Source organism: Pan paniscus, chromosome 11 (assembly GCF_029289425.2).
Source record: "Pan paniscus chromosome 11, NHGRI_mPanPan1-v2.0_pri, whole genome shotgun sequence".
Lineage (NCBI taxonomy): Eukaryota > Metazoa > Chordata > Mammalia > Primates > Hominidae > Pan > Pan paniscus.
The window spans coordinates 10432926-10689376 of record NC_073260.2 but is presented as its reverse complement, the minus strand read 5'-3'; the positions used below and the strand labels follow the sequence as shown (position 1 = coordinate 10689376).

Below are 256451 nucleotides of genomic sequence, written 5' to 3'. Positions count from 1 at the left end.
AGGCAGGAGAATCGCTTGAACCCAGGAAGTGGAGGTTGGAGTGAGCCGAGATTGAGCCATTGCACTCCAGCCTGGGCAATAAGAGTGAAACTCCGTCTCAAAAAAAGACAAACCAAAAAATTAGCTGGGCGTGGTGTCAGGCACCTGTATTCCCAGCTACTTTGGAGGCTCCCATGCATCAGGTCCTAATAACAATCACACTTACTTGATCCTCAGGGAATGAATGTCTGAAAAAAAGCCTGCCGGGCGTGGTGGCTCACGCCTGTAATCCCAGCATTTTGGGAGGCCGAGGTAGGCGGATCACCTGAGGTCAGGAGTTGCAGACCAGCCTAGCCAACATGGTGAAACCCCGTCTCTACTAAAAATAGAAAAATTAGCTGGGCGTGGTGGCGGGCGCCTGTAATCCCAGCTACTAGGGAGGCAGAGGCAGAAGAATCGCTTGGACCTGGGAGGTGGAGGTTGCTGTGAGCCGAGATTGCACCCCTGCAATCCAGCCTGGTGACAGAGCGAGACTCCATCTCAAAAAAAAAAAAAAAAAAAAAAGAAACCCCATCTCTACTAAACATACAAAAAATTAGCTGGGCATGGTTGCATGTGCCTGTAGTCCCAGCTACTTTGGAGGCTGAGGCAGGAGAATCACTTGAACCTGGGAGGCGGAGGTTGCAGTGAGCCGAGATTGCGCCATTGCACTCCAGCCTGGGCAACAGAGCGAGACTCCATCTTGGGGGAAAAAAAAAAAGAGCCTGAAACCTGAAGGGGGCTCAATCAATGGTGGCCATAATGAAAGCGCCATCTGCCCATGCTCTTTGTGTTGAGAGGCTGGTGTGCCCTACAGATGGATACTGGACGTAAAGCAGCAGGATATTCATAATTCCAAAACACAAGTGTTACAGTCTTGGGTGTTTTGTTTTGTTTTATTTGAGATGGAGTTTTGCTCTTGTTGCCCAGGCTGGAGTGCAATGGCGCGATCTCGGCTCACTGCAACCTACTTCTTGGGTTCAAGCAATTCTCCCTGCCTCAGCCTCCCAAGTAGCTGGGATTACAGGCACCCGCCACCATTCATGGCTAATTTATTTATTTATTTATTTTTTGCAGGCAGAGTCTCACTCTATCCCCCAGGCTGGAGTGTAGTGGCACGATCTTGGCTCACTGCAACCTTCACCTCCTAGGTTCAAGTGATCCTCCTGCGTCAGCCTACAGAGTAGCTGGGATTACAGACAACTGCCACCATGCTGGGCTAATTTTTGTAGGTTTCACCATGTTAGCCAGGCTGGTCTCGAGCTCCTGACCTCGGGTGATCCACCTGCCTTGGCCTCCCAAAGTGCTGGGACTACAGGAGTGAGCCACTGCACCCAGCCTTTTTTTTCTTTTGAGACAGAGTCTCTGCCTCACAGGTTCAAGCATTTCTCATGTCTCAGTCTCCTGAGTAGCTGGGACTACAGGCGTGGGCCACCACACCTGGCTAATTTTTGTATATTTAGTAGAGATGGGGTTTGGCCAGGCTGGTCTCAAACTCCTGACCTCAGGTGATCCGCCTGCCTCAGCCTCCCAAAGTGCTAGGATTACAGGCGTGAGCCACCGCGCCCGGCCCCAATTCATTCTTAATGATCCAGATTAAACCTCTCTGATCTCTGCCAGAGGATTATTTATTTATCTATCATTTTTTTTTTTTTCATTCTAGTAACTACAAATAGGAAACCAGAGGGGGAGCCCCAGGCTGGGACAAACAATGGCCACCCCCTCCTTGACATTACAGTGGAACAACGTGGCCCCTACATCCTTTATGGTCAATTCAGGTCCCACTCCTTCCTTTTCTTCTGCTGCAGTGTAGGGACCTCAAACTCCTCCTGCTTCGTTTCCTGTACCCCAAAGGGGATTGTCTGACCTAGTGCAGGGACTAGGGAAGGAGAGGAAGGAAGAAAAGTGAGTGTGAGCTCCATGGAGTGACAAAGACACAGGCTGGCTGGGGACATTTTTGAGGATAAGCACCCCCGCAGATGGCCATACCTGCTACTGCCAGGACAGTGGAGTAGGGTGTGCTAGGATGAGATGGGGCTTGGGCTCCTTTTAATCTGCAAGTAGATGTATTTGTTCCATTTTCTCTAGCCCAATTAGGTTTTGTTCATATCTATTATAGTTTTTTTCTTTTTTCTTTTTTTTTTTTTTTGAGACAGGGTATCACTCTTGTCACCCAAGCTGGAATGCAGTGGCACCATCATGGCACACTGCAGCCTCAACATCCAGTGCTCAAGTGATCTCCCAGCTCAGTCTCCCTAGTAGCTGGGACTACAGGTACACGCCATCATGCCCAGTTAATTTTTTGTATTTTTTGTAGAGAGTGGGTTTCACCCTGTGGCCAAGGCTGTCTTGACCTCCTGGGCTCAAGCGATTCGTCTGCCTCAGCCTTTCAAAAACCTGGAATTACAAGTGTGAGCTACTGCACCCAGGCTTTTTTTTTTTTTTTTTTGAGACGGAGTTTTGCTCTTCTTGCCCAGGCTGGAGTGCAATGGCGTGGTCTTGGCTCACTGCAAACTTCACCTCCCCGGTACAAGCGATTCTCCTGCCTCAGCCTCCCGAATAGCTGGGATTACAGGTGCCCGCCACCACACCTGGCTAATTTTTTTTGTATTTTTAGTAAAAACAGGGTTTCACCATGTTAGCTAGGTTTGTCTTGAACCTCTAACCTCAGGTGATCAGCCTTCCAAAGTGCTGGGATTACAGGCATGAGCCGCCACGCCCAGCCTGTTTAGCATATTCTTCCCCTGATGGTCACAATGCCTCCTCCCCACGTCCTTGATGTCTCTGTTCAAAAGCCAACTCATTAGGGAAATATTACCTTATTTTGTGTATTTTGTTCAAAGCACTGATTACAATCACTGCTGCCTCACATATATTAGACACTCTATAAGTATTGTTTAAATGAATGAATATGGTTCTGTGTAGGCAATTGTTCTAAATATGTCAATACCAGTATTTCATTTTTCTTTTTTTTTTTAGACAGAGTCTTGCTCTGTCACCCACACTGGGGTGAAATGTCGCAATCCTGGCTCACTTCAACTTCTGCCTTGTGGGTTCAAGCAATTCTCCAGTCTCAGCCTCCCAAGTAGCTTGCTTTACAGGTGCCTGCCACCACGCCCAACTAATTTTTGTATTATTAGTAGAGACAGGGTTTCACCATGTTGGCCAGGCTGGTCACGAACTCCTGACCTCAGGTGATCCACCCGCCTCAGCCTCCCAAAGTGCTGGGATTACAGGCGTGAGCCACCGCGCCCCACCAGTATTTCGTTTTTCAACATTATACATGCAGCACCAATTCTGTTGAAAAAAACGTTGGCCAGGTGAAGTAGCTCACACCTGTAATCCCAGCACTTTGGAAGGCGTAAGGGTGGAGGAGCACTTGAGCTCAGGAGTTCAAGACCAGCCTGGGCAACATAGCAAGATCCCATCTCTTTTTTAACAAAAATAAAAATAAAAACAAGAAAAATATAACACATAAACAGTTATTTGGGTAAAATTATAACTGTGAATTTTTTTTCTTTTTCTTTTTCTTTTTTTTGAGATAGAGTCTCGCTCTGTCACCCAGTCTGGAGTACATTGGCGCAATCTCGGCTAACTGAAAGCTCCACCTCCCGGGTTCAAACAATTCTCCTGCCTCAGCCTCCTGAGTAGCTGGGATTACAGGCGCCCGCCACCACGACCAGCTAATTTTTGAATTTTTAGTAGAGACAGGATTTCACCATGTTGGTCAGGCTGGTCTCAAACTCCTGACCTCGTGTTCCACCCTCCTCGGCCTCTCAAAGTGCTGGGAATACAGGCGTGAGCCACCGTGCCTGGCCAAATCTGTGAATTTCAAAGTTACTCAGCCAGAGATGGGTCATGTTAGTCTCACCGTTATATTTGCCATGACCTTAAATTAGGGCTTTCTCATAAAAAGTACTTAATCAACACGTATTGAATAAAACAAATGTGTTGGGACCAGGCGCGGTGGTTCACACCTGTAATTCCAGTACATTAAGAGGCTGAGGCAGGTGGATCACCGGAGGTCAGGAGATCAAGAACAACCTGACCAATATGGTGAAACGCTGTCCCTACTAAAAATACAAATATTAGCTAGGCATGATGGCACACGCCCGTAATCCCACCTACTTGGGAGGCTAAGGCAGGAAAATCGCTTGAACTCGGGAGGCAGAGGTTGCAGTGAGCCAAGATTGCACCACTATACTCCAGCCTGGGCGACAGAGTGAGACTCTGTGTCAAAAAAAAAAAAAAAAAAAAAAGTCGGGCCCAGTGGCTCACGCCTGTAATTCCAACCCTTTGGGAGGCCGAGGCAGGCAACTCATGAGGTCAGGAGTTCAACACCACCCTGACCAACATGGTGAAATCCCGTCTCTACTAAAAAAAAAAAAAAATTAGCCGGGCATGGTGGCGGGCGCCTGTAGTCCCAGCTACTCGGGAGGCTGAGGCAGGAGAATCGCTTGAACCCAGGAGGCAGTGGTTGTAGTGAGCCTAGATGGCACCACTGCACTCCAGCCTGGGAGACAGAGCAAGACTCCGTCTCAAAAAAATAGAAAAAAAATGTGTTGGATCAATTAACAAATATTTTGGAAAAATAACTTTGGGAGCCTAAGGCGGGCAGATCACTTGAGGTCAGCAGTTCGAGACCTGCCTGGCCAACATGGAGAAAACCCATCTCTACTAAAAATACAAAAGTTAGCCGGGTGTGGGCATGGTGGTGGGCACCTGTAATTCCATCTATTTGGGAGGCTGAGGCATGAGAATTGCTTGAACCTGGGAGGTGGAGGTTGCAGTGAACCAAGATCGTGCCACTGCTCTCCAGCCTTGGTGACAGAGTGAGACCCTGTCTCAGAAAAAAAAAAAAAAAAAAAAGCCAAAATACATCCACACATCATACTACAAAATTAATTCAGGTTGGTTATAAGCTGGAATGTTAAAAATGAAGACAATGCCGGGCATAGTGGCCCACGCCTGTAATCCCAGCAGTTTGGGAGGCTGAGGTGGGCGGATCACTTGAGGTCAAGAGTTCAAGACTAGCCTGACCAACATGATGAAACCCCATCTCTACTAAAAACACAATAATTAGCTGGGCGTGGTCAGTGCCTATAATCCCAGCTACTCCGGAGGCTGAGGCAGGAGAATCCCTTGAACCCAGGAGGCAGAGGTTTCAGTGACCTGAGATTGTGCCACTGCATTCCAACCTGGGTGACAGAGCAAGACTCCATCTCAAAAAAAAAAAAATAGAAGATAAGGCTTGGCATGGTGACTCATGCCTGTTGTAATCCCAGCACTTTCAGAAGCTAAGGTGGATGGATCACTTGAGCCCAGAAGTTCAAGACCAGCCTGAGCAAAATGGCAAAACCCTGTTGCTACAAAATACAAAAATTAGGCCAGGCGCGGTGGCTCACTCCTGTAATTCCAGCACTTTGGGAAGCAGAGGGGGGTGGATCACGAGGTCAGGAATTCAAGACCAGCCTGGCCAACATGGTGAAACCCCATCTCTATGAAAAATACAAAAATTGGCCAGGTGTGGTGGTGGGCACCTGTAATCCCAGCTACTCAGGAGGTTGAGGCAGGAGAATCGCTTGAACCCGGGAGGCAGAGGTTGCAGTGAGCCGAGATCACGCCATTGCACTCCAGCCTGGGCAACAGAGCAAAACTCCATCTCAAAAATAATAATAATAATAATTAGGAGTGGTGATATGTGCCTTTAGTGCCAGCTACTAGGCTAAGGTGAGAGGATAACCTGAGCCCTAGGAGGCTGAGGTTGCAGTAAACTGTGATTATTTATTTTTATTTTTTATTTTTTTATTGAGATGGAGTCTCACACTGTCGCCCAGGATGGTGTGCAGTGGCACAATCTCAGCTTGCTGCAACCTCCGCCTCCCTGGTTCAAGCGATTCTCCTGCCTCAGCCTCCCGAGTAGCTGGGACTACAGGCGCCCGCGACCACGCCCGGCTAATTTTTGTATTTTTAGTAGAGATGGGGTTTCATTATGTTGGCCAGGCTGGTCTCACCTTGTGATCCGCCCTCCTCGTCCTGTATTTTTTTCTTTTTTGATTCACAGCCTCGCTCTGACACCAGGCTGGAGTGCAGTGGCTCCATCTCAGCTCACTGCAACCTCCACCTCCCTGGTTCAAGTGATTCTCCTGCCTCAGCTTCACGAGTTGCTGGGATTACAGGCATTCGCCACCACGCCCAGCTAATTTTTTTTTTTTTTTTGAGAGGGAGTCTCACCCTGTTGCCAGGCTGGAGTGCAGTGGCGCAATCTTGGTTCACTGCAACCTCTGCCTCCTGGGTTCAAGCGATTCTCCTGCCTCAGCCTCCCGAGTAGCTGGGACTACAGGTGCGTGCCATCATGCCCAGCCAATTTTTGTATTTGTAGTAGAGATGGGGTTTCACCATGTTGGCCAGGATGGTCTCGATCTCTTTCTTTTTTTTTTTTTTTTTGAGATGGAGTCCCGCTCTGTCACCAGGCTGGAGCGCAGTGGCACAATCCTGGCTCACTGCAACCTCTGCCTCCTGGGTTCAAGTGATTCTCCTGCCTCAGCCTCCCGAGTAGCTGGGATTACAGGCGTGAGCCACTACGCCCAGCTAATTTTTGTACTTTTAATAGAGACGGGGTTTCATCATGTTGGCCAGGATGGTCTTGATCTCTTGACCTTGTGATCCGCCCACCTCGGCCTCCCAAAGTGCTGGGATTACAGGCGTGAGCCACCACGCCCGGCCGGTCTCGATCTCTTGACCTTGTAATCTGCCCGCCTCCGCCTCCCAGAGTTCTGGGATTACAGGCATGAGCCACTGCGTCTGGCCACAACACCCAGCTAATTTTTGTATTTTTAGTAGAGACGGGTTTCACAATGTTGGCCAGGATGGTCTCCATCTCCTGACCTTGTGATCTGCTCGCCTTGGCGTGAGCCACTGCATTGGGTTGTAAATCACGATTGTGTCATCACACTCCAGCGCCAGCTTGGGTAACAGAGTGAGACCATTCTAAAAAAAAAAGGCTGGGCGCAGTGGCTCACACCTGTTATCCCAGCATTTTGGGAGGCTGAGATGGGCGGATCACAAGGTCAGGAGTTTGAGACCAGCCTGGCCAACATGGGGAAATCCCATCTCTACTAAAAATACAAAAATTAGCAGGGATGGTGGCATGCACCTGTAATCCCAGCTACTGGGGAGGCTGAGGCATGAGAATCGCTTGATCCCAGGAGGTGGAAGTTGCAGTGAGCTGAGATCATGCCACTGCACCCCTGGAAAACAGAGCGAGACTCAGTCTAAAAAAAAGAAAAAAAAAAAAAAGAAAAGGAAAGATCAAGTGCCTTGAATACATAGAAATAAAATACTTACCGGGACAGTGTATATGGAGGTCAAAATATGCTAAGGAGTGTATAACAACTAACCTGCCATATGGCCAGGTGCAGTGGCTCACACCTGTAATCCCAGCACTTTGAGAGACCGAGGCCGGTGGATCACCTGAGGTCAGGAGTTTGAGACCAGCCTGACCAACATGGCAAAACCCCATCTCTACTAAAAATATATAATTGGGCCGGGTGTGGTGGCTCACACCTGTAATCCCAGCACTTTGGGAGGCCGAGGCGGGCGGATCACGAGGTCAGGAGATGAAGACCATCCTGGCTAACACGGTGAAACTCCGTCTCTACTAAAAATACAAAAAATTAGCCAGGCGTGGTGGCATGCACCTGTAGTCCCAGCTACTCGGGAGGCTGAGGCAGGAGAACGGCGTGAACCTGGGAAGTGTAGCTTGCAGTGAGCCGAGATTGCGCCACTGCACTCCAGCCTGGGCGACAGAGCGAGACTCTGTCTCAAAAAAATTTAAAAAATTAAAAAAAATTTTTTAAATTAAAATTAAAAAGAAGGCCCAGCGCGGTGGCTCACACTTGTAGTCCCAGCACTTCAGGAGGCTGAGGCGGTCAGATCACCTGAGGTCGGGAGTTCAAGACCAGCATGAGCAACATGGAGAAACCCTGTCTCTACTAAAAATACAAAATTAGCCGGGCGTAGTGGCACATGCCTCTAATCCCAGCTACTTGGGAGGTTGAGGTAGGAGAATCGCTTGAACCTAGGAGGCATAGGTTGCGGTGAGCCGACATCGCACTATTGCACGCCATCCTGGGCAACAAGAGCGTAACTTTGTTTGAGATGGAGTCTCGCTCTGTTGCCTAGGCTGGTGATGAGTGGCACAAACTTGGCTCATTGCAACCTCTGCCCCCCAGGTTCAAGGGATTCTCCTGCCTCAGCCTCCCTAAGTAGCTGCGATTACAGGTGTGTGCCACAATGCACGCTTATATTTTTTGTATTTTTAGTAAAGACGGGGTTTCACTATGTTACTGAGCCAGGTCTTGAAATCCTGAGCTTGTGATCCGCCAGTCTCGGCCTCCCACAGTGCTGAAATTTCAGGCATGAGCCACTGCACCTGGCCTAAAAATACAAAAATTGACTGGGCATGGTGGTGGACACCTGTAATCCCAGCTACTTGAGTCTGAGGCATGAAAATTGCTTTGACTGATGAGGCAGAGATTGCACTAAGTCAAGATCTTGCCACTGTACTCCAGCATGGGTTACAGAGTGAGACTCTGTCTCAAAGGAAAAAAAAAAAGGCTGGACACCGCCGGTGGGTCACACCTGTAATCCCAGCACTTTGGGAGCCCAAGGGGCGGATCACCGGAAGTCAGGAGTTTGGGACCAGCTTGGCCAACATGGTGAAACTCTGTCTCTACTAAAAATACAAAAAAATAGCTGGGCGTCGTGGTGGGTGCCTGTAATCCCAGCTACTCGGGAGGCTAAGGCAGGAGAATCGCTTGAACCTGGGAGGCAGAGGTTGCAGTGAGCTGAGATTGTGCCATATCACCCCAGCCTGGGCGACAAGAGTGAAATTCCATCTCAGAAAAAAAAAGAGAGGCCAAACACAGTGGCTTACACCTATAATCCCAGCACTTTGGGAGGCTGAGGCGGGCAGATCATGAGGTCAAGAGATCGAGACCACCCTGGCCAACATGGTGAAACTCCATCTCTACTAAAAATACAAAAATTAGCTGGGTGTGGTGGCCCACACCTGTAGTCCCAGCTATTCGGGAAGTTGAAGCAGGAGAATTGCTTGAACCTGGGAGGAGGAGGTTGTAGTGAGCCGAGATCACACCACTGCACTTCAGCCTGGCAAGAGTGAGACTCCATCTCAAACAACAACAACAAAAGAAAAAAAAAAAAGAGAGAGAGAGAAACGTGGTGGGGTGTGGTGGCTCAGGCCTGTAATCCCAGCACTTTGGGAGGCTGAGGCAGTGGATCACCTGAGGTCAGGAGTTGGAGACCAGCCACCCTGACCAACATGGTGAAACCCCGTCTCTACTAAAAATACAAAATCAGCCAGGAGTGGTGGCACGTGCCTGTAATCCCAGCTACTTGGGAGGCTGAGGCAGGAGAATCGCTTGAACCTGGGAGGCAGAAGTTGCAGTGAGCCCAGATTGCACCATTGCACTCCAGCCTGGGCAACAAAAGCGAAACTCCGTCTCAAAAAAAAAAAAAAAAAGAAACACCCAAGAATGGGCAGTTTAGAAAAGCAGTAGCATCATCAGTCAAGAAACACATGAAGAACTTTGGCTGGGCACAGTGATGAGCACCTGTCCCAGCTACCAGAGAGGCTGAGGTGGGAGGGTCACTTGAGCCCAGGAGTTCAAGACTACAGGGAGCTGTGATCCTGCTTCTGTGCACTCCAGCCTGGGCAATAGAGTGGGACCCTGTCTCTCTTTTTTTTTTTTTTGAGATGGAGTCTTGCTCTGTCACCCAGGCTGGAGTGAAGTGACTTGATTTCAGTTCACTGCAAACTCCGCCTCCTGGGTTCAAGCAATTCTCCTGCCTCAGCCCCCCAAGTAGTTAGGATTACAGGCGCATGCACCAGGCCTGGCTAATTTTTTTTTTTTTTTTTGAGACGGAGTCTCGCTCTGTCTCCAGGCTGGAGGGCAGTGGCCGATCTCGATTCAATGTAACCTCTGCCTCCCGGGTTGAAGTGATTCTCCTGCCTCAGCTTCCAGAGTAGCTGGGACTACAGGTGCGTGCCACCACGTCCAGCTAATTTTTGTTATTTTTTATTTATTTATTTTTTGAGACGGAGTCTTGCTCTGTTGCCCAGGCTGGACTGCAGCGGCTCGATCTCGGCTCACTGCAAGCTCTGCCTCCTGGGTTCAAGCCATTCTCCTGCCGCAGCCTCCCGAGTAGCTGGGACTACGGGTGCCCGCCACCATGCCCGGCTAATTTTTTTTGTATTTTTAGTAGAGACGGGGTTTCACCGTGTTAGCCAGGATGGTCTCGATCTCCTGACCTCATGATCCGCCTGCCTCGGCCTCCCAAAGTGCTGGAATTACAGGCTTGAGCCACTGCGCCCGGCCTAATTTTTGTATTTTTATTTATTTATTTATTTATTGAGACAGAGTCTCGCTCTGTTGCCCAGGCTGGAGTGCAGTGGCGCAATCTCAGCTCACTGCAACCTCCACCTCCTGGGTTCACACCATTCTCCTGCCTCAGCCTCCCGAGTAGCTGGGACTACAGGCGCCCACCAGCATGCTTGGCTAAATTTTTGTATTTTTAGTAGACGGGGTTTCACCGTTTAGCCAGGATGGTCTTGATCTCCTGAACTCGTGATCCGCCCGTCTCAGCCTCCCAAAGTGCTAGGATTACAGGTGTGAGCCACCGCGCCCGGCCAATTTTTGTATTTTTAGTAGAGACAGGGTTTCACCTTGTTGGCGAGGATGGTCTGGATGTCTTGACCTCGTGATCCACCAGGCCTGGCTAATTTTTATAGTTTCAGTAGAAACGGGGTTTCCCCACGTTGGCCAGGCTAGTCTCAAACTCCTGACCTCAGGTGATGTGCCCGCCTCAACCTCCCAAAATGCTGAGATTACAGTTGTGAGCCACTACACTGACCCTGTCTCTAAAAAAAAAAAAAAAAACAGTTTAATCTCTTTAATAATACCAGCTGTGAGATAAAATTTTCCAACTACCAAGAAGTGTCTATTCAGGGCAACTTAAATCTATGCTTCTGGGGAGGAAAAAAAAAAGGAAAAAAATTTCCACCTGCCAAAATGGAAAGAAGCCAGATTCAATGAAATGTACTGAAATATACACAGACACTACAGAAGAGCAACTGGACAATTTGGGAACATGTTAAAAACCCTTTTTATTGGCCGGGCGCGGTGGCTCACGCCTATAATCCCAGCATTTTGGGAGGCCGAGGCAGGCGGATCACAAGGTCAGATGGAGACCATCCTGGCTAACATGGTGAAACCCCGTGTCTACTAAAAATACAAAAAACTGGCGGGGCGTGGTGGCGGGCACTTGTAGTCCTAGCTACTAGGGAGGCTGAGGCAGGAGAATGGTGTGAACCCGGGAGGCGGAGCTTGCAGTGAGCCGAGATTGGGCCACTGCACTCCAGCCTGGGCGACAGAGTGAGACTCAGTCTCAAAAAAAAAAAAAAAAAAACCCTTTTTATTTTACATACTTTTTCACTTAACAATTGTAGTTCTAACAACATACTGTAAGGAAACAATCATGTATATGTGCCAGGACTTAGCTGCTCAGATGTTTATCACAGAGTTGCTTATAATGATCAAACAGTAGTAGCAGCTTAAATTTTCACCTTTGAGGCTTAAATAAAGTATAGCACATTTACCCAACAAAAATAATGCAAGATTAAAAAATGCTGTCAATAATAAAATGTTCTTATTTATACATAATGGCAAAAAGTTGTCAAAAACATTTGTTAATGGTTAAAAAATACAGTAGCAAACAGTTGTTTTGTTTGTTTGTTTTCAAGGAGTCTCACTCTGTCGCCCAGTCTGGAGTGCAGTGGTGCAATCTGGGCTTACTGCAACTTCCGCCTCCAGGGCTCAAGGGCTCCTCCCTGCTCAGCTTCCTGAATAGTTGGGACCACAGGCGCAGACCACCTCACTGGCTTTTTTTTTTTTTTTTTTTTTTTCTGAGACGGAGTCTAGCTCTGTCACCCAGGCTGGAGTGCAGTGGTGCAATCTCGGCTCACTGCAAGCTCCACCTCCTGGGTTCACGCCATTCTCCTGCCTCAGCCTCCCGAGTAGCTGGAACTACAGGCACCAGCCACCAAGCCCGACTAATGTTTTTGTATTTTTAGTAGAGATGGGGTTTCACCGTGTTAGCAAGGATGGTCTTGATCTCCTGACCTCGTGATCCGCCCCCCTAGGCCTCCCAAAGTGCTAGGATTACAGGCGTGAGCTACCGCACCCAGCTATTTTTTTTTTTTTTGAGATGAAGTTTCACTCTTGTTGCCCAGGCTGGAGTGCAATGGCTCAATCTTGGCTCACCGCAACCTCAGCCTCTCAGGTTCAAGCAATTCTCCTGCCTCAGCCTCCCGAGTAACTGGGATTACAGGATGCGCCACCACACCTGGCTAATTTTTGTATTTTGAGTAGAGACTGGGTTTCTTCATGTTGGTCAGGCTGGTCTCTAACTCCCAACCTCAGGTGATCCACCCACCTCACCCTCCCAAAGTGCTGGGATTACAGGCACGAGCCACCACACCTGATCATCGCTAGCTAATTTTTTTTGTTTTGTGTGTGTGTGTGTTGTTTTTGAGACGGAGTCTCGCTCTGTTGCCCAGGCTGGAGTGCAGTGGCGTGATCTCGGCTCACTGAAAGCTCCAACTCCTGGGTTTATACCATCTACTGTCTCAGCCTCCCGAGTCACTGGGACTACAGGCGCCCGCCACCACACCCGGCTAATTTTTTTGTATTTTTAGTAGAGATGGGGTTTCACCGTGTTAGCCAGGATGGTCTCAATTTCCTGACCTCGTGATCCGCCTGCCTTGGCTTCTCAAAGTGCTGGGATTACAGGCATGAGCCACCACGCCTGGCCGTCTCTAGCTAATTTAAAAAAATTTTTGGCCTGGCGTGGTGGCTCACGCCTGTAATCCCAGCACTTTGGGAGGCCAAGGATGGTGGATCACAAGGTAAGGAGTTCGAGACCAGCCTGGCCAATATGGTGACACCCTTGTCTGTACTAAAAATACAAAAATTAGCTGGGCATGGTGGCACGCACCTGTAGTCTCAGCTACTTGGGAGGCTGAGGCAGGAGAATCGCGTGAACCCAGGAGATGGAGGTTGCAGTGAGCAGAGATTGCACCACTGCACTCCAGCCTGAGAGAGAGATCGAGACTCCATCTCAAAAAAAATAAAAAATGTCTAGACATGGAGTTTAGCCATGTCGTGCGGCTGGTCTCAAACTCCTGGACTCAAGTGATCTTCCCGTCTCAGCCTCCTAACATGCTGGGATTCAGGCGTGAGCCACCACGCCCAGCCAATGATAACTTTTTAAGGAATACTCAGGAGCCAGAGCTCAGTGTGAGGGGCAAGGAAAGAGAAATGTCTGTGGTAGAGAAACTCTACTGGGAGATTCCTGAGGCCCCGTCAGAGCTGATCTCCCGGGGGTCTCAGAGACCAGCCTTGCTTCACTGTCAGCCTTCCTGAGCGGTCTGTTTTCATTACACTAAGGCTATGTTGGTATAGGGGAGCCAGAAAGACAGGGGTTGGAATCTTGACTCCTCTACTCCTTGCCCTTTGATTTTAGGGCAAGTTATGTCTTTGAGTCTTTATTTATTTTAGAGGCAGGGTATTGCTGTGTCAACCCAGGGTGGAGTGCAGTGGCGCGATCTCAGCTCATTGCAACCTCCGCCTCCTGGGTTCCAGCAATTCTCCTGCCGCAGCCTCCCAAGTAGCTGGGATTACAGGCATGCACCACCATGCCCAGCCAATTTTGTATTTTTAGTAGAGATGAGGTTTCACCATGTTGGCCAGGCTAGTCTAGTCTAACTCCTGACCTCAGGTGATCTGCCCACCTCAGCTTCCCAAAGTGCTGGGATTATAGGCATGAGCCACCGAGCCTGGCGGAGCCTTGATTCTTCATTTGGTTTGGTTCTCCCAACTGTAAAATAAGGGCATAATACTATCCTATAAAGATGGATGGGAGGATTCAAAAGGGTAATGCTTAGTCAGCGCCACATGTAGGTCCAGCTGATGCTCAATAAATGGTAGCTATCTACAGCCATCCCAAGCGGACAGGTGAACAGATAAAGAAACAATACAATGTTTTGGAAACTTCTGGTTCCCAGAGGGAGCCTGGCCTCGGGGTTATGGAACATCTGGTACTCCCTGAGCCTGTCAACTTTTGGGTGGAGTGGAGGGACACCTTTTGCTTTGCCCCCAGCTGCCCTGTAGCTCCATTCTAGAACTGGGAAGAGTTGCCACAGTTGCCTAGTAACGCCCCTGGGAGTCCAGGAAACTCAAATTTTAGAAGCTGGAGAGGAAAGGAAAGGTCGGCCAGGTCCAGCTACCCTGGAGGCTGAAGCAGGAGGATCACTTGAGTCTAGGAGTTCAAGACCAGCATGGGTAATATAGCAAGACCCTGTCTCTACAAAAAATACAAAAATTAGCTGATTTGCTGGGGCACGCCTGTCGTCCTAGCTACTCAGGAGGCTGAGGAGGGAGGATCACTTAGAGCCTGGGAGGTGGAGGCTGCAGTAAGCTATGATCACACCACTGCATTCCAGCCTGGATGATAAACCAAGACCCTGTCTCAATTTAAAAATAAAGAAAAAATATTTAAAAACACACAAACAGGCCAGGCACAGTGGCTCACGCCTGTAATTCCAGCACTTGGGAGGCCAAGGTGGGTGGATCACCTGTGGTCAGGAGTTCAAGATCAACCTGGCCAACATGATGAAACCCCATCTCTACTAAAAATACAAAAAGTAGCCAGGCATGATAGTGGGTACCTGTAATCTCAGCTACTCGGGAGGCTGAGGCAGGAGAATCACTTGAACCCAGGAGGTGGAGCTTGCAGTGAGCCTAGATCCTGCCATTACACTCCAGCCTGGGTGACAGAGAGAGACTCAGTCCAAACAAACAAACAAACAAACAGGAAAAGTTAGGTCTTATGTGTTTGAATTTTTTTTTTTTTTTGAGGCGGAGTCTTGCTCTGTCGCCCAGGCTGGAATACGGTGGTGTGATCTCAGCTCACTGCTACCTCCGCCTCCTGGGTTCAAGTGACTCTCCTACCCTAGCCTCCAGAGTAGCTGGAACTACAGGCATCTGTCACCACGCCAGGCTAATTTTTGTATTTTTTAGTAGAGACATGGTTTTGCCATGTTGGCCAGGCTGGTCTCAAACTCCTGACTTCAAGTGATGTGCCTGCCTCAGCCTCCCCAAGTGTGGGGATTACAGGCCTGAGCCACTATGGTTGGCCCCAGCTGTTTTTTCGTTTTTTTTGTTTTTTGTTTTTTTTTTTTTGAGACGGAGTCTCGCTCTGTTGCTCAGGCTAGAATGCAGTGGCGAGATCTCTGCTCACTGCAAGCTCCACCTCCTGGGTTCAGGCCATTCTCCTGCCTCAGCCTCCTAAGTAGCTGGGACTACAGGCGCCTGCCACCACGGCCGGCTAATTTTTTGTATTTTTGGTACAGATGGGGTTTCACCGTGTTTGCCAGGATGGTCTTGATCTCCTGACCTCGTGATCCACCTGCCTCAGCCTCCCAAAGTGCTGGGTTTACAGGCGTGAGCCACCATGCCCAGACAGTTTTATTTTTAATGTAATATGTTCACAAAGGGCCAGGTGCCATAGCTCACTCCTATAACTCTGTCTCAAAAAAAAAAAAAAGAAAAAAAAAAGTTCACAAGCCTCCAAACTCAAAATGCAGAGCAGAATTCGAGACTAGCCTATCCAACATAGTGAAACTCCATCTCTACTAAAAATACAATAAACTAGCCAGGCATGGTGGCTTATGCCTATATTCCCAGCTACTTGGGAGGCTGAGACACGAGAATTGCTTGAACCCAGGAGGCAGATGTTGTAGTGAGCTGAAATCGCTCCACTGCACTCTAACCTGGGTGACAGAGTGAGACTCCATCTCAAAAGCAAAAACAAGAAAACAAAATGCACAGGCTAGGCACAGTGGCTCATGCCTATAATCCCAGCACTTTGCGTCGACTGAGGTGGGTGGATCACCTGAGGTCAGGAGTTCAAAACCAGCCTGGCCAATGTGGCGAAACCGTCTCTACTAAAAAAAAAAAAAAAAAAAAAAAAAAAAAAAAAAAAAAAATTAGCTCAGCGTGCTGGCAGTCACCTGTAATTCCAGCTACTCGCAAGGCTGAGACAGGAGAATCGGTTGAACCCAGGAGGCAGAAGGTTGCAGTGAGCCAAGATCGCGCCACTGCACTCCAGGCTGGGCTACAAGAGGGAAACTCCATCTGAAAAACAACAACAACAAAAAACACGGCAGGGTAGAGTAACACTGCTACCACCTATCCTTGTCCTCTCACCTCTGATCACCCAGTCCTTTCTCTGGGGACAGCCATGTGATTCGTTTATTGGGAATCCTTCAACAGCTGTGTTAGAGGTACTGGCAAAGTGTTTTTATCTACCCCTCTTTTACACAAATGGCAACATACTAACCACGTGGGTTTGGACTTTGCTTTTTTCCCTTCGACTTAGCTGCAGTTTTCTTTTCTTTTTTTTTTTTTTTGGGGACAGAGTTTCGCTTTCGTTGCCCAGGCTGGCGTGCAATGGTGCAATCTTGGCTCACCGCAACCTCTGCCTCCCGCATTCAAGCGTTTCTCCTGCCTCAGCCTCCCGAGTAGCTAGGATTACAGGCATGTGCACCACGCCCAGGTGATTTTGTATTTTTAGTAGAGATGGGGTTTCTCCATGTTGGTCAGGCTGGTCTCGAACTCCTGACCTCAGGTGATCTGCCCACCTCGGCATCCCAAAGTGCTGGGATTACAGGTGTGAGCCACCATGCCCAGCCTAATTTTTTTTTAAAAGAGGCCAGGTGCAAAAAAAATTAATTTTTCATTTTCAATGTTCATGTGCAGAGACCACAGGTAATTTTTTTTTTTTTTTTTTTTTTGAGACAGAGTCTTGCTCTTGTTGCCCAGGCTGGAGTGCAGTGGTGCAATCTTGGCTCATTGCAGCCTCCACCTCCCAGGTTCAAGCGATTCTCCTGCCTCAGCTTCCTGAGTAGCTGGAATGACGAGTACCCACCACCACGCCCGCTTAATTTTTGTATTTTTAGTAGAGATGGGGTTTCACCATGTGGGCCAGGCTGGCTTTGAACTCCTGATCTCAAGTGATCCACCTGCCTCAGCCTCCCAGAGTGCTGGGATTACAGGTGTGAGCTACCGAGCCCGGCCAGGTAATCTTATAATAAAACAAAGAGGGCCAGGCGTGGTGGCTCACACCTGTAATCCCAGCACTTTGGGAGGTCGAGGCGGGCAGATCATGAGGTCAGGAGATGGAGAGCATCCTGGCTAACATGGTGAAACTCTGTCTCTACTAAAAATACAAAAAATTAGCCGGGCGTGGTGGTGGGCGCCTGTAGTCCCAGCCACTTGTAAGGCTGAGCCAGGAGAATGGCGTGAACCTGGGAAGCGGAGGTTGCAGTGAGCCAAGATTGCGTCACTGCACTCCAGCCTGGGGTACAGAGCAAGACTCCGTCACAAAATAGATAAATAAATAAATAAAACAAAGAGGCAGGTATTATCATCCATTTTACAGATATATACACTGAGACTTAGGCTTGTTAGCAAGCACATCTCTGTGATGAGGTGATCCTCAAATCCATTTCTCATTAGAACGTGGTTATTCTCTTCATGATCTTAGGCAAATCCCTTCTGTCAGGCTCAGCTTGCCCTTTGTAAAATCAAGACACCTGTGACTTTCAAAATGCATTAGAAGGAGCCCAGAGTCTCAGCAGCTCAAAAAGAAGAAAGGGAATCGATGAGGGACATGGGTGATGGTGGCACGTCCTCCACCTTTTCTTCCACCAGAGAAAGCTCAGCTTTTTATCAGTATTGAGGTCATTGACTTATGACTAAGATTTAGTTAAAGTAATTAATTAATTAATTACTTTTTGAGGCAGGGTCTTGCTCTGTTGACCCAGTTGGAGTGCAGTGGAGCAATCATAGCTCACTGTAGCCTATACCTCCCGGGCTCAAGCCATCCTCCTGCCTCAGCCTCCTGAGTGGCTGGGACTAAAGTCACATGCCTTTGTGTTTGGCTAACTTTTGTTTTTTTTTTGTTTGTTTGTTTGTTTTTTGAGATGGAGTCTTGCTCTGTCGCCCAGGCTGGAGTGCAGTGGCGCGATCTCAGCTCACTGAGGCCTCTGCCTCCTGGTTTCTTTCCAGTGATTCTCCTGTCTCAGCCTAAGTAGTATTTAAGGCTGCAGTGAGCCATGATTGCGCCACTGCATTCCAGCCTGGGCAACAGGGAGGGAGACCCTATCTCAAAAAATAGATACACAGACACACATATATAAAATCTGGCAAACCTAAGATTCATGAATGAAATACACTGATATAGCAATCCCCATCCAGAAACTGAGCATCACCAGGACCCTAGAGTCCCCTAATGTCTCTTCCACATACCCTTATACCACAAGACTCTGGACTTCTAATAGTACATGCTAATTTTGCCTGTTTTAGTACTTTCTTTCTTTCTCTTTTCTTTTTTTTTGAGACGGAGTTTTGCTCTTGTTGCCCAGGCTGGAGTGCAATGGTGCCACCTCGGCTCACCACAACCTCTGCCTCTCGGGTTCAAGCGATTTTCGTGCCTCAGCCTCCCAAGTAGCCGGGATTACAGGCATGTGCCACCACACCCGGCTAATTTTTGTATTTTTAATAGAGACGGGGTTTTGCCATGTTGGCCTAGCTGGTCTCAAACTCCTGGCCTCACGTGATCCTCCAGCCTCGGCCTCCCAAAGTGCTGGGATTACAGGCATGAGCCACCGTACCCGGTCAATTATTATTATTATTATTATTATTATTATATTTTTTTGAGACGGAGTCTTGTTCTGTCGCCCAGGCTGGAGTGCAGTGGCGCGATCTCGGCTCACTGAAAGCTCCGCCTCCTGGATTCATGCCATTCTCCTGCCTCAGCCTCCAGAGTAGCTGGGACTACAGGCGCCCGTCACCATGCTTGGCTAATTTTTTGTATTTTTAGTAGAGACGGGGTTTCACCGTGTTAGCCTGGATGGTCTCGATCTCCTGACCTCGTGATCTGCCTGCCTCAGCCTCCCAAAGTGCTGGGATTACAGGCGTGAGCCACTGTGCCCAGTCTATTATTATTATTTTTGAGACAGGGTCTCACTCTGTCACCCAGTCTGGAGTGCAGTGGCGTGATCTCGGTTCACTGCAACCTCCACCTTCTGGGTTCAAGCAATTCTCCTGCCTCAGCCTCCTGGGTAGCTGGGATTACAGGCGTGTGCCACCAAGCCCAGCTAATTTTTGTATTTTTTAGTACAGACTGGGTTTCATCATGTTGGCTGGGTTGGTCTCAAACTCCTGACCTCAAGTGATTTGCCCACCTTGGCCTCCCAAAGTGCTGGGATTACAGGTGTGAGCCGCCACACCTAGCTTGTTTTTGTACTTTATACAAAAGAAATCACACGGTGTATACTATTTTGTGTCTTTGTCTTTCACTCAACATTATATTTGTAGGCTGCATTCACATCATTCCGAGTACCAGTCATTCATTTCTTTTCTTTTTTAGAGACGGAGTCTCACTCTGTCGCCCGGGCTGGAGTGCAGTGGCGCAGTCTCGGCTCACTGCAACTTCAGCCTCCCGGGTTCAAGTGATTCTCCTGCCTCAGCCTCCCGAGTAGCTGGGACTACAGGTGCGTGCCACCACTCCCGGTTAATTTTTGTATTTTTAGTAGAGACAGGGTTTCACCATGTTGGCCAGGCTGGTCTTAAACTCCTGACCTCAGGTGATCCACCTGCCTTGGCCTCCCAAAGTGCTGGGATTACAGGTGTGAGCCACCTCGTCTGGCCCATTTATTTTCATTGCTTTGTAACTTTCCTTTCCTTGAATATCTCACAATGTATTCATTCTACCTTGGACAGACATTTGCATTGTTTCCAGTTTGTCTATTATGAATCTTGCTGCTGTGAACATTCTTGTCTATTATGAATCTTGCTGCTGTGAACATTGGTGCACGTTATGCATATCTGTTGGAGATGTAGGGAGGAGTACCATTGCTCGGTCACAAAGCATGAACACATTCAGCTTGGGTAGTCTTGGCATGCAGTTTTCCACCTTAGTTGTACCAATCTACCTTCTATTAGCTGTTGTGCTTTTGTTTTTTGCCTTACTCATTTTTATGCCCTAACAGACCCCCAATAACAGTGGCCTTTGTGACCCCCAGACAAGCGGCTTTCTAAAAATTCTTCTAGGTTGGGCGCGGTGGCTCACACCTGTAATCCCAGCACTTTGGAGGCTGAAGCAGGAGGATCACTTAAGGTCAGGAGTTCAAGACCAGCCTGGCCAACATGGTGAAAACCCATCTCTACTTAAAATACAAAAATTAGTCACGTGTAGTGGCGGTGCCTGTAACCCCAGCTACTCAGGAGGCTGAGACAGGAGAATTGCTTGAAACTGGGAGGTGGAGGTTGCAGTGAGCCAAAGATTATGCCACAGCACTCCAGCCTGGATGACAGAGTGAGACTCTTTTTTTTTTTTTTTTTTGACAGTCTCGCTCTGTCGCTCAGGCTGGAGTGCAGTGGCGCGATCTCCACTCACTGCGAGCTCCGCCTCCTGGGTTCTGGCCATTCTCCTGCCTCAGCCTCCCGAGTAGTTGGGAGTACAGGTGCCCGCAACCACGCCCGGCTAATTTTTTGTATTTTTAGTAGAGGCGGGGCTTCACCGTGTTAGCCAGGACGATCTCGATCTCCTGACCTCGTGATCCACCCGCATCAGCCTCCCAAAGTGCTGGGATTACAGGCGTGAGCCACTGCACCTGGCCCAGAGTGAGACTCTTTCTATAAATAAATAAATAGTAAAAATTCTTCTGGTCTGGTGTGGTGGCTTATGCCTGTAATACTAGCACTTTGGGAGGCTGAGGTGGGCGGTTGGCTTGGGACCAGGAGTTGGAGACCGGCCTGGGCAACATGGCCAAACCCTGTGCCTACTAAAAATACAAAAAATTAGCCAGGCATGGTGGCGACGTCTGTAGTCCCAGCTACTCAGGAGGCTGAGGTGGGAGGATCACCTGAGCCTGGGAAGTTGAGGCTGCAGTGAGCCATGATCACTAATGTACTTGAGCCTCAGAGACAGGATGGGACTTTTTTTTTTTTTTTTTTTTGAGACGGAGTCTCGCTCTGTCGCCCAGGCTGGAGTGCAGTGTTGCGATCTCAGCTCACTGCAAGCTCCGCCTCCCGGGTTCACACCATTCTCCTGCCTCAGCCTCGTGAGTAGCTGGGACTACAGGTGCCCACCTCCACGCTTGGCTAATTTTTTTGTATTTTTAGTAGAGACGAGGTTTCACCATGTTAGCCAGGATGGTCTCGATTTCCTGACCTCGTGATCCACCTGCCTCAGCCTCCCAAAGTGCTGGGATTACAGGCTTGAGCCACTGCGCCCAGCTGGGACCTTGTCTTAAAAAAAAAAAAAAAGTCTTTTTTTGAGACAGGGTCCCGCTCTGTTGCCTAGGCTGGAGTGCAGTGTCACGATCTCAGCTCACTGCAACCTCCACCTCCCAGGTTCAAGCGATTCTCCTGCCTCAGCCTCCTAAGTAGCTGGGATTACAGGTGCCCACCACCACGCCCAGCTAAAATAAACCCTCTTCTCTTAACTTGTATCCCTTTCTGAAATAAGTGAAGAATGAATAAATACTCCAGGTCTCCAAAGGTTCCTGCTTTTCCCTTTTTCTTTGTAATTCTTTATTTCTTCTTTTTTTTTTTTTAACGCAGGCATCTAATTCCTTTGTAATTCTTGATTGGGAAATCTTTTTTTCAACATTAATCTATCCCTTCAAGCAGAGACAAGGGAGGTCAGGAAGGAGTTAGCGAAACCGGGCAGTGGGGGTGTGGTTTACTGAGGAATGTTCCAAGCTTAGGTGAGGCAACAGCACGTGTTTAAATCTTTTGGAGGCCAAAGGAAAAAAAAAAGAGGATAAGTTCTCAGTAGGGGCAGGCCTGTCTACCTGGGGGTTTGGGAACGAACTGGGGGATAGGCTGCGGGGGTTTCACGTGAAACCAGGAGGTCTAGAAAGCACAGGGATCCTCTCCTCAAGGAAGAACTTGCCCCCTCCCCCAAAGCCAAGAGTGCCCCTGCAGAGCGAGGCAGAGAGCAACTAAAAGAAATTTCTCCTGATTGGAGGGTGGGTGGGATGAGGCTGGGGGAGGGGGCCGGGGTGTGTGTCCCACTGTCATGTAAATATCCCTTCCAGGCAGGGCGGCTCCAGTGCAGATTTAAGCCGCTGGCACCTGGGGCAGTCTCAGTGTTCAGCCTGCTTCCGGACGGGTGAGGAGACTCGTGGTCTGGTTCTGGGACTTCCCTAACAGCATGGCCCCTAAACGCCAGTCTCCACTCCCGCCTCAAAAGAAGAAACCAAGACCACCTCCTGCTCTGGGACCGGAGGAGACATCGGCCTCTGCAGGCTTGCCGAAGAAGGGAGGTACGTTTCTGCGCTAAGTTTTATTGGAGATTTAAGGGATTTGCAAGGATTGACTCTCTGATTTTTACCCCCCAATCCCTCTTGAGATGTGACCCGTAAGCACCCCCAAAGGGTTTTAAACCTGGGATGGTGGATTAAGTTTGCGTGAAGAACCAGAAGGGACTAGACTGGGAGAACGGGAGTGCACGGGAGCTCATCCCTGCCCCCAACTCAACACTGACCCCTGAGCTTGTCTCCCCAGCCCCCAAACTTCCTCCTCTGGGGCTCCCTTTCTTGGCAAGGGGCACTGCCAGCCAGCCTGAGGCCCCTCCTTCACCCCTCCACATCCAGCCAAATCCCCGATTCCTGGTGGTTCTACCTCAGTATCTCTCAGATCTGTCCACCTCTCTCTCTGTTCTTGCTGCTGACGGCGGCCCACAACTCTGGCCTGAATCTCTGCCACCTCCTCATCTTGGCTTCCAGCTTCCTCCTCCTCCCCTTCAGCCTGAGCATAGCCAATCACGTGGCCCACTCCCTGGCTTAAACCCCTCCCTTGCCTCCCCGCGTCCTCCAGGTGCTCAGAAACTTCTCTGGCCCGCCCACCCGGTCCCCGCCAACCTCTCCTGGTTCACACTTCTGAGACTCCCCACCTGGAGGCCTCCCTCAAGGTGGTACCCTTCACCTTGACCTCTTGGGACTCTACCCTCTGATCTCGGGGCCTAGACACCCACTTGCCCTTTCCTCTCCTTACCTGTGCACCACCTCCAGCTCTCTGCTGGAAAGTCACTTCCTGTGGGCAATCTGTGAGCCCCAACACTTGGGAGTTAGGAGTCCCAGAGTCATGCTGCCTCACCCTCTTGTCATTACATTGTAACCAGCAGTTTCATGCCTGCCCTTCCCCCCATTAAACTTAGAGGTGAGGGCTGCATTTTGGGAGACGTAGCTGGAGCTGGACAGAGAGTTGACTGTTCTGGTGAATAGGTCTGGCTCATAGGGGAGGGTTGTGGTGGAGCCTTCCTGGGCTGGGTGTGGATAGGCCCAGGGCCTGCAAGGAAACGGGAAGCTTTGATTGGCTGAGGGCGGGCAACTCTTACGGAAGCAGCACTGAGATGGAGTCCTACCTCAGGGCTCAGTGTGGACCTGTTGGCACTTTTACTGCGTCTCAGTCCCTTTTCCTCCACATGGGATGCAGAGACCTCCTGCCCAGCTTGAAACCTACCTTGCTGGGTGAGCCACATAAAACAACTTGTGCTTGTTTTCTCTTCTGTAAAATGGGATCCACAGTACTGATCTCCAGGCTTGCTGTGAGTCTGAAATCTAAGGGAAGCACTAGACAGCACCTAGCACATCATCAGTGCTCTAGAGTGCATTTGTGCGCAGCAAAATGTGGGTGAGTCTTCCTAGTTTCCTTCCAGTGAGCTTCCTGGGAGTATTAACAGGACTGGAAGGGATGGAAAGGTGTGAGGGGGTTCATCTAAACCCAAAGAACAGCTCCTGCTGCTTAGTAGGCACTGATGGCATGCCAGAAGCTGTGCCAAGCACTTCTCTATCCTCACAGCCGTATGCTGTGGACATCCCAATTTTACAGATCAGAACAGGAGGCTCAAAGAGATGTGTATGTGTCTGTGGCGGGGGAGATGGTCCAGGCTCTGGAGATTTTTTGGTCTGTGCTTGGGACACTGCAGCACTGTGGGGGAATGCCAGCCTCTCTCTGTTCCAGTCTTTCTGGCGGTGGGGTTCTGTCCTCTTCAAAGGGAGCCGGGGGCCGGGCGCGGTGGCTGACGCCTGTAATCCCAGCACTTTGGGAGGCCGAGGTGGGCAGATCACCTGAGGTCAGAAGTTCAAGACCAGCCTGGCCAACATGGCTAAACCCCATCTCTACCAAAGACAGTTAGCCAGGCGTGATGGTGCACGCCTATAATCCCAGCTACTTGGGGGGCTAAGGCAGGAGAATTGCTTGAACTCCGGAGGCGGAGGTTGCAATGAGCCGAGTTCGTGCCATTGCACTCCAGCCTGGGCGACAAGAACAACAACAACAACAACAAAAAAAAAACAACCAGAGGGGCCAGGAGGAGAGGAGAGAGGCAAGGGAGGATTTCTGAGTGAGGGGAGAGGCCAAGAAGAGAGAATGCAGAGCTTCTGGTGTTGGAGACGGGGAGAGAGCAGAGTCCTAAGAGTGGGTGAATAACCTCAGTGTGCCCCTGGCTCGCCTGTGTTTACTCACACCCCTGGCCCTTTTGCTTTCTCTTTCTCTTCAACTTCCTAGTGTGCTCATATTTATCTTGAGAAGTACTGTGTGGGGAAGGGCAGGAAAAGAGGGGCAGGGAGGTGGCAGGGAGGGTTGGGAGGCCAGAAAGGGAACCTGTAAGCCCACTCCCCCATCAGAAGGCATTACAGGGTTCCCTGGGACCCCTGCAGGTGCTTGGGAAACAGGCAGATAAGGCACTTAGGAGACATTGTGGGTCAGGAGTGACCCTATGGGTCAGGCTTTGAGGATGGAAGCAGCCAGCCCTTGGCATAGTGTTCTCAGACAGACTCAGCCCAAGAGCGGGTCGTGAAATCAATTTGGTGGGGTGTGACCTGCATTTTAAATAGGAAATTAGAATCACATCACCCTTGGTAAGGGTAAGTTTTGGTTTGTGTGTGCTAGGTCATGATGTCAAAAGTACTTCTGACTGTTGGTCACATTAAAAAAACTGAGGCAGGGTGCGATGGCTAACTCTTGTAATCCCAGAGCTCTGGAAGGCTGAGGCTGAAGGATGGTTTGAGCTCAGGAGTTTGAGACCAGCCTGGGCAACATGGTGATACCTCCTCTCTACAAAAGATAAAAACAAAATTAGCCAGGCAAGGTGGCAGTGGTGCTTGCCTGTGGTCCCAGCTACTCAGAAGGCTGAGGTGTAAGGATCCCCAGAGCCCAGGAGGTCAAGGCTGCAGTGAGCCATGGTTCTGGGCGACAGAGAGAGACCCTGTCTCATAATAATAATAACAATAAAATAAAAATAGAAAAACTGTTTTAAGGTAAGGGCTTTGTCAATTGCTACTTGGTTTAGAATCTTGGTTCTGTCACTTGCAACAAAGTTTAGTTTATGCTAGGCACAGTGGGTGGCTCATGCCTGTAGTCCCAGCACTTTGGGAGGCCGAGGTGGGCAGATCACCTGAGGTCGGGAGTTTGAGACCAGCCTGGCCAACATGGTGAAACCCCGTCTCTACTAAAAAATACAAAAATTAGCTTGGCATGGTAGTGGGCGCCTGTAATCCCAGATACTCGGGAGGCTAAGACACTCACCATGCACTGTCTTGAACATGAAAGATGCTGCTTGAGCTTTAAGAGCTGATAGTGGGCCGAGCTCAGTGGCTCATGCCTGTAATCTCAGCACTTTGGGAGGCAGAGGCAGGCGGATCACCTGAGGTCAGGAGTTTGAGACCAGTCTGGCCAACATGGTGAAAACCTGTCTCTACCAAAAAATACAAAAATTAGCAGGGCGTGGTGACTCACATCTGTAATCCCAGCAACTCAGGATGCTGAGGCAGGAGAATCACTTGAACCCGGGAGGCGGAGGTTGCAGTGAGCTGAGATGGCACCACTGCACTCCAGCCTGGAAGACAGAATGAGACTTGGTCCCCTCCCCCAACAACAACAACAAAAAAGAGCCAATGGTAAAGTGTGAGTTCTGGAAGGCAGAATTCCAACCCCAAGTTCTGGTTAAAAAATGTCCAAAGAGAGATTTCAGGTATTTTTTTGTTTTTGTTTTAGAGATAGGGTCTTGCTCTGTCACTCAGGCTTCAGTGCAGTGGCTGCATTGGGGCTCACTGAAGCCTGGAATTCCTGGGCCCAAGCGATCCTCCTGCCTTGGCCTCCCAAAGTGTTGGGATAACAGGAGTGAGCTATTGCATGGCCAGGATTTGAAATTGGCCAGCGTATCACTAAAATCAACAAATGGTACTGGCCGGGCGCAGTGGCTCCCGCCTGTAATCCCAGCACTTTGGGAGGACGAGGTGAGTGGATCACCCCAGGTCAGTAGACCAGCCTGGCTAAGGTGGTGAAACTCCATCTCTACTAAAAATACAAAAATTAGCCGGGCATGGTGGCATGTGCCTGTAGCCCCAGCTACTCGGGAGGCCGAGGCAGGAGAATTGCTTGAACCCGAGAGGCAGAGCTTGCAGTGAGCCAAGATTGCGCCACTGCACTCCAGCCTGGGGGACAGAGCAAGACTCCCGTCTCAAAACAAACAAACAAATGCTACTAATCAGGGTTTTTCAGGCTTTTTATGGTTCATGTCTTGGGGTGCTGGAGGGACAGAATGTGGGGCATCCGCATTACTTGAAAAGTATTATTTAAACAAAATGCTTTGGCCCTCCTTAGTGGTTCAGAACTTTGCCTCTCAAGTAGAACTTGTTGGCCCCTTTCATCTCTATGAACAGAACACCGCCTATCGCATGGGGCTGTTGTGAGGCCTCGGTGAGATAACCGTGCCATGCGCTGCTGAAACTGGCACTTAACGCTCAGTATGATTCTTGCGGGCGCTGGGCACCGCGGACTAATGTGGTACCTCCCTGCCTTCACAGGACTTCGAGTTTAATGTGGCTTCAGTGTCGTAACGTTTATCATTTCATAACAGAAACGGGTTCAGAGAGGAAGGGTGACTTGCTCAAGGGTACAAGCTTGCTGGGCAGGGCTTGGACTAAAACCCAGGAATGGCCCTGCGCGCGGATTACACAGCCTGGGGCTTCGCACACGAGCCCGAGTTTGAGTCCGATCTGCAGTTCCCCATCTGGCATCCAGAATGGGGTGCCCCCTGCTTTCTCCACGAAGTGGAAGGCGCCGAAAGGCCGGGCGGAATTCGGGGCCCCCATACGAGGCCGGGCCTGCACTTTCGGGGTGGTGGGCGCCCCGCTCCCGGTGCCCCGCGGAGCAGGGAAGCCGCTCGCTCACCACGTGACGCGCCGGCCGGGGGCACCCGCGCCTCCGTGCGACGCCCCGCCCACCGGCCTGCCGCGCGCCAGTGTCCTGGGTCGGGCCGGAGAGGGGAGAGCGGGGGAAGGGACGCGGCGCGGAGGGCGGCCGTGCGTCGCCGCGCGCCTTCCTCCCGCCTCTCGCCGGGCCCTGTGTCTCCGCGCCGCGACTCCGCCCCCTCATCCCGCCGCCCAGGCCAATGGCGCCGCGGCGCGAGCCTCCCCGGCCGGAGGCGGAGCATCCGCGCGGGGCCTGGCGCGCCTGCGCCCTGCGCCCGCCCCTCGCCGTAGGAGGAGGTGGAGGAGGAGGCGGCTCGGGAGAGCGAGCAGCGAGCTGGCTGGATCGCCGAGCGCGAGTGAGGGAGCCGAGCCGCCCGCCGCCGCCTCCGCCTCCCCTCCGCGAACAGGAGCCCGGGCCGGGGCCCGGCACGCCGCCCCAGCCCGTCCCTCGGCGTCAGGCCGCGAGGGCAGCGCGCGCGAGCGAGCGAGGGGGAGGGAGAGCGAGCGAGCGCCGGGAGGAGGCGGCCGGACCGAGCGGGCGCCCGCGCGTGTGGCGTGAGGGGAAGCCGCCTGCCCGCCCCCTTCGCCTTCCCTTCTCTCCCCCTCCCCGCTCCCCCCCCGACCGCGGAGCAGCACCATGTCGGCGCCGGCGGCCAAAGTCAGTAAAAAGGAGCTCAACTCCAACCACGACGGGGCCGACGAGACCTCAGGTGAGAGCAGCGAGCCCGGGGGCCGGCCCGCGCCGCCATCTTCGCCGCCCGCCCCGGCCCGCAGGCCGCCGGCGGGGCCCGGGGCGCGCGCGGGGGGCGCCGGGCGGGGGGGCGCGGCGCGGCCGGGCGGGGGCCCGCGGACTCGGCGCCCTTTTTTGTGCGCGACTGGGCTGGGGGCCTGGGTGGCGCCGCGGCGGCGGCCGGCGCTGCGAGGCGGGGGCGCTGCGGCCTGCTCGGCGCGGGCGGAGGAGACCCCCCCTTCCTCTCCCCCCTCCCTCGCTCTCCTCCCCCTCCCTCCCTCCCGAGAAGCCTCTCTTTATTGTGCTCCGCCATGATGCCTCGCTCCCATCAGCCGCCGCCACCGCCACATGGTGCGGCCGGACGCGGCCCCGCGCCCGACCTCCCGCGCGGTTCCGCTTCGCGCCCGGCCCGCGGCGGCACCCCCGCCCAGAGGCTGGCCCCGGCGGGGCTTCTGCCTGGAGCTCGGGTGGGGTGGGGGCGCGGGGAACACGCGGGCGGCCGCGCGCTGGGCCTTGGCCGGCCGGGAGGATGCTCTGGCCAGCCCGGGCGCACTCCCCACGTGGGGCGGCCGCCCCGTCGCGCCAGCGTGCGGAGACACCTGGCGCCGCGACCAGTGTATCGGGGGTCTTGGAAATGGCTAAGAAAGCTGGCCTCTGCCTAGGAGGCTCTCGGCAGGGGGGCTGCCAATCCCGGGATGGTTACCGGAAATGAACCGCGCGATCTGGCCCCTTCACACCCACTTAGCTTTGTAGGGGGTTTGTAGTCTTTACAGGACAAAAGGGCACCTATTCCAGAGCACACCCCCTTTTCTTCCTCTCCCTTCTGTGCCTCACTGCTTTCCGATCTAATAATTGCTCCCAGTAAGTGCTCCAAAGTCGTGTGGGGCCGCATCTGAGGTCTGCCCGCCTGAATTGGGTTGGAGGGGTTCATGTTCTGAGAAGGCCAAGGCCAGGGTGTAGGATGGTGCCCCGTGCCTTTCCAGTCTTTGTAGGCGTGCCTGGTATCTTCATCGTAATAGCAGAGTCGTCAACTTTCTATGAAAGGTGGTTTTACCTTGATAGGTGGTAGTGGTGGCCTAATTTGTATCATTGTCATGGGTTTAGTTTCCATATTCTAGTTAGCAGCTGCTACTGTTCTCTTGCAAGTGTATAATGTGAAATAATAAACGTGAAGACTTCTGAATAAGGTTATTCTGTATCTTTCATAGTAGAAACCTTAATGATCGGTCTGTTGTAGTGAAACTCTTTAAAAAGGCGCTATAGAAAACCAATTTCTGAGTAAACCAGCAGACAGCATGACTTGTAAATGGTCTTTTAATTAATTAAAAAGAAATTTGTCAGCTACAAGCATGAACATGTGGAACGCTTACCTTTGTACTAGGCGTTTTTGTTTTTGTTTTAATGGCTTTTGGAATATTATAGTATTAACATCTGGAAAACTAGGTAAATTTATCTTAGAATTAAGTTTTTTGCTCCTTTTTTGCAGAAAAAGAACAGCAAGAAGCGATTGAACACATTGATGAAGTACAAAATGAAATAGACAGGTAACATTTTTCTTAATATACTTCGGAGAAATTTTCTGAGATGTGTCTAATAGCCCGGTAATTATCGAAGCTATGGTCAAATCTATCCACTGTCAAAGGGGAAATGATTCTAACTTGGTTGGAAATACTTATGTAGATTCAGTGTTTTTTGGTGAAGTGATTGTACAGAAGTTTTTGAAAGTGCATTGACCTTACAAGGTTTGGGTTTGCTTTCAAAGACTGAAAATTGTCTGAATTGCAGTGTAGGTCTTCTGATGGTTTAGCAGTGTGGCATCAGTGGTTGCTCTAACTTGCCTTACAACTTTGTTATGGAATTAGCCACTTTATTTAGAAATCGTGCTTGAGGGAAACAATTGAAATTGGACTGGAAATGGAATGGGCGAAGTAAATACACACGTTACCAGAGTGTTGAGTTTGGGCACTCTTAACAGTCATTATTACTCAGTGTTTATTGATAAATCAGACAAAATTGCCATCTTAGTTTTGAGTGTCTAAATTAGGTGATAATGGTTATTATAATTTGGTTATTTTGCATGACTCAAGCTAGTAAGTAAATACACTCTGTAATCTCTACCAATTTTTTAATTTGTTAAATACTATCATTGTCAACATCTCTTTTCATTTGCTTCAGACTTAATGAACAAGCCAGTGAGGAGATTTTGAAAGTAGAACAGAAATATAACAAACTCCGCCAACCATTTTTTCAGAAGAGGTCAGAATTGATCGCCAAAATCCCGAATTTTTGGGTAACAACATTTGTCAACCATCCACAAGGTACGTTTTGGACAGGGCATTGTTAAAGGATAAACAGTGTTTGTTAGAATGGAGGAAGCTTGGTGAAGACTTAGTCCAGCATGCTGGGTTGCGTGCAGCAAAGACAGGCTGGGTGCGGTGGCGCACCTGTAATCCCAGCACTTTGGGAGGCTGAGGTGGGTGGATCACTTGAGGTCAGGGGTTCGAAACCGGCTTGGCCAACAGGTTGAAACCCCGTCTGTACTAAAAATACAAAAAAAATTAGCTGGGCGTGGTGGCGCGCGCTTGTAATCCCAGCTACTCGCTACTTGGGAGGCTGAGGCAGGAGAATCGCTTGAACCCAGGAGGGGGAGGTTGCAGTGAGCCGAGATTGTGAGCTTTTGCATTCCAGCCTGGGCGACAAGAGTGAGGCTGTCTCAAAGAAAAAAAAAAAAAAAACCTCAAAGACGGGAAAAGATATACAGCTACTGCTTTCTATTCTGTTTAGGAGAAGCTATATTCTAATTGCTTGATGAAAGATAGTGACAGTCTGACATTGAGCAATTGCCTTTAGTTAATAATGGGTTTATAAAACCAAAGATGCTCACTAAGTTCGGAAAAATTTTAAAGGGATCACTTAAATTGTTGTTAGTGTGTGCCTGTTGAAAATTCAGCTGACCTGTAATTTTCTGGCCTAGTGTCTGCACTGCTTGGGGAGGAAGACGAAGAGGCACTGCATTATTTGACCAGAGTTGAAGTGACAGAATTTGAAGATATTAAATCAGGTTACAGAATAGATTTTGTAAGTATCTCTAACTTAATCTTGTTTGCCACTGTGGAAATTAATGTGAGCTTTCGTTGGAAGACCTGTTCATATTTCTAATCTTTCAATTATTTATTACAGTATTTTGATGAAAATCCTTACTTTGAAAATAAAGTTCTCTCCAAAGAATTTCATCTGAATGAGAGTGGTGATCCATCTTCGAAGTCCACCGAAATCAAATGGAAATCTGGAAAGGTATGTTTTGAGGAATTATTTGACAAAAATAGCATTTTGCCTATTTCAGTTTAGTTTTAACCACTTACAAGTGCTTGATACTTTGGTCATGTGGCTAAATACAAAACCTTAAAATATAAAACGTTCCAGTGTGCTGAAGCCAAGTATTACAGTAGTTTAGGGTTCTCATTAGCTACTACAGATGTAGGCAGGAAGATCTCTTGAGCCTAGGAGTTTACCCTGGGCAACATAGACCCTTACCTTCCAAAAAACAACAAAAAAAGAGAAAAATCTAGCCCAAGTTTAAGAATTGAGAACTGGACTAAATTTTTTGTTACTGTTGTTTTCTGCAGTGGTGACTGAGCTCTTCAAATGGCTTGCCATTTCTCAAAATCATTTACATCCGTATTTAGGTAGTAAGACATAGTTTAGATATTTATACTGTGTTGTGCTAGTGGCTGTTAACAGCGGAACTAATTTTATGGAAAACCAAATGTAGTTGATACTACCTCTACCTGCTGTACAGTTTTATAATTGCTCTTAGGTAATAATGGTAGCTTTTGGGGAAAATCTTATTTTTTAAATTATAGGGAGTTTGGGTGTTATGGAGAGATTGTATCAAAAGCTCTTCCGGTATTCATTTAGGATTTGACGAAACGTTCGAGTCAAACGCAGAATAAAGCCAGCAGGAAGAGGCAGCATGAGGAACCAGAGAGCTTCTTTACCTGGTTTACTGACCATTCTGATGCAGGTGCTGATGAGTTAGGAGAGGTCATCAAAGATGATATTTGGCCAAACCCATTACAGTACTACTTGGTGAGTTCTAATACTCATTTATTCAAGGTTGGACTTGTCTCGGTTGTTTAAAAATGAGTCCTTATATTGTGCTTTTTTTTTTTTTTTTTTAAGGTTCCCGATATGGATGATGAAGAAGGAGAAGGAGAAGAAGATGATGATGATGATGAAGAGGAGGAAGGATTAGAAGATATTGACGAAGAAGGGGATGAGGATGAAGGTGAAGAAGATGAAGATGATGATGAAGGGGAGGAAGGAGAGGTAAAAGAAAATTTGGCTAAACCCACAAAGATAACTTTTAAAGAATTCACCATGTTATTTTGGGGATATATATATATATATAGTGGTAGAACTGACCAGAACTGATTGTGGAAAAAAAGTAAGCCATTTTGTTGTTCAAGAATTAAGGAAATGTTTGATAAGCACATGGTACTAATGTTTAACTAGGTTTTTTTTGGGTTTTTTTTTTGGGTTTTTTTGGTTAGTCTTATCACCACCCAAGCTTGTTTTTCCCTAGCCAGTACTTAGGCAATATAGGCAGTGTAGCTGGTCAAATTCTGACATCTCTGAAATAACAAAGTTTCATGTATTTTCGACAAACTGCACAATTTCTGAATAGTCAAATTTAGGATAGGTTGGTTTTATTTCGGATTATTTGATCTGAAATATACCTGATTTGGTTAGAACTGAAAAGTTACTAATTAATCTGAAGCAACATCATCACGGGTGTTTCCTTCGATGCAGCTGACTTACAGGTTTAGAAACTGGAGTGCCCCCAGGGGCACTCGTGGGGTCCATTGTGGTCCATATGAAAGCAAGTCTCAGCATTAATCCTGAAGATTAACTGCCCACTTTTTCTTTCAGGAGGATGAAGGAGAAGATGACTAAATAGAACACTGATGGATTCCAACCTTCCTTTTTTTAAATTTTCTCCAGTCCCTGGGAGCAAGTTGCAGTCTTTTTTTTTTTTTTTTTTTTTTTTACCTCTTGTGCTCAGTCGCCCTGTTCTTGAGGTCTCTTTTCTCTACTCCATGGTTCTCAACTTATTTGGGGGGAAATACCTTGAGCAGAATACAATGGGAAAAGAGTCTCTACCCCTTTCTGTTCGAAGTTCATTTTTATCCCTTCCTGTCTGAACAAAAACTGTATGGAATCAACACCACCGAGCTCTGTGGGAAAAAAGAAAAACCTGCTCCCTTCGCTCTGCTGGAAGCTGGAGGGTGCTAGGCCCCTGTGTAGTAGTGCATAGAATTCTAGCTTTTTTCCTCCTTTCTCTGTATATTGGGCTCAGAGAGTACACTGTGTCTCTATGTGAATATGGACAGTTAGCATTTACCAACATGTATCTGTCTACTTTCTCTTGTTTAAAAAAAGAAAAAAAAAACTTAAAAAAATGGGGTTATAGAAGGTCAGCAAAGGGTGGGTTTGAGATGTTTGGGTGGGTTAAGTGGGCATTTTGACAACATGGCTTCTCCTTTGGCATGTTTAATTGTGATATTTGACAGACATCCTTGCAGTTTAAGATGACACTTTTAAAATAAATTCTCTCCTAATGATGACTTGAGCCCTGCCACTCAATGGGAGAATCAGCAGAACCTGTAGGATCTTATTTGGAATTGACATTCTCTATTGTAATTTTGTTCCTGTTTATTTTTAAATTTTCTTTTTGTTTCACTGGAAAGGAAAGATGATGCTCAGTTTTAAACGTTAAAAGTGTACAAGTTGCTTTGTTACAATAAAACTAAATGTGTACACAAAGGATTTGATGCTTTTCTCTCAGCATAGGTATGCTTACTATGACCTTCCAAGTTTGACTTGTATAACATCACTGTCAAACTTTGTCACCCTAACTTCGTATTTTTTGATACGCACTTTGCAGGATGACCTCAGGGCTATGTGGATTGAGTAATGGGATTTGAATCAATGTATTAATATCTCCATAGCTGGGAAACGTGGGTTCAATTTGCCATTGGTTTCTGAAAGTATTCACATCATTTGGGATACCAGATAGCTCAAAACTCTCTGAGTACATTGTGCCCTTGATTTTTATCTCCAAGTGGCAGTTTTTAAAATTGGCCTTTTACCTGGATATAAATTAATTGTGCCTGCCACCACCATCCAACAGACCTGGTGCTCTAATGCCAAGTTATACACGGGACAGTTGCTGGCATGTCTTCATTGGCTATATAAAATGTGGCCAAGAAGATAGGCTCTCAGTAAGAAGTCTGTGATGGTTAGCAGTAACTGTCCCTGCTTTCTGGTATAAAGCTCTCAAATGTGACTATGTGAATCTGGGTGGGATAATGGACTCAGCTCTGTCTGCTCAATGCCATTGTGCAGAGAAGCACCCTAATGCATAAGCTTTTTAATGCTGTAAAATATAGTCGCTGAAATTAAATGCCACTTTTTCAGAGGTGAATTAATGGACAGTCTGGTGAACTTCAAAAGCTTTTTGATGTATAAAACTTGATAAATGGAACTATTCCATCAATAGGCAAAAGTGTAACAACCTATCTAGATGGATAGTATGTAATTTCTGCACAGGTCTCTGTTTAGTAAATACATCACTGTATACCGATCAGGAATCTTGCTCCAATAAAGGAACATAAAGATTTTTTTTGGACTGGGGTCATTCTCCTTGTTTTGTAGAGAAATGTTACTTGCTATTGGATCCAGAAATTGTTCTAGTTTTTTGTCTTCACATCGTTAGTGACTGGGGAAGTGTGGGTTAGCGCTAATGGTATAACATTGGTTTAGAAAGCTTTGAGCTGGTCGGTGTACAAGTAAAGGACAAATTCAAATATCTTACTTGGATACAGTTTCTGAGTAAACAGTTTCTGAGAGGGTGAGTATAGCATTTTCATTTTGAAGTCTCAAAAGGACTTTTCACTAGGAAGAAAATTGAGTACAGTGGGTCCTGTTATCTGCAGCTTCAGCTACATGTGGTCAACTACAGTTCAGATACTTTGAGACTACATTCACACCTATACTGTATGTTAAATGTGTGAATGTATACAGTTACAGTATACAATAGTCAAAATTGTCCTATACCGTTAATCTCTTACTGTGCTTAATTTGGAAATTAAGTTTTATAGGCAGGTACAGGAAAAATTGTATGGGACTTGATACTCCTGTGGTTTCAGGCAGCCCCTGGGGCATCTTAGAATGTATCTCCTTTGGATAAGTGGGGCTACTGTAGTCATTTGAATCAATATCCACAAGCCTGTGATACTTTGTCACAAACTTAACAGTGAAACAGCGCAACTAGTGGTTTTACATGCTGGTGAGCGTCTAGGGCTGTCAGGTTATAGGTCACAATAACGTTTATTTTCGGGAATGTAAAAAATCGGGAGCCCTTTAAGGTAGTAGTAGTTCACTCAACTATTGTGATCTGAGGTGCCACTAATATCTGCAAATCTTGTAAGAGAACTAGGCTGTGAGAAAGCAAAATGGCAACCTTAATGTACCAAAAAATTTCCATACACAGTAGCCAGCATGCCTTGTGTCCAATTGCAAGACAAGTTCTTGGGCTGGTCTTTAGTGTGTATTGGAATGGGCTCAGCTCCTTTTCTCAAGGACATTTGAAAATAGAAGTTGGGCACAGTGGCGCATGCCTGTAATCGCAGTACTTTGGGAGGCCCAGGCTGAAGGATCGTGTAAGTCCAGGAGCTCTAGGCCAACCTGGATGACAGGGACATCCCAACACTACCATTAAAAAACAAAACAACAAAAAAAACAGGTGTGGTGGCGCTAGGCTAATCCTAGCTACTTGAGAGGCTGGGGCAGGATTGCCTTAGCCCAGGAGTTTTGAGGCTGCACTGAGCTATGATTTTGCCACAAGACAAGAGTAATAATGGCTGTTTAGGAAGGGGCTGTGTTCCCAAGCTGTGCTGTATTTGGCTTATGAGGGGTATTTAATAACTGCATGAATTAGGATGGAGGGCAGTAGCTTGCAAGATGTCCTTACATCTAGTTTCAAAACCTTAAGGAATATTCTGCTTTAGACCATCTCGGTTTTTGTTTCTCCAGTGATTTCATTTTATTTATTTTTGAGACAGAGGTCTCACTCTGTCGCCTAGGCTGGAGTGCAGTGGCACGATCTCAGCTCACTGCAACTTCCACTTAGCAGGTTCAAGCCATTCTTCTGCCTCAGCCTCCCGAATAGCTGGGATTACAGGCACGTATCACCATACCCAGCTAGTTTTCATATTTTAGTAGAGATGGGGTTTCACCGTGTTGGTCAGGCGGGTCTCAAACTCGCGATCTCACGTGATCTGCCCTCCTGGGCCTCCCAAAGTGCTGGGATTACAGGCGTGAGTCACAGCGCCCGGCCAGTCACAAGTTTACTACTTTTTTTTTTTTTTTTTTTGAGACGGAGTCTCGCTCCGTCACCCAGGCTGGAGTGCAGTGGCATGATCTCTGCTCACTGCAAGCTCCACCTCCCGGGTTCACACCATTCTCCTGCCTCAGCCTCCCGAGTAGCTGGGACGACATGCACCCGCCACCACACTCGGCTAATTTTTTGTATTTTTAGTAGAGACGGGGTTTCACCGTGTTAACCAGGATGGTCTCAATCTCCTGACCTCATGATCCACCCACCTTGGCCTCCCAAAGTGCTGGGATTACAGGCATGAGCCACCGCGCCCAGCACAAGTTTACTTTTTAATAGGCCTGAGGCAAAGGGCTGCAGAATAGCAAGGACTTTTAGAGTGGAGGGTATAGACCAACTGTAGTTGGTGACATTGTGTGCTCAGATTCTACCCGGAGACAAACCGAAATAAAAATGGACTGGTTGTAGGGCCAGGCACGGTGGCTCATGCCTGTAATCCCAGCACTTTGGGAGGCTGAGTGAGTGTTCACAAAGTCAGGAGTTCGAGACCGGCCAGTTCGAGACCAGCCTGGCCAACATGGGGAAACCCCATCTCTACGAAAAATACAAAAATTAGCCAGGCATGGTGGCACGCGCCTGTAATCCCAGCTACTTGGGAGACTGAGGCAGGAGAATTGTTTGAACCCAGGAGGCGGAGGTTGCAGTGAGCCGAGATCGTGCCACTACACTCCAGCCTGGGCGACAGAGTGTGATGGCGTCTCAGAAAAAACAAAAATTGGTTGCAACACCAAGAAGGAAAAAATTGTATTCATGGAAGGGGGAAAATGTTTCCTCATGCAGCCTGTTGACAAGTTTTAGGTTCCTTTCAGTTGAGTTATAGTCTTTTTTTTTTTTTTTTGAGATAGAGTCTTGCTCTTTTTACCCAGGCTGTAGTGCAATGGTGCAATCTCGGCTCACCGCAATCTCCACCTCCCGGTTTCAAGCGATTCTCCTGCCTCAGTCTCCTGAGTAGCTGGGATTACAGGCATGCGCCACCACCCTGGCTAATTTTGTATTTTTAGTAGAGACGGGCTTTGTCCATGTTGGTCAGGCTGGTCTTGAACTCCCGACCTTACGTGATCCGCCCGCCTCGGCCTCTCAAAGTGTTGGGATTATAGGCGTGAGCCGCCATGCCCAGTGAGTTATAGTCTTTTAAAGGCCAACTGGCTAGAGAGTTGGTTTGCACTATTCACGGTCCACTAAATGCTGAACACGAATTTCCTAAGAATTCCAGTCTTATGAAGTATTATCACTATCAGAAGTAAGGTGCAACTACCTGGTCAGACTCATCCAGCAGTCCAGGACTTGGCTTCCCTGTGTAAGGTGGTGAAAACACTCCCCAGGTCGGGCGCGGCAGCCACACCTGTAATCCCAGCACTTTGGTAGGCTGAGGCAGGTGCATCACGTGAGGTCAGGAGTTCGAGACTGGCCTGGCCAACATGGCGAAACCCCATGTCTACTAAAAATATAAAAAATTAGCCAGGTGTGCCGAGCGCGGTGACTCCCGCCTGTTATCCCAGCACTTTGAGAGGCCGAGGCGAGCGGATCACAAGGTCAGAAGATCGAGACCGTCTTGGCTAACACAGTGAAACCCCGTCTCTACTAAAAATACAAAAATTAGCCGGGCGTGGTGGTGGGCGCCTGTAGTCCCAGCTACTCAGGAGGCTGAGGCAGGAGAATGGCGTGAACTCTGGAGGCGGAGCTTGCAGTGAGCCGAGATCAGCCACTACACTCTAGCCTGGGCGAAAGCGCGAGACTCCGTCTCAAAAAAAAAAAAAAAAAAAAAAAATTAGCCAGGTGTGGTGGCATGTGCCTGTAGTCCCAGCTACTCAGGAGGCTGAGGCATGAGAATCACTTGGACCCGGGAGGTGGAGGTTGCAGTGAGCCAAAATTGAGCCACTGCACTCCAGCCTGGGTGACAGAGCAAGACTCTCTCAAAAAAACAAAAAACAAAGCCACTTTCCAACCAAACTTGGAAAACCATCGAATTCAGCTTCCTGCCTGCAGTGAGTGGATAAATGAGCCAGGAGTTGAGATGTGAGCACCCTCCTATGGAGAGTTATCTCAGATTACTCTTGGCTTCCAGAAGTAACATTTAGCCATCAAGGCAAATACACATTTTAAAGTGTTAATTAGCTGGCTGGACTGATTGCACCACTGGAGAATTCCTAAAAGGTGGGGAAGGCTTGTTAGTTTGATTCCTGGGTTTTTGATGAGCTGCAGTGAGAAGCTGAGGACTTTTTTACTTCTTTATTTTACTTTTTTAAGAGATGGTGTCTCACTATGTTGGCCAGGTTGGTCTTGAACTCTTAGGCCTCAAGCAATCCTCCTGCCTCATCAGCCTCCCAGAGTTCTAGGATTACAGGCATGAGCCATTGGGCTTGGTCAGCCTTTTTGCTTCTAAATGATGGATAATAACATTCATTTAACCTCCATTTTATTTTATTTTTATTTATTTATTTTTCTTGAGACAGAATCTTGCTCTGTTGCCCAGGCTGGAGTGTAGTGGCGTGATCTTAGCTCGCTGCAACCTCTGCCTCCCAGGTTCAGGTGATTTGCCTGCCTCAGCCTCCCGAGTAGCTGGGACTACAGGCGTGCGCTACCACGCCCTGCTAGTTTTTGTAATTTTTTATTTTATTTATTTTTTTGAGATGGAGTTTTGCTCTTGTCATCCAGGCTGGAGTGTAGTGGCGAGATTGGCTTACTGCAACCTCCACTTCCCAGGTTCAAGTGATTCTCCAGCCTCAGCCTCCCTAGTAGCTGGGATTACAGGCACCCACCACCATGCCCAGCTAATATTTTTTTTTGTAGTTTTAGTAGACACAGGGTTTCACCATGTTGGCCAGGCTGGTCTTGAACTCCTGACCTTGTGATCTGCCTGCCTCGGCCTCCCAAAGTGCTAGGATTACAGGCGTGAGCCACCGCGCCCAGCTGCCTTTTTAATTTTTTTTTTAGCAGAGACGGGATTTCACCATGTTGGCCAGGCTGGTCTTGAACTCCTGACCTTAAGTGATCTGCCCTCCTCGGCCTCCCAAAGTGCTGGGATTACAGGCATGAGCCACCATGCCCAGCCAACCCCCATGTCAAAGAACCTACTATGTGCCAGGTGCTTGTGCTAATGTCTAGACCTCAACAACTCTAATGTGTAAATGTCACATTTCGCCTCTGATTATGAAATCTGGGCATGTTTCACACAGCCAAGTTGCCTTTGCTTATATGTCAATGCCACTTGGGTGATTTCCCATAGCAGGACAACCCAGTGTTGTCCATGGCTCACCAATTTCACTTTTTTCCAGTCCATTATGAAGGAAGTGATTAGTGCAAAGCACAACGTGGCTTCCTTCAGTAAGAGCACCAGAGCCTGTCTGTTCCAAGTCACTGTCGGTATTTGACCCTTCATCACCTTCTCACCTCCTGGAGGACGCTCCTCCACGAAGTCCTGACACAACCTCCTGTAAACGCAGGATGTCAGGACGGGCTGAATGGCCCGCCATAGACTAGGCAGTGACCAGCACACCTCCCTTGGGCTGAAATAGTGGCGGCTATTTCACCAGGTGTAAATGGCTTTTCTCCCGTGTGGATGGATGGGCTTTTTAGGGTAAAGCCCTAAAAAGTGGCACGGGCTGAACCAGCAAGCTCAGTCTGAGTAAGAGATGGGCCGGAGAGAGGTCTGGTTCATTCATCTGTAATTTGTAATTTATCATAATTTTGGGTGAGGATTTACTTTTCCACAAGTATACGTTCTTTTTTTTTTTTTTTTTGAGATGGAGTCTCGCTCTGTCACCCAGGCTGGAGGGCAGTGGCAGGATCTCGGCTCACTGCAACCTCCGCCTACCGGGTACAAGTGATTCTCCCACCTCAGCCTCCTGAGTAGCTGGGATTACAGGCGCCCGCCACCACGACCGGCTAATTTTTGTATTTTTAGTAGAGACGGGGTTTCACCATGTTGGCCAGGCTGGTCTCGAACTCCTGACCTCGTGATCCGTCCACCTCTGCCTCCCAAACTGCTGGGATTACAGGCGTGAGCCACCGCGCCTGGCCTAGTATACATTCTTGTAGTGACTAATATCTAGTCTGGGCCAACCACTCCGAGGAGAGAGACAATTTTGGATTAGCCCACATTACACCAACAACGTGCGAGACAAAGAGAGACTTGAGGGGCTTGGTCGAGGAGGCCCAGCGCGTTAGAGGCGGGAGCCAGGTTGTAGAGGGGCTCAAAGTTAAGAGGAGGCGGCCAGCTCCACCGGCTGCACCCGGCTGGGCGACCCGGCAACCTTCAGGGGGCGCTGTTTCCCCCATCCCTGTCCCTAACTGGCCGGCTCCTGCGGGCGCGCGGCGGGGAAGGCCAGAGGACCTGGGCGCGGGCGATGTGCCTCCTGAGCGTCCAAACCGGGGGTGCGGCGCGGTCACGCCCAGCGGGAACCGCAGGCGCCGAAGCCCGGGTGCTGGGCCCAGAATCCCGCGGAATTTTGGATCCGAGGAAGGCGCTGGGACGCGGGACCTCGGGCGTGGGGTCCCGGGCGCTGGATCGGCGCGGACGGGAGGCGGCGCTGGTCCCGCGGGCCAGCGGGTCTCGGGAGGGGGCGCCCGATCCCGCGTCTCCGGCGCCGCTTCCCGGGAAGTTTCAAGTTTGAAAGTCCTGGCGGAGGGTCTGCGGCTTCCGGGACCGGAGTAGCTGAGAGGAGGGCCCCAAGCGGCCGGAGCGGCGCCATGGAGGAGGGGGCGCCGCGGCAGGTGAACGGCGTGGGAGGGGCGCGCGGGCCCGGGGGGTGCGAGAAAGCCTCAGTCATCGCCCCGGAGCCCCGAACCGCGGCCGCTTCCCCCGATCCTCCCCTCACCCGCGCCCCTTCCCTGCCCCTGCCCTGGCCCCGGCCCCGCGACGCCCTCGCAGAGCAGACCTGATCTCCGGGTTCGGTGGTTCCTGGACCTTGCAGAGTCTCCAAATCAGTCCCCGGCTGACCCGGAGACTGAACCCCAACCAGCCCGTGAGCGAGGACGGCTGAGTCCGCAGTGTGCGCCACCAGGGTGGTCCCCAGAGTGTCCTTAAGTCGGTTCTCCTCGGTGGGGCTCCAAGGCCGACGGGAATTAGCCGGGATAGAAAGGCGGGCCCAGGGGCCTGGGGGGATTAGAATGTGCGCGCAGCGCGGGGCGCAGTCTGTGCGCGCTTGGCAGTGGCAGGAGTCCTTCCCGGAGCACAGGAGGCACGAGGGGAGCGTGGATGAGAGGGGAGCGGCCTCCCCCGCCCCAGGGCGGGAACCTTTGGGTACATAGCGGGTTCTAGAATGCGGAGGGGGCTGGGTTTCCTGCCAGAGCTGGCAGTAGGTGTGCGTGGGCCCGGAGGACCGAGGCCATGTCTATCTGCTCCTGAGGAGGGAGAGGTGGTGTCCTGTCCCGGAGCGAGTGGTTGGGAGGGGGGCATTTGCGGACAGGAGTGGGTCCCCGCAAAGAGCGGAAAGGAGGTGGTGTGTGTGTCCATGTTGGAGTTCCAACCCAGGGCAGACGGGACCATGGGGGTGTTGGGGGGTGCGTGTAGACTCCTTGAGCGCCCAAGCCAGTCGTTTAGGCCGCCTTCAGGGCTGGGGCTCGGTCTGCCCCCTCCCACCCCCTTCCTCTGGAGGTCCCTCCGCCTGTTCCAGACGTAGCTTGTACACATTTTCCGATTTCCTGCGGGGCTCCGCCCTGCAGCGGCAGCTGGGTGACTCAGGACCCCGGTGGCCGGGCCCCCAGCTCCATGGGACCTTTGTTTGCTCCGGTCTTTGGCTCTGGCCCTGTGGCCTAGGGCGGTCAGAGGATTTCCTGAGCCTCGCCCTTGCCCTCTGACAGCTGGGCCAGCAGGCCCCGCTGAGGTCTGGGGCGGGGGGGTCCCTGAGTCTGGGGTTGCGGCCCCTTCCACTGGGCTCAGGAGAAGATGGAACACAGAGAGGTAAGATGGGGTCCCTGCAACAGCCCGTGTTGCGGGGCATCGTGGGTTACCCGGCCTGAGGTCACCTTTGGCACCGGTTGGTTTGAAATGCTGGCGGCTGGAAAGGAGGTGTTCCTGTTCCTGGCTCCAACCTGGGTGAAGCCGTGAGAGAGCCTTCTACTTCCTCCCGGGAGCCGAGCAGGGAGTGGGCACCCGGAGACCTCCCCAGTTCCTCTCTGTGCCTCTGCTTTGCTACCTGTGGCATTGGGACATCACCTTCTACTTCCTCCCGGGAGCCGAGCAGGGAGTGGGCACCCGGAGACCTCCCCAGTTCCTCTCTGTGCCTCTGCTTTGCTACCTGTGGCATTGGGACATCACCTTCTACTTCCTCCCGGGAGCCGAGCAGGGAGTGGGCACCCGGAGACCTCCCCAGTTCCTCTCTGTGCCTCTGCTTTGCTACCTGTGGCATTGGGACATCAGGGGAACAAGCCCTGGCTCCCAGGCCCCTGGCTGCCTTCTCATGTGGCTTCATGTGAACCCCTATTCGGCGTAGCTTTTGTGGCTCCTGGACTCTACTTTGGGTCCCAGATGTAGAGAGAGCAGCCTGATTACCCAGGGCTGCCAGGGACAGCTGGGGCCCGAGAGATGGTGGCCCCTCCTCTGTGTCTTGACTGTGGGCAAGTTACTTCACCTCTCTGGGCCTCAGTTTCCTCACTAGAAAATAGGGGTAATAGTCCAGGTGTGTTGGCTCACACCTGTAATCCCAGCACTTTGGGAGGCCAAGGCAGGTGGATCACCTGAGGTCAGGATTCAAGACCAGCCTGACCAACATGGAGAAACCCCGTCCCTACTAAAAATACAAAATTAGCCGGGCTTAGTGGCGTGTGCCCGTAATCCCAGCTACTCAGGAGGCTGGGGCAGGAGAATCGCTTGAACCCGGGAGGCAGAGGTTGTGGTGAACCGAGATCGTGCCATGTCACTCCAGCCTGGGCAACAAGAGCAAAACTGTCTCAAAAAAAAAAAAGAAAAAGAAAAAAGAAAATGGGGGTAATGACCACCGCTACCGGGTGGGGTGGCTGGGGGGAGTGATGTGGTAATATATGCAAAGCACTTAGAATAGAACCTGGCACCCGTTTACCGTGTGAACTGTCCCCCCCGCCCCATCCTTCTCTAATGGGCGGAGGACAGGAGCCTGGACTAGATGAGTGGCCTCGGAGTTTCCATCTGGCTCAGGCCTGAGCTCTAAGGGGAGAGAGGCTTCCCAAACCCTGTGCGAGTCAGTCCTGGGTGCCGTCCCTTCCTCCGCCTCCATCTGCAGTGAGCAAAGGCTGCTGGTGGCCGCTGCACCCCATGGCTGTTCTCCACCCTCTGCTTTCCACCGGCTCTGCAGCCTGGGCCGAGCCAGTGGCCCCCAGAGGATGAGAAGGAGGTGATCCGCCGGGCCATCCAGAAAGAGCTGAAGATCAAGGAGGGGGTGGAGAACCTGCGGCGCGTGGCCACAGACCGCCGCCACTTGGGCCATGTGCAGCAGCTGCTGCGGTCCTCCAACCGCCGCCTGGAGCAGCTGCATGGCGAGCTGCGGGAGCTGCACGCCCGAATCCTGCTGCCCGGCCCTGGGCCTGGCCCAGCTGGTGAGTGAGGAGCTGAGACCCCCTCAGGACAGAAGGCTCTAGGCCCATCTGGCCCCTGGCCTTGGCCCTGGCCACTGTGGCGAGACCACCTCATTTCCTGCCTATAGATCAGTAGGGGAAGGAGGAAAGGCCACAGTGGGGGTCTCGGCTCTGGGTGAGGGACTCCTGTGCTCGATACCCCCGTGCACAGAGCCTGTGGCCTCAGGACCCCGGCCGTGGGCAGAGCAGCTCAGGGCTCGGCACCTAGAGGCTCTCCGGAGGCAGCTGCATGTGGAGCTGAAGGTGAAGCAGGGGGCTGAGAACATGACCCACACGTGCGCCAGTGGCACCCCCAAGGTAAGGCCCCACAGTCTGATAGCAGGAGCACCCTGGCCCCTGGTCTGACAGGGAAATGCACCTCAGCCATTGGGCTCATAAGGAGACACCATCCCAGCCTGCCGCCTGATGGGGAAAATACAGCCCCAAACCCCAGCTGGGTGAGGAAGGCATGGCTGTAGTCTCTAGTGTGACAGAGAAGGCCTTGCCCTGGTCTAATGGGATCCTAGCCCAGCCCCAGTCCCAACTCCCAGCATGATGTCCAGAACTGGGCCTCAGTCCTTGTCTGACAAGAAGACTTGGCTGTGGCCCTGATATGATGACGGAGGCAGGACCTTAGCCTTGATCTAATGGGGGAGGCTTAGCTTAGCCCCTGCCCTGATCTGATGGGGGAGGCTTAGCTTAGCCCCTGCCCTGATCTAATGGGGGAGGCTTAGCCCCAGCCCTGATCTGATGGGAGAGGCTTAGCTTAGCCCCTGCCCTGATCTAATGGGGGAGGCTTAGCCCCAGCCCTGATCTGATGGGAGAGGCTTAGCTTAGCCCCTGCCCTGATCTAATGGGGGAGGCTTAGCTTAGCCCCTGCCCTGATCTAATGGGGGAGGCTTAGCTTAGCCCCTGCCCTGATCTGATGGGGGAAGCATCAACCCTGCTCTGATGGGGGAGGCATGACCACAGCCCTGATCTGATGGGGGAGAGTTAGCCCCAGCCCTGATCTGATGGGAGAGGCATGACCCCAGCCGTGATATGAAAGAGGAAATTTGACCCCAGCCCTTGTTGGTCAGATGGAAAAGGCTCCCCTGACCCACCAACTAGTCCAACAAGGGAGGCTTGACTTTAGTGTTTGCCCTAGAGGTTTCACTTTAACCCTGTTTTGATGGGGGAGACCCGGCTCCAGTTCCTGGTCTGATGGGGGAAGCTGTGGCCCAGGCCTGGTCTGATGGGCCTGTGCTACGGCTCCATAGGAGAGGAAGCTCCTGGCAGCTGCCCAGCAGATGCTGCGGGACAGCCAGCTGAAGGTGGCCCTGCTGCGGATGAAGATCAGCAGCCTGGAGGCCAGTGGGTCCCCGGAGCCAGGTGAGGCCTTGAGACACAGGGGGTGCGGAGCAGTGAAGAGCAGGGCCTGAGAGCCGCCGTCCTTCCCACAGGGCCTGAGCTGCTGGCGGAGGAGCTACAGCATCGACTGCACGTTGAGGCAGCTGTGGCTGAGGGCGCCAAGAACGTGGTGAAACTGCTTAGTAGCCGGAGAACACAGGACCGCAAGGCACTGGCTGAGGTCAGGCCCCAGCCCTGGCCCTCTCCTAAGGCTGGCTTGTTCCCATACCACCCTCAGCAGGGGTGTGAAGGGAGGGTGGCCGTGTAAAAGCAGGACTTCTCTGTTGAGACTTCATGGGGAAGGTGGCTCCGGGTGACCTGGGCTGCTGCCCCCTGCCATATACCCCACGAACCTGGCTCTACGTTGTCCCCTCTGCAGGCCCAGGCCCAGCTACAGGAGTCCTCCCAGAAACTGGACCTCCTGCGCCTGGCCTTGGAGCAGCTGCTGGAGCAACTGCCTCCTGCCCACCCTTTGCGCAGCAGAGTGACCCGAGAGTTGCGGACTGCAGTGCCTGGATACCCCCAGCCTTCAGGGACACCCGTGAAGCCCACCGCCCTAACAGGTAGCCAGAAGTTCCTCCCCCTTCAAAGCTCTCCTTCTTTTTGGGGGGAGACCGGAAGCACAAACAACTCTGATGAAGAGTTCAAGAGTTCCAGTCCTGCCCCAGCACCCACTAGCAGCGTGACCTTGGGAAACTGACATTCCTTCTTCAAACCTCAGTTTATCCATCTGTAAAATGTGGATGATATAGCACCTACCTCATAGGGTTGCTGTGTTGCACGTGATGTGCTAAGCACAGTGCCTAGCACAGTCAGCACTCGGACAGCGTAGCTTGTATTTACATAAATAACCAGAATAATGCTTAAAGCACTGGTGTTAGGAAGCTCGCAGCCCTGTAAAGCTTGATACCCAGCACTGGGCAGCTTGGACTGTTAGAAAGTTTTCTAGGCTGGGCGTGGTGGCTCACGCTGGTAATTCCAGCACTTTGGGAGGCTGAGGTGGGTGGATCATGAGGTCAGGAGTTCCAAGACCAGCCTGGCCAAGATGGTGAAACCCTGTCTCTACTACAAATACAAAAATTAGCCGGGCGCGGTGGCGGGTGCCTGTAATCCTGGTTGCTCAGGAAGCTGAGGCAGAGAATTGCTTGAACCCCGGAGGCGGAGGTTGCAGTGAGCCGAGATCACGCCACTGCACTCCACCCTGGGCGACAGGGCAAGACGCCATCTCAAAAAAAAAAAAAAGGTTTTCTTGGGCCAGGCATGGTGGCTCACGCCTGTAATCCCAGCACTTTGGAAGACTGAGGTGGGCGGATCACCTGAGGTCAGGAGTTCAAGACCAACCTGGCCAACATGGTGAAATCCTGTCTCTACTAAAAATACAAAAAAGTAGCTGGATGTGGTGGCACATGCCTGTAGTCCCAGCCACTCGGGAGGCTAAGGCGGGAGAATTGCTTGAACCCAGGAGGTGAGGTTGCAGTGAGCTGAGATTGCGCCGCTGCACTTCAGCCTAGGTAACAGGGCAAGACTCCATCTCAAAAAATAATAATAATAATTTCCTTGGAAAAAAAATAATAAAATTAAACTAAAATTGCTGGGTGCAGTGGCTCACACCTATAATCCTGGCACTTCGAGAGGCTGAGGTGGGAGGATTGCTTGAGCTCAGGAGTTTTTTTGAGACCCAGTCTCAAAAAAAAAAGAAAAAAAGAAAGTTTTCTTGGCTGGGCACAGTGGCTCAAGCCTGTAATTCCAGCACTTTGGGAGGCTGAGGTGGACGAATCACTTGAGCCCAGGATTTCTAGACGAGCCTGGGCAACATAGTGAAACCTCATCTTTAGAAACAAAAAAAATTAGCCGGGCGTGGTGGCGCATGCCTGTAATCCCATCTACTGGGGAGGCTGTGGCAAGAGAATTGCTTGAACCTGGGAGGCAGAGGTTGCAGTAAGCCAAGATCGCACCGTTGCACTCCAGCGTGGTGACACAGCAAAACTCTTTCAAGAAAAAAAAAAAAAGAAAGAGTTTTCTGGTCTGGCGCAGTGGCTTATGTTTATAATCCTAGCACTTTAGGAGGGTGAGGCATGTGGATCACTTGAGTCCAGGAGTTTGAAACCAGCCTGGGCAACATGACAAAACTCCATCTCTACAAAAAACACAAAAATTGCCGGGTGCGGTGGCTCACGCCTGTAATCCCAGCACTTTGGGAGGCCGAGGCAGGCGGATCACGAGGTCAGGAGATCAAGACCATCCTGGCTAACACGGTGAAACCCTGTCTCCACTAAAAATACAAAAAATTAACCGGGCGAGGTGGCAGGCGCCTGTAGTCCCAGCTACTCGGGAGGCTGAGGCAGGAGAATGGCGTGAACCCTGGGGGGCGGAGCCTACAGTGAGCCGAGATCGCACCACTGCACTCCAGCCTGGGCCACAGCGAGACTCTGTCTCAAAAAAAAATACAAAAATTAGCCAGGTATGATGGTACGTACCTGTAGTCTCAGCTACTTGGGAGGCTGAGGTGGGAGGATTGCTTGAGCCGAGGGAGGTTGAGGGTACAATGAGCCATGATCGCGCCACTGCACTCCAGCCTGGACAACAGAGAGCCCGTCTCAAAAAAAAAAAAATTAGGCTGGGCACGGCAGCTCATGCCTGTAATCTCAGCACTTTGGGAGGCCGAGGTGGGTGGATCACCTGAGGTCGGGAGTTCGAGAGCAGCCTGACCAAAATGGAGAAACCCCGTGTCTACTAAAAAATACAAAATTAGCCGGGCCTGGTGGTGCATGCCTATAATCCCAGCTACTCAGGAGGCTAAAGCAGGAGAATTGCTTGAACCCGGGAGGTGGAGGTTGCAGTGAGCCAAGATGGCACCATTGGAATCCAGCCTGGGCAACAAGAGCAAAACTCTGTCTCAAAAAAAAAAAAAATTGCAAAAATTAGCTGGGTGTGGTGGCGGGCGCCTGTAGTCCCAGCTACTCGGGAGGCTGAGGTGGGAGAATGGCGTGAACCTGGGAGGCGGAGCTTGCAGTGAGCTGAGATCGTGCCACTGCACTCCAGCCTGGGTGACAGAGTGAGACTCCAAACAGAGTGAGACTCCGAGCAGAGTGAGACTCTGAGCTCTGTCACCCAGGCTGGAGTGCAGTGGCGCGATCTCGGCTCACTGCAAGCTCCTCTTCCCGGATTCACGCCATTCTCCTGTCTCAGCCTCCCGAGTAGCTGGGACTACAGGTGCCCGCCACCACACCTGGCTAATTTTTTGTTTTTGTATTTTTAGTAGAGACAAGGTTTCACCGTGTTAGCCAGGATGGTCTCGATCGCCTGACCTTGTGATCTGCCGACCTAGGCCTCCCAAAGTGCTGGGACAGGTGTGAGCCACCGCGCCCGGCCAAAAAAGTTAATTTTCTTATCTTGCACTGAGATCTGTCTCCTTGTAGCAGCAGCCAAATCGTCATCAACAAATAATCTGAGAGCATGGGCTTTGAAGCTGTATCCCACCGAGATACAGTGAGAGCTGGAAAGGCCAGTGCCTGTCTCCACAGAGCACTGCTACAGGGCCGACTGACCCCATTCCATTGTGAGCAGAGCTGAGAAGAGGAAATGCAGGCTCTGGATGGAGCCCTCTCACCTGGCCTTGGGGAATCGAGGAATATTTTCTTTTTTTTTTGAGATGGAGTCTCGCACTGTCGCCCAGACTGGAGTGCAGTGGTGCGATATCAGCTCACTGCAACCTCCGCCTCCTGGGTTCAAGCAATTCTCCTGCCTCAGCTTCCCGAGTAGCTGGGATTACAGGCCTGCACCACCATGCCTGGCTAATTTTTGTATTATTAGTAGAGACAGAGTTTCGCCATGTTGGCCAGGCTGGCCTCAAACTCCTGACCTCAGGTGATCCATCTGCCTTGGCCTCCCAAAGTGCTGGGATTACAGGCGTGAGCCAACCATGCCCGGCCCAAGGAATGTTTTCTAGAGGAGGTGGTGTCTTGGCCTTGAAGGACTTACACGGGAGTACTTATGGCCAAGTAGACAAGTTGAGGAACGCAGAAGAAACAGCTTGTTAAAAGGCCTAGAATTCAACTACTCAAGGCCACCCCATATCCTGTCCCCTGGCTAAACACCCCAGATACTTGAGTTGTCCTTTTTTTTTTTGAGACGGAGTTTTGCTCTTATTGCCCAGGCTGGAGTGCAGTGACACGATCTTATTGCCCAGACTGGAGTGCAGTGGCGCAATCTCGGCTCACCGCAACCTCCGCCTCCCGGGTTCAAGCGATTCTCCTGCCTCAGCCTCTTGAATAGCTGGGATTACAGGCATGTACCACCACACCTGGCGAATTTTTATATTTTCAGTAGAGATGGGATTTCTCCATGTTGGTCAGGCTGGTCTCGAACTTCCGACCTCAGGTGATTTGCCCGCCTTGGCCTCCCAAAGTGCTGGGATTACAGGCGTGAGCCACCTCGCCCCACCTCTTTTTTTTTTTGTTTGGAGACAGAGTCTTGCTCTGTCACCCAGGCCGGATTGCAGTGGTGTGATTTCGGCTCACTGCAAGCTCCGCCTCCCGGGTTCACGCCATTCTTCTGCCTCAGCCTCTCGAGTAGCTGGGACTAACTACAGGCGCCCGCCACTGTGCCCGGCTAATTTTTTGTATTTTTATTAGAGACGAGGTTTCACCATGGTCTCGATCTCCTGACCTCGTGATCTGCCCACCTCGGCCTCCCAAAGTGCTGGGATTACAGGTGTGAGCCACCACGCCCGGCCTTTTTTTTGGGGGGGGTGGGGGACAGAGTCTTGCTTTGTCGCCCAGGCTGGAGTGCAGTGGCATAATCTTGACTCACTGCAACCTCCGCCTCCCAGGTTCAAGCGATTCTCCTGCCTCATCCTCCCAAGTAGTTGGGATTACAGGTGCCCACCACCATGCCCGGCTAATATTTGTATTTTTAGTAGAGACAGAGTTTCACCATGTTGGCCAGGCTGGTCTCGAACTCCCGACCTCAGGTGATCCACCTGCCTCAGCCTACCAAAGTGCTGGGATTACAGGTGTGAGCCACCACACCCGGCCTCAAGTTTTTGTTTTGTTTGTTTTTTTTGAGCTGGAGTCTTGCTCTGTCGCCCAGGCTGGAGTGCAATGGCACAATATTGGCTCACTGCAACCTCTGCCTCCCGGGTTCAAGTGATTCTCCTGCCTCAGCCTTCCGAGTAGCTGGGATTACAGGTGCCCACCATCATGCCCGGCTGGTTTTTGTATTTTTAGTTGGGATGGGGTTTCGCCATGTTGGTCAGGCTAGGCTTGAACTCCTGACCTCAGGTGATCTGCCTGCCTTGGTCTCCCAAAGTGTTGGGATTACAGGCATGAGCCACTGCGCCCGGCCGAGCTGTTCTTTCTAAGCTTCTCTTTCTACCCTGGACCCCTGCCTTTGTTTACAAGTTCTCTCTGTGTGTAACCCCCAGGCCCAGACTCTCCCTAAATGATACTCTTGGGCCTACTTCGTGTCCTCAAAAGCTGCTAGATCTCCACTGCTTTCTCTACCCTTTGAGGGACAAACCTCTAGTGACGTGACACATGAACTTACTCCGTTGACAAAACACGTTTCATATCCACTGGGAGAGGTGGGGCAGAGCTGGGACTCACCTCCACTGTTCAGATGGGGAAACTGAGGCCCAGGGAGCAGGTGGGTCCGGACAGGAAGCCAGGCTTCCTGCTCCCTGTCCCAAGCTCTTATCCTTGCCACAGTGCTCTCTAGGCCCCAGTTCTAGGCAGCATCTCGTCATGTGCTGTGGCTCTGTGCAGCCTGGCTGAGGTCTGAGGTCTGAGCCTATGTCCCTGCCGCTCCAGCATGTGGAGGGGAGAGCCAGTTGCTCTGCCCTGGAAAGAGGTGGCTGCCACAGAGAAGTGTGCAGTCTGGGACAACGTGGCTCCTCACCTGGGAGTGTCCAGGTCGGAGGCCTCCTAGGGTGTCATCGGGGTCCAAGGGTACCCTTTGGGGGGCTCATGGTGCTTGGGAGCTGCAGGACAGTCAGCAGGCTCCTGTCCAGGCACTCTAGGCCACCACACTGAGTGAGGTTCCTCAGGTAACTGCCCTGGCCTCAGGTGGGTACGGTCTGGGTTCAGCCACCTCCTGGAGAGGGTGGCCTTCCTGGGGTCCCAGGACACCTTGGTGGTAGCAGTGGGAAGATGGCATCTGACAACGCCCCCCGCTCACTCTCCCCACAGGGACACTGCAGGTCCGCCTGCTGGGCTGTGAACAGTTGCTGACAGCCGTGCCTGGGCGCTCCCCAGCGGCCGCACTGGCCAGCAGCCCCTCCGAGGGCTGGCTTCGGACCAAGGCCAAGCACCAGCGTGGCCGAGGCGAGCTTGCCAGTGAGTAGGGAAGGAGCTTCAGGGGGAGCAGGAGACCCCTGCTTCAGGCCTGCCCTGAGTCCCGGCTCTGGCCCTGCAGGCGAGGTGCTGGCTGTGCTAAAGGTGGACAACCGTGTTGTGGGGCAGACGGGCTGGGGGCAGGTGGCCGAACAGTCCTGGGACCAGACCTTTGTCATCCCACTGGAGCGAGTAAGGCTGGCCTTTGTGTGGTCAGGGGTGACCTTGGGCTGCGGGGTGGAAGGCTGCCCAGGTCGGGGCTCGTTCTGCACCCCACCCTTCAGCCTGGCCTCCCCAATACAGGCCCGTGAGCTGGAGATTGGGGTACACTGGCGGGACTGGCGGCAGCTATGTGGCGTGGCCTTCCTGAGACTTGAGGACTTCCTGGACAATGCCTGTCACCAACTTTCCCTCAGCCTGGTACCGCAGGGACTGCTTTTTGCCCAGGTGCTCACCACCTCCGCCCTCTGACTTGGCGGGACCCTGGGGCATCAGGGCCAGGAAGGCCTTCAAGACCGATGCACTGCGTGTAGGTGCAGAGACTGACGACCAGAGAGGAGGGCTCCAGGAATAAGGGCTCCTAGCCGCTCTCTCAGGGCTGCATCTGGAGGCCTGGGTCCTTGTCCTGACTGCCCTGCCTCAGGTGTGACCCTGGAAAAGTGCCTCTCCTCCCTGGGCCTCTGTTTCTCCACTAGTATCAATGAGGACATTGAATCTGTTTCTCTGGGTCCTTCTGGCTCTTGCATCTGTTGACCCTGGGGGCTTGGGCTGTAATCCCAGGGGCAGAGGAGGTGCCATGCCAGATGAGATGGGAGGCGACTGGTCCACAACCCTGCCCCTACCCCTGCAGGTGACCTTCTGCGATCCTGTCATTGAGAGGCGGCCCCGGCTGCAGAGGCAGGAACGCATCTTCTCTAAACGCAGAGGTGTGGAGGGAATGGGGGCTATGTGTGAGGGAGCAGGGCTGGGGTCCCGGGACTAAGCTCCCCCTTTTCTCCCAGGCCAGGACTTCCTGAGGGCTTCACAGATGAACCTTGGCATGGCGGCCTGGGGGCGCCTCGTCATGAACCTGCTGCCCCCCTGCAGCTCCCCGAGCACAATCAGCCCCCCTAAAGGATGCCCTCGGACCCCAACAACACTGCGAGAGGCCTCTGACCCTGCCACTCCCAGGTGAGGAGCTCCCTTGCCCTAGACTGCATGCTCCTCTGTGGCGGCTTCCTGACTCCAGATCCAGTCGGTATCTGTCTGTCTGCATTGCTCAGCCCGCTAACCCTCTGTCCATCTCACTTTGGGTTGGTGTGTCCATCCTGCCAGCTCTTGCATCTGCCTGTGCTGGGCACTGTGTCTACTTTCTCCCTACAGTAATTTCCTGCCCAAGAAGACCCCCTTGGGTGAAGAGATGACACCCCCACCCAAGCCCCCACGCCTCTACCTCCCCCAGGAGCCAACATCCGAGGAGACTCCGGTGAGGGGCTGGAGGGACTAGTGGCTCCTAGGGCCGGCTGGGGCTGGCAGGGCCACCCAGCTGTGGGGTGGCAGGCCTGAAGGGAAAGAGAGAAGGAAGCCCAGCCCTGCCCTGAGCTCCTCTATACTCACAGCGCACCAAACGTCCCCATATGGAGCCTAGGACTCGACGTGGGCCATCTCCACCAGACTCCCCCACCAGGTACCCCATCCTGCGCACCTTCATGTTTGAGACGTTCGTCTGCTTGCTTGAACATTTGTGTATCCATTCATACATTACTCCCTGGCTCCCTGGCGGGTGCGCTGACTGGCTCTCGGGGTCTGATTTGCTAAACCCACATTATTGAGCTCCAGCTCTATGCCGGCTTCTAGGAGTCCTTACTGCAGGGCTTTTTCGAGCCCATAGGTCCAGACAGCCCAGGACTGGGCATGGGAGGCTTGGAGTGGCTCTGGGTAGGGACCCAGCCAGTGCCCTAGGGGACTTCATATACCCTCTCTTCCTTTGCAGGAAACCCCCTCGGCTTCAGGACTTCCGCTGCTTAGCTGTGCTGGGCCGGGGACACTTTGGGAAGGTAGTGGGCTGAAGAGGGTGGTATGGGACAGGATTGGGGGCCTCATCACATGAGCCAGGAGGACCTGATCTGTGGGGGCGGTAAAGGCTCCCTGGTCTGGCCCACCTGGAGCACAACCTCTCTCTGGCCCCAGGTCCTCCTGGTCCAGTTCAAGGGGACAGGGAAATACTACGCCATCAAAGCACTGAAGAAGCAGGAGGTGCTCAGCCGGGACGAGATAGAGAGGTGTGTGGGGGTGCCGCAGGGCACCCAGGATGGCTGGCCTGGGCTGTGGCATCCAGAGGGCCATTGAAGGTTCCTGGGGCTTTGGAGAGGTGACCCCGTGGGGCCAGCCAGCCTGCATTCTCTTTTGCCACCTGCAGTTGTTAACTGTGTTTCCTTGGGCAGGTCCCCTCTTCTCTCTGTCAGTTTGCTCTACTGTAAAATGGGGGCATTGGTGGCTGTGCACGTTCAGAGCTCCTTGTGAGCCCTTGACATATAGAAACCATCACTCTATGGCCAGGCGTGGTAACTCATGCATGTAACCCCAGCACTTTGGGAGGCCAAGGCAGGCGGATCACTTGAGTCCAGGAGTTCATGACCAATCTGAATCACATGGTGAAACCCCATCTATAAAAAATAACCAGACATGGTGGCATGTGCCTTTAGTCCCAGCTACTTGGGAGGGTGAGGTGAGAGGATTGCTTAAGCCCAGGAGGTAGAGGTTGTAGTTAGCAGAGATCTCCAGCCTGGGCAACAGAATGAGACCTCATCTAAAAAAACTAATTAAAGAAAAAAAAAGGGGGAGGCTGGGCACAGTGGCTCATGCCTGTAATCCCAGCACTTCAGGAGGCCAAGGTGGGAGGATTGCTTGAGCCCAGGAGTTGGAGGCCAGCCTGGACAACATGGTGAAACCCGCCTCTACAAAAAATACAAAAATTAGCTGGGCGTGGTGGTGCACACCCAGCTACTCGTGAAGCTGTGGTGGGAGGATCACTTGAACCTCAGTGGCGGAGGCTGCAGTGAGCCGAGATCGCACCACATCACTCCAGCCTGGGCAAGAAAGTGAGACCCTGTCTCAAAAAAAAAAAAAAAAAAAGGCTGGGCGCACTGGCTCACACTTGTAATCCCAGCATTCTGGAAGGCCGAAGCAGGTGGATAACTTGAGGCCAAGAGTTCGAGACCAGCCTGGGCAACACAGCGAAACCCCGCGTCTACTAAAAATACAAAAATTAGCTGGGTGTGGTGACGCACTCCTATAATCCCAGCTACTCGGGAGGCTGAGGCACAAAAATCTCTTGAACCCGGGAGGCGGAGGTTGCAATGAGCTGAGATCACACCACAGCACTCCAGCCCAGGCGACAGAGCAAGACTGTGTCTCAAAAAAAAAAAACAAAAAAAACGAAAAGAAACCATCAGTCTACTTGCCTGGCACTTTGGCTGAGGGCCCAGTGAGCCAGGGGTGTTGTGCAGGGCACAGGGCACAGCCCAGGGAAAGTTTTCCTTCCCTCTAATACTCTTGCTCTCTCCTGCAGCCTGTACTGCGAGAAGCGGATCCTGGAGGCTGTGGGCCGCACAGGGCACCCTTTCCTGCTCTCCCTCCTTGCCTGCTTCCAGACCTCCAGCCATGCCTGCTTTGTGACTGAGTTTGTGCCTGGTGGCGACCTCATGATGCAGATCCACGAGGATGTCTTCCCTGAGCCCCAGGCCCGGTGGGTTCCATCCCTCCTGCCTGCCTCTTCCAGCAAACTTTGCCTGGTTCCCTACACCCACTCTCTACATACTGCTCTCTCCAAGTGCCCAACAGCAGAGGAGCAGGAGTCAGAGGCCTTGGTTTACATCCTGGCACCAACTGACAGCATTTGTGATCCTGGGTATCAGCTTATGAAGCTGTGCATTAGGTTTCTTTTTTTTTTTTCTTTTTTTTTTTTTTGTGAGACGGAGTCTGGCTCTTATTGCCCAGGCTGGAGTGCAATGGCATGATCTCGGCTCACCACAACCTCCGCCTCCCTGGTTCAAGCCATGCTCCTGCCTCAGCCTCCTGAGTAGCTGGGATTACAGGCATGCACCACCACTCCTGTCTAATTTTGTATTTTTAGTAGAGACGAGGTTTCTCCATGTTGGTCAGGTTGGTCTCTAACTCCTGACCTCAAGTGATCCGCCCACCTCGGCCTTCCAAAGTGCTGAGATTACAGGCGTGAGCCACCACACCTGGTGAGTCTCAGATCTTTATTTGAAAAATAGGCATGATTGGCCGGGCACCTGTAATCCCAGCACTTTGGAGGCTGAGGCGGGTGGATCACCTGAGGTCAGGAGTTCGTGAGCTGGCCAACATGGTAAAATCTTGTCTCTACTAAAAATACAAAAATTAGCTAGGCATGGTGGCACACGCCTGTAATCCTAGCTACTTGAGAGGCTGAGGCAGGAGAATCGCTTGAACCCAGGAGGCGGAGGTTGCAGTGAGCCGAGATCCCACCACTTCGGTCTGGCGACAGAGCGAGACTCCATCTAAAAAAAAAAAAAAAAAGGCCGGGCACGTTGGTTCATGCCTGTAATCCCCACACTTTGGGAGGCTGAGGCGAGTGGATCATGAGGTCAAGAGATCAAGACCATCCTGGCCAACATGGTGAAACCCTATCTCTATAAAAACTAAAAAAAAAAAAAAAAAAAAAAAATTAGCTGGGCGTGGTGGCGCGTGCCTGTAGTCTCAGCTACTTGGGAGGCTGAGGCAGGAGAATTGCTTGAACCCGGGAGGTGGAGGTTGCAGTGAGCCGAGATCGCACCGCTGCACTGCAGCCTGGGTGACAGAGCGAGACTCCGTCTCAAAAAAAAAAAAAAAAATAGGCATAATGAATATCCACTGCAGGGACCAACACTTGGTCCCTGGCACCATTTAAGGGCCCATGAAGGGTGAGCTGGAAATGCACGCAAACTTGGGGCGACCTTGGGACTGTTGGAGCACCCCCACCCTCAGCATGATGCTTGTCTCAGTCTCACTCATCTCTGACTCTGGCCGGGACATCCGGGATCCCCCCGCTATGGCCATCCTGGTGCCTCCCTGCCCTGCCTCCCTGGTGTGTGTCTTGGGCCTGAGTTCTCCCATAACCACCCCTGCAGCTTCTACGTGGCTTGTGTTGTCCTGGGGCTGCAGTTCTTACACGAGAAGAAGATCATTTACAGGTGACTTTTGTCCCAGGGATGCACGGGGGTAGGGGTGGGGGTGGGGGTGGAGTGGGTAAGGACAGACGCTGCCTCCGCCTGCCTGGGCTGCTCCAGGGGCCGTTACTGTTCCCTGGGTCTGAGCCCCGCTCAGTGCCTTTGATCTGCACCCTTGCCCTCAGGGACCTGAAGTTGGACAACCTTCTGCTGGATGCCCAGGGATTCCTGAAGATCGCAGACTTTGGACTCTGCAAGGAAGGTGGGGGCCGCCCATTGGGATCCATATCTCCAGCCTTGTTTACCCAGCCTGGCCAATAGGATGATGGGCACATGGCATGTCCCAGGAAATCTCCTCACCTGCGGATGCCCTGGTTCCACCACCCCAGACCTCATTCCAGGGGACAGCTGGGCACACTGGCCCTTTCTTCCTAGTCCTAGAGGCTCGTAGCCCCAGCCTGCACCTGGCCCAAGGGAGAGCCTGTGGTCGGGGATGGGAGAGGAGACTGAGTTCTGCCTTCTGTTTTTTTTTTTTTTTTTTTTTTGAGACGGAGTCTTGCTGTGCCGCCCAGGATGCAATGCAGTGGTGCAGTCTCGGCTCACTGCAGCCTCCACCTACTGGGTTCAAGCGATTCTCTTGCCTCAGCCTCCCAAGTAGCTGGGACTACAAGCGAGCGCCACCACACCTGGCTAATTTTTGTATTTTTTTAGTAGAGACGGGGTTTCACTGTGTTAGCGAGGATGGTCTCGATCTCCTGACCTCATGATCCACCCACCTGGGCCGCCCAAAGTGCTGGGATTACAGGCGTGAGCCACTGCGCCCGGCTTCTTTTTTTTTTGAGATGGAGTCTTGCCCTGTTGCCCAGGCTGGAGTGCAATGGCGCAATCTCGGCTCACTGCAACCTCTGCCTCCGAGGTTCAAGAGATTCTCCTGCCTCAGCCTCCCGAGTACCTGCGATTACAGGCACATGCCACCACACCCAGCTTATTTTTTGTATTTTTAGTAGAGACGGGGTTTCACCATGTTGGCCAGGCTGGTCTCGAACTCCTGACCTCATGATCTGCCCACCTCGGCCTCCCAAAGTGCTGGGATTACAGGTGTGAGCCACCGCACCCAGCCGAGTTCTGCCTTCTGTGACCTTAGCCTGTGAGCTTGGCTCTGCATGCAGTCAAATGGCGTCATAACCATTCCCACTTCCTTGGGTACAGGGCAGGGCTTGGCACAGGCTCAGCTCCCTGGCATCATAAGGCTTGGCTGTTGAGGTTATTGTGAATAGGCCACACCAAGCAGCTATTGGTGTGCCTGTTGGTTTGCAGGGATCGGCTTCGGGGACCGGACTAGCACCTTCTGTGGCACCCCGGAGTTCCTGGCTCCCGAGGTGCTGACCCAGGAGGCATACACACGGGCTGTGGACTGGTGGGGGCTGGGTGTGCTGCTCTACGAGATGCTGGTGGGTGAGGTGAGTGCTGGAGCCTGTTTCCTGGGCCTCTGGGTTGGGGTGGGGTGGCCTGTGCATCCTGCTGAGCCCCCATCTCCACAGTGCCCATTCCCAGGGGACACAGAGGAAGAGGTGTTTGACTGCATTGTTAACATGGACGCCCCCTACCCCGGCTTTCTGTCGGTGCAAGGGCTTGAGCTCATTCAGAAGGTAAGCACTGCAGGGTCTGGGGCTGGGCTGGATGGCCGCTCAAGGCCCATGTGCCCTCTGCCGTGGGACAGCAGACCCCCTGCCACCCATCCTTAGAGCGCTCTGGGCCAGCGTGCTTGGGGCCTGTGGATGATGGCAGTGCCTGGGGCTGAATGCCCTAAGTGAGCGCCTGTCCTATTGCCCAGCTCCTCCAGAAGTGCCCGGAGAAGCGCCTCGGGGCAGGTGAGCAGGATGCCGAGGAGATCAAGGTCCAGCCATTCTTCAGGGTGAGCGGCTGGGGTGGCGGTGGTCCCCTGTGCCTGGCAGGGTAGGTGGCATGGAGTGACTCCTGGAGCTGCTGTTCCTGCCGTCTCAGGCGCCTCTCCTTTGCCCTCAGACCACCAACTGGCAAGCCCTGCTCGCCCGCACCATCCAGCCCCCCTTCGTGCCTACCCTGTGTGGCCCTGCGGACCTGCGCTACTTTGAGGGCGAGTTCACAGGGCTGCCGCCTGCCCTGACCCCACCTGCACCCCACAGCCTCCTCACTGCCCGCCAACAGGCCGCCTTCCGGGACTTCGACTTTGTGTCAGAGCGATTCCTGGAACCCTGAGGGCATCTCCTGGCACCTCTGTCCCCTTCCCCCACAGACTGTTAGAGCCTCTGCTCGTTCACCCGTGCGCCCTGCCTGGAGGTTCAGGCCTTGCTGGGTACTTATGAGCCCTTGGGATTCAAGGTGGCAGCCATGGGGCCACTGTTGTGGGCTTTGCTCAGTGTCACTGGGCAAAGTGTGTCCCTTCCCCCTCCAGCTCGCCCTCCTCTACCTCCCAGCGAGACCTGGCCCAGAAAGGGTGCCGCAGCAAGGAGTGATATGGTTTGTCTTTTTAAGACTGGACTTGCTTTATATTAAATTTGTAAAAGTGTGCACTGGCAGCAGCCTGGGCGGGGCTGGGGTGGAGCCCGGGGTCTGCTTGGGCCTGAGCCGCCCACAGGTCCTTTTCTTCCCCTTCTTCCTTGGAAGGCAGAACTGCCCAGCAAGGCAGGGATCTGTCTGACTTGAAGCTCCGTTCTGGGGCCTGGGAGGCGTGGGCAGGAGTGAGGGCCCCAGGCCCTCTGAGCGCTCACCCCAGCTGGGAACAGGCCCCGTGGTTTTCAGGCACAAGACGGTAGCCCGGCCTCCAGCAACCCTAAACAGCTGGGCTGCTGCCCTCTTCCTCCTCCTCAGCCCAGAGGGTCTCCCAGGACCCTGAGGGCCATCCACAGAAGAAGTGGGCCAGGTTGCGGGTCAGGCCTCGGTCGAAGGGGTTGCTGGGGCGCTGGCGGAGATAGGCGATGCGGTGTGAGGAGATGAATTCCCAGGTGGTGGTGTTGCTGGCCACCAGGTAGAGGTGCGAGGCGAGGAGCAGGCTGGCCACCAACGAGAAGAAGGACAGCAGCAGGAAGGTGGCGAACAGGAGCCCGCTGGACCGCAACCACAGACCCCAGGGCTGGAAGAACCGGAGGCCTGACCTGCGGTGCAGGGGACAGGGGCCTGGTGCTGGGGGAGGGCAGGGGAGCCCTTCCCTCCCCGTGCCGGGTCCCTGGGAGTCCTGGCTCTGTCCACCCCTGTGGGAGCATTCATCCCACCCTCCCCCTACACCCGGGCAGCAGCACCCACCATGCCAGGTACAGGCCCCACAGAAGCACCACCAGCTGCAGCGCCAGGTAGACCACAAAGAGTGGGTGGTTGCGCTCTCCCACACAGTTCTCCATCCAGGGGCAGTGGTGGTCGTAGCGGTGGACGCAACGGCGGCACTCACGGCAGTGCCGAGCCCTCAGGGGCTGCTGTGGGCATGGAGGAGAGTGGAGGCTCAGTGCCAGCCCTGCTGTGGGCCCACCACTGAGGGAAGGAATCAGGGTCTGATTCTGGAAGGCCTTCTTGGAGGAGGGGTGAGGCCCAGGCAGTGGGGCAGGAGGAGGTCGAGGAGTCTCAGCTTTGGCCCAACCTCTCCCACGGGTGTCCGTGCATCACTCACCAGCACCAGGCAGTATCTGCAGCGCCGAAGAGGGATGGCTGGAGGAACCATGGCTGTCTGCTCCTCTTTGAGCTCCTCCTGGAATGAGGGGTGGGGTGTAAGACAGGGTCCCCTTGGGAGACAGATGGCATTGGCGGGCAGCTCCCCTAGGGGCCGGCTTAGCTCTGGGTATGGAGTTTGGGACCCATCCCATGCAGAATGGAGGTGTGGGGTGTGGCGGAGCACCCTGGACTGAGGGCGGCTGTGTGATGTTTGCAAGTCTCTTCCTTCTCTGGGGCCCAGCAGTTTCCTCACTACTGTAGATGGGGCTCTAGGGGTGGCAAGAGGAGTCACTGAACTGCTCCCACAAGAGCCTGCAGCACAGAGCCTGGCATGGAGACTGGTGCTGGTTGTTAGGTCCCTGTTGGTGAGAGTAGGGGCCCCTGGTTACCTGAGGCTGGGGCTGCACATTCACGTAGCCAGGGTCCATGAGTGACACAGCGAGGTAGAGCAGCAGGGAGCCCAGCACCAGGAGCAGGAAGGTGAGGGGCAGGAGCAGCTCCCCCTGCTCCTCCCATTGCCGCAGCTCTGGAGAGGCCGGAGAGCACAGTGAGGCTGGGCCGGGTAGAACAGGAGTGGGTGGGGTTGGGGTGCAGTTGGAGGTGGGGAAGTGTGTTCCTGGCTGAGCAAAGGCCTGGAGATGTTGGTTCCATGAGTGGCCGTGTGTGGCCAGCAGTTCATCTGCACTTTATCTGGAGGGTCAGAGGGAACCATGGAAGGTTATAGAGCCAGATCTGTTTTGGAAAACCTCATTGCTAAAGAAATGGATCAGGGGAAGCCTGAGGGCAGAGAATCTGGCCAGGAGGAAGAAGAGAGTCGCTACAAAGGCCTGGCAGGAAGTGAGGGAGGAAGGAATGGACAGGAGGCTGCTGGGTGAAGGGAGCCAGACCTGACTGGATGTGGGAGAGAGGGAGGAGGGGTCCAGCGTCTCTGGCTCTGCAATGGTGAGAGACTGGTTAGGTCTGAAATGCCTGAGAGAGATACAGTGGGAAGGGTGCAGCTGGCAGGCTCAGATGCTGCAGAGGGGCATAAGGAAGGGTCCAGCAGGCTTCAGCCCAGGGAGGTGACAGGATTTTGGGGAGGTAGGGTGCAGGGCAAGGAGTGAGGGGGCATGAGACCACCAGACAGCAGAGTGTAGACAAATCCCGTGTCCCTTGGTTGTAAGGGGGAGCAGAGAAGAAAGGGTGGGTTTTGAGGGGGGTTTTCTGATACGGAGACCTGAGCAAGTTTTTAGGCTAAAGGGTGAAGGTGGTGGAGGAGGTCTGTCTTGGGAGGAAAGCCAGAAGGGGCCCCAGTCCAGAAACTGAGGCTGGACTGCCATGGAAGGAGGGCTGGGGTCTGCTGTGGGGGACAGTGGGGGAGGCTGCCTGTGGCAGGTGAGGCGCTGGGTAGGGGGCTACTAAGAGGAATGAGGGAAATGGAGGTGGGTGGGTGGGTGAATCTGTGGGAAGATGGGAGACAGGCCGCACCCCATGGGGTGTTCTCTGGCCTGAGGGTTTGCCTGGACTTGGGCAGCTAGTGGCCATGGGGGTGTGGAGGGTGTGGGCAGAATGCCAATCTTTGCATCTAGTTGAGCCTCCTAATCGTATGGATAGGAAGATTTGGGGTCAGTTCCTGGGAAGGATCATGTGGGTCCCAGGATCAGGGGACATGGGGCTCAAGTCGGTCCTTGGATCTGGTGGGCACCGGCTGGGTCCCGGGATGGACAGGGCATTTGGCAATGATCAGGAAGATGCTGGGATTAATTAGGGATCAACGGGGTATCAGGCAGAGAGCAGGTGGCTCTTGGAATGATAGATGGGGAGAGGGCTTCAGGAGCTGGCGGAGATCGGGCCAATCCCAGGATCTCCAGGGATTAGGCGGGAGACCCAGTGAGACCAGAACGTCTGGGGAAGTACGCGGGATCGGGTGGGTCCGGGGTCGCTCGGGGTCCGGCTCACCGGTATCGTGCAGGAAGAGCACCAGCGTGATTCCCCAGGTCAGCACGGTGTGCCCGGTCCGCACCAGGACCCCAGGGCTGAGGAGCGCCCAGGGCGCCATCGCCTCGGCCCGGGGCCCCACCCGGAAGAAGCGCCCAGAGGGGCGGGCCCTCCGAGGGAGGGGAACGCGGCCGCCCGGGGACTGGTGGATCTAGGCGTTGGGCGGGGCCGGACTGGGTCAGGGAGGCTGCCTATTGGATGGCATCTGCGGCCGAGTGGACCCTCAAGCCAACAGGTGCCTGAAGAGGCTGAGGGTGGGGCCGGCGCGCGCGCAGCTGGTAACTCCCTCAACTCCAGCCCCACCCGCCAGGTAACTTTTGAAAGCGCCGGAGCGCGCGCGCACCTCCCCCGCGCTCCCCTGTGCCCGCCCCCGCAGCCTCGCGCATGCGCGTAGCTCCCTGGGCGCTTCGAAGATCCAGCGGCTTGCTGTGAGTCCGGGAGGCAAAATTGTACCCATTTCAAAGATGTGATGACTAAAGTCTCGAGAGGGCCAAGGCTCGCCCAAGGTTGCTCTGTGGTGACAGCTTTACCTCCTTGCTATGTATTCTCAGATATTGCAAACGGACGAGAGAAAAGTGGAGGTACGTGGTGCACATTCTGACTATGGGTGATCCAACTTAGGCGGGAGTCAGAAATCCCAGCACTGCCCCTTCCTACCTGTGTGACCCTGGGCGAGTTACTGAGCCCCTCTGAGCTGTTTTCTGTCTCTATAAGGGGGATTACAATAGTGTCTTCCTCCTAAGGTGTTTGGGAGGATTAAATAATGGAAGCGCCTTGTCTAGCACGGGACTGTCTTGCCTCTCCTGCTGTGAGCCACCACCTACAGGCGGACTTTCCTCACCGGAGGCTGCAGGCTGTCCTCCTTCCCTGTGTCCCCAGGGCCTTCTCCACTCAGCCCTGCCTTTCCACAGCACCTCCCACTGATACCAGCATCCTCCTCCGCCTCCCTCTGATTGGCCCCATCCCAGCTTCTCCGGGATACTCCTCTGACATCTGTTGTTTTTCTCAGCTCAACATCCTTTTTTTGGTTGGGGAATCGACTTCCCATCCCATGTGATTGGAGGGACTGCCCCTCACCCCATAGGATGGCGAGCGGCAGGCTGTGGGCTTTCGACTCTGCAGAACCAATCACAGGCCTTCCATGAGATTACTGTCTAGATGCTGAGAGGAAGGAGCATTCTTTTGGATCTCAAGCCTAAGGAATGGGATATAAGGCAACTGGGAGCCATCTTTACGCTGGGCGGAGAGGGCTTACCCTGTCTGTGGCTGGAGAAAATGAGACCAACTTATAAAGACACATAGAGATGGATAAGCAGCACTAAAGGAGGGAGCAAGAGATGGTCTGAACAACATTGTCTGAGCCCTCTAGATCCGGCTGTCCCTGAAGCTGATACTGACTCTGCATCCCCTGGTTGCAAGAGTCAATGAATTCCCACCTTTTTTTTTTTTTTTTTTTGAGACAGAGCCTCACTCTGTTGCCTAGGCTGGAGTGCAGTGGCGCGATCTGGGCTCACTGCAACCTCCACCTCCCAAGTTCAAGCGATTCTCCTGCCTCAGCCTCCCAAGTAGCTGGGGCTACAGGCACATGCCACCACGCCCAGCTAATTTTTGTATTTTTAGTAGAGACAGGGTTTCACCATGTTGTCCAGGCTGGTCTCGAATTCCTGACTTCAAGTGATCTGCCTAACTCAGCCTCCCAAAGTGCTGGGATTACAGGTGTGAGCCACCATGCCTGGCCCCAATTCCTACCTTTGACTAGCCTGAGTAGATGTTTGAGTTGGGTGTCTGTCATTTGCAGCTCAGTCTTGACTACTGCACTGGGTGCAGGATCTGATGTGCTCAGTGGGGACATCCAGCACATTATCCACTCAGCACATAATTCTGAAGCTTCCGTGGGTTAGGCACTGTGCTAGTTAGTATCAAACATCCCAACACTAGTTCAAATAGTAAGGCCAGATTTTAATTAACAATATACTACTGATAGGGCGGAGAGCCCAGTGTGAACCAACTGAAACTTCTGTTTGTGCAGAGGTGACTGATGTTTTTTGTGGTTTTGGTTTTCTGCTTTCTTGAGATGGGGTCTCGCTATGGCCTCAAACTCCTGACCTGAGGCAATCTTCCCCCTCAGCCTCCAGAGTAGCTGGGACTGCAGGCGTGCTCCACCATGTCTGGCTTAAAGGGAGAATGAGGGAGTGGAGGGAAACGGTGAGGGCTTCAGCAGAATAAGGGAAATAAAAAATTCCAAAGGGTTGGTCATGGTAAATGTGATTAGGCAGCTCCGTGTGCTCGCTGGCAATGGTGAAAGTTAGGACTCTGTTCTCCTGCAGAGACTGGGAGACAGAGGCTCTGTCCTTCCTGATATTACATTTCAATAGAATGGCCTTCAGGTCCTTGAAAAAGACACTTCTGAGTTGTAGGAGATACACACTCATCTCAAATGGACAGAGGAAGGATCACAATTGTAAGTTCCCATCCCACCACATTTTTTTTTTTTTTTTGAGACGGAGTTTCGCTCTTGTTGCCCAGGCTGGAACGCAATGGCGGGATCTCGGCTCACTGCAACCTCTGCCTCCCAGGTTCAAGCGATTCTCCTGCCTCAGCCTCCCAAGTAGCTGGGATTACAGGCACCCGCCACCATGCCCAGCGAATTTTGTATTTTTAGTAGAGATGGGGATTCTCCATGTTGGTCAGGCTGGTCTCAAACTCCCGACCTCAGATGACCCGCCCGCCTTGGCCTCCCAGAGTGCTGGGATTACAGGCGTGAGCCACTGCGCCCAGCACTTTTTTTTTTTTTTGAGAGGGAGTTTCATACTGTTTCCCTGGTGTGATCTGAGGCTCACTGCAACCTCCGCCTCCTGGGTTCAAGCAATTCTCCTGCCTTAGCTTCCAAAGTAGCTGGGATTACAGGCACGTGCCACCACGCCTGGCTAATTTTTAAAAAATTCTTAGTAGACACAGGATTTCACCATGTTGGCCAGGGTGGCCTTGAACTTCTTACCTTGTGATCCGCCTGCCTCGGCCTCCCAAAGTGCTGGGATTACAGGCGTGAACCACTGTGCCCGGCCAGACGTCACATTTCTTAGGGAGACTCAGTAAAATGGCTTTATGGTTTAGACATCAGTCTACTTTTGGAGAGGTAGGTCATGTTTGAAGGTGCTGAGCGGCAAAATTAGTTTCTTTTTTTTTCTCTCCAACTTTTATTTTAAGTTCAGGGGTACATGTGTAGGATGTGCAGGTTTGTTACATAGGTAAACATGTGCCACTGTGGTTTGCTGCACAGCTCATCCCGTCACCTAGGTTTTTGTTTTTGTTCGTTTGTTTTTGAGATGGAGTCTTGCTCTGTTGCCTGGGCTGGACTGCAATAGCACGATCTCAGCTCACTGTGACCTCTGCCTCCTGGGTTCAAGTGATTCTCCTGCTGCAGCCTCCCGAGTAGCTGGGATTACAGGCGTGCGCCACCACACCCAGCTAATTTTTGTATTTTTAGTAGAGATGGGGTTTCACCATTTTGGCCAGATGGTCTCAAACTCCTGACCTCAAGGGATCCGCCCGCCCTGGCCTCCCAAAGTCCTGAGATTACAGGCTGAGCCACTGTACCCAGCCTGGCCACAGGTTTTTAAAAGGAGAGCCCTCCATGTGCCAGGTTTTGTGCTGGGCTACAGCAGAGCCTTGATGTGGCTTGTTGCTCACAGTCCAGTGGGGGAGACGACACAAAGCAATTTCAGCCCCATGAGATAAGTAGGTGCTGTGATGGGATGAGCAGGAACTAGAGTGTTCCTAACACAGGAAATGGCAAGTATCAGGCCAGCGAGCTAGAGGAGGAGCACCTGGCACATCTGAGGATCTTGTTTTCCCTCCTTTACTGTGGCAACCTTGAGGTAATAAGTCATTTCAGGCCAGGTATGGTGGCATATGCCTGTAATCTCAACACTGTGGGTGGCTGGAGTGGGAGGATTGCTTGAGCCCAGGAATTTGAGACCAACCTGGGCAACACAGTGAGACCCCATTTCTACAAAAAAACAAAAATTAGATGTGCATGGAGGTGCACGTTTGTTGTCCCAGCTACTTGGGAGGCTGAGGTACAAGGATTGCTTGAACCCAGGAGGTCGAAGCTGCAATGAGCTGTGATCGTGCCATTGCACTCAGCCTGGGCAACAGTGAGACCTTGTCTGAAAAAAATAAAAAGTAAAGTCACTTCACCTCTCTGAGCCTCAGTGTCCTTGTCTGTGAAATGGATTATTGCCAGGGTTCTGAGGAAGCGGAAGGTACATGAAGCACTTAGCCCGGGGCCTGGGACACAGAATTAGGTTCAGCAGTGTTGGCTGCTGCTGGCAGGCACTGCCCTCATTCCCTCCGAGGCACAGACGACCCACCAGGGTTCTCAGGCAAACCACTTGATGCCCTTCCTGCCCGGGTCCTGTGGGTGGCCAGTGGCAGGGGGCTCTCAGCCAGGGGAGAGGCCAGGTCCAGGCCCTGCAGGGGGTGGAGAAGAGGGGACCTCGGCTGCACAGAGGTTGTGGGAGGAGTCAGTGCTCAGCTTCCAGAAATGCTTAATTGGGTCCTGATGCCCAGGCTTAAAACCTCACATAAAGGTTAAAATCCACACACTCAAGGTGGCCTATAAAGGGTGTGACCGTATCATTTCTTTTTTGTTTTTTGAGACGGAGTCTCGCTCTGTCACCCAGGCTGGAGTGCAGTGGCACCATCTGTGCTCACTGCAAGCTCTGCCTCCTGGGTTCACACCATTCTCCTGCCTCAGCCTCTCAAGTAGCTAGGACTACCGGTGCCGGCCGCCTAGCGCGGCTAATTTTTTTGTATCTTTTAGTAGAGACGGGGTTTCACCATGTTAGCCAGGATGGTCTTGATCGCCTGACCTCGTGATCCACCTCGGCCTCCCAAAGTGCTGGGATTACAGGCGTGAGCCACCGCACCCAGCCCACCATATCATTTCTTATTCCAACCAGGCAGCTCTTAAGGATGACCAGGCACTGTTGATAGACGTGCGGGGACCACAGGTGTCAGCCAGGACGGCCCTGGGCCATACTAGAGTCTGGGCACCTCACAATTTGGCACCAGCGACTTCTTGGTCCCCTCCCACTCTACCCTTGTTCCTCACGCTGCCAGGGCCACATGGGGCTGCTTCTCTGTCCACCCTGGCGGGACCCTCTGCTGAGGATGCACTTTTCCTCAGCCCCTCGGGCCAGGCCTGGGCAGCCTCCTTCTTTTCCCTGGGTTTGGCTCCACTCTGTCCTCTTGTAAGAAGCCTCCCAGACACATGGGGACATCGTGCTGGCTCCTCCCCCTCTCCCCAAAGCACTGTGGCCCAGCGGACTCCAAGCTTCCCTGACCCGCCTGCCCACTCCCATCCACTGGCAGGAGGCACCTCCTCCGCTGCCTTCTCCCTGATGGTGGCACAGAGTTGTAATCTTCTATTTGCCATCTGTCTCCCCCATCAGGCTGAGCCATCTTAGGCAGGCACCCTGTTGGTCTGGTTGCCAGCTGTGTCCTCAGTGGGCACAGGGATGTGAAGAGAACACATAGGAAACAGGTACTCCAGCTCAGTCCCCTGCCACCTGTCCCCAGCCTGCAGCCCTTTAACCCACCAAACGCACCCCTCCCTACCACAGAACTACCTACACTGCAGACCCCCTGCCAGGTGTGGCTCAAGCCCTGCTCCAGAGCCTGGAAGCCAGGCTAGCAATCCCCTCCACAAAAAAAGACGCTCTGTTTTCCATTTTGCACAAAAATGTATTTCTGTGACATCCCAAAGTACAGACATTTCCCCAGGCCCCAGGGGGTAAAGCAATGAGGTGTGAAGTCTGCCAGGGTCTGGCCGGGGCCGCTGAGCGTGGGAAGGAAGGGAGCGCCGCATGCAGCCCATCTGCCAAGCTGGGGGAACACAGGGCTGCGCCCACTTCCCAGGGCCGGGAGGGAGAGGCTCCAGGAGAAAAAGGCCAGGTGTCTCTCCCAAAGCTGCTCACCCCTGCCGTCCTGCCTGGAGGCAGAAACGCTAGGAACACCTGAAAACAGGCCCGCGGGAGGAAAAGGGAAGAAAAAGCCATCACCCAAAGGCTGCCTCCAGGGTTAGCGCTGCTCCCCAGGCCCCTGCGCTCCACAAGTGTCCGATGAGAAGCAATGCAGTGTCCATCGATGGAGGAGCGCAAGAGAGCCGGCGCCTCTCAGGCTTCCAAGGTAAAGCCTAGGGCAGGGCGGGACCGCCAGGGAGGCCCAAGCGGCCACTGCAGGGCAGTCTGAGTGCTGGTCTGGAGGCGGCTGTGTGGCCGCTGTGGGTCTAAGGCTGGCATGGGACCTCTGCCTCTGAGAGGTGTGGGGTCCTCTGGGCAGCGGGGCAGGCTGGGATGAGGAGGCAGGCTCAGTTCTGCTGGTGGGAGCGCCTGGGCAGTTGAGGGCTGTGGAGCGAGGAAGCAAGCCCCTGGCCCCAGAAGATGCTAGCTTCCAGGGCTGAGGGCAGGTTCTGGATGTGTTTGGCAGAAGGGGCAGTGGAATCTGCCCCCGAGTTCTGACCATCCCTGGGCTGGGGCTTTCCACAGCCTGGGACCTGGTGGGAGACTAGGAGGCAGCCTCCATAGCAGCGTGGCCTCAGGCAGGCCTGGCCGGACAGCAGCAGGGCCACTGGGTGCCCTGCTCCTAGAGGGTCTTCAGGGGCAGGGCTGCCTGGACCTCAGCCTAGGAATGGCTCACTTTCCTGCCCCAGATGGCCCACAGCCGGGAGCACCAAGGCTTTTGGGAGACCCAGTGGGGTAAGTTCTAATCCCCAAACCCCATCAGCTGTGCCCGGGAGCCGAGATGGCGTTCTCAGGCAGGGGCAGTGGGTCAGGATGCTCGATACGCTGTCCAAGGCCTGCTCCTCTCATGAAAGGAAGCCAGGCCGGGATCTGAGTTTCCTGGACAAGGACTGGACACTCACAGCGTTATAGGCATTTAGTCTGGTTGGGGTAGGAGTGTGTGTGTCAGCGATGAAGGCTGAGTGGGTTTGAGAATGGCCAAGGAAGCTGCAAGGACTCAGGAGTGTTGCTTTTGTTTTTGCACAGAAATCATACACACAAAACTTCACACTTCCTAACCAAAAAAAAAAATATATATATAATATATATATATCTCACTAACATTAAGGAAAAGCGTCGGTTGTGCAAAAGTCCCCCATGTCTCTTCACTCCGTGGGAGGCTCCCTCGGAAGGGGCCCGCCCGCTGGGCTGCTCGAGCACGCTTCCTCCCCGCCTGTGGTCCAGAGCGGTGGCGGCCATGGGGGCGGAGGCCTCTATCTAGACGTGTCCATGTTCTCCTCTTTAAAGTTACTGCAGTGCTCAATCACCTTGCTGGAGACAATGGGGGAGACAGGATTGGAGGGTGGGCTTGGGTGGGGGTGAGCCCAGCCCCTCCGAGATCATTAGGCAGCTGGGTAAACACGTGTTCATAGTGATGGTGATGCTGACCGAATGATGTGGACAGAGGGGTTGGCAGAGTGGCTGGCATGTGCAGGGGAGTCAGGGAATGGCACCTGTGGCCGTGAATGCCATCACCAGCCATCCTCCGCTTCCTTCCTTTCCATGCCCCTCTTCTCCCACCCCCAGTCCCAGGGCATCTGTGGATAGGGGGTCCCCAAATCAGCTCAGGCCTGACCTCCAAAACCCTTTGGAAGTTTCTTTAGCGACCTCTTCTTCATTTTCCCTGCACACTAGACCCTTCTCTTTCCAGAAGTCCACCAGTGGTCCCCAAACTGACTGCACATCAGATTCCCCCAGAGGCCCGGATCCAGTGGCAGGTCCAGGGTCGGGCAGGGGCAGCTGTGCTCGCACAAGGGCCCCCACTACCCTGTGGCAGCCAGGGCTCAGCACTCCAGCTCAGATTTCGAGTCTCGCCCGCCCCAGCCTGACCCCTTCCACCCATCACTGTTGGTTGTCACCTTGGACCCCGGACAGCTTGCCCATTCAACACCAAGCCTGTGGTTTGGGGGCTTCACTGCAGCCTCTGTGTGTTAAAGGGATGCCCCAATACCTTTTGGGAAGCAAATACCCAGAGTGGGAGAGAGGTCAGTGGACAGGCCGAGGGCCTTCTCCTAAGCATTGTCCAGGGTCATTTACTCCTTGCTGTCAGACAGGCCAGTGCCTCAGATTCCCATCACAGGCCTTGGAGAAATGTTCAAAGTGACTGTGGTAGGTAACTGGTCAGTCTTACCCAGTGCTTCTCAAATTTCCCGGGAATCCTTGTTAACCATGAAAATTCCAGGGCCACCTCCCACCTCCCGGATGTACTGGAAAAGAAAACCTAGGGGTGGCCCCGTCCATTTATTTTTAAATTTTATTTTTTTGAGACAGAGTCTCGCTCTGTTGACCAGGCTGGAGTGCAGTGGCACCATCTCGGCTCACTGCAACCTCTGCCTCCTGGATTCAAGTGGTTCTCCTGCCTCAGCCTCCCAAGTGGCTGGGATTACAGGCACGTACCACCATGCCGAGCTAATTTTTGTATTTTTAGTAGAGACGGGGTTTTACCATGTTAGCCAGGTCTCGAACTCCTGACCTCAAGTGATGCACCCACCTCAGCCTCCCAAAGTGCTAGGATTACAGGTGTGAGCCACTTCGCCTGGCCAGTAGCGCCTTTGGCCAGATATAATAGCAGAACCAGCTGACACTTCCCTCCCCTGGCCCAGGAAGTGGCTGGCTGAGCAGCCTCTGAGTTTCAGGCCCCTCCTCCATGTGAACTTTTGCTCCATACAGAGCCATGAAAAAGTGTGCTCGGGTCAGCTTGACTGTTCTCCCTTCTAGAATGAATCCTGGAGAAAACAAGGTCGTTCGACGATTTCGACACGTCGCATCCCTGAGAGTCTCTCGTGTCCTGATCAACTCGAGAACTGGAGGCAGTGACATTTTAGATGCTGCAGTGAAAGCCACAGAGCCACGGAAGGCCGAGACTCTACCATGTTTGTGATCTTCACATTCAGCAAACTCACTCGCACTCTGCCTCATCTTATCTCTAGAATGTATTTTACCACACTGTGTCCCTTCTTTAGTGGGAATGTCTTTGGCCAAAAATAATGAATAGTTCTGACCTGACTTGCTAATACCCAGTGATAAAAGGATGGAATTTGTTGGGAATAAAAGAAAACTAAGCTTACAAACGAGGGCCCTGATGCTCCGTTCCGAGCTTGGTCATCTAATTTCCAGCCACAAGTGGTCGAGATGACATTTGGAGAGGCCCCAGGTGGACATCAATACACTGTCAACCTCCATACTCAACTCTAAGCTGTCCCTGGGAATTTCAGCCATTCCTAACCTCCAGAGGGCGCCCGCTATGCCCTTACTCCCCTAAATCAAGGTTCCAGGCAGAAACACACTGCTAGTCTCTTACCGGGCCATTTCCTTGGTCTCCTGCCGTGCGGTCGCCATCTTAATTATGTCCCTCAGAAGGGGCATCCCCCCTTCTTTGATCAGCAGAGGGCAGTACTTGTCCGCTGTGGGATAGGAGCAGACAGCAGAGGATCAGGATGGGTCTTCTTATCAGCCCGAGGCCCAGAAACCCACCCTGTCTCTGAGGACTATCCTGGTGTCGGGGGTGTGAAGGCACAGCCCTTGGTGGGGGCAGTGCTAGAAATGGGGGCAAGACGTGTGCCCAGCCCCATGGGTGGGAGTTCTGCGTCCATGTAGGGGAAGCAAGAGGTGACTCCTTGGTTTGAAGTTGCTGCATTTATTTCCAGAGCTCATTCTTTTTTTAAAAAAAAAAATTATATATATATATATAAAATATATAATCTTAAAATATATATATAAAATCTTAAAATATATATATATATAATAGATATAATTTTTTTTTTTTGAGACAGAGTCTCACTCTGTCACCCAGGCTGGAGTGCAGTGGCACGATCTGAGCTCACTGCAACCTCTGCCTCCTGGGTTCAAACGATTCTCTTGTCTCAGCCTCCCTAGTAGCTGGGACTACAGGCACGTGCCATCAAGCCCAGCTAATTTTTGTATTTTTAGTAGAGACGGGGTTTCACTATGTTGGCCAGGGTGGTCTCAAACTCTTGGCCTCAAATGATCTGCCCGTCTCAGCCTCCCAATGTGCTAGGATTACAGGCATGAGCCACTGCACCCGGACTAATTTTTTTTTTTTTTAAGTAGAGACAGGGTTGCGCTGTGTTGCCTGTGCTGGTCTCAACCTCTTGGGCTCAAGCAATCCTCCCACCTCAGCCTCCCTAAATGCTGGGATTACAGGCGTGAGCCACTATGCCTGGCCTCCAGCGCTCATTCTATGGAAGATGTCACCCAAACCAGTGAAACCAGTGGCTCCTAAAGATGGTGATCCTTTGAGGAATTTCTGTAAAAATATAGATTTCTAAGCCCTGTCTCTGGATATTCTTTTTCAACAAATCCAAGGACTAAGATTTATCTGTATTTTTACCAGGTGATTCTGGTGACCTGCCAGGTTGGAACCAGCTGATGGTATGTTTTTTTTTTTTTTTTCATGCAGACAGCATGGAGACTTTTATTTTACTTCTGGAGATGGGGGTCTCACTATGTTGCTCAGGCCGGAGTGCAATGGCTATTCACAGGCATGATCATAGGTCATTGCAGCTGGAAACTCCAGACCTCAGGCAATTCTCCTGTCTCGGCCTCCTGAATAGCTGGTGTGCACCACTGAGCCCAGCAGGCATGGAGATTTTGGACTGTTCCTGCACATGGAAGCGGGAAGCATTAAGAAAGCTGTCTAGGAACTCTGCACAGGTATTTCGCCTGCCAGGCCTGCTTCTGGTGATGAGGCAGGAGTGAGCCCTTAAGCTGGGTGTCCCACAAACGCTGGAAAGTGGAGGGTTCTGCTCTGAGGCACAAAAGCTGGCAGCAGCAATTAATGCCCCCCTCCTGGACTACAAACTCCCTGAGGGCACATCTGCTTTCAGCTGGATGAGTGTCTGAACCCAGGACAAGTTGGCACTCACGGTAGACAGACACGAGGTTATACAGGGCCCAGGTTGCCCAGTGCTGGCTGACAGGAGAGATTCCCTGGGGAAGGAGGCGGAGAATTGGTTCAAATGACCTGCAGGAAAAGAAATCAAGGTCACTGTGGATGCTGAGGGTGGGGAGTGTGTCTTTTCTTGTCTGAGGTTTCCTCCCACTGGAGAATCCTAGTGACCAATGATGATAGGCTGGCAGGATGCCAGGGAGAAGGGACAGCTGGCCCTGCATCCCACTGGCAGGCTGCACAACAAGGTTCCCTTGGAGAGGATAAAGGCACAAGCACATGAGGGAGGCACAAGGGACCCAGATTAGGAGGAGCAGAAAGCTGGAGACCTCAGCAAGGAGCAGAGACCCAGCCTGTGGGGAAGAGGGGAGAGGCACCCTGGGAACAGAAGCATGTGTGACTTGTTTTTTTTTTTTTTTTTTTTTTTTTTTTTTTTTTTTGTGAGACGGAGTTTCGCTCTGTTGCCCAGGCTGGGGTGCACTGGTGCAATCTCCACTCACTGCAACCTCTGCCTCCTGGGTTCAAGCAATTCTCCTGCCTCAGCCTCCTGAGTAACTGAGACTACAGGGGTGTGCCACCACACACAGCTAATTTTTGCATTTTTTTTTCTTTTGAGACAGAGTCTTGCTCTGTCGCCCAGGCTGGAGTGCAGTGGCATGATCTCGGCTCACTGCAAGCTCCGCCTCCCTGGTTCACGCCATTCTCCTGCCTCAGCCTCCCGAGTAGCTGGGACTACAGGCGCCCACCACCAAACCCAGCTAATTTTTTTGTATTTTTTAGTAGAGACGGGGTTTCACCGTGTTAGCCAGGATGGTCTCGATCTCCTGACCTCATGATCCACCCACCTCAGCCTCCCAGAGTGCTGGGATTACAGGCGTGAGTCACCGCGCCCGGCCTAAATTTTGTATTTTTGGTAGAGACAGGGTTTCACTATGTTGGCCAGGTTGGTTTCGAACTCCTGACCTCAAGTGATCCACCTGCCTTGGCCTCCCAAAGTGCTGGGATTATAGGCGTGAACCACCATGTCCAGCCCTTTTTTCTTTGTTTTTTTTTTTTTTTGAGACGGAGTCTCACTCTGTCGCCCAGGCTGGAGTTCAGTGGTGCAATCTCGGCTCACTGCAACCTCTGCCTCCTGGGTTCACGTGATTCTCCTGCCTCAGCCTCCCGAGTAGCTGGGACTACAGGTGCATGCCACCATGCCCAGCTAATTTTTGGTTAGAGCATCATTTTGCTGTTGGCCAGGCTGGTCTTGAACTCCTGACCACCCGCCTTGGCCTCCCAAAGTGCTAGGATTACAGGCGTGAGCCACCATGCCTGGCCTTTTTTTTTTTTTTTTTTTTTGGAGAAAGGGTCTCGCTCTGCTGCCCAGGCTGGAGTGCAGTGGCATGATCACAGCTCACTGCAGCCTTGACCTTCCAGGCCATGCAAGTGTTCCTCCCACCTCAGCCTCCTGAGGAGCTGGGACTATAGGTGTGAGCCACCATGCCTGGCTAATTAAAAAAAAATTTTTTTTGGCCAGGTGCAATGACTCACGCCTGTAATCCTAGCACTTTGGGAGGCTGAGGGGGGTGGAGTGGATTGCCTGAGCTCAGGAGTTTGAGACCAACCTGGGCAACACAGTGAAACCCCGTCTCCACTAAAGTACAAAAAATTAGTTGAGCATGGTAACGTGCACCTGTAATCCCAGCTACTCGGGAGGCTGAGACAGGAGAATCCCTTGAACCTGGGAGACGGGGGTTGCAGTGAGCCAAGATCACACCATTGCACTCCAGCCTGGGTGACAGTGCGAGACTCCGTCTCAAAAGAAAATTTTTTTTTTTGTAGAGGTGAGGGCTCACTATATTGCCCAGGCTGGTTGCAAACTCCTGAGCTCAAGTGATCTTCCTGCCTCGGCCTCCCAAAGTGGCTGGGATTCTAGGTGTGACCCACCGCATCCGGCCTGTGACTGCTCTTCTGACGAGGGCCTTCTGTGGGCCAGCCTGGAGTCATGGTCCAAAAGCCTGAAACACGTGTGTGCAAAACTCCTGGGCCAGCGATTCCGCTTCCTTTCTCCCCAAGAACTATAGTACTTGGCACACTGGCAACGCTACCAATGTCAGCCCGTTCCTCCCAGTATGGGTTTTCAACTGAAATGTCCATCTGTACAGGATGGCACAAAGAAAGTGACTCCGTCCTAAAATGACGAGGGAGATCCATGCCTGGTGATTGGCCAGTCAGTCATAAAACAGTAGGAATTGATGCCAGCTTGACTTAAAGTAATGAAATCTGTGCATAGAAACACTGCTGGAAAGAGACACACCAAAATGTCAACAGGGGTTCTCTTTCAGGGAGTGAGATTATGAACGATTCTTGTTTTCTTCTTCTTCTTTTTTTTTTTGAGATGGAGTATCACTCTGTTGCCCAGGCTGGAGTGCAGTGGCGAGTTCTTGGCTCACTGCAACCTCTGCCTTCCAGGTTCAAGTGATTCTCCTGCCTCAGCCTCCCAAGTAGCTGGGATTACAGGTGCCCACCACCATGCCTGGCTAATTTTTGTATTTTTAGCAGAGATGGGGTTTCACTGTGTTGGCCAGGCTGGTTTCGAACTCCTGACCTCAGGTGATCCGCCTGCCTCAGCCTCCCAAAGTGCTGGGATTACAGGTGTGAGCCACTGTGCCCGGCCCTGTTTTGTTTTCTTGTTTTTATTTATTTTTATTTTTATTTTTATTTATTTATTTTTGAGACGGAGTCTCGCTCTGTCGCCCAGGCTGGAGTGCAGTGGCGCGATCTTGGCTAACTGCAAGCTCCGCCTCCCAGGTTCACGCCATTCTCCTGCCTCAGCCTCCCGAGTAGTTGGGACTACAGGCGCACGCTACCACACCCGGCTAATTTTTTGTATTTTTAGTAGAGGCGGGGTTTCACTGCGTTAGCCAAGATGGTCTCGATTTCCTGACCTCATGATCTGCCCGCCTCTGCCTCCCAAAGTGCTGGGATTACAGGTGTGAGCCACCGCGCCTGACCTTCTTGTTTTTTTTAAAGAAATGGTCTCATTCTGTCCCCTAGGCTGGAGTGCAGTAGCGTGATGTTGGCTCACTACAGCCTCGACCTCCTGGGCTCAAGTGACCCTCCTGCCTCAGCCTCCCCAGTAGGTGGGACTACAGGTGTGCACCATCACACCCAGCTCATTTTTTTTTTTTTTTTTTTTTGAGATGGAGTCTTGGTCTGTTGCCCAGGCTGGAATGCAGTGGCGCCATCTCGGTTCACTGCAACCTCTGCCTCCTGGGTTCAAGCGATTCTCCTGCCTCAGCCTCCTGAGTAGCTGGGATTACAGGTATGTGCCACCACGCCAGGTTAATTTTTGTATTTTTAGTAGAGACGGGGTTTCACCATGTTGGGCAGGCTGGTCTCGAACTCCTGACCTCGTGATCTGCCCGCCTCAGCCTCCTAAAGTGCTATGATTACAGGCGTGAACCACTGCACCCGGCCTGATTTTTTAAATTTTTAGTAAAGAGGAAGTCTCACTATGTTGCCCAAGCTGGTCTTGAAATCTTGGGCTCGGCTGGACGCGGTGGCTCATGCCTGTAATCCCAGCACTTTGGGAGGCCGACGTGGGCGGATCACGAGGTCAGGAGATCGAAACCATCCTGGCTAACACGGTGAAAACTCGTCTCTACTAAAAATACAAAAAAATTAACCGGGCGTGGTGGCGGGTGCCTGTAATCCCAGCTACTCTGAGGCTGAGGCAGGAAAATGGCGTGAACCCAGGAGGCAGAGCTTGCAGTCAGCTGAGATTGCACCACTGCACTCCAGCCTGGGCGACAGAGCAAGACTCTGTCTCAAAAAAAAAAAAAAAAAAAAGAAAAGAAAGGAAATCTTGGGCTCAAGTGATCCTCCTGTCTCGGCTTCCCAAAGTGCTGGGATTATGGGCAAGAGCTATTGTGCCCGGCCCACCTGTATGGTTTTCCGTTGTGTGTCTATTTTCTCCCCACCCCTCCCCACAAATCAGTAGGTATTAGTGGTTTGCAAAGAGCAGGCTTTGGGTACATGCAGATGTTGACATGTATGACAAATGCTCCAGGCTGCACGGATGAGATCGTGCCCTTATGTATGCTCTGTGCTGTGTGCGGCTACGTATCAGTGAGTGAAAGCAGAACCCTACAGAAGACCAGAAGGAAGGTGGGAGCTCTGAGCAGACCTTAATGGTATGAGCATCCTGCCCAGCACTTACCCCATATTCCACACCGCATCCCCGCTCCCTGCCCTGCCCACACCTGTAATTGATGTTTCTCCGAGAGTTTATGTCCCAGCTCTGGATGGCAGCCCACATGCGTTCCTCCACCTCCTCACGCTGGGGCTCACAGACGCCCCAGGCCTCGGGTCCATCAAACATGATGTGGGAGAGGACGCCGCAGGCATTGTAGGAAACCTCGATCCCATCGGCCTTGCTCTCCAACAGGTTGCTGCCAGGAGAAAGACAGAAAAATGGAGTCCCACTCCCCCAGTTTCTCTTCAGATACCAGCTGCAGGACCCCAACTTAAAACCAGAAGCAAGAGGTGCTACTTATTTCTTTATCCCATATTGTCTATATACCCAGACTACTTCTAAAGGGATTTGAGGTCATTTAAGATATAATTACAGGCTGGGCGCAGTGGCTCACGCCTGTAATCCCAGCACTTTGGGAGGCCAAGGCAGGTGGATCACGAGGTCCGGAGATCGAGACCATCCTGGCTAACATGGTGAAACCCCGTCTCTACTAAAAATACAAAAAAATTAGCTGGGCGTGGTGGCAGGCGCCTGTAGTCCCAGCTACTCGGGAGGCTGAGGCAGGAGAATGGCGTGAACCCGGGAGGCAGAGCTTGCAGTGAGCCTAGATTGTGCCACTGCACTTCAGCCTGGGTGACAGAGCAAGACTCCATCTCAAAAAAAAAAAAAAAAAGATATAATTACAAAAGGACCACTTACGAAGGATTGAATGAATAAGAAACCACATTATCGAGGGAAAATGACATTTATAGCAAACCTAGGCTAAGAGCAGTTGTGCAACTGAGCAAACGCTAGAGCTCTGAGCATTGTGGCAGCTAAGGCAAAAAGGGAAAGGATTAAAAATACCAACCTGAAGACGCTGATGAACTGGGAAGTCATTAGTTGAGGCCGCAGCTCCTTCACTTCTGCCACATTCCCCAAAAGTCCTAGCATATTCCTATGCAGTTCCTGCTTCTCTGGGAATTCCTGGGAAAAGGAGAGCCAATGGGCCGCATCAATTAGTACTTAATGACTTAGTATCTGGTATTGTTAACCAAAAAGCTTCATGGGCATCTGGCCATGCCAACTAGACAAAGAGGGGGCATATATGCTGCCCTCCTACCCTCCAATGCTCCTAGGTCAGTGCTGGGTACACACACTAAGGAATTAAAGGGGTGGGATTGCTTGCCACAAAGACAAAGGTTGATTAGAGATCTGACCTATGGGACAGACGTGGTTCTGTTCACCAAAGCTCAAAATACTAGTTTAAGGGACCCTCCTAGAAATTAAAGCAGGAAAACAGAGCATGTGTTTAAGGATGAACAGACCCGCTGTCCAGCTCGTAGCGTAGTGGGCTCTGGCCAGCTGTGGGCAGCCTGAGAACAATGGCCGAGGAGACAGGGAGGGGCTTTCCCTGGGAGTGGGGGCTCTCAGGAGGCCCCACCAGGCCATCCGGGTCTGGAGCTTCTGTCAGCAGCAAATCCTGGGTGGGTGGGCCTGAGTCTGTCCCCACTGCCCTTCTCCGGGAAGCGGTGCTGCGGATTTGGTTGGTGGGGAGCCTAGGGACAGAAGAGGGGCCATGTGGGCAGCTGAGGCAGCTGCTGCTGCAGGAGGTGGACACTACCTTCAGGCAGTCCAGGAAGAGCTTCATGCCGTTGAAATTGAGGAACATCTCGCAGTTGTCAGGAGTTTCATCTGTGATGTTCCACAGGGCACTCCAAGAGAACTCCATGACCTGGTCACACTGTGAGGGCAGGGCAGGGCTCAGCCAAGGCTCCTGGTACCCGGGGAGGGGGGCCCCTGACAAAACACAGACCTCCCCCAGGGGCAGCCCAGGCCCCTTGCGAGGTGGGGAAAGGGTAGAGTGGCTTCGTGAAGACTTGACTTACTATCTTGTCCAGCAGCTTCTTCTGAATCAGCTTCAGCATGGTCTGCAGGCAGGGACAAGAGTCTGCTAGAGTGCTGGGGCTCAAGAACTCCCACCCCCACGAACCCAAGATGGAGGGGAGGCTCAGCAACGCCATGGCTAGTTCAGGAGTCTTGACGAGATCAAGTCTCCGTATATTTGGGGGAGGCTATTTGAAGGCATCCACGCCTCAGTCCCTTGGTATTGGCATTAGCAGGCCCGGGTGCCGTTCCTGGCCCTTGGGTGACTCCCCTGTGACTTTGGGCACAGCCCTTCCCGCTGGGGCTTGAGCTTCGCTAGCCATCAAATGAGACCAGAAGCTCTTGAGCTCCTCTGTCATTCTTTCCTTCCTTTCACCAGTGATATTTATCATCTCCCCACTGGCCTCCAGGACCCATGCCAAGAAGTCCTGGGGACACAATGACGGAAGGACAGCATGGCATCTTTCCCTACAGAGCTTATGAAAGCAGGATGAGCGCAAGGACTGGGACAGGATGACAGCATGCTCTAGGTGGAAGAAATCTATGAGGGCATCAGCAACATTCAGCATTAAGAAATTCTTCCTTTGGTCTAGCCTAAATCCCTCATGCTTCAGCACACTCTCCCTCTCCGACTCCCAGCCCCAGGCCCTGCTCTGAGACTCTCGCTCAGGGTAGAGGGGTGGGGGAGAGCAGTGAGGCTCAGGAGGAAGGGGGCAGCGCCCCCCACACGTACCACGACAAAGCCCATCTTGCCCACGGCCTCCTTGTGGTCGTTGTCTACCTGGCAGACCAGGGCATTGCACAGGTGCACGGCGATCCGCTGGATAGACTCGTCCTGCCGCGTGGGGTTGAGGATGCTGAGCAGGAGCTCGTTGACCCGGCGGTACTGGAATTCCAGCTCCTCAGGGATGCTGAAGTTGCAGAGCGTCAGGCAGCAGTTCCGCTGCACCTGGGCCGGGACAGGACACAAGTGGGGCACATTCAGGGTCAGACTCAGGAGCAGGGCTCTAGGAACTCTCTAGAGGTATGAGATCATCCAGAGTTGTGGCAGTCCAGCCCGGTTTTCTGGAAGAGGAGGCTATACAAGTCTTCTCTAAAAAATGTTTTTTAAAAATGTGAAATATTGATACAGAAGAATGCATAAAACACAAATGTATAGTTTTATAAATAACATAAAGTGAACTCAATGTAACCACCACCTGGGTCAAGAAACAGAACACTGTCAGCACCCCGAAGTCCCCACTGTCCCTTCCTGATCATAAGCCCCTTAGCCCTTCCACCCCCCTAGAGAGAACCACTACAATATCTCTGCTTTTCTTTTTCTTTTTCTTTCTTTTTTTTTTTTTTTTGAGATGGAGTGTTGCTCTGTCGCCCAGGCTGGAGTGCAGTGGACCTATCTCGGCTCACTGCAACCTTCACCTCCCTGGTTCAAACAATTCTCCTGCCTCAGCCTCCTGAGTAGCTGGGATTACAGGCATGCCACCATGCCCGGCTAATTTTTGTATTTTTAGTAGAGATGGGGTTTCCCCATGTTGGCCAGGCTGGTCTTGTACTCCTAGCCTCAAGTGATCTGCCTGCCTTGGCCTCCCAAAGTGTTGGGATTACAGGTGTGAGCCACTGTGCCCAGCCTTCTTTTATTTATTTATTTTTTTTGAGACAGGGTCTTGCTCTGCTACTCAGGCTGGAGCACAGTGGCACCATCATGGCTCACTGCAGCATCAACCTCTGGGGCTCAAGTGATCCTCCCTCCTCAGCATCCTGAGTAGCTGGTACTACAGCTGTGTGCCACCATGCGCAGCTATTTTGTTTTTTGTAGAGATGGGGTCTCACTATGTTGTCCAGGCTGGCCTCTACTTCCTGGGCTCAAGAGATCCTCCTACCTCAGCCTCCCAGAGTTCTGGGATTCTAGGCATGAGCAACTGCACCTGGCCCCTGCTTTCTTTAATTTTATTTAGTTTTTGAGACAGGGTCTCACTCTGTCACCCAGGCTGGAGTGTGGAGGCACAATGTCAGCTCACTGCAACCTCCCCCTCCCGGGCTCAAGTGATCCTCCCACCTCAGCCTCCCTAGTAGCTGGGATTACAGGCACCTCCAATGGCCCCTGCTTTTTTTTTTTTTTTTCTTTTTTTGAGATGGAGTCTCACTCTGTCGCCCAGGGTGGAGTGCAGTGGCGTGATCTCAGCTCACTGCAACCCCTGCCTGTGGCGTTCAAGCAATTTTCTACCTCAGCCTCCTGAGTAGCTAGGATTACAGGCACCTGCCACCACGCCCGGCTAATTTTTTGTATTTTTAGTAGAGATGGGGTTTCACCGTCTTGGCCAGGATGGTCTTGAACTTCTGACCTCGTGATCCACCCACCTCGGCCTCCCAAAGTGCTGGGATTACAGGCATGAGCCACTGTGCCCAGCATTTTGTTTTGAGACGGAGTCTCGCTCTGTTGCCAAGCTGAAGTCCAGTGGTGCAATCTTGCAGTGGCTCACTGCAACCTCTGCCTCGCGGGTCCAAGCGATTCTCCTGCCTCAGCCTCCCAAGTAGCTGGGATTGTAGGTGCGTGCTACCATGCCCAGCTAATTTTTTTGTATTTTTAGTAGAGACAGGGTTTTACCATGTTGGCCAAGATGGTCTTGATCTCATGATCCACCAGCCTCAGCCTCCCAAAGTGCTGGGATTACAGATGTGAGCCACCGTGCAGGGCCTTTTTTTTTTTTTTGGATGGAGTTTCACTCTTGTTGCCAAGGCTGGAATGCAATGGCGTGATCTCAGCTCACTGCAACCTCTGCCTCCCAGGTTCAAGTGATTCTTCTGCCTCAGCCTCCCAAGTAGCTGCGATTACAGGCTCCAGCCACCATGCCCGGCTAATTTTTGTATTTTTAGTAGAGACGGGGTTTCGTCATGTTGGCCAGGCTGGTCTGGAACTCCTGACCTCAGGTGATCCACCTGCCTCAACCTCCCAAAGTGCTGGGATTACAGGTGTGAGCCACCATGCCTGGCTGGCCCCCGCTTTTTATAGAGATATTCTATAGGTTTGCAAGATTAACTGTTGTTATACATAGCTGAAATGCATTCATTTTTCATTACAGTATAGTATTCCATCATGACATCCCAATTTATTCATCCATTCTACTGCTGATGGATGTCTGGGTGACTCTAAGAGTTGGCTACAGTGAGCCATGTATTATACCTGCATCCTGGCGACCATAAGCATGGGTTTCTTTAGGGCACACATGCCTGGTATGACTTCTGGGTCGCAAGATGTGCATGTCTTCAACCTTTTTAGGTAACACTAGACTGTTTTCCACAGTGGCTTTAGCAGTTTACACTCCTACCAGCAGTGTAGGAGCTCTCCAGTTGGTCTACATCCTCAGTTTTCTTTGTACTGTCTGCAGGTTTATTTGCTTATTGATTTGTTTGGGTTTTTTTTTTTTTTTTGAGACAGTGTCTCATTCTGTTGCCCAGGCTGGACCATAGCTCACTGCAGCCTCAAAATCCTGGGCTGAAGCAATCCTCCTACTTCAGCCTCCTGAGTAGCTGGGACTACAGGCGCACATCACCACATCTGGCCAATTAAAAAAAAATTTTTTTTTTTGAGATGGAGTCTCATTTACTCTTATCGCCCAGGCTGGAGTGCAGTGGCATGATCCTGGCTCACTGCAACCACCTTCCAGTGCAAGCAATTCTCCCGTCTCAGCCTCCCAAGTAGCTGGGATTACAGGCACCCACCATCATGCCTGGCTAATTTTTGTATTTTAGTAGAGACAGGGTTTCACCATGTTGGCCAGGCTGGTCTTGAACTCCTGACCTCAGATGATCCACCCGCCTCAGCCTCCCAAAGTGCTGGGATTATAGGTGTGAGCCACCTTGCCTGGCCTTATTTATTTATTTTTAAGACGCGGTCTCTCTGTTGCCCAGCCTGGAGTACAGTGGTGCCATCATAGCTCACTGCAGCCTCGAACTCCTGGGCTCAAGAAATTTTTCACACCTCAGCTTCCAAGGTGGCTGGGATTTCTGGGTATGTGCCATCACACCCCGCCTTTTTTTTAGTTTAAATTTTATTTTATTTATTTATTTTTTGAGACAGAGTCTCACTCTGTCACCCAGGCTGGAGTGCACTGACACCATCTTGGTTCACTGCAACCTCCACCTTCTTGGGTTCAAGCAATCCTCCTGCCTCAGCCTCCCTAGTAGCTGGGATTACAGGCACGCACCACCATGCCCGGCTAATTTTTGTATTTTTGGTAGAGATGGAGTTTCGCCATGTTGGCCAGGATGGTCCAGAACTCCTTGCCTCAAGTGATCCATCTGCCTCAGCCTCCCAAAGTGTGAGGATTACAGGCATGAGCCACTGTGCCCGGCCTTTTTCAAAAAAATTTTACAAGTGAGGATATATCTTTTTCCTCTAAGAACAGTTCTAATTGCAGAATGGCTAGGTCAAAAGATAGATGCATTTAGAATTTTGGCAGGTTCTGCTGGTTGCCCTTCACAAAGGTTGCACGACTCATGCCTTACCAGTAGACAGGGTGTGAGGGTGCTCTTCCCTATCTTTGCAACATTGGGTATCACCAAGCTCTTGAGATGAAATGTGACTTCCTCTTATTTTGATTTCCATTTCTGTGACAGATTTATTAATTCATTTGGGAGTCTCCAACTAGTCTTCTTTTTCTCTCTTCTTTTCCTTTTTTTTTTTTTTTTTAAGACAGGCACTTTTTTTTTAAGCCTGGGCCTGTTGCCCAGGCTAGAGTGCAGTGGTAGAATCATAGTTCACTGACTGCAGCCTCCACTTCCCAGGCTCAAGCAATCATCCCACCTCGGCCTCCGAGTAGCTGGGGCTACAGACGCATAGCACCACACCCAGCTAATTAAAAAAAAAATTTTTTTTTTTTGAGACAGAGTTTCACTCTCGTCACCCAGGTTGGAGTGCAATGGTACCATCTCGGCTCACTGCAACCTCTGCCTCCTGGGTTCAAGAGATTCTCCTGCCTCAGCCTCCTGAGTAGCTGGGATTACAGGTGCCCACCGGCACACTCAGCTAATTTTTGTATTTTAAGTAGAGACCGGGTTTCACCATGTTGGCCAGGCTGGTCTTGAATTCCTGACCTCAGGTGATCCACCCACCTTGGTCTCCCAAAGTGCTGGGATTATAGGCATGAGCCACTGCGCCGGCCTAAAAAATTTTTTTTGTAGAGAAGGGGCAGGTGGGCAGGTCACTTGAGGCTAGGAGGAGTTCCAGACCAGCCTGGCCAACATGGTGAAATCTTGTCTCTATTAAAAATACAAAAATTAGCCAGGCGTGGTGGCATGCTCCTGTAGTCCCAGCTACTCAGGACACTGAGGCAGGAGAATCGCTTGAACCTGGGAGGTAGAGGTTGTAGTGAGCCGAGATCACACCACTACACTCCAGCCTGAGCAACAGAGACTCTGTCTCAAAAAAAAAGAAAAGAAAAAATATACACACACACATATTGCCCCTGAAATTCTACAACTAAGGATAACTAATTAAGTATAATTAACAAAGCATTGCTTGAGAGAGCAAAAGATGAAACAGCAACCTAAATTATTTGGCCCTGGGGGCTGTTTCACACACTGGGCAGAGCCTTGACCTTGGCCACTCCCTCCAAGCTCCAGCAGAGTCCTCCACATAGTGGCCTCTCCCTGGATGAGGACACTGAACATATGCTGGTGTCAGCAGTCATGAAAGTGAGCCTTAACACCAGCTGCATCTAGAGGAGGAGAGGTGAGATTGTGAGTGGCTTTCGCTCTATTTAATACATTCTTGTATCACTTGAATTTTTTCATCTTTTAAGCATTTAGGTATCTTTTTTTTGTTTTTGGTTTTGTTTTGACACAGAGTCTTGCTTCGTCACCCAGACTGGAGTGCAGTGGCACGATCTCAGCTCACTGAAATCTCCACCTCCCGGGTTTAAGCAATTCTCCTGCCTTAGCCTCCGGAGTAGCTGGGACTACAGGCACCCGCCAGTATGCCCGGCTAATTTTTGTAGTTTTAGTAGAGACAGGGTTTCACCATGTTGGCCAGGCTGGTCTGGAACTCCTGATCTTAAGTGATCTGCCTTCCTCGGCCCTCCAAAGTGCTGAGATTACAGGTGAGGGCCACCACACCTGGCTTAAGCATTAGATATCTTTTGTAATCAGAAAAGAAACATTATTAAACAATTTTTGGGCCTAGTGCAATGGCTCATGCTTATAATCCCAGCACTTTGGGAAACCAAGGCAGGAGGATCACTTGAGCTAGGGGATAGCAAGGACAACACAGCGAGACCCCGTCACCACATACACACACACACACACACACAAATACAAATTAGCTGGCTGTGGGCCGGGCATGGTGGCTCATGCCTATAATCCCAGTACTTTGGGAGGCCGACGCAGGCGGATCATGAGGTCAGGAGATTGAGACCATCCTGGCTAACACAGTGAAACCCCGTCTCCACTAAAAATACAAAAACTTAGCGTGGCAGGGTGGTGGGCGCCTGTAGCCCCAGCTACTCGGGAGGCTGAGGCAGAATCGCGTGAACCTGGGAGGTGGAGCTTGCAGTGAGCCGAGATCGTGCCACTGCACTCCAGCCTGGGTGACAGAGCAAGACTCTGTCTCAAAAAAAAAAAAAAAAAAAATTAGTTGGGTGTGGTGGTACATGCCTTGTTGTCCCAGCTACTGGGGAGGCTGAGGTGGGAGGCTTGCTTGAGCCTGAGAGGTGGAGGCCACAGTGAGCTGTGATCATGCCGCTATACTCCAGCCTTGGCAACAAAGTGAGACCCTGTGTTTTTGTTTTTGTTTTTCTTTGTGACAGAGTCTTGCTCTGTCACCCAGGCTGGAGTTCGGTGGCTTGATCTCGGCTCACTGCAACCTCTACCTCCTGGGTTCCAGCAATTCTCCTGCCTCAGCCTCCCAAGTAGCTGGGACTACAGGCGCCTGCCACCATGCCCAGCTAATTTGTGTATTTTTAGTAGAGACAGGGTTTCACCATGTTGGCCAGGCTGGTCTCGAACTCCTGACTTCAGGTGATCCGCCTGCCTCAGCCTCCCAAAGTGCTGGGATTACAGGTGTGAGCCACCGCGGCCAGCTAATTTTTGTATTTTTTAGTAGAGATGGGGTTTCGCCATGTTGGCCAGGCTGGTCTCAAACTCCTGACCTCATGATCTGTCTGCCTCAGCCTCCCAAAGTGCTGGGATTACAGGCGTGAGCCACCACGCCCAGCCTGAGACCCTGTCTTAATTAAAAAATATATATATATATATTGTGGCTGAGCACGGTGGCTCATGCCTGTAATCCCAGCACTTTGGGAGGCCGAGGCAGGTGGATCACCTGAGCTCAGGAGTTCGAGACCAGCCTGGCCAACATGGCGAAACCCTGTCTCTACTAAAAATACAAATATTAGCCTGGCATGGTGGCACATGCCTGTAGTCCCAGCCACTAGGGGGGCTGAGGCAGGAGGATCACTTGAACTCAGGAGGCAGAGATTGCAGTGAGCCAAGATTGTGCACTGCACTCCAGCCTGGGCGACAGAGTAAGACTCCATCTCGAAAAAATAAATAAATAAAAATTATTGTTTGATCCTTTCGTAGTTTATAAGAGTGATGATTAGGTCTTCATGCTCATGTGTGAAATGTGCCTCCCTCAAACCATGTTAGGACGTTGGCATATTGCCCATCTGAAATGAAAAAAAGTTTTTGTTATATAAATATGTTGGCTGGGTGTGGTGGCACATGCTTGTAATCCCAGCACTTTGGGAGGCTGAGGCAGGTGGATCACCTGAGGTCAGGAGTTCAACACCAGACTGACCAACATGGCAAAACCCCGTCTCTACTAAAAATACATAAATTAGCCAGGTGTGGTGGAATGCACCTGTAGTCCCAGCTACTTGGGAGGCTGAGGCAGGAGAATCACTTGAACCCGCCACTGCTCTCCAGCTTGGGCGACAGAGCAAGACTCCGTCTGAAAAAAAAAATTGTTGGCTGGCCAGGCGCAGTGGCTCACATCTGTAATCCCAGCACTTTGGGAGGCTGAGGCAGGTGGATCACCTGAGGTCAGGAGTTCGAGACCAGCCTGACCAATATGGTAAAATCCCATCTTTACTAAAAATACAAAATTAGCCGGGCGTGGTGGCGCATGCCTGTAATCCCAGCTACTCGGGAGGCTGAGACAGGAGAATCACTTGAACCCGGGAGGTGGAAGTTGCAGTGACCCGAGATTGTGCCATTGCACTCCAGCCTGGGCAATAAGAGTGAAACTCCATCTCAAAAAAGAAAAAAATTGTTGGCGGATAAGGGAGATGTTCATGTTCATGTGACAACACAGTTGAAGTAAAAATCCACCATATACAAACAGTACGCAGTTTGTGTATCCCATTTACAAAATGTGTGTGCATAGGCTAAAATTCACAATTGATATCCCATGTTAATGGTGCCTGTCTCTGGGTAGTGGGTTTATGGGTGATTTTTATTTTCTGTATATCTGTGATTATAACTTTTCTATAATAAAAGCTTTTATTACTTTTATATTAAAAGCAGCTGTTGGTAAGAAATCCCCCAGCAGAGTGTATGGGCAGAAGGGCTGAGGAGACGGCACAGGCAGGGAGAAGGGCAGGGTCCCTGGGCCCCCACCCCCACATGGGGCAGGGAGGAGGATGGAGGGCAGCCAGGAGTGATGGACTGTGGGAAGGGCCAGGTCCCAAGAGTCAGGGAGTGCTGCTGTGGGAAAGGGAGCTGGGACAGATGCAGCCCAGAGCCGGGGGAGCCCTAGCGGGATGCAAGAAGCAGGAAAGGGGTGGCTGGGCCAGAGCATGCGGGGCCGTGGCGGGTGGGGGCTCACCGTCACCTCCTGGTAGGATTCCATGCCATTCAGCACCACCTGGATAACCTGCCGGCGCAGCTTCACACTCTGCTCTGAGCGGTACTCGGAATTTGTCAGGTAGAAGAGGGCGGCGCTGCCTGTCACTTGAATGTTCCTGTCGTATTTGTGGCACTTGAGGGCCGTGATGACCAGCTGTATGAAGACAAGGGGGACCTGGGCTGGCAAGTGCAGGGAGAGGCCTGGGCTCTGCAAGGGGCTGGAACAGGCTCTCTGGGGCAAGGTTTAGCCTGGTCTTGCTCTCTAAAGGCAGAAGTGGGGCCTGGGGAGCAGACACCAGGATGGGGACCAAACAAGGCCAGTGCTGAAGCAAGTCAAGTGCTGTGAGGCCCAGGCTGGGGTTCGGGTCCTAGGGCCCTGGGGACAGGGTGCAGAAGGACACAGGCTCTGGGGACACGGCTCAGCCAAGCCCGGCACCCTCCAGGTGGGGAGGGACAGGAGGCCAAGGCCCCAGGCTTAGAGCTGACCTTCAGGGCCCGCAGCAGCTGGTTGCAACGCTCGATGCGGGCGATGTCAAAAAGCAAGTTGATGGCCCGCGAGGTGATCTCAGGCCGGTGCTCCGTGTAGGCCTCGATGGCATTCAGCACCTGCTCTTCATTTTTGTCACCACTTACCTGCGGGTGGGACACGCTCAGAACAACCCAGCAGAGGCCAAGGGCTGGGATGCCAGATCCCAGCTCAGTCTCCAGCCCCAGAATCCAGCTCCTTCTCTCTCCCAAGGCTCCCTGGCCCAGACCCATCCCACTTCCACTGCTCACTTTGTAGGCTGGAATGTGCGTGAGGCGGCACAGAGAGTTCTCAAAGAGCCCGAGGAACTGCAGTGGCCTCTTCAGAGCCCGGAAAGGTATGATGCTGCTCTTGGAAGGCTCAATGCTGGGGAAAGAGGGTGCCGGTGTCAGTGGCTTGGGACCCAGGCCTGAGCTGGGCCTCCCCACTGGGGGTGGTGAGGCATTTCCTTGCTTTCTCTTCTAGGCCCTCCAACCTCATCCCCTACTCCTTTTGTTTTTAATGGTAGGGGACATAGGCACCACCTCCTGATGGACATGGCAAAGCCACATAGTAGGGGAACACGTAGGATGGGCAATGCAGCCACCTTTAGAAACCACCTGCCATTCTAGTAAGGACATGGCACCTTTAGGTCTCACCAACAATCACAAAGGGACAAGCTCAACTGAACACCATTAAAGCAGGCTGGGGCCAGGGCTTATGGGTGGCCAGTTACAGCTGGTAGGGTTTGGTCAAACTTCTCAACCAACCAACCCAAGAACCGACCTATGTCCAGCAATACTCCATAGGTGGCAGACACTGCCAGCCTTGCCTCTTCCCCCCATGGCACTGTGCTCTGGTCAGGCTGAGCATTGGGTAGTTCCCCTGTCGCTCCTCATGCTCTCACCTACTGGCCTTTGCAGGTGCTGTTCCCTCTGCTAGAACACGCTTCCTCTGGCAGAGGCAGAATGAGCTTTCAGGACAGCCAGGATGCGTCCCTCCTCCTCCTTCCTTCCTGATCCTCAGGCCACACTGGGGCCCTGGATTGCCCCTACCATAGCCCTTGTAATGACTTGATTGTCCCCACCAGCTCACACAGCCTCCAAGAGGGCAGGACCTGATTTGTTTCTTTATCTCTAGCACCCAGCACAGCACTTGGCAGAGGGGTACTTGGCAAATACTTTCTTTTTTTTTTTTTTGAGACAAAGTCCCACTTTGTTGCCTAGGCTGGAGTGCAGTGGCGCGATCTCAGCTCACTGCAGGCTCCGCCTCCCGGCTTCAATTCTCATACCTTAGCCTCCCAAGTAGCTGGGACTACAGGTGTCTGCCACCATGTCCAGCTAATTTTTGTATTTTTAGTAGAAATGGGGTTTCACCATGTTGGCCAGGCTGGTCTCTAACTCCTGGCCTCAAGTGATCCGCCCATCTTGGCTTCCCAAAGTGCTGGGATCACAGGCGTGAGCCACTGCGCCAGCCTAAATGCCTGTTGAATGACACCCTACCAGTAGCCATGGAGGCTGGGGCCCCACCTGGTCTGCCCCGCTTCCTCTTCCATCTTGGAGATGCTGCAGTTCTCTAGGATCATGTGGCCAGAGATGTCCAGGGACATTAGGTTCCCCAGCTTCTGCACAAAGAGGCTCAGCACCTCCCGAGTCAGCTTGAACTTGTAGTAGCTGGAGAGGCGGTCTCGGGAGATGTCCAGGTGTCTGAAGATTGGGGTAGGGGGTGCAGGTTAGGAGCTGGGTACAGGGTGGGGCTGCCTTGCAGACCCCAGCTCCTTTAGTCTGTAGCAGGGGAGGGCCCATTCCTGCCACAACTTCCCCAGGGCATTCTGGGAAGAAACCCCAAACAGCCCCAATCCAGCTGAAACGCTGGGTTTAAGGAATGGGACTGTGTCTTCATCCCCACCCTCTGCCTAGCCAAGCGCTCCTGAACCCTGAGGGCGTGACAACACCCACCTCTACTCCTCCCCACCTGCCCCCCAAACCCCACCCTGGTGAGCTCTGGGCCAGGAGCTCACCGCAGCTTGTGCAGCTGCACGATGACCCGGATGTGGTCGTCAGACAGGTCCATGTTGTAGAGGACGAGGGACACCAGGCTGTCTTTCCACTGGGTGAGGAAGGCGGCGTCGCTTGTCTGAATGCCTGAGAGGTCCAAGGCAGCCAGGGAGTTAAGCGGCCGCAGCAGGGACTCCACAGGGACCCAATCAATCATGCGGCCCAAGTTGAGGAAGCGGAGGCGGCTGAAGCCCTCGAAGGTGAAATCCTTAACCAGCACCTGGCAGGTGGGGTTGACGAGGTACTCATCTTCACAGCCCCCTGGGTTCTCCTCCTCATAGAAAATGTTTGTACAGCCGAAGAGGCTCAAGGACACCAGGGTGTGGCTGAAGCTCCTCAGTGTCTGCAGGCTCTTGGCGGACAGCTTCTCGCAGTTAGTCAGGTACAGCTCCACCAGGTCCTGGGAGTGGGCACAGCTCCATCATCATCACCACCCTTGCCCCTTCCCCCGGCCCCAGGCCTTGCCCTGGGCTACAGGTGGGTTGGAAAGGGGGATGTGCACAGTCACGGCGCACACTGGCTGGGCTGGGGATGGCTGGGCTGGAGGCGAGCAGCCTGGCCCCTGCTTGGTGTGGGCCCTCCTGGCGCTGTGGCGGGGCAGGTCTCACCTGCTTGCGGATGGCCTCCAGGTCCTGGTCCTGCACCAGGTCCTCACGGAGGTGGATCCGCGTGAGGCGGGTGCTGCGGGGGTCCGAAAAGAGGCTGAAGAAGCTCTCGTGTGGCTCGAAGTTACAGGCAGCGTTCACCAGCTCCACATACCTGGGAGAGAAAAAAGCCTGGCTCAGGAGAGGGCCACAGGGACTCTCATCCTCGCTTCAAAGCCAAGCCCTCCTCCCCCTGAAGCTTTCTTGGATCACCCCAAGTAGCAACCTCCTTCTCCTAAGAGTATCTGGTCAGATCCTGACTAAACTACCAGTAAGATTAAGGGTGCCCAGGAACCAGGAATCTAAAGGCAGCTCTCTGGGAGACCTTCTAGGTGATGCAGGCGCCATCTCTCCCAGTGCACATGCCTGTCACACAGCCTCCACGCACGCACACTGCAGGGGCAGCAGCCCCACTGGCATGGCCACTCTCGTCACCTTCTTTAAGCCCCTCCTGCGACCCTTTTAAACAGGCAAACTAAGCCAAATAGTTCAGAGTTCCCAGCTGGGTACAGGACAAGCCCTTAATGAAGCCCTGTTGAGACATCAGCTCATGCAAGAATCCTGGTCTGCTGGGAAATGCTTTGGATTCAAACGCTTTAGACTCTAAATCTTGGCTTGGCTGCTTCCTACCTGGGCAACTTCACACAAGTAAATGAACTTTCCCAGACCTCAGTTTCTTCATCTGTAAAGTGGATATAACTATGGCCTGCAAAGTGTCCAACCTAGAGCCTGACCCACAGTAAATGCTCAGGACGTTATTACAGGTCCACCTCTGTCCTCAGGCCCACACAGGTTTCTAGTTTCCTATGCAGCTGTCTAATAATTTCCCTTCTGGGAATCTTTTTCTTTTTTTTTTTTTTGGTAGAGACAAGGTCTCGCTATGTCACCCAGGCTGATCTTGAATTTCTGGTCTCAAGTGATCCTCCTGTCTTGGCTTCCCAAAATGCTGGAATTACACGTGTGAGCCACCATGCCTGGCCACCATCTGGGCCTGTAGATTGAACTCCCAGCATTCAGTGACTGCATAGCATGCTTCTAGGAGCCCCTAGGAGTGGGGAGGCCCTCGGAGGGCCATTCAGATTTTCTGGATGATTCACTCCCTGATCATGGATCCGTTATTCTGGCACCGGCATGTACATGCATATGTGGCCATGCTCACTGAATTCACAAGCACAGGTATGTGCATCTGAATGTACATACACATGTGGGGCAACACTTAATTCCTTCATTTATATGCAGATTTTGACACAATCACATCTCTAAATGCACACATGCAGTTTCACAGTCAGAAATAACCTGTGCTGCATAAGCTTACATGTGTACACACACCCATGCCTTCACGTGCACACCCCTCCACACACACACCAACACACACACATATACACCTTTATGGTTATGGATACACCACTATTCTCTTGCATCCATGAACATCCATGTGCACACACACACACCCTCACACATTCATCTCCATAGCTACTCCCCACATAGTGCACACACGGTCCCAATCTCTCTATACACATTCATGGTAAGACCCCTGCCCCTCCTCAGCCCTGGGTCTGCTCACTCATTGACGAGCCGGTCACAGATCTCGCTGGGCAAGAAGATGTCCGGATGTAGCCGCAGGGTCTCCTTGTCCAGCAGGTAGCCCAGGGTGCCATCCAGGTTGCGCAAGCAGAAGTCAGTACAGAGGGCCATCAGCGACTCGGGAGTGTCGGACGCCATGCTGGGGGCAAGCAGGTGGGCCACTCCAGGACAAGGATCCCCAGGGGCAACAGTGATTCCTGAACACTCACAGGATCATTGGCAGAGCCACTGCCTGGGGAGTGGACAAGATGCCAAGTGAGCCACACACAAGGGCTAGAACCATCAGTGGTCCCATGTCCACGCTCTGAGTAGGGAAACTGAGACCACACTCCAATTAGCAGCTTAGCAGGGCCAGGCCCAGGTCTCCTGACTCCTTCTTTCACCCGCCTCTGCTGTGCCACTATCTGTGCACAATTTGGCCTGCAAAGAACATGGAGCCTTGTCCAAGCACTTATTTGCCTGTGAGCAGACGTGTGTGCTGGGGACCCAGTGCTTGGGTGGGGATAATAGAGATTTTCACTCTTCAGCTTCCCACAGTCTGAAGAGCTACACTGGGGTGTTCCATGCTGTGCAGTACTTCCTAACCTGTATACAGCTATGATTGATTGAGCACTTAGGCTGTGCCAGGGCTTAATAGACATATAGACATGGTATCACTGAATCTCATGGTGTCTGATTAAAAATGAAGGCTCCTTACAAGAGCAATGAAAACATATGTCCACATAGAAACTCAGACGTGGCCGAGCACGGTGGCTCACGCCTGTAATCCCAGAACTTTGAGAGGCCAAGGTGGGCGGATCACAAGGTCAGGAGATGGAGACCATCCTGGCTAACACGGTGAAACCCTGTCTCTACTAAAAATACAGAAATTAGCCGGGCGTGGTGGCGGGTGCCTGTAGTCCCAGCTACTCGGGAGGCTGAGGCAGGAGAATGGCGGAGTGCGGTGAGCCGACACCCTGCCACTGCACTCCAGCCTGGGCGACAGAGTGAGACTCCATCTCAAAAAAAGAAACTCAGGCCGGGCGCGGTGGCTCACGCCTGTAATCCCAGCACTTTGGGAGGCCGAGGCGGGCGGATCACGAGGTCAGGAGATCGAGACCATCCTGGCTAACATGGTGAAACCCCGTCTCTACTAAAAATACAAAAAATTAGCCGGGCGTGGTAGCGGGCGCCTGTAGTCCCAGCTACTCGGGAGGCTGAGGCAGGAGAATGGCGTGAACCCGGGAGGGGGAGCTTGCAGTGAGCCGAGATCGCGCCACTGCACTCCAGCCTGGGCGACAGAGCGAGACTCCGTCTCAAAAAAAAAAAAAAAAAAAAAGAAACTCAGATGTGACCATTCATAGCAACATTATTTGTAAGAGCCAAAAAGTGGAAACAACCCAAATGTCCTTCAACTGATGAACGGATCAACAAAATGTTACATATTCATACAGTGGAATATTATTCAGTCATAAAAAGTAGTGATCCATGCTATAATGTTGGACCTTGAAAACATTATGTTGAGTGAAAGAAATCAGTTTAAAAAAAAAAGTCATATACTGTATGATTCCTCTGATAGAAATGTCCAGTGACGATAGGCAAATCTATAGAGACAGAAGTAGGTTTGTGGTTGGGAAAAAGGAGAGTAACTGCCAGTGTGTATGGAGTTTCTTTTTGGGGTGATGAAAATGGTCTAAAATTGACAGTGGTCATGGGTGCACTCTATGAATATACTAAAAATCATGGAATTATATACTTTATATGGATGAATTGTGTGACATGTGAATTATATATATCTCAGTAAAACTGTTATTTAAAAAAGTGAAGTCTCCTACTAGCTTCATGACTTTAGCACAGCTAAAGATTTCCTAACTAGGACTCAAGAGGTGCTAACCAGGAGGTAGAAAATCATGAACTTATCTACACCAAAGCAAAGAAACTTCTGTTCATGCATACACAAAAATTAATTTGAGATAGATGATAGATATAAATGTGAAAGTTAAAACAATAAGGTTTCTAGAAGAAAACACAGGAGTATATCTTTATGACTTTAGTCAATGATTTCACATGAAGAGAAAAAAATTGATAAATTGGACTGCCTCAAAATTAAAAACTCTGTTCATCAAAAGTTACCACACAGAGCCTGGGTGCAGTGGCTCACGCCTGTAATCCCAGCACTTTGGGAGCCAGAGGTGGGCAAATTGCTTGAGCCCAGGAGTTCAAGACCAGCCTGGGCAACATGGCGAAACCCTGTCTCTACAAAAAATACAAAAAAAATTAGCTGGGCACGGTGCCATGTGCCTGTAGTCCCAGCTACTTGGGAGGCTGAGGTGGGAGGATCACCTGAGCCCAAGAGGTTGAGGCTGCAGTGAGCTGTGATTGCACCACCGCGCTCTAGCCTGGGCAACAAAGCCAGACCCGGTCTCAAAAAAAAAAAGAGTGAAAGATTTGAACAGGCATTTCATGAAGGAAGATAGTGAAACAGACAACAAACATGTGAAAAGCACTCAGCTTCTTTACTATTAGGGAAGTGCACAGTAAAGCCACAATGAGATGCCATTTTCCACACGCCCACTGGCTCAACTGAATGCAACTGCAGCAACAACAACATGGGCAATACCTGGCATTGGGGAAGACGGGGAACAGTGGGAAATCTCCCACAGGGCTGGCGGCAGGGCAAATTGGTGTGAACTGGGAATACAATGGGAACAGTGTTTAACACTATTCACTATTTACTAAAGCTGAACGTACATACGTTCAACACTTAGCAACTTGACTCCTAGGTATATACCCAACAGAAATGCATAAGTAAATGTGCACCAAAAGATCTACACTAGAATGTTCACAGCAGCACTATTTGTAATGGCCAAAACCAGAAAAGAACCTACATGTCCACTGGCATTGGAATGGATAATTATGGTATATTCATCTACTAAATACTGCATGGCAATGAGAAGGCACAAACTCCTGTTAACAGCTTGGATAATGCTTACAATGTTTTTTTTTTTTAATTTTTAGTTTAGGTTTTTTTTTTTTTTTTTTTTTTGAGATAGAGTCTTGCTCTGTTGCTCAGGCTGGAGTGCAGTGGCATGATCTTGGCTCACTGCAACCTCCGCCTCCTGGGTTCAAGTGATTCTCCTGCCTCAGCCTCCCGAATACCTGGGATTACAAGCGTGCGCCATCACGCCGGGCTAATTTTTGTATTTTTTTCTTTTAGTAGAGACAGGGTTACCCATGTTGGCCAGGGTGGTCTTGAACTCCTGACCTCAGGTGATCTGCTCGCCTCGGCCTCCCAAAGTGCTGGGATTACAGGTGTGAGCCACTGTGCCTGGCCTTAATTTTTAATTTTTGAGATAGAATCTCATTACCCGGGCTGGAGTGCAGTGGTGTGATCTTGGCTCACTGCACCCTCTATTTCCCAGGCTCAAGCGATCCTCCCACCTTAGCCTCCTGAGTACCTGAGACTACAGGCATGCATTACCACACCCGGCTAATCTTTCTGGTTTTTTTGTTTTTGTTTTTTGTTTTGTAGAGACAAGATCTTGCTATGTTATTCAGGCTGGTCTCAAACTCTTGTGCTCAAGCAATCTGCTTACCCCTGCCTCCCAAAGTGCTGGGATTACAGGCATGAGCCACTGCACCTGGCCAACCCTTACTGCATTTAATGAGAGGAGTCAGACACAAAAGGATCTACACTGTGTCACTCCACTAAGTTCAAAATCAGGGGAATCTCATCTGTGGTGGGAGAAGTGAGGACTGTGGTTACCCGGGGAGGTGATTGGAAGGGAGTTTCTGGGTGCTGAGGAGCTTCTAGTCTCCTTGATCAGAGTACTGGGTATCCAGGCTCGCTCACTGTGTGAATCTTCACCGACCTGTGTATCATGATGTGTGTACTTTTTCAAGTGAATTTTTTTTTTTTTTTTTTAGACTGAGTCTTGCTCTGTCACCAGGCTGGAGTGCAGTGGCGCGATCTCGGCTCACTGCAACCTCCACCTCCCGGGTTCAAGTCATTCTCCTGCCTCAGCCTCCCGAGTAGCTGGGATTACAGGCATGGGCCACCGCGCCCAGCCAGTGAATATTGTTTTTTTTTTTTTTTTGAGACGGAGTCTAACCCTGTCATCTAGGCTGGGGTGCAGTGGCACGATCTCAGCTCACTGCAACCTCCGCCTCTCAGGTTCAAGCGGTTCTCCTGCCTCAGCCTCTGGAGTAACTGGGATTACAGGTGCCTGCCACCACAACCAGCTAATTTTTTTTTTTTTTTTGGTAGAGATGGGGTTTCATCATGTTGCTCAGGCTGGTCTCGAACTCCTTACCTCAGGTGATCCGCCTATCTCTGCCTCCCAAAGTGCTGGGATTACAGATGTGAGCCACCGTGCCTGGCCCGAATATTGTAATTGAATAGAAAGTTAAGAAAATGGCGGCCGGGCATGGTGGCTCACGCCTGTAATCCCAGCACTTTGGGAGGCCAAGGCAGGTGGATCATGAGGTCAGGAGATTGAGACCATCCTGGCTAACACAGTAAAACCCTGTCTCTACTAAAAATAGAAAAAATTAGCCGGGCGTGGTGGCACGCACCTGTAGTCCCAGCTACTTGGGAGACTGAGGCAGGAGAATGGCGTGAACCCAGCAGGTGGAGCTTGCAGTGAGCTGAGATTGTGCCACTGCACTCCAGCCTGGGCGACAGAGTGAGACTCCGTTTAAAAACAAAACAAAACAAAACAAAAATTAGCCGGGCGTGGTGGCAGGCGCCTGTAGTCCCAGCTACTCGGGAGGCTGAGGCAGGAGAATGGCGTGAAACCAGGAGGCGGAGCTTGCAGTGACCCAAGATGGCACCACTGCACTCCAGTCTGGGCAACAGAGCGAGACTCCGTCTCAAAAAAAAAAAAAAAATTAATCAGACTCTATACTCATATTTTGTGCATCTTTCCTTATGTATGTATTTTTTTGTTTGTTTGGTTGGTTGGTTGTTTTTTTCCGAGACAGAGTCTCATACTGTTGCCCAGGCTGGAGTGTGGTGGTATGATCACGGCTCACCGCAGCCTTGACCTCCTGGGCTCAAGCGATCCTCCCACCTCAGCCTGTTGAGTAGCTGGGACCACAGGCATGTGCCACCACGCCCAGTAAATTTTTTAATTTTTAGTAAAGACAGAGTCTTTCTGTGTTGCCCAGGTTGGTCTCGAACTCCTGGGCTCAAGCGATCCTCCCATCTTGGCCTCCCAAAATGCTGGGATTGCAGGCGTGAGCCACTGTGCCTGGTCTCTCATGTATGTTATACTTCATAAAAGTTTTTTCTTTTTTTTGAGACGGAGCCTTGTTCTGTCACCCAGGCTGGAGTGCAGTGGGGCGATCTCAGCTCACTGCAACCTCTGCCTCCCAGGTTCAAGCGATTCTCCTGCCCCAGCCTCCCGAGTAGCTGAGACTACGGGCGTGTGCCACCACGCCCGGCTAATATTTTGTATTTTTGGTAGAGATGGGGTTTAACCGTGTTAGCCAGGATGGTCTCAATCTCCTGACCTTGTGATCCGCCTGCCTCGGCCTCCCAAAGTGCTGGGATTACAGGCGTGAGCCACCGCACCCAGCCCCAAAAGTTTTCTTTTAAGTGCAGGCTCTGTGGTCAGACAGATCTATGTTTTGACCCAGTTATACAATTCACTGTAAAATTACTTAACCTCTCCATTGAGGCCAACATAGTGAAACCCCGTCTCTACCAAAATACAAAAAAAAATAGCTGGGTGTTGTGGTGCACACCTGTAATCCCAGCTACTAAAGAGGCTGAGGGAGGAGAATCACTTGAACCTGGGAGGCGGAGGTTGCAGCGAGCCAAGATTGCGCCACTGCACTCCAGCCTGGTGACACTGCACTCCAGCCTGGCGACACAGCGAGACTCCGTTTAAAAAAAAAAAAAAAGTTACTTAACCTCTCCAGACCTCAGTTTCCTCATCTGAAAAATGGGGATAATAGGCCAGGCGCGGTGGCTCACGCCTGTAATCCCAGCACTTTGGGAGGCCGAGGCAGGTGAATCATGAGGTCAGGAGATCAAGACCATCCTGGCTAACACAGTGAAACCTGTCTCTACTAAAAATACAAAAAAATAGCTGGGCGTGGTGGTGGGCACCTATAGTCCCAGCTACTCGGGAGGCTGAGGTAGAAGAATGGTGTGAACCCGGGGGGGCGGAGCTTGCAGTGAGCCGAGATCGCGCCACTGCACTCCAGCCTGGGCGACAGAGCCAGACTCTGTCTCAAAAAAAAAAAGGGGGGGGGGAGGGATAATAATCTCTACTTCACAGGGCTGTGGTACTAAATGAGATAATGTTGAAGAAATGCTTAGTCCCAGCCCAACAGACTAAGTACACAACATGGTGGTTATGACCCCACCTTTTTTTTCTTTTTTCAGAGTCTTGCTCTGTCACCCAGGCTGGAGTGCAGTGGCACCATCTCAGCTCACTGCAACCTCTGCTTTCCAGGTTCAAGTTATTCTCCTGCCTCAGCTTCCTGAGTACCTGGGACTACAGGCGCCTGCCCCTACACCCGGCTAATTTTTGTATTTTTAGTAGAGACGGGGTTTTGCTATGTTAGCCAGGCTGGTCTCGAACTCCTGAGCTCAGGTGATCCACCTGCCTCGGCCTCCCAAAACGGTGGAACTACAGTCATGAGCCACCGTGTCCAGCCCTATGACCCCATAATTTTTTTTTTTTTTTTTTTTGAGACAGAGTCTCGCTCTGTCACCCAGGCTGGAATACAGTGGTACGATCTCGGCTCACTGCAAGCTCCGCCTCCCGGGTTCACGCCATTCTCCTGCCTCAGCCTCCCAAGTAGCTGGGACTACAGGCGCCTGCGACCACGCTCGGCTAATTTTTTGTATTTTTAGTAGAGATGGGGTTTCACCATGTTAGCCAGGATGGTCTCGAACTCCTGACCTTGTGATCCGCCCGCCTCAGCCTCCCAAAATGTTGGGATTACAGGCGTGAGCCACCGCGCCCGGCTGACCCCATCTTATAGAGGAGGAAACTCAAGGTCAAACAGAGGGAGCTGTGTAAACTAGGACTGGAACCTGGTCTTGTGGAATCCCTCACAACATCTCTTAGAGCAAGCTTGTCCAACCTGTGGTCCATGGGCTGCATGTGGCCCAGGACAGCTTTGAATGCAGCCCAACACAAATTTGTAAACTTTCTTAAAACATTATGACATTTATGGACTTTTTTTTTTTTTAGCTCATCTGCTATTGTTAGTGTTGGTGTATTTTACGTGTGGCCCAAGACAGTTCTTTTTCCGGTGTGGCCCAGGGAAGCTAAAAGATTGGACACCCCTGACTTAGAGGGTTCTGGAGTTCTGGGGCCCAGCATTGTCCCAGCTTCTGGGAGCCTCCCTCTGTGCCCATTTGTAAACCTTCCAGACTGCTCAGGAAATCCAGCAGGAAGCCACAGGGCACATTGGGCTTTGGAATCAGCCAGTTCTGAGTTCAACTGTGGCACCACTGTCTACTGGGGACTGTGTGTGGATGGGCTGTGGATTCAGGCAGGCATAGCTCACATTTCAGCCTTGCTGCTCACGAGGAGACAAACTTGGGCAAGTGTCTCCACCTCTCTGTGCCTCAGTCACTTTTCCTCTAAAATAGAAGCAGCACAATACCTCATCCCCAGCACGGTGTGAAGATTCCATGGAATAATATCAAAAGGGCTTAGAACAGTGTCTGGCATGTAGTCATTGCTCAATAAAGACAACCGTTATTATGTTGTTGTTATAATCATTACCTTCTCCTACCTCATCTGCCCTGGCTCCCAGCTCCGGGCCTGTGCTCCCCGGCCTGGGTCTCCCACAACAAGGCTCATTGTGTCAGCTGTCCCACTGGCAGCATGGCACCCTCGAGGGAAGGCACAAAAGCCAGGATGCCTGGGCCCTGGGCATGGCCTTCCTTTGCCTTCATTTGCTTCAAGATCTTTAAGAGCCCAGCAGCCTCTCTTGCCTGGGAAACTGGAACCAGAGGGAGCACTGCTGGCAGAGAGTCCCCACTCTTGGAAAGCAACTCTTTTCAAGCCCACCGGAATTACAGCCAGCTTTCTGGCCTACTTGGTCCCCACTGCCCCCCTACTCCAGCCAGCCTGGCCTCATCATTCACTGTCCTGGCAAAAGGCCCTCGGCACAGGTCACCTTCAGACCTTTGCCCAGTCTGTTCTCTTTCAACCAGGACCATCCACATTCAACTAATTACTGCACTTTCTAATTTAAATACTGCCTTCTCCCCTCCCCTACCCAAATACACTCCATGTCCTTCCTCCAGGAAGTATCTCCTGGCCACTCCAGCCCACATGATCTTTGAACTCTCCTTTCACGTAGCTGATACCTATGGTCCCAGTGTCAAAGTTACTTCCTCTGGGAAGCCATGCTTAACCCACCAGGGTGTGCCTGCTGAGTCCCCCCACAGGCCCGATCTACCACAGCAACGAACACTTGGTACGATGTGGCTTTGATGATTCAGCATCCTTGATGGATGGCCAGGTCCATGAGGGCAAAACCAGGCTGTCTTGTTTGGTATCACATCCCTGGACCTGCTCACTCAGTCCCTGCTGAGCACTGGGGGTCCTTGGTGAGCGAGCCGGACAAGGTCCTTGACCACATGGAGCGTACTGGCTCCGGAGGGAGACAGATCCACCTACAGGGCCCATAAGCGCCTGTCGCGTAACTGGGACCAGTGTCTTGCAGGAGAAGGGGCCTGGGGCTCTGGGTGCCCAATCAGGGGACTTGCCCTGGACTGGGGAGTCAGAGCAGGTATCCTTAGAAGTGACATTTCAGGCCAGGTGCGGTGGCTCACACCTGTAATCCCAAAACTTTGGGAGACTGAGGTAGGTGGATCACCTGAGGTCAGGAGTTCGAGACCAGCCTGGCCAACATGGTGAAACTCCGTCTCTACTAAAAATACAAAAATAAGCTGGGCGTGGTGGCGCACGCCTGTAATCCCAGCTACTCGGGAGGCTGAGGCAGGAGAATTGCTTGAACCCGGGAGGCGGAGGTTGCAGTGAGCCAAGATCACACCATTGCACTCTAGCCTGGGCAATAAGAGCAAAACTCCATCAAAAAAAAAAAAAAGAAGTGACATTTCAGCTGGGACCCAAAAGATGAGTCCTAGTTAACTCTGGTGGAGGGGAGAGAAGGGGAAGGCACTTTGGGAGGAAGCAAAGAAGTACCTAAGCTGCAAGGAGAGGGGGTGCATGGGACGTTGGCACTACGGGCCCAGGTCCATGACTATTTGCTAAATGAACAAAGGAAGCACTGAACACTCAATGTGGGGTCTGCCACAAGGTGAGGTTTCAACAAAGGCCTGTGGAAGGAATGACAAAGTACTCGCCAGCAGAGGTCTGCACGAGGCCTGGGAGGTATAGTACACTCTCCCATTCTCCCTGCTTGCTGCGCTCAGGACACTGCTGGGAGCCCAGTGGCTGCAAATGATGCCTCTCAGCTCAGAGGCTCTGAATGAGGGAGAGCCACTGGGGTTTTGCCTTTTCTGCAGGTCTGAGCCCAGTTACCTAGGCAGCTGCTCTGCCCTTACCATGCTCCCCAAGTGGAAGAAACACCACCACGTCAGTTGTCACGGTCACCAAAAGCCCCCAAAACATAAGCCAGGTAGATGGTGCCATCTGCTAGCCTCCCCTTAGCAGTGTTGACCTTGCCACTCAGGGCTGGAATGAGCTGGAAGAGGAAGCAGCCATCTTACATCCTGGCACAGAGACTGAAGGGCCCCGGGGCTACCATGCCCTGAGACCCATCCAGCTGCGGGCCTGGCACCTGCCAGAGGCAGCCATCTCTACCTACTCCACTCTACCTACTCCATTCCTTAGGGATTGTCATTCTCAGGGCAGTCACACGCCATCTGGAATTCCAGCAACTGAGGACAGAGGGAGCTCTGGTTATGACCGACCACCACACTGGGAGAACCCTGTGTCTTTCTCCATCCCTTTTCTTGCATGTTCTCTAATACTAGGTCTATCATGAACATTCGACACCCTGGAGAATGAGGGAAGTGGGAGAGAAGAGAGAGAAAAACAGCACCAGCAGCAGCAGCAGCAGAAGGCACCGCCACACCACGTCCATGTTGGCTGCTTCCAGATGTGGTCCTAAGCTCCTTACAGGCTTTACTCCCTCGAGTCTCTTACTTAACCGACAAAACATTTCCTAGTACCCTGTACTTGCAACTAATTAATCATTTACATAACAATTTGTCAACTGACACCCTCCTACTGCCTGTGAGCTCTGGGAGGACAGAAGCTGTATGCTTGCTTGCATGCCTGCATCCATGCACATGTACACACACACACACACGTGCACAAGCGCGCACGCACCTGTATCCTTGGTGTCTGACTTCGGTGCCCAATTTATGCCTGGCGTTTAACAGAACAAAGGTTTGCTGTGGCTGGAATTACCTTACTCTAGTACTACAAGATAGAGATTATTACCCCATTTTCTGATGAAGATACTGACGCATACACAACTAAGCAGAAGCTTGCCTGAGATCACAAAACTGATGAGTGGGATGCAAACCTAAAGCAGACCCCCGCTTCTCACCAAATATTTGGTCTTCAGTCCATCCATCCAAACAATGGGAGGGAAAGAGAAACTGAAGTCTGGAGGTGGGAGCATGGGATCCCACCAGTGTCCTGATACCCAGAGGACAGAGAGGTTGGGGGAGCCAGAAGCTCTGAGCCTTGGAGCAGTACTCACCCTGTGAAATATTAACCTAGGAGCTGGGGGGAAAACCCAAACAAATGCCCTATTTACAGAGGCTAGACGCTTTCCAGGAGGCAGCAGATCAAGGGCCAGAGACTGGGGGTGTGAGGGGAGTCACAGCAAGTGTGGGGATCTCCAGGTGGTCGGGAAACAGGTGAAAACCAGACGCCACCTGGCTCTGAAAAGTCTGTAGAGATTAAATCTATGAGTTGGGTTATGTCAGAAAGATGCAGACACACAATGATTGGGGAGTGTGCCTCACAGCTAGGTGGCTGCTCATGATGCTGGAGACAGAGAGGCCTTGAGGAGGCTGCATTCGGCTAGTAATCAGACTGGTTGGGTTCTATTCTTGTAACCAAATGTATTAATGATCCTACCCATACTGAATACCAAGTATATACCAAGAATTCTGGCTGGGCGTGGAGGCTCACGCCTCTAATCCCAGCACTTTGGGAGGCCAAGGCGGGCGGATCACGAGGTGAAGAGATTGAGACCATCCTGGCCAACATGGTGAAACCCTGTCTCTACTAAAAATACAAAAATTAGCAGGGCGTGGTGGCGGGCGCCTATAGTCCCAGCTACTCAGGAGGCTGAGGCAGGAGAATTGCTTGAACCCGGGAGGTGGAGGTTCCAGTGAGCCAAGATTGCACCACTGTACTCCAGCCTGGCAACAGAGCAAGATTCCATCTCAAAAAAAAAAAAAAAAAAAGAACTCTGTTAAGTATTTTATATGTGTTAATTAATTGAATTCTCTCAACACCCAACAAGGCAGGAGTTACCATCTACAACTTACAGAAAAGGCAGCTGGAAGGAAGGGGCTATGGCTATGCAATTTGCCAGAGACTATGGATCTGAACAGACAGATATATACACAGGTAGTTCATTAGTTCAAGACGCAGTGTGTCAGGCTGGGCACAGTGGCCTACGCCTGTAATCCCAGCACTTTGGGAGGCCAAGGCAGGTGGATCACCTGAGGTCAGGAGTTCGAGCCCAGCCTGGCCAACATGGTGAAACTCCATCTCTATTAAAAATACAAAAATTAGCCAGGCATGGTGGCGGATGCCTGTAATCCCAGCTACTTAGGAGGCTGAAGCAGGAGAATCGCTTGAACCTAGGAGGCAGAGGTTGCAGTGAGCCGAGATTGCACCACTGCACTCCTGCCTGGGTGACAGAGCGAGATTCCGTCTCAAAAAAAAAAAAAAAAAAAAAGACCCAGTGTGTCCAGCTTTCCAAGCAGTTCGCATCAAAGTCACAGATAACTTATTTATTTATTTATTTATTTTTCTTTCTTTTTTTTTTTGAGATGGAATTTTGCTCTTGTTGCCCAAGCTGGAGTGCAATGGCACAATCTCGGCTCACTGCAGCCTCTGCCTCCTGGGTTCAAGCAATTCTCCTGCCTCAGCCAACCAAGTAGCTGGGAATACAGGTGCCCACCACCATGCCAGGCTAATTTTTGTATTTTTAGTAGAGACAGGGTTTTGCCATGTTGGCCAGGCTGGTCTCGAACTCCTGACCTCAGGTGATCCACCTGCCTCGGCCTCCCAAAGTGCCGGGATTACAGGTGTGAGCCACTGCGGTCGGCCTATTTATTTATTTTTCTTTTAAGAGACAGGGTCTCACTCTATCACCCAGGCTGGAGTGCAGTGGTACGATCTCAGCTCGCTGCAACCTCCACCTCTCACGTTCAAGCAATCTCCCACCTCAGCCTCTGGAGTAGCTGTGACTACAGATGTATACCAACAGACCTGGCTAATTTTTTTATTTTTTGTAGCGATGAGGGCTCACCATGTTGCCCAGGCTTGTCTCAAACTCCTGGGCTCAAGCGATACGCCCACCTCAGCCTCCCAAAGTGCTGGATTACAGGTGTGAGCCACCACACCCAGCTGCCACAGATAACATTTTATCAATATGATAACACATTATCATTTTGTTTCCCAGATAAGGAAACAATGGTTGAAAGATGAGCAATGAGTTCGTCCTCCGGTAAGTGTGTGACCCTAAAGTTCGAGCCCCTTGCCATTATGCTATGGGGAGGGACCATTTCTCCAACCTCAGCTTTCCCTTCTGTTCCACGAGCCTCCGCTGCTTCCTTACAACTCAGGCACTGAGCTCACATGATCCAGTACTGCTGGTAACCACTCCGTGGCATGTCATTTTTTGGCCACAGCATTGAAAGCTTCCTGAGGGCAGGGACCCTATGTGATTTCTGGGGTCTCCATTACAGAGTATGTGAGTGGCTCAATGCCAGTGACAGAGCCTCGGCTCCACAAGATCCCCAGCCAATGTTTTCCAGCCTCAATATTTATCAAGGTCCTTACCTGTCAGCATGTTGTGAGTGGCACACCCTGTGTTGCGCGTGTTGTGAACAGGGTTGCTGAGGAGATGCCATGAAAGAATGGCAGGAAGGTGGTAACCAATAATTATGAAGAGTGATGTTCCTGAGAATAATGCTTCAAGAGACCCTTCTGCATCTCTGAAGCTGGAAAATCAGTTTCAGCGATTGCGCCAGATATAAGACAGTGGTCCACAAATAGATAACCAGACAGGGGTCTCTGCACTCACCTCTCAGGACTCCAGAACAGATGAGGTACTGAAGCCAAGCAAAAAAACCAGAGTGCCAAGAGCAGTCTTCCAGCTAGTGGGCCCCCAAAACGTGTCTGCATAATCCTGGTAATACTAATGATGATACCTTTGTAGAGAGCTTCAAAACACACCTAATTCTTTCACAAGCTGTGTCTCATTTCATCCTCCCAACAGCCTTTAGAGTTAGTCGGAGGCAAGGGAAGGCCATTATTCTTAATCTACAGATATGAAAACTGAGGCCCAGAGAGGAGATGGAACCTGCCTAACTCACACAGCAAGCCAACAGCAGAGCCGGGATTTGAACCAGGTCCGCAGGTCACCAGCCTGGGGTTCTACCCACAACAGCCTACCCCAACATGCTGGCTCTCAGCTCCTAAGTGCTCTGACCTTTCATTTTCAAATCCTCTGGCCCAGTTGCCCTGCTCAGCCTGTGTCCCAGGCCTGAGGATATAGTCCGGGCTTGGGGTGTAAGGAGGGAGATCAACTGTGGTTCTGCTTCTTATAATGCAGGCTGGAAAGTCTCAGCCTCTGCCGGGCACTTCCGGATCACCAGCCTCTACCCGTAGATCAGCCACGCACACTCCAACCACATATCTAGGCCCAGCGTACACTGCCCCTCCCCACCTGTCTCCAAGTCACATTCATTTCAACACCCTCATTTTGCCTATTTTACATGGTAGAATGGAAATTTGCTGGGCTCATTTTAATTCTTTTGTTTTAGAGATAGGGTTTCCCTATGTTCTCCAGACTGGTCTCAAACTCCTGGCCTCAAGCGATCCTCCCAAAGCGCTGGAAGTGCTGGGCTCTTTTTTAAAAGTCCCCATCACCCTCTGCTGCTGTCAGAAAAGCCAGGACCAAGCTAACGTCTTCCCTGCAGAATATTAACCCAGTTAACCTCTGACGGGTGTCAAGAAGTTTCTGTCTTGCTTTCCCCCATATTTCCTCAAATCCTACTAGTTGATGGAGGCAGCTAGAGCTGGTGACACCACCAGCTAGTGCTAAAACGAACGGCTCTGAGGCAGACATACATGCCCACATTCCTCATCATCACATCATCCTCATCAGCGTGACCGCTATGTATTGAGCACTTTGTGTGAAATACTGCATTAAGCACTTCAGCCCATGATTTTATCTAATCCAACAGCCCTATTTTCTTTTCTTTTCTTTCTTTCTTTTTTTTTTTTTGAGATGGAGTTTCGCTCCTGTCGCCCAGGCTGGAGTGCTGCAGTGGCGTGATCTCAGCTCACTTCAACCTCCACCTCCCAGGTTCAAGCGATTCTCCTGCCTCAGCCTCTCCAGTAGCTGGGATTACAGGCATGCGTCACCACACCTGGCTAATTTTTGTATTTTTAGTAGAGATGGGGTTTCACCATGTTGGCCAGGCTGGTCTCGAACTCCTGACCTCAGGTGATCCACCTGCCTCCCAAAGTGCTGGGATTACAGGTGTGAGCCACCACACCCAGCCTGCTGTATTTTCCAGATGAGAAGATTGAGGTGGAAAAAGGTCCCGTGCCCACATTCTCACAACCAGGAAGCAGCGGCATAACTTAACTTGATTTAATCGCAGTTCTCTGTGACCATGATTCTTTGTATTTGTTCCATCAATGGTCATTACAAAGATGGAAGAAGGGTACTTACAACCGAAGCCCCAAGCACAATGGCCATTTGTCATCTAAAACAAATCTGTATTTTCTCCAACCACCAGACACTTCAATAAGTACGGTTCTGAAAGGGTGTCCCATTAGACACCCTGTGACCCTGTATCACAAGGACAGCCCCTGATGTCTTCCCCACCTTTTTCTGGTCCCCACTGTTCTCTGACTTTCTTGCCAACCACTCTTCCCTTTCTTCAACCTGCTCCAGTCCCCCATCCTCCCACTGTTTCTTTCTTTTTTTTGAGACAGAGTCTCACTCTTCTCACCCAGGCTGGAATGCAATGGGCACAATCTCGGCTCACTGCAACCTCCACCTCTCAGGTTCAAATGATTCTCCTGCCTCAGCCTCCTGAGTAACTTGGATTACAGACATGAGCCACCACGGCCAGCTAATTTTTTTTTTTGGTACTTTTAGTAGAGATGGGGTTTCACCATGTCGGCCAGGCTGGTCTTGAACTCCTGACCTCAGGTGATCCGGCTGCCTCAGCCTCCCAAAGTGCTGGGATTACAAGCGTGAGCCCTTGTGCTGTTTCTTCAAATCACCAGGCATATGACCACAGGACCTTTGCATTTGCTGCGGAATGCTCTGCCACAAGAGAACTACCTGGCTTGCTCCCTCACTTATCTCTGCTCAAAGGTCACCTTACTAGAGACCTTCCCTGAACACCCTCTATAAAATGACAACTCCCAACTCCTTCCCCATGGTCCTTCCTTCTCTATTTTTCTCCAAACCACTTATTACCTCCTTACATATCATGTTTATTATTTGCTGAATGAACAAATGAACCAAAGTAGCGAGGCCCTTCACCCCTGGCCACCACTTTCTGCTCTAAGTATAGCCTCCCGTGACCCTTTTCAAAGCTATGCTTTTATGCTCATCCTAACCAGTTTGAAGTCTGAAGAGAAACATTCTGTGAAAGATCATATATGGAAGGATTTTCCCAAGACATCAGACATTCCATTCCCCTCCCCCTTAAAAATCAAATGCACTAGCTGAGCGCGGTGGCTCATGCCTGTATTTCCAGCACTTTTGGAGGCTGGAGCGGGCGGATCACTTGAGCCCAGGAGTTCGAGACCAGCTTGGGTAACATAGTGAGACCCCATCTCTATTTAAAGAAAAACAAAACAAAACAAAACGAATGGACTGACAAACACAGGCAAAGACTGGAAATCTTGGGCTCTTTCGGTCAAAGAGCAGCCAAGACAAGTTCCACCCAGAGAGCTATAGTGGCCAGCACAGTCAGTTTCACTATCAACTCACCTGTCGGGCTCCCTTGGCCCTCCGGTTGCAACCTCACCCTGTTGGATTTCCCTATACTTTGTGTCATCCCTTTTGGGAGCTGATCCAGAATCCAAGTCGTCCTTGAGCTTCTAAGCACTTCTCTGGGGGAACTTAAGCTCATCCAACAGGTAGGAGGGGCAGAGGGTGGCCCTTTCAGCCCTACACCGATCCCCCATCTTGTAGGGACAAACGACAGAGCGTCATTTTCTTTCTGGAGGAAGGGAGCTCAGTTTTAAAGACACGATTCTCAGACCTGGCGGCAGGGATAGAGAAAGGAACCCTCCCACCACTGGCGGAGATGGACCTCAGAGAGTGGTTGCAGCGGCGATGCTTAGGCCCCGTAGGCAGGAGGCGAAGGAGGAGGACGCAGGTACGTCCCTTGGCCCGGGGTCCGGGACCTACCCTGGACGGGGCTGCCCTCAGCGTCGGGAAGCGGACGTGATGCTTCGCAGGCGAGGAGGAGCAGAGAATGCAGCCCGGGAGAATCCGGGGCCAGAGCACCTCAGGAGGTTGGGGATCTCGTCAGGCTAGAGCCGGGGTCCAGGGGAGACGGGGGTCGGCGGGGCGGAGCTTGGGATCCCGGGGACGAGAGCTCCGGGAGGGAGGGGGTCGCGACGGGGACCCCGTGGCGGTTACCTTGCCCTTAGGGCTGCCGGCGGGGCTGAGGCTCCTGGGCCCGGCCCCTCCCCCGATCCGGCTCCTAAGGCTCGGAGCCTGCAGCCGCCGCCGCCTCCGCTGTCAACAAACCCGGGGCGCGTCACTTCCGGGGCCGCCCCTTAGCAACAGCGATCGGGTTCCCCCGACCCGTCCCGCGGCTAACGCGGGCGGCGGCGGCAGAAGGTTCCGGGGACCGGCGGGCGGCTCCTTTCCCGGCCCGGCACGTTACGCCGGTGGAGGAAGCCGCGGGATGCCCCCCAAGGCCACCCGAGAGAACGCGTCATTCAGGGCTCTCCCTGGCCTCCGAAGGGCCTGTTCGTGGGACCCTAGGATCGGTGCCCGCCCTGGCGCTGCGGTTCACCTGAGCCCAACACTGCTGAAGGGCAGGACTGACTCTGGGCGCCAGCCCCCTCCATCCAGCGCCCTGTTGAACATGTCTTGCGTTCTCCACGGGTGGCTCACACTCGCGTGTCAACCCGCAGTCATCACCGTCCCCCAAAAGGTGCTCCTAACCTCCATCTAGGGCATGCGCCACCAGGCAACCGAGCTTCCAAATGGGAAATTGGGCGGCGACCTCGGCCCCTACATTTTCCTGGGCCCCTCGTCCAGTCTCCAAGTCCTAAGGATCCTGTCAAACCAGTTCCTTCTGGCCGAGCGCAGTGGCTCACGCCTGTAATCCCAGCACTTTGGGAGGCCGAGGCACGCGGATCACCTGAGGTCAAGAGTTCGAGACCAGCCTGGCCAACATGGTGAAACGCCGTCTTTACTAAAAATACAAAAATTAGCCGAGAGTGGTGGTGCGCGCCTCTAATCCCAGCTACTCAGGAGACTGAAGCAGGAAAATCGTTTGAACCCAGGAGGCAGAGCTTGCAGTAAGCTGAGATCGCACCACTGCACTCCAGCCTGGGCGACAGAGGAAGACTCCATCTCAAAACACCATCATTTCTTCTCTGGATTTCTCTTTTTTTTTTTTTTTTGAGAGACGGAGTTTCTCTCTCTTGTTGCCCAGGCTGGAGGGCAATGGCCCTCAGCTCACTGCAGACTCCCCGGGTTCAAGCAATTCTCCTGCCTCAGCCTCCAAGTAGCTGGGATTACAGGCGCCTACTATCACGTCTGGCTAATTTTTGTATTTTTAGTAGAGATGGGATTTCGCCATGTTGGGCAGGCTGGTCTCAAACTCTTGACCTCAGGTGATGCGCCCACCTCAGCCTCCCAAAGTGCTGGGATTACAGGCGTGAGCTACCACACCCTAGCTAGATGCTCCTTTCTTGAGGAATCCTTTCTTGACAGGTGCCTCAGTTCCATTCCAAGAACTAATTTTGTGGATTTCTTTTTTCTTGCATAGCACCTTTTAATCTTTGACCAGCTACAACTATGTTCGTACAGTCTTGAATCCTTAAAAAAGCTGTTGGGCTTGGCACAGTGACTCACAACCTATAATCTCAGCAGATGGGGTTGTCGAGGCTGAGGCTTGAGCCCAGGAGTTGGAGATCAGCCTGGGCAACATAGGGAGACCCCATTTCTACAAAAATTAGCAGGGCATGGTGGTGCGCATCTGTAGTCCCAGCTACTCGGGAGGCTGAAGTTGGAGGATTGCTTGAGCCCAGGAGGTGGAGGTACGGTTTTATGCTCCTTAAGATGGACATCATCAGAGAGACAATAACAAATGTTGACGAGGATATGGCTAGATGGGAACTCTCATATTAATACATTGCTTGGGCCAGGCGTCGTGGCTCAAGCCTGTTATATCAGCACTTTGGAAGGCCAAGGCAGGCAGATCACGAGGTCAAGAGTTTGAGACCAGCCTGGCCAACATGGTGAAACCCCGTCTCTACTAAAAATACAAAAATTAGCTGGGCATAGTGGCGCACGCCTGTAATCCCAGCTACTTGGGAACTTGGGAGACTGAGGCAGGAGAATCGCTTGAACCTGGGAGGCAGAGTTTGCAGTGAGCCAAGATTGTGCCCTTGCACTCCAGCCAGGGCAACAGGAGTGAAACTCTGTTTCACAAGAAAAAAAAAAAGCCCGGTTTGGTGGCTTACGCCTGTAATCCCAGCACTTTGGGAGGCTGAGGTGGCCTGATTGCCTGAGCTCAGCAGTTCGAGAACAGCCTGGGCAACATGGTGAAACCCTGTCTTTACTAAAATAAAAAATTTAAAAAAATTATCCAGGTGTGGCAGCATGTGCCTATAGTCCCAGCCACTCTGGAGGCTGAGGCAGGAGAATTGCTTAAACTCCGGGGGCGGAGGTTGCAGTGAACGGAGATCACGCCGCTGCACGCCAGCCTGGGCAACACTGTGAGACTCTGTCTCAAACAAAAGAAAAAGAAAGAAAACAGAAAACAAATAGGAAATAAGAAACAACAGGCCGGGCGCGGTGGCTCATGCCTGTAATCCCAGCACTTTGGGAGGCCGAGGCGGGCAGATCACGAGGTCAGGAGACCGAGACCATCCTGGCTAACATGGTGAAACCCGGTCTCTACTAAAAATACAAAAAAATTAGCCGGGCGTGGTGGCAGGCGCCTGTAGTCCCAGCTACTCGGGAGGCTGAGGCAGGAGAATGGTGTGAACCTGGGAGGCGGAGCTTGCAGGGAGCCGAGATGGCGCCACTACACTCCAGCCTGGGCAACAGAGCCAGACTCCGTCTCAAAAAAAAAAAAAAAAAAAAAAAAGAAACAAATAGCAAAATGGGCTTAGATTAAACCAGGAAAATAATCATAGTGAATGTAAGGGTCTAAACACTTTAAGTAAAAGGTAGAGTTTGTCACATTGCATAGAAAAGCAAGCCCCAGGCTCATGCCTGTAATCCCAGCACTTTGGGAGGCTCAGGTGGGCGGATCACTTGAGGCCAGGAGTTTGAGACAAGATGGACAACATAGTGAAACACTGTCTCTACTAAAAATAATAATAATAAAAAAAATTAGCCAGTCGTAGTGGCATTTGCCTGTAGTCCCAGCTACTTGGGAGGCTGAGGCCAGACTGGGTGACAGAGCAAGACTCTGTCTCAAAAAAAAAAAAAAAAGAAAGTAGGAAGGAAGGAAAGAGAGAGAGAGAGAAAGAGGGAGAGAAAGACAAGAAAGGAAAAAAAGAGAGAGAAAGAAAGAAGGGAAGGAAGGAAAGAGGGAAAGAGAGAAGGAAAGAAAAAGAAAGAAAGAAAGAAAAAGAAAGAAAGGAGGAGAAGAAGAAGAAGAGAGGGAGGGAGGGAGGAAGGAAGGAAGGAAAAGAAGGAAGGAGAGAGAGAGAGGAAAAGAGAGAAAGAAAAGAAAAAGGAAGGAAGAGAGAGAGAAAGAAAAAAGAGAGAGAAAGAAAGAAAGAAAAAAGAAAAGAGCGAGCTGGGCAGAGCAGCTCACACTTGTAATCCCAGCACTTTGGGAGGCTGAGGCGGGCAGATCACCTGAGGTCAGGAGTTCACGACCATCCTGACCAACATGGAGAAAACCCATCTCTACTAAAAATACAAAATTAGCCGGGCGTGGCGGCGCATGCCTGTAATCCCAGCTACTCAGGAGGCTGAGGTAGGAGAATTTCTTGAACCCGGGAAGCGGAGGTTGCAGTGCGCTAAGATGGCATCATTGCATTCCAGCCTGGGCAACAAGAACGAAATTCCATCTCAAAAAAAAAAAAAAAAAATGGCTGGGCACAGTGGCTCATGCCTTCATGCCTGTAATCCCAGCACTTTGGGAGGCCGAGGCTGGTGGATCACGAGGTCAAGAGATCAAGACCATCCCTGGCCAATGTGGTGATACCCCGTCTCTACTAAAAATACAAAAATTAGCTGGGTGTGGTGGTGCATGCCTGTAGTTCTAGCTACTTGGGAGGCTGAGGCAGGAGAATCACTTGAACCCAGAAGGCAGAGTTTGTGGTTAGCCAAGATGGCGCCAATGCACTTCAGCCTGGGCAACATGAGCGAAACTCCATCTCAAAAAAAAAAAAGAGAGAGAAAGAAAAGAAAAGAAAGAAAGAAAGACAAGCTCTCACTTTGGGAGGCTAAAGTGGGAGGGTCACTTGAATCCAGGAGTTTGAGATGAGCAAGGGAAATATAGTGAGATCCTGTCTCTACAAAAAATTTAAAAATTAGTGAGGTATGGTGGCACATGCCTGTAGTCCCAGCTACTCAGGAGGATCTCTTGAACCCAGAGGGTTGAGGCTTTAGTAGGTCATGATGGTGCACTGCACTCCAGCCTGGGTGACAGAAGGAGACCCTGCCTCTAAAATTTTTACTTTTAAAAAAGCAAGCCCCAACAAAATGCTGCCTATAATAAGCCCACTTTAAATGTAAAGACAGAAATAGGTTCAAAGTAAGAGGCTGAAAAAAGATATAGTTTCGATATAGCAAGCCAAATTCAGCAGCATATTAAAATAGCAATATACTATGACCAAGTGAGATGTGGGAATGGGATTTATTGTTGGAATTCAAGGATGGTTCAACGTATGAAAATCAAGCACTGTAGGCTGGGCTCAGTGGCTTACGCCTGTAATCCCAGCAATTTGGGAGCCTGAGGCGGGCAGATCATCTGAGGTCAGGAATTTGAGACTAGCCTGGTCAATAGGGTGAAACCCCGTTTCTACTAAAAATACAAAAATTAGCCAAGCATGGTGGCAGGTGGCTGTAGTCCCAGCTACTCAGGAGGCCCAGGCAGAAGAATCGCTTGAACCTGGGAGGTGGAGGTTGCAGTGCGCTGAGATCGAGCCACTGCACTCCAGCCTGGGTGACAGAGCAAGACTCCATCTCAAAAAAAAAAAAAAAAAATTCAGCCAGGCACCGTGGCTCATGCCTGTAATCCCAGCACTTTGGGAGGCCGAGGCAGGTGGATCACCAAGTCAGGAGTTCGAGACCAGCCTGACCAAGATGGCGAAAACGTCTCTACTAAAAATACAAAAATTAGCCGGGCATGGTGGCGGGTGTCTCTAATCCCAGCTACTTGGGAGGCTGAGGCAGGAGAATCGCTTGCACCTGGGAGGCAGAGGTTGCAGTGAGCCAAAATCAGGCCACCACACTCTAGTCTGGGCAACAGAGCAAGACTCTGTCTCAAAAAAAAAAAAAAAAAAAGAGAAAAGAAAACCTTAAATAATGCACAAAAATTTATTAAAGCCAATAAATGAATTTAGCAGAGTTGCAAGATACAAAAGCAACACACAAAAATCAGTTGTATTTCCATATACTTTTAAAAAACCATCTGAAAAAGAATTTAATAAAACCAATTCCATTTGCAAGAGCATCAAAAAGAATAAAATGGAATAAATTTAACCAAGGATGTAAAAGACTTGTACACTGAAAACCACAAAACATTGCTAAACAAAATTAAAGAATACCTAACTAGCCTGGGTGCGGTGGCTCACACCTGTAATCCCAGCACTTTGGGAGGCCGAGGGTGGCAGATCAACTGAGGTCAGGATTTCAAGACCAGCCTGGCCAACATGGTGAAACCCCATCTCTACTAAAAATACAAAAATTAGCCAGGCATAGTGGCAGATGCCTTTAATCCCAGCTATTCGGGAGGCTGAGGCAGGAGAATCACTTGAACCCAGGGGGCAGAGGTTGCAGTGAGCCAAGATTGTACCACTGCACCCCAGCCTGGGCAACAGAGCAAGACTCTGTCTCAAAAAAAAAAAAAAAAAATCCCTGCTGGGCGTGGTAGCTCACATCTGTAATCCCAGCATTTTGGGAGGCTGAGGTGGACAGATCATGAAGTCAGGAGTTCGAGACCAGCCTGGCCAACATGGTGAAACCCATTCTCTACTAAAAATACAAAAATTAGCTGGGCATGGTGGCACACCTGTAGTCCCAGCTACTCAGGAGGCTGAGGCAGGAGAATCGCTTGAACCCGGGATGCAGAGGTTGCAGTGAGCCAAGATCACGCCATTGCACTCCAGCCTGGGAGACAGGGCAAGAGTCTGTCTCAAAACAAACAAACAAACAAACAAACAAACAAACAAACCCAATGGTGGTTTTTGAAATACAGAAAAATTCATTCTCATATTCAGATGGAATCTCAAGGAACCCTTAATAGCTGAAACAAACTTGAAAAAGAACAAAGTTAGAGAACTCACATGGAAATCAAAACCACAGTGAGAGGCCACTTCTCACCTACTAGGATGAGTATCATTTAAAAAAAGAGAGCTGGTGTGATGGCTCACACCTGTAATCCCAGCACTTTGGGAGGCTGAGGTGGGTGGATCACCTGAGATTGGGAGTTCGAGACCAGCCTGACCAATGTGGAGAAACCCCGTCTCTACTAAAAATACAAAATTAGGCCGGGTGTGGTGGCTCACGCCTGTAATCCCAGCACTTTGGGAGGCTGAGGCAGGTGGATCATGAGGTCAGGAGATCGAGACCATCCTGGCTAGCACGGTGAAACCCCATCTCTACTAAATATACAAAAAATTAGCTGGGCGAGGTGGCGGGCGCCTGTAGTCCCAGCTACTTGGGAGGCTGAGGCAGGAGAATGGCGTGAACCCGGGAGGCAGAGCTTGCAGTGAGCCGAGATCACGCCACTGCACTCCAACCTGGTCGACAGAGCAACACTCCGTCTCAAAAAAAAAAAAAGCCAGGCATGGTGGCGCATGCCGTAATCCCCACTACTCGGGAGGTTGAGGCAGGAGAATCGTTTGAACCCAGGAGGTGGAGATTGCAGTGAGCAGAGAATGCACCATTGCACTCCAGTCTGGGCAACAAAAGCGAAACTTCGTCTCAACATAAAATTTAAAAAGGAGTCATGGTGGCTCATGGCTGTAATCCCAGCACTTTGGGAGGCCAAGGCAGGCAGATAACATGAGCTGAGGAGTTCAAGACCAGCCTAGGCAACATGGTAAAAACGCATCCCTACAAAAAATAAAAAATTAGCCAGGCATGGTGGCATGTGCCTGTGGTCTGAGCTACTTGGGAGGCTGAAGTGGGAGGATTGCTTGAGCCTAGGAGGCAGAGCTTGTAGTGAGATGAGATTGTGCCACTGCACTCCAGCCTGGGTGGCAGAGTAAGACCCTGTCTCAGAGAAAAAAAAAAAAAAAAAGCTTTATTAGCAATAACAAGAGATTGGAATCACAAGGGATTGGTTAATAAGAAGTTAAAAAAAAAACTCTAAAGAATATGGGAGTAGCAGATACAAGGAGCAGATAATGCCCCTTGGGGTAAGATATAGCTCTTAAAGAAATGGACTTCCCCAGAGATCCAGACCTTGTTAGAAAGACAAGGCAACTGGGCGCAGTGGCTCACGCCTGTAATCCCAGCACTTTGGGAGGCTGAGGAGGGCGGATCACGAGGTCAGGAGATCGAGACCATCCTGGCCAACATGGTGAAACCTCGTCTCTACTAAAAATACAAAAAAATGGGGCTGGACGCGGTGGCTCACGCCTGTAATCCCAGCACTTTGGGAGGCCAGTGAGGGCAGATCACGAGGTCAAGAGATTGAGACCATCTGGCTAACACAGTGAAACCCTGTCTGTACTAAAAATACAAAAAATTAGCCAGGTGTGGTGGAGGGCGCCTGTAGTCCCAGCTACTCAGGAGGCTGAGGCCGGAGAATGGCATGAACCTGGGAGGTGGAGCTTGCAGTGAGCCGAGATCACGCCACTGCACTCCAGCCTGGGTGACAGAGCAAGACTCCATCTCAGAAAAAAAAAAAAAAAATTAGCTCTCCCTCCTCTCCCCCTCCCCCTCCCCCTCTCCCCACAGTCTCCCTCTCCCTCTCTTTCCACGGTCTCCCTCTGATGCCCAGCCGAGGCTGGACTGTACTGCTGCCATCTCGGCTCACTGCAACCTCCCTGCCTGATTCTCCTGCCTCAGCCTGCCAAGTGCCTGCGATTGCAGGCGCGCGCCGCCACGCCTGACTGGTTTTCGTATTTTTTTGGTGGAGAAGGGGTTTTGCTGTGTTGGCCGGGCTGGTCTCCAGCTCCTAACCGCGAGTGATCCGCCAGCCTCGGCCTCCCTAGGTGCCGGGATTGCAGACGGAGTCTCGTTCACTCAGTGCTCAATGGTGCCCAGGCTGGAGTGCAGTGGCGTGATCTCGGCTCGCTACAACCTCCACCTCCCAGCCGCCTGCCTTGGCCTCCCAAAGTGCCGAGATTGCAGCCTCTGCCCGGCCGCCACCCTGTCTGGGAAGTGAGGAGAGTCTCTGCCTGGCCGCCCATCGTCTGGGATGTGAGGAGCCCCTCTGCCTGGCTGCCCAGTTTCGAAAGTGAGGAGCGCCTCTGCCCAGCCGCCATCCCATCTAGGAAGTGAGGAGCGTCTCTGCCCGGCTGCCCATCGTCTGAGATGTGGGGAGTGCCTCTGCCCTGCCGCCCCGTCTGGGATGTGAGGAGCGTCTCTGCCCGGCTGCCCCGTCTGAGAAGTGAGGAGACCCTCTGCCTGGCAACTGCCCCGTCTGAGAAGTGAGGAGCCCCTCCGCCCGGCAGCCGCCCCGTCTGAGAAGTGAGGAGCCCCTCCGCCCGGCAGCCACCCCATCTGGGAAGTGAGGAGCGTCTCCGCCCGGCAGCCACCCCGTCCGGGAGGGAGGTGGGGGGTCAGCCCCCGCCAGGCCAGCCGCCCCGTCCGGGAGGGAGGTGGCGGTCAGCCCCCCACCCGGCCAGCTGCCCCGTCCAGGAGGGAGGTGGGGGGGTCAGCCCCCCGCCCGGCCAGCCGCCCTGTCCAGGAGGTGAGGGGTGCCTCTGCCCGGCCGCCCCTACTGGGAAGTGAGGAGCCCCTCTGCCCGGCCAGCCGCCCCGTCCGGGAGGGAGGTGGGGGGGTCAGCCCCCCACCCGGCCAGCCGCCCCATCCCAGAGGTGAGGGGCACCTCTGCCCGGCCGCCCCTACTGGGAAGTGAGGAGCCCCTCTGCCCGGCCACCACCCCGTCTGGGAGGTGTACCCAACAGCTCATTGAGAACGGGCCATGATGGCGATGGCGGTTTTGTGGAATAGAAAGGCGGGAAAGGTGGGGAAAAGATTGAGAAATCGGATGGTTGCCGTGTCTGTGTAGAAAGAGGTAGACATGGGAGACTTTTCATTTTGTTCTGTACTAAGAAAAATTCTTCTGCCTTGGGATCCTGTTGATCTGTGACCTTACCCCCAACCCTGTACTCTCTGAAACATGTGCTGTGTCCACTCAGGGTTGAATGGATTAAGGGCGGTGCAAGATGTGCTTTGTTAAACAGATGCTTGAAGGCAGCATGCTCGTTAAGAGTCATCACCACTCCCTAATCTCAAGTACCCAGGGACACAAACACTGCGGAAGGCTGCAGGGTCCTCTGCCTGGGAAAACCAGAGACCTTTGTTCACTTGTTTATCTGCTGACCTTCCCTCCATTATTGTCCTGTGACCCTGCCAAATCCCCCTCTGCGAGAAACACCCAAGAATGATCAATTAAAAAAAAAAAAAGAAAAGAAAAAAATTAGCTGGGCCTGGTGGCATGTGCCTGTACTCCCAGCCACTTGGGAGGCTGAGGCAGGAAAATCGCCTGAACCCGGGAGGTAGAGGTTGCAGTGAACTGAAATTGTGCCACTGCACTCCAGCCCAGCAACAGAGCAAGACTCTGTCTCAAATAAAGAGAAAGGACAAGGCTGTGGCTCACTGAATGGTAGCAAAGTCATGGTGATGCTGCACTGATGAAACTTTCTGGAAATTCTATGTTTGAAACTTGCTGGAAATCAGCTGTGGTGTCATGTTGAAACCAACCCAATTGTCCCACAGAACTGATATTTATGATTTTTTTAAAATAAATGTAGAAGTTGACCTTCATGAGTCTTGAAACTTGAAAATGTTACACTTGTCTTATCTGAATTTATTTCTCAGGAAACCAACTATCAGGCCTCCCAGATAGTATCAAGGAACTGAAACTTCCCAGATCACAGCATCTGTACAATGAGACACCAGACCCTTCACTGGTCATGATTACCTGACCACCTGCCACCTGCTTCCTGCTGAACAACTCTTCTTTCTTATCCTCCCCTAATTCCTGTTTTCCTGTATGTAGCTACATTTCTTTTCTGCTGTATAAACTCCTAATTTTAGTTGGTCACGGAGGTGGATTTGAAGCTGATCTCCCACCTCCATGGCTGCAGTACCTGATTAAAGCTTTCTTTCCTGGCAGTACTGGTTGTCTCAGTGATTGGCTTTCTGTGCAGCCAGCAGCAAGACCTAGACAAAACCCCTGGTGTTTTGGTAATAATGTCACAGAACTTGCCAGAAATCAGCCATCTAAGGTTCTTGGGAAAGCTATTTACAGGAAAGTGTCCCACCAGAGGCTCCTTTCTGAAAATAATGCCAGAGAGGAGTGTTGGGAGACGTTCCTGGCTACTGGCAATGAAGTAGTAGGCAGGCGCTGGACAAGCCCCTTGTTCTGCAGAAGCCTGTCTACCAAGCACACTAAAATTGGAAAGGAAAGCCCATTCCATGCAGGAAAAATAGTTAAAGGTCCCAAATCCATTTTCTCAGAGCAGGAAATGATGAGAGAATTTGAAGCTGAGAGTCAAGAAATTGATTACTGGCACACTATGTAATCTTTTTACATTGTTTAACTTTTACGTTAGCAGCTTTGGAAACTATTTATTTCCAAAATTACTTTGTTATTGTTTGTTTGTTTTTGAGACAGCGTTTTGCTCTGTTACCCCAGCTGGAGTGCAGTGGTGTGAGCACAGCTCACTGCAGCCTCAAACACCTAGGTTCAAGCAATTCTCCTGCCTCAACCTCCCAAGTAGCTAGGATTACAGGTGCGTGCCACCATGCCCTGCTAATTATTTTTGTTAAATTTTTGTAGGCTGGGTGTGGAGCTCACTCCTGTAATCCCAGCTCTTTAGGAGGCTGAGGCAGGGGGATTGCTTGAGCTCAGGAGTTCGAGATCAGCCTGAGCAAGGTGGCAAAACCCTGTCTCTACAAAAAATACAAAAAATTAGTCAGGCATGGTGCCACAGGTATGTGCTCCCAGCTACTTGGGAGGTTGAGGCAGAGGATCTCTTGAGCCCAGAAGGTTGAGGCTGCAGTGAGCCAAGATCCCGCCACTGTACTCAGCCTGGGTGGCAGAGTGAGACCGTGTCTCAAAAAAAAAATTTTTTTTAAAGATGGGGTCTTGCTATATTGCACAGGCTAGTCTTGAACTCTTGACCTCAAGTGGTCCTCCTGCCTTGGCCTCCCAAAGTGCTGGGATTACAGATCATCTTGCTCAGCCTATTTCCAAAATTTTTCATTACCCCAAATAGAAACTGTAACCATTAAGCAGTAACTCCCCATTCTCCATCTCTGTAGTCCCTGGTGACATCTAATCCACTTTTATTTTTTTATAAATTTGCATATCCTAGCTACCTTATACAAGTACAATCATACAGTGTTTGTCCTTTTGTGACTGGCTGTGATACTTAGCATAATGTCTTCACGGATCATCATGTTGTAGCATGTAAAAAAACCATGATATGTATATACAACATTTTGTTTATCCATTCATCTGTTGATGGTTACATGAAGTGTGTCCACGTTTTGGCTATTGGGAATAGTGCTGCAATTGGCATACAACTATCTGTTCCTGCTTTCTCTCTCTCTCTCTTTTTTTTTTTTTCTCACTCTGTCACCCAGGCTGGAGTGCAGTGGATTGATCATCATGGCTCACTGCAGCCTCCAACCTCCCAGGCTCAAGTGATCCTCCCACCTTAGCCTCCTGAGTAGCTGGGACACCAGGTGTGTGCCACCATGCCTGGATAAATTTTAAGATTTTTTATAGAGACGGGGGTCTCATTATGTTGCCCAGGCTGGTCTGGAATTCCTGCCTCAAGCAATCCTCCTGCCTTGGCCTCCCAGAGTGCTGCGATTACAAGCAAGAGCCACTGCACCTGGCCCTGTCCATGCTTTCAATGCCTAGGAATGGAAGTGCTGAGTCATAGGGTAATTCTATGTTTAGCTTTTTGAGGAACTGTCATACTATTTTCCATAGCAGCTGTACCATTTTACATTCCCTCCAGCACATGTGTGGGTTCCTATCTCTCCACATCCTTGTCACAATTATAACTGTCTCTTTTTTTTTTCTTTTTTTTTTAAGACAGGGTCTCACTCTGTTGCCTAGCCTGGAGTGCAGTGGCATGATCTCGGCTCACTGCAATCTCTGCACTCCAGCCTGGGGACAGAACAAGACTTCATCCTGGGGAGAGGGGAAAAATGTGGTGGTGGGGATTTAAAAATGTACAATAGGCCAGGCGTGGAGCCTTACGCCTGTAATCTCTGCACTTTGGGAGGCCGAGGACAACAGATCACGAGGTCAGGAGATCGAGACCATCCTGGCTAACATCGTGAAACCCCGTCTGTACTAAAAATGCAAAAACTAGCCGGGTGTGGTAGCGGGCACCTGTAATCCCAGCTACTTAGGAGGCTGAGGCAGGAGAAGCACTTTAACCCGGGAGGCGGAGGTTGCAGTGAGCCGAGATCGCGCCACTGCACTCTAGCCTGGTGACAGAGTAAGACTCCGTATCAAAAAAAAAAAAAAAGTACAATAGGCTGGGCATGGTGATGCACGCCTGTAATCCCAACACTTTGGGAGCCCAAGGTGGGTAGATCACCTGATGTCAGGAGTTCGAGACCAGCCTGGCCAACATGGTGAAAACCCGTCTCTGCTAAAATACAAAAATTAGCCAGGTGTGGTGGTGGGCGCCTGTAATCTCAGCTACTTGGGAGGCTGAGGCAGGATAATTGCTGGAGGCAGAGGTTGCTGTGAGCCAAGATTGCGCCATTGCACTCCAGCCCAGCCAAGAACAGAGAGACTGTCTCAAAAAAAAAAAAAAAAAAGTACAATAAAGAACGGGCAATAGGGACAGGCATGGTGGCTCATGACTGTCATCTCAGCACTTTGGGAGGCAAAGGTGGGCAGATCGCCTGAGGTCAGGAGTTCAAGACCAGCCTGGCCAACATGGAGAAACCCGTCTCTACTAAAACTACAAAAATTAGCCAGGCATACTGGCGCGCGCCTATAATCCCAGCTACTTGGGAGGCTGAGGTAGGAGAATTGCTTGAACTCAGGAGGCGGAGGTTGTGGTGAGTGGAGATTGCACCACTGCACTCCAGCCTGGGCAACAGAGCCAGACTCCATCTCAAAAAAAAAAAAAATTAGAAGGCCAGGTGTTGCCAGGCATGGTATCTCACGCCTGTAATCCCAGGACTTTGGGAGGCCGAGGAGGGAGAATCACCTGAGGTCAGGAGTTTGAGGCCAGCCTGGCCAACATGATGAAAACCCGTCTCTACTAAAAATACAAAATTTTTTTTAAATCAAAAAATACAAAAATTAGCCAGGCAGGGTGGCATGAACCTTTAATCCTAGCTACTCGGGAGGCTGAGGCAGAAGAATCGCTTGAACCCGGGAGGCAGAGGTTGCCGTGAGCTGGAGATCACCCCATTGCACTCCAGCCTCGGCAACAAGAGTGAGATTCCGTCTCAAGAAAAAAAAAAAAAGAAGGCCAGGCATGGTAGCTCATGCCTGTAATCCCAGCACTTTGGGAGGCTGAGGTGGGAAGACACTTGAGGTCAGGAGTTTGAGACCAGCCTGGCCAACATGATGAAACCCTATCTCTACCTCAAAATACAAAAATCAGCTGGGCATGGTGGCATGCGCCTGTAGTCCCAGCTACTCAGTAAGCAGAGGTTGCAGTGAACTGAGATTGCGCCACTGCACTCCAGCCTGGGGTGACAGAGTGAGACCATGTCTCAAAAAAAAGAAAGAAGAGTATATATGCATAGCAAACGTGTGAAGAGATGCTCAACATCATATGTCTTTAGGGAAATGCATGTTAAAGCAGGAGATACCACTTCACATCTACTAGAATGTCTAAGATTAAAAAGACTGACCACATCAAGTATTGGTGAGGACGTGGTACAACAGCAACTCTCATATACTGCTGGGGTAGGTGTTAAATAATACAACCATTTTGGAAAATATTTAAGCACTTTCTTTTCTTTTTCTTTTTCTTTCTTTTTTTTTTTTTTTTTTTTTTGAGACAGAGTGTCGCTCTTTCACCCAGGCTGGAGTGCAGTCGTGCAATCGCCACTCACTGCAAGCTCTGCCTCCCAGGTTCATGCCATTCTCCTGCCTCAGCCTCCCGAGTAGCTGGGACTACAGGCACCCACCACCACGCCCGGCTAATTTTTTTCTTTGTATTTTTTAGTAGAGATGGGGTTTCACCGTGTTAGACAGGATGGTCTCGATCTCCTGACCTCATGATCCGCCTGCCTTGGCCTCCCAAAGTGCTGGGATTACAGGCCTGAGCCACCGCGCCTGGCTAGCTGTTTCTTTCTTTTTTTTTTTTTTCTCGAGAAAAAGGTGTTAAATAATACAAACATTTCGGAAAATCTTTAAGCAGTTTCTTTTCTTTTCTTTTCTTTTCTTTTTTTTTTTTTTTTGAGACAGGGTCTTGCGTTTTTGCCCAGGCTGGAGTGCGGTGGCGCTATTGGAGTGCGGTGGCACTATCTGGGCTCACTGCAAGCTCCGCCTCCCGGGTTCAAGCAATTCTCCTGCCTCAGCTTCCTGAGTAGCTGGGATTACAGTTGTGCGTCACCACACCCGGCTAATTTTTGTATTTTTAGTAGAGACGAGGTTTCACCATGTTGGTTAGGCTGTTCTCAAATTCCTGACCTGGTGATCTGCCCGCTTCAGCCTCCCAAAGTGCTGGGATTACAGGCGTGAGCCACCACGCCCGGCCTACTCAACTAATTTTTACATCTTTTGTAAAGAAGGTAATCTCGAGGAGCTGGGATTACAGGCGCCTGCCACCACGCCCGGCTAATTTTTGCATTTTTGGTAGAGATGGGGTTTCACCGTGTTGGCCAGAGTGGTCTCCAACTCCTGACCTCAAGTGATCTGCCTGCCTCGTCCTCCCAAAGCACTGGAATTTACAGGGATGAGCCACCGCGCCCGGTCCAGCCTATTTTTCTTAAGACATCATTTGTGTTTTTTTCTGTCTTCCTAACTTACATTTTATAGGGTTTGCTGGTATAGTTTTTATTAAAAAAAAAGTTGGGCCGCGCACGGCGGTTCATGCGAGTCCCTGCTATACAGGCCTTGAGGATTCTGCAGAGACCAAGATAAGCTGGGGGGCCTGAACAGTTTAGCAGGGGAGGCCGAGACTCCTGTAACAATCATGCAGTAGTTAATTACAGGGGGGTGCGTGCAGGGAAGACGACAGGGTGACAGGTATATTGCGTAAGTAGACACTGAGGCCCAGGGAAGCGCAAGGAATAGTCCAGAGACACACAGTCTGCGCTGTCACCGGCGGGTTCTCAAATTTGGCCCGCAGGGTCGGCGGCGCTGGGGCTCCCGGCCCGCGATTGCCACGCCCACCAGACCCGAGGTTGCCCCGCTCAACCCGGCCGGCCGTAGCCGCCAGTACCGTGTGGAAGCGTGACAGTCGAGGGGTGGCACGTGACTGGCGGGGCGGGGCGGGGCTGAGGCGGTGGAACGCGCAGGCTAGTGGCTGTGTTTCCCGCCGGAGGCTTTTGCCCAGAGCCCCGCGTCCCTGGGGGGCGGCGGCGGCGGCGGCAGCGCAGGCGGCAGAGGCGCAGGCGGCGGAGGCGGCTGGGGGGTCCGGAAGTCAACACCATGTCAAGTCTGCACAAGAGCCGGTAAGGGGCCATGGGGCCTGACCCGGCTGGGCCACTCCTGGCCAGGCTGCCCCTTATGCCCCTCAGAAGGGGGAAGCGCGGGTGTGGCCAGGAATCGGCAGACCCCCTCGGCAGAGGGTCTCGAGCGTCCACCTTCTAACCTCATTGCCTGTGGGCTGCAGGAACGACGGAGGGGCGGCCCTTCTCCTGCCCCTGGTGTCACTCCTTCTGCCTCCCTCATCCTGGACCCCTGGTGTCCCCCTTCCCCTGAGTCTTCCTCATCCAGACCCCCATGCCCCGCCCCCGTGCCTTTCCCCCTTTTGATCCCCCTGCTCCCGTACTCTCTCCAAGTGCACCCTGTCCCCCGTGCCTTTTTCTTACTAGGATTGCTAGAGAACTTGCATTCTCCAGTCTGGCCCCTCCCCCAGGCCAGATCCTGCAGCACTGGCTGAATTTTGCTCACTCTTCAGTTTTCCTTCAGGACGTGTTTTTTAAACCCTTTGTCCTTGCCTTCTGGCAGGCCCAGAGGTCTTGTAATGGTTATATTTGTGAGCATGGTCCATTGTCTGCATATCAAATTACTCCTGGTTCCTGAGGTCCAAGGAGTTCAGTTGGTGGCTGTGCGTGGACCCGGCCTGGCCGGCAGGAAGTGCCCAGTAAATGTCAGCTCACTAAGTATTAGAATGTTGGAATATGTCTAATTTTATGGTCCTCATTTGGGAACTTCTAGACAAGAATATCTCTCAAGTTTCTTCCCTGGCATTCTGTGTTTCTGGTTGTAGAGGAAGAAGTGAAATATAGTTTTATTGTTCTCCAAAGCTGTCTTTGGTGAGGACCTTGACTAAGCTGTGTGATTTTTATGTCCTAAAGGGGAGAGAGGCACAGGTTGGAAACTGGCAGTGTGAGGGAGCTGAGGGCTGTGGGTCTCACTGAGCCGATATCAGCATGCTTCATTTGCCATCCTATCTCCCCTTCCAGAATTGCAGATTTCCAGGATGTCCTGAAGGAGCCCTCAATTGCATTGGAAAAGCTGCGGGAACTCAGCTTTAGTGGTAAGAAGCCATTCTGTATTTTCACGGTTTCCCTAGAGCAGCCCTGTGGCTAGAATACAGGGGGAGGCCATACCTGGTCAGCTCTGGGGCCCAGCTGCTGGGGGCTGGGGCCTTGGAAGGAAATTACACATAGACTCTTGGGGCCTTTTCCAGATTCTGTAGAGCTGAACAGGCAGTGACTGCCTTGAGCTTGGAGGGGTTTCCCAGAGGGGCAGTGGCCACACTTAGCATGCCTTGCCCTAAGCTTTCCGCAGGAGGTGCCAGATTCCTGAGAGTAACAGGACAGGACTGAAGACTGGAGAATGAGAGTTGGGGGGACCTTTTGAGCCCAGGACAGTCTTTCCTCATTCCTTAGCTAGCTTCCTGTGTTGGTGAGTTTGGTTAACTGCAGGGTTGTTCCTGGTTCTCTCCCTGGCTTGGGGTCTAAGCTGCCTGAACTAAACCTTGGCTAGTGGTAAAATGGGTAGCCTTGGGACACTGACTTTAAGGAGCTGATCCTGCTGTGTTAGACTTTGCCCCAATGAGCACAAAGATAACTCTCTTTTTGCCTGTTTTAAAAAATATCCCAACGTGTTCTGCATAGCTTCTTGTCACTTTTTTGCCCCTGTAACTTTGCCAGCAAGAACTTCTGGCCAGGTGCCGTGGCTCATGCCTGTAATCCCAACATTTTGGGAGGCCGAGGCAGGTGGATCACCTGAGGTCAGGAGTTTGAGAACAGCCTGGCCAACATGGTGAAACCTAGTCTCTACTAAAAATATAAAAAAGTAGCTGGGCTTGGTGGCACTTGCCTGTAATCCCAGCTACTCGGGAGGCTGAGGCAGGAAAATCACTTGAACCTGGGAATTGCAGTGAGCCGAGATTGCGCCATTGCACTCCAGCCTGGGCGACAAGAGTGAAGCTCCATCTCAAAAAAAAAAAAAAAAAAAAAAGAACTTCTTATATTGTCCCTGTCATCCTCATATAGATTCTGAAGTGGAGGTATTCACTCATGTTCATGGTACCAGGGATACTACAGCAGCAACTGCTGTAGTGAGCTTCCTGATCTTATTGCAGGAGAACTTTGTCTTTCTGTTTAGGAGTGAAATATAGGCCCCAAAGGGGAGGCAGTCAGTGTTAGTAGTTAAGAGTTTTACAGATAAGTTTCCTTCTTACGACAATTACGTTAATCTTCCCTACTTACTGGGGTTATAATGAAGATTAAATGAAATAATATCTGTAAAGCACAAAATACTTTGCATTCATAGCTTAGTTTATATTCCACAAATATGTATGGAATATCTTCTATGTGCAGTGCTCTGTGCTACGCACTGGGAATAATAGATGTGGTTTTTGTCCTTCTGGGGCTTACCCAGTAGTAGGGGTTACAGACGTTAAGAAAATACACTATATATATATATATATATATATATATATATATATATATATATATATAAAATAATTCCACTTATGACAGATGCTATGAAATAGTCACAGAGCCATTATTGCTTATAACAGGGGAACTGACCTGAATTAGGATGAGATGGTGGTGGTAAAGGCTGCTCCTGAGGAAGGAATATCAAGGATGAGAAGGTGTTATCCTCAAAAAAACATTTCAGGCCGGGCATGGTGGCTCACACCTGTAATCTCAGCACTTTGGGAGGCTGAGGCGGGTGGATCACCTGAGGTCAGGAGTTCGAGACCAGCCTGGCCAATATGGTGAAACCCTGTCTCTACTAAAAATACAAAAATTAGGAGTGGTGGCACACATCTGTAATCCCAGCTACTTGCAAGGCTGAGGCAGAAGAATTAGTTAAACCGGGGAGGCGGAGGTTGCAGTGAGCAGAAATCACGCCACTGCACTCCAGCCTGGGCAACAGAGCAAGACTCTGTCTCCAAAAAAAAAAAAAAATTAACATCCAGTCTAGGCTGGGTGTGGTGGCTCACGCCTGTAATCCTAACACTTTGGGAGGCCGAGGCGGGGGGATGACCTGAGGTCAGGAGTTCAAGCCCAGCCTAGCCAACATGGTAAAACCTTGTCTCTACTAAAAATACAAAAATTAGCCGAGCATAGTGGCGCGTGCCTGTAATCCCAGCTACCTGGGAGGCTGAGGCTGGAGAATCGCTGGAACTCGGGAGGCGGAGGCTGCAGTGAGCCGAGATTGTGCCACTTCACTCCAGCCTAGGTGTTAGAGGGAGACTCCATCTCAAAAAAAAGAAACCATCCAGTCTAGTAATCTTTCTTGGGGAAATGATTCTTGAAGAAGTACTTCTTGCCCACTCTACTCCCTGCCAGTTGGCTCCACGGTGAAGGGCTGGGGGTTCTGGGACTCTGGCCTGGGGCATGACCTTTGCCTGCTGTGTCCACAGGCATCCCCTGTGAGGGCGGACTGCGGTGCCTCTGCTGGAAGGTGGGTGTGCCTGGGGTGGGGCTTCTGCTCTGCTGAGAGTCCCTGGGTTTTCCTGCATGGGCTGCCCCTACCCCTGGCTTCTTCCTCCTGTTCTGCACCTTTCCTTGCTTGTCTGAGGGAGCTTTTCTGGGAAGTTCTGGGTTTTCTGTTCCTCTTGGTGTCTTCTCTGGGATCCCCTTGGGGATGGGACACTTTGTAATGCCAACAATGAAGACCTCTGCTTCCTGGTCCGTGAAGTACAGTGAAAGTCATGCTTATTGGGACAAAACAAAGGCTGTGCTTTGCCCAAAGCTCCCAGCTCAGGTGGCCATGGAAGCCCAGTGTCCTGGTTTCCAGCCCTTTAGAGCACAGGGTCTGATGATCATGTGGGAGAGTCTGTGTGAGAAAAAGCAGAGGGAAGGGCTGGTTTGGGTTAAAGGAGGAGGGAGGCAGTGGGGAGGAAGGGGGAGGCTACCCCTAGCTCATACTGGCATTCCTGGATTTTAGCCCATCTTGTCTTCTTGGGACTTTATGAGATGTTTTTCTTGAGGCCTGTCATCCCCGCCTAAAGACTGATGTTGGTGCAGGAGGGTCACCAGAGCTTTGCCCCTCTCCCTCTGTGCAGATTCTCTTGAACTACCTTCCCTTGGAGAGAGCCTCATGGACCTCCATCCTGGCCAAGCAGAGGTGAGACCCCGTGTAAGGGCAGTGACAGGAGGGCCCTTGCATGTGACGGAGCCAGTACCGCTGGGGCCGCCCTGCCTCCTGCGGCTGCTGCTCTGGTCTGGGCTCCCTGGGCAGGACCGTTGGGAATCATCCTTCTCACTTGTCTCCTGCAGGGAGCTGTATGCCCAGTTCCTGAGGGAAATGATCATCCAGCCTGGCATTGCCAAGGCCAACATGGGTGTGTCCAGGGAGGATGTGACTTTTGAGGACCATGTGAGTAGAGGTTGGCAGCAGAGACCCAGGATACAGAATGTGGAGGGGTGGCGGCCTTGGAGCAGGCAAGGGCCCCTGCATGCCAGGGGGTAGGTGCAGTCTGGTGTCAGTCCCCTCTGGACCTCCCAGTTCCTCCTTTCTGCGTTGGGTCACTAAGCTTGGGGGCCCTGGGCTCAGTAAGACAAATGATAGTTGGGGTCCAGGGAGCATTGCAGGGGCAGCCCTGCATCAGGTGCTCTGAGGACATGGTCTATTTCAACCCTCATCCCTGTTCCTTGAAGAAAGTCAGAGCAGGGCGGGAGGGAGGCTAGGCTGCCCTCTGTGGCTGCCAGGAAGCCTTGTTCTCCTCAAATGCTGAGCTCCTCCCTGGGCTTCACAGCGCGGGAGAAAGAAATGGAAGGGCCCCAGGCCCAGACTCACAGATAGGAATTGACGACTCAGAGCATCGATGAATGAGAACCGAAGAAACCGAATTCATTTATTCAGCAAGCAAACATTTACTGAGCACCTGTTATATGCAAAGTTCTCAAGCTAGAGCAACGGACAGAAAAGGAACAGAGTCCCTGCCCAGCAGAGATGCCCTCAAAGCAGGCCCCCAGGCTGGGCTCCCGGCTGTGGAGTTTGAACGGATTCAGGAGGCTGAGGGAAGGGCTGTGTTGGCTCCTCTGAGTAGCTTGCAGGAGGTGTCAGGGCCACACCTCAGTGTGCAGTGGGATTGTTGCAGCAAGGCCACTGCTCAGGTTTCCGGGATAGAATCGGGCCCCGGGGCCTATCTGGGCCTTGGACAGAGCATCTTCATTTCTCCCCACAGCCACTCAACCCCAACCCTGACAGCCGGTGGAACACGTACTTCAAGGACAACGAGGTGCTGCTGCAGATCGACAAAGATGTCCGGTAGGCAGGGTGCCTGGGGCCGAGAGCTGGCCCATGGGACTTCTGGGGCTCTCTGCAGCTCTGTCTTTTCCATTTGCAGGCCGGGCCTGTGGGTGAGTGTTTGCGGAGCTGCTGGTGGATTGTCCCAGCGGTTGGGTCCAGGCCCTATTGACGATAGGCTGAGAATGAGGCTAGCGAGGGAGATTCTGTGCTTGCATGTACCTGGCTGTTCTTATCTGAGCTGTAGTTTCATTTGTACCCCAGGTGTTTATGGATTCATCTGACATTCATTCAACAAGTATTGAGCCCCTTTTGTATGCCAGGCTTAGCACTAAGTTCAGGGTTGAGCACTGGTGTGTTCCCTCTCCTTAAGGATCTCAGAACCTAGAAGGGAGGATGGCAAGACAGACATTCAGCCCATTAGATCTTAGCAGATGGCATTCGTGGTAAATGCTCTTGAAGGAAAATTTGAGGGGGTTTGGGGAAACCTCACCTGAGAAGCAGTGATTCAGCTGAGATCTGAGGAGTGGGAGGCCTCAGGGGAAGAGTGTAGCAAAGGCCATGTTGGGCAGGGAATTGCCCTTGGCAAGGTCCAGAGAGCCCGCAGAGCTTGGCACATCTGAGGAACAATGCCAAGGCCAGGGTGGGAGATGGGGCTGGACCTTGGACTTGATTCTAAGAGCATGAGGCAGCCATGCAAAGGTTTTGAGTAAAGGAGTGACAGGGTCAGATACACAGTTTTTAAAATCTTGAGCTACATGCGTTTGTGCTTTTCCACTTGGTAAAGAAATGTGGAGATGCTGGCTGTGCGGCCCTGTCGGGCTGGGGAGTTTGGCAGCGTGTTGGGCTAGGTGAGGAACTAGAAGGCAGGCCTTGTCCACAGGTGGGTGGAGTGGCCAAGGGCTTGGGTTCTGGAGTCCATTTGCCTGGTTTCCGTTCCGCCTTTACCAGTTGTTAGCTGTGTGACCTTGGGCAAGTGACTCACACCTTCTGATCATTACTCTATTGTGAAGTAGGAGTAAGGTGGTTCAGGCTAAGGGCACAGAACAGGCTGGGTCTCCACAGATACGTGGGACTTAGCACATACAGAGGCCCTTAGAATGATCAGATCTCCATCAGAGAAGGGTCCTGGGAGCTTATCCTGTTCCTTTTACAACAGCCTGCCTGGGACCCCCGGCACTTGGTTAGACAGGACAAGCTGGCACTCTGACCCGCAGTGACCCTTCAGAATCTCCAAGGGGCAGCTCTCAGGTGCCCAAGTCAGTCTGCACCAGTACAGACAGGTGCCCCTCCATTCGGCTCCTTCTCAAGGAATGGCCGAGTACCGGTGTCAGGAGGGGTTTAGGAGTGAGCAGGACTGAAACAGTCTCTGCCTTCTGAGAGCTTCCAGTGTAAGTCAGGAGACATATACTAAACCTGGAAACAGATATGTAATTGCAAATACTGTAATGCTGTGAAGGAGGGAAAAACTGGTGCTTTTAGAGAATCAGAGGGAGGCCCTGTTTTCCTTTGGGGGGTCGAGGAAAGCCTTTCCAGGGAGGAGGCTCAGGATGAGATATAAAAGAGGAGGAGGCAGCAAGCTGGGTGGAAGAGTGCTGGGCTGAGGCACAGCACATGAGAGTGCCCTGTGGCCGGGGAAGAAGGCGCGTGGCAGGATAAAGCAGAGTCCTCCTTTCCCTTGCCACCCTGGGTGCTGCTCCTCAGCCCAGGCTCATCTTCAGATGGCCCCATGTGACCCCCGCACAGGGCAACTCAGCCAGGCTGCAGGAGAAAGGAGGCACTGCCTCTTGTGCTCTCAGGCTAGGGTTGGTGCAGCGTTTACCCACGAGGTGTTCTGATTGCTGTGTTCAAGTCAAGAACCACTCCGTGACCTGGGGAAATAGGTTCTGTTTTTTTGTTTTTTGTTTTTTTTTGAGACAGAGGCTCCCTCTGTCACCCAAGCTGGAGTGCAGTGGTGCAATCTCGGCTCACTGCAACCTCCGCCTCCCGGGTTCAAGCGATTCTTCTGCCTCAGCCTCCCTAGTAGCTGGGATTACAGGCATGTGCCACGACGCCTGGCTGATTTTTGTATTTTTAGGAGAGATGGGGTTTCACCAGTTGGCCAGGCTGGTCACGAACTCCTGACCTCAAGTGATCCACCCGCTTCAGCCTCACAAAGTGCTAGCATTACAGGCATGAGACACCATGCCTGGCCAGGTTCTGTTTTACATGGGTAGTGATCCTTTGGTGCTTCTAGAAGCGTGTTTGCAATGTGCTAAGTATAAGAAGTCTGAAAAATGTGTGTGTACTGCAATACATATATTTTAAAAACTTGATCACATTCTAGACACCATCTCCCAACTTGTTTTCCCTCTCACTCTGTCTTGGACATCTTTCCAGTTCAGCTGTATAATATTCTGTTGTACAGTGTATAACTTATGGAACCAAATCTCTTTTGCTACCACAAATCACCCTGTGTTTGTGCATGTTAGATAATTTTTTTTTTTTTTTGGGATAGGGTCTTGCTCTGTTGCCCAGGCTGGACTGGAGTACAGTGGCTTGATCTTAGCTCACTGTAGCCTTGAACTCCCAGGCTCAAGTGATCCTCCTGCCCCGCCTCCTGAGTAGCCAGGACTGCAGGCACATGCCACCACACCCAGCTAATTTTTTTTTTTTTTTTTTTTTGAGGTGGAGTCTTGCTCTGTTGCCCAGGCTGGAGTGCACTGGCGCAATCTTGGCTCACTGCAACCTCCGGGTTCCAATGATTTCTCCTGCCTCAGCCTCCTGAGTAGCTGGGATTACAGGCACATGCCACCACACCTGGCTAATTTTTTGTATTTTTAGTAGAGATGGGGTTTCACCGTGTTAGCTAGGATGGTCTCCATCTTTTTTTTTTTTTTTTGTGAAGGAGTCTCACTCTGTCACCCAGGCTGGAGTGCGGTGGCACGATCTTGGCTCACTGCAAGCTCCGCCTCCCGGGTTCACACCATTCTCCTGCCTCAGCCTCCTAAGTAGCTGGGACTACAGGTGCCCGACACCACACCCAGCTAATTTTTTGTATTTTCATTAGAGACGAGGTTTCACCATGTTAGCCAGGGTGTTCTTGATCTCTGGACCTCGTGATCCGCCTGCCTCGGCTTCCCAAAGTGCTGGGATTACAGGCATGAGCCACCGCACCTGGCCCCAACTAATTTTTTATACAGATGGGGTCTCCTTTTGTTGCCCAGGCTGGTCTTGAACTCCTGGGCTCAAGGGATCCCTCCTGCCTTAGCCTCCTGAAGTGCTGGGATTACAGTGGTGAGCCACTGTGCCTGACCTAGATAAATATTTTTACATGGAAATATGTTTAGCGTTTAAAAGAGGAGTTAGGTTGTATGACCATAATGACACTTTTAAAAAAAAGTATATATCTATTTGCAAATACACATAAAATGTGGGCATGTATACATATACAATGATTACAGCTTTTTAAAAAAATACTGTTTTTAAAATAAAATGTTGTAATTGTTGTTGTTGTTATTATTTTTTTGAGACCGAGTCTCATTCTGTCACCCAGGCTGGAGCGCAGTGGTGCGATCTTGGCTTACTGCAATCTCCTCCTCCCAGGCTCAAGCAATTCCTGTGTCAGCCTCCCCAGTAGTTGGGATTACAGGCACCCGCCACTGCGCCTGGCTAATTTTTTTTTGAGACGGAGTTTCGCTCTTGTTGCCCAAGCTGGAGTGCAATGGCACGATCTCGGCTCACTGCAACCTCCGCCTTCCAGGTTCAAGCGATTCTTCTGCCTCAGCCTCCTGAGTAGCTGGGATTACAGGCATGCACCACCATGCCCGGGTAATTTTGTATTTTTTTAGTAGAAACGGAGTTTCTCCATGTTGGTCAGGCTGGTCTCAAACTCCCAACCTCAGGTGATCCGTCTGCCTCAGCCTCCCAAAGTGCTGGGATTATAGGCGTGAGCCACCGTGCCCAGCCAATTTTTGTATTTTTAATAGAGGCAAAGTTTACCATGTTGGCCGGGCTGGTCTCAAACTCTTGACCTCTAGTGATTCAAAACGTAATTAAAAACAAATAATGCTGGCCAGGTACCAGTGGCTCATGCCTGTAATCCCAGCACTTTGGGAGGCTGAGGTGGCTGGATCACGAGGTCAGGAGATCGAGACCATCCTGGCTAACACGGTGAAACTCCATCTCTAAAAAAATAAAAAATTAGCCAGGCGTGGTGGCGGGCACCTGTAGTCCCAGCTACTTGGGAGAATGAGGCAGGAGAATGGCGTGAACCCAGGAGGTGGAGCTTGCAGTGAGCAGAGATCGCTCCACTGCACTCCAGCCTGGGCGACGGTGCAAGACTCCGTCTCAAAAACAAAAACAAAAACAAAAAACAATGCTTTTGGGGAGTCTTGGGGTCTCCTGGCAGATGGGATGGCGAAAACTTCCACCCTGAGTAACAAGATTCTTTCCTGTTCCCTCTTGACAGGAGGTTGTGCCCAGACATTTCCTTCTTCCAGAGGGCCACTGACTACCCTTGCCTCCTCATCCTGGACCCCCAGAATGAGTTTGAAACCCTTCGTAAGAGAGTGGAACAGACAACACTGAAATCTCAGACGGTGGCCCGGAACCGGAGTGGGGTCACAAATGTGAGTGCCAACCTGGGGTCCCCAGGGACTCCCCCAACAGTCTTTTCTTTCCTTTTTCTCTTAAACTCCTGGCCACAAGGTGTCGGGCCATGACCATCTGCTTGACAGTTACTCAGCGCAATCCTGATGCTGCCAGATCCTGGGGTGCTTTCTAAAAGTTGGGTAACAGAGGTTCACTGTTTCCCATCTGGGTGTAATGGCTGCTGGGAAGGGCCCTGCATCACAGTGAGTGAATGAGTCAGGCTTCTAATCTTATAGTGGGGATGGCTCTGAGAAGGTCATTACAAATGTGAGAAATTGTGATAGGGCTGGGCACAGTGGTTCACGCCTGTAATCCCAGCGCTTTGGGAGGCTGAGGCAGGAGGATTGCTTGAGCCCACGAGTTCAAGACCAGCCTGGGCTACATGGTGAAACCCTGTCTTTACAAAAAATACAAAAATTAGCTGGGCATGATGGCATGTGCCTGTAGTCCCAGCTACTCAGGAGGCTGAGGTAGGAGGATGGTTTGAGCCTGGGAGGCAGAGGTTGCAGTGAGCCTACATCACACCACTGCCCTCCAGCGTGGGTGACAGAGCCAGACCCTGTCTCAAAAAAATAAAAATTAAGAAAACGGCCAGGCACAATGGCCCATGCCTGTAATCCCAGCACTTTGGCAGGCCAAGACAGGCAGATCACTTAAGGCCAGGAGTTCAAGACCAGCCTGACTAACCTGGGGATTTAACCCCATCTGTACTGAAAATACAAAAATTTGGCCCTGGCCAGGTGTGGTGGCTCATGCCTGTAATCCCAGCACTTTGGGTGGCCGAGGTGGGTGGATCACCTGAGGTCAGGAGTTCGAGACTAGCCTGGCCAACATGGTGAAATCTTGTCTCTACTAAAAATACAAAAATTAGCTGGGCATGGTGGCAGGTGCCTGTAATCCCAGCTACCTGGGAGGCTTAGGCAGTAGAATTGCTCGAACCCGGGAGGTGGAGGTTGCAGTGAGTCTAGATTATACCACTGCACTCCAGCCTGGGTGACAAAACAAGACCCTCTCAAAAAAAAAAAAAAAGAAAAGAGAGCATTCCAGGTGGAGAGGAGGGCATATGCCAAAGTCCTCAGCGGGAGACAGCATGGTGTGTTCCAGGTCAGGGAGGCCACGGGGTGGCTAGAAGCAGAGAGCGAGTGAAGAGGTTGGTGCTGGTGAGGCCACGTGGGGCCTTTGTCATGAGGGGTGGGGAGAATCCTTTACAGCACTGTAAGCAGGGCAGTGACATAATTCATATCTGCTTGTGTCAGAAATGCTTTAGGCACTGTGGAGATACAGGAGTGGCGGTAGAGAGGCTACCTGGAAGGCCACTGCAGTTGTCTAGGCAAGAGGTGGTGGGAGCAGGGATGCAGCAGGGTTAGATCTGAGAGACTCTGGGTGGAACTGATAGGACCCCCAACTTTTAATAGATTCCTGTCACTCTGAGAAGCTCCTTGTAGTCAAACAAGTATATTATCTTATTCCTTAATTTACACCCCCTACTTTGGTCTCTGGAATAGTGGCTTGTTCCCCTAAACTTTTCACTGTCTTCCATCGATGGAAAAACCCTTTTCTGTAGCCTCCAACAAGCTAGGGCAGATACTGCTGCAAAAGTTTTTCTCCCCCTGGGGAATGACTTTGTTTTTTGTTTGTTTGTTTTATTTTTTTAAATAGAGACAGAGTCTTGCTATGACACCCAGACTGGTTTTGAACTCCTGAGCTTAAGCGATCCTCCTACCTGGGCCTCCCAGAGTGCCAGGATAACAGGCGTGAGCCACCACACCCAGCTGGGAATGACTTTGATCGAAGATCTGACAGGCAGGGGCAGATATGGCCGATCCAGGGTTGCAGGTGCCTACGAGAGTTGGGTGCCCAGCAGAACTGCTGTGCAGTGCAGATTGCGTGACTAGATAACCAGGAGGCTGGCTTTGTGGGCAGTACTCTTGGCTGCTGATTTCCTGGCTGAAGGGCCGGGAGGGGACTGGCTCCTGTCATTCCTTTCACTGTAGTAACTAGGTGTAAAGAGCACTGTTACCTGGTTTAACTTTTGGTCCTGGTAGCAGAGAACCCACCAGAAACTTCATCCCTAAGCCTGTGGGTTCATGATTGGGCAGTTTGAGTTAAAGACCATCTGTGTGACTCTGGGCAAGTCACACATATCCTGGCCTTTGTTTCCTAGACCATAAACTGGGCATAATCATTTCTGCCCTGCCTGAGCTGCCAAGAGGATGAAATGAGGTCATGGCTATGCAGATTCTTCAAAAGCAGAAAGCCCTGGGCATCCTCAGGAGGCAGCCTGCCCTGAAGTCCTGGACCTTAGGTTTGGGAGTCAGCCAGTTCAGGGTCAAGTCCTGATGCCAACACCTAATGTTAGACATTTAAGGAGTGGCCCGACATTTCTGAGCCTCAGTTTCCTCATCTTGAAAATGATGTTGAGAGAATATTTTAGATTGTTCAGTGGATTAAATGGAGGAATACCTGTACAGCATTGTCTGCCGCATAAAAAGCTCTTGTTAAGGGCCAGGCGTGGCTCACGCTTGTAATCCCAGCACTTTGGGAGGCTGAGGCGGGCGGATCATGAGGTCAGGAGATCGAGACCATCCTGGCTAACACGGTGAAACCCCGTCTCTACTAAAAATACAAAAAATTAGCCAGGTGTGGTCGCAGGCGCCTGTAGTCCCAGCTACTCGGGAGGCTGAGGCAGGAGAATGGTGTAAACCCAGGAGGCGGAGCTTGCAGTGAGCCGAAATCGCGCCACTGCACTCCAGCCTGGGCGACAGAGCGAGACTCCGTCTCAAAAATAAAAAATAAGAAAGCTCTTGGTAAATGTGGCTGATGTGTGTCTCTGTGTGTGAACATCCCTGCATGTGTGCGCATACATATGTATGTGTATGTTAGGGGAGAGAGAGTTTAATGTCTCCAGGACCCTATGCTTCCAGGATGGCTTCATCCACTGTCACTGCCTGGGTTCTCTCATATGGGTCACTCACCTCTGGAGCTTCCGCCTGAGCAGGTCTAGGGCCGGGCCCAGCACTTGATTTACAAAGTTCCCAAGGGATCCTGGCAGGCAGCTGGTGTTGGGGACCCGTGCTCATTGTAGGAGTCTTCAGTAGGGATCATCATCTCTTTATTTATCTTCCAACTTTTTTTTTTTTTTTTGAGACAGTCTCGCTGTTTCTTCCAGGTTGGAGTGCAGTGGCACAATCTTGGCGCTCTGCAACCTCTGCCTCCTGGATTCAAGCAATTCTCGTGCCTTAGCCTCCTCAATAGCTGGGATCATAGGCGCGTGCCACCACACCTGGCTAATTTTTGTATTTTTAGTAGAGATTTTTGGCCAGGGTGGTCTCGAACTCCTGACCTCAAGTGATCCACCCACCTCAGTTTCCCAAAGTGCTGGGATTACAGGTGTGAGCCACTGCGCCTGGCCTCCAACCTTTTCTTATGAAAATTTTCAAACATTCAGGAAAGTTGAAAGGAGAGTACACTGGATAACTATCTGTATACTTTCCATCTAAATGCAACAGTTGTTAACGTTTTTCACATTGCTTTATTTGTGTGTGTATTATATATAGAGAGAGTAAGTTGCAGGTGTCTGACCTTTTACCACCGAGTACTTCGGTAGGATCTCCTGAGAATAAGGGCATTGTCAGCCAAGTGCGGTGGCTCACACCTGTAATCCCAACACTTTGGGAGGCCAAGGCAGGTGGATCACCTGAAGTCAGGAGTTTGAGACCAGCCTGACTAACATGGTGGAACCCCCTCTCTACTAAAAATACAAAACAAAACAAAAAAAATGCCAGGCGTGGTGGTGAGCACCTGTAATCTCAGCTACTTGGGAGGCTGAGGTGGGAGAATAGTTTGAACCTAGGAGACAGAGTTGCAGTGAGCCAAGATCACTCCATTGCACTCCAGCCTGGGTGACAGAGCAAGACTCCATCTCAAAAAAAGAAGAAGGGCATTCTCCTACTTACCATTAGCACATCTGGGAAGATTAACCATGAGTCCATAATATCACCTGATACCCAACCCATGAACAATTGAGATGTCCTCAGCTGTGCCAGTGGTATCTTTGGATATTCTCTTTCTTTGGTCTCTTGATTTGGACTAGGCCTCCCCTCCCCAACTCCATCCCCTCAACAGCTGACTTTTTGAAAAGGCTTGGCCAGCCTGGACGCGGTGGCTCATGCCTGTAATCCCAGCATTTTGGGAAGCTGAGGCGGGCGGATCACGAGGTCAGGAGTTCAAGACCATACTGGCCAACATGGTGAAACTCTGTCTCTACTAAAAATACAAAAAATTAGCTGGGCATGGTGGTGGGTGCCTGTACTCCCAGCTACTCAGGAGGCTGAGGCAGGAGAATCACTTCAACCTGGGAGGTGGAGGTTACAGTGAGCTGAGGTCGCACCACTGCACTCCAGCCTGGGCGACAGAGCAAGACTCTGTCTCAGGGGGGCAAATAAAAGAAAGAAAAGTCTTGGCCTTGGCCAGTTGTTTGTTTTTGACATATTTAAGGTTTTTTTGTTTTTTGTTTTTTGTTTTTTTTTTTTGAGACGGAGTCTCGCACTGTCGCCCAGGCTGGAGTGCAGTGGCACGATCTCCACTTACTGCAAACTCCGCCTCCTGGGTTCATGCCATTCTCCTGCCTCAGTCTCCCGAGTAGCTGGGACTACAGGTGCCTGCCACCACGCCTGGCTAATTTTTTGTATTTTTGGTAGAGACAGGGTTTCACCGTGTTAGCTAGGATGGTCTTGATCTCCTGACCTCGTGATCTGCCCACCTCAGCCTCCCAAAGTGCTGGGATTACAGGCGTGAGCCACCGCACCCAGCCTGTTTGTTTTTTGAAATGGAGTTTCACTCTTGTTGCCCAGGCTAGAGTGCAATGGTGCAATCTCGGCTCACCACAACCTCCGCCTCCTGGGTTCAAGTGCTTCTCCTGCCTCAGCCTCCTGAGTAGCTGGGATTACAGGTATACGCCACCACGCCTGGCTAATTTTTTTGTATTTTTAATAGAGACAGGGTTTCTCCATGTTGGTCAGGCTGGTCTTGAACTCCCGACCTCAGGTAATCTGCCCGCCTTGACCTCCCAAAGTGCTGGGATTACAGGTATGAACCACCGTGCCCGGCCCTAAAGTTTTTGTTTTAAATTGAAGTGTAACTTACGTGCAATTACGTGTACAATTAGAGAATGTTTTTCTTGTGTGTGTACCTGTGTAAGTGCCAGTCAGTCAAGATACAGAACATGTCCACATCCAGAAAGCTCCTGCATGCCCCTTCCTAGTTAGTACTTCTCACTGCTCTGACTTTTAGCACCATAAGTTAGGTTTTAGGACCATTTGTTATATTGCAGAATGTCCCATGTTCTAGGTTTGTCTCCTTGTTTCCTCATGGTGGTGTTTGACTTGTTCCTCTGTGCCAGTGTATGTCCCATATGCTAGATAGGTCCAGGCTTAACAGTAAACATTTACATTTCTGGCAAGAACACATTGTTCTCCTTCACATTGTCCTTTTTTTTTTTTTTTTTTTTTTGAGACAGTGTCTTGTCACCCAGGTTGGAGTGCAGTGATGTGATCATAGCTCACTGCAGCCTCAGCCTCGTGGTCTCAAGTGATCCTCTTGCCCCAGCCTCGCAAGTCGCTGGGACCACAGGTGCGTGCCTTCACACTCGGCTAACATTTACATTTTTTGTAGAGACGGGATCTCCCTATGTTGCCCAGGCTGGTCTCGAACTCTTAGGCTCAAGTGATCCTCCTGCCTTGGCCTCCAAAAGTGCTGGGAATACAGGCATGAGCTATTGTGGCCCGCCCATGTTGTCTCTTTTTTTGTTTTTGTTTTTTTCTCCTGAGACAGGGTCTTGCTCTATCACCCAGGCTGGAATGCAATGGTGTAATCACGGCTCACTGCAGCCTCGACCACTGGGGCTCAGCTCCCACCTCAGCCTCCCAAAGTGCTGGGATTTCAGGCATGAGCCACTGACCCCAGCATTGTCTTTCTTGACGGGCTCCTCCTCTTCTCCTCCAGATGAGCTCCCCACACAAGAACTCTGCGCCATCATCCCTAAATGAGTATGAGGTGCTGCCCAATGGCTGTGAGGCCCACTGGGAGGTGGTGGAGCGGATCCTGTTCATCTACGCCAAGCTCAACCCTGGCATCGCTTATGTGCAAGGCATGAATGAAATCGTGGGGCCCCTCTACTACACCTTTGCCACCGACCCCAATAGTGAGTGGAAAGGTAAGAAGGCTCTTGGTGCCCACATCCCTCGTTGCTGGCCCGTGTCAGGCTGTGCACCTCACTTTCCCTCTCGGGCCTCTGTTCTCCCTCTGCCAGATGAGGAGTTGGCCTGGATCATCTCTGAGATCCTTTGCAGCTGTGATCTTCTAGAATGTTGGATGTTTACTGATCTCTTGATATTTGTAATTTAATTCTGGTAGAGAAGGTGGATATGTAGGAAGCCGAATTATAAGATTTAAATAATGATTTTTAAATTGTCATCAGGAGAGTGTGTAATAAACTGCTAAGTGAATGTACAGTATTGCCAGATGTGAGAAGAAAGAGGCGATGTCTTTAGCCTGGGGGTGGAGAGGGGTCAAGGACAGAGGAAGGACTGAGCCAGACCATGAGGATGGGGCAACTCGGCGGGGCTCAGAGCGGGGCAGATGTCTGGTAGGTGAGAGGTGGGGTGGGCCTGGAGTGCGCCACTTCTGCCCCCATCCTGCTCTCTCCCAGAGCACGCCGAGGCAGACACCTTTTTCTGCTTCACCAACCTCATGGCCGAGATCCGGGACAACTTTATCAAGAGCCTGGATGACTCGCAGTGTGGCATCACCTACAAGATGGAGAAGGTTTACTCCACCTTGAAAGATAAGGATGTGGAGCTCTACCTGAAACTGGTGAGGACCCCAGGAACAGACGGGTGGAAAGGGACAGGAGGCAGAGAGTTGCTGTGCCATCCCAGCCCAGGGCGAGGTCTCGTCTGGGGGTCAGAAGTAGCTGCTGCTGCTGCCTGGGACGCTGACCCATGTGCTGAGGCAGCTGATGGTGGAGCCCAGCTGGGAGGGAAGGGGAAAGTTGAGAATGGTGCCCATTGTGTGCCAGGCATACTGCAGGGCATTTACTATGAACTAAATTGGTTAAGCTGTTAGTAGTCTTCTGAGGTAAGTGTTAACTTCATTTTTTTTTTTTTTTTGAGATGGAGTCTCGCTCTGTTGCCCAGACTGGAGTGCAATGGCGCAATCTCGGCTCACTGCAAGCTCCACCTCCCAGGTTCATGCCATTCTCCTGCCTCAGCCTCCCAAGCAGCTGGGACTACAGGCACCCGCCACTGTGCCCGGCTAATTTTTTGTATTTTTAGTAGAGATGGAGTTTCACCGTGTTAGCCAGGATGGTCTTGATCTCCTGACCTCGTAATCCACCCGCCTCGGCCTCCCAAAGTGCTGGGATTACAGGCATGAGCCACCGTGCCCAGCCCTTTTTTTTCTGGTTTTTTTTTTTTTTTTTTTTTTTGAGAAGGACTCTCTCTCTCAGAGGCCAGGTTGGAGTGCAGTGGTGCAATCTCAGCTCACTGCAACCTCCGCCTCCCAGGTTCAAGCAATTCTCATGCCTCAGCCTCCCCAGTAGCTGGGATTACAGGCGTGCATTACCATGCCTGGCTAGTTTTTGTATTTTTAGTAGAGATGGGATTTCGCTGTGTTGGCCAGGCTGGTCTCGAACTCCTGACCTCAAGTGATCCACCTACCTTCCTCTCCCAAAGTGCTGGGATTACAGGCATGAGCCACTGTGCCTGGCTGGCCAGGAATAATCATATCTTTTTAAACAAATACGGGTTGAGTGTGATGGCTCACAGTTGTAATCCTAGCACTTTGGGAGACTGAGGCGGGAGGATTGCTTGAGCCCAGAGGTTGAGCAACATAGTGAAGCTTTGTCTCTATAAAAAATTTAAAAACAAATTAGCCAGGCATGGTGGCACAGGCCTGTAGTCTCAGCTACTCGGGAGGCTGAGAGAGGAGCCCTCGAGGTCAAGGCTGCAGTGAGCCATCCATGATTGTGCCACTGCACTTCAGCCTAGGCAATATAGCGAGACCTCATCTCTAAAAAAAAAAAAGGAAGTATGCTTTTGCTGTTTTGTAGCATGCTTTTTCAGTTAATATTCACTGTGGCTGACCAGAAGGCTTGTCTCTACTGGGAATAATTGCCTGTGGAATTGTTCTGTGGATTAAATGAGTGAGAGGACATATTTAATATTCTAAGCATAGCCCAGGCTTTTAGTAAGTGCCCTGTGATGGTCACTCAGCACATCCACAAACCCAAGGCTATCATCTGCAAAGTGTGTGAAAAGAGTTTGAGCCATCATTTATAAATCTGGAGAGCTCATTATATAAAGGTTCGGGTTTCCAGCTTCTCTTTAAAAAATAGGAAGATCTGAGGATGTTGGCTGGCAGCAAACAGGCTCTGCCCCTTTACTAAGCAAGGCTGTCTGGCAGCCTGGTGCCAGCCCTGGTGCTCACACCTGGCATGCTGGGCCCTGCTGTTCTGAATTCACTTCTGACCCACTGCGTGGTGCTCCATGGCCAGCAGCCAACACAGAGTCATGCCCCCCACCCCCCACGCTGTCTCCCCAGCAAGAGCAGAACATCAAGCCCCAGTTCTTTGCCTTCCGCTGGCTGACACTGCTGCTGTCCCAGGAGTTCTTGCTGCCTGACGTCATCCGCATCTGGGACTCCCTCTTCGCCGATGACAACCGCTTTGACTTCCTCCTCCTCGTCTGCTGCGCCATGCTCATGTGAGTGCGGGCATGAGCTGTCATCAGCTCACCTGGGCAGTCCTTGGAGAAGCCAGACAGGAGGACCCTCCGCCCCGAAGGGTGGGCAGGGCTGCTCTTTCATGGCTGGAGTGGGATTCTGGAGTCCTTGGGAGGGCGACAAACCAAACTTGAGGTGGGTAGGGAGGGAGGAGTGGGCAGGGCCTGCACTCAGAGCATCCCAGGTCCCAGCGCTTTTGCTGCTGCTTTTCATAGGCTGATCCGGGAGCAGTTGCTGGAAGGGGACTTCACTGTGAACATGCGGCTGCTGCAGGTAATGGGAGTTGGGGGCAGGCTCAGCCACTGCCATGAGGCTGGCACTCGCCAGGCACCTGCCCACGCCAGCTGCTGCGACAGGCTGGGCAGGGGCAGCGGAGTGTAGTAGGGATTAAAGTCCAGACCCCTGAGCAGATCTGGTTTGGATCTGGGTTTGAATCCTGGTTCTGCCACTGACCTGGAATGTTGGGTGGCCTTGAGCAAGTGACTTGGCCTTCAAACCGTGTACTCTACATAGGTGTTCACACCTAGGACACAGCAGGTGCCCAGAACATGGCCGTGCTTGCTGGTGGCCATGCTCAGGCCTGGGGAAGGAGGGTGGGGTGTAGTGATTAAGAACATGGGCTCACCGGGCGCGATGGCTCATGCCTATAATCCCAGCACTTTGGGAGGCTGGGGTGGGTGGACCACCTGAGGTCTGGAGTTCAAGACCAGCCTGGCCAACATGGCGAAACCCTGTCTCTACTAAAAATACAAAAATTAGCCGGGCTTGGTGGCATGCACCTGTAATTCCCAGCTGCTTGGGAGGCTGAGGTAGGAGAATCACTTTAACTTGGGAGGTGGAGGTTGCAGTGAGCCAAGATTGCGTCACTGCACTCCAGCCTGGGGGGGCAGAGCAAGACTCTGTCTCAGAAAAAAAGAACATGGGCTCAAGAGCCTACAGCTTTAGGTCCACAGTTTTGCTCTGCTGTGCTCATCATGTGACCCAAGCCAAGTTACAGCATCTCTGGGTCTCAGCTTCTTCACCAGCACGTGGCCTTAGTGTTGCTTTGTTGTTGTTTTTTTTTTTTTGAGACGGAGTCTCACTCTGTTGTCCAGGCTAGAGTGCAGTGGTGCAATCTCGGTTCACTGCAACCTCCACCTCCCAGGTTCAAGTGATTCTCCTGCCTTAGCCTCCCGAGTAGCTGGGATTACAGGTGTGTGCCACCACGTCTGGCTAATTTTTGTACCTTTAGTAGAGACAGGGTTTCACCATCTTGGTCAGGCTGGTCTCGAACTCCTGACCTCAGGTGATCCGCCCACCTCGGCCTCCCAAAGTGCTGAGATTACAGGTGTGAGCCACCAAGCCCAGCCTAGAGTTGCTTTTCCCTAACTTCATGGACCAGATCTGGAAAAAGTGCAGAATCACAGTGGCCACTCACAGGGCTGTTGGGACTTGGCGCTGATGCTCAGACACTGGCCCAGTCCTACTGGCTCCACACGAGGGAGCTCGGGTTCAGTGGCAGTAGTGGGAGAGCTGAGGCAGCACGGTCTGGTCCTGAGGAAAGGGCCGCGAGAGCCTGGGAGTGGTTGTGTTTGGATCATTGAGTTGGTGCTGCATGGTGTAGCGTCAGCTGCATGCAGGGGTCTGGGGGTTGGGGAGTGTGGGATGCCTGGTGTTCTGTGCTCCTGCCCCTGAGGCCCAGGATCCAGGATGGCAACGGGTCCCAGCAGGGAGGGTGTGGGTGTGGCAGGGGTGAAGTGGCTTCAGAGGCAACTGTTGGCCTTTTCCTGTGCCCAGGACTACCCCATCACAGATGTCTGCCAGATCCTGCAGAAAGCCAAGGAGCTCCAAGACTCAAAGTAGCCCGGCAGCAAGAGGCCCATGTTCGGGAGAGAAGCCTCCCGACCCTGTGCCCTGGCTCCCGGGACACACAGAAACCTGTAGGAACCCAGCCTGAGGGGAAGCCACAGGATCGGCCCGAGACCCAGGCCATGCCCACTGGGGACACACTGTGCCGTGCTCCTTCTTCTGCTGCCACGCCCAGCTCCCCACCTGCCCTGCACTCTGCCCTCTTTGCCCAGGATACTGAGGAGGGCTGGAGCTTGGGAAGTTGTCCTTCCTGGGCCAGGGCCGTTTCTGGCACTGGGAGGCTGGCAGGGGCCCCTCACTGCCTCGGCTCTGCCGCCCCAGCCTCAGTTCCTGCTTCTGGTCTTCTCCTGGGCTCCACTCAGGGGAGGTGCTTGGCCAATGGGCCAGAAACCGCTTCTGAGCGGGGCACTTCGGCTGCTCCACAGGGAAGGCGACACTGAAAGCTGAGTCCTGCCGTCTGTCTCACCCACAGATGTCTGTAGTCGGTCGGTGTGAATGTGGGCCCAAGTCCCCAGGCATCTTCTCCGTGTGTGTGTGTGTGTGTGTGTGTGTGTTTGTTAGGGAGTGAGGGTCTCTCAGGCCTCCAGGTCTCCCAGCCCCTCCTTCTCTGTCTCTACCTCTCTGCCTGTCTCCTTCCGCCTCCTTCCCAGAGTGGGACTGTGTCTTGCTTCATGATTCCTCTCTCCATTACTCTCCCTTCCCTTCTCTGTTGGGGTGCCTTATCCTGAGCCACCTCCTCTCCCCGCTTGCCTCTGCTCCCCTGAACCTGGGCGACAGATGAGGAGACTGGCTCAGCAAGGCCCCTGGAGGTCAAGCTTGGCCTTTGCCTCCTGTTCCCATCCCCCAGCCCTGGCTCCTAGGTCCTCCCAACTGGGAGGGAGTCCTCCGTGCCTCACTTAGAGGGTTCTGAACCCGTTCCCTACACAGAAATCTTGGAAACCAAATGCTGCTGAGTAAGGATGAAGCTTTGAGCCTCCTGCCCCTGCTTTCTGCCCAGGGAGGGAAAAGAAAGAGGGGGAGCTGGTTTTTCTGGAGGTTCCCCCAGAGGCCCTCCTGTCCGAAAAGAAAAGGACCTTGATTCTGAGCCCAGGGTCGGAACCCATTGCTTCAGAAGAGTTGTCATTCCCTCGGCTTCCAGGTCCCAACCCAGGGTTGGGTTGAGTGAGTCCCACAAAGGGCAAGTGGGGCCCGAGGAAGCCTCTCTGGGGCCAGGGGTAGCTGAGCTTAAAGGCCCTGGGTCCTGCCAGTTCTAGGAGGGCCACGTCTGTGCCTCTGTGTACCCCTCCACCCCCTGCGGGCTGAGGGAGGTGCAGGGCCTTCTCTGACCCCTGCCTGAGCTGTTCCCAGGGCTGGAGCAGGTGTACCCTGAGTAGGGGCAGCTGGCCACTCCCAGTTCTCACCAAGTCACCTCCCTCCTTGTACAAGGTTTGTGTCCGGAAGCCGGGTGCCATAGTGAGGACCCTCGTCCTCCAGACTGGCTGGCAGGAGTCAGGCCCCAGCAGCCCTCCTGTCCCCAGAGCTTTCCGAGTCTGGTGGGCAGGACTTCTCGCTGCCCTTCCAAGCCCGGCTTTGGGCCAGAAAAGGCTTCCCCAGGTGGCTCTTCTACCAGGCTTTTCCTTTGATGCCGCCTGGATTTCCGCACCTGCCTTTCTGTCTCCTCTCCCAGAGCACAGTATTTGGGAGACTTCAACTATTTATTCAGACTCCTGGCTATGTATTGCACATTGGCAAGTGCTCTGGGGATGAGGCATGGGTATAGGAAGGGAGAAAGGAGTTGGAGACAAGATCCTCTTCGTTTTCCAAGATCAAAGTCAGCCTCTTCTCCCCATGCTTCTAGGAACTGCCTGGTTTTCCAGCAGGTCCTGGCTGGGCGGGCTCTGAGTTCTGTACTGGAATTGAGTGTAAAGATGGGAAGAGAACTGGGCTGACTCCAGGACCTCCAGGATGAGGCAGAGGCATGATGCTTCCTGCTCACCTGGGCCACCCTCTCTCCAGGACTTGTCAGCTGGTGGTTCAGCCCCTTCTCCAACCCCTTCATAACCTTGGGCCACTGCCTGGGACCCAGCAGACACTGCCCAGGACTCTTTAGTGCACTCACTCTTGTCTGCCCCCTACCTTCCCTCCTGGAACCACACTACTTGAATCACCATTAATTTGCCTCGCTGGCAGAGTTGGGTCAAGTGCCCTCTCCTTGACCTTGAGATGAAGGTCAAGAGCACAGGGACCAGGCCTTGGTTAGGCTGAGCTCCCAGCAGGACACTGCCTGCAGAAAGGACCTGCCCTGATAATGTCCCTTCCCCAGATTCTCAAGCAGATGCCCAAGGGAGGTCCCCACAGAGCCAGAGTGCCTGAGGCTTCCTGCTTGAGAACCTGCCCCCTGGATCTTGGACACTTACAGATTGAGCTGTATGAATTCAGCGGGTCTCACTCCAGAGGGTCAGAACGTTTGCTTTAGTTTTTTCATCTGTTTTGTTCCTTGAGTCAGTGCTGTTGATGACGAGTTGTCTTGAATAAATCATGTGTTCTTTGCAATGGGCATTGGTGCTGTGATGAGCTGAAACTTTGGAGACCTCAGAACAGGGAAAAATGTTTGAACAGGGATGGAGTCAGAGTCTCTTAGAGTAGCCCTTCTAAGAAAAGGTCCAGGAAATCCTGGGAAGAGCCTGTTGGATTCTTCCAGTTCAGCCTCAGCAGTCTGCAGCTGGGGGAGGAGGGAGTGAGTACCGCGTAAGGAGGTTCTGCATACATGATTACATAGCCTGTTATTTTTCAGATTTAAAAAAGCTTAGACCATCCATTATATGTGGAAAAAGCATTTGACAAAATTCAACATCTTTTCCTTATTTTTAATTTAATTTTATTTTCTTTGAGACGAGGTCTTGCTCTGTCACCCAGGCTGGAGTGCAGTGGCACGATCTCCACTCACTGCAACCTCCGCCTCCTGGGTTCAAGCGTTCTCCTTCCTCAGCCTCCCAAGTAGCTGGGATTACAGGTGCCCGCCACCACGCCTGGCTAATGTGTATTTTTAGTAGAGACGGGGTTTCACCATGTTGACCAGGCTAGTCTCAACTCCTGACCTTGTGATCCGTCCGCCTCGGCCTCCTAAAGTGTTAGGATTACAGGTGTGAGCCAAGATCAGGAACAAGACGAGGATGCCCACTCTCTACTTTCATTCAACATAGTACTGGCAGTACTAGCCAGACTGGTTAAGCAAGAGAAAGAAAAAGCATCCAAATAGGAAAGGAAGAAGTGAAATTGTCTCTCTTTGCCAACAATATGATCTTATATTAGAAAAAACCCTAAAGACTTCACCAAAAAGCTGTTAGAACTAAAGTGACAAGAAACAAAATCAACAAACAGAAATCAGTAACATTTCTGTACACTAACAAACTATCTGAAAAAGAAATCAAGAAAAAGGCAGAAATAAAAAACTGAATTCAGAAAAAAAAAGACAAGAAATAGAGAAAATCTCATTCACAGTAAGTACCCCCTCAAAAAAAATATTTAGAGCAGGGCGCAGTGGCTCATGCCTGTAATCCCAGCACTTTGGGAGGCCGAGGTGGGCGTTTCACAAGGTCAAGAGATTGAGACCAGCCTGGCCAACATGGTGAAGCCCCGTCTCTACTAAAAATACAAAAATTAGCAGGGCGTGGTGGCACATGCCTGTAATCCCACTTACTCAGGAGGCTGAGGCAGGAGAATCGCTTGAACCCGGGAGGTGGAGATTTCGGTGAGCCAAAATCGTGCCATTGCACTCCAGCCTGGGCAACGAAAGTGTAACTCCGTCTCAAAAAAAAAAAAAAAAAAAAGGTTTAGTAACCATAACAGCATGATACTGGTGTAAAATAGACACACTGACCAAAGGAACAGAACAGAGGAGCCCAAAATGAACCCAGGCATTTGGGGGTGAATTGGTTATCTTTTCTTTTTTTTCTTTTTCTTTTCTTTTTTTTTTTTTTTGAGACAGGGTCTTACTCTGTCACTGAGGCTAGAGTGCAGGGGCATGATCATGGCTCACTGCAGCCTTGAATTCCCAGGCTCTGGTGATCCTCCCTTCTCAGCCTCTCAAGTAGCTGGGACCACAGGCACACATCACCACGCCCAGCTAGGTTTTTATATTTTGTAGAGACAGGGCATCTTTGCATTGCCCAGGCTGGTCTCAAAACTCCTGGGCTCAAACAGTCTTCCTGCCTTGGCCTCCCAGTGTTGGGATTACAGGTGCGAGCCACTGTGCCAAGCTGTGTTTGTGGAGGTTTTTTTGTTTTTTTTGTTTTTGTTTTTGTTTTGGTGCTGTTTTTGAGATAGCATCTCGCTCTGTTGCCCAGGCTTGCTGCAGTGGCGCCATCTTGGCTCCCTGCAACCTCCGCCTCCCGGGTTCAAGTGATTCTCCTGCCTCAGCCTCCCAAGTAGCTGGGACTACAAACCTACGCCACCATGCCTGGCTAACTTTTATTTATTTATTTATTTTTGAGACGGAGTTTCACTCTTGTTGCCCTAGCTGGAGTGCAATGTCATGATCTCAGCTCACTGTAACCTCTGGCTCCCGGGTTCAAGCAATTCTCCTGCCTCAGCCTCCAGAGTAGCTGGGATTAGAGACACATGTCACCATGCCGGCTAATTTTTTGGTTTTTTTGTTTGTTTTAGTAGAAACAGTTTTACCATGTTAGTCAGGCTGGTCTTGAACTCCCGACCTTAGGTGATCCACCTGCCTCAGCCTCCCAAAGTGTTGGGATTACAGGCATGAGCCACCACGCCCTGCCTAACTTTTGTATTTTTTTAATTGAATTTATTTTTATTTATTTATTTATTTATTTATTTTTGAGACAGAGTTTTACTCTTGTTGCCAGGATGGAGTACAATGGCGCGATCTTGGCTCACTGCACCGTCCACCTCCCGAGGTCAAGCAATTCTGCTGCCTCAGCCTCCTGAGTAGCTGGGATTACAGGCGCCCGCCACCACACCTGGATAATTCTTTTTGGAAGTTTAGCAGAGATGGGGTTTCACCATGTTGACCAGGCTGGTCTTGAACTTCTGACCTCAGGTGATCCGCCCACCTCAGCCTCCCAAAGTGCTGGGATTACAGGCGTGAGTCACCACACCCAGCTGTATTTGTGTTTTAAGCTAACTGTTACTACAAAAGAGTCCAAAAGTTTAAAAAGTTAGAACATTTGTAGGCCAGGCACGGCGGCACGCCTGTAATCCCAGCACTTCGGGAGGCCTAGGTGGGTGGATCACGAGGTCAGGAGATGGAGACAATCCTGGCCAACATGGTGAAACCCCATCTCTACTAAAAATACAAAAGTTAGCTGGGTGTGGTGATGCCCGCCTGTATTCCCAGCTACTCGGGAGGCTGAGGCAGGAGAATCACTTGAACCTGGGAGGCGGAGATTTCAGTGACCAGAGATGGCACCACTGTACTTCAGCTTGGTGACAGAGTGAGACTCTGTCTCAAAAAAAAAAATAAAATAAATAAAATAAAAATACAAAAATTAGCTAGGCGTGGTGGCAGGCACCGGTAATCCCAGCTACTCACTTGGGAGACTGAGGCAGGAGAATCACTTGAACCTGGGAGGTGGAGGTTGCAGTGAGCTGAGATTGTGCCACTGCACTCTGGCCTGGGCAACAGAGTGAGACTCTGTCTCAAAATAAATAAATAAATAAATAAATAAATAAATAAATAAAAACTCGTAAAGTAAAAGTTACAGTGGCTGGGTGCGGTGGCTCACGCCTGTAATCCCAGCACTTTGGGAGCCCAAGGCGTGCAGATCATGAGTTCAGGAGATCGAGACCATCCTGGCTAACACAGTGAAACCCCGTCTCTACTAAAAAGACAAAAAATTAGCCAGGTGTGGTGGCGGGCGCCTGTAGTCCCAGCTACTCGGGAGGCTGAGGCAGGAGAATGGCGTGAACCCAGGAGGCGGAGCTTGCAGTGAGCGGAGATCGCGCCACTGCACTCCAGCCTGGGCAACAGAGGGAGATTCCGCCTAAAAAAAAAAAAGTAAAAGTTACAGTAAGCTAAGGTTTATTATTGAAGAAAGAAGTATTTCAAATAAATTTAGTGTAGCCTAAATATAGTGTTGATAAAGTCTACAGTAGCGTAGAGTAGACTTTGTTCTGGGCCTTCACATTCACTCCTCAGTGACCCACGCAGAGCAACTTCCTGTCCCAGAAGCTCCATTCATGGTAAGTGCTTTATACAGACAGGTGTATCATTCTTTATTTTTTATTATTATTACTTTTTCTTTTGAGACAAGAGTTTCTCTCTGTCACCCAGGCTTGAGTGCAGTGACACTACCTCGGCTCACTGCAACCTCTGCCTCCCGGGTTCAAGCAATTCTCCTGCCTCAGCCTCCCCAGTAGCTGGGAATACAGGTGCGTGCCACCACACCCGGCTAATTTTTGTATTTTTAGTATACACAGTGTTTCACCGTGTTGGCCAGGCTGGTCTTGAACTCCTGACATTGTGATCCACCTGCCTCGGCCTCCCAAAATGCTGGGATTACAGGTGTGAGCCACCTAGCCTGGCATACTTTTTTTGGTTTGTTTTTTTTTTTTGAGATAGAGTCTCGCTCTGTCGCCCAGGCTGGAGTGCAGTGGCACGATCTCAGCTCACTGCAACCTCAGCCTCCGGGGTACAAGGAATTCTCATGCCTCAGCATCCCAGGGTAGCTTGGATTACATATCTTTATGTGATGCATGATTATATTTGCAAACCATACATCTGATAAGGGGTTAATATCCAAGATATATAAGTACTTAAAACATCTCAGTAGCAGCTGGGCATGGTGGCTCATGCCTGTAATTCAAGCACTTTGGGAGGCTGAGGCGGGTGGATCACCTGAGGTCAGGAGTTCAAGACCAGCCTGGCCAATATGGTGAAACCCAGTCTCTACTAAAACTACAAAAATATTAGCCAGGAGTGGTGGTGGGTGCCTGTAATCCCAGCTACCCAGGGGGCTGAGGCACAAGAATCACTTGAACCCAGAGGCGGAGGTTGCAGTGAGCCGAGATCGTGCCACTGCACTCCAGCCTGGGTGACAGAGCAGGACTCTGTCTAAAAAACAAAAAGAAACAAACAAAAATCTCAATAGCAAGAAAACCAATGTGATTTAAACAACACGCAAAGGACCTGAATAGATATTTCTCAAAAGAAGGCATACAGCACTTTGGGAGGCTGAGGCAGGCGAATCGCCAGGTGAAGAGATCAAGACCATCCTGGCCAACATGGTGAAACCCCGTCTCTACTAAAAATACAAAAATTAGATGGGCATGGTGGTGTGTGCTTGAACCCAGGAGGCGGACGTTGCAGTGAGCCGAGATCGAGCCACTGCACTCCAGCCTGGTGACAGAGCCAGACTCTGTCTCAAAAAAAAAATAAAAAAAGACATAAAAATGTCTGGCAACTATCTGAAAAAATGCTGAACAATGCATGGATCATCTGGGAAATGCAAATTAAAACCAAAATGAGATACCACCTCACACCTGTCAGAATGGTTTATAAAAAAAAGACAAGGCCGGGCGTGGTGGCTAACGCCTGTAATCCCAGCACTTTGGGAGGCTGAGGCAGGTGGATCACGAGGTCAGGAGTTCAAGACCAGTCTGGCCAACATAGTGAAACCCCATCTCTACTAAAAATACAAAAAAATTAGCCGAGCGTGGTGGTGTGCACCTGTAATCCCAGCTACTCAGGAGGCTGAGGCAGGAGAATTGCGTCAACCTGGGAGGGGGAGGTTGCAGTGAGCCAAGATTGTGCCATTGCACTCCAGCCCAGGCAACAGTGCGAGATTCACCCTCAAAAAAAAAAGGAGATTCTGTCATTTGTGACAACATGGAAGAACCTAGAGGACGTTACGGTAGGTGAAATAAGCCAGGCACAGAAAGACAAACACGACATGATTTCACTTATATTCGGAATGTAAAACAACTCATAGAAGTGGAGAGTAGAATGATGGTACCAGAGTCTGGGGATTGGTGGGAGTTGGGGCGGTGGGGAATGGGGAAATGTTGGTCAAAGGGTACAGTTTCAGCTGGACAGGAGGATTTTTTTTTTTTAAATTTGAGACGGGGGTCTTACTATGTTGCCCAGGCTGGTCTTGAACTCCTTGGTTCAAGCAATCCTCCCACCTTGGCCTCCAAAAGGGCTATGATTACAGGCCTAAGCCACCATACCCGGCCCAGGAATGTTTTTTTTAGAACTACAGCATGGTATGGCCGGGTGTGATGGCTCACACCTGTAATCCCAGCACTTTGGGAGACTGAGGTGGGTGGATCATCTGAGGTCGGGAGTTCGAGACCAGCCTGACCAGCATGGAGAAACCCTGTCTCTACTAAAAATACAAAAAATTAGCTGGGAATGGTGACACATGCCTGTAATCCCAGCTACTCGGGAGGCTGAGGCAGGAGAATCACTTGAACCTGGGAGGCAGAGGTTGTGGTGAGCCGAGATCACGCCATTGCACCCCAGCCTGGGCAACAAGAGCAAAATTCTGTCTCCAAAAAAAAAAAAAAAAAAAAAAAAAAACTACAGCATGGTCACTATAGTTAATGTATATTTCAAAATTGCTGAAAGTAGCTGGGTATGGTGATACACCATAGCCTGTAGTCCCATTTACTCAGGAGGCTGAGGCCCACAGATCACTTGATCCCAGGAGGTCAAGAACAGCCTGGGCAACAAAGCAAGACCCTGTCCCATACTTTTTTTGAAGCAGAGTCTCACTCTGTTGCCCAGGCTGGAGTGCAGTGGCATGATCTCGGCTCACTGCAACCTCCGCCCTCCAGGTTCAAGCAATCCTCCTGCCTCAGTCCCCCAGTAGGTGGGATTACAGGCACGCTCCACTATGCCCAGCTAATTTTTGTATTTTTAGTAGAGACAGGGTTTCGCCATGTTGGCCAGGCTGGTCTCAAACTCCTGACCTCAGGAGGGCTTAGTGGCTCATGCCTGTAACTTTGGGAGGCCAAGGCAGGAGGATCACTGGAGGCCAGGAGTTCAAGACCAGCCTGGACAACATAGCGAGGCCCCATCTCTACAAAAAATTTAAAATTAGCCAGGCATCATGATATGTGTCTGTGGTCCTAGCTACTCGGGAGGGTGAGGCAGGAGGATGGCTTGAGCCCAGGAGGTCAAGGCTGCAGTGAACTGTGATCTTGCCACTGCACTCCATGTGGGTGACAGCACAAGACCTTATTTTCCTTAAAGGAAAAAAAAAAATGCTGAGTGGCTGGGTTGGGTGGCCCATGTCTATAACCCCAGCACTTTGGGAGGCCAAGGTGGGTGGATCACAAGGTCAGGAGTTAGTTCGAGACCAGCCTGGCCAACATTGTGAAACCCATTCTTTACTAAAAGTACAAAAATTAGCTGGGCGTGGTGGCGCGCGCCTGTAGTCCCAGCTACTCAGGAGGCCGAGGCACGAGAATCGCTTGAACTCAGGAGGCGGAGGTTGCAGTGAGCCTGGGTGACAGAGCGAGACTCCGTCTCAAAAAAAAAAAAAAAAAAAAAAAAATTAGCTGGGCCTGGTGATGCGCGCCTGTAATCCCAGCTACTTCAGAGGCTGAGGCAGGAGAATCACTTGAACCTGGGAGGCAGAGGTTGCACTGCGCGGAGATCACGCCATTGCACTCCAGCCTGGGCAATAGAGTGAGACTCCGTCTCAAAAAATAAAAGTCCTTAACCAGTCCATATTTCTGAATATTTTGCTTATTCCTGCCGGCAGTGTAATACTCTGGTGAATATTTGCGTTCGAGATCCTTGCATTCCCGAGATTTCCCCAGCTCAGCCCTCTGCGTGGGTTGAACAGTATGAACCTTTTTAAGGCTTCGCTTGTACTGTACTGTAAAGCTGCTTTTTGGAATATTCGTCCCAGGTTTCTGTTCCAGCCAGCAGCCAGCATCAGCCGTCTGCATCCTTGTCCTCAAACTGCTGTTAATTAAAATCTTTGCCAATTTGGGCCGGGCGCGGTGGCTCACGCCTGTAATGCCAACACTTTGGGAGGCCGAGGCCGGCGGATCGCCTGAGGTCGGGAGTTTGAGACCAGCCTGACCAACATGGAGAAACCCTGTCTCTACTAAAGATACAAAATTAGCCGGGCGTGGTGGCGCATGCCTGTAATCCCAGCTACTTGGGAGGCTGAGGCAGGAGAATCGCTTGAACCCGTGAGGCGGAGGTTGCAGTGAGCCGAGATCGCGCCATTGCACTCGAGTCTGGGCGACCAGAGCGAAACTCCGTCTAAAAAAAAAAAAAAAAAGAAACCTTTGCCAATCTGGTAGAATTGCGGGGCTTATTTTATGGTGTCATGGAGGATAGCCTAGGGCCAGATATACCTGGGGCCCTATGCCTGCTCTGCGAACTAGGAGCTCACTCTCCAAGCGGTGTAGAGAGTGAGACTAAGCAGTGACAGTAAAAGCTCTCGACAGTGCTTGACCCTTCCGCGGAGCGTATTAAGCAGGAGCTCCCTGCGCAGGCGCAGAGGAGAGAGTGACTCCCACCCCACGACCAGCAGGGGGCCTGCGAGGCGGGTGCGGAGCCAGGCCTGATGGTGGCCAATCGCGAGCTGAGGCGACGATGCCACGCCCCTCATACCGGCGTCTTAAATGCGCAAAGAAAGGACGCCGGGGACACCCGGTTGGGCTCTGCTGCTCCCTTCTGGGTTCCGAGGCCCAAGCCCTTGGGAGTGTTTGTGAGTGGAAGGGAGGTCACGCTATCGTCCGCGGCCCCAGCAGCCCCGTGCCCTCATTGGATCCCGCGACGCGGCTCCTTTAAGAGCCTCGCGGGTCGCCCGCCGCTAGGTCGCTCCGCGGCCATGCGGGCGCTGCGGGCCGGCCTGACCCTGGCGTTGGGCGCGGGGCTGGGTGCGGTCGTCGAGGGCTGGCGGCGGCGGCGGGAGGACGCGCGGGCGGCGCCGGGACTGCTGGGCCGGCTGCCCGTGCTGCCCGTGGCGGCGGCAGCCGAGTTGCCCCCTGTGCCCGGGGGACCCCGCGGCCCGGGCGAGCTGGCCAAGTACGGGCTGCCGGGGCTGGCGCAGCTCAAGAGCCGCGAGTCGTACGTGCTGTGCTACGACCCGCGCACCCGCGGCGCGCTCTGGGTGGTGGAGCAGCTGCGACCCGAGCGTCTCCGCGGCGACGGCGACCGGCGCGAGTGCGACTTCCGCGAGGACGACTCGGTGCACGCATACCACCGTGCCACCAACGCCGACTACCGCGGCAGTGGCTTCGACCGCGGCCACCTGGCCGCCGCCGCCAACCACCGCTGGAGCCAGAAGGCCATGGACGACACGTTCTACCTGAGCAACGTCGCGCCCCAGGTAGCGCCCGCGCCCCGGGCCGGTCGCGGAATGCGGGGCCGGCGCCTGGCCTCGCGGGGCCTCGGTTTGTTCTTCTGCAGAACGGGGCAGCTGCCCAACGCGCCCCCGGTCAGGCATCGCAGTGACATCCCGTGGCGGGAGGGAGGAGCACTGGGCTCCAGGCACAGGGTCTGCAGGCGGACCAGGGCTTGAGCTTCAACTGCGAACCCTGGGCACCTCCCTGAGCGTCGCTTTCCTCGTCAAAAAAATGGGGATAATACCGTTATTCACCTTCCTCCTGCGGTAGTGATGAGGCGCTGAGGCTCACAGAGGCAAAGTGACGGGCACAGTGTCACACAGCAGAAGAAGGCTGTCTGTTGTAGAATCGCAGCGCCCAACCTATTGGGCACCAGGGTGCGGTTTCGTGGAAGACAGTTTTTCCACGGCTTGGTGGGTGAGGGCGGGTTTCAGGATAATTCAAGTGCGTTACATTTATTGTACATTTTATTTCTATTATTATTACATTGTAACATATAGTGAAATATACAACTCACAGTAATGTAGGATCCGTGGGAGCCCTGAGCTTGTTTTCCTGCAACTAGACAGTCCTATCTGGAGGTGATGGGCAACGACGACAGATCAGGCATTAGGTTTTCAAAAGGAGCGCGCAACCTCCTCACATGCGCAGTTCACCATAGGGTTCCAGCTCCTATGAGAATCTCCAGCCGCCACTGATCTGACAGAAGGCGGAGCTCAGGCTGCCGTGGGATCAATGGGGGGGGGGGGGGGCTGTAAATACAGATGAAGCTTCCCTTGCTCGCCTGCTGCTCACCTCCTGCTGTGTGGCCCGGTTCTGGTACCGGTCTGTAGCCCAGGGGTTGGGGACCCCTAGTCTATAAAACCGTGAGCCTCCAGACATTGTCCTACCCTGCCTGCCTTCAGGCAGTTTCGAGGCAGACACCTGGCCCACGATCAGGTTGTTAGTGCCAGGCACTGGGCCAACCACCCTCTCAGCCTGTTCCCAGCAGGTCCTGGCACCAAAGGATGGAGACTGCCATGGGGCTCTGGGTGGAGCCCATGGGGCACCAACCTCTGACCCAGCTTCCTTCTGGGAAGACAGCCCCCTATCCACTTTCCATTGTCCCAGGCCTGGAGAGCTCAGGATGGAGGTCGATTCATGACATTCCCCGCTAGGCTCTTCCTGTGGCTCAGACTGGGAAAAGGAACGGGTTGGTAGCTGGAAGGGCTGGTCTTCCCAGGAGCCCCTGGGTGGGGCTGGGGACAGGCCTCAGTCCTTCTCTCTGAAAGGTGGAGACAGGCTCTTCCTTCATTCGACTCTTGGGAGCTCAGAAAAGACTTTGACACCTGGGCTGTGGGAGGGACAGAGGGTGGTGGCTAGCACTCTATCAGCCCTGGGTTTCAGGGAGTGACTTTCATTCCTTGAGCCTCAGTTTCCCCCCGCTTGTCTCACTGGATATCTCTGAGCCTGTCCATCCCCTCAGGGCCTGGGGCGGCCCCCTCTGATAGAGGAGGAAGGGTCCCAGCCACAGTCCTGCTAAGCCCTATCTCTCCTACCAGGTGCCCCACCTCAACCAGAATGCCTGGAACAACCTGGAGAAATACAGCCGCAGCTTGACCCGCAGCTACCAAAACGTCTATGTCTGCACAGGGCCACTCTTCCTGCCCAGGTAAGGTGGAAACCAGGGGGCGGCAGAACCTCCCACTCACCCGAGGCCCCTACTGCCACTCACAGGGCCAGGCTTGCCCCAGGCTCTGGGTCAATACCAGTTCCCTACTCATCTGGTTTCTTGGCAAGCCTGTCAGCTTCCCTGCCTCGGGTCCCCTCATTCCACTTCCACAGCCAAAGATCTGTCGGGTACCCCTGACCATCTCTCCTCTGCCCATGGGCAGCAGCAGGCCCTGAATCTGCCCCCGCTTCTCCCTGCTGTCACCTCTTGGCATGCCCACCCAATCTTGTTCTGCCAATATGGAACCCCCCGCAGGTCTGCAGTGCACCAAGCTCTCCCGCCTTCCCTCTGCAGGTCCGAGGTGCACCGAGCTCTCCCGCCTTCCCCATGCAGGTCCCCAGTGCACCGAGCTCTCACGCCTTCCCCCTGCAGGTCCGCGGTGCACCAGGCTCTCCCGCCTTCAGTCTCTGCTCTGCTTGGAGCACTTCCCTCCACCCTTCTCGGGAGTTTGAATCTAGATCTGCCTGACCCAGGGCCTCCACTCTTGCTCCTGTGCAGCCCTGCCTCTCAGGTGGAAGCAACTGAGCACCTCTGGGTGTGCTCCGTGGTTTTTCTGGCCTGCAGAGGGCTGGGACTGAGAGGCAACAGGTCCAGGCTGAGCAACTCACTCTGGAATCCACAGGCTCGGGATGGAGTCCAGGCCTCATCACCTAGTTCCTTGGTGCTGTGGGCAAATGACCTGTGTCCCCCCCTGCAAAACCTGTGACCTCTTGGTTGATGTCACATGCTTCCCCAGGGTCTGGTCCATGGTAAGGGCTCAGCATAGGCTGGCCAAGGCGGTGGTTGGGGCACTGATCAAATTTCATTAGCAGGTGCCTCCTAGGGCCTGGTGCAAGGGAGGAGACTCTGCTGAGGGGGAAGCCCCTGTCCGGTGTCCTGGCACCTGTGCTGGTGCTGGGATGTCACCTGTCATGGTCCTTGCCCACTTGTTGCTCACCTCTGTGGGGAGAGATGGACAGTCGTTAAGTCTCCCCTCAGACGAATGTGAATATTCAGAAGGCTCAATTCTTCTAGCAGCGTTTATTGTCGCCCACTCTGCCTGACCCAGTGTTGGGCATAAGGAAAACAGAGGGAAAGAGTTAACCACCCTGGAGAGAGTTCCAGCCTCAAGGAGGAGCCAGGCAGGCTACAGAAGTCTCACAGTGAGGGAGTGGTCCTGCAGGTTGACAGAAGTTAGAGGACAGATCAGGGAAGGCTGCCTGGAAGAGGTGGCTTTGGGTTCATCCAGGCCCCCTGCCCACGTGTGCCTGGGTCTGCCCATAGGACAGAGGCTGATGGGAAATCCTACGTAAAGTACCAGGTCATCGGCAAGAACCACGTGGCAGTGCCCACACACTTCTTCAAGGTGCTGATCCTGGAGGCAGCAGGTGGGCAAATTGAGCTCCGCGCCTACGTGATGCCCAACGCACCTGTGGATGAGGCCATCCCACTGGAGCGCTTCCTGGTGCCCATCGAGAGCATTGAGCGGGCTTCAGGGCTGCTCTTTGTGCCAAACATCCTGGCACGGGCAGGCAGCCTCAAGGCCATCACGGCGGGCAGTAAGTGAGGGTGGAGCCCAGTGAGACTGTGGGTGTGTGCAGGCCGGGAAGTATTAAAGGTGGTGATTTTTGGAGACAAGTCTGGTGGCGTCCGTCCCAAGTGACCTGCAGAGTCCCTGGTTTCGCTGCTGCTTCACTGATGTCCTGGGCCCCTTAGAACTTTCAGGTGTGCCGGGCACCCGCCTGGGTGAGGCCAGGCTGCAGGGCGGCCAGGGAGATGAGGATGGCTTCCTGGAAGAGAAACGTGGCAGTGGGCTGGGGCCTGGGGGGCTAGCGGGTGCCCCCGCTCCCAGCCTGTCTTCAGTGCCTGGCTGCCTGAGACCCGGCCCACTGGGGTCCCCTATCCTTAGCAGGGCCTGGTGAGGTTAATGACAGGCCCAGGTTCACACTGCACACTTGCCACCTGGAGGACCACACAGCCTGCTCCTCAGGCTCCTCTTCTGTAAAATGCGGGCGAAGGTAACAATGCCCACCTCCCAGGGCCAGGGGAGGGCAAGAAGAGGGGCAAGAAGTTCTCACCCCTCATGCAGGGGTTGGAAGGGTGGCAGCCAGGGTTCTTGCTGGGGGGTATGGCTGTCAGGCTCAGAGTGCTTGGCTTGGGCAAGGCCTTAGGGATGGGTAGACAGGGCTGTCGGCCCTGCGAGACTGATGGGAGTACCAGCCTTCCCAGCAGAGTTCCCGTAGCACAGAGTCCTATGCCTGACCCCAAAAGTGGGTACACAGGTTCCATGAGGCCAGGACGAAGGCTCCAGCTGCACGTGGCTTCCCCCGTGGGACAGATGCAAGTGAGACCCCCAAGGGGAGAGCTGCTGTGCCCACCATGGTCACACACAAGGAAGTGGCAGAACCAGGGCCCTGGGAGATCACTGAGCGCACAGCTAAGGAACCAGAGGCCTGGAGCAGGGGTGGGCAGGGCCCCCTAGGTCACCCAGTCTGGGAGCACAGGACGGGCACTAGCACCCATGATTGACTCCCAGCTACACTCATGTCTCGTCGCTGTGGCAAGACTGCTGTGGCAAGAGGCCAAGGGGGATGAGAGGACCACCTCCAGACAAGACAGCTATAGGCAAGGGTGGGTGACAGGGCAAGAGTAGCACCCGCCCCTTGGACAGATCCCAAGGCCCCAGTGGCTGGCAGTCGGGGAGGCAGGCGGGCTCACCTCCGTGCGGATGGTACGGCTACCCTGGCCAGGACAGGTATTGACGTACAGGTCAAAGAGGACACTGGGTTCAGCCACCTCCAGGTTGGGGTCAGCATCCGCTCCAGCTTCCAGACCCTGGAGGCCCCCGAACACCACAAGAGCATGCCTGGCCCATGTAAGAGGGGGGTCACCTGAGTGGCCACCGAGGCCCCACCCAGCACAGCGCCCAGACCTCAGTCCCTCCCCACCCCAGACAGCAGGGGCCCATCTGTGCAGCTTCACCCACCAGGCAGGTTCCTGGCCACATTCCTCCTGCCCTGGCCCCAGCCCCAGGAGGTACACACCTGAAGTTGGGAAGCTGGGCAGAGGCCACATCTGAGCCGCGCTCTGACGTCCCGATGGTCAGGTCATACCCATCCTGGAAGGGGGCCTCAGCAAACACAGCACCTGGGGGTGGGGCCAGCTCAGTGCAGGTCCTGCTCCCCACAAGCCACAGCTCCGGGTATTATGTGTGTGTGTACTGAGGCGGGGGTGGGTGGGAAGAGCTGTGTGTGTGTGTGTGTACTAAGGTAGGGGTGGGTGGGTAGAGCTCTGCCTGTGTGTGCACTGAGGCAGGGGTGTGTGTGTACCGAGTAGGGGTGGGTAGAGCTGTTCCTGGAAAGTCAAGGACTGAGCAGGGCAGACACCAAGCCTGTGCTTGGCTGGGGAACAGGGCAGAGACTGGATAGGAAGAGGCACCAAGAACATGAAGTGGGCCTCTGACTTCTTTGGCCCTTTTGCCTCCATTCCCAACCCTACAGAAACATTATTGATCAATAATGATACTTTTGCTCAGTAGTCCTTAACAGCATTCCAGGCAGTGCATCCAGGGAGAACAAGGCCCAGAGAAGGGAAAGGACTTGCCCAAGGACACACAGCAAGTTGACAGGACAAAAACCTTGGTCTGATATTTGGGTCAGGCAAGGCTCCCAGCCACCTCCCAGAGGGATGGATGGATATTCAGAGAAGTAAGGTCTGTCCTTACTGAGGCAGGAAGCCAGTCGGACGGTGTAGCCCCAGTAGAGACCAGCTTTGGTGCGAGGGTCCTGTGATGATACCACTTTGCCATGGTAGGTCTTGCAGTCTGGAGGGGTAACAGAGTCTGTAAAGATGGGGTGAGGGAATGGAAGCAGGTGGCTGAACCCTGGAGCTCATCAGGCCAACCCAGGGGTTGGGGAACCTTCCAGATACCTGGGAGCTGCTGCTGGTTCAGTCGCACGGTCACCCGAAGCCCGGGCTCCAGGTTCTTGTCAATCTTCACCTCCTGGGGAGAAGCCAGAAGAAATGGGTGCCATTCCTCTCAAGATCAGCAGGGGCCACGGCTCTTCCAGATGCCACCAGGGGAGCCCCAGGGCTGGCAAGGGACCAAGGGGTCCAGGTCAACCTGCCACCCTCCACCCCTGGCACTGGCTGAACCTGCTCACAAGAGATCATTTGTGCAAAACACAGGTCACTGGCCAAACATGCACCTTTGGGGCGCTCATGGCACAGGATAGAAGTAGATGAAACTCAGTTTTCTACATTTTGGTAGCTCTGCAACTTTTTTTTTCTTTTTTTTCTTTTTTGAGATGGAGTCTGGCTCTCTCACCCAGGCTGGAGTGCAGTGGCGCAATCTCAGCTCACTGCAACCTCTGTCTCCTGGGTTCAAGTGAATCTCCTGCCTCAGCCTCCCGAGTAGCTGGGATTATAGATGCGTGCCACCACACCTGGATCATTTTTGTACTTTTATTAGAGACAGGGTTTCACCATATTGGCCAGGTTGGTCTCAAACTCCTGACCTCAAATGATCCGCCTGCCTCAGCCTCCCAAAGTGCTGGGGTTACAGGCGTGAGTGACTGCGCCTGGTGCTTTCTGATGGGAGGGGACTCCATACATGTAAAGGTTTCTGCCTCTGATTTGAGGAGACTTGAGGATAAAGAGGCGGCAAATTAATGCCCTCGTCCCAGCTTGGCTCTGTGCCACATGGGAGCAGCTCCAGAGTGACTTTCAACTTGTTTCTGCAGGGTTTTGTTTGGGGCATGAGGACTGTCTTCTGTCGATTTGCTTTTTAAGCAACAGTAAATTCATTCCTGGCTTTATCTATTGAGCCCCATTTTGCACAATTCTCTGGCCCAAATTTGCATCAGTGAGGGATTTCGGGCAGGTCCAGGGCTCTCCGCAACATCCATCTGCTTGCCCTCCATTGCCAGGGTGTGTCCTGGAGGTGTGTCCTAGCCCATCTTTCTGTTCCTACCTTTTTCATGCCACAGTTGACAAAGGAGCCGTGGCCTGGCCGGGTGGGCCGATCCACCACGATGCCCTCTCGGAACTCGGATTCCTCATCCTGACGCATGTGGTGGGGGCTGTCCAGGGGGTTCAGGAGCCCTGTGGAGGCAGAGCCGGGAAGAGTCTGGGAAGTGCTAGGGCACACAGGGTGCAGTGGGGACCCTGGAGCGGAGTACCGGCTCTGCCACAGACCTGCGTCTTGGCATCAGGCACAGGTCTTGCTCTCCCAGGCCTGCTTTCCCACCTGGACAGCACAGGGTAGGACTGGGTGGTCTCAGTGTCTGTGGCATGATCCAGGGGAAATGGGGGGGCGGGCCCACACAGCGTTACCTGCAAACTGTAGATCCTGGTGCTTGGGGAAGAACGCCTTCCTCAGGTACCTAGGAAAGAATGCTGACCTCAGGATGTTCCCAGGGGAAGCCGCCTCCTACCTGGCCTCCACTTTGACACACCCCTCCCTCATGCTTAGGGGAGTGACCCCCTTACTGTGGACACTCCAGGTACTGCAGGATCCGGGCCAGCTGTACGCACGCCTGCCCCTTCTTCCCAACTCCTGTGAATTCCCCCTCCACAGTCCTGGAGAGAGAGAGAGATGGGGGCTCAGGATCCAGCTGTGGCCCCTTCAAGAGCTCCTGTCTACAAGTGCATGCCTATAATCCCAGCTACTCAGGAGGCTAAGGTGGGAGGATCATCTGAGTGCAGGAAGTAGAGGCTGCAGTGAGCCATGACCATGCCACTGCATGCACTCCAGCCGGGGTGACAGCTGAGATACGGGTTTAGGCCTTCTGGCTCCCAATCCCACCTCTGTAGTCATCACCCCCACCTGGCAACTCTACCCACTAAGGATTACACAGGGAGTATTTCAGGCAGGGCACGAGGGAAGAGCCAGGCATGTGGACGGGGGCAGGGTGAAGCCTCGGCCCATCCCGGCAGCCCCTCCCTCTCCCTGAGCCCTGGCACCCTGTGGGATGGCCCCTTACTTGGCATCCTGGCCCTCCTCATCAAACACCACGATCTCATCCACACAGAAGATGGCACAGGCTCTGGCAATCTGACCGGCCAAGTAGGTGCGAAGCTCCGGCGACTGAGCATTGTCCAGGATGGAGCCCGGCAGGGCTACGCTCAGTGTGTAGGGCCGCCCTGAGCAGGGGAGGGATGTTCCCAGCCAGTGTGAGAGGCAAGGGCCCCCTACCTTTCTCTCCCTTCCTCTGTCCCTAGCGCCCATGGTTTGAGAATTTCCCAAGTGGGAGGAATTTTGAGATGAGCAAAATAGATCCAGCTCCCCTCTCTGGGCCTCAGTCTCCCAGGAGGAAGATGGACGCAGCAGTCTCCATGGCTCCTCTGAGCAGGGCAAACCACTGGGCGAGGCTGTGGAGCGGTTAGTAGCAATGGCCTAAGTTCACATCCTGGCTCTCCCACTTACTGCCTCAGTTCTCCAGCTATCAAATGGGGATAAAATGAAAGCTGATATCTAATAAGTCTTTAGTGTGTGCACATTAACCCGATAGCCATTAACCTGATCCCTAGTGAGGATACTGCCATTATCCCCATTTACAGACCAGGGGCCTTCAGCCCCGGGAAGTCAAATACATGGCCCAAGGTCACACAAAAGGTGGCTCATGCCTGTAATCCCAGCACTTTGGGAGGCCAAGGCGGGCGGATCACCTGAGTGACGTCAGGAGTTCAAGACCAGCCTGGCCAACATGGCGAAACCCCGTCTCTACTAAAAATACAAAAATTAGCCGGGCATGGTGGCGCATGCCTGTAATCAGCTACTCTGGAGGCTGGGGCAGGAGAATCGACTGAACTGGGAAGTGGAGATTGCAGTGAGCGGAGATCGAGCCACTGCACTCCAGCCTGGGCAACAGAGCGAGACTGTGTCTCAAAAACAAACAAAAAAGCCCAAGAAGCACATAGATAACATGGTTTCACTGTTGTAACATTGTATCTGTACTTTGCTACACATGGATAAGTAGCTATAATTGTTTCCACAAGCTTTTGCTACAATGTTTGCTGGGATTGTTCCTGTCTTCTTTGTAGTTTTCTTTCGTTTTTATTATGAAATCAAAATAATTGAAAAATGAAATTAAAGCACACAGAAAATGCTCAATAAAAAAGTCAAAAAATCAGGAAGATCATGAAGTTCTAGAGGTCTAAATTAAGAGATATGAGGCTTGGGCCGGGCACGGTGGCTCATGCCTGTAATCCCAGCACTTTGGGAGGCTGAAGTGGGCAGATCACCTGAGGTCAGGAGTTCGAGACCGGCCTCGCCAACATGGTGCAACCACGTCTCTACTAAAAATACGAAAATTAGCCAGGTGTGGTGGCACACTTCTGTAATCCCAACTACTCGGGGGGCCGAGGGAGGAAAATTGCTTGAACTTGGGCAGTGGAGGTTGCAGTGAGCAGAGATGGCGCTGTTGCACTCCAGCCTGGGCAACAGAGCAAGACTCCATCTCAAAAAAAAAAAAAGAGAGATAAGGCTTACCTTCCATAGGCTTGAAATTTACCTAAGCAGGAGGTCAGAACTCAGTTTGCTGGCTCCCTCCCTTCTCTGGGCCTCAGTTTCTCCATCAGGACAAGATGTTTGGACCTACTGGTCTGTAAAGGCCCTTTCAGATAAGACATCTCTGCTCTGCCTGCAGGACAACTACTGTGGGCCACAACCTGTGGCCCTCCCCAAGACCCCAGCTCACCGCGGTCCTCCTTCTCTGCCGCTGCCTCCTCCTCTTCCTGGCGCTTTGCCTGTTCCTCCTGTGCCCGCTGCCGCTCCAGTTTTTTCATCAGCTTGAGATCCTTCCATTTTTTTTTCTCCTCTTTCTCTGGATAAAAGAACATCCTAATTGGCCAAGGAGACAGTTCCCACTCATTGGGTCAGCCTGGACTCTGGAGAGCTGCTGGGTGAGCAGCCAGAGGGCAGCAAGGGAGCCTCCCCAGGGCTCCCGGCCCCTGCCTCCCCACTTTGTGTGCTGCAGGACCCAGAGGGAACAAAGTTGGTGTCTTTCTCCAGGGTTTGACTGAGCACTGGTGGAGTGGCCTATGGGAAGATACTCTTACCCACCCTTACTTACTCTGTTGCTTCCATTTTCGCCACTCAATCCTTTGGCCGTGTTCACCCTGGAGAAGGAGTGGTAGGAGGATTATGAGTGTGAGGCTGATGGTCACACCTGGAGGGGGTCCGTTTGCTGCACCATAGCCAGCCCCTCCACACGGGGCGGCAAGGAAGCCAAGGAAGCTCTGCGAACTGCTGCCCCAGAAAGCGGCAGGAGGGCAGGGACCCGCTGTATCCCCAGCGCCTGGGACCCAGCCTGGCACACAGAAAGCACTCAAGAAACTGTCGAATGAGTTCCCACAAAACAGAAGAGAAAACAGGCTCAGGGTACAGCACTGCCCACAGTCGCCCTGGAAGTCAGAAGACATAAGCCACGAAAGGGCTCCGGATTCAGCATCCGGAGGCGAGCAGGGTCCCGCCTCCGTAATCCAGCGGGGGCCAGGGAGCCGCAGGGGGTTCCGGAGAGGACACGGGCGCTGTTCCCATCCTGCTGAGGCTCACGCGGCACCTTCGGGGGCTTCCGGCCTGGAATCAGCGGGAAGCAGGCAGCAGGAGGCGCGGCCCGGCCCCAGCGAAGGCCCCCACGCCACTGGTTCTCACGCCTCCACCATGCTGCCCTGCACGGGGTCCCGCCGCCCGCACTTACCGGGCCGCACGGCCGCTTCCTGCCGCGCTCCGCCATGTTCCGCACACACCGTCGGTCCCGCCTCTGCCAATGAGACTCGCCTCTTCCGGCCACACCTCCATTAAGCTGTCCAATCGGAGAGCCAATGTCGCCCAGGGGCGTGGCCTGGGCGCTTGACGGGCTGCAGGGGCACGCGGGCTGGAGTAGGTTGGGCAGAATAAGTGTCCAAATGGGCGGCATCGCGGGTACTGTGCTGAATTTTGGATGGCTCGGAGCCCCCCTCTGAGTTGGGACAAATACAGCACTCAGACCTCTGAGTAGTTCACTTGTTTAAAAATAATTTTTTTTGAGACAGGGTCTCGCTATGTTGCCGAGGCTGGAGTGCAGTGGAGCAATTCCAGCTCACTGCAGGCTTGAGCTCCTGGGCTCAAGGGATCCTCCCACCTTAGCCTCCCGAGTAGCTGGAACCACAGGTGCGCAGCACCACGCCTAGCTCCTGGAAGGCTTTATACATGGGGACCCTGGGGCCTTGAGCTGCAGTGTGATTCAGAGCTGAAAATGAGATAATTTACTCCAGGTTTCTTATAGATTCCTTCACGTACTCTTTCTTTTTTTTGAGACAGAGTCTCCATTCATTGCCCAGGCTGGAGTGCAATGGCGCGATCTTGGCTCACTGCAACCTCCACCTCCTGGGTTCAAGCAATTCTCCTGCCTCAGCCTTTCAAGAAGCTGGGATTACAGGAGCGTGCCACCATGCCCAGCAAATTTTTTTGTGTGTGTTTTTAGTAGAGATGGTGTTGATGTTGGCCCCGTGTTGGCCAGCCTGGTTGAACTCCTGACCGTAAGTGATCCTCCAGCCTCGGCCTCCCAAAGGGCTGGGATTACAGGCGTGACCCACTGCACCCGGCCTTTTTTTTTTTTTTTTTTTTGAGACAGAGTTTCGCTTTTCTTGCCCAGGCTGGAGTGTAATGGCTTGATCTCAGCTCACAGAAACCTCCAACTCCTGGGTTCAAGCGATTCTCCTGCCTTAGCCTCCCGAGTAGCTGGGATTACAGGCATGCACCACCACACCTGGCTAATTTTGTATTTTTAGTAGAGATGGAGTTTCTCTATGTTGGTCAGGCTGGTCTCGAACTCTTGACCTCAGGTGATCCGCCCACCTCGGCTTCCCAAAATGCTGGGATTACAGGCATGAGCCACCACGCCCGGCCTCGTTCTCTTTTAATTAACAGACTATATTAGTTGGGACTACAAGTGTGAGCCACCATGCCCGACTAATTTTTTTTTTTTTCTTTTTGTACAGATAGTGTCTCACTATGTTGCCAGGGCTGGTCTCAGACTCCAGGGTTCAAGCAATCCTCCCAACTTGGCTTCCCAAAGGGCTGAGATTATAGACGTGAGCCATTAATGCCTTTTATTTTTTGAGATCTAGTCTCACTCTGTTGCTCAGGCTGAAGTGCAGTGGCATGATCTCGGCTCACTGCAACCTCTGCCTCCCAGGTTCAAGCAATTCTCCTGCCTCAAGCTCCCAAGTAGCTGGGATTACAGGCGCCTGCCACCAAGCCCGGCTAATTTTTTATTTTTTATTTTTATTTATTTATTTTTTTTGAGACAGTCTCGCTCTGCTCTGTCGCCCAGGCTAGAATGCAGTGGCGTGATCTCCACTCACTGCAAGCTCCGCCTCCTGGGTTCATGCCATTCTCCTGCCTCAGCTTCCCAAGTAGCTGGGACTACAGGCGCCCGCCACTGCACCCGGCTAATTTTTTATATTTTTAGTAGAGACAGGGTTTCACCGTGTTAGCCAGGATGGTCTCGATCTCCTGACCTCGTGATCCACCCGCCTCGGCCTCCCAAAGTGCTGGGATTACAGGTGTGAGCCACCGTGCCTGGTCTCGAACTTAGATCTTATACTAAATTTGTTGTGATTTTTGACAGGTTTATTTTGTAGGCATGACTGATGAAGACATTGGCCATTTGAAAAAACAAACACAAAAATCCCCCCAAAACAACAATAACAAACAGACATGGACCATGTGATTGTGCTCAAAGTCTAGTCCCTCACACCTCCATGGAGGCAGAGATGGAGGGGGCCCGATGGGCTGAAAGTTCTGACCCCGTAATCGTACAGTGCAGAGGGATTCCATGTGACTAACAAGACATGCCTATCTTCCAGAAACTCCAAGGATTTTAGGAATTCTTTACTAAGGACCAGGGGCAAACACCAAATATGTATTTTATTATATGATATATTCCTATCAGCTCCCCCCGTTAAACATATGATATGAGCCAAACCCATGCGCTTGCTATGCAAATGCAACTTCGAGACCAGGCCCCTAACACCACCTTCCAAAGAAATTCAGGAGCTACTATTGCTATCCAGTGAGACTCAATCGGGGCCAGCTAGAAGGCCTGGGCACACCACTTCACCTCACCTCCAGAGTGCTTTCCTCTCTTGTGAACTGGAGATAACTCAGGTCTCAGTCTCAGAGGGTTGTGTAAGATGATGTGCGTCTGAGTGCCTCGCAGGTAGGGCTTGCATGATCAACATTCAGTCCTCCTCCTGAGAATTATTTAAGTCCCTGGTCCTCCTGGCCCCCACTGTGCTGTTCTCTCACCCCTGTGGGAATGTCTATGTCTTCCTTGTCACGAACCCCAATCCTCTCCACACACACACACACAAACACATATGACACCCCCACCCCAGCCACCACACCCAGCACCAATAACTGCTACCATCAGATTAATATGAGAGGCCAGCTATGGTGGCTCACGTCTGTAATCCCAGCACTTTGGGAGGCCGAGGCGAGCAGATGACCTGAGGTCAGGAGTTTTGAGTCCAGCCCAGCCAACATGGTGAAACCCCATCTCTACAAAAACACAAAAATTAGCCGGGCGTGGTGGCAGGTGCCTGTAGTCCCAGCTACTCAGGAGGCTGAGGCAGGAGAATTGCTTGAACCCAGGAGGTGGAGGTTGCAATGAGCCAAGATCATGCCACTGCACTCCAGCCTGGGGGACAGAGCGAGACTCTGTTTCAAAAACAACAACAACAACAACAACAACAAAGATTAATAGTGAGGAATTCATTTGAGGGCCTTGGGTGCTAGGCCTGGTTGTGCCACTATGTGACTACAGTAACCATTTGTACAAAGTTGTGGGGGTGTCTGAGGTTCTTCTGGGCATTCTTCACAAGTTAGATCAGCCATCAGCATGAGTGTGAAGCAGAGAGAAGCCGTCAATAAGGATCTTAATAACTTAAACATTTTATTATGGACGAAAAGGAGAGGCTTGAGGACTCAAGCCTAAAGGCAACTCCCCAAGGCCAAGATGAGCCAGGGAAGGTGAGGTTATACCCGAGCCTTAGCAGGGGCCATGCAGAGCTGGGATGTGATCGGTGCATGGTGGAAGTCTACCGTCCGTCTCAGCCAAGCCTGGAGAGACCAGAAGCAACACAAGACCCTACAAACCCACCTATGGAGGGGCAGGGAGAGGCCCAGGTCAGGCCACCCTCACCTTTCAGACAGGAGGCACTTGGTTCTCTAAGATGAAGAAGGGTGGCTCCCACCCAGAACATTCTGTGTCACGGAGAAGAGGTTTCCCAATAGCATCTTCCCCAACCTAGAAATGTCTGAAACCTGGACAAAGACAGACACTCAAAGAGGATCTCTGCAGGCATGTGGGGATGTCAGGGCCAAGGCGTGACTTCAGGGCTAGAGCTCCACCTTCCACTTCCGCAGCTTCTCGTCCATGGCCTGGAGCGTGGCTTCATCCTGCGCCAGCACAGATTAGTCCTACACTCTCCCCATGTGCCCAGCCGGCCTTGGGAAGCTCTGTGAGGTCTTTCCTCCCCCAGCCCTGCCCTTTACCTTCACAAAACAGAAGCGGATATAGTGGTCAAAGTGCTTCTGATGAGGCACACTATAGAAGATGGAGACAGGGATGGCCACCAAGCCCTGGGGAGGAGGAAGGACATGTCTCAACACGGCCTCGTGGCCCAGCAGGCCTTGGCTCCGGAGGGGACAGAGAGGTTCCCATGACCAGGTGGGGAAGGAGAGTTAGCTCCAATCCAGCACCTAGAGCTGCATCAAAGTCAGAGGAACAAGGCCAGGTGCGGTGGCTCACGCCTATAATCCCAGCACTTTGGGAGGCTGAGACGGGTGGATCACCTGAGGTCAGGAGTTCAAGACCAGCCTGGCCAACATGGCTAAACCCCATCTCTACGAAAAATACAAAAATTAGCCGTGTGTGGTGGCGCATGCCTGTAATCCCAGCTACTTGGGAGGCTGAGGCAGGAGAATTGCTTGAACCCGGGGGTGGAGGTTGCAGTGAGCCAGATTGCGCCACTTCACCGCAGCCTGGGCGAAAGAGAGAAAATCCATCCAAAACAAAAACAAACACAAAGTCAGAAGAAAAGAATCCCAGAACGTCATTCCAAGTCCCTCCCTGGGTATAGAGGGCAGAGGGAGGCTGACAGAGGGAGGATCATGGAGCAGGTCAGGGCAGAGCCAGAGAAGAACAAAGCCTTAGAGTCACAGATCAAACCTGGATGGACTCAAGAGTTAATGGGCCAACTCCTCACTGTACAGATGGGAAGATGGAGATCCAAAGAGGCAGGAAATCCTGCCAGCCCACACAGCATCTCTGTGCAAGTTAGAAACAGGTTCCTCAGGCCAGGCACGGTGGCTCACGCCTGTAATCCCAGCACTTTGGGAGGCCAAGGGGAGTGGATCACCTGAGGTCAGGAGTTGGGAGACTAGCCTGACCAACATGGTGAAACCCCGTCTCTACTAAAAATACAAAAATTAGCCAGGCGTGGTTGTACATGCCTGTAATCCCAGTTACCCAACTACTCAGGAGGCTAAGGGAGGAGAATCGCTTGAACCCTGGAGGTGGAGGTTGCAGTGTGCTGAGATTGCGCCACTGCACTCCCACCTAGGCGACAGAGTGAGACTCTGTCTCAAAAAAAAAAAAAAAAGGCCAGGAGCAGTGGCTCACGCCTGTAATCCCAGCACTTTGGGAGGCCGAGGCAGGCAGATTACAAGGTCAGGAGATCAAGACCAACCTGGCTAACATGGTGAAACCCCGTCTCTACCAAAAATACAAAAAAAATTAGCCAGGCAAAAAAAAGTAGCCTGTGGTCCCAGCTACTCGGGAGGCTGAGGCAGGAGAATGGCGTGAACCTGGGGGGCAGAGCTTGCAGTGAGCCAAGATCGCGCCACTGCACTCCAGCCTGGGCAAGAGTGAGACTCCATCTCAACCAAAAAAAAAAAAAAAGAAAGAAAAAAAGAAACAGGCTCCTCATTCTCTGAAGTGGATACAACCCTGCCCCAAGGTTGACGGCAGAGGCTGGACTAAGATCTAGCCCAGGAGCCTCTTGCCTGGGCACCCTTGAGCAGCACACAACCTGTGAAACCATACATGGCTGCCTGGCAGAGGCCCAGCCCACCTTGTTCTTGATCATCCACTTGACGAAGCGTCTGTCATAGGGCTCATCCACAGCTCCAGGCAAGTCAGGCATCTTCCTCTCTGGGAGACAGAGGCCACACTGAGCCCCCTGCAGCCTCCAGCCCCTGTGCCCTGCCCAGACCGGCAAGTCTCACTCACTGAAGTCTGAGATGTCTGTGATGAGGAAGTAGCTGCCCTGAGGGATGATGGGCTTCAGGCCCACTGACTGTAGGCTATGTATCATGTGGTCACGGCAGCGCTGCATGGCCTGTGGGAACTGCACAAAGTAGCTGCTGGGTTGGCGGAAGAGCAGCTGCTCCCGCTCAAAGCTCTCGGCTACTGCAGCCTGGGCAGGGCAGATGGACACACAGATAGATCAGCTGTTCCCTGACGCGGGGGCCAGCCTGGGATCTTTTGTTGTCCCCCCACTCCCCCGTGACGTCCTGCCCCTCTTCACCTGGCTCTGCGTGGGGCAGTGGAAGACGGAGTTCTGGTGCACGGTCCGCAGGTGCTTCATGATGTGATCTGGACCCAGGACCCAGCCCACCTGCAGCAGGGGCGCAGGTAGGGGGAGAGGTCCTTCCAGACCTGGCTAAAGCCTTCTTCATTCCCAGGCCCACCTCACTTGCCAAGGATCTTGCAGGGGGTGGTGACCTCCCACCCTCAGCAACTCACCTTCCAGCCAGTGGCGCTGAAGGTCTTGCCGGCGCTGCCGATGGTCAGGGTCCGTTCCCACATGCCAGGGAGGCTGGCTGCCCAAGGCCGAACAGAACAGCTGCTGAGACTGGGGTGAGGGGGACGGGGGAGGATGGTGGTCTGGGCCCCAGGGGACACGCATAGGCTTTTGACATCCTGGATTCCTCTACATACTAAGTTATTTGCACAATTTTTTTTCTTTCTTTCTTCCTTTCCTTTCCTTCCTTCCTCCTTTCTCTCTCTCTCTCCCTCCCTCCACCCCCCGTTTCTTTCTTTCTTTTTTTTTTTTTTGAGATGGAGTCTCGCTCTGTTGCCCAGGCAGGAATGCGATGGCGCCATCTTGCCTCACTGCAACCTCCGCCTCCCAGGTTCCAGTGATCCTCCTACCTCAGCTTCCTGAGTAGCTGGGACTACAGGCACGTGCCACCATGCCCAGCTAATTTTTGTACTTTTAGTACAGACGGGGTTTCACCATGTTGGCCAGGCTGGTCTCAAACTCCTGACCTCAAGTGATCTGCCAGCCTCAGCCTCCCAAAGTGCTGGGATTACAGGTGTGAGCCACCATGCCCGGCATAGGATTTCTTTGACCTCATCCTTTCGACAACCAGGGAGGCAGGTGCTACTGTGACACTGTGTACTCTGGGAGGCAAAGGTCACAGGATCTGCAGGGCTCCAGAACCCTGGGTTCTAACTACCAGGCCTGCGCTGACTCTCAGGTGGGGTCAAGGCCCTCCCACCAATGTGCAGGGGAGGGGCCCCAGGCTGGCTTGGCTCACCAATGCTGATGTGCTGGTGCCCGTCGTAGACCATCCACTGGTAGACTTCATCAGTGATACACACCACGTCATGCTGCTGGCACAGGCTGGCCACCAGCTCCAGCTCTTCCCTGGAGAACACCTGCAGATGCCCAAGGAGAGCACAGACCTGCAGCTGGGACCGTCCCCAAACACAGAGGCCTACTCAGAGAGGTTAAAGAACACAGCTACGGCCAGGTGCGGTGGCTCACGCCTGTAATCCTAGCACTTTGGGAGGCCAAGGCGGGCGGAACATTGGAGGTCAGGAGTTTAAGACCAGCCTGGCCAACATGGAGAAACCCCGTCTCTACTAAAAACACAAAAATTAGCTGGGCATGGTGGCGGGTGCCTGTAATCCCAGCTACTCGGGAGGCTGAGGCAGGAGAATTGCTTGAACCCAGGAGGCAGAGGTTGCAATGAGCCAAGATCACACCACTGCACTCCAGCCTGGGAGACAGAGCGAGACTCCGTCTCAAAAAAATAAATAAATGGCGAATACAGCCAAGCCCAGTGCTAAGGGCTGTTCTGCACCATCGCATTGGATCCCTGCAACACTGACCATGAGGTCAGTTCCCTCAGGTTCCCACATTACAGATGAGATACTTCGAGAGGCATAGTCACTATTCCAGGGTCACTGGGAAGTGATGGTGGCTCCCAGCCCAGTTCACTGTCCCAGCCCTCAGGCCTTCCCTGGGGATTCTTGCCCCTGTCCTGGGACCTCTGGAGTCTTGGTCCTCAGCGCTCATTGTGTGTGGCCCTCCCACACACAAACGAAGAAACGGAGGCCCCACAGCAGCAACTCAGTAACAGTGCAGGAGACATGACCAGGTCCGCAGGGGGCCAGGGAAGGAGGTCCCTCCAGTACCTTGCCCAGGGGGTTGTTGGGGGTGTTGAGGACCAGGGCTTTGGTGCGTGATGTGAATTTGCTGGCCAGCTCCATGGGGTCCAGCTGCCAGTTGCTGCTGGAACCCAGTTCTCCATTCTGGATGGGACCCTGCAAGAGCAGGTGGCACGGGGTGGTACCACTTAACCACCTGACATGCAGGTCTTCCCCAGCATCTATCCCCACCTTCTCTCCCCTGGGATCCCAACACACACACCTCCCCTCTGCCCTCCCAGCTTAGGGGAACTGGCTTCCTTCACTTCTTTCCTCCTTTTCCAACTCCCAGGGTCCAACTCAGCCCACGCCTTGGATCCCTCTGCCCATCCATCCTCTACCTAGCATCCTTACCGGCTTCAGGGGCACAAACACAGGATGACCCCCTGCCATCATTGTCATGGGCTCGTAGCAGTCAAAAAAGGGTTCGATGATGATGACCTGATATAAGGGTCAAATCAGCTGGAGTCAGCATGGCCCTGACCTCTCAGTCCCACTCAGCCCAAGTCTTGCCCACTCACCTCGTCTCCTTCGTCCACCAGGGCCTGGAAGGCTGTGAACAGGGCCCCATAGCCACCAACAGTCACCAGCACATTCCTGAGCGGGTCTATCTCCTGACCCAGCAGCTTCCCAAAGAAACTTGCCAGGATCTTCGTCAGTGGTGGGTAACCCTGCCAGGACAGCAGGGGTTAACTGTCCAGCTCAGCCTGGGCCCATCCTCTGGCCCAGCTGTATCCAGGCAATTCTAGCACCTTCCAGCAGCAGGCCTGGGGGCAAAGCCAGGTACTGGTAGCCTGGGCCCCAGGGGACGTGGAATAGATCAGCTTTCAACACTCTGGATTCCTCTACACACCAAGCTATTTGTGGGATTTCTTTGATCTCATCCTCTCAACAACCCAGAGGCAGGTGCTATTGTGATCCTGTGTACTCTGGGAGGTAAAGGTCACACAATCTATATGGTCCCAGACTCCAGGGTGCCAACCGCCAGGCCTGCACTGACTCAGATATCCAGTGCTAAGCTCTTCCATCTCCTCCACCAGCATTTGCCACAGGGCCTGTTCTGTGCCAGGCCCGAAGCCCAGGGCGGGGATTTAGCAGAGAACCAGAGGAAGTGCTTGCCTCCATGAACCTCAGTCCAAGAGCCCATGAGGCAGTAGAAACTCCCCACTTTCCACATCTGTAAGTTTAAGAAGCATGTTTGTGCCCACTTGATCCTCCCAGCAGCTTTGCGGGAGAGGCTTTTATTTATTTATTTATTTATTTATTTTGAGACAGGGTCTCACTCATGTCACCCAGGCTGGAGTGCAGTGGCACAATCGCAGCTCCCTGCAACCTCCGCCTCCTGGGTTCAAGTGATTCTCCTGCCTCAGCCTCCCAAGTAGCTGGGACTACAGGCACGCACCACCATGCCTGGTTAATTTTTGTATTTTTAGTGGAGACGGGGTTTCACCATGTTGGCCAGACTGGTTTCGAACTTCTGACCTTGGGTAATCTGCCTGCTTTGGCCTCCCAAAGTGCTGGGATTACAGATGTGAGCCACCGTGCCTGGCCTGATGCCCACTATTTGACAGGTAGAAAAATAGAGACCCAGAGAGAAGAAATTACTTGTCTAAAGTCACACACAGTTGACAGTCAGGAACCTCATGTTGCAGCTTTGTAAGCACCCCTTTTTGAGAGGAAGATTAGATCCAGAAACTTGTTTGCTGAGGACACTTATAAAATACTCAAGGTGAAACCCCGTCTCTACTAAAAATACAAAAAATTAGCTGGCATGGTGGCGGGCACCTGTAGTCCCAGCTCTACTCGGGAGGCTGAGGCAGAAGAATGGCGTGAACCCGGGAGGCGGAGCTTGCAGTGAGCCGAGATCGCGCCACTGCACTCCAGCCTGGGCGACAGAGCGAGACTCCGTCTCAAAAAAAACAAAAACAAACAAAACAAAACAAAAATACTCAAGGCTAAGCCAAGTGATTGAAACTTTATCTAGAACTCAACTCAGTAACTCACTAAACCAGATTTGGCCACACAAAAATAAAAATTTTCTGTACAACAAGAGGCACAGGCCAGGCACAGTGGCTCATGCCTGTAATCCTAGCATTTGGGAGTATGAGGCGGGAGGGTTGCTTGAGGCCAGGAGTTTGAGAACAGCCTGGGCAACACAGAGGGACTCTGTCTCTACTGATGGAAAATCAAAAAAATTATCCAGGTGTAGTATCACGTGCCTGTAGTCCCAGGTACTCGGGAGGCTGAGGCAGGAGGATTGCTTGAGCCCAGGAGATCAAGGCTGAAGTGAGTTATGATCACACCAGTCTGGGTAATAAAATTGAGACTCTGTCTTAGACAATAAATTAATTAATTAAATAAAAATAAAAGGCACCATGAGCAAGGTCAAAACAGGAAGAGAAAAATATTGCAACATACAAGAAAGAGGTAAAATATTTAATGAGGCTGGGCACAGTGGCTCATGCCTGTAACCCAGCACTTTGGGAGGCTAAGGTGGGAGGATTGCTTGAGCCCAGGAGTTTGAGACCAGCCTGGGTAACATAAGGAGACCCTGTCTCTATTTTATTGTTGTTGTTGTTGTCACCCAGGCTGGAGTGCAATGGCACCACCTCGGCCCACTGCAACCTCCGCCTCCCGGGTTCAAGCGATTCTTGTGCCTCAGCCTCCCAAGTAGTTGGGATTACAGGCACCCACCACCACGCCCAGCTAATTTTTATTAGAGATGGGATCTCACCATGTTGGGCAGGCTGGTCTTGAACTCCTGACCTCAGGTGATCTGCCAGCCTCAGCCTCCCAGAATGCTGGGATTATAGGCATGAGCCACCATAGCCAGCCTTTGTCTCTAGTTAAAAGAAAAAAAAAAGAAAGAAAGAAAGAAAAGAAAAAGATACATACCCAAATGATTTTTTTTTTTTTTGGATCAAAGAAGGAACTTTCCAACCAGCTCTGAGACCAGCCTATTGGCAGGGATGTAAATGAGTAAACCTTACTGGAGGGCAATTATTTACTTAGTTGTTTGTTTATTTTTCAGACAGGATCTCACTATGTTGTACTGGCCTCAAACTCCTGGGCTCAAACAATCTTCCTGCCTCAGACTCCCAGGTAGCTGGGATTATAGGCACACACTGTTTCTTAACAATATCCACCTATTGTATTTATAAATATTTATAGCCTTTCTTTTGCTAGTTTTACTTCCAGGAATTTATCTTAGAGAAATACATATGTATACAAAGATGTCCACACAGGGATATTTGCTGTGGCATTGCTTATGATATTGAGATAGCAGAAGCAGTCCATCAGTGCAGAACTGCTTAAATAAATTATGGCACATCCAGGCAACAGAACAGTATGCAGCCATTAAAAAGAATGAGTGCGGTCGGGTGCGGTGGCTCACGCCTGTAATCCCAGCACTCTGGGAGGCTGAGGTGGGTGGATCACGAGGTCAAGAGATCGAGACCATCCGGACTAACATGGTGAAACCCTGTCTCCACTAAAAATACAAAAAATGGCCAGGCGTGGTGGCTCACGCCTGTAATCCCAGCACTTTGGGAGGCCGAGGCAGGCGAACCACGAGGTCGGGAGTTCGAGACCAGCCTGGCCAACATGGTGAAACCCCGTCTCTACTAAAAATACAAAAATTAGCTGGGCATGGTGGCGGGCGCCTGTAATCCCAACTACTCAAGAGGCTGAGGCAGGAGAATGGCTTGAACCCAGGAGGCGGAGGCGGAGGTTGCAGTGAGCCGAGATCGTGCCGCTGCACTCCAGACTCCAGCCGGGGCAACAGTTCGAGACTGTCTTAAAAAAAAAAAAAAAACAAAAATTAGCTGGGCGTGGGGGCGCACCCCTATAGTCCCAGCTACTCGGGAGGCTGAGGCAGGAGAATCTCTTGAACCTGGGAGGGGGAGGTTGCAGTGAGCCGAGATTGCGCCCCTGCACTCCAGCCTGGCGACAGAGGGAGACTCCATCTCAAAAAAAAAAAAAGAACGAGGGTTCAGCGGCTCACGCCTGTAATCCCAGCACTTTTGGAGGCCGAGGTGGCAGGATCACTTGAGCGCAGGAGTTTGAGACCAGTCTGAGCAACATGGTGAAACCCTGTCTCTAAATTAGCTGGACGAGGTGGCATGCCCCTGTTGTCCCAGCAACTCTAGAGGCTGAGGTGGGAGGATCACATGAGCCCCAGGAAATGGCATATCATGTGAGCCCCATGAGGTACAGGCTGCAGTGAGCCGTGATCATGTCACTACACTCTAGCCTAGGTGACAGGAGTGAGACCCTGACTCAAAAATAAATAAATAAATAAATAAAATTAGCTGGGCATGGTGATGCACACCTGTAGTCCCAGTTACTCCAGAGGCTGAGGTGGGAGGACCACTTGAGCCTGGCAGGGTCAAGGCTGCAGTGGACCATGATTGCACCATTGCACTCCAGCCTGGATAACAGAGTGAGACCCTGTCTCAAAAAAGAAAAAGAAAAAAAGAACCACTGTTCTAATCCAAGCAGCGTCACATATTTACTATGTGGTCCTTTCCGGAAAACGTTTGGATTTATTGTGTAATCCAATCAGTAGCTAGTCTTTCAGGACTTGGTTTAAGTGTCACCTCCTCCAGGAAGTCTTCGTGCATCTCTCCAGCCCCCTCCCCAGGTTTCATTCCCTCTTTCTTACTCGCGCGATATCCCATCCTCCTCCATCATAGCATGTATCAACTGCCTGTCGTTACTGGCTTCTTGTCTGCCATCCCCACTAGACCATGAGGCGAAGGCTCTGGGACAGAGGATACGCTCAGTAAACACTGAACTATGGTCACACAGAATCCCCTGGCTCTGTCCCCTGAAGCCTGACAGCTGTGTGGGCTTGAAGTCCAGAAAGCCCTGTCCCCTTCCTCCCCCAGTGCCTCCAGGAGAGACGGGGAGACTCACAAATGTCTTGGTGTACTGGTTGAGCATGAAGTCTCCACTGACAGCGTGCTGAAAGGCTTCCACGGCAAATTCTGGTGGTGGGAAATCCGGGAAGCCCTGGCCCAAGTTCACGACGTCATGCTCACTGGCCAGTTTCACAAACTCCACCCTGGGTAACAAACGGAGAATCAGCACCAGCCCAGCCCTCCATGGTGACCTGGACTTCGGCCTGTTTAGAAAAACTGGACAACCGGCCAGGTGCGGTGGCTCACGCCTGTAATCCCAGCACTTTGGGAGGCCGAGGTGGGTGGATCACCTGAGGTCAGGAGTTTGAGACCAGCCTGGCCAACATGGTGAAACTCTGTCTTCACTAAAAATACAAAAGTTAGTCAGGCATGGTGGCGGGGGCCTGTAATCCCAGCTACTTGGAAGGCTGAGGCAGGAGAATCACTTGAACCCGGGAACCGGAGGTTGAAGTGAGCCGAGATCGCACCATTGCACTGCAGCCTGGATAACAAGAGTGAGATTCTGTCTTAAAAAAAAAAAACAAAAAACAAAACACACACACACACACACACACACACACACACACACACACAAGAAAAACAAAAACTAGACAATCAGCAACTGTCCTGGCCTGAAGATCTGCCTAAGTGTCACAGCTGGTCCCCTGCATTGAGATTAGGTCAGTCAGGCACATTGTTAATCGCAGGAATCAGCCCAGGGGCTTTCCAAGTTCTTCCACCATGACCCATAGGAAGAAATCATCTTTTTTTTTTCTTTTTGACAGAGTTTCGCTCTATCCCCTAGGCTGGAGTGCAGTGGTGCAATCTCAACTCACTGCAACCTCCGCCTCCCGAGGTCAAGCGATTCTCATGCCTCAGCCTCCTGAGTAGCTGGGATTACAGGCACCCGCCACCACGCCCAGCTAATTTTTGTATTTTTAGTACAGATGGGGTTTTGCTATGTTGGCCAGGCTGGTCTCAAACTCCTGACCTCAGGTGATCCACCCCCCCTTGGCCTCCCAAAGTGCTAGCAGTACAGGCGTGAGCGACCACTACCGGCCAAGAAATCACCTTTGCATCATCAACCCTGTGGAGCACAAACATGGAATGGAAGCTTCATCCTTCTTGGTGCAATCTACTGCAGTATTTTCTGTCCTGTCCTATCCTACTCTATTCTTTCCAAATACTAGTTGAGACCCCCCTGTACAGATTGCATGACTCCTCCTTGGATTCGTCAACACCACAGTTAAACGCTCTGCTCATATAGCCTTCACAATGGCCTGTGAGGCACGTCTTGTTCCTGGACCACTGTGGGGATAAGGAGTGGAGTGACTTGCCTAAAGCCTCCCAGCTAGTACAAGGCACAGCCAGCCAGCCTTTCTACTTCCATCTCAAGCAAAGTTTGATGCTCTTGACCCTACTCTGGGCAGAACAGGGCCCCACCAGCCCAGGCACACATCATCTCTGGACCCATAATCCTCTGTTCTGGCCCTGCCTGGGGTCCACCTCTCCAGGTGGGAGAAAGGCTGGGAAGCTGGATGAAGAGGCTGGTATGTGGTTTGGGGCTAGTTTGGAGCAGAGTCAGGACCTGGCTGAGTTGAATTTGCATACCAATAAATATGTCTAAAATGTGTCATTTTTGGCTGGGCCCGGTGGCTTATGCCTGTATTCCCCAGCACTTTGGAAGGCCGAGGAGGGCAGATCCCTTGAGGTCAGGAGTTGGAGACCAGCCTGGACAACATGGTGAAAGCCCATTTTCTCTAAAGATATAAAAATTAGGGCCAGGCACAGTGGCTCATGCCTGTAATCCCAGTACTTTGGGAGGCTGAGACGGGTGGATCACGAGGTCAGGAGTTCGAGACCAGCCTGGCAAACATGGTGAAATCTCATCTCTACTAAAAATACAAAAAAAAAAAAAAATTAGCTGGGCGTGGTGGTGCACGCCTGTAATCCCAGCTACTTGGGAGGCTGAGGCAGGAGAATTGCTTGAACCTGTGAGGGGGAGGTTGCAGTGAGCCGAGATCATGCCACTGCACTCCAGCCTGGGTGACAGAGTAAGATTCTGTCTTGGGGGGGAAAAGAAAAAGAAAAAAAATTAGCTGGGCGTTGTGTTGCACGCCTGTAATCCCAGCTACTTGGAGGCTGAAGCAGGAGAATCATTTGAACCCAGGAGGCAGAGGTTGCAGTGAGCCGAGACCGCACCATTGCACTCCAGCCTGGGCGACAACAGCAAAACTCCGTCTCAAAAATAAAATGAAAATAAAACAAGTCAAAAAAGAAAACAATATCAACCACTGCAAATGTCTGGTGAAGAGCTGACTGTATGTTACTTGCTTATCTTACTTATCTTAGTTTATCTGACTCTATACCAAGTGAGAAAGAGTCATCCCTGGAAAGGCCTTAGCCTGGTGCCTGGGTAGAACGGCTTTGGACAGCATTTCACTTTTTCCTCCCCAACGCTCTCCAGGTGGGTATAATTCTTCATTTTGCAGCTGGGGAGATGAGGCTCAGAGCAGGTATGTCACCTGTCCTAGTGGCACAGTCATGCAGGAGAAAGCTGAGATTTGAACCAAGCCTACTCCCTCGGGCCCTGCCTCTCCTGAGCTATGGCTGGAATCTGGCAGTCTGTGTACCGCCACCATCTGGAGTACTACTGAGTTGCTGTAAACCCAGGGATGGCCAACCCATGCCCGAGGGGACACCCACACACCTCTCCAGCCCAGCTGGCTCACCAGGGGTTGTAGTCGATCCCGTCTAGCCTTCGGGCCTGCAGCTGTTTGGCCATGGCGAGCTGGAGACGAACAAGTGGAAGGTCAGAAATGGAATCTGTCTGGGTGCAGCGGTCCGAGCTTGCACACAGGAGGGACAGCTGCTTTCAGGCCACAGCACCAACCTGTCTGCTCCCAGGATGGGGAAGAGATCAGAGTTTGCGGAAGGGCAGGTTTCTGCCTGCCTCCCAAGCCTGTTATGCTCCAACACCCTCACCTGGCTCCTCTCGACTCCAGCAGCCTCCACCTCCCCAACCTGCAGGGGCTGCCTGGCACCTGCCCAGTGGAGACTTCCAGCCCTGGCTCCATGCGTCCTGAGACAGAGCCCTGACTTGGCCAGGTTGAAGTCCGACTCAGGAAGGGCTGAGGGTTAAAGAAGAGGAGCAGGAGGTGGGTGGAGCGGAGAGGTAGGATAATGGCAACAGTGACAGCAGCAGCCTCCACTTACAGAGGTCTTGCTAAGCACTTCCATTTCATTCCCTGAATGACCTGGTCAGGCCTATCTTATCAATGAGAAAACAGAAGGTGGAAAACAGAGGCTGGAGGGTGCAGGAGAGGGAGTGATGTGTTTAAGGCCACACAACACACACACTCAGACTTAGGCCTGTTGGACCCAAGGCCATGTCCTAACTCTGAGGGAGGCACTAATCCACTCCTCGGAGGGTCCTGGGGTCCTGGCTCCTGGCTCGCCCCTCCCCTCCCGGTGTTCCTCCCAGGCCAGCTCCCTCCTCAGCCACTGGTGTGCAGAAACTGGCCAGGGGCTGGGCGCAGTGGCTCACGCCTGTAATCCCAGCACTTTGGGAGGCTGAGGCTTGCAGATCACCTGAGGTCAGGAGTTCGAGACCAGCCTGGCCAACATGGTGAAACCCCCATCTCTACTAAAAATACAAAAATTAGCTGGGCGTGGTAGCACGCACCTGTTATCCCAGCTACTTGGGAGGCTGAGGCACAAGAATCACTTGAACCTGGGAGGCAGACATTGCAGTGAGGCAAGAGCACACCACTGCACTCCAGCCTGAGCATTAGAGTGAAACTCAGTCTGGGAAAAACAAACAAACAAACTTATCTGGGCGTCATGACACATGCCTGTAATCCCAGCTACTCAGGAGGCTGAGGCCTGAGAATCACTTGAACCTGGGAGATGGAGATTGCAGTGGGCCAAGATCGTGCCACTGCACTCCTGCCCGACCCAACAGAGCAAGACTCCACAAAAAAAAAAAAAAAAAAAAGAAAGAAAGAAATTGGCCAGACCTGAGAGCCACCAAACTCAGGTCCTAACCCGCCTTGGCTAGGTGACCCTGGATAGGTAATTTGGCTCCTCCTGTCCTCAGAATCCCTTCAGCAGCAGGGACCTCACATGGGCTTTGTGGTCCCCGAGGAACCTTCCGTTCCTGTGGGTTTGCCAGTCCCAGATGGCTGGTGGGCCGTGGAGCCGGGGATCCAACATTCTTCTCAGCCGCCTGCTGTGGTCAATAGTGAACCCTGGCTCAGGATTTTGCTCAGTTCCACCTCGCTCAGTTCCCACTGCACTCTCACTAGAGGTGCCACAATAGTCTCCATCTAACAGATGAGGACACTGAGGCTCAAAGAGGCTCAGGTACCTGCCCAGGGTCAGAGGAGAAGCTGGCAAGGACCTGGTCAGGGTGGCAGCCACAGTAATCTCAACACCAGGCCCCCCTGTCCTGGAGGGGCCTTGGGACCATTTGAGTAAGTGCCAGGTCTTCCATGGCCCAGGAACCCCACCGCACCCGGCTCAGTTGACTTTATTGAGTCCCTACCATGTACTGGGTTCTGGGATGGGCACAGGGGATCATGGGAAGCAGCACCCTAAAGCGCCCAAGCTGACTATTCAGATGCAGAGCTACAAGTTCTAGACTAGAGAAGCAGGGGCAAGGGAGAAGCCCACATACAGGCTGCAGTTAAAGAGGGCTTCCTGAAAGAGAAGGCTCATGCACAGCTTTGAAGCCAGGAACGAGCCAGACCCCAGAAGCCCCAGGCCATGCAGGTGGCAGAGTATTGGGGTTAGGGCACTTACAGTCTGGTGCAAGAACCGAGTGAGTGGGGCTCCAGCCTTCCTTCCCTGAAGGGGCCCCACCAGGTGCACAGAGATGGCTGCTGCAGTCCTGAACATGCCTCCCAGAGCCTTGGGGCACTGCAGACTTTTCCAGAGGCAGGGGAGAAGGGAGGAAACAGCCCTGGCCAGAAAATGCCTCCGAGCTCAGGACTTGAGTCCCCCACACACAGCTCTAACAATAACAACAACAACAACAACAACAATATGGTCATTGCGTGCCAGGAATAGCACCAAGTGCTCTGTTGCACGATTATCCGACTCCGTCCTTATAAGAACCCTGTTACTCATACACAATACACCCCCCAGCAACCCAAGTGACCCTTTCAAAACACAAATCACCTCTAATTAAAAAATGATCCAGGAGAGGATCACTGATAGCCCTGAATATCACCAAGAGCATAAACCAAACATGTTCTGACTCTGGAAACACACACACCACCTGCAAATTATTCCTGCTGTAAAAGTGGCCCTAAATTAGATCACACTGTTGAATGACTAAAATACAGGGACAGAAGAACATGTTAAATAACACCATGGAGATGCAATCAACAAATTCAAGCAGGGCAATGTGTCTCATACCTGTAAACTCAGCACTTTGGGAGGCCAAAGCAGGAGGATCTCTTGAGCCCAGGAGTTTGAGACCAGCCTGGGCAACATACTGAAACACCGTCTCTACAAAAATACAAAAATTGACCAGGCGTGATGGTGCACACCTGTAGTCCCAGCTACTGGGGAAGCTAAAGTGGGAGAATCACTTGATCCTGGAGAGGTCAAGGCTACAGTGAGCCATGATCCCACCACTGCACTCCAGCCTGGGCGACAGAGGGAGATATGTCTCAAAAAAAAAAAAAAGTAAATGCCTGAAAAAGAAGAAAAAAATTGAAGAAATCACACTGCACAATTTGGAAGCTTAATTAATGCAAACATACAGGAACCAAGAAAGTGTGATACTGGCTTAAAGATAGATATATAAGTCAATTGAATAGAACTGACAGTCCAGAAATAAACGGTCACAATTGCTATTTGATAAGATGCTAAGAAACTCAAATGGGGGCCACGCATGGTGGCTCACGCCTGTAATCCCAGCACTGTGGGAGGCTGAGGCGAGTGGATCACTTCAGGTCAGAAGTTGTGACCAGCCTGGCCAACATGCTAAAACCTCGTCTCTACTAAAAATACAAAAATTAGCCAGGCATGGTGGTGTGCACCTGTAATCCCAGTTACTAGGAGGCTGAGGCAGAAGAATCACTTGAACTTGGGAGGTGGAGGATGCAGTGAGCCGAGATCGTGCCACTCACTGCACTCCAGCCTGGGTGACAGAGCGAGACTCTGTCTCAAAAAAAAAAAAAAAAAATTGGGAGGCTGGGTGTGGCTCATGCCTGTAACACGAACACTTTGGGAGGCCAAGGTGGGAGGATCATTTGAGGTCAGGAGTTTGAGACCAGCAAAACTCCATCTCTAATAAAAATACAAAAAATTAGCTGGGCGTGGTGGCACATGACTGTAGTCCCAGCTACTTGTGAGGCTGAGGCAGGAGAATTGCTTGAACCTGGAAGGCAGAGGTTGCAGTGAGCCAAGATCGTGCCACTGTACTCCAGCCTAAGCGACAAAATGAGACTGTCTCAGAAAAAAAGGTGGGGAGGCCAGGCGTGGTGGCTCATGCCTGTAATTCCAGCACTTTGGGAGGCTGAGGTGGACGGATCACCTGAGGTCAGGAGTTCGATACCAGCCTGGCCAACATGGTGAAACCCCATTTCTACGAAAAATACAAAATTAGCAGGGCACGGTGGCACATGCCTGTAGTCCCAGCTACCCAGGAGGCTGAGGCAGGAGAATCGCTGGAACCCAGGAGGCGGAGGTTGCAGTGAGCCGAGATCACACCACTGCACTCCAGCCTGGGTGACAGAGCAAGTCACCGGCTCAAAAAAAAAAAGCGGGGGTTGGGGGTGGGAAATAATAATCTTTTCAACAAATGAACAAATGGTGCTGGGACAACTAAATATCCACATGTAAATGAATGAATTTGGGGCCAGGTGTGGCAGCTCATGCCTGTAATCCCAGCACTTTGGGAGGCCGACTCAGGCTGATCATGAGGTTAGGAGCTCAAGACCAGCCTGGCCAAGATGGTGAAACCCTGTCTCTACTAAAAATACAAAAAATTAGCCAGGCATGGTGGTTGGCACCTGTAATCCCAGCTACTCAGGAGGCTGAGGCAGAGAATTGCTTCAACTTGGGAGATGGAGGTTGCAGTGAGCCGAGATCATGCCACTGCACTCCAGCCTGGGAGACAAAGTGAGACTCTGTCTCAAAAAAAAAAAAAAAAAAAAAAAAAAGAAAAGAAAAGAAAAAAGAAAAGAATGAATTTGGACCTCTATCTCACGGAATACACACATATAAATTTTTTATTTTCTTTCTTTTTTTTTTTTTTTTGAGATAGGGTCTCACGTTGTTACCCAGGCTGGAGTGCAGTGGTGCCTTCTCAGCTCACTGCAGCCTCGACTTCCTGGGTTCAAGTGATTCTCCTGCCTCAGCCTCCTGAGTAGCTGGGATTATAAGTGTGTGCCACCATGCCTAGCTAATTTTTGTATTTTAATTAGAGATGGGGTTTTGCTATACTGGCCAGGCTGGTCTTGAACTCCTGGCCTGAAGTTGTTCTGCTCATGACGGCCTCCCACAGTGCTAGGATTGCAGGCATGAGCCACCATGCCTGGCCAGCCCAGGCTGTTCTTGAACCCCTGACTTCAAGCAATCCTCCTTCCTCAGTGTAGGGAAAAGAAAGAGAGATCAGACTGTTACTGTGTCTATGTAGAAAGGGAAGACATAAGAAATTCCATTTTGACCTGTACCTTGAACAATTGCTTTGCTGAGATGTTGTTAATTTGTAACTTTGCCCCAGCCACTTTGCCCCAACTTTGAGCTCACAAAAATACGTGTTGTCTGGAATCAAGGTTTAAGGGATCTAGGGCTGTGCAGGATATGCCTTGTTCACAAAATGTTTACAAGCAGTATGCTTGGTAAAAGTCATCACCATTCTCTAGTCTCAATAAACCAGGGGCACAACGCACTGCGGAAAGCCGCAGGGACCTCTGCCTTGGAAAGCCGCGTATTGTCCAAGGTTTCTCCCCATGTGATAATCTGAAATATGGCCTCGTGGGATGAGAAAGACCTGATCGTTCCCCAGCCAAACACCTGTAAAGGGTCTGTGCTGAGGTGGATTAGTAAAAGAGGAAAGCCTCGTGAAGTTGAGATAGAGGAAGGCCACTATCTCCTGCCTGCCCCTGGGAACTGAATGTCTCAGTATAAAACCCGATTATACATTTGTCCAATTCTGAGATAGGAGAAAAACTGCCCTATGGCGGGAGGCAAGACACATTGGCAGCAATGCTGCCTGCTATTCTTTACTCCACTGAGATGTTTGGGTGGAGAGAAACATAAATCCGGCCTACATGCACATGCAGGCATAGGACCTCCCCTTGAACTTAATTATGACATAGATTCTTTTGCTCATGTTTTTTGCTGAACTTCTCCTTATTATCACCCTGCTCTCCTACTGCATTCCTCTTGCTGAGATAATAAAAATAATAATCAATAAAAAGTGAGGAAACTCAGAGACCGGTACTGGTGCAGGTCCTTGATATGCTGCATGCCGGTCTCCTGGGCCCACTGTTGTTTCTCTACACTTTTGTCTCTGTGTCTTATTTCTTTTCTCAGTCTCTCAGACCACCCCTTCATCTGGCACCCAATGTGGGGCCTTTCTCTTAAGAAGAGGGGGAGTTAAAGCTTCTACAGAAAATCTAATTACGCTATTTCAAACAATAGAACAATTCTGCCCATGGTTTCCAGAACAGGGAACTTTAGATTTAAAAGATTGGGAAAAAATTGGCAAGGAATTAAAACAAGCAAGTAGGGAAGGTAAAATCATCCCACTTACAGTATGGAATGATTGGGCCATTATTAAAGCAACTTTAGAACCGTTTCAAATAGAAGAAGATAGTGTTTCAGTTTCTGATGCCCCTGAAAGCTGTGTGATAGATTGTGAAGAAGAGGCAGAGACAGAGTTCAAGAAAGGAACGGAAAGTTCACATTGTAAATATGTAGCAGAGCCGGTAATGGCTCAGTCAACGCAAAATGTTGACTACAATCAATTACAGGAGGTAATATATCCTGAAACATTAAAATTAAAAGGAAAAAGTCCAGAATCACTGGGGCCATTGGGGCTACAACCACGATGGCCACCTCCTCCTCAGCCGAGTGAGTGCTGGGGGAGGCAGCCTGAAACTAGGCACACTGCGACTTGGCTCGTGGCACTCATTATTGCCCAACCTACAGTTCACTACAGTGAAGGAGCAATTCAGACTCGCCCTGCAGTGTCCTGTATGGGTCAAACAGTGGCCGCTCTCTAAGGAAAAGTTGGGGGCGCTACATAAAATAGTTAAAAAACTATTTTAAAAAGGACATGTTTCACCCACTTTCTCTCTTTAGAATTCTCCTGTGTTTGTAATTCAGAAAAAATCAGGCAGATGGCGCATGCTGACTGACTTAAGAGCTGTTAATGCCATAATGACAACCCATGGGGGCTCTCCAACCCGGGATGCCCTCTCTGGCCATGATCCCCAAAGACTGGCCTTTAATTATAATTGATCTGAAGGACTGCTTTTTTACCATTCCTCTGGCAAAACAGGATTTTGAAAAATTTGCTTTTACTATACCAGCCGTAAATAATAAAGAACCAGCTAGGTTTCAGTGGAAAGTGTTGCCTCAGTCCAACTATTTGTCAGACTTTTGTAGCTCAAGTTCTTCAACCAGTTAGAGACAAGTTTTCAGACTGTTATATCATTCATTATGTTGATGATATTTTGTGTGCTGCAGAAACAAGAGACAAATTAATTGACTGGTACACATTTCTGCAGACAGATGTTGCAAACGCAGGACTGACAATAGCATCTGATAAGATTCAGACCTCTACTCCTTTCCATTATTTGGGAATGCAGGTAGAGGAAAGGAAAATTAAACCACAAAAAATAAAAATAAGAAAAGACACATTAAAAACATTAAATGACTTTCAAAAATTGCTAAGACATATTAATTGGATTCGGCCAACTCTAGGCATCCCTACTTATGCCATGTCAAATTTGTTTTCTATCTTGAGAGGGGATCCAGGCTTAAACAGTAAAAAACCATTAACTCCAGAGGCAACTAAAGAAATTGAGTTAGTTGAAGAAAAAATTCGGTCAGCACAAGTAAATAGAATAGATCATTTAGCCCCACTCCAACTTTTGATTTTTGCTACTGCACATTCTCCAACAGGCATTATTGTTCAAAATACTGATCTTGCGGAGTGGTCATTCCTTCCTCACAGTACAACTAAGACTTTTACATTGTACTTAGATCAAATGGCTACATTAATTGGTCAGGCAAGACTACAAATAGTAAAATTGTGTGGAAGTGACCCAGATAAAATCATTGTTCCTTTAAACAAGGAACAGGTTAGACAAGCTTTTATCAATTTTGCTGCATGGCAGATTGGTCTTGCTGATTTTGTGGGAATTACTGACAATCATTACCCAAAAACAAAAACCTTCCAGTTCTTAAAATTGATTACTTGGATTTTACCTAAAATTACCAGACATAAACCTTTAGAAAATGCTCTGATGGCGTTTACTGATTGTTCCAGCAATGGAAAAGTGGCTTACACTGGGCCAAAAGAACAAGTCATTGAAACTCAATATCACTCAGCTCAAAGAGCAGAGTTGGTTGCTGTCATTTCAGTGTTACAAGGTTTTAATCAGCCTATTAACATTGTTTCAGATTCTGCATATGTAGTACAGGCTACAAAGGATGTTGAGACAGCCCTAATCAAATATAGTATGGATGATCAGTTAAATCAGCTGTTTAATTCGTTACAACAAACTGTAAGAAAAAGAAATTTCCCATTTTATATTACTCATATTCGAACACATACTAATTTACCAGGGCCTTTAACTAAGGCAAATGAACAAGCTGACTTGCTAGTACCATCTGCATTCATAAAAGCATAAAAACTTTGTGCCTTGACTCATGTAAATGCATCAGGACTAAAAAATAAATTTGATATCATATGAAAACAGGCAAAAAATGTTGTACAACTCAGGAGGCAGGAGTTAATCCCAGAGGTTTATGTCCTAATGCATTATGGCAAATGGATGTCACACATGTACCTTCATTTGGAAAATTGTCATTTGTCCATGTGACAGTTGATACTTATTCACATTTCATATGGGCAACCTGCCAGACAGGAGAAAATACTTCCCACGTTAAAAGACATTTATTATCTTGTTTTGCTGTCATGGGAGTTCCATAAAAAATTAAAACAGATAATGGGCCAGGATACTGTAGTAAAGCATTTCAAAAATTCTTAAATCAGTGGAAAATTACACATACAACAGAAATCCCTTATAATTCCCAAGGACAGGCCATAAGTGAAAGAAGTAATAGAACACTCAAAGCTCAATTGTTTAAACAAAAAAAGGAAAAGGACAGTAAGGAATATAACACTCCCCAGATGCAACTTAATCTAGCACTCTATACTTTAAATTTTTTTAACATTTATAGAAATCAGACCACTACTTCTGCAGAACAACATTTTACTGGTAAAAAGAACAGCCCACATAAGGAAAAACTGATTTGGTAAAAAGACAACAAAAATAAAACATAAAAAATAGAGAAGGTGATAACGTGGGGGGGAGGTTTTGCTTGTGTTTCACCAGGGGAAAATCAGCTTTCAGTTTGGGTACCTACAACTTACAGAAAAAGTTGCCATCCACCAAAAAAGCGAAGCCGCCGACCTGGGCCCAGCTAAAGAAGCTGACACAGTTAGCTGAAAAAAGCCTAAAGTACCCAAGGGTAACACAAACTCCAGAGAATATGCTGCTTGCAGCTTTAATGATTGTATCTACGGTGGTAAGTCTCACTATGTCTGCAGCAGCAGCTGCAGCTAATTATACTTACTGGGCCTATGTGCCTTTCCCGCCCTTAATTCAGGCAGTCACTTGGATGGATAATATTCTATTGAAGTATATGTTAATATTAGTGCATGGGTACCAGGACCCACAGATGACCGTGGCCCTGCCCAACCTGAAGAAGAAGGAATGATGATAAACATTTCCACTGGGTATCATTATCCTCCTATTTGCCTGGGGAAAGCACCAGGATGCTTAATGCCTACAACCCAAAATTGGTTGGTAGAAGTATCTACTGTCAGTGCCACCAATAAATTTACTTATCATATGGTAAGTGGAATGTCACTTGGGTCACAAATGAATAATTTACAGGACTCTTCTTATCAAAGATCATTAAAATTTAGGCCTAAGGGGACCTTGCCTCAAGGAAATTCCCAAAGAATCAAAAGACCCAGAAGTCTTAGTTTGGGAAAAATACATGGCTGATACTGTGGTGGTATTACAAAACAATAAATTTGGAACTATTATAGACTGGGCCCCTCGAGACCAATTATATTATGATTGTACGGGCCAGACTCACTCATGTTCACAGACCCCATCTGTCTGGCCCACTAATCCGGCCTATGATAGTGATTTAACTGAAAGGCTAGACCAGGTTTATAGAAGGTTAAAATCACCCTATCCATGGAAATGGGGTGAAAAGGGAATTTCATCACCTCAACCAAAGTTATTCCTGTTACTGCTCCTGAACATCCAGCATTATGAAAGCTTACTGTGGCCTCGCACCACATTAGAATTTGGTCTGGAAATCAAGTTATCGGAACAAGAAATCATAAGCCACATTATACTATTAACCTAAATTCCAATCTGACAATTCCTTTGTGAAGTTGTGTAAAACGCCCTTATATGCTAATTGTAGGAAACATAGTTATTAAACCAGATTCCCAAACTATAACCTGTGAAAATTGTAGATTGTTTACTTGCATTGATTAAACTTTTGATTGGCAGCACCATATTCTGCCAGTGAGGGCAAGAGAGGGTGTGTAGATCCCTGTGTCCATGGACCGACCGTGGGAGGCTTCCCCATCCATCCATATTTTAACAGAAGTATTAAAAGGAGTTCTAACTAGATCCAAAAGATTCATTTTTACTTTAATTGCAGTGATTATGAGTCTTATTGCAGTCACAGGTACTGCTGCGGCTGCTGGAATTGCTTTACACTCCTCTGTTCAAACTACAAAATATGTAAATAATTGGCAAAAGAACTCCTCAAAATTGTGGAATTCTCAGACTCAAATAGACCAAAAATTGGCAAACCAAATTAATGATCGTAGACAAACTGTCATTTGAATGAGAGATAGGCTCATGAGCTTAGAATATCTTTTTCAGTTACAGTATGACTGGAATACGTCAGATTTTTGTATTACACCTCGAGCCTATAATGAATCTGAACATCACTGGGACATGGTTAGACGCCATCTACAAGGAAGAGAAGATAACCTTACTTTAGATATTTTTAAATTAAAAGAACAAATTGTTGAGGCATCAAAAGCCCAGTTTAATCTGGTGCCAGAAACTGAGGCAATGGTGAAAGCTGCTGATGGCCTCACAAATCTTAACCCCATCACTTGGGTTAAAACCATTGGAAGTTCCACTATTGCAAATTTTGTATTAATCCTTGTATGTCTGTTCTCTGTTGCTGGTCTACAGGTGTATCCAGCAGCTCCGGAGAGACAGTGACCAGCGAAAACAGGCCATGATGACGATGGCAGTTTTGTCAAAAAGAAAAGGGGGATATGTACGGAAAAGAAAGAGAGATCAGACTGTTACTGTGTCTATGTAGAAAGGGAAGACATAAGAAATTCCATTTTGACCTGTACCTTGAACAATTGCTTTGCTGAGATGTTGTTAATTTGTAACTTTGCCCCAGCCACTTTGCCCCAACTTTGAGCTCACAAAAATATGTGTTGTCTGGAATCAAGGTTTAAGGGATCTAGGGCTGTGCAGGATATGCCTTGTTCACAAAATGTTTACAAGCAGTATGCTTGGTAAAAGTCATCGCCATTCTCTAGTCTCAGTAAACCAGGGGCACAACGCACTGCAGAAAGCCGCAGGGACCTCTGCCTTGGAAAGCCGCGTGTTGTCCAAGGTTTCTCCCCATGTGATAATCTGAAATATGGCCTCGTGGGATGAGAAAGACCTGACTGTCCTCCAGCCCAACACCCGTAAAGGGTCTGTGCTGAGGTAGATTAGTAAAAGAGGAAAGCCTCTTGAAGTTGAGATAGAGGAAGGCCACTGTCTCCTGCCTGCCCCTGGGAACTGAATGTCTTGGTATAAAACTTGATTATACATTTGTTCAATTCTGAGATAGGAGAAAAAGCGCCCTATGGCGGGAGGCGAGACATGTTGGCAGCAATGCTGCCTTGTTATTCTTTACTCCACTGAGATGTTTGGGTGGAGAGAAACATAAATCCGGCCTACATGCACATGCAGGCATAGTACCTCCCCTTGAACTTAATTATGACATAGATTCTTTTGCTCACATGTTTTTTTGCTGACCTTCTCCTTATTATCACCCTGCTCTCCTACTGCATTCCTCTTGCTGAGATAATAAAAATAATAATCAATAAAAAGTGAGGAAACTCAGAAACCGATGCTGGTGCAGGTCTTTGATATGCTGCTTGCCAGTCTCCTGGGCCCACTGTTGTCTCTATACTTCGTCTCTGTGTCTTATTTCTTTTCTCAGTCTCTCGTCCCACCTGACAAGATACCCACAGGTGTGGAGGGACAGGCCACCCCTTCACTCAGCTTCCCAAAGTGCTGAAATTACATGTGTGAGCCATGTGCCCTGCCCCATACACAAAAATTAATTCAAAGTGAATCACATAACTAAATGTATGGGCTGGGGACGGTGGCTCATGCCTGTAATCCCAGCACTTTTGGAGGCCGAGGCAGGCGGATCATAAGGTCAGGAGATCGAGACCATCCTGGCTAACACAATGAAACCCCGTCTCTACTAAAAATACAAAAAATTAGCTGGGCGTGGTGGTGGGCACCTGCAGTCCCAGCTGCTCTGGAGGCTGAGGCAGGAGAATGGCGTGAAGCCGGGAGGCGGAGCTTGCAGTGAGCAGAGATCACGCCACTGCACTCCAGCCTGGGCGACAGAGCGAGACTCCGTCTCAAAACAAAAACAAAAACAAAAACAAAACTAAATATATGAACTAAAACAAGAAAACTAGAAGAAAACATAGGAATAAATCTCTGTGACCTTGGGGTTCTCAGACATAACATCCAAAGCATACACAACAAAAGAAAAAATAAACTGGACCTCATCAAAATTAAGAACTTTTGTGCTTCAAGGATACCCATTAAGAAAATGAAAAGACAGCCCATGGAATGGAAGGAAATATCTGCAAATCATAAATCTGAATGTTTCCAAAAAAGATATACAAACAGCCAAGGCTGGGCACGGTGGCTCACGTCTGTAATCCCAGCACTTTGGGAGGCTGAGGTGGGTGGGTCACCTGAGGTCAGGAGTTTGAGACCAGCCTGGCCAACACGACAAAACCCCATCTCTACCAAAAATACAAAAATTAGCTGGGCGAGGTCGCTTGCACCTGTAGTCCCAGCTACTTGGGAGGCTGAGGCAGGAGAATGTCGTGAACCCAGGAGGCCGAACCTGCAGTGAGCTGAGATCGCGCCACTGCACTCCAGCCTGGGCAACAGAGGGAGACTCCGTCTCAAAAAAAAAAAAAAAGTTACTCTCAGCTGGGTGCGGTGGCTCGCACCTGTAATCCCAGCACTTTGGGAGGCTGAGGTGGGTGGATCACCTGAGGTCAGGAGTTTGAGACCAGCTTGGTCAACATGGTGAAACCCCATCTCTACTAAAAATACAAAAATTAGCTGGGTGTGGTGGCGCATGCCTGTAATCCCAGCTACTCAGGAGGCTGAGACAGGATAATTGCTTGAACCCAGGAGGTGGAGGTTGCAGTGAGCCGAGATCGTGCTGGTGAGCCACCTTGCCCAGCCATTTTTTTTTTTTTTGAGACAGAATCTCGCTCTGTCGCCCAGGCTGGAGCGCAGTGGCGCGATCTCGGCTCACTGCAAGCTCTGCCTCCCAGGTTCACACCATTCTCCTGCCTCAGCCTCCTAAGTAGCTGGGACTACAGGTGCTCGCCATCACACCCAGCTAATTTTTTGTATTTTTAGTAGAGACGGGGTTTCACCGTGTTAGCCAGGATGGTCTCGATCTCCTGACCTCGTGACCCACCCGCCTCGGCCTCCCAAAGTGCATGAGAGGGGATTTATAGGGAAATTGACTCACGCAATTAATGGAGGCTGAGAAGTCCCCTGAGAGACTATTTGCAAGAGGTGCCAATAGCGTGGCTCAGTCCAAGTCTGCAAGCCTCAGAACCAGGGACACCACTGGGGTAATTCTCAGTCCAAGGCTGAAGAGCCTAGAGTTTTGATATCCAAAGGGCAGGAGAAGGAGAATCTTCCAGCTCCAGGAGAGACAGAGACAGAAAGAGGAAAATCTTTTCTCCTCTTTTGTTTTTATTCAAGCCGTGAACCAATTGCATAGTGCCACCCACATTGAGAGCGGATCTTCCCCACTCAGTCCACTGACTCCCACGCCAATCTCCTCTGGAAACACCCTCACAGACACAACCAGAAGTCATGTTTCACCATTCTCTAGGTATTCCTTACTCCAGTCCAGCTGCCACCTAACATTAACCAGCAGCACACATCCACGCTGCCAGACATTCGTCAGTTGCAGTTCAGGTTTTCCCACCCAGGTGCTGATTCCAGGGAAGATTTCTGCTCTGGCAAATCATGATTCTCTGTATCTACCTTTCTGCCTCTCCAGTTTGGGGGCAGCAGGTTACCCTGTGACCTAATTTTCTGATGAACTGAAAAAGAGCTGCTGGTTTTTCAGTTTGTTCAGCCTTTTCTTTTTTTTTTTGAAACGGAGTCTTGCTTTGTCGCCCAGGGTGGAGTGCAGTTGCGCAATCTCGACTCACTGCAAGCTCCGCCTCCTGGGTTCAAGCGATTCTCCTGCCTCAGCCTAAGTAGCTGGGATTACAGTCGCATTCCACCATGCCTGGCTAATTTTTGTATTTTTAGTAGAGATGGGGTTTCACTATGTTGGTCAGACTGGTCTCGAACTCCTGACCTTAGGTGATCTGCCCACCTCGGCCTCCCAAAGTGCTGGGATTACAGTTGTGAGCCACTGCCTCCGGCCCACACGCATTTATTAAGTTTACCATCTTATATGGGCATGGTTTGTGGTTCCCCAAAACAAGCACAATAGTAATATCAAAGATCACTGATCACAGATCACCGTTATCAGATATAATGATAATGATAAAGTTTGAACTATTGTGGGAATTACACACAGACCCTAAGGGAGCACATTCTGTTGGAACAATGGGAACAATAGACTTGCTTGGTGCAAGGTTCTCACAAAGCTTCAATTTGCAAAGACCGTGATATCTGCCAAACGCAATACAATGAAATGTGGCTCGTTTGTTACAACCGCCTTAGGAATCAAATCCAAGGTGATGGGGTTGGGCTGTGTCCCCACCCAAATCTCATCTTGAATTGCAGTTCTCATAATTCCCACGTGTCCTGGGAGGGACCCAGTGGGAGGTAATTGAATCATGGGGGCAGTTACCCCCATGCTGCTGTGCTGGCGATAATGAGTGAGTTCTCATGAGAGCTGATGGTTTTATAAAGAGCTTTTCCCCCTTTGCTCAGCAGTTCTCTCTCCGGCCACCATGTGAAGAACGTGTTTGCTTCCCCTTCTGCCATGATTTTGTTTCCTGAGGCCTCCCCAGCCATGAGGAACTGTGAGTCAATTAAACCTCTTTCCTTTATAAATGACCCAGTCTTGCACAGTTCTTTATAGCAGTGGGAGAATGGGCTAATACACAAGGCGATGCCAGAGCTCACCCTCTCATTCCTTAGATTTGAGAGCGGTTCCCAGGAGAGGCCTGAAGTATGTACTCTGACCCCTGAAACTAAGTACCTGTGCCTTGAGCAACAAAAGGTAGTGTTACTGCCATCCCAGGAGGGACATTCCTTGGTGTCACCTCAAGGGAGGGAGTCTGGTGCTTTAGCTCAGGTAACTCAGCTAAAGGGACGAGTGGCCCAAGGGCAGGCCAAAGCCCAGGGCTGGTCATGGGAGGCACCCTGTGCCCTCTGCCTGTTCTATGAAGACCAACTATCCGCTGGCCCAGGACTGAGGGGTGTCTTGGGATGGGAACCATCCTGGGCCAAAGGGTCCCTTTAGGTTAGCCATTTCCTGTCCTAGACCCAACATCCTGCTACTTCTTCTAGGACTAGAGGAGGAGCTGGATTTCACCCTACCGGGACCCTCTCTACTGCTTTCTGACCACTGAGTTAAAAACCCACAGTTGCCTGGTAGGTCAATTCTCTCTCTGACACTCTCCCCCACATCGGACTCTGTGTCCATCAAATCAGTCTTTTTTTCCTGAAGTGACAACATTCTAAGTCATGTCTTCATCATCTCAAGTGAATTGAGCTAATTTTTGTATTTTTTGTAGAGATGTGGTCTCACTGTGTTGCCCAGGCTTGTCTCAAACTCCTGGGCTCAAGGCATCCTCCTGCCGCAGCGTCCCAGTGCTGGGATTACAAATGTGAGCCACTGTACCTGGCCAAGAATAATATTAATAATACAACCAGCTTTAATTTACTAGGACTCACTCTGTCCCAATACTTTTGTCACTGGATCCTTTCAACAACTCTGTAAAGCAAGTGCCATCCTCACCCTCATTAACAGGTGAGGAAATTCCTAACATATTAAAATAACAACACTTACATTGAGCTCCTGCAGGCCTTATAGCAGATTGTAAACCTGGTGCCAGCACAGGGCAGAAACTCAGGAGAAACAGATCCCAGCTGTGGCCCTCTTCTCTGCCCTGCCCCAGGCTTGGCCCCTTGCCTTCTCTGGGCACTGCCAGTTCTCAGGAAAGGCGGTGCCTTCTATGTGTCCAGATCACTGGCTCCATGGGGGTCAAGGAGCTGGGTGGCACCTGTGCTGGACACGGATATGCTTAAACAATCTTGCAGCCTTGGGGCTGGGGCTGGAAACCAGGATCGGCTTCCATTGCAGGGGACTGGCAGTGCATCGGGCCTATGTGTGGCCAGGTAAGACTGCGCATAGGAGTGAATGTTGGTTTGTTTGTTTTTTGACACAAGTCTCGCCCTATCACCCAGGCTGGAGTGCAATGGCATGATCTCGGCTCCCTGCAACCTCTGCCTCCCAGGTTCAAGTGATTCTCATGCCTCAGCCTCCCGAGTGGCTGGGATTACAGACGCGCACCACCATGCCCAGGTAATTTTTTTGTGTGTCTTTTAGAGATGGGGTTTCACCATGTTGGCCAGGATGGTCTTGAACTCCTGACCTCATGATCCGCCCGCCTCGGCCTCCCAAAGTGCTGAGATTACAGGCATGAGCCACCATGCCCAGCCAGAAGTGAATGTTATGTTGCACCCTCCACAGGGTAGGTCTGTTCTATTACCACACCCAGGATCAGGCCCCAAGTAGACACACTAGGAGGACGGCAGTGCTGAGAGACGGGGGAAGGATTAGAACACAGGCTTTGATGACCTTGGCAGTGTGACGTGAGGCAAGCCATTTTACCTCTCTGAACATCAATTTTCTATGCATGAAATAAATAATAATAATCCATGGAGGCTGGGCATGGTGGCTCACACCTGTAATCCCAGCATTTTGGGAGGCTGAGGTGGGCAGATCGCTTGAGCTCAGAAGTTCAAGACTAGCCTGGGCAACATAACAACACCCTTTCTCTACAAAAAAACAAAACAAAACAAAACAAAACAACAAAAGGATCCAAATACAAGAGCTTGCACCTGAGCATGTGCACACATCTCTGTGTCTGTGTCTGTGAGCTTATGGGTGTGGTGAAGGTAGGTTCCAGGAACTTAGGAGGGAGGGAGGGAGGGAGAAGCCATAAGGGGTTCTCAGCCAAGAGCAGAAGGGTACAGGGGGCCACGTAGGCTGCCTTAACCCAGCAACTTGGCCAGGTTGGTTGGGAGCAACTTGGGGGCTTGTGGGTGTGTTATTCCCGAGTCGGCCAGCAGGGGGCGCAAGGAGCCAGGCCCCTCGTGGCTTTAGCTTGCTGGCCCAGGTCACAGGGCAACCTGCTGGCCCCAGGAGGGGACTACGCCTCACTTCACACAGGAGGCCCAAAGCAGGGAGGGTGCTGCTCCAGGTTCCCGCATAAGGCAGGACTCCTGACCTCCCAGGCACGCCTCCCTCCAATGCCCTGCGCCTCACCCCTTTTCTAGGAAGCAGGCCTTCCCTAGTCAGCCCCTCAACAGCCCTGGCAGTCACCTTTTATTTACCACACGCTTTCCTGTGCTAGGTGCCCCGTGGAGCCCTACAGGTCCCACCACTTAAAAATGTTTTTCAGGCCGGGCGCGGTGGCTCACGCCTGTCATCCCAGCACTTCGGGAGGCCGAGGCGGGTGGATCACAATGTCAGGAGATCGAGACCGTCCTGGCTAACACGGTGAAACCCCGTCTCTACTAAAAATACGAAAAAAAAATTAGCCAGGCATGGTGGCGGGTGCCTATAGTCCCAGCTACTTGGAAGGCTGAGGCAGGAGAATGTTGTGAACCCGGGAGGCGAAGATTGTAGTGAGCCGAGATTGCGCCATTGCACTCCAGCCTGGGCGACAGAGCGAGACTCTGTCTCAAAAAAAAAAAAAAAAAAAAAGTTTTTCATTTAAAAATTTTTGGTAAAATACACATATCATAAACTTTACCATCTTAACTATGTACAGGTATACAGTTTTGGAAACTGTTTTCATCTTGTAAAACTGAAACTCTGTACCCATTAAACAATTACATCCCTTTACCCTCTGGCCCATAGCCCAGCCCATTTGCTGTCTCTACGATTTTGACTACTTGAAATCAGGTCCCATCACTTTTATTATTTATTTACTTATTTTTTGGGGGACAAAGTCTTGCTGTGTCGCCCAGGCTGAAGTGCAGCAGCGCGATCTCAGCTCTCTGCAACCTCCGCCTCCCATGTTCAAGTGATTCTTGTGCTTCAGCCTCCCGAGTAGCTGGGACTACAGTTGTGCACCACCATGTCCAGCTAATTTTTGTATTTTTAGTAGAGACAGGGTTTCACCATGTTGACCAGGCTGGTCTAGAACTCCTGACCTCAAGTGATCCGCCTGCCTAGGCCTCCCAAAGTGCTGGGATTAGAGGTGTGAGTCACTGCTCCTGGCTTCCCATCACTTTTAATCCTATAAGAAAGATTCCTTCAAGAGGCTAAGTGGTCAGGTACAGTGGCTTATGCCTGCAAGAGAGGCCAAGGCAGGAGGATCCCTTGAGCCCAGGAGTTTGAGACCAGCCTGGGCAACGTAGTGAGACCCAATCTCTACAAAAAATAATAAATTATCTGGGAGTGGTGGTGCACGTCTGTAGTCCCAGCTACTCGGGAGGCTGAGGTGGGAGGATCACTTGAGCCTGGAGGTTGGGGCTGAAGTGAGCCATAATTGCACCACTGCACTCCAGCCTGAGCGACAAAGCAAGACCATGTCCCTCCCCACATCCCTCCCACACCAAAAAAAAAAAAAAAAAAAAAAGGCTAAGTCACACACCCAAGGCCACAGCTAACAAGTAGCAGAGCCTACATATATATATATAATTTTTTTTTTTTTTTGAGACGGAGTTTCGCTCTTGTTGCCCAGGCTGGAGTGCAATGGTGCGATCTTGGCTCACTGCAACCTCTGTCTCCTGGGTTCAAGCAATTCTCGTGCCTCAGCCACCCAAGTAGCTGGGATTACAGGCATGCACCACCACACCAGGCTAATTTTGTATTTTTAGTAGGGGTGGGGTTTCACTACGTTGTCCAGGCTGGTCTCAAACTCCTGACGTCAGGTGATCCACCCACCTCGGCCTCCCAAAGTGCTGGGATTACAGGCGTGAGCCACCACACCCAGCACAGAGCCAATATTTGAACTCAGGACTCTGACTCCTACTTTCCAAAAGCCAAAGCAGCACAGATGCATGGATGCTCAATGGGAAATGAGAGAATTTGGTCCAGTTGCTCACATTTTATTGATGGGGATACTGATAACCAGGGATGGGGAACTGACCCACCCAGATTTCCCAGGACCAGGTTAGCGAAGTCCCAGTCCTGACATTCTTCTCATCCTAATAGGCTGGCTCTTCCAATGGGCGTTATGCACCTGGCACAGAGCAGCTGCTCAATAAACCTGCAGAATGAGAATGAATGTCTATCGCTTGCACCAGACTGTAAGCTTTGTTAGAACAAAGATTCTCTTCTGTTCATCTTTTTATTCTCAACATCTTGCACAGAGCCTGCCATATGGTAAGTGTACATCTCTTCAGTGAATTCCTATTATGTGCTATTCATTCCCTAAGCTAGCCACCATGTATACAAGGGTGATAGGATACCTTCCTTTCCTCCAAGGAGCGCACAATCTAATCAAGGAGACAAACAAGTAACTGGGCCATTTTAATACAATATGAGCCTTAATATGCAAATATTTGTATAAATCGACAACAAAAGACCAGCATCTCAATAAGAAAAAGTGTGAAAAAGATATAAATGGGAAATTCACAAAAGCAAATAGTCGCTGGGTGTGGTGGCTCACGCCTGTAATCCCAGCACTTTGGGAGGATGAGGCAGGCGGATCACCTGAGGTCAGGAGTTTGAGACCAGCCTGGCCAACATGGTGAAACCCTGTCTCTACTAAAATACAAAAATTAGCCGGGTGTGGTGGCAGGCGCCTGTAATCCCAGCTACTGGGGAAGCTGAGGTGAGATAATCACTTGAACCTGGGAAGTGGAGGTTGCAGTGAGCTGAGATCATGCCATTGCACTCCAGCCTGGGCAACAGAGCGAGACTCTGTCTCAAAAAAAAAAAAAGAAAAAGTCGCCAGGCGCAGTGGCTCATGCCTGTAATCCCAGCACTTTAGGAGGCTAAGGCGGGCAGATCACTTGAGGCCAGGTGTTCAAGACCAGCCTGGCCAACATGGTGAAACCCTGTCTCTACTAAAAATATAAAAAATATTAGCCGTGATGTGCGCCTGTAATCCCAGCTGCTTGGGAGGCTGAGGCAGGAGAATCGCTTGAACCCAGGAGGCGGAGGTTGCGGTGAACTGAGATCGTGCCACTGCACTCCAGTCTGGGTGACAGAGCGAGACTCTGTCTCAAAAAAAAAAAAAAGTCAATAACCTTGAAAGGATGCTGAAAATTAGTTATAATTAGTGATACGTAAATGAAAGTGAAGTACGATTTTTTGCCTCTCAGATGGGCGAAGACAAACTTGAGACCCACCAAACTGATCCTACAATGTACTAAAAGGTGAGAATTTGTGATTTGAAAAGCAAGCACTAGGTTAAGAGTGTTCACTGGTATAAGTTTTGGAGGGCAATTTAATAATATACCACTCTTTGATTCAACACTTCCTCTCCTAAAAGTTTTTTGTTTGTTTGTTTTGAGACAGGGTCTTGCTCTGTCACTCAGTCTGGAGTGCAGTGGCACAATTATGGCTCATTGCAGCTTACACCTCCGGGGCTCAAGCCATCCTCCCACCTCAGCTTCCCAAGTAGCTGGGACCACAGGTGCACGCCACCATGCTGGGCTAACTTTTTATTTTTAGTAGAGACAAGGTCTGACTACATTGCCCAGGTTGGTCTTGTACTGCTGGGCTCAAGCAGTTCTCCTGCCTTGACCTCTCAAAGTGCTGGGATTACAGGTGTGAGCCAGTGCACCCAGCCCTAAAAGCTGATCTTACAGGAATATTCACACATATATACAAAAATATACACTTGGATGATTAACGCAGCACTGAGCATGAGAGAAAAAAACTGGAGGCAATCTGATATCCATCAACCTGGGGCTAGTTCAGTGTCGCTGTATCACAATATCACTGTATCACTGCGTGGTTTAACCATAGAATGAACCCATTGTGCAACCACTAAAAGGAATAAGATTGCTTTTAGCAGTCTGACGTGGAAAGATATTCAGGTTATGTGAAAAATGCAGGTTGATTTCAAAACTTATTGCAAAGGTTTTTTTGTTTGTTTGTTTGAGACGGAGTCTCGCTCTGTCACCCAGGCTGGAGTGCAGTGGCGCGATCTTGGCTCACTGCAAGCTCTGCCTCCCGGGTTCACGCCATTCTCCTGCCTCAGCCTCCTGAGTAGCTGGGACTACAGGCGCCCACCACCACGCCCAGCTAATTTTTTTGTATTTTTAGTAGAGACGGGGTTTCACCATGTTAGCCAGGATGGTCTCGATCTCCTGACCTCGTGAGCCACCCGCCTTGGCCTCCCAAAGTACTGGGATTACAGGCGTGAGCCACTGCGCTCAGCCCTGCAAAGCTTATAATTAGAATAGTGTGGTATTACCATAAAGACAGACATAGACCCATGGAATAAAATTGAGAGCCCAGTAATAAACCCAAACATCTATGGCCCACTAATTTTTTTTTTTTTTTTGAGTCAGAGTCTCACTCTGTTGCCCAGGCTGCAGTGCAATGGCACGATCTTGGTTCACTGTAGCCTCTGCCGATTCTTGTGCCTCAGCCTCCTGAGTAGCCGGAACTATAGGTGATCCACCCACCTCGGCCTCCCAAAGTGCTGGGATTACAGGCGTGAGCCATCATGCCCAGCCTGGCCCACTGATTTTTTTTTCCTTTTTTTCTTTGGTGAGACAGGGTCTCATTCTGTAGCCCAGGCTGGAGAACAGTGGTGTGTGCAATCACGGTTCATGTAGCCTCGACATCCTGAGCTCAGGTGATTCTCTCACCTCAGTCTCCCAAGTAGCTGGACTTTTTTTTTCTTTTTTTCCTTTTTTTGAGACAGGGTCTCGCTCTGTCACCCAGGATGGAGTGCAGTGGTGCGATCACGGCTCACTACAGCCTTGTTCTCATAGAGTCAAGCAATCTTCCTGCCTCAATTTCCTGAGTAGCTGGGACTACAGGCACATGCCACCATGCCTGGCTAATTTTTTTTTTTTTTTTTTTGAGATGGAGTCTTGCTCTGTTGCCAGGCTAGAGTGCTGTGGCGCGATCTCGGCTCACTACAACCTCTGCCTCTGGGATTCAAGCGATTCTCCTGCCTCAGCCTCCTGAGTAGCTGGGACTATAGGCGCACACCACCATGCCCAGCTACGTTTTGTATTTTTAGTAGAGACGGGGTTTCACCATGTTGGCCAGGATGGTCTCGATCTCCTGACCTCATGATCTGCCCACCTTGGCCTCCCAAAGTGTTAGGATTACAGGCGTGAGCCACTGTGCCTGGCCAATTTTTTAATTTTTTGTAGAGACGGGGGTCTCACTATGTTGCCCAGGCTGGTCTCAAATTTCTGGACTCAAGCAATACAAAGGCCTTGGCCTCCCAAAGTGCTGGGATTACAGGTGGGAACCACTGCGCCTGGCCTTATTGATTTTTGACAAGGGCACCAAGCCTGTTTTTTTTGTTTGTTTGTTTGTTTTTGTTTTTTTTTGAGATGGAGTCTTGCTCTGTTGCCTAGGCTGGAGTGCAATGGCACAATCTCAGCTCACTACAAGCTCTGCCTCCCGGGTTCAAGCCATTCTCCTGCCTCAGCCTCCTGCATAGCTGGGACTACAGGCATGAGCCACCACGCCCGGCTAATTTTTTGTATTTTTAGTAGAGACGGGGTTTCACCGTGTTAGCCAGGGTGGTCTTGATCTCCTGACCTCGTGATCTGCCCGCCTCGGCCTCCCAAAGTGCTGGGATTACTGGCGTGAGCCACCGCACCCGGCACCAAGCCCATTTAATAGAGGAAAAAATAGTCTCTTCAACAAAGGGTGCTGGGACAACTGGATATTTACATATAAAAGAATGAAGCAGGAGTTTCACCTTGTTCCATCTACAAAAATTAACTCAAAATAAACCAACAACTTCGAAAATTTTTATTGCAGAGATGGGGTCTCACCACGTTGCCCAGGCTGGGCTTTAACTCCTGGCCTCTAGCAATCCTCCCGTTTTGGCCTCCCAAAGTGCTTGGATTACAGGTGTGAGCCATTGTGCCCAGCCTGATCACATTCTTGATAATGTACTTTTTTTTTTTTTTTTGAGACAGAGTCTCACTCTGTCGCCCAGGCTAGAGTGCAGAGGCGTGATCTTAGCTCACTGCAACCTCTGCCTCCTGGGTTCAAGCGATTCTCCTGCCTCAGCCTCCCGAGTAGCTGGGACTACAGGTGTTCGCCACTACGCCCAGCTAATTTTTGTATTTTTAGTGGAGACAGGGTTTCGCCATGTTGGCCAGGCTGGTCTTGAAATCCTGACCTCAGGTGATTCCCCCCGCCTCAGCCTCCCAAAGTGCTGCAATTACCCGGGCCCGGCAGATAATGTTCTTTGGTACACAAAACTTTTTAATTTTTATGAAGTCCAAATATAGAAGTACCTTACAACCTAGCAATTTCACTCCTAGGTATATACCCAAAAGAACTGAAAACATATGTCCACACAGAAACATGTACACAAATGTTTATATCAACAGTATTCATCATAGCCAACAGGTGAAAAAAACCCAAATTGTCCATCAATGGATGAATGGATAAATTGTAACATATCTGTACCATGGAATATTATTCAGCCACGAAAAGGAATGAAATATGTGCTGACACATGCTGTAACTTAGATGAACCTCAAAAATATATTAAGTGAGGCCGGGGCGACATGGCTGATGACTATAATCTCTGCACTTTGGAAGGCTGACGTGGGAGGATCATTGTTTGACACCAGCCTGGGAAACACGGCAAAACCTTGTTTCTACAAAAAATACAAAAATCAGCCAGGCGTGGTGGTGTGTGCCTGTAGTCCCAGATAATAAGATGGCTGAGGTGGGAGGATCGCTTGAGCCCGGGAAGTGGAGATTGCAGTGAGCTGAGGTCGTGACACTGCACTCCAGTCTGGACAACAGAGCAAGACCCTGTCACAAACAAACAGACAAAACACACTAAGTGAAAGAAGCCGGACAAAAAAGGTCACATAGCTATGATTCCTTTTCTGTGAAATATTCAGAATAACAAGTCTATAGAGACAGAAAGCAGATGAGTGGTAACCAGAGGACGGGGAGGAGGGAATGGGGAGTGACTATTTGATGGGTACGGAGTGTTTTCCTAAGGGAACGATAAAGTTTTGAAACTACAGTGACATAATGTTTGTACAACATTGTGAATGCACTAAATGCCACTGAATTGTATACCTTAAAATAGTTACTTGTATGTTAGGTGAATTTCACCTCAATTACAAAAAAAAAAAAAAAGTATGGTAATTTTTTAAAAGGGTTGAAGAACAATATAACCCATATACATTTTTTAAATTGTAGAGACAGGCTGGCCGCGGTGACTCACACCTGTAATCTCAGCAGTTCAGGAGGCAAAGGCGGGTAGATTGCTTGAGCTCAGGAGTTCGAGATCAGCCTGGGCAACATGGTGAAATCCCATCTCTACAAAAAATGCAAAAAATTAGCTGGCCACGGTGGTACATGTCTGTAGTCCCAGCTACTCGGGAAGCTGAGGTGGGAGGATTGCTTGAGCCCAGAAGGTTGAGGCTGCAGTGAGCCAAGATCGTGCCACTGTACTCCAGCTTGGGAGACAGAGTGAGACCTTGTCTTAAAACAAAACAAAACAAAACAAACAAAAACAAACAAAAAGGGCAGGTTGAAGAACAATATAACTCTATTTGCATTTTTTTTAATTGTAGAGAAAGCTGGATGTGGTGGCTCACACCTGGAAAGGTGGCTCACACCTGTAATATCAGCACTTTGAGAGGCCGAGGCAGGAGGACTGGAGCCCAGAATTTCCAGACCAGCCTGGGCAACATAACAAGACCTTGTCTCTACAAATAATTTTTTAAAAATTAGCTGGGTGTGGTGGTGCATGCCTGTGGTCCCAGCTACTCAGGAGGCTCAGCTGGGAGTATTGCTTGAGCCCAGGTAGTCGAGGCAGCAGTGAGCCATAATCACAGCACTGCATTCCAGCCTGGGTGACAGAGTGAGATCCTGTCTCAAAAAATAAACAAAATCAATTGTGGAGATACATATGTGAGGATGCATACATATATATATACACATACACATACATATTCAGGTAGTCTTTACTTTCCACAGTAGTGTGGCATTATAAAAATGACCATGTTGGCCGGGCGTGGTGGCTCATGCCTGTAATCCCAGCACTTTGGGAGGCTGAGGCGGGTGGATCATGAGGTCAAGAGATTAAGACCATCCTGGCCAACATGGTGAAAGCCTGTCTCTACTAAAAAAAATACAAAAATTAGCTGGGCATAGTGGCACACGCCTGTAGTCCCAGCTACTCCGGAGGCTGAGGCAGGAGAATCACTTGAACTGGGAGGCGGAGGTTGCAGTGAGCTGAGATCGTGCCACTGCACTGCAGCCTGGGCAACAAGAGCGAAACTCTGTCTCAAAAAAAAAAAAAAAAAAAAAAAAGACCATGTTGAATTGGCTGGGCACAGTGGCTCACACCTGTAATCCCAGCACTTTGGGAGGCTGAGGCGGGTGGATCACGAGGTCAGGAGATTGAGACCATCCTGGCTAACACGGTGAAACCCTGTCTCTACTAAAAATACAAAAAATTAGCCAGGCGTGGTGGCGTGCACCTGTAGTCCCAGCTACTCGGGAGGCTGAGGCAGGAGAATGGCATGAACCTGGGAGGTGGAGATTGCAGTGAGCCAAGATTGTGCCACTGCACTCCAGCCTGGGTGACAGAGCGAGACTCCGACTCAAAAAAAACAAAACAAAACAAAACAGAAAAAGACCATGTTGGGCCAGGCGCAGTGGCTCATGCCTGTAATCCCAGCACTTTGGGAGGCCGAGGTGGGCGGATCACCTGAGGTCAACATGGTGAAACCCCGTCTCTAATAAAATACAAAAAGTAGCTAGGAACGGTGGCACACACCTGTAATCCCGGCTACTCGGGAGGCTGAGACAGGAGACCAGCTTGAATTTGGGAGGCGGAGGTTGCAGTGAGCCAAGATCGCACCGTTTGCACTCTAGCCTGGGTGACAGAGTGAGACTCCGTCTCAAAAGAAAAAAAAAGACATGTTGGCCAGATGTGGTGGCTCAGGCCTGTAATCCTAGAACTTTGGGAGGCCGAGGCGGGCAGATCACTTGAGGTCAGGAGTTTGAAACCATCCTGGTCAACATGATGAAACCCCATCCCTACTGAAAATACAAAAAAAATTAGCCAGGCATGGTGGCATGTGCCTGTAATCGCAGCTACTTCGGAGGCTGAGGCAGGAGAATTGCTTGAACCCGGGAGGCAAAGATTCTAGTGAGCCGGGATCGCACTACTGCACTCCAGCCTGGGTGACAGAGTGAGACTCCATTTAAAAAAAAAAAAAAAAAAGACCATGTAAACTTAAATTGTGCAAAGAGAACTTAATAATCGAGAAAATTATTATTGGATAATAATAATTAATAAGACAATTGTTCTGTGACCTTTTAAAACTCTCTTACCATCTGTTAAAAATGTAGCCCAGGTGTGGTGGCTCATGCCTGTAGTCCCAGGACTTTGGGAGGCCAAGGCAGGAGGATGACTGGAGCCCGGGAATTGGAGACTAGCCTGGGCAACAAAGTGAGACTCTGTCATTTAAAAATAAAAAAGTATAGAAAATGAAAAAAAATAATAAAACTGATAAGAACTTAGTACACTGTAATTTAATATTAGCAACATTGAAAATTAAGACGTTTTCTTTCTTTATAAAAGTTTATCAAGGAAAAAATTTTATTGCGAATAGCTTGGGCCAGGCGCGATGGCTCACTCCTGTAATCCCAGCACTTTGGGAGGCCGGTAGGCAGGCAGATCATTTGAGGTCAGGAGTTTGAGATCAGGCTGGCCAACATGGTGAAATCCCGTCTCTACTAAAATTACAAAAAAAATTAGCTGGGTGTAGTGGCAGGTGCCTGTAATCCCATCCCTGCTACTTGGGAGGCTGAGGCAGGAGAATCGCTTGAACCTGAGAGACAGAGGTTGCAGTGAGCGGCACTGCACTCCACAGAGCGAGACTCCGTCTCAAAAAGAAAAAAAAAATTAAATACAAATACAAAAAATTAGCCGGGCGTGGTGATGCACACCTGTAATCCCAGCTACACGGAAGGCTGAGGCAGGAGAATCGCTTCAACCTGGGAGGCAGAGGTTGCAGTGAGCAGAGATCGCACCACTGCACTCCAGCCCGGGTGACAGAGCAAATCTCCGTCTCAAAAAAAAAAAAAAAAAATATTCTGAGGCCGGGCGTGGTGGTTCACACCTGTAACCCCAGCACTTTGGGAAGCCGAGGCAGGTGGATCACCTGAGGTCAGAAGTTCAAGACCAGCCTGGTCAACATGGTGAAACCCCGTCTCTATTAAATACACAAAAATTAGCCAGGCGTGGTGGCGGGCGCCTGTGATCCCAGCTACTCAGGAGGCTGAGACGGGAGAATCGCTTGAACCCAGGAGGCAGAGGTTGCAGTGAGCCGAGATCACGCCACTGCGCTCCAGCCTGGGCAACAAAAATGAAACTTTGTTCCAAAAAAAAAAAAGAATATTCTGAACTGAACAGTGCTGCAGTCTTCCAGTGGTTTAATTTAGGATACAGAATGAGCATTTCTTCTATGTTTGTTGCCAAGGCTGGAGTGCAGTGGTGTGATCTCGGCTCACTGCAGCCTCAACCTACCGGGCTCAGGAAATCCTCCCACCTCATTCTCCTGAGTTGCTGAGACAATAAGCACGAACCACCATGCTCAGCTATTTTTTTTTTTTTTTTGTAAAGATGGGGGTTTTACTATGTTGCTCAGGCTGATGTTGAACTCCTGGCATCAAGCAATCATCCTGCCTTAGCCTCCCAAAGTGCTGGGATTACAGGTGTGAGCCACTGCACCTGACATCTTCTATGTCTTGATGAATACGAGTCATCCTTAGTCATCCTTTGTTTTCAATGTTGTGAAATATCTCTGGGAGTTCCTGTTCTGTACATTTTGTGGTGAGATAATCCTGCCTTTTTTTTTTTTTTTTTGAGACGGAGTCTCGCTCTGTCACTCAGGCTGGAGTGCAGTGGCGTGATCTCGGCTCACTCCAATCTCTGCCTCCCAGGTTCAAACGATTCTCCTGCCTCAGCCTCCTGAGTAGCTGGGATTACAGGCACGCACCACCATGCCCGACTTATTTTTGTATTTTTAGTAGGGATGGGGTTTCACCATGTTGGCCAGGCTGGTCTCGAACTCCTGACCTCAAGTGATCTGCCCACCTCGGCCTCCCAAAGTGCTGGGATTACAGACGTGAGCCACTGCGCTCAGCCCAGGGAGTTCCTTTAATGTGAAGTTTTGCTGGTATTATTTCCTCTGGGTCATTATCTTTTTCTTTAGAACCACTTTCCTCATTTATGTTGATAAGTTTGCCTTCAAGAAGTTTCTCTGGATGCAGATCTCAAGTTTCCCAAACTGTGAACAGCTGCAGAGTTGCCATCCCCACAGCTAGCTATTTCTTCCATTATTCCATTTATGTTCAATTTGTTTTTGTTTTTGTTTTTGTTTTTTTTTGGTTTTTGTTTTTGAGATGGAGTCCTGCTGTGTGTGTCGCCCAGGCCGGAGTGCAGCTGTGTGACCTTGGCTCACTGGCGTGGTGGCTCACGCCTGTAATCCCAGCACTTTGGGAGGCCGAGGCAGACAGATCACTTGAGGTCAGGAGTTCGAGACCAGCCTGGCCAACATGGTGAAACCGCGTCTCTACAAAAATACAAAAATTAGCCGGGTGTGGTGGTGGGCACCTGTAGTCCCAGCTACTCGGGAGGCTGAGGCAGGAGAATCGCTTGAAGCCAAGAGGCAGAGGTTGCAGTGAGCCAAAATTGAGCCACTGCACTCCAGCCTGACAGCTGTCCAGGTGACAGAGCAAGACTCCGCTTCAAAAAAAAAAAAAAAAGATGTGTGGGAGAACTGCTGCAATGGAGGCAGCTCAGGTGATCTGGCAGCACCGAGGAGGCCCAGCACCACTAGGCATGGGGACCATAGCTGTGCTGAGGACCCTTCTGGGGTAGCTCTCAGGCATCTAAGATCTGAGGCCTCCCTGCTGCCAGGCCAGGGGCCAAGGGCTAGTGGCCTGTGCCGCCCTCCAACACACACCTCTATCAGCCTGGGCAGCTACTGGCCATTTGCTTGACCCGAAGGCAGTGGATGACCCCTGGGCCCATGGAATGCATCACTGATGCATTCCAGGGGCTGATGTCAATAACCCAGGGGCTGATGTCAGCTATGCCACTGTCCCCCAACCCCCATTGGACCAGCTCTGCCCAGAAGCCTGTGGTGACGCTGGACAAAGTCCAAAGCCTCCTCAGCCTGGCCTTTGGAGCTGGCTGGAATCCAGGCTTGGCAGCCTCCACCTTCCCTCCCTTTACTCTTTTTTTATTTTAGAGATAGGGTCTCACTTTGTCACCTAGGAGCCTTGAACTCCTGAGCTCAAGCGATCCTCCTGCCTCAGCCACCTGAGTATCTGGGACTATAGGTGCATGCCCCAATCCCCAGCTCAAATCCTTTGCTTTAAAAAAAAAAAAAAAAATAGAGACAGGGTCTCCCTATGTTACCCAGGCTGGTCTTGAACTCCTGGGCTCAAGTGATCCTCCGGTCTTGGCCTCCTGAAGTCCTGGGATTACAGCTTGGATTATAGGCATGAGACACCACACCCAGTCATCCTTTGTTCTTTTTTTTTTTTTTTCTGTTTTTGAGACAGAGTCTGGCTCTGTCGCCCAGGCTGGAGTGCAGTGGCGTGATCTCGGCTAACTGGAAGCTCCACCTCCCGGGTTCACGCCACTCTCCTGCCTCAGCCTCCCGAGTAGCTGGGACTACAGGCGCCCGCCACCATGCCCTGCTAATTTTTTTTTGTATTTTTAGTAGAGACAGGGTTTCACCATGTTAGCCAGGATGGTCTCCATCTCCTGACCTCGTGATCTGCCTGCCTCGGCCTCCCAAATTGCTGAGATTACAGGCATGAGCCACGGCACCCGGCCTTTTTTTTTTCTTGAGATAGAGCCTCTCTCTTCACTCTGTCACCCAGGCTGGAGTGCAGTGGTACAATCTTGGCTCACTGCAACCCCCACCTGCCGGGTTCAAGTGATTCTCCTGCCTCAGCCTCCCGAGTAGCCGGGATTACAGGTGCACGCCACCACGCCCAGCTGATTTATTTTTATTTTTATTTTTTTGAGATGGAGTCTCACTCTTTCACCCAGGCTGGAGTGTAATGGCATGATCTCGGCTCACTGCAACCTCCGCCTCCCGGGTTCAAGTGATTCTCCTGCCTCAGCCTCCCGAGTAGCTGGGATTACAGGCACCCACCATCAAGCTCGGCTAATTTTTGTATTTTTGTAGAGATGGGGTTTCACCATGTTGGCCAGGCTGGTCTTGAACTTCTGGCCTCTGGTGATCTGCCTGCCTTGACCTCCCAAATTGCTGGAATTACAGGTGTGAACCACCGTGCCCAGCCACCCTTTGCTTTTGAATAAATGTTGCCCATCTTCACTCAAGCTGTTTCCCCTGCCTGGCATACCCTCCAATCCAAAATCCCTGGCAGGGCCTAGCCCCACCTGTACCTCCTCTCTGAAGCCTCTGTGTCCACCCAGGCCCTTTGCTGAACTCAGAAAGCACCTACCCGTGCCTGACCCTCTCCCCCAACCCCGTGCTAAATTCTGTAATCCTCATCACAGCTGATTAGGATGGTATTATTTACTCTATTTTGCTCAAAAGGAGAACAAGGAAAACTCACTCAGCCTAGAGAGCTCCAGCTGTGATTCAAACCCTGGTTTGCCTATTTCCAAAGTCCAAATCCTGTCCCGCGAAATCTCCTCTCAGGCGGGTGCTAGGGCTGACAGGAGACCACCAGGCCCTTGGGGACAGGAGCCATGTCTTGTCCAACTTCACCTTGCATGGCTGCTTACAAGGGCAGGCGAGGTGACCATGCCTTCCCAGGCTGGCCCCACGTCACATCACTCAAGTCAATTACGACATTCGGTTTCGGAGCTTCTCAATAGGGGCACACTTAGAATTTGAGATGAGTCAGTTCTTCACTGGGGAGAGCTATCTGGAGCCTTGAAGGATGTTTAGCATCCCTGGGCTTAAAATGCCAGGAGACTCCCAGTTACTGAGACAACACACATCGTGGCACCTCTAGAGAAGGGGTACAGAACTGGGGATACCATGCCCAGGAAGACCAGTCTAGTGCATGAATAACCACAGAAGACCAAACCTTGGACTTGGATCAAATAGTCCCAGCTCCACCATAAACTAGCTATGGGACCTTGATCATGCCAGGCCACAGCCTCTTGGGGGCTCAGCTTCCTCATCTGTACAATGAAGGTGACAAGAATCCACAGAGAATATACTGTGGGTCCTGGCTCACAGCCACTTGTCAATGACAACAAGCTATTAACTTTTTTTTTTTTTTTTGAGACAGTCTTGCTCTATTGCCCAGGCTGGAGTGCAGTGGCACAATCTTGGCTCACTGCAACCTCCGCCTCCCAGTTTCAAGCGATTCTTGTACCTCAGCCTCCAGAGTAGCTGGGACCACAGGCACATGCCACCCATCCAGCTAATTTTTGTATTTTTGATAGAGATGGGGTTTTACCACGTTGCCCAGGTTGGTCTTGAACTCCTGAGCTCAAGCGATAGTCCCACCTCGGCCTTCCAAATTGCTGGGATTATAGGCATGAACCACCACACCCAGTCAACAAGCTATTAACATTTAAACCTACCAGGCTTTCCATAAAATTAGTAACCAAGCAAAATGAAAAATCTCTTATTATATAATGAATCCAAATTTTTTTTGATAGAAAAAAACCAGAATTCCCTGAAGACAAATGTTTGGTGACAATTTGTTGAGCCAATGTTTTCCTGGAGAGAACAGCCTGTCTGAGGAGATCTAACAATTGCGTCACTCAGACACAGTCCCCCTGGGCTTAGGAATTGGCAGAGGAGAGAGAAATGACTTCTGGAGTCCAGACTGCAGGTTTACAGGCTGGAGGGGTTGGTGGAAGACCTGAGTGAGACAAACAGTAGGTATCTCACCACTTATTCCTCCTGGCACAGGACCCAGATTCAAAAACCACAATCTCACTCCCATACATTAAAGGAACACACAACAGATAGGCAGATAGCCTCGCAGGAGCCTTGGAGGAGGTGGCATCAGCTTTACAGGTGGGGAAACTGAGGCTTGGAGAGGGGAAATGACTTACTCCAAGTCCCAGAAAAGCATCAGGAGGCCCCCAGCTGCAAGCTGGGGAATGAGGGCATAGGATGAGCATTTTAGAAATTATGCCGGGAGGCCGGGCGCGGTGGCTCACGCCTGTAATCCCAGCACTTTGGGAGGCCGAGGTGGGCGGATCACAAGGTCAGGAGATCGAGACCATCCTGGCTAACACAGTGAAACCCTGTCTCTACTAAAAATACAAAAAATTAGCCAGGCGTGGTGGCAGGTGCCTGTAGTCCCAGCTACTTGGGAGGCTGAGGCAGGAGAATGGAGTGAACCCGGGAGGTGGAGCTTGCAGTGAGCCGAGATTGCACCACTGCACTCCAGCCTGGGCGACAGAGTGAGACTCCGTCTCAGAAAAAAAAAAAAAAAAGGAATTATGCAGGGAACTGGCAGTGCCATCCACGAGTGGGATGTGGCCCCAGGTCTGTTCTGGCAGGAGTTACAGTGACTGCCTCGTGGCTGCGAACGCTCCTGCATTCCTTTATCGCCCCCAGCTGGATTATAAAATCAGGCGCCCTACTCTTTGGAGCTTGGAGAGGTTAGTGTGGCGTTCTGGTGGTTGGCACCTAATGGAGGCATTCTCCGGGAGGAAAGATTCCTGCTGAAGCCAGACTGAATGGGTCTAACTTGTATATTCTCCAATCCTGTTGGTCACCCTCAGTTTCTTAGTGGACACCAAGGCCAAGTCCAGGGTAGGAGCCCATCTCTCTTTGAGTCTCCAGCCTCATCATTTCTCCTTCTGGACATCCTAGTTTCCAGTCACATTGAAAGTCCCTTCCTTGGAGAAGCCCCTTCTGACTCCACCCGGGCTAAGCCATGTGTCCCCTCCCAGGCGGTCCCAAGACCTGGGCTTCCGCCCTCAAAGTACTCAGCACGGGGGCGCTCAACTCCAAGGGCAGGAACTATGTGCTTGACCTGTTCTCCACCAGATCCTCAGCCTCTGGCAGCTCACCCAGCACAGAGTAGGTCCCCCAAGCATTAGCGCAGATGATCCTGGGAAGCTAAGGGAGAGGCCTGGGAGCCCAACAGCCTTCCTAGGGAGGAAGGGAGACCTGTAGGAGCCCCCTTCTGGCAACTTTCTTAATCTCTCTGTGCCTCACTTACTTATCTGTAAAATGAGACTTATCTGCGTGTAAAATACAAAGTATAATACGTGTGAACATTCACTGTCTACAACTGTGGTTCTGGTTGTTCATTTTACAGGCGGGGACATGGAGGCCCACGGAGTACCTGGCAGGCCCACAGTCCACAGGTTGGAAAGAGGTGCCCAAGCCCTGGACTTTAAGCCTGGGCTCTGACCTTCAACGTTTGCTTTTCACACCACACATCATGTCAATAAATAGTTACTGGATGCCTGTTGTGTGCCAGGCCCCAAGACGGGTGTTGCGTGACTGACAACAGAAAAAGCTTCTCAGTGGCGAGGGATAAGCTAGATCATGGGCCTTAGTGTAAATCGCCCAGGGTTCAAATTCCAGCTTCTCCACTTCCTGGCTATGATTTTTTTTTTTTTTTAGACGGAGTCTTGCTCTGTTGCCCAGGCTGAAGTGCAGTGGCCCAATCTCAGCTCACTGCAAGCTCTGCCTCCCAGGTTCACGCCATTCTCCTGCCTCGGCCTCCCGAGTAGCTGGGACCACAGTCGCTCGCCACCACGCCCGGCTAATTTTTTTGTATTTTTAGTAGAGACGGGGTTTCACCGTGTTAGCCAGGATGGTCTCGATCTGCTGACCTCGTGATCCGCCCGCCTCAGCCTCCCAAAGTGCTGGGATTACAGGCGTGAACCACCGCGCCCGGCCCTGGCTATGATATTGCTAAGTTTCCTGACCTCTCTAAGGTTCTTTTCTCTTCTATTAGAAGGGAAAAATAAGACCTCCCAACAGAAGTGAAACTAGGCATTGGCTTAACACGTGATGGATGGGAGCCATGACTATCTTCATCATCTTATTTTTAATTATCTATCTGTGCACATGGTAGTAAATTTCTCGCCCTGGCCCAGGTACCCAGGACCCCAGTTCTGTCGGAGACAACCGCAATTAACAACTTCTTGTGCATCTTATCAGACAGCTGGCGCGCACACCCGCAGATACCCCCACCCTCAGGCGTCCTTCTACGCAAAGATGGATAGCACCCATCAACGCTGTTTTTTCTTTTTTTAGACGGAGTCTCGCTCTGTCGCCCAGGCTGGAGTGCAGCGGCGCGATCTCGGCTCACTGCAAGCTCCACCTCCCGAGTTCATGCCATTCTCCTGCCTCAGCCTCCAGAGTAGCTGGGACTACAGGCGCCCACCACCATGCCCGGCTAATTTTTTTGTATTTTTAGTAGAGATGGGGTTTCACCAAGTTAGCCAGGATGGTCTCGATCTCCTGACCTCGTGATCCGCCCGCCTCGGCCTCCCAAAGTGCTGGGATTACAGGCGTGAGCCACCGCAACCGGCCCAACGCTGTTTTTACTGTTGTTTCCTTTTTTAACCTAAGGTATCTTAGAAGTCACCCTACATTAGTGCATATTAAACATTGTTCGTCTTAATGGCTGCACAGTATTCCACTGTATGGATTATTTTTTAATTTGGTTGCCGTTACTGTTATCAGCCAGGGAATTTGCGAGGACCCAGGGGGATTTATGGAGCTGCAGAGTTGGAGTCTGGGGACCCAGTTCCAACCCCAGATCTGTCCAGAATTCCGTTGTCTCGGGTATCATCTCCACCGGCGCGGTCGTGGGAGGGGGATTTGGGTGCAGACAGGACCAGCCCCAGTGTCCGAGCGAGAATCAGCGAGCAGCACGCGCAGTTGATTCCCGCGGGCGGCTCAATCATTCTGTGCAGCCACTCCGTTATACTTAGTAGCATCAAACTCATTAAGCACTCTAGCACAACCAAGCTCGGAACCGTTAGCCGACCCTCCCAGCCTCGGCACCTGACCTTGGGGCAGTGGCGCTCCGACACAGCTACTCACCCTCACCTGGGCCGCTTCACCCCTCGTTCCCAAGTACACCCCGTAGGTTGCAGCAGTCCCTGTCCCTTTAAGGGGGCCGAGCCCGGCTCCGCTACTTCCGCCCCGAAGCAGCAGGGCGCTAGCGCGGAGGCGAGAGCGGGAGAAAGCGCCGCTAGAGTTCTCCTCATAAAGATGGCGACGCCCTGGCCGCCGCGTTCGCGCCCGGCGGTGACGTCACTTCCGGGGCGGAGGAGGCTGAGTGGTGCAGTGAGGGACAAACAAAAGGAGGCGCCGGAGCAGCGCTGCGGCCGGCGGCGGGACGGAGCGGCCGGGGCCTGGGGCTGCCTGCCGGGCGGCCGGGCGCGGCGAGCCCAGGTGAGTGGACGGGGTGGGGAAAGGGGCGCGAGCTGTCACCTCTCGAAACCCACTTACACACGCCCTCGGCCAGCTGCCCGGCCTGGGGCGCCCGGGGCATCTGGGGCTCTGTCTCCGGGCCGGCCCCCTGGGGACCTCCCGCGGTGTTCGGCCTACCTCTGGGCTCCCCAGTGCCCGGAGTCTCCGGGGCACCACCCTCTCGCCGGCTCCGCGGCGCGCGAGCCCCCTCCCAGGCACCCCTGTGCCTCCTTGTGCTTCAGAAACCAGGAGTTTCCGCCTCGGCTCCCCCATGTCCCCTTGTCATCCCCTGGGTCCCCCCAGATCCTCACCCCTCCACACACACTCTCCCGTTCCTAGAGGTTCCACCTCTGGGCTCTCTCCTTGCCATTTCTTTTTCAAAGATTCCCTTAGCTGTCTTCTCCTGAGTTCCTGGTCCCCTTCTCTTCCCTTGCACCCCTCCTTCCTATCGTTCCGATGGGGGCAGTGCCCTGACTTGGGGGCAGGATCCCCGGCTAGGCTCTTGGGGCCTGTCTGGGATGGGATATTTGGGAAGACCGGTCCGGAATCTAAGAACCCAGACCCTGTCCCAGTCCTGTGCATTCAGGTGGGCCCGAGGGCGAGGCGAGATCCAGTGAGGTCCAGGCCTGGTGCAGCCCTAGGTGAGCTGGATACCCAGCAAACTGAGCTCCCAGGCTGAAGGGGCATAGCTGGGGTCATGGAGTTCATGATGATTCTGCTGCTTTCGCTGACTGCTTCTTCCCCTTGATCTGGACCGGAGTGAACCGAGGTCTGCCGGTTCTCAGCTGTTGCGATTGTTGCCTTTTTTGGGAAGGAGGGATGGGTCGGGGGTTGTCTGGTAGCCGCCTCCTGATGGAGACTTGGCTGGAAGGGTGGGTGGTTCCTGGGTGAGCCACACTTCCACTGACTCCTCTTCCCCTGCCCTACCTCAGGAAGCCTTTTGAGAATGAGGTGTGGAGGGAGAGCACCTGGTAAGAGGAAGGGAACTGGGGGAGCCCGAAGTTCCCAAGGGCCTCTTCCACCTCTTCTGTTAGTAATACTCAGTAATACTCTTAACCCCTGCCAAACTGTATTCTGCCCTTTGGAGCAGACAACCTGGCAGACAGACAGGCTGTAAGAAGGGGGAGGAGATCGGCTGTTGCTGATACTTCCTGTGGAGGGGATGTGGGAGTGGGAGTTTGTTCAGAGAAACTGGGCAGTGCTGATTGCTCAGTCTCACTGGTGTTGCTTCCATGAAGGTCAGGTCTTCCTCTGGCTCATGAAGTGAGGCAAGGACAGATGACCTGTGCTGGAGGAGGCTGTTGTGGACATGCCAGGGATGAGTGACTGGGTGGCTGGTCTCTGCTTCCTTGTTTTCCTGGTCTCAGGGCTTTGGCATGGGGTCTGATGCCCTCTGCCTTCTAGGGACCATAGGGTACAGAGCAGGGGGTGCAGGGCCGGGCGTGGTGGCTCACGCCTGTAATCCCAGCACTTTGGGAGGCTGAAGTGGGCAGATCACGAGGTCAGGAGTTCGAGACCAGCCTGGCCAACATAGTGAGACCCTGTCTCTACTAAAAATACAAAAAATTAGCCAGGCATGGGGCTGCCCACCCGTAATCCCAGCTATTCGGGAGGCTGAGGCAGGAGAATTGCTTGAACCCAGGAGGCAGAGGTTGCAGTGAGCCAAGATCGCGCCATTGCACTCCAGCTTGGGCAAGAAGAGCAAAACTCCATCTCAAAAAAGAAAAAAAAAAACAGAGCAGGGAGTGCAGGAAATGTTCATGACTTCCACCCAGAACTTGACTAGATGTGGTGGTTCTCCATCCCTTAGGCACACCCACCAGGAAGCCATTTCCTTTGCAAACTCTTGAGTGACCTTTCTGGACTGTAGGGAATCCTGGGGATCACTGCCGTGGGTCAGAACTCAGGGAAGTGGCCGGACCCTGGGTTGCTGCCTGGCTTGGCCTGGACCTTGCCTGTAGGAGTTGGAGGGAAATCAGCCTGGTTCCTGACTGCCTCATCTTAGAGTAGAGCTGATTCCAGGTTTTCACATGGAGAAACTGAGGCACACACTGATGGGCCAAGACCTCTTGGAGATTCAGGTGGGATGGATGTGGGGCTCTTAGAGCCCAGCACAGTGTCTCTCCATGCCTTGACTCATTCATTCATTCATTCATTCAGCCATTCTTTAGAAGGTGCCTGTCTTGGGCCTGGGATGGCTGGGAAAACATCCCTGGCCTCCTGAGAGCTGCAGTCTGGGAGGACAGGCAAACCAGAAGACACATAAGTTCTGATATACTGTGGCCACCATATTAATAGAAATATTACAGAGGCAGCCCAGAGGAAGAAGGAATTAGCTCTGGGTGGTTGTGTAGGGGGTGGTCAGGGTATGCTTTCTGGAAGAGGAGGGACTAGAATAATTAGTGACAGGGAGTCCAGGGGCCCAAGTTCTGGACCTGGCTCTGCCATGGGCAGGTGATTGGACCACCCAGCCTCAGTGGGTGCCCCATCCTTGACAAGGAGGGTAGAGTGAGGTAGAGGTTGGCTTGGATGGCCTCTGTGCCTATATAGCTGTAGGTACTTTACTGCCTAGTCACCACCACCCCGTATGGAATTGCAGGGTTATTGACCTACCTCCCATGATGGTGGAGACCATCTTCCATGTCTGCCCTCCCAGCACAGGGCCTGGAACTTAGTCAGTATAGTAAATACCCAGTGGTAGAAATGATGGAAAAACAGCCATCCCTCCTAGATCAGTCCAGGTGTCTTTGTCTACCCCCGCCCTCCTCCTTCCTGGGTAACTCCTGCTGATCCTTTGGCTCTCTCTGGTGGCTGGGCCACTCTCCCAGCTCCTGGCTCCCTGAAACCCGTGTCGTAGTGATCACAGCTTTCCCTACCCTGCCACTCCCATGCACAGTTCTGCACAGTGTCTGGCGCATATGGAGTAGATGCTCACCGGAGGCTGGTTGACTGTCGGAGATGATGGGTGGATTTGGTGTTTAAGTTGGAGTCTGGGCAGTGGCTGGTCTCTGCCTGACCCAGCCACCCCACTGTGGCTCATCTCTTGCCACTTCCCCTCTCTGGCTCTGGATCTCGCCATGCCGAGCCCACAAGCCTTCTCCAGATGCCATGTACTCTCTCCTCCAGGTAAACATGTGCTGTTCCTCCTGCCTGGAATGCTCTTTTTCCAGCTCCTACTCTTAGGAGTCAACTCAGACAACTCCTCCTCCAGAAAGCCTTCCCTGACCCCACTAGTCTGGGTCTAGTGCTTCTCCTGGCTCCCCCGCAGCAGAGCTCTGAGCTCTCAGACCGTCGCTACTGACTTGGCACCTCCTCAGTAGACCAGGTTCTGGAGGGAGGTGCTCTGTCAGAACCTCTTTTGTCTGCCAGGCGCAGTGGCTCATGCCTGTAATCCCAATACTTTGGGAGGCCGAGGCGGGCAGATCCCTGGAGGTCAGGAGTTTGAGAGCAGCCTGGCTAACATGAGGAAACGCTGTCTCTACTAAAAATACAAAAAATTAGCCAGGCTTGGTGGTGCGCACCTGAAATCCCATCTACTCGAGAGGCTGAGGCAGGAGAATCACTTGAATGCGGGAGGCGGAGGTTGCAGTGAACCGAGATTGCACCACTATACAAAAAAAACCTCTTTTGTCACCCCAGAGCCCAGCCAAGGGCCTGCTACCAAGCAGGCTCTCAGGAAGTGCTGGTGGTGTGGCAGGTAACTGCGACAGTCACACATGTGCCTGCTGACGGCAGCTCTCGCTTCCTTGTAGGGAGGCAGCGTCCATGGAGCAAAAGGAATGCCAGGATCCTGCCCAGGCAGACGCGGGCCAGCCTCAGCACCGACAGCCGACGCGCAGATAGCAGAGCCATCCTTGGGGTAAGGACTGGGCCCCTCTCCTTCCCGGCCAGCTCCAGCTCCAGTCAAGTGCCCTTTCCAGCCTGGGGAGCAAAGGGTAGCATCTCCGTCCCCACAGTCCTTTGCTTTTCTTGCTGTAGGTCCAGGGTAGAGTGGCAGACAGCAGAATTACTCTCTTCCTCCTTCTCCCGCTGAGTAATGTGTGCTTGCCGCACTCATTGAATGCTGAGTTGTTTCATTGCAAACCTCTGTTTTTTCTCCTTCACCCCAGATCTTATCAGTCTGGGTCTTGCTAATGCAGCCTCATGACCACATTTCCCAAAAAGCGTGGACCACGTTTCCCAAGTGTGTTCCATGAGACACCAGTTTCTTCAGTCACAGTGGTTTGATAATTCCAGGAAACAAAGACTTCTTGTTATCCTTGCTGCAGGACTTATCAGAGCCTTGAATCAGAGCCGTCATCAGGATTGAGCTGATCACGATAAGGGAGCTAGCAACTCGTGTTTCCCCACACTTATTTGATCATGTAGACATCTTTGGGGACGGGGATTCCTTGGCCTGTGCTTTGGAAAACAGTTCCCAGAGGCAGGAGAGTCCCTTTAGAACATTTGGAGGATTAAATATGTTGACATAGAGCAGGCAGTTGGCAGAGTGCATGTCCTAGAAGGTGGTCCCGAGTCATAGCTGGTGTGTGTATAGACGGCTGTGTAATTTGCCAAACATACTCAGGTCGGTGATCTCATTTGACCATTTGAGGATGCTTAGGCAGTGGCCATTATCTCCAGTTTACAGATGTGGAAACTGAGAATCAGAGTGAGGAAGCAGCTTGCCCAGACTCATCTGTAAAGAAGGCAAGGACATGCGGCTTGAATCCAGACCCTGGAATCCTGGGCCAGGGTCTTCTGTTGTCTGCCCTGAGGCCTTCCTGCCTCTATCTCTCACCTCAGTTTTTTGTGTGAAGGAAGGCCTGAGTCTCCCAGCCTGGATTTTAAAAGAAATAGTAATTTTTTTTTGTAATTACCAACATAGTTGTATATTCATTATATGTTTTTATACTGTTTGGCTATTTTTTGGGGACAGGGTCTCACTCTGTTGCCCAGGCTGGAGTGCAGTGGCACCATCATGACTCACTGCAGCCTCGATCTCCAAGGCTCCAGCGATCCTCCTGCCTCAGCCTCCCAACTAGCTGGGACTGCAGGTGTGCACTACTGTGCCCAGCTAATTTTATTTATTTATTTATTATGGAGATAGAGCCTCTCTACATTGCCCAGGCTGGTCTCGAACTCCTGGGTTCAAGAGATGCTCCTGCCTTGGCCTCCTAAAGTGCTGGGATTATGGGTGTGAGCCACCATGCCAGACCTGTTTGGATCTTTAATGTCATCTAGGAAATGAGTCTCTGCTGATTCTCATCTTCAGAGGTGTGAATGGGAAGGGGTATATTCTTCCACATCTATTGTTACCATTTGCTTATTTTTATAAAAATCTGGTCATGTTTGAGTTGCTGATTCACAGTTTGCTTTTGTTTCATATAATGATATCCCCCGGACCTCTTTTTTTTTTGAGATGGAGTCTTTGTCACCCAGGCTGGAGTGCAGTGGCACAATCTCAGCTCACTGCAAGCTCCGCCTCCCGGGTTCACTCCATTCTCCTGCCTCAGCCTCCCGAGTAGCTGGGACTACAGGCGCCCGCCACCACGCCTGGCTAATTTTTTTTGTATTTTTAGTAGAGACGGGGTTTCACCATGTTAGCCAGGATGGTCTTGATCTCCTGACCTTGTGATCCGCCGCCTTGGCCTCCCAAAGTGCTGGGATTATAGGCATGAGCCACTGCTCCCGGCTCCCCTGGACCTCTTTCCCATGCAAGAGGTAGATAGAGCTGTGTGTGGTCCTGGCAGAATGCACACCCTTGAGCCCCCCTGGCCCCTCCCCCTCACATGCTGGGAGTTTTGAGCTGTTTGGGCATTTACAGCAGCAGAGGGAGGTCGGAAGTGCCTGGTGTGTGATTGTGTCAACTCTCCTGTTTATGGGATAAGGTCAGCCAACTCCTGGCTCTGCCCTGTAGGAGTTTCCTGTTGGTTTTGAGGAACTCTGTACCCTGGAGAGAGGGGAGGCCTGAGCTGTAGTCTTTCATGCTGGGCAGCGCTGAGCAGGAAGCAGCAGGTCCTGCTTGTCAGATCATAATTCCTCCTTTTTGCCAAGGATGGTGTGGAATGAACCGCATGGGCCGGCCTGAGGGGTTTTGGCCTCCACCCACCACCTGGGTTCAGGGGACACACATGAATCAAGCTGAGACAAATTGAGTCTGAGCCATTGTTCTCCTGAGCCCAGCCCTTCCTGGGGATAGGAAGGGACAGGCAGACCCTGACTCAGTTTACCCTTGCTGTATCTGGAGGAAGTGTTGGTTGTGGTCCTTTTGGCATGCTCCTTTCAAGTTTTAGTTCTGAGAGTGGGCAGGTGAGGAGCAGGAGGAGGGCCCACCCTGCCACCTGGGTCCAAAGATGCTCTCTTTTGGGGTATAGCTGACCTCAGGAAGGGTTTGGGCAAGGAGAGCATACAGGCATGGCAGCCTCGTTTTGCGGGGCTGCGAGAGCGTCTGGCAGGATCGCGCTGGGAGTGAGGTCTGTGCCAGAGCTCCTGACATCTCACCTGTGTTTCTCAGGCTCACTGTCCTGTCGCTTTCCCTCCCCCACGTCACTTCCTCCGTTCTTCCCCAGGAGTCTCTTTTCTCTCCCATACACTGCTTGGGAGAGAGCTGCAGAGCTGGCCCCTCCACAGATGGTGCTCAGCGTCTCTGGCTTCTCCTTCCTGCAGTAGCACCTTCACAGTCCGTGGTCATTCTCAGCACCATGTCTCAGTGCTGAGCCACAGGCTGGGATGCTGCACGCATTTGCCCATCTTACCTTCGCCACAGCCTTGCGTGTGAGGTTGCTTTACCATTTTACAGACCAAGCCCCAGAGGGATGAGGTCTCTGGCCCAAAGTTATACAGTGTACATGTGGCAAAGCCAGGACTTGAACCCAGGTTGGTATGGCTTGGCAGCTGGGGCTCTTTCTACTTCACCCTCCATTACCCTCTTTTCTCAGGTTCCCAGGCTTTTGGGGGCCTTCAAAGTCACCTGGAAGCTTGTCTAAAATGCTGTTCTCCTGGGCCCACCACCACAGACCTGCAGAGTCTGCCCTGGAAGGTTGGCCCCAGGAATCTGAACTTTGAAGATGCTTCCCCAGCAGTTGTGAGGCTGGTGGGCTACAAACAATGCTGAGAAACACTGACCGGATGCCATTCTTTCAGCCTTAGTCCCAGTTGTCTACCGCAGAACTCATGCCCTTGGTGTGGAAGCAGGGCTGAGCTCCCCACAGGACTGGGACTGGACAGGTTTTTTTGTTGTTGTTTAATTAATTAATTAATTATTTTGAGACGGAGTGTTGCTCTCTCGCCCAGGCTGGAGTGCAGTGGCACAATCTTGCTCACTGCAACCTCCACCTCCCAGGTTCAAGCTATTCTCCTGCCTCAGCCTCCCGAGTAGCTGGGACTACAGGTGCCTGCCACCATGCCCAGCTAATTTTTGTATTTTTAGTAGAGACGGGGTGTCACCATATTGGCCATGGCTGGTCTCGATCTCCTGACCTTGTGATCCACCCACCTTGTTCTCCAAAGTTCCGGGACTACAGCCGTGAGCCACTGCGCCTGGCCAATTTTTTAAATTTAATTTTACTTTTTTGAGATGGAATCCTGCTCTGTTGCCCAGACTGGAGTGCAATGGTGCCATCTTGGCTCATTGCAGCCTCTGCCTCCTGGGTTCAAGCGATTCTCCTGTCTCAGCCTCCCAAGTAGCTGGGATTACAGATGTGCACCACCACGCCTGGCTAATTTTTGTATTTTTAGTAGAGACGGGGTTTCACCTTGTTGGTCAGGCTGGTCTCGAACTCCTGACCTCAGGTGATCCACCCACCTCGGCCTCCCAAAGTGCTGGGATTACAGGTGTGAGCCACCACACCTGGCCAGACAGTTGTTTTTTAGTGGCTTCATTGTGTGTGTGTGTGTGTGTGTGTGTGTGTGTGTGTGTGTGTGTATGCTGGGAAGGCGAGGGGCTTAACCTTCCCTCCTCAAGGACGTGTGGGGCTGAGGTTTCTAGAAGGGCTTTTACTCCCAGCCACAAATGTTCCCTGCTATCTTCCAGATGCGTTTCTGTTGCGTCTTGCATCTTGCAGCAAGTTTGTCTACATCTAAATGTCTCTTGAGGGCTTAAAACCTCAAAATTAAATTGCTTGCTGCAATCTAAGCCTCACGCCTAGAGCAGTGTTCCAGTGGAGTAAAAGTGGCTGTAAAATTCCATAGCTTTCACGTGCCACCTGGACGCCGTCAGAGTGCCACTGCCAAACCTGCGCCCTCTGACGGGCAGCATGACAAACGCACTGACCAGCAGCGGGGGCGGTGGGCGGGAATCCTGGCCCTGAAGGGACACCTCGCATCTCCCAGCTGACTCCATGAGTCAGGATCCCTGGGGGTAGCCCCCTTCCATCCCAGAGAGTCGGGTACCAGGCAGCTCACCCTCTGTCAGACCCCCCAGTCCTCCCCCTGGCTCACCTAGGGCTTGGCCAGTGCCCAGTCCCCTGGGATCTCAGCAGAAGATGCGTCTGCTGCCTCTCTAGGGTACTGGTGGCCACATTTCATAACCTGTCTAAGAAGGCAGTGCTGGTATTCATAACAGGTTAAGACCTGTAAACCGTGTGTGGCTGTGACTCCATGTGCAAATATGAGCCAACAAACGTTGGCTGGACGTGGCGGTTCCCACCAGTAATCCCAGCACTTTGGGAGGCTGAGGTGGAGGATTGCTTGAGCCCAGGAGTTCCAGACCAGCCTGGGCAACATAGTGACCTGTCTCTACAAAAATAAAAAAAAATTAGTCCGGGCACAGTGGCTCAGCACTTTGGGAGGCTGAGGCAGGTGGATCACCTGAGGTCAGGAGTTCAAGACCAGCCTAGCCAACATGGTGAAACCCCGTTTCTACTAAAAAATACAAAAATCAGCCCGGTATGGTGACATGCACCTGTAATCCCAGCTACTTGGGAGGCTGAGGCAGGAGAATCACTTGAACCTGGGAGGCGAAGGTTGCAGTGAGCCGAGATTGTGCCACTGCACTTTAGCCTGGTGACAGAGTGAGATCCCGTCTAAAAAAAAAAAATTAGCCAGGTGTGGTGGCATGTGCATGTAGTTCCAGCTACTTAGAGGTTGAGACTGGAGGACTGCTTGAACCCAGGAGTTCCAGACCAGCCTGGGCAACATAACAACCTATCTCTACAAAAAATTTTTAAAAATAGCCAGGTGTGGTGGCACATGCCTGTAGTTTCAGCTACTCGGAGGCTGAGGCTGGAGGATCGCTTGAGCCAAGGAGTTCAAAGTTGCAGTGAGTCATGATCGCACCATTGTGCTCCAGCCTCGGCGACAGTGCAAGATCCTGTCTCAAAAAAAATAAAACGGCCTGCCTTCTAGGCCCTTCTGCCCCCAGGGCCCAGACCCAACACTGCCTTCTGGCCCTAAACCCAGGGCTAGGCTCCCTTCCAGAGCTTCCTTATAGCGGTACCCGTGAGACCAGAGGCATCTGAGTATGGCCTGATGGGGTTCCCTGTAGAGCCCTGTTTTCCATGTACCCCCTAAGGAAAAGAGTATCTTGTCTCAAGAAGTATCTTCAAGGGCCTGGGTCCCAGGTGGGTCCAGGAGGCCTGCTTGTCTTTGAGGCAGGTTGGCACAATGGAAAGTCGGGCTTGGGGTGCATCTTCCCAGCTCTTCCTAGCTGTGTGGCCTTGGGCAGGTTACCAAACTTCTCTGGGCCTCCGACATCACACCCATAAAAGGACTGATTTAAACTCTACCATAATAATAACAGCAGTGAACGTTCCAGAGCCTTACTGTATGGCAGGCACTAGTCCAAAAGCTTTATATGGACTGTCTCCTTCTGTCCTCATCACAACCCTCCAAGCAATAGACTTGTCAGCCCATTTTACAGATGAGGAAACCAGAGCCCAGCGAGGTGAAGGGACTTTCTCACGGTCTCGTGGTGAGGTGGGTGCCACCTTGCTGCTATGCATGAAGGTTGGGAGATGGGGCAAGGACATACTGGGCACTTAGTTGACGGTCAGTAACTGGGCGCTCCTGCCCCAGCCTGGCAGGGCGAGGGCAGGTCCTGAGGCTGCACCTCCAGCCCCACCTGCTGCCTCTCTCTGCTTGGCTCCGGAGCTGCTGGGGGAAGCCCAGGTGGGTGTCCCTCACCTGTTGCCTTTCACCCTAGAAGGCGGGCCACGCCCTTGCAAGTTGGTGTGAGGATGAACCTGTTTGGGAGCCCAGCCCAGGTGAGAGCAGTTTGGAACTGACCCGTGCTCCCCTCCCCCTCCAGCCCTGGTGTCTCCCCTCTTCCTCTCCCCAGGAAGTGAGGGTGTACCCTTCTACACAGGGTGAGTCCCAAGCCAGGCAACACCCCCAGCCAGCAGCCTCTGACTCACCCCAGCTGGGTGTGGGGGCCTCCAGGGCAGTGTCCGCCCTGGGGAGGGTGGAGGCTGTGTGTGCCAGACGAGGCTGAGACCTCTCCTCCCCCTCTGGCTCTGGGACAGGGGAAGCACATGACCCATGGCCCGTGGTGGGAGCAGATCCACAGGCTTGGAACCCTCCCGGGACAGGGCCTGTTGAGAGCGGCCCCTTCGCGCTCCCTGGGAGAGCACTGGAGGGCCAGCCTTCCCATCTCTGGTACAGGAGGGGTGCCAGCCTCCCGCCTCCCCTCCTGCTTGGGAAGTTTTCCCGGCCCAGCCTTGTTTGTGCTTTCACAAAAGGCTCTCTGTGCCCTGTTTACCCGCAGCCCGCCTGCCTGCCGCCCAGGTGTGGGAGCCACGCCAAATCCCCGTGGGCCCACATGGGGTCTGGTGCGTGCTGGGGGGGTCTCTCTCTGGGACAGAGTGGGCAGCTTGTCATTTCTTGACTCCTTTCCCTGTCTTCGAGAAGCATCCAGGGAATGTGGACTGGGGCTGAACCTAACGACTGGCTCTGAGAGCAGATGGCCAACTCTGCCACACAGGGTCCTGAGCCTGGGAGGGTCTCCAGGTGTTCGAGGTTCTGCGAGTCCTGGGGGGTCCTGTGGGTCTCCGAGTGGTCTGGCCCCGCTCAGAGACATGGTGCTTGAGGCTCCGCCCTCACCCAGGTCAGTCCCCACTGAATTCTGGGAGGGTCATCTGCGATGGCAGGTGGGACCGTGGAACGACAGCCTGAGTGTGCCCGGTGCTGTATTGACACATGATGCCTTACTTTTAATTCTCACGATAACCCATTTCACAGCCATAACCCATTTTAGGCTGTAATATTTTAGGATGTAATATTTCCATCTTGCAGTTGAGGACACAGAGGCTCTGAGGCCCCAGTGAGGCAGTGGTGGGGTTGGCGTTTGAGTTGCCCAACTCTGGGGTCTGAGCTCCTCCCCGCTCTGCTCCCAAGAGGTGAGGACCGCAAGCTGCTGAGCGTGAGTGTTACGAGGCAGGGCAGGGAGGATGAGGCTGACCTGTTTCTAATGTACGGATGGCAGCTACGCATAAATTCTTTTATCATCCTGAGAAACCACACAGTGAGGAAGGTCTTTTGATTTATTTCCAAGCAGTTTTTCTACTCATAAACATACCAGATTTAAATAATGGAAGAATGTATAATATAGACAGCCCTCTACAGTCTTACCACGAGTAGACTTAACTATATATAGTTCTGTGCATAGCTTTCTAAATTCTTTTCTGTACACAGTAGTTTGTTATTGATATAATTTTATTTTTTGAGACAGGGTCCCACTCTGTCACCCAGGCAGGAGTACAGCAGCACAGATTTGGCCCACTGCAACCTGCGCCTCCCGGGTTCAAGCGATTCTCCTGCCTCAGCCTGCTGAGTAGCTGGGACTACAGTTGTGTGCTACCACGCCCAGCTAATTTTTTTGTATTTTTAGTAGAGACGGGGTTTCGCCATGTTGGCCAGGCTGGTCTCAAACTCCTGACCTCAAGTAATCCACCCACCTCGGCCTCCCAAAGTGCTAGGATTACAGGCGTGAGCCACGGTGCCCAGCCATCATTCTTGTTTTAAAAAATTGCCAGGCATGGTGGCTCACGCCTGTAATCCCAGCACTTTGGGAGGCTGAGGCAGGCAAATCACAAGGTCAGTAGATCGAGATCATCCTGGTTAACACAATGAAACCCCGTCTCTACTAAAAATACAAAAAAATTAGCCGGGCATTGTGGTGGGTGCCTATAGTCCCAGCTACTTGGGAGGCTGAGGCAGGAGAATGGCGTGAACCTGGGAGGCAGAGCTTGCAGTGAGCAGAGATCATGCCACTGCACTCCAGCCTGGGCAACAGAGTGAGACTCCATCTCAAAAAAAAAAAAAAAAATTATACCAGTAACAGGCCAGGTACAGTGGCTGACACCTGTAATCCCAGCACTTTGGGACACCAAGGCAGGTGAATCACTTGAGGTCAGGAGTTTGAGACCACCCTGGCCAACATGGCGAAACCCCATCTCTAGTAAAAATACAAAAATTAGCCAGGAGTGGTGGCACACACCTGTAGTCCCAGCTACTTGGGAGGCTGAGGCAGGAGAATCGCTTGAACCCAGGAGGTAGAGTTTGCAGTGAGCCAAGACCACACCACTGTACTCCAGCCTTGGCAACAGAGTGAGACTCTACCTCAAAAAAAAAAAAAAAAAAAGATATCATATTTCCTAATTTTTTTCATTGTGGTAAAATACACATGACATAAAATTTACCACCTTAACCATTTGTAAGTGTACACTTCAATGGTATTAAGTACATTCATATTGTGTATCCATCACTACCACCCATCTCCAGAACTGTTTTCATCTTGCAAAACTGAAACTCTCTGCACCCATTAAACGCTCACTCCCCATTTCCTGCTCCCCCAGGCCCTGGTATCCCTTCTGCTTTCTGTCTATTCACTTATGTGAATAAGTGAAATCAAAGTATTTGCCTTTTATGACTGGCTTCTTTCACAGATAACACATTTTATATACTGCTCAGCAACATTCTTTTATGCTTAATATCTCTTAGATGTCTCTGGGGTCACTGCATACACATCTACAAGGAAGGTGGCGTTATTCCTGATTTAAAGTTGTAGAAGCTCGGGAGGCTGAGGTAGGAGAATCACTTGAACCCGGGAGGTGGAGGTTGCAGTGAGCCAAGACCGTGCCACTGCACTCCAGCCTGGGCCACGGAGCAAAGCAAGACTGTCTCCAAGATAAAATAAAATAAGTTGTAAAAGCAGAGGCTTAGGCTAAACAATTTGCCTGGGGTCACAGAATTATTTCTTGCTGGAGCTGGATTTGAACCTACATGTCCCAAACTCCAAGTCCTTGCTCTCTCTGCTCCCTGAGATCCACCTGTGCCTGAGGGAAGGCTGGGGCTCTCTGGGTTACTCATTTAACCCCCAGGCACAGAGATGCCCTGGCCCTGGCCAGGAACCTGGTCCCATTTGTCCTAGGCACCTGCTTGAGCTGCCTTGTGGAAAGGGCCTGTTCTGCATGATGCCCACTTCTACATCTCCCTGGGGGCAGGGCAGGACCAGGTAGGGAGTGCTTATGAGTTCTGCAGGGTCCTCAGGGGCCGAGGAGCAGCAGCTGGAAGGAGGAGCTGCCGCTGCTGCTCTGGTAACCTGGTAAGATGCAGTAGCTGCTGCTCCCTGCTGAGCCTTCGCCTGTGGGAGGTTGGGGAGAGCACTGGCTATGCAGGGTAGGAATGCATGAGTGTTTCAGTGAGTTTTGTGTGATGAAATGGTTTAAGAAAAGTATAAAAACTAGAACAGATACATCCATATCAAGAACTCAGCTTTGTCAGACTTCAGTGTTTTGCAGTAATTGTTTCAGATACACACATGCACGCACGCACACACTTGAATGTGCGCAGGCACTTAAGTAAAATATTCCAAGCACAGTTGAAGTCCCTTCCCCATTTTCTTCCCTCCCTAGATACAATCATTATCTTGGTTTGGAGACTTTCCATGCATGCTTTTGTATCTTCGGTATACTTGGGTATACACCTTGTAGAAAACCTTATATAACATATGCATCATCTACAACTTGTTTTTTGGATCAACATTGCTTTTGAGGTTTATCCACATTGATACATGTTGCTACAGTTCATTAACTTTAATTGATTTAAAGCATTTCCATTGTATGATTAGAACAACGTATCCTTTCTCCTGTTGATGAACACGTGGGTCATTTCTGATTTTTTGCTATTACAAACAATTCTTCAGTGAGCATCCTTGTGTGTGGTTTCTCACTTATGTGTGGAGCAGCTCTCTAAGATGCATAAATAATGAGGAGAGGAGTTGCTGGGTTGTAGAGTACGTGCATCCTACCTTCTCTAAGAGTTCACAGTTTTTGCCAATTGGGGGAGTGAAGTGATATGTGATCGTTTTAATTTACATTCCTTGATTACTAGCAAGGCTAAGAATTATTTCATACATTAGTTCCATTTGCATTTTTCCCCTGTGAATTGCCTATGCGTATATTTTGCCATTTCCCCTCATTGGATTGTTTTTGTCTTATTTATGCAGGATTTCTGTATTTATTCTGGATACTAATCTTTTCTTTTTTCTTTCTTTCTTTATTTTTTTCTTTGAGCCAGAGTCTTGCTCTGTCACCCATGCTGGAGTGCAGTGGTACGATGTCTGCTCACCGCAACCTCCGCCTCCTGAGTTCAAGGGATTCTCCTGCCTCAGCCTCCTGAGTAGCTGGGACTACAGGCATGTGCCACCAGGCCCAGCTAATTTTTTTGTATTTTTAGTAGAGATGGGGTTTCAGCATGTTGGCCAGGCTGGTCTCAAACTCCTGACCACAAATGATCCACCTGCCTCAGCCTCCCTAAGTTCTGGGATTACAGGCGTGAGCAGTTGTGCCCGGCTGTATTCTGGATATTAATCTTTTGGTAGTTTTAAACTTTGGAAATAACTCTTCCTAGTCTGTGGCTTCTTTTCACTTGTTTATTATTATGTCTTTCGATGTATGCTTTAACTTTAATGTGATCAATACGTTACATTTCCTATAAGGATTTATACATTTTGTGGTAAGATATTCCTGTCTTAATGACATTAAGACAGTCTCTGATTTTTCTTTTCTTTTTGAGATGGAGTTTCACTCTTGTTGCTCAGACTGGAGATCTTGGCTCACTGTAGCCTCCACCTCCCTGGCTCAAGCAATTCTCCTGCCTCAGCCTCCCGAGTGGCTGGGATTACAGGTGCCTCCACCACACCTGGCTAATTTTTTATATTTTTAGTAGAGACAGGATTCCACCATGTTGGCCAGGCTGGTCTCAAACTCCTGAGGTGATCCGCCCACCTCAGCCTCCTCAAGTGCTGGGATTACAGATGTGAGCCACAGCACACGGTCTGTCTTAGCTATTCTTGATCCTTTGAGATCGTGATTTAAAAATATATATATTTTTTGAGACAGTTTTATTCTTGTTGCCCAGGCTGGGGTGCAATGGCGTGATCTCGGCTCACTGCAGTCTCCGCCTCCTGGGTTCAAGTGATTGTCCTGCCTCAGCCTTCCAAGTAGCTGGGATTACAGGTGCCCTGCAGCATGCCTGGCTAATTCTTTGTATTTAGTAGAAATGGGGTTTCACCATGTTAGTCAGGCTGGTCTCAAACTCCTGACCTCAGGTGATCCTCCCACCTCGGCCTTCCAAAGTGCTGGGATTACAGGCGTACACCTCCGTGCCTGGCAAAATAATCTTTTTTCTTAATTATGAGTAACAAATGGTTATAATAAAAAAATAGAGGGCAGGGGCAGTGGCTCGCGACATTGCACTCCAGCTTGGATGACAGAGTGAGACTCTGTCTCAAAAAAAAAAAAAAGATAAGTTTGGGGTGAAAAAGGGTAATAAACAGCAGTCTAATCTCACTTCTAAGATTGTTCAGTGTGTGTGTGTGTGTGTGTGTGTGTGTGTGTGTGTGTGTAATTTATGGCAGAGGGGTTACGTACTTTTTAGATTTAACATACTTTGAACATTTCCTCTTCTTATCAAGTGTTTTGTTCTAATGCACTTTTGGGATTGCATAGTATTCCCTTATCTGATCATTTAGTATGTTTTTTGTTTGTTTGTTTTGTGAGACGGAGTCTTGCTCTGTCGCCCAGGCTGGAGGGCAGTGGTGCGATCTTAGCTCACTGCAACCTCCACCACCTGGGTTCAAGCAATTCTCCTGCCTCAGCCTCCCAAGTAGTTGATCTAGTAGCTTCTTTAACCAGGGTGTGCTTACTGTCCACCTACTGCGTGCCAGGCCCCGCCTAACTGTCTCTTCACCAGGTGTCCTGGAGCCCTCTGATGGTTTTCCTTCTTCCATTTCCCAACTTAACTCTCGAATGCACTTTTCATTCACTCACCAGGTGTCTCCTGAAGTCAGGGTTGCTCTGGCAGGGCTGGGCCAGGCCTATTTTGCTCTCCACTTCCTGTTCACATCCACCCGCAGGCTCTGGCTGGCCTTGGCACACTGGATGTGTTGAATATTTCAGGCCCTGGCCTTTTAGCAGCCCTCTGAGGCAGGGCCTATCTTTAGCCCCATTCAAAGATGGGGTAACTAAGGCTCAGAGAGGTGAAGTCACCTGCCCAACATCACAAGTAGCAGAGCCAGTCTGGCCCTGGCCCGGCCCTTGCCTCCAAGCTCATGTAGGCTTGCTCTCCACTGACCTGGGCTCTCACACAGGTAGTTTGGGAAGCCTCATTTCTGTGATCTTCATGATAGTCCTGAGAGCCCGCAGGGCGTTTGTCACCTTCCGCCATGTTACCATGGGGAACCAAGGTGCTGAGAGGGGAAGGCGTCCTGGCTCCTGGATAGCCCCTCCCTCTCTGCCAGCTGGAGGCCAGAACAGTCGGGACAAGGGGTGTCTGTGATGGTGGCGGCAGCTCTGCAGTCACAGCCCAGCAGTCTGACGCGGGGGTGGGCAGCTGAGGGGGAAGGAGGAGTCCAGGCTGGGCAGAGGCCTGGGCGCACCCACCTCTTGGCCCATTTTTTACACAACATGGACACATCTTTAACAGGTTTGCTGCTCCTTTCTATACAGGGAAACTGAGGCCCTGGGAGAGAAGCTGTTCCACAGCTCTGCCAGGACGCAGTGCCAGCTGAGAGGGCCGAGCACAGGGAGGATAAGCAAGGGCACTTTCCTTAAGGCAGAGATAGCCCAGCCACCCCCACCCCACGCCTCAAAGGCTCCCTTCCCTTCCGGGGCATTTCTGACCACACCCAGGTGCACCCCAAGAAGGGCTCTCGGTGGGGTCTGCTCCATCTGAATGGCCCACCCTGGAGGTGCTGCCTGTCTGGGCCCACTGTAAATCCAGGTTTGAACGCCACCTCTGTCACTTATAGGCGGTATGAAGTTGGGCAGAAGACTTCTGTCTCTGAGCCGGTTTCTGTGGTTATAAAATGGACACCTTAAAAAAAAAAAAGCCTTAACAAAAGGACATTCTCATATGTGTTAGAACGTGGTGAGCCTTGAGGACATTACGTTAAGTGATACAGCCCGTCACAAAAGGACAAATACCTTATGATTCCACTTACATGAGGTCCCTAGAGGAGTCAGATTGACAGAGAGGAAGTGGGATGGAGTGCTTGGAGGCGGTGGGAGGAAGGGGTGTCGTGTTTAAGGGGTGTGGGTTTCAGTTTGACGAGATGAAGAGAGTTCTGTGTATGGTGGTGATGGTTGCACAACAGTGAATGTGCTTCATGCCACTGAACTACACCCCTGAACATGGGTAAGATGGTACATTTTCAGTTACGTGTGTTTTATGACAGTCTAAAAAAATTGAGGGGAAAAAATGGACCTGGAAACAATGGGGACCTCCTGGCTCAGTGCAGGGGAGAATCTGGCCTTGGCCTTGGTTGTCTGTTTCTGAACTGGAACTGCTCTCTTGTGGGTATCTGGTCATCTGCAGTCCTGAGTTCCTGGGCAGGTCCTTGCACTGGGCCCCTCCCTGTGGGGATTCCTCAGGGCTGGGCAGGGAAAGGAAGGGCCCAGGCTGCCTGGCTTTAGCTGCCTTCTCTACCCCAGCCCCAACCCACATCCACCTGAAACTGCTGCCGGCCTCTCCACCACACCGGGGGCCCACGCCCTGCAGCACCCCACCCCACCTTGTCCCCTTTCAGGTGCTCTCTGGGAGAGACTCTGAGTGTATCGAGTCCTAACAATTGACTCTTGTCCTCAAAGAGAATCTGGCTTCACTAGGTGCTGAGGAGGTGGAAGAAAGATTATACCAGCCTGGGCTGACTGCGCCCCACTCTGCACAAAGCACTTTAAAAGCATTTGGGGGCTGGACGCAGTGGCTCATGCCTGTAATCCCAGCACTTTGGGAAGCTGAGGTGGGCAGATTGCTTGAAGTCAGGAGTTTAAGACCAGCCTAACCAACATGGTGAAACCCTGTCTCTACTAAAATACAAATATTAGCCATAAAATTACAAAAATTAGGCATGGTGGTGGGCACCTGTAATCCTAGCTACTCAGGAGACTGAGGGAGGAGAATCGTTTGAACCCAGGAGGCACAGGTTGCAGTGAGCTGAGATCATGCCACTGCTCCAGCCTGGGTGACAGATTGAGACTCCGTCTCAAAATAAAAATAAAAATAAAAGCATTTAGTTCCCAAGACTTGCTGGGTGCAGTAGCTCATGCCCGTAGTCCCAGCTACTTAGGAGGCTGAGGTGGGAGGATCACTCAAGTTCAGGCGTTCGAGGCCAAATGGGCAACATAGCAAGACCCCATCTCTAAAATTTTTTTTTTTAATTAGTCCAGTGTGAGGCCCAGCGCAGTGGCTCACACCTGTAATCCCCGCACTGTGGAAAGCTGAGGTGGGCAGATCATGAGGTCAGGAGCTCGAGACCAGCCTGACCAACATGGTAAAACCCTGTCTCTACTAAAAATATAAAAATTATACGGGCATGGTGATGCACGCCTGTAATCCCAGCTACTCCAGAGGCAGAGGCAGGAGAATTGATTGAACTCGGGAGGTGGTGGTTGCGTTGAGCCGAGATCGTGCCACTGCACTCCAGCCTGGGCGATAGAACAAGACTCCATCTCAAAAAAAACAGACCGGGCACAGTGGCTCACGCCTGTAATCCCAGCACTTTGAGAGGCCAAGGCGGGTGGATCATGAGGTCAGGAGATGGAAACCATCCTGGCCAACATAGTGAAACCCCATCTTGACTAAAATATGAAAAATTAGCCGGCCGTGGTGGTGGCACGCCTGTAGTGCCAGCTGCTTGGGAGGCTGAGGCAGGGGAATTATTCAAACCTGGGAGGCGGAGATTGCAGTGAGCCCAGATCGTGCCACTGCACCCCAGCCTGGCAATAGTGTGAGACTGCCTCAAAAAAAAAATTTTTTTTTACCCTAGTGTGGTGCTACATGCCTACAGTCCAGCTACTCTGGAGGCCGAAGGAGGAGGATTGCTTGAGGCCAGGAGTTTGAGACCAGCCTGGGCAACATAGCAAGACCCCGTCCCATTTAATTAAAATAATTCCATGGCCTCCTCCCAGCAGCCCTGCATGGTATCATGCCCACCATGTATGTGAAGAAACTGAGGCTGCAAGCAGTGAAGAGCTTGTCCAAGGTACCACAGAGAGGCTACCAGAGTCCAGGCCCACACCTTGGTACTGGCTTCCCCTCTTCATCCTCGGCAAGAGCCGTGTGGGAGGGAGCCTGCCCCTGCAGGGGGCAGGCAGGTGGCTCTGACCACCCGGCTGGCTCCTGTTGGGGTGGGGCTCCTTTCCCCACACCCTTGGGAACTCAACCCTGGATTTGGTGCCTGCACCCTCTTTCCTGATCTCCCCCAAAGCCCCATCAGAGAGGGGCAGTGACTTTTCCAGAATCACACAGCAGAGGACAAGGAAACGGGTGCAGCTGGGGGTGACCCCTCCAGACAGGTTACCCTTACCAGGGTAGGCCCAGGCACCAGCCGGGCCAGGCCTGTGAGAGACTCCAGTCCAGGCCCTTCTCAGCTCTGCAGCCAGCCCCAGGCTCTGCCATTGGAACCCCTGGGCCCTCCTCCACTCCCCAGACACACTCAAACTGGAGAGAGGAACCTGAAGCAGAAGTCCCACCTTGATCATTTTTTTTTACCCCCGCTGGACCTAGCCAAGGGCTGAACAGAGTCCGGATGTTCCCAGACCAAGCACGGAGTTGGGGCGGGTGGTCAGAATCAGACCTGATTGGGACGGTGTTTCCTGCCTTGGACAGGTGGTTTTGCCTCTGTGAGCCTCAGTTTCCCTCACCTGTGTGACTGAGCTGGGAACACTTCCTGCCTCAGAAGGAGGAGTCTGGGTGGTACAGACAAGCCCCAGGTCGGCGGGGCTGGGGCGGCTCCTCGCAGAGGAAGCAGGTGTTTCTGTGAGCGAACACACCCCACTCCCTGAACACGAGGGAGGTGTTGCAGTATCATTGTCACCACATCCTGCCCGCTCAAACAGCCGCGCCTGCCCTGGCTGTCTCATTCCAGACTTGGGGGCAGGCAGGCTGCTGCATGCACCGGGCTCCTCTCCTCCCGCTTCTGTTCCCCAGTCTTTAGGTCCTGGCCCTGGATGGGGACTCCAGGTGTCCACGTGTCTCAGTGGAGGCAGCTGTGTGATTCAGAAGCTCTCCCAGTGCCACTTTCTTTCCCAGCAGTGTAGGTGGTGCGTGGACCCAGCTGGTCATTAGAGGGCCCGGGCCTTCCTGTGGGGCGGGTGCTTGCCCTGGCCCGTGAGTCCTGGCATCACTAGGAGGACTGACTTCTGGCCTGGAGCTGCCAGCCCAGGGCGGGCGGTGGTGTCTGCTGGCCCCTTTGTGACCTGAGCGCTGGTAATGCTGAGGGGCGGGGAAGCTGCACTCCCAGTCCTGTTTCTCTTGGCACCGCCTGGGTGAGACCTTGGGCAGGCGGAGGGCAAGTCCCACATGGTGGCGAGGACCTGAGCCCGGTGGTAGAGGGACAGGCCTGCTGGGTTTGTTCTTACTCTACTCTGCCACTTAATAGCAGGGTGATGTTGGCAGGTGATGTCACCTCCCTGAGCCTTAGCACCCCCATCTCTGGGATGGGGCTATAGAGGCCTGGCCTCTTGGGCATCAAGGATGACCCTAGGAGGGCCTGCAGGGGAGGCCTGCCTGGTGCCTGGCACACTTCCAGGCCCTCAGCACTGGCTGTGGCCATCATCACCCTTGCTGAGTGCCCCATTCCACCTGCCTCACATGGGGTCCTGCTTTGCCTTCCTCCTGACCTCCCCATCCAGCATAGCCTAGAAAGATTGGGGCTGGGGAGTGTTTGGCATTTGCAGAGAGGTGCTGTTCTTTTTTTTTTTTTTGAGTCGGCACCTCGCTCTGTCACCCAGGCTGGAGTGCAGTGGCGTGATCTCGGCTCACTGCAAGCTCCACTTCCCGGGTTCACGCCATTCTCCTGCCTCAGCCTTCCAAGCAGCTGGGACTACAGGCGCCTGCCACTATGCCCGGCTAATTTTTTTGTATTTTTAGTAGAGACGGGGTTTCACCTTGTTAGCCAGGATGGTCTCGATCTCCTGACCTCGTGATCCGCCCGCCTTGGCCTCCCAAAGTGCTGGGATTACAGGCGTGAGCCTCTGTGCCTGGCCCGAGAAGTGCTGTTCTTAAAGAGTTCCTAACTAGGCCGGGCACGGTGGCTCACGCCTGTAATCCCAGAACTTTGGGAGGCCAAGGCAGGTGGATTGGTTGAGGCCAGGAATTCAAGACCAGCCCGGCCAACATGGCAAAACACCGTCTCTACTAAAAATACAAAAATTAGCTGGATGTGGTGGCGGGCGTCTGTAATCCCAGCCACTTGGGAGATTGAAACATGAGAATCACTTAAACCCAGGAGGCAGAGGTTGCAGTGAGTCAGGATCATGCCACTGCACCCCAGCCTGGGTGACAGCGTGAGACTGTCTCAAAAAGGGAAAAAAAAAAGTTTGTTACTATTCTGGTTATTAACATTATCAGTAATCAAAGAAAGGTGGCCCATCATCTGGGCACCCCTGTTCCTCTCCTAAGAGAAACAGACACATTTGACACAGGCATTTAAAACTTGGTTTAGATAAAAATCTAGGTTCTGGGTTACAGTGTAAAGTAAAAATTGAATGTAAAGTAAAAGCACAATTTGGCCAGGCATGGTGACTCACACCTATAATCCCAGCACTTTGGGAGGCCGAGGCAGGTGGATCACCTCAGGTCAGGAGTTCGAGACCAGCCTGGCCAATGTGGCGAAATTCCGTTTCTACTAAAAATACAAAAATTAGCTGGGCGTGGTAGCGTGTGCCTGTAATCCCAGCTGCTTGGGAGGCAGAGGCAGGAGAATCATGTGAACCCAGGAGGCGGAGGCTGTGGTGAGCCGAGATTGTGCCACTGCACTCCAGCCTGGGTGACAGAGCAATACTCTTGTCTCTAAATAAATAAATAAATAAAAGCACAATTTATTCTAATACACAGAAAGGGCTGGGTGCAGTGCCTCACTCCTGTAATGCCAACACTTTGGGAGGCCAAGGCCAGAGGATTGCTTGAGGCCAGGAGTTTGAAACCAACTTGACCAACATAGTGAGATCCTGTCTCTACAAGAAATTTTAAAAATTAGCTGGGCATGGGCCAGGTATGGTGGTTCACACCTGTAATCCCAGTACTTTGGGAGGCCAAGGCGGGCGGATCACAAGGTCAGGAGAACGAGACCATCCTGGCTAACACGGTGAAACCCCGTCTCTACTAAAAATACAAAAAAAAAATTAGCCGGGTGTGGTGGGCGGGTGCCTGTAGTCCCAGCTACTTGGAAGGCTGAGGCAGGAGAATGGCGTGGATCTGGGAGGCGGAGCTTGCAGTGAGCCAAGATCGCGCCACTGCACTCCAGCCTAGGCAACAGAGCGAGACTCCGTCTCAAAAAAAAAAAAAAAAAAAAAAAAAAAAAAATTAGCCAGGCATGGTGGCACACACCTGTAGCCCCAGCTACCTGGGGGAGGCTAAGGTAGGAGGATTGCTTGACCAGGAGGTTGAGGCTTCAGTGAGCCATGATCACGCCACCGCACTCTAGTTTGGGCAACAGAGCAAGATCCAGTCTCTTAAAATAAAAATTATAAAATTATAAAATACACATAAAGGACTGGAAGGTTATTATTCAGTGAAAAGTTAACAGTGTGTAACCCTGGTGGGGATTGTAAAGGGGATTCTTCTTTTTTTGCTGCTACGCTTTTTTACAATTTTCCGTATGTTCTCCAGGGAACATCTAGTACCTTATCCCTCCGTGACAGCCATACGTCTGTCATTGTAAGAGCAACGAGCCTTGGCCGTGTGACCATGAATGGCCACAGAGAGGCATTCTCACAGAGATCTTGCTGTGTGCCTCCTGTGTAGCACAGTCTGGGTTTCCTAATGTGGCTTCTCAGCCAGTGTTTCCCAAGCTTGGCCAATCATTAGAGTCACCAAAGTTATGTGTTAAAAATCAGGTTCCCAGCCGGGCACGGTGGCTCACTCCTGTAATCCCAGCACTTTGGGAGGCTGAGGCGGGCGGATCAGGAGGTAAAGGGATCGAGACCATCCTGGTCAACATGGTGAAACCTTGTCTCTAGTAAAAAACACAAAAATTACCTGGACATGGTGGTGCAGGCCTGTAGTCCCAGCTACTCGGGAGGCTGAGGCAGGAGAATCACTTGAACCCTGGAGGCAGAGGTTGCAGTGAGCCAAAATGATGCCACTGCACTCCAGCCTGGCGACAGAGCAAGACTCCATCTCAAAAAAAAAAAGAAAAATCAGATTTCCAGCTTCTCTCCATAGTAGTCAAACTAGACTGTCTCTGGGAGAGCCTGCTGTTGCTGCTGTTTTTAATTCCTTTATACACACGCAACCAGAGATGATTTTACATTAAGGCCTCTCTGTGATCACCCAGTTTGTGAGGGAGGAGAGCCTTATTCTTAATCCCCTCTCTTGAGGCCGCTCCCCTAGGAGCCTGTCATTAAGACCCACTGTGTGACCTTTGGTCTTCCGAGTGTTCCCAGAATCTCGTACACACATAACTATACACACATGTGGAATTTTGTTGTTGAGGCAGGGTCTCTGTCACCCAGGCTGGAGTACAGCGACGGGGTCATAGCTCACTGCAGCTTCGACCTCCTGGACTCAAGCGTTCCTCCCACTTCATCCTCCCAAAATGCTGGGATTACAGGCTAGGATTACAGGCGTGAGCCACCATGCCAGCCCCCATGTGGAATTTTTTTTTTTTTTTTTTTTTGAGTTGGAGTTTCACTCTTGTGGCTCAGGCTGGAGTGCAATGGCACAATCTCAGCTCACTGCAACCTCCACCTCCCGGGTTCAAGTGATTCTCCTGTCTCAGCCTCCCGAATAGCTGGGATTACAGGCACCCGCCACTACGCCAGGCTAATTTTTGTATTTTTAGTAGAGACCGAGTTTCACCATGTTGGCCAGGCTGGTCTTGAACTTCTGACTTCAGGTGATCCACCCACCTCGGCCTCCCAAAGTGCTGGGATTGCAGACGTGAACCATGTGGAATTTTTAAACCTTGCTCTTTGTTTTATGGAAGTGAGTTCATGTTGTGCCCCCTCTGCATGTTGCTTTCTTTCCTCATATTTTGCGGGAATCCCTCCAGCCCTTTGCTGCAGCTTTACAGCAGCTGGTTCCCAGTGAACTGGGAGTTTTAAATGTGTCCCTCTGGTCAATCTGTTCATTAAATAGGTGGACTTTAGAAAGGAGTTCCCGATTGCTTTTACTGGAATGCAAGGGATGGAGCAGAGAACCCTGAGGCTGCACTGGGGATCTGTCTAATCTCACTGTGCTCAGTCTTCCTGTGTATTAAATGGGGAGCCTGCCCGCCTCCCCCAGGGTGGTTTCCCAGCCAAGTGGCCACATGCTTTCTGCAGAAGGGCTGATAAGTGGGCTGCCCCGTGGAGTAGGCAGGCTTTGGCTCCCAGCTAGATTTGAGGTGGAATTTTGGACAATGGAAGAATTTTCATTGTCTTCTTCCCCTGACCCCTGGTCCTAGGAAAGCCAGGCCACCCTGTGCTAACTCCCCTCCTATGGATCCCTTTTAGGTTGAACCATGATTCCGGTGACAGAGCTCCGCTACTTTGCGGACACGCAGCCAGCATACCGGATCCTGAAGCCGTGGTGGGATGTGTTCACAGACTACATCTCTATCGTCATGCTGATGATTGCCGTCTTCGGGGGGACGCTGCAGGTCACCCAAGACAAGATGATCTGCCTGCCTTGTAAGTGGGTCACCAAGGACTCCTGCAATGACTCATTCCGGGGCTGGGCAGCCCCTGGCCCGGAGCCCACCTACCCCAACTCCACCATTCTGCCGACCCCTGACACGGGCCCCACAGGCATCAAGTATGACCTGGACCGGCACCAGTACAACTACGTGGACGCCGTGTGCTATGAGAACCGACTGCACTGGTTTGCCAAGTACTTCCCCTACCTGGTGCTTCTGCACACGCTCATCTTCCTGGCCTGCAGCAACTTCTGGTTCAAATTCCCGCGCACCAGCTCGAAGCTGGAGCACTTTGTGTCTATCCTGCTGAAGTGCTTCGACTCGCCCTGGACCACGAGGGCCCTGTCGGAGACAGTGGTGGAGGAGAGCGACCCCAAGCCGGCCTTCAGCAAGATGAATGGGTCCATGGACAAGAAGTCATCGACTGTCAGTGAGGACGTGGAGGCCACCGTGCCCATGCTGCAGCGGACCAAGTCACGGATCGAGCAGGGTATCGTGGACCGCTCAGAGACGGGCGTGCTGGACAAGAAGGAGGGGGAGCAGGCCAAGGCGCTGTTTGAGAAGGTGAAGAAGTTCCGGACCCATGTGGAGGAGGGGGACATTGTGTACCGCCTCTACATGCGGCAGACCATCATCAAGGTGATCAAGTTCATCCTCATCATCTGCTACACCGTCTACTACGTGCACAACATCAAGTTCGACGTGGACTGCACCGTGGACATTGAGAGCCTGACGGGCTACCGCACCTACCGCTGTGCCCACCCCCTGGCCACACTCTTCAAGATCCTGGCGTCCTTCTACATCAGCCTAGTCATCTTCTACGGCCTCATCTGCATGTACACACTGTGGTGGATGCTACGGCGCTCCCTCAAGAAGTACTCGTTTGAGTCGATCCGTGAGGAGAGCAGCTACAGCGACATCCCCGACGTCAAGAACGACTTCGCCTTCATGCTGCACCTCATTGACCAATACGACCCGCTCTACTCCAAGCGCTTCGCCGTCTTCCTGTCGGAGGTGAGTGAGAACAAGCTGCGGCAGCTGAACCTCAACAACGAGTGGACGCTGGACAAGCTCCGGCAGCGGCTCACCAAGAATGCGCAGGACAAGCTGGAGCTGCACCTGTTCATGCTCAGTGGCATCCCTGACACTGTGTTTGACCTGGTGGAGCTGGAGGTCCTCAAGCTGGAGCTGATCCCTGACGTGACCATCCCGCCCAGCATTGCCCAGCTCACGGGCCTCAAGGAGCTGTGGCTCTACCACACAGCGGCCAAGATTGAAGCGCCCGCGCTGGCCTTCCTGCGCGAGAACCTGCGGGCGCTGCACATCAAGTTCACCGACATCAAGGAGATCCCGCTGTGGATCTATAGCCTGAAGACGCTGGAGGAGCTGCACCTGACGGGCAACCTGAGCGCGGAGAACAACCGCTACATCGTCATCGACGGGCTGCGGGAGCTCAAACGCCTCAAGGTGCTGCGGCTCAAGAGCAACCTAAGCAAGCTGCCACAGGTGGTCACAGATGTGGGCGTGCACCTGCAGAAGCTGTCCATCAACAATGAGGGCACCAAGCTCATCGTCCTCAACAGCCTCAAGAAGATGGCGAACCTGACTGAGCTGGAGCTGATCCGCTGCGACCTGGAGCGCATCCCCCACTCCATCTTCAGCCTCCACAACCTGCAGGAGATTGACCTCAAGGACAACAACCTCAAGACCATCGAGGAGATCATCAGCTTCCAGCACCTGCACCGCCTCACCTGCCTTAAGCTGTGGTACAACCACATCGCCTACATCCCCATCCAGATCGGCAACCTCACCAACCTGGAGCGCCTCTACCTGAACCGCAACAAGATCGAGAAGATCCCCACCCAGCTCTTCTACTGCCGCAAGCTGCGCTACCTGGACCTCAGCCACAACAACCTGACCTTCCTCCCTGCCGACATCGGCCTCCTGCAGAACCTCCAGAACCTGGCCATCACGGCCAACCGGGTGAGTGGCCCGGCCACAGCTCTGCGTGTGGGCTGGCGGGTGGCCTGGCCGGGGCCTGTGGTGGGGCACTCGGCAGGCTCAATGTCCTGGGACCGTCGATGCCCCTGAGTGTGGAGTCCTCACCTGGGGTTTACAGAACCATCCAGGATAGAAGCTCTGTTCAAGAGACAGACTCCTTGGGCCCCATCCCAGGCCTGCTGAATCCGAATCTCTGGGCCCCGGGCCTGTCTTTGCTCCAAAATGTTGCAGTTCTCCTGCCTGGAGAGACTGCATGGCCAGGCAAGGTCTGTCCCCCAAGGTGACCTTGAGCCGGGTTCCTCTTCAGCAGGGATGTGCTTGGGCAGGAGGTCCAAACCCAGGGGTTCTCTCGCAAAGCCGGGTGGTGGGAGTCAAGACTTAGCCTGGAGTTTGTGTCTTCCTCAGCTTGTTCCCAGTCGGACTTGGAGGCAAGGAGCCAATCCGGGTCCACCCAGGACAGAAACTGTGTGGGTGGCCAGTGCTGGCTGAGGGGAAGCCTTGGATGGTCTCTGCAGCTCCCACACACCTTTCTCCGCTGCATTTGGTGGTGTCAGAGGCAGAGTTGGGCCTAGATGGGGCTAGTTTGTTTCTGCCTGCCCTTCTGAAAAGGAAATTGTGCAAATCATTGTCACTGGGAGTTTGGGAGGCCACACCTTCGACATACTTTCAAGACTGTTGGTGGTCTCTGGGTGCCAGTCTCTTACCTGGCTGGGGAAGCCCCCATCCAAGGGCCCCCTTGGTGGAGGCAGGCAGTGTGGATGGAGAGCTGGGTACTCCTGTGGCTCTGTGGTCTGGCCTCCGAAATGGAAACAAAGCCACTGCCATTGTGGGGAACGTCCCTCTTCCACCCGTCCTGGGGACCTGCAGGTTTTCCTGGGCCTCACATCCAGGTGGAGATTCCTGTAGTGAGACATGTGGTGGAGGAAGCCTGAGGCCAGGCGCTGGGAGACAAGGGAGAGCCCAGCCAGCCACCCTTCTGCCCCCGACACAGCAGCAGCTGTCGTGCTGGGCCCCTGTGAACTTCACTAGGGATGCCACCAGGTTCAGGAGGCTGAAGAGACTCGGAGTTGACCAGACACAGTGGGTCACACCTGTAATCCGAGCACTTAGGGAAGCCAAGGTGGGACGGTCACTTGAGCTCAGGAGTTCGAGACCAGCCTGGGCAACATAGGGAAACCCCATCTCTACCAAAAATACAGAAATGATCCAGGCATGGTGGCATGTGCCTGTAGTCCCAGCTATTTGGGAGGCTGAGGCAGGATCGCTTCAGCCTAGGAGTTCAAGACTGCAGTGAGCTATGGTTGTACCACTGTACTCCAGCCTGGGCAATAGAGTGAGACCCAGTCTCAAAGTAAAATGAAGAGCCCTGGAGCCAGCCATTGAAACATGGGGTTTATTTGGGGGAACTTACTTACAGGGCGGTCCAGCAGCAGTGAGCCAAATAGGAAAACCACTCCTGCTTATAAAAAGCGTGCAGCTCATAGAGCATTTTCACTAAGCACCCTCCCCTCGGCAGCCTCCGTGTGGCAACCCGCGTTTCTTAGTTCAGTTGTTGCTGTTGGGTGCATCTGCCATGCAGCAGCCCCACGGTGCAGTCCCTGTTGGTTTCGTGGGCACCTGCTCTGTGTTCGCCCTGTGCCAGGCATGATGCACCTGTCCTCCTTCCACCAACCTGCTGAGTCCTCCCAACAGGGTCTGTCTATAGCATCCTCAGGCACGGAGGGAGGTGGCCCCTGGAATGCCCTGTCTGTCCTCCTGGGCCCCAGGACAGGACACACCTTCCCCAGCATCACTCAGACTAGATGCTTCAGGCCCTCCAGATGCCTGCTGGCTTGAAAGCCTTCCTCCCCTCTTCCCCAGGGCTCCCTTACTGCAGAGCAACCTGCAACCCACATGTATCAGGGATTTTGACAAGTCCTTATCTCCGGCCACCCCATATTATGACTTGAGCACAGCGGGAGAGTGGACCAGGGCAGGGTTTTCTCTTGTAGTTTCGGGACAGGCCCACTGAATAGGAAAACTGGAGTCCCCTGGGGAGAAGCCACATTTGGGAAGCACAGAACAAACCCAGCCCTTCTTTAATCTGTGGAGGGGGAGACCCTGTGGCTTCCCCATAGCACAGTGCTGCCCTTGATAAGCTGGGACTTCCTCACAGCTCCTGCCATTCCTGCCCTGTCCCGGGTGCTGTGCTGGGGCTGTCCTCCTGGTTGGGGGAGGGTTCAAGCCTCCAGCCTGGCTCCCCATCCTGTCCCCCACCCCCAGCTCCTCCCGCCAAGCTTGCCTGTTAGTGTCATGCCTGCTGGCTGAGGTCACCCCTCAGGAAAGGAGCTGGCGGCAAGCACACTGTCCCAGAGGAAGGAGACCCTCTGGACACCCTGTTTAGCACATGGCTTAATCACATCCTGTCCCCACCCCCTGGAACACCAGAGCCTTAATAGGGAAAACAGTTCACTTGGGCCAACCCCAGGCAGGCCCCTCATTCTGAGTGGGAGGCCTGAGCCCCTCTTCCTCCTCACTCGGGCTTGATGGCTCCTTCTCAGCCACGTTGGCCTGTGGTGACCAGGAGGGGTGGGCGTGGCCTGCCCACGCCCTTGCGTGCTGTTTCTCCAGATTTATACTCTTGCTAATGAAAGCCTTGACAAGACAGTATTCATTCGTTCACTCGTTTACTGATTTGTGCAAATTGTTATTTTTGTTTGTTTGTTTTTTTGGTAGAGACAGGGTCTCACTGTGTTTTCTAGGCTGGTCTTAAACTCCTGGCCTCAAAGCCTCCCACCTTGGCCGCCCAAAGTGCTGGTATTACAGGCATGAGCCACTTTGCCTGGCCTTTGTGCAGATGTTTTTTGAGCACTTCTAGAATCCAGCTATGGAGCAAGGCGCCGGGGACATGGGGATGAAGAAGGCCAAGTAACGAGGCAGTTAGCACAGTGCGTAGGTGCTCTGCTGGAGCACCAGGTCCCTGGGAACACAGAGGAACAGGCCCCTGAAGAACGTGGAGGAGGAAGCCAGGTGGAGGGGAAAGGGACAGTCCAGGAGGTTCTGGTGGGGAGGAGCAGTGAGATGGGCTGCTCAGGAATGTGGGCATCCTGGAGAGTAGAGGTGGGGCTATGGAGGGGGGTGTGGATGGCAGGGGGGTCCTGTCCTACACCTCAGTTTCAATTGTCTCTTCATTTGTTTAACAGCCAATCCCTTGCCAGCCCATAGGCTCTGATGACTAAGACCTAGCTCTTTTGTTCAAGCAAATGTTTACCGAATTCCTAGTGATTGAGTGGGTGAAGGAATGAGCTGACTTGCAGCGTGAGGTTCCTCTTGCGGTAGTGTGTGGGGTGGGGTGAGTGAGAGGTGGGAGGTAGAAGAGAGCTGTTAAGAGACCACGATTAGCCATCAGGTGAGGCCACGGGGCCTGGCGTGGCCAAGGCAGGTAGGGATGGAGAGACATGGACGGATCTGGGAGACGCTGGAGGGGGAATTCAAAGGGACGGGAGTTGATGGTGGGGGTGGTCTGAGTGACTTGAGCTTTTTTGTGTGGATTGTTGAGACTGGAGGAAGCACAGGTTTTCAGAGGCCAAGGTGTGTCTCGTGTCAGGTGTCTGGGGCTCTGGGATGTCCAAGGGACCATCTTGAATCCACCTGAAGCCCAAGGAGTCACCCTTTCCAGGCTCGTGGGTGAAGATGGGTCCTTGACGCGCTCACTGTGGAGAGCAGAGAGGGAGAAGGACAGGAGTCTGCAGAAGAGGAGGGCGAGGCCAGAGCGTGGGGCACATGGGGCCTGGGGAGTTGGCTGGATTAGGAACTGGTGACTTTGGCCAGAGAGTTAAGGGTGGACAGGGTCGTGGAGGCAGAGTGAGGAGAGAGACAGCGGCTTTCCTGCAGTTGGTCAGGAAGGCCAGAGAGCCAAGGACAATGCTGGGGCCCTGGAAGCCTCCTGAGAGAGTTGTCCTTTTCAAAGATCAGGTCCAGTTGAGGCCTTTCAGTGCCGATGGGGACCCACTGAAGTCTCTGGGGAGGTAGGAGAGGGTGCAATTGGGGGATTGGGAACCAATTTCAAGCCTCCAGGGCACGGGCGGGCGACAATCCAGCAGAGAAGGATCGGTCCAGAGGATGGGTGTGGCTGTGGTGGGAGCCGAGCAACTGAGAGTACCTCCCCTTTTCTCTCTGGGGCCTGGAGAGGGCTCCCTGGCTCAGAGCAGGGCATGTTCTGGGGAGGAGGCCTTTCAGGGAGGGGGCTCCAGAGCCAGGCTCCATATGGACCCGAGCTCTGCCACTCGCTGTCCAGAGCTTTCCCACTGTCCCTGACTACTGCATGTGTCAGCAGAGGAGATCACGGGGTGGGAGTGGGGTCTTTCTGGGAAGGCTCTGGCCCCTGGGTGCTCCAGAGCCCACTTCCTGTCTACCCTCTGACCTTCAGCCCCTGCTGACCTCAAAGCCAACCCCAAATGCATTCCTGATCCTTGGTCACAGTGGTGGCAGTGTAGGATACACAGGTTAGGAGCCTTTTTGAAAGCACCCACTGTGCCTGGGCTGGGCATGGTGGCTCACGCCTGTAATCCCAACACTTTGGGAGGCCGAGGCGGGCAGATCACCTGAGGTCAGGAGTTCAAGACCAGCCTGGCCAACATAATGAAACCCCGTCTCTGCAAACAATACAAAAATTAGCCGGGCATGGTGGTATGCGGCTGTAATCCCAGCTACTCGGGAGGCTAAGGCAGGAGAATCACTTGAACCTGGGAGGCGGAGATCACAGTGAGCCAAGATTGCGCCACTGCACTCTCTGGGTGACAGAGTGAGACTCTGTCCCCCGCCCCCGCCCCCCCCCCAAAAAAAAAAAGAGAAAGCACTCTGCCGGGCCTTGGCCATGCTTATTTCCCTGCTGGGAAAGCCAGGTTGCTCCCCAGGAACTCCTGGGCCCTCCTCTAAACGCGGCTGGAGAGAGCAGGTGCCCGTGAGGTTGAGGTCCAAGTCTGCAAAACGGTCCTCAGCCACAGAGTGTCCAAGCTCAGAGGCATTTCTAGTCCAACCTGTGCCTTTTACAAATGGGGAAACTGAGGCCCAGAGAGGGAGGGACTTCCAGAGTTACCCTGTAACTGAGTGCCATATTTGGCAGAAGGGAAATACAGCATGGGCTCTGAGTGGGAGGAAATAAGACGTACATCCTCTCCTGACCCTTTCCGAGAGGCTGCAACCTCAGACGAGTGGCGTGTCATCTCTCTGGGCCTCAGTCTCCTTGGCAGGAAAATGGGGGCGGTGATAGAGCAAGCTCAGAAGGGCTGGTGTGCCATCTCCCCATCATCCTCACTTGGGATCAGGGCCCAGGGCTCCTGGCTCCTGCCCTCCTGCCCATCCCATCTGAAGGAGGCAGCCTCGGGACGGGCAGGCTCAACTCATGGCCTTACTTACACGCAGTAAGAACTCATGGCCCCAGCTGATTCCTCGCAGTAGGGCAGGGAAGAAGCTGGCATACGTGAGGCTCTTCCTGTGTGCCGGGAGACAGCACGAACCCACTGCAGCCCCCTGTTTGCTCCTTGCTCCGCTAACAGTGTGGACAGTTCACCAGAGCATGGGCTGTTGAACTGGGTTCAAATCCTGGCTCCATCACTTACCAGCTGAACCTCTGGATAAGTCAGCGGCTTTGGGCCTCAGTTACCCCATCTGTAAAATTGGAAGAGTATTGACAGAATATTTATAGGTAGTTTGCTGGTTAAATAAGTTAATAGTATCAGTGCTCACAGTGAGCCTGCCACACATTAAGCTGCATACGGGTGTCGTCTGTTAACAGTAATTGCTCCATATCCTCAGGGAATGTGGTCCAAGGTCCCCCGTGGATGCCTGGCACTGCAGGTAGTGCAGAACCCTATATGTTCTGTTCGTTCCTATTCACAGGTACCTATGATAAAGTTTAATTTATAAATTAAGCATAGTACACTTAGGCTTTGAGGCTATTATTATTTTTTTGAGATGGAGTCTCGCTCTGTCACCCAGGCTGGAGTGCAGTGGTGCGATGTCGGCTCTGCAGCTCCGCCTCCCGGGTTCACGCCATTCTCCTGCCTCAGCCTCCCGAGTAGCTGGGACTACAGGCGCCCGCCACCATGCCCGGCTAATTTTTTTGTATTTTTAGTAGAGACGGGGTTTCACCGTGTTAGCCAGGATGGTCTCGATCTCCTGACCTCGTGATCCACCCGCCTCAGCCTCCCAAAGTGCTGGGATTACAGGCGTGAGCCACCGCACCCGGCCTAGGGGGTGGATTTTCTCAGCATGCTGTTTTGCTTTCATAAATTGTTGTTAAGCTGGGCAGAACCAACAGCCTGCCCGCTGGTGAGCCCTGGGATGGAGGTGGGAGCAGCTGGCCAATGTGATATACTTCCCAGGGCCAGGTGCTGGAAGATAGTGGGGATCGAGGCAGGCAGGTCTCATCCTTAGAGCCCACATCAAGGGGGTAACGGAAGGATGAGCACTGCGAGTGGGGACATGGGGGCCATGAGACCCAGGAGATCAGGGAAGGCTTCCTGGAGGAAGTGAGCAAGAGCTGAGACCTGGCGCACAGGTAGATGTTGGCCAGAGTTTGGCCCAGATTGTGCTGATGCTGGGGGCCTGGGGATCAGAAAAGATGCTGAGATCTTGGGGAGAGAGGGAAGGGAAGCCCAGAGGCCCCGTCCAAGCCACACCCACCTCACTCTCATCCCTGCTTTTTTCCCTCCAGATCGAGACGCTCCCTCCGGAGCTCTTCCAGTGCCGGAAGCTGCGGGCCCTGCACCTGGGCAACAACGTGCTGCAGTCACTGCCCTCCAGGGTGGGCGAGCTGACCAACCTGACGCAGATCGAGCTGCGGGGCAACCGGCTGGAGTGCCTGCCCGTGGAGCTGGGCGAGTGCCCACTGCTCAAGCGCAGCGGCTTGGTGGTGGAGGAGGACCTGTTCAACACACTGCCGCCCGAGGTGAAGGAGCGGCTGTGGAGGGCTGACAAGGAGCAGGCCTGAGCGAGGCCGGCCCAGCACAGCAAGCAGCAGGACCGCTGCCCAGTCCTCAGGCCCGGAGGGGCAGGCCTAGCTTCTCCCAGAACTCCCGGACAGCCAGGCCAGCCTCGCGGCCGGGCAGGAGCCTGGGGCCGCTTGTGAGTCAGGCCAGAGCGAGAGGACAGTATCTGTGGGGCTGGCCCCTTTTCTCCCTCTGAGACTCACGCCCCCCAGGGCAAGTGCTTGTGGAGGAGGGCAAGTCTCAAGAGCGCAGTATTTGGATAATCAGGGTCTCCTCCCTGGAGGCCAGCTCTGCCCCAGGGGCTGAGCTGCCACCAGAGGTCCTGGGACCCTCACTTTAGTTCTTGGTATTTATTTTTCTCCATCTCCCACCTCCTTCATCCGGATAACTTATACATTCCCAAGAAAGTTCAGCCCAGATGGAAGGTGTTCAGGGAAGGGTGGGCTGCCTTTTCCCCTTGTCCTTATTTAGCGATGCCGCCGGGCATTTAACGCCCACCTGGACTTCAGCAGAGTGGTCCGGGGCGAACCAGCCATGGGACGGTCACCCAGCAGTGCCGGGCTGGGCTCTGCGGTGCGGTCCACGGGAGAGCAGGCCTCCAGCTGGAAAGGCCAGGCCTGGAGCTTGCCTCTTCAGTTTTTGTGGCAGTTTTAGTTTTTTGGTTTTTTTTTTTAATCAAAAAACAATTTTTTTAAAAAAAAAGCTTTGAAAATGGATGGTTTGGGTATTAAAAAGAAAAAAAAAAAACTTAAAAAAAAAAAGACACTAACGGCCAGTGAGTTGGAGTCTCAGGGCAGGGTGGCAGTTTCCCTTGAGCAAAGCAGCCAGACGTTGAACTGTGTTTCCTTTCCCTGGGCGCAGGGTGCAGGGTGTCTTCCGGATCTGGTGTGACCTTGGTCCAGGAGTTCTATTTGTTCCTGGGGAGGGAGGTTTTTTTGTTTGTTTTTTGGGTTTTTTTTGGTGTCTTGTTTTCTTTCTCCTCCATGTGTCTTGGCAGGCACTCATTTCTGTGGCTGTCGGCCAAAGGGAATGTTCTGGAGCTGCCAAGGAGGGAGGAGACTCGGGTTGGCTAATCCCCGGATGAACGGTGCTCCATTCCCACCTCCCCTCCTTGTGCCTGCCCTGCCTCTCCACGCACAGTGTTAAGGAGCCAAGAGGAGCCACTTCACCCAGACTTTGTTTCCCCACCTCCTGCGGCATGGGTGTGCCCAGTGCCACCGCTGGCCTCCGCTGCTTCCATCAGCCCTGTCGCCACCTGGTCCTTCATGAAGAGCAGACACTTAGAGGCTGGTCGGGAATGGGGAGGTCGCCCCTGGGAGGGCAGGCGTTGGTTCCAAGCCGGTTCCCGTCCCTGGCGCCTGGAGTGCACACAGCCCAGTCGGCACCTGGTGGCTGGAAGCCACCCTGCTTTAGATCACTCGGGTCCCCACCTTAGAAGGGTCCCCGCCTTAGATCAATCACGTGGACACTAAGGCACGTTTTAGCGTCTCTTGTCTTAATGATTATGTCCATCCGTCTGTCCGTCCATTTGTGTTTTCTGCGTCGTGTCATTGGATATAATCCTCAGAAATAATGCACACTAGCCTCTGACAACCATGAAGCAAAAATCTGTTACATGTGGGTCTGAACTTGTAGACTCGGTCACAGTATCAAATAAAATCTATAACAGAAAGTGGCCTTTGGAGGTCTTTGTGTCATGGGAGGACCCTTCCCTCACTTCTCTGAAGCCTGCTGGGCCGTGTGGAACGTTGCTTGGGCACCTACAGGAGAGTTAACTCTGCTCATCTCTCTGCTCCATGAGACTCTGTGCCTTTGGAGGCAGTTACTGGAGGTTGTAAGCTGGACGCAGCACCTGCTAGGTAATAGGCTGTGACCTGGGCTGGGGATCCCATAGCCAGCACAATCTCTGTCATCCTACTCACCTGTGGTTGGGCACTCATGAGGGGTTTTTTTTGTTGTTTGTTGGTTGGTTTTTTTTTTTTGTTTTTTTTTTTTGACAGGGTCTCATTCTGTCACCTAGAGTGCACTGCTGGAATATAGTGGCATGATCACGGCTCACTGCAGCCTTGACCTCTCCAGGCTCAGGTGATCTCACCTCGGCCTCCCAAGTAGCTGGGACCACAGGGGCATGCTGGCTAATTTTTTTTTTTTTTTTTTTTTTTTTTTGAGACAGAGTCTTACTCTGTCACCCAGGCTGGAATGCAGTGGCTTGATCTCGGCTCACTGCAACCTCCACCTCCCAGGTTCAAGTGATTCTCTTGCCTCAGCCTCACGAGTAGCTGGGACTACAGGTGCCTGCCACCATGCCCAGCTAATTTTTGTATTTTTAGTAGAGACAGGGTTTCACCATGTTGGCCAGGCTGGTCTTGATCTCCTGACCTTCTGATCCACCCACCTCGGCCTCCCAAAATGCTGGGATTACAGGCGTGAGCTACTGCGCCCAGCCGTGCTGGCTAATTTTTGTATTTTTTGTAGGGACGGGGTTTTGCCATGTTGCCCAGGTTGGTCTCGAATCCCTGAGCTCAAGAGATCCACCCACCTCAGCCTCCTAAAGTGCTGGGATTATAGGCATGAGCCACCGTGCTTGGCCCCTTATGAGTTTTGATGGGTGGGGATGGGAGAGGAGGGCACTGGAATGGGAACCAGTAGTCCTGGGCCTTTGTCCCAGCTTCGTGGGACAGGATGTGCATGAAGCTAGGCAGATCCCTTCTCCAGTGGCCTCTGTATCCCCATGTGGACAATGGGAATTTCCACTCTGTGCTCTCAAAGGTCCCTTGCAATTCCAACAGTGAGTCCCAAGTGTTCGACAGAGGTGGGGCTGAGAGTCATTGTGGGGAGGCCTGCCTCAGCTCCCAGCCCCTTTGGGGGCCTTTGGAGGTAGTGTGGTAAAGGGCAGAGGCTGAGACAGCTGCTTCCAGATGCCAGTTCTGCCGTGTTTGATGTGGGGCTTCAGTTTTCTCATTTGTAAAATCAGGAAGGTAATGGCACACTTGCAGGACTGTTCAAGGAACAATGGCGATTATGTAGGTAGATGGGGTTTTTGATGGAGGACCTGGCTGCTAGTACCCAATAAATGGCCTTGTATCTTCCACCCAGACCAAGGATCCTTGTGGTGGGCCAACGTGGGCGCCCTGCGGCAGGAGACTGGGTGAGGAAGAAAGGCAATCATATCTGACTTTGACCTTAGTGATGAGGCCTGGGTGACTGCTTGGGCACCTCCTCTACAACTGACCAGAGTCTACCCCTCCTCCCTCCACGGGGACTCTGACCCCTCCAGGTGAA

General features: G+C 51.7%; 9 protein-coding genes and 1 non-coding gene across 44 annotated transcripts; 6 read left to right on the top strand and 4 right to left on the bottom strand.

Moving 5' to 3' along the window:
* Positions 1-14327: 14327 nt before the first annotated feature.
* SET (SET nuclear proto-oncogene) lies at positions 14328-34851 on the top strand. 5 transcript variants are annotated; one of them, XM_055117146.1, is made up of 9 exons: positions 14328-14441; positions 22271-22498; positions 29647-29704; positions 30336-30478; positions 31135-31238; positions 31341-31454; positions 32079-32249; positions 32343-32489; positions 33093-34851. In XM_055117146.1, exons 2-9 carry the CDS (start codon positions 22387-22389, stop codon positions 33114-33116), a joined length of 873 nt encoding a protein of 290 aa, XP_054973121.1. In that variant the 5' UTR covers positions 14328-14441; positions 22271-22386; the 3' UTR covers positions 33117-34851. The 5 variants fall into 5 exon arrangements, with proteins under 5 accessions (XP_054973121.1, XP_063450237.1, XP_063450238.1 ...); XM_063594167.1 differs by lacking the exon at positions 14328-14441 and adding an exon at positions 21885-21937; XM_063594168.1 differs by lacking the exon at positions 14328-14441 and adding an exon at positions 21963-22004.
* A 6043-nt stretch (positions 34852-40894) lies between these two features.
* On the top strand, positions 40895-59588 carry PKN3 (protein kinase N3). Of its 3 annotated transcripts, none has more exons than XM_034929211.3 (22): positions 40895-41331; positions 43890-44130; positions 44321-44466; positions 45408-45519; positions 45591-45718; positions 45917-46100; positions 51726-51872; positions 51952-52061; positions 52173-52316; positions 52720-52795; positions 52871-53039; positions 53232-53334; positions 53468-53535; positions 53842-53905; positions 54039-54130; positions 55420-55596; positions 57002-57064; positions 57226-57302; positions 58358-58500; positions 58582-58689; positions 58875-58955; positions 59066-59588. In XM_034929211.3, the coding sequence occupies exons 1-22, from the start codon at positions 41308-41310 to the stop codon at positions 59276-59278; spliced, it is 2670 nt and encodes an 889-aa protein (XP_034785102.1). In that variant the 5' UTR covers positions 40895-41307; the 3' UTR covers positions 59279-59588. The 3 variants fall into 3 exon arrangements, with proteins under 3 accessions (XP_034785102.1, XP_034785103.1, XP_054973119.1); XM_034929212.3 differs by having other exon boundaries at positions 58875-58911; positions 59066-59154; XM_055117144.2 differs by having other exon boundaries at positions 40961-42520.
* ZDHHC12 (zinc finger DHHC-type palmitoyltransferase 12) lies at positions 59547-62987 on the bottom strand. Of its 3 annotated transcripts, none has more exons than XM_008975890.6 (5): positions 62660-62987; positions 61111-61247; positions 60681-60758; positions 60323-60489; positions 59547-60152 (listed from the first exon to the last, which is right to left on the bottom strand). In XM_008975890.6, the coding sequence occupies exons 1-5, from the start codon at positions 62757-62759 to the stop codon at positions 59951-59953; spliced, it is 684 nt and encodes a 227-aa protein (XP_008974138.1). In that variant the 5' UTR covers positions 62760-62987; the 3' UTR covers positions 59547-59950. The 3 variants fall into 3 exon arrangements, with proteins under 3 accessions (XP_008974138.1, XP_003822390.1, XP_024785805.1); XM_003822342.7 differs by having other exon boundaries at positions 59547-60174; positions 62660-62982; XM_024930037.3 differs by having other exon boundaries at positions 59887-60202; positions 62660-62960.
* Positions 62988-68425: 5438 nt separating this feature from the next.
* On the bottom strand, positions 68426-110415 carry ZER1 (zyg-11 related cell cycle regulator). 5 transcript variants are annotated; one of them, XM_003822337.3, is made up of 16 exons: positions 110267-110415; positions 93393-93644; positions 91793-91943; positions 91148-91584; positions 90657-90833; positions 89400-89514; positions 89109-89255; positions 88603-88776; positions 80512-80727; positions 79781-79822; positions 79516-79635; positions 78763-78878; positions 77920-78108; positions 73650-73747; positions 72065-72167; positions 68426-70035 (listed from the first exon to the last, which is right to left on the bottom strand). In XM_003822337.3, the coding sequence occupies exons 2-16, from the start codon at positions 93548-93550 to the stop codon at positions 69978-69980; spliced, it is 2301 nt and encodes a 766-aa protein (XP_003822385.1). In that variant the 5' UTR covers positions 93551-93644; positions 110267-110415; the 3' UTR covers positions 68426-69977. The 5 variants fall into 5 exon arrangements, with proteins under 5 accessions (XP_003822385.1, XP_034785105.1, XP_008974140.1 ...); XM_034929214.3 differs by having other exon boundaries at positions 88609-88776; XM_008975892.3 differs by having other exon boundaries at positions 88609-88776; positions 110033-110399.
* Positions 87345-87448, top strand: LOC112440914 (small nucleolar RNA U13). The gene has a single exon (XR_003028902.1). It is a non-coding gene; the product is annotated as a small nucleolar RNA U13 (small nucleolar RNA).
* Positions 110416-125664: 15249 nt separating the features above from the next.
* On the top strand, positions 125665-148851 carry TBC1D13 (TBC1 domain family member 13). 2 transcript variants are annotated; one of them, XM_003822339.4, is made up of 12 exons: positions 125665-125845; positions 126803-126876; positions 129223-129263; positions 129868-129929; positions 130082-130181; positions 130993-131075; positions 135505-135664; positions 141690-141900; positions 142396-142559; positions 144288-144448; positions 144683-144740; positions 146244-148851. In XM_003822339.4, the coding sequence occupies exons 1-12, from the start codon at positions 125823-125825 to the stop codon at positions 146307-146309; spliced, it is 1203 nt and encodes a 400-aa protein (XP_003822387.1). In that variant the 5' UTR covers positions 125665-125822; the 3' UTR covers positions 146310-148851. The 2 variants fall into 2 exon arrangements, with proteins under 2 accessions (XP_003822387.1, XP_034785108.1); XM_034929217.3 differs by having other exon boundaries at positions 125689-125845; positions 144351-144448.
* Positions 148852-156887: 8036 nt separating this feature from the next.
* Positions 156888-160951, top strand: ENDOG (endonuclease G). Its single transcript, XM_003822458.6, has 3 exons — positions 156888-157612; positions 159170-159279; positions 160603-160951. Exons 1-3 carry the CDS (start codon positions 157112-157114, stop codon positions 160883-160885), a joined length of 894 nt encoding a protein of 297 aa, XP_003822506.2. The 5' UTR covers positions 156888-157111; the 3' UTR covers positions 160886-160951.
* On the bottom strand, positions 160345-170646 carry SPOUT1 (SPOUT domain containing methyltransferase 1). 4 transcript variants are annotated; one of them, XM_034929218.3, is made up of 12 exons: positions 168021-170646; positions 167394-167439; positions 167019-167144; positions 165303-165462; positions 164809-164898; positions 164653-164702; positions 164291-164421; positions 163249-163321; positions 163043-163159; positions 162363-162465; positions 162037-162153; positions 160345-161108 (listed from the first exon to the last, which is right to left on the bottom strand). In XM_034929218.3, the coding sequence occupies exons 1-12, from the start codon at positions 168237-168239 to the stop codon at positions 160931-160933; spliced, it is 1410 nt and encodes a 469-aa protein (XP_034785109.1). In that variant the 5' UTR covers positions 168240-170646; the 3' UTR covers positions 160345-160930. The 4 variants fall into 4 exon arrangements, with proteins under 4 accessions (XP_034785109.1, XP_008974142.2, XP_034785110.1 ...); XM_008975894.6 differs by having other exon boundaries at positions 162037-162184; positions 168021-170643; XM_034929219.3 differs by having other exon boundaries at positions 163043-163141; positions 168021-170640.
* Positions 170647-171235: 589 nt separating this feature from the next.
* KYAT1 (kynurenine aminotransferase 1) lies at positions 171236-219354 on the bottom strand. Of its 17 annotated transcripts, none has more exons than XM_063594151.1 (15): positions 218733-218757; positions 185513-185723; positions 183695-183840; positions 183442-183500; positions 180726-180873; positions 176330-176479; positions 176163-176249; positions 175797-175925; positions 174914-175034; positions 174117-174193; positions 173899-173988; positions 173601-173787; positions 173443-173522; positions 171863-171949; positions 171236-171766 (listed from the first exon to the last, which is right to left on the bottom strand). In XM_063594151.1, the coding sequence occupies exons 4-15, from the start codon at positions 183492-183494 to the stop codon at positions 171707-171709; spliced, it is 1269 nt and encodes a 422-aa protein (XP_063450221.1). In that variant the 5' UTR covers positions 183495-183500; positions 183695-183840; positions 185513-185723; positions 218733-218757; the 3' UTR covers positions 171236-171706. The 17 variants fall into 17 exon arrangements, with proteins under 17 accessions (XP_063450221.1, XP_034785123.2, XP_054973112.1 ...); XM_034929232.3 differs by lacking the exon at positions 218733-218757 and adding an exon at positions 186131-186625; XM_055117137.2 differs by lacking the exon at positions 185513-185723 and having other exon boundaries at positions 183442-183606; positions 218727-218774.
* Positions 218946-254841, top strand: LRRC8A (leucine rich repeat containing 8 VRAC subunit A). Of its 3 annotated transcripts, none has more exons than XM_034929222.3 (4): positions 218946-219080; positions 222851-222957; positions 244016-246180; positions 252896-254841. In XM_034929222.3, the coding sequence occupies exons 3-4, from the start codon at positions 244024-244026 to the stop codon at positions 253169-253171; spliced, it is 2433 nt and encodes an 810-aa protein (XP_034785113.1). In that variant the 5' UTR covers positions 218946-219080; positions 222851-222957; positions 244016-244023; the 3' UTR covers positions 253172-254841. The 3 variants fall into 3 exon arrangements, with proteins under 3 accessions (XP_034785113.1, XP_003822391.1, XP_014201790.1); XM_003822343.5 differs by lacking the exon at positions 218946-219080 and adding an exon at positions 219463-219739; XM_014346304.4 differs by lacking the exon at positions 218946-219080 and adding an exon at positions 219942-222224.
* The last annotated feature ends 1610 nt before the right edge of the window (positions 254842-256451 follow it).

Coding starts and splice junctions, on each gene's coding strand:
- PKN3 (XM_034929211.3), top strand. CDS start 41,308: ATGGAGGAGGGGGCGCCGCGGCAG. Junction 41,332..43,889: donor AGGAGGGGGCGCCGCGGCAG/GTGAACGGCGTG, acceptor CCGGCTCTGCAG/CCTGGGCCGAGCCAGTGGCC. Junction 53,040..53,231: donor TCTGACCCTGCCACTCCCAG/GTGAGGAGCTCC, acceptor TTCTCCCTACAG/TAATTTCCTGCCCAAGAAGA.
- SPOUT1 (XM_034929218.3), bottom strand. CDS start 168,239: ATGCCGCCCATTTGGACACTTATTCTGCCCAACCTACTCCAGCCCGCG. Junction 163,322..164,290: donor TCAACTGTGGCATGAAAAAG/GTAGGAACAGAA, acceptor GCTTCTCCCCAG/GAGGTGAAGATTGACAAGAA. Junction 162,466..163,042: donor CCGACTGGCTTCCTGCCTCA/GTAAGGACAGAC, acceptor CCCCACCCCCAG/GTGCTGTGTTTGCTGAGGCC.
- SET (XM_055117146.1), top strand. CDS start 22,387: ATGGCCCCTAAACGCCAGTCTCCACTCCCGCCTCAAAAGAAGAAACCA. Junction 22,499..29,646: donor AGGCTTGCCGAAGAAGGGAG/GTACGTTTCTGC, acceptor CCTTTTTTGCAG/AAAAAGAACAGCAAGAAGCG. Junction 32,490..33,092: donor ATGAAGGGGAGGAAGGAGAG/GTAAAAGAAAAT, acceptor TTTTTCTTTCAG/GAGGATGAAGGAGAAGATGA.
- KYAT1 (XM_034929232.3), bottom strand. CDS start 186,208: ATGTTGCCCAGGCTGGTCTCAAACTCCTGGGCTCAAGAGATCCTCCTG. Junction 180,874..183,441: donor GGGATCGACTACAACCCCTG/GTGAGCCAGCTG, acceptor TTTGTTACCCAG/GGTGGAGTTTGTGAAACTGG. Junction 174,194..174,913: donor GCACCAGCACATCAGCATTG/GTGAGCCAAGCC, acceptor GGCCTTGGGCAG/CCAGCCTCCCTGGCATGTGG.
- LRRC8A (XM_034929222.3), top strand. CDS start 244,024: ATGATTCCGGTGACAGAGCTCCGCTACTTTGCGGACACGCAGCCAGCA. Junction 246,181..252,895: donor TGGCCATCACGGCCAACCGG/GTGAGTGGCCCG, acceptor TTTTCCCTCCAG/ATCGAGACGCTCCCTCCGGA.
- ZDHHC12 (XM_003822342.7), bottom strand. CDS start 62,759: ATGGCGCCCTGGGCGCTCCTCAGCCCTGGGGTCCTGGTGCGGACCGGG. Junction 60,759..61,110: donor ATGTGCAGCCCCAGCCTCAG/GTAACCAGGGGC, acceptor CCCTCATTCCAG/GAGGAGCTCAAAGAGGAGCA. Junction 60,490..60,680: donor GCAGATACTGCCTGGTGCTG/GTGAGTGATGCA, acceptor CCATGCCCACAG/CAGCCCCTGAGGGCTCGGCA.
- ENDOG (XM_003822458.6), top strand. CDS start 157,112: ATGCGGGCGCTGCGGGCCGGCCTGACCCTGGCGTTGGGCGCGGGGCTG. Junction 157,613..159,169: donor TGAGCAACGTCGCGCCCCAG/GTAGCGCCCGCG, acceptor CTCTCCTACCAG/GTGCCCCACCTCAACCAGAA. Junction 159,280..160,602: donor GGGCCACTCTTCCTGCCCAG/GTAAGGTGGAAA, acceptor GTCTGCCCATAG/GACAGAGGCTGATGGGAAAT.
- ZER1 (XM_003822337.3), bottom strand. CDS start 93,550: ATGGCGTCCGACACTCCCGAGTCGCTGATGGCCCTCTGTACTGACTTC. Junction 91,585..91,792: donor TGGAGGCCATCCGCAAGCAG/GTGAGACCTGCC, acceptor GCCCACTCCCAG/GACCTGGTGGAGCTGTACCT. Junction 90,834..91,147: donor GTGCAGCTGCACAAGCTGCG/GTGAGCTCCTGG, acceptor CCCAATCTTCAG/ACACCTGGACATCTCCCGAG.
- TBC1D13 (XM_003822339.4), top strand. CDS start 125,823: ATGTCAAGTCTGCACAAGAGCCG. Junction 144,449..144,682: donor GTCTGCTGCGCCATGCTCAT/GTGAGTGCGGGC, acceptor TGCTTTTCATAG/GCTGATCCGGGAGCAGTTGC. Junction 144,741..146,243: donor TGAACATGCGGCTGCTGCAG/GTAATGGGAGTT, acceptor TCCTGTGCCCAG/GACTACCCCATCACAGATGT.